Below are 286924 nucleotides of genomic sequence, written 5' to 3' on the forward strand. Positions count from 1 at the left end.
CAACTGGGCACATGCAAAAGAAGTTGTTACATTCTGTTTCTAGTGTAGTTTTGATGAAGGAAGCAACAGGCTCCTACTTCCCCTCCCTCCTGCTCATTGTGCTGTGGCACTTCATCAGCAATGGGCCTCATCTGCTGCAGGTACCCATGGTTCAGGGTGGGCTGCGTGGTTTTGCTGCCTCGGTTTCTTTAGAAGTTTGTTCAAAATGAACTTGTATCATTTTCTTCAGTAGGAGCTTCAAAGACATCAGGGTAAATATTCCACCAGAAGTAACATTAAAAGATGAGGGTTAGAACAGGGAACAGCCCGAGCACTTCTCTTCCTTTGCAGAATAATTGTCTGTGTAACGTAATCATATGGGAACAATTTTTCTAGTGCCTTGCAGTTCTCCACGAGGATGAACAAATGTGCACTCCAACGACAACCAAAGATATTTCTGGCTGGCCAGACACAGTTTTAACTCATAAGATTTATTTGAATGGTATAATTATTATATTAATTTGCATCATGTTGGCTGTATACGAATGCCAAAACCAGAAGACTGAATTGGCAGCCAGTGAAATACAGTGAGCCCATAGGAAACATCCCAGACTAAAGTAATTTACACATTCTGAGCATGAGTGGGTGTAAAGCTGCAAGAGACGAGAAAAATATCTTGACAAGGAGGGGAAATCAAATTAAATACAGGTTTCACCTCTACTGCGTTTTGCCACTTTCGGTCACTTTCTCTTCCCCAAGAAAGTATCGTTACATTAGCCCTGTCTCTCTGAATGACAGGGCATTCATATGCTTGTGGTCATTCTCTGACATCACGTCTAGAAAAACTCACCAGCTGTTGCAGACTCCTGCTGTCATAGATGTGTGGGGCTGAAGACACCTGAAGGCTCAGAACGACCTTAAGGCTGGTTAATTGGAGAAGAGAGTGCAAAGCCACACAGAGGATGAATAAAAGTATGCACAGCTGTAATAAAGCAGTGCTGATATAGATTCTAAAAGTAGGGGGATCTTCATACATTTGCAGAACACTGAAGGGCATAAAAAGAATGGAAAATTCAGCATGTGTGGGATTTAGGAAACTTTCAAAAGCCCCGATTTTAATCTTAGCTCTTAGTCTCAGATGAGGCAGTGAAATATTCATAAAATCTATTTTCATCCCCAGCCTTCCAGTTTTATCCATGGATAACAAGTCTACGTGTGGTATTTCTGGAGGCATGTAGTTGTCACACATACAAGCATACCCTAGAATACGCATAAGTATTGTTGCCGTGGCACTTTTTACATAAAGATGTGCATATTCATCGGTGTGACCTTGTGGTTTCCTTTTAACAGTTAGAAAAACCTAGCTAGCATTTGAAGATTAGACAGCAATCATGCTGAGATGCGCAGCTGGATGGCTTATGGACTTACTAAGGCAAAACATGCTGCCCGCGGAAAACTGATTATGAAATTTAAGGAAGTCACTGCAAATTGAACATGGGACTGCTGCAGAGATAATACAGAAGCCAATAAAACAGTGAGTCACGGACATTATGGTAGTTATTTTTGAAATGGATGAGCTTATGCTCGAGTTAATTCCTTTCGTATTAGAAAACTGAGATAAATGGATAGATTAGTAAACCATTTTACAGTGCTTGAGTGCTTCTGATGGTTACCTGATGACAGCTCAGACCCAGGAAGAATCTCTCTAAATTAATGGGTAGAACCAGGTGAACTTTGTTAGTGGCTGGGCTGCAGATATAAGAAGCTGAATTCCTCACTGTGCTCTTGGAAGCTAGCAGGCAGTAGAAAGCAAATCTTCATAGAATCGGACACACTTTGAAAATCGGTTTTAACTCCACAATTTCCTTTTCTTTCCCTCCATCCTGTAGTATATATTTCTGCTCCTTATGAAATTAAATAATACGCTTGGTAAGATTTGGTCTACAGGACCCTTGTGTCATTAGAGGGGTTGATGAGCAGTCAGTTCAGAAGAGCCTTGCTGAGTTTTTCTGAGCTTAATGTACTCTTCCTATAGTTTTATAATGATCTTTTAGAGCTGCTGTGAATCGTTGGAGTTATGAGTAATTAACCCCTCTGGAAATCTGACTCTCAGGTTGAATGATCATAAAATGAATCACTGAAATTGGACATTTTGAGTTAATCATCCAAAAACTTGCAGTCGCCATTAGAGCAGATAATAAGTGCATGTGCTTCTCTGGTCTGTCTCATGAAGGAAAATAAGCAGTGTCTGAATTAATCTAAATTAGCATGGTATCCGAGATAGAACAGCAAAGACTTGAATTAAAACCTAAAATGGAAATTTTCCTGAGCAGTCACCCCTATCAGTGCTTCAGACTTAACAATTAGGAAGAATCCAACGGCAGTGAATAGAGCATGCTTTATGGTAAATCACTTCTGTGCTTGATATGAAACGTGATTTGAAGATCCGCCTTGCTCTTCTTATGTGTTTGTTTCCTGTTCAGCCTCCGAGAACTAACTTCTCTTTCTGAAACTGCAAACACATAAAAGCAGCTCTCCCAGCTTTCCATCTGAGGATTTTTTTTCTGCTTATTCAACATTTATGGGTTCTGAAAGTCTGCAGGAAGAACAAAAAACGCACACTTTGCAACATGTTTGATGTTTATAATGACTGTAACTCCAAAACACAGCACATTATTTGTTCCATTGACAGGCAGTAAAGTGTGTGTGTCCCTTCCAGGTTTCAGCTGTGGGAAGTATTTTGACATTTGGGCCCACAATCCATCACTGCTCGCGGGCAGAGTTGTTTTCTTTCGGCTGCCGAAGAGACGCTTTCAAGTTTGCCGCAATGAGCACATTTTCCTTCTAAAAATCCTTACTTATGCTCTCATTTTCTTGAGACAGAAAAGATTGCTATCCTGGTCTGTACTTACTGGTGTAATCTACTGGAAATAGTTCCACTGCTATCAGAGGGACACCGCAATGTTGGGTACTGCTCATTGTAACACAACAAGGCTCAGGCCTTTCCAAGGGCAGCTTTCTCCCATTTCCAATGTTAGCTGTGAAAAATCACAATCACAGAAACTGGAAGGTCACCCCAGCAGCTGATAAATGTTGTAACAATGCCTCTTTGGTGTTAATTTTTCTTTCCTTGGGAACAGAAAGTATGTGATGATCTGTTCTGCCATCCAGAGAAAACACCAACAAAGTCATCACCAAACAGGCACTATGAGAATTATGAGTTGCTAATTACATTATACTTCCAACTTGGAAAGAGAAGTTGCATCTAAAACCAGTTCAAACCCTGAAGAAGCTGAAAGAAAGTATATGGAGAATCCAGCGTCAGCTTCAAGAAATGTACCCTCTGTGCTTCAAACCAAAAAGCAAACGCCATCTTTTTTTCTTCTTCCCAGTTTGTGGTTATGATAATTATAATAGTTTTCGTTGCAATTCAGAGCTTCCTGGTGTCCTGACATCAAAAAGCTTGGTGGCTTCATGAAGTTTGGTTAAGTGGTTTACATTTCAAAGCTTTTTCCAAGCTCTACTATGTTGGGAAACTCGTAAGTACAATGTCTGTGGTGGCTGAGCAACCAGGTTTGTCCTGCTGCAATGGAAGAGCATGAAGAAGAGGAAAAATAAAACTTCACTTAACCTTTTCAGTCAAGTTTACCTCTCTGGTGTGCTTTTCTAAGCTACTTGGGTAAGTATTAATATAGAGATCTTCCGAGTAGGCACTTCTTGTACCTTAGACTTAGTAGTTAGGGGAAAGGATCACCTTCTGTGGTTATGTAGAGCAGATTTCGGCTGGCATCACATGCAACTTCACAATGCACTTTCGGCACACGTTTTTCAAGGCTATCTAAACCTCTTGCAATTTTCAAATATGTATATAAATAATAAATATTATAATGCAGGTGAGGGCTTTGATATTTTAATAACCTTTTTTTGTGGGTGTGGGTGTGTGTGGTACTATGCTGTTTTTTTTTTTTTCAATGCCATTCAATAATGTGTTACCTGCTCAGTTTTCTTGACTGCTTTTTACACACCTACCTATATTCTCTCTATGTTGTGCCTTCTAGTTCAGCAGTCCATGTTGGTACATGGCGGTACAACCACACTTGTAATCTCGGTGTAAGGGACACATGACCAGATTGCAGGTCTTGTCATTCACTTCTGATACATGGAAACTCTTTGTTCTCTCTGAGCCCAAATAATTCTTTGAGCAACAGTGTTAAAACGTAAGTTAAAACTGCTGGAAGGTTGGAAAGTATCTTGTGTCTGCAAAAAAAAAAAAGTGTCTTTATTGATATTTATGCTCCCATCCAGCTTATGTTACCTATTAGACTCTACACCACCATCTGGTTGAATTAATGACGTGTGAAACTCGCCTTCTCGATGACTGACATCGCGGTGTGACATTTTGTAAAGCAAAGTAATCCATCCCCTGTGTTCCTCCTCAAGAGGGAAAACTGTTATTTCCTTTCAAACGTTTTGCAGAACTTGCCTTGGAACAGAGTGAAAATGTGGCCCTTGAAAGGTTTTTAAAGTCGTTTGAATAAATAACGTCATAAAAACAAACATGGGGAAGAGCCATAAATAAAGGTGTCTGTGCATCCAGAGTTTGTGCAAACTGGATAGCCCAGGAAGGATTACGTTATTAACTGACAGCTGTGAAAGGACTGCTATGACTTGAGACTGCAACGTGAAGCTGACGTGCAGCAATGGAATGTGCAAGTTGTTCTGGTCATTGTTCCCAGTATATTCCATTATATCCGTGAAGAAACAAAATAACCTTTCATTATTGTTTGCCCATTAATGAAACTTTAGATTGCTTTTTGAGTCCAGGTGAAACAATCCTGCATAGCTTTTGAGGCTTTCAGAAGAATTCTACAATGGTCTTGAAGCACTTCTCTAATATTAGCTGCCAGTGCATCCAAGAGCTTCAATTACAGCTGAAGTTGTCTCTGCAATGTGTGACCCACAGCACTGCTTTAGGCTTGAATTAGTCGGTTACAAAGCTCCCTCAGTCATTAGTCAAATCATTTGGGTTTCTCTGCTTTTGTTGGGGAATAATAGTAATGACAACTTTCTTCTGGGAAACCACAAACAAACCACAAACAAAAACTTCTGAGTTTTCTGAACTACAGATGTTTTTGTATATAAATGTTATTGTTCCTATTGACAAGTATGCTTCAATTAATATATTTGGAAGAACTCTTCTGAGGTCAGCGTGTAAATTTTGCTCTAACCAAATGGGCTGATGGGAGACTTGGCTAATGGAAACCTTACAGACAACTCCAGCTCAGCACAGGACTCAGCAGTTCTTACACTCTTTCTGAACCTGTAATTTTATCTAGCCAGGCTGTTTAGTATTCTGTCACTTCAGCCTTGCTTTTTGATCCACTTTAAGTCACGTTTCTACTCAGACTGTGTACAGCACAGGTGGTTTTACCCACCTTCATGTGTAACACGTTCTGCCTAGGGTCCAAGCACTTGCAACAGCAAGTGTCTGTGAGACTTCCTCTTAGATATCTGTCATGTCTCAGCTTTGAGGGTTGCAGCCATCTTTGCAGAAACTTCTCTTTACACACATTTCTGCATCACCCTTGTCTGCTTTAGAGGCAGACAACTGGACAAATCAGATAACCTACCCACTGCTAATTCTCACCCAGTCCCAGGAGTAGAGAGGAACTTCTAACACCTCACACAAGATCATGGTTCTCCCTAATGATAACTAAGGAGTGCTTGTTATGGGAAGAAAAGATAAGGCGATGGTATCAATAAGCTCTTCCCTCTCCTCTTCTTTTCTTTCATGCACTTCATCCTAGTCAAGAGGGATTACTTCTTGCAGACCAAATTTATTACGTCTCTCTGTATATCAGACATGACCTTCTCATGAACAGGCGTTCTTAAACAATGCTGAATTATGAATGATGACTTCCTGACAGAAACAGCTCAGATCGAAATTTCAGCAAATGTCAGACATGAGGTCAGAATCCATCTGAGTCCCCGAGGAAAAGGAACTCTACTAACAAGGAGATTTGCCTGAAGCCTGTGTGCGTGTACATGTGTGTATTCTGATCTAGGTTTGCTACAGTAGGCCAGACCTAGTGGATCCAGTTGTGCCTAAAGTTAAACCCATTAAGGATTATAGTATGTTTACCATGATTTTATAGATGCACCTACTTCAGTGGGATATAATTATGCCAATTGTGTGAGGATTGATTTCATGAGTGTGAGAGGAAGGTCTGGATGTGTATTGTGAATGGAAGTGAGCTGGTCTTGAAAGGGAGATTCTTGTAGCAGATGTGGCAGGACATCCCTCTAGAATTTCACTGCACTGCTCTGTCTTCCCATTACTGGGTCTCCTGGCCATCTGTGTCTCTCATAGGCACTGAAGCCAGTGCTGTACAATAAAAGCCTGGTCTTTATAGCTTCCTAAAGACACTGTACTGATGAACAGCAGCGATATATGTAAAAAATTGGCTGCACTAATCTGTTATACCCAAAAAACCTACCCCTAAAAACTGAAAGCCACATTACCTGTGGGTAATGGCTCGATGCATCCCATGTACTAATGCTTGTAGGTTTTTACTTCTTTTTCCACTTTGTAACTAGGTAACATTACTGATCACATACAAAGATGTTTTGAAAGCTCTTCCAGCACTGCTCAGAACAGAGGTTCTCTGTATTAGGGAACAAACTCTACCTTTGATCAGAAAGATCCTTTTTACACTTTTATGTTTCTTCCCTGTGCATTCCGATTCCTCTCTGTGGCTGGAATAGGTGATCGTAAATGTTGTCACAGTAATCAGACCATATTCAGCATGGTAGCTGAAAAACAAAGCTGTGGCAACATTTTCTAGGAGAAGTAATACATATATATATATATTTTTCCCAAGGTCAGCAGATACAGCCAGTTAAAAATGGATTACATTTAGTCACCATGCCTTTCCAGGAATATTGATTTGATATTGTACTTGGCTGTAGTTGAAATTCGGCCCTTCCTATAGGATTATGTAGAACTGTCTCTTGTATTAGGAGTTTAAAATGTTTTGTCACTGAGAATACATAAGTGTCTGTTAGTAGTTTCAACAGTGCTGCAAAGTAAATTGTGATAGAAAGAAGCAGCACGGGAATTTAACAACGGGTCTTTGTACTGGCAACCCTGAATGTTCATAAATGCACTCACAGTGTTTGTGTCATTCTTACAAAACAAACAAACAAAACCCAACCCAGATGTTAGTGTTTTTTTCCCCAAAATATATCCTATGAAGGAATGCAGAGAAACCCAAATGTTCAAAGGTAACACCAGACAGCGGCTGACCTAACATTGCATCTAGGATAGGTGATGATTTCTGAACATTTTTTCTGTTGAACACCTGGCCAAAGCACATACAAAATGAGCAGTAGGGAATAGTGGCTGTCATTATACACTAAACACCAACCCTTCTTTTTTTTTCCTTCCTTCCTTTCTTTTTTTCTTCTTTTTCTTTTTTTCTTCATCTCCCTGAGAAAACAAATCCAGCCTTCACACAGACCCTGCTAATGGAGTATGACATACTGCAGCACTGAGGGCACAGCACAGAGTAAGGTATTTTAGTCAGATGGTAACCAAGTGCATTTGAAAGATAAGAGATTTATCTTGTAGGTATGTTGCCCAATAGCATTTTCGTAAACTGAATAGCTGGTATGGCCTAAAAGCTGATCCCAAAGCAGCTGTTCTGCTGAAATCTGCAGAACAGAAGATGAGTGGGATGTTGAAATGGGTGGAAAAAATACCACATCATTCTGGAAGAAAGTGGGCTTGAGAGAGGGCAAAGACAAGGCATCCCAGGGCATATGTGGGAACACAACATTCCCCAAACAGAAAGTATGCAAAAACCGGAATTCTGAGGGGAGGCAGCTTTGTTCTCTATGTGTGTTTGTGTTGGGGATAATGCAAAGAAGAGGTGCTGCCTTGTAACTCTCAGAAAAGGTCTTTGTCCTTCCCTGTGCAAAGCGTTCTCAGGTAGAGCCGCAGCGTAAAGCAGAGTGTCAGCTCCACCCTCGGGCAGAAAGGGAAATGCAAAGCCAGCAGATGAGTACGGCGTGTGCAGAGATGCTCAAACACGATTTGAGTGAATGCCTGCATGGTTGTGCAGTTAATATCGTTGTGATAAGTAAATGGGAAAGAGAAAACTGGAGAAGAGATGTGCTGATGGATTTTGCAGTGAACCGGGGAAAACGATAACAGTTTTCTTCCTGATCAGTAGATAGTAACAATATTTCTACTTCATGTTTAAAATGCTCTTTATCCACAGTTCTCACCCACTGCTTTTTCTTTCTGCTTTTTGGCTGTACCTGACCCGCTTATGAACCACGTTCAGAATAGTTGGCCTTCCTGGTTGTGGAGCTTACCTGGGACCAAAGTCATGGAGCTGAGATTAAAGCTTACTACCCAACTACAGTAACGGAGTACAGCGGAGAAGAATTATAGCTGAATTTCTATCTTTCTACTGTGATTTATAGTCATGGATTGCTGATCACTACATCTTCACAATGGCTGCAACCTCTCATTGGAGTACTTAAGACTGTTTCTTTGAAAGCAAGATTCATGTTCAGCAGTTTATCTTACCTTTGGTTTGTTCTCCACCTGAAATCACTATCCATAACATAAAGTATCAGCACACTTCTTTTCAGGCTCACAAAAAAAGAAAAAGAAGAAGAAAAAGAAGAAGAAGAAGAAGAAGAAAAAGAAGAAGAAGAAAAAGAAAAAGAAAAAGAGAAAGAGAAAGAAAAAGAAAAAGAAAAAGAAAAAGAAAAAGAAAAAGAAAAAGAAAAAGAAAAAGAAAAAGAAAAAGAAAAAGAAAAAGAAAAAGAAAAAGAAAAAGAAAAAGAAAAAGAAAAAGAAAAAGAAAAAAAAAGATAAAGGCAAGGCAGCTTTTTTTTTATTTTATAGGCTCACGGATAAAAAATGCCCCCAAATGTTGTGTCTATTCAGGAGCAAGTCTCCTTTATTAAAGAAGCAATCTATTCCTACACTAGTTAGGCAGTGACCACATCACTGATGAAATTAACAAATGCTTGCTTTGATTATATTTCTACTTACTTCTTTGTATTTAGGTTGGGCAGACAAGGAATAGCAGTCCTTTCTATTTTCTCTTTCTTCTTTTTCCACTTTCTGGTTTCCCGAGCTGCACCAAGACTCTGGTTTGTCTCTCTTCTCAGCTGAAGGTGAGCAAAGAGGCAGGATTTAATTTGGAGTACAGTTTTCTGCTGTTTAATCATTCAGAATTGTGACGAGTCTAGCCAGCTACAATTTGAATTAGCCTCTCTAGAGACTGAATAGTTCTGTTTGGTTTTAGTAGAGTTGATGGAAGTGCTGTATTTATGTTACTGTTGGCAAATGGCTTCCTCACCAAAAATACTAATTTATTTAGGGAAAGTGAAAATGTTTATCCAGCTCAAAATATTTCTGTCAGATGTTGGCCAACAATGACCTCCTCCATTTCTTTTCCTTCCCATTTCGTCTTGAGAAAACAGCCCTAATGCTCTAGACAAATTTAGTATATAAAGTGTGAAATGAAAGCAATACTCCTTATGCAACGATAGGTCTCTGGCACTTTTTCTTTCGTTAGAAGCCACTTTGTTAATATCTTTTTTGTTAGCATGTATTTCTACACAGCAACACACCATGGAAGACAGTATTTTTCCTCCTCTCAAGCACCAAAAGCATGTTGAGATTTCCAAGCTTGTATTTTACCAAGAACTGAGCGATGTCTGTTAGTATGCAGCGGAAAATAAACAGCAAGTTCTTACTTGTGACTGTTTAACTGCTACTTTTTGGTCAGATATTCTACATTAACTGTTACCAAACTTCCTCTTTGCTTTCTTTCCTTCACCTAAAGCTTCATTCATCATTAGTTCAGGGGGAAGTTTTGGACAGGCAAAGAAGAAACTGTGGAATGTGGGGCTGTGCATTTGCAAATGCAGAAGCTGGTTGACCAAACCTTTAGTTGTCAAGGGAAACCACAGATTTTCCTGATTGCCCTTTGCAGTATGACTTTCCTTCCTGTTCTCGAACAATGTCAGCAGGTCGGCTGGCATGGACAGCACTTCTCTGCACCATGTATTGTTCTGACATACCCTCAGTTAGGCAGAGGCTACTCTCCTTTTCTTGAAAGGTTGTAAATGTCTTCTTGCTTCCTTGGATGTCCCAAGCTTAAAGCATTCAAGGCTGTCCATTAGCTGCCACCAAGCCCCAGAATGACTCAGGTAGCACCAGAAAGCCCTGAGCGCTTTGCCAGTCACCTGGACCAGGGATGTGGCCATGTGCTGCAACCCTGAGGATGCAGAACATGCATCCGTTCTCCAGAAACAGGATCCATGTTGTGATAATGGTGCTGCCAGCTGGAAAATGTTCTGTTTTCACGTTGTTTGTGTCTGTCATTTTGCTGAGTTATCCACAAAGCAACCCTTGCATGCTTTGCATTGAGGCAACTCAAATGCATGTATCCATACAGGTTAGGGGCTGCTGGGGCTGCTGAAGACGAGCTCTGCAGAGAAGGACCTAGGTGTCCCGGTGGGCAACAGGTTGACTGTGAGCTATCAGTGTGCCCTTTCAGTCAAGAAGACCCCAATCCTGGTATGCACTAAAAAGAGTGTGGCCAGCAGGTCGAGGGAAGTGGTTCTACTCCTCTGCATATCTGGAATACTATGTCCAGTTTTGGGTACCACAGCTCAGAAAAGACAAGGGTCTACTAGAAAGAGTCCAGCAGCAGGTCACAAAGGTGATGTGGGGCCTGGAGACTCTTTCGTATGAGGAAAGGCTGAGAGACCTGAAGCTGTTACTGTTTATACATCTCTAAGTTGTGGGAGTCAAGTCTGTGGAGGCAGAATTGGGTTGCATGCAGCAATAGAGCAAGGGGCAACGGGCAGAAACCAGGGCACAGGAAGTTCCATATAAAGGAAGAACGGACAGAGTACTGTCTGCAGAGGCTGTGAAGTCTCCTCTGGAGACATTCAGAACCCGTGTGGACACTTTGCTGGGTGACCTGCTGCAGGAAACTTGCTTTAGGAGGGAGATTCTGTGATTCTGTGGTAACTCGCAGCCTCCTGACCCGAACCCAGGGCTGACCCAACAGGGCCGAGGTGTGCCGGCGCTGCCCTGCGGCAGCCGGGCCGGTCGGCAGCCACCTCCCGGCGCCGGGACAGAGGCAAAGATGCGGACAGTCTCCTGCAGTTGACAAGATGGCCGCCAGGGTGCGCTGCGAAGCGGTGCGGCAGCCCCGGGCCCGAGGCGGGAGCGCCCCCGCCGGGGGGGGGGGGGGCGAAGCAGCGGCTGCCGGAGAAGGGGCCGGGGCTGCGCTGTGGCTGGGGGCCGCGGCGCCTCCTCAGCCCCGCACTCAGCCGCGGGAGGGGCGAGGCGAGACGGGGAAGCGTCCGCACTCCCCTCACGGCGCTGCCCGCGGGGGTCAGCCTGAGGCGGGACCTCCCGCACGGACCCGCGTCTGCCCGGTTCCTGGCCGAGCAGGGAAGGGGCCGGGGCCGAGCGGCGCGCACCTACGGGGCGGGATGGAAATGTACCGGTACCGCCCGCAGTGAGAGGAGAGCGGCTCGGCGGGAAGCGGAGGGCGGGGAGAGGAGCGGCGCGGAGCATCGCATCGCGTCGCATCGCATCGCATCGCATCGCCTGGCGGGGAAAGCGAGGGACCAAATGCCTATGAGGAAGGGCGGCAGCAGTCACCGCCGAGAGAGCTGCCAGCCGCGGCGCAGCCCCGGGAGGAGCCCTGCCGCCCGCGGGGTCGAGCCGCCCAGCGGCGCCCCGCTCCACCCCGGCCGACGGGGCTGCGATGGGCGCGGGCGGCGGGCGCGGGCCGGGCCGCCGGGCGTAGGGCGCGGGCGGCGGAGGGGCTGAGCGGCCCCGCGCGGTGCGGGCCTGATGCGGGAGCGCAGCCCGGCGCCGCGGCAGCGCTGCGGGAGGAGGATGGCGGGGCTGGCGTGGAAGTGGCCGCGCACCCGGCTGCCCGTGGGGGCCAGCGCCCTCGGCGTCTTCGTCCTCTGCTGGCTCTACATCTTCCCCGTGTACCGGCTGCCCGACGAGAAGGAGATCGTTCAGGGGGTGCTGCTGCAGCAGGGCAAGGCGTGGAGGAGGAACCACACTGCGGTCGCCGTCTTCAGGTAGCGGCCCAAGGGCACGCGGGGACGGGCGGCGGGGACGGGGCCGGGGGCCGGCGGTGCGCGCAGCCCTACGCTCGCGTCTCCATCCCCGTCCCTTTGTTGTTGGAGCCCGCGGGGCGAGGGCCGGGCCGGGACCCCGCTGACGGCAAAACTTTTCGGGGTGGCTCGTCCTTGCTCCGCCGGCTGCGCGGATGGGGGCTGCTGCGGGAGGCGGGCTCCGGCTCTGGGGTGAGCCCGGCTGAAGGGGTGTGCGAGGGGTGGTGTGGGGGGGATGTGCGTTTGCTCCCCGATAGGTGTGTGTGCGAGGGTGCAGACAGATCGCCCTTCCCGGGGTGGAAGCTGGATTATCTCTCTGTCCTCTAAGCAGCGCATGTGAGCGGTGATCAGGCTGCCCGCAGGAAGGCTCTTTCTTTAGTAGCTGCCGGAATGATTTTTATTATTATTATTATTATTTTATTTTTAAGATGTCTTGCTGTATGTTGTGAATGCAACTCAGCTGTTGTTTGTTGGTTGTGAACTGGAGCCGGCGTGCGGATGATCACTTAGCATCTCTTCCGCTGGTGCATCCAACTTTGCAGGTCTCCAAAAACACACGCTTGTGCCTAGGAGCAGGAAAGAAAAGCCGAGAGAGGTGATGGTGGGTTTGTGGTAATGCCATCTCGTTGGGTAGGCCTGAGAGCAGCCCTCCCTCTCACACAGCTAACAAATCCTTGTCCTAAAGCACGGGATACAAACCAGGAGGAAACTGCATTAATTCGACTAAGTCCTGTTATGCCACGGATTCATATTCTGGGGGCAGATGATTGTTGTTATATTTTATTATCCCTGGTTAGGTGATGTAGGAAAGAGCTTCATGCATTGTTTTTCATGTTTATAAACCCGGTGTTGCTTTGAAGTCTGAAACTACTGCTGCAACTTCAGTTAAAAACCATCATTTAAAGACTGTTTCAGTCACATGGTTTAGAAGCAAACTCAATGTGGTTCCTCAGCCATTCCACTCCCCTGTATGTTTTTCCATGTCTTTCTCAAACTTCAAGACAGTATCCTGTGGTAAAATCTGTTATTTCTTGTCTCTTCCTCTTGATCAGTCGTTGCAGCGCTAAACCAAAGGAGCCCTCAATCATTTTGATTCAAGAAATACGTTTTATTTTTAAAGGCAGTTTTCACCGGAGATACGAATAAACTGAAGTAGTCAAATAATAGTGACATAGAACTCAGTGTTTTTACTGCACAGATCTGCTTCTCTGAGAATTGGTAGAAATCTATGAAATCCAAGCCCATATGAGGTAAACTGGTCTATATTGTGAAGCAACAAGCAGAAGCAGTGCCATTCTCTTTGCTACCATTCTTTTTTCTAAGAGTTCCACATTTCATTTTCTGATGGAAACTGTCTCTGAGTTTGAGCTTCTGTTTTAACTGGGGAAGATAGCCTGTGTGTGGACCTCAAATCAGTACTGCCTGCCATAATAGCCTAATACTGCCTGGATTGATTGATCTTCTCCTCAGTCCTTCTGCACATGTTCCAGTTCTGAAACAGTTATGAAGAACAAATCTGCTAAAAATCTTCGAGGAATTGCAAGTTCTGAAGTTACTGTTTTGTAGAAGGCAATGTTTGCGCGTATTTCTTTGTATATTGCCATATCGTATAATAAAACAACACAGGTGTTCAGATATTTAGGTTGTTGCTACCAAGGAAAAAGCTGACAGCTCTGTATTTCTCTTACTTGGCTTCTATTGGAGTAGCTTGTGGTCCCCAAGCAGTCAACATTATATTAACATGCTTTTCAAAACTGGGCAGTGCTGTTCTGTTACTGTAAAGCAGTTGATGAGGAGACTCTCTAAGACTCAGGTTGGAGGGTTGGACTGCAAGTGTTCTTTATTATCGGTGTTGGATACGTGAGGGAAATGCTCCTCCAATCATGTATGTCTTACACAAAAAAGCCTTCAGCATATATCTATTCTGAGGTCTTCCCAAAGGTACATACATATTCAGTACAAAGCCTCGTGGAACCTCACTTATCTATTCAATACAAAGACACAGACCCTTCCCATTATCTAATCAAACTACAAGGTTATCCATTAAGGGATTTATCAAGCTGCAGCTTGTGTTGGTTCCCTTTGTATTCTGTACCTGGAGTAGGAAAGCTTCGGTAGCAACTCAGCAAGGTCAGAGAAAGCTCTCTTGGTAATCTAGGTTGAAGCCTGGCAGCTGAGTAGCATCAGCTTCTTAATCTGCACGGTGGCTCCTTCCTCCCCCTTTCCTTTAAAAGCAGAAGCCCTACACAGGTCTGACCAATGTACATTCTCATTTATGCAAATATCTATGCTGTCATTCTCATTTAAGCAAGTGTCTATGCCTGGTACTTGCAGAATAATTTAAATGGGGTTTTGCAGGTTTCATGTTTGAATATAGACTAGCAAATATAAGCACCTGTGTAAATAGCCATGGATTTCTCAGACTCAATCCTTCACTTGCACTATGTGCAGTTGTGAATAATGGCAGGTTGTGAGAGTAACAAACAGAGCAGGATTCAGCCTTTGGCTCAGGCATGAATCTGTTTCAAGCATGCTCAGCCCTGAATCTGTATGCATGATTTTGTGAGTAATCTTCGTGTGATGTTTGCGTGCCGGGTCCCACTGCCATCAGCACAGTGGGCGTCTGTAGCAGTTGCCTAGGATCTCAGATGAAGGGACAGATCCTGAAAAGCCTGAAGATACAGATGAGGTTATTTATTAAGAGCCCTTGGTCCAAATCCTTTCCTCTTCTGAACATAGCTTTCGGTGGAGCCTTCAAGTCCTGGGCATGCCAAGTTAAGCACAGCCTCATAGCAAAATACTGCTATTAACAGCATTTAAGTTTCAAGATGCTACTGGATGAGGACCATCCAATTCTGCTGTGGAAACATCTCATCTCTGACCAGTGCTGAATAACCGTCTGTCAATAAGATGGTAAACTGCTTGATCCCGAGTTGCCCACTATGCAATCATCTGAATACGAGTGAGACTGTCATTAGAGTCACAAATGCTTAACGCCTCTAATTTACCTACGGGATAATGGCTGGTCATCCTCGGAGGTGCTTAACATTATTGCTCCCTAATTGTATTACAAATCACTTCGTTTTTTTTTATTAAGGGCTTAGTGCTTTTAGACAAGAATTGTGTTAATTGTGATTTGTTATTAGCAAAGTAAGAGATGTATAAGAATACCTTTAGGATTATTTTATTTAAAATTACTGCAGTTGCTTCAAGTCAGAGCTCAATCTTTCCATCTGCTTTACGAGCTCTATACAACCATACATCCCAAGTGCTCTGTCTGTACATGATATTGCTTCTCCTATGAAGAGAGGCTGAGGGAGCTGGCTTTGTTTTAGCTTGGAGAATAGAAAGCTCCCAGGAGACATCGCTGTGGCCTTTCAGTACATAAAACGGACCTACTGGAAGAATGGGGAGGGGCTTTTATCAGGGATTGTAGTGGTAGAACAAGGGGAAGTGACTTTAAACCAGAAGAGGTTAGATTTATATTAGAAGAAAATACTCACTGTGAGGATGGTGAGGTGCTTAACAGGCTGCCCAGTTAAGCTGTGTATGCCCTATTCCTGGAGGCACTCAAGGCTGGGGGTGGTGGTGTCCTGGGCAGCCTGATTGGTTGGGTGGTAGCCCTGTCCACAGCAGGGAGTTTGGAACTAGATGGGCTTTAAGGTTCCTTCCAACCTATTCTATGACTCTAAATGGTCACCCACTGCATTAACCTAGAGGTTTGGGTGGAAATTAGTGAGTGAGGTCGAGGATGGAGGCTCCTCAGCTAGAGATGGGACAGTCTCATGATGAGGACAGTGGAAAGGCTGCGCTTGAGATTCACTTTGTCTTTGCTTTTGCTGCAGCAGCTTTGTGTGATGCTGGAAGGCTGCCCAGGCTTTATTCTGGAGGGGCTTGGCAGAGCTGGTGGCAGACATTTCCTGTGAACTCACTGTTTGTGACCTGCTTCTAGTCCAAAGCAACTGCTGCAATTTGGGTCTGTCCCCCAGTGCTGTCACCTCTGTCCTCAGATTCACATTGGCCATGCTTATCTTGGCAGATGGTTTCTCGGCTGTTTTCCTTAGGTTTGGCCTGTTGTCCATTTTGCAGGAGCAGAGAAATAAAGCTACTGGCCTGAAATCACAAAGCAGTGGCTAAATGTCCAGATAGAATTTCTGGGCTTGATGGACTCCAGAGCTTTCATAGCTCTTAGGCTGCGTAGGTGGGGACATACTGTGAGATGGCTTTTCTATGATTAGCTTTCAGCTGCCATGCAAAAAATGTGTGGTACCAGGTGGGTCTTTCTACTGTGGTCTTGTCATCTGTTAATATCTGTACCTCAGATGTAAGCACAACAAACACTGAAGAGCATTGACTAGTACAAGTAATTTTTGTTTGAGATCATTAATGCAGAGCTGGAATTCCAGGTCACCTCCCAGACTGAGATGAATGCTACTGCCAAGTCAGCAGGAGTTTCCTTAGTTTGGCTGGCTTCTCTTCTGTCTCTTTTGATGGCAGCACTGCACGTTACGTAAGAGGTGAGATCCTTGCCAGGATAATTCAAGGCAAATCTGAGATGAAACTTCACCTTGCTCCAGTTGAATAGATGAGAGTTTTGCCCTGCTTAAGCAGCTTTATAGGATACTCAATTATTCCTTTCTGTTTCACTGAGACATGGGCAGAATGGCTTTAAGATCAGAGCTGGGAACTGCTGGATTGAGGTTACTGGGCTCACAAAGCCCAGTCCTAAATCAGATACATTCTGTTGGTAGCTTTGGTAGTTGACAAATCCAGCTCATCTTGCTTTCTGGAGTAGGTGTCACTACTGCACGCCTGTATTTTTGTCTTGCTAACATTTTGAATGAGTTTTCCCCCCCTGTTATACGTGCTACATTTGGTGACAGTTGGGTATTTGTAATTTGTAGCTTCTTAGTGTCTCCATCTGAGATGGGAAATTGTTCTGGCAGGGAGCGACGATTTGAAGAGCTGTTTTAAGATGAGAGAAAAGTGGTGCTCTTATTCCATTTTCTTGTTTGGAGGCTGTGGTGAAGAAAGCAAGCTGTGGAGAGGTCTGGTTCCTTACCCTCAGGGTCTTAAATGTATTTAGATAACTAAATTACATGAAAATTATGAGAATTAGTTATCTGTGTTAGCTCAAGGAGTCTTTGCAGATTAGGGCTGTGGTAGCAAGAGAGGAATTGACTTCAGGACTCCTGAGTTGCTTCCTGGGTCTCCTTATCACGATATCCTTCTTTGCCCCTAAACAGACTTTTCTTACAGAGTTTGTTTATGCCTCCCTCAGGAAATGTGCAGTCAGACCCCTATTTCTAATACCTGCACTTGGAGAGCTTAGAATTGCTGCTTTCTTTGAAATGTGTGAAGACACCACGCTGCCAGCATTTCTGGGAGAGCGCAGCCAATTCCGAGAGTCCTTTCCTATTAGCTGGGAGCATCTGAAGGCCCAGAGCCAGACACCAGGGAACCAAAGGAACAGCAATTTGCTGGAATTTAGGTTACCTGGCTAGGGCCCTGAATGTCTGCTACGTGCATATGCAGGTAGTACTGGGTTTATATAGTTGCACATCTGTATTTTCTCTTTTTCTGCCTTGTAGTGGATGTAATGGGCACTGAATAATTGGTACAATACAGTTACTTATGATTTATTGCCGTGCTTGTAATTTTCATCTTCACAGCCGTGAAGCAAACAGCACATTTGATGTGTTTTCAATGACATAGATAAAAATACCTATTTTTGAGACTAGTTCCTACCAGGTAAATGCATGGAAAATGAATTACCCGTCTCCTTTCAGAATTTATCTTCCCATGGTGAGGATGAACCTCACTGAATTGAAGAAGCTATTTGGACTGTAATCTTCCATCGTTCCAGTTTTCTAAGCATTAAAAATACTTAATTTTAAGCCTTTCTATATATTTTCATCTTTTTCTGTACGCTAAGTAGAGTTTTCAGAATGCAAGGAAATCGCTCTTAATTGTTACACGTTATTGTAAAATCATTTAAACATAGCTACGTGCTGTTAAATTCCTACTGAAGCACATTAATCCATGTTGCATACTATTTGTAAGCCTCGGGAGAGATTAGAGTTTAATTTTGTCCCAGTTTTTGTGTATAGAAAACCAGGGACAGTTCTTCTCTGAGGTCTTACGACCCAGGTCAATTAGGGTATCAAAGGGAGGAGTGGATGTTGGCATCGATACATTTTAAGAGTAATTATTTCAGAAGCTCACAGATCCTGCTATAAGCTGTATCTTTTGCTTTAACAGTTAAAATCAACAGATTGAGCTATTTTTACTTCTCTTTCTATTTCAACAATCCTGAATTTCTTGGTTTAGAGATTATTTTACTCAGGGTTGTTTTTTGTTTTGGTGTCGAAAGTTGCCCTGCCTATTTTTGGATTGCACTGGGCGGTCGTCCTTGTAATTGAGGAGTAATTGCTTTGTGTTTCCTGTTGAAGATGAAAGACAAACAAATGAAACATGTATTTCTTTTCAAGTGAACGGATTTTAATGTTTTGCTGTGTGCTCTGCCTTGGCCAAATTTTAACTCTGGCAATGCTATTTCATCTGTATTTTGAGTTTCTGTTGTATATGATTTTCTGCTTGCACTCTCAGTGTTGTGTTATGGTATATCCCAGTGCAAGGTGATGAGGTATCTACTGCTACAGGTAGTGCTCAGAAGCACCACAAGACTTGAGAATAATCCAAAAAGCATTCAAATATGCAATTAGGGGGTGATTTTGAATCCAAGGCTCTCTGATGCCTGCCTTTCTCAGTGAAAGTCAATAAGAGTTAGGCTTAATGGGAAATGGGATGAAGACTCTCAAGTTACTCAGCTGTCTTTAAGTCTTTACTTTTCATTATCAGGGGAGACCTGATTCTGTTTCACCGTGTACTCTTTTTTGTATGGGTAAGGAAAGAGATTTACAATGGAATTTAAGGAAGCGTTGCCTCTGTTATAAGGCTGTCTCTCATAATGGAACTTCAGGTCTGAGTCACAGCTGAAATCAGTGGGGAGTTCTAGGAATAACTGCCTTTCCCTACTAAAATTCTTGCTTATACTGTGCCATAAGTTTGTGGAGAGATGTTCTGTACTATGAAGGATTTTCAGCCTGAGTATAGTGAGATCTATCCCAGTTGCACATATTACAGATTTTGGTTAATGGAGTAGATTTCCCATCCAGTAGTATATTTTTTCATGCAAAGAAATAGCTGGACTGTTTGCTAGTGGCACACCTTCCATGTGTTCTCTGGAAGAGCAATCCAAGTACCTGTGATGGAGGTCTGGTAGAGTAGGGTGTGGGAGATGGAGAGGTCAGTTTCGCTTCGTCGAATGTTGACTTACTGATATTGAGGCTCTGGAAAGAAGACAGAAGGTCTGAATAAACAAGGGTGTTTTGTACCTAGGCACAAGATAAACTCTCTGCTGATTATGAAGACTTGTTGTGGAACTTGCTTTCTAGCCAATGGATTTTTAGTGGAAATGTACTGAATGCACGTGTTAGAATATGAAAGTCTTGCTTAGAAGAATAAGCAGGAATACACAAGATGATAGGAATACACAAGATGATGCAGATATACATCATGATCACGATCATCACAGAAATAAAGAAATCTTCCTGGCATGAGAACCCAGTGTTGTGTTGCTAACTTGCAACATGGTGGTCCTTCTTACCACCCACAGCATCACCTGCAGGTACCAGCTTAGAACTGGGAAAATGCTGAATTCTTTTCTGTAAATTTCTGCCATCTTTTCAGGCCTTCAACCAAAGCATTAATCTGTTTAAAAGGGATTGGAATAGCTCTTTATTAAAAGTACAGTATTCACTTACGAAATTAAATTAATTTCCACTTTACAACTTCCTGACGGGAGGTTGTTATGAGGAGGGGCTTGGCCTCTTCTGCCAGGCAACAAACAGGACCCGAGGAAATGGCCACAAGTTGTATCAGATGAGGTTTAGACTGGACATAAGAAAGTACTTTTCCTCTCAGAGGGTGGTCAGGCACTAGAATAGCCTGCCCAGGGAGGTGGTGGAGTTGCCATCACTGGCAGTGTTCAAGAAGAATCTGGATAGGGAGCTAGGAGATATGGTTTAGTGGTTTGCTGTAGGTTAGGTAAAGGGAGGACAGTTGGACTAGATGATCTTGTAGGTCCTTTCCAGCCTTGTGATTCTATGATTCTGTGATTCTAATCCCTGTTCTCAGGTACTAACTTTTAGTTTTGTTTTCCCCAACAAGTTGCAATGTTAGAAAGCAGTAAGGTGATGCGATTCAGAAGCATGGGGGTCTTTCTGGACTATATCTTTTGATGCATACTGCTGCCTGACATGGGTTAAATCTTTCTAAAATCTTTCCAAACATTTGCTGCAAGTGGGGAGAAGCAACGTTTTAAAGGGAGGCAAAGAAACACTGAGAATCTTCAGGAAAATGTCAACTGTCTCTGGAGCGGGCAAGAGGGGAAAAATACTGCTCTAGTAGTGGAGGAAAAAGCTCCGCAGAGGGATCTGAGCTGCATAGAAAGATCCTGGTCCATGCTAGAAGAGTTGATTGTAGACCATGTGACACAATGAAGAAGAAAGAATACTTTTGAAAGAAATATGTGCTAATCTTATTTATTTATTTATCTATTTAATTTACTTTTTTACTAGGCCTCTGTAATTTTTATAATGTTAACGAAGAAATACTGTCGGCACGAGAGACTCTGCATACACTCTCTACTTATGTCTGCTCGCATATGCCTTCCCTGCCTTTCAGAAGAGTTATCTGGAAACCAGATGATAGCTCAGGTGTAAGTTTTGAGAGAGTTTATCTGTTAGTCACAGCCATTCCTCAGTTAAGCAGCGAGGAGTTTTAAGTCTTTACTTTGGGGGTTTTTGTCCAAGGGTATTACAAGACCTTTTGCCAGGACCAGAAATTTGTCTTTTCTTCTGGCTCCAGGTCTGAGCTTCTGCTATTCCAGGGTATACATCTACAAGATTTCACCTGGCTTGGTGATCATTGCTTGACTCCTAAAACAAAGCAGGAACAGATGCTGAGCGAGGTATGCTTGCAGTTGATGTGACTTTTGGAATGATGCAAAAAGTGCCGTTGCCTGTTCTTTAAACAGGTGTGCTAACTTTTGCAATCTCATGAATCTGTCCTGGGGTTGTTCAAGGAACGACTGGATGTTGTGTTGAGGGACATGGTTCAGTGGGAGCTATTGGTAATAGGTGAACGGTTGGACTGAATGATCTTTTAGGTCTTTTCTAACCTTGGTGATTCTATGATTCTGTGATTCTATGACAGACTTCATTTCATGAAATGAAAATGAATAAGGCCTTTTTTGAGCCTTAACTAAAGTGGAGAGCTTTGAAAGCATGAATGGGAGGCTTATACGCTAAAAGGCAAATCCATTGTGGGTAGTTGTTGTCCAAATGCCTAATTTCTGTGCTTTAATCATAATTCTGGGAGCCTGACTCACGGCTTCTAAAAGGTAGGGATTGTTATAGTGAGAATTACATACCAACCTATAATTAGATGCTTTTTCTTTTTTTTTATTAACTGAGGAAGCTGCAACAGTAAAGTGAAAAAGGGAGAAACAAAACCCATCTGGGCATTCCTTTATAGGGCATGCTATTCGTTGCAAACTTTGTCTTGGCACCTAGCAAACATGTAGCACAAACACACTTGCTGAGCCTTATGGACAAATGCTGAGCATCTCCAGGGTTTAATATGCCCTGTTAGATGAAGCAATAAAAATGCACACAATATATTTATTCTTTCTATCCCACTCTAATCATCGCCTTTAAATGCTTAAGCATGTCCAGAAAGGAATGTGGCGGAGTGTAGAACTTGAATTAGCTGATCCAAAAATGGTAACAGAAACAAAGAAGTAAACCTATCATTAGAGAAATCATGTGTTTTGATAGTACTGTTCAGACAACAGAACAAGTGAAAACACTTATCTTATGTAGTTCAGTAAATGCTAATTGGTCCAGCGTGTGATAACATGTTTATTTTTGTGTTGGGTCTTTGCTTTTTCTCATTTTGTTTAAAAAAAAATCTGTTTTGTGCTCCACTTGTCAAACAGACCATGGCTGGTGAAAATCTGGTACTCAGAGTCTGTTGTTCTTCCCCCACTTCATCTGTGGAAGAATGTATTGTCTGCCCTAAGTAGTTATAACTTCAGCTGGTTTTGTAAGTTTAGATGTACATCGTTGAGAAGGGCAAAGTTGCCTCTCCTGGCACTGGGGTGAGTGGTCCAGTGGAGTTTTTAGTGCGATGAAGGCTGTCTTCTATGTCACATAATCAGGAGCATGTCTGTAATGAGCTTTCATTTGAAACTGTGGGCCAGCCTAGGAGAATATTAACTGGTTCAGAACTACAGATCTTAATAAGCTCTTTCCTGAATTTGACTTAATCGTGTGGTTTTGGTTGTCTTGTCTGACTGTGCAGTGTGTTCTGTGAGACACTCCTTTTAATTTAAGATCAATAACTTAGTTAGCCTTAGAGGAATTAAAAAAAACAAAATCCTAAAAAGCACGATAAATAAGTTGATTCCACTCATGAAAAGTCCTTCACAGACATTTCTTAAACAGTTTGATAAATACGAAGAACAAATTAGCTTTCAACAAATCTAATGAGTGAATAGCTAGGCTTTGTCATTTCATTATCATCACATTTAGTTCTAATGCAAATGGGTTGAGTGTATCAGGGAGGAAAAGCTGCTGAAATATGCAGGCTCGGGACTAGGCATCAAGCACATAAAGGTGATTTATAAGTATCCTGAAACCAACCTTGAGGCAGTATTCTTATCTTAAGATGCCTAGTTGAAGGGTTGAGTAGACCGAGTGATTTGTTTAATGCATTTTTACTTTTATCCTCATACTTAGCAAGCTTTTTTACATGTTGATACTGAAAAAAAAAAGATAAATAGAACGTTATTCAAGAAGTACAAAAGCAGTTTGCTTTATACATTTTATATATGCGTGTATTTTATATACATGCATATTTTATACACAGCCTATAGTGTATGTAGTATTCAGTATATATTTGGGCATTCTTCTGGAAAAAACCTTAAAAATAGATTCACAGTGAAAAATATTTTGTGTGCTTTCCCTGTGGAAACTGTTAAACCCTTCTCCACAAGTGAGTGTTACCAAAATCCCCTTCTTTGTTTAGCCAAGTTTGCATGATGCTGTGTGTTTTGATAGCAAACCTATATCATCCACTGATCCATTTCTATTAAACTGAATCAGTTAATGAAAACTATCCAGAGCTCTTCTCCGCATCCAGCATTTCTGTAATACCCCTCTAGTTAGCAGACCTCTTCTAATCTCCTACCTGTTTCTTTTTCTTTTTTTTTTGGTCATCTCTCTGGTAGCCAGACCCATTGCTGTTCTGTGCATGGTATCCAGACCCTCTAAGTCACAGAAAACAAAGAACAGTGACAGAGCAGCAGACATACAGCTGTCCTCAGGGTTTCTTGTTTCCTTTCTCTCTCTGGGCCCTCGTGTTCCTGCCTGTCTGGATGCTGAGCTGCTGTGAAGTTGCCTGTGAGCTTACTTGCAAGTGACTTCCTAGGTGTTACCTGCTCAAGAATAACTTGTGTCCCAGTGTTTTTGAAGCTGCTTATCTTAACTCTTTGGATCAGCTCCAAAATTACCTCAGTAAACACCACCATCTTCTTCCATTTCAAAGAATGAATTCTTCTCTAAATAGCATTCCTAATTAGGGTCAGCATGTGTTCCAGTTCCCTCAGCTCCATTGTCCCCTGTGAGCTGACTGTGGTGGTGCTGGCCGTGCTGCCAGGTGCTCTCCCGCAAGGTGCATGGGGCTTGAATGTTTGGGTCTCCCTTCTACCCAAATTTTCGCAAAGCTGGTGCGATATTAATTCTCTGATACTTCCCCTCCTCATCTTTCAAGCGTTGCTTGAGGTAACCAACAGTCTGTGAAGTAGACAGGTGTGTCAGCTATGCCTTTTTGAAATACATGCTCATCTCTCAGATGGTCTCAAAATTTCTCAGTACTGCCTCTTTGGATTCTGAAATGTTAAATCTTGTGTTCCCAGCCCAGCTCAGCAGGGAACAGCCTTGTCTCTCTGGCCAAGGACAGGAAGCTCCCCACAGCTACCAGACTTCTGTCCTTGTCCCAGTAGATTTCCTTAGCACATGCTCAGCTCAGACCAAAGCATAAACCATAGTGAGCTATTGAGCAGGCAACAGACAAACTGACTTAGTCTCAAGGACAACAATGTGCTTTTTCCTGCCTAAGAGAAACCACATATGATATTCCTTCTCCTGTCCCTGTTTTAGTCTTGTCCTAGTTGCTGACTGTTCTCAGGGACATGTCATTTTTCCACATGATATTCTTATTCTTGGTGAAAACCTATTTTTCTGTTAGAAAACATGTCAGAACCCTTTTGTCAATTGAGAATAAGAGGTTGTGGAATGGGGTAGTCTGGAAAGGAAGAAAATACACATGCTTGGAGGGGAGAGTTTGTGAAGGCGATGTTAGGGTAGTTAGATGGAGAGTCCCTGGGAGATTGGTGGGCGGAATGAAGGTTGGCAGGGTTTATTGCAGTGGAGTCAAGTAGACTGTAGTAGCAGGGGAATGAAGAAGAAGAAACAATAAAACCATACCATAATAAAGTCAGGAAACACTTATGTGAAGCAGTGTAACTGAGATTAGGAAATTTGTGGACAAATGTGTGGATAAATCAGACAGGCAATCAATTAAGAATGGAACATTCAATGAATTGGGCAATTTAAAAACAGCTCGGTTGGGCAAGGTAACCTAAGGAGGTAACAATTAAATCAAGATGGGTTAAATTATAATAATTTTAGTTAAGAAGTCCGAGTATCAGTTGAAAGGAGATCGCTTCGGTAAATTGGAGATCCAATTTCAGTATACTATATGCAATATGAAAGAGGATATGAAACTGTAATAGTAGAGGGCATTTTTATGCCACAGTCATGGGAATCATTTTGCTCTGGAGATAGCTGTTAAAGCAATGAGATTTGGAAGCAGAGTGATGAAATATGTGGAGTACAGCCCACTCACTGCAGCTATCTCTGGTACCTGTCCTACTTCAGAGCTGTGGTAGGGAAAATGTCCATATGGTTAGCGATAAGACAGCAAGACAACATTTGTTGCTCTGCTTTTTTTTTTTTTTCCTCATTCTGTGATTGTATGTTGCCAACTAGACAATCCACAAACTTGGCATCTAGTGAACTTTATATATGCTGAAGTTTAGATTACCCGTTGGGGCGCCAGCAGCTCATGCTTAGGATGATGAATTATAATGGGCAATTCTTTGGCTGCTAGTGTAAAAAACTGGGACTAGTTACTATGGTTTTGTGGTGAAACTTTAAAATAGAGGCCCTCTTTGTTCTCTCTAGATGTCACAGCATTTCTGCTGAACTTATTTCTCACTTGGTGCTCTAGTAGGACTGTACACAAGGCTGGCTTTAAATGATGCATAGTTTATTTGTATTCAGTAGCGAAGACTTGAAGTTACGCTGTGCTGAGCGGATGCCGCTCTTACAGAATTCCTAGGCCATCCACATTTGGATAGCTTTGGCTTCAAACTGTGAACCAGCTCTGGGAAGCAGAGGGATTTGTTGGAGCAGACATGGAGCTTCTATGCTTCTGGTGACTAAATGGCAGCGTGTTCTCCAGACTGATCTCAGCAGGCAAGAGGCAGAGTGGAAAGCAGTGAAATTCAGTATCTCAAATCATCTCAGAGTTATTACCTTGAAATATTTTCTTCATCTAGTTTCTGCCCTGAATGCAGCTGATTTCCTGTGGCTGTGAAAAGGTGGTCTTTTGGGAACTGCAGGGCAGATTTGTGAGAAGTGTGCAGCATAGATCAGTCGATAACTAACTTTTATTACCATGTGTAAGAGCACAGGAAAGCCTTTTAGCATCCTGTCTCTGTCAAGGGCACTTACCAAATGTTGCAGAGAAAGTCATGCAGACTACAGACAGGGGTCTGTAGTGTAATCTCCCACAGAAATAAGTGTCTGAGGTTCTTACAGTTATGAGTCTTACTCCCAGTAACTTAGTTTAGTACTTCATTCAGAATTAATGTTGCCACTTGCGATATCCTTGGTGTGTACCAGTCCCTTTTTAAACATCATTATGCTTAGGAAGTTCAAGTGTTCTCAGAGTGGTTCATCCCAAAATGTATGTTTAATTCTCAGTGTGGTGCTTAATAACTTATTAAAAATACATTTCCTCTTTTGCTGATATACTCTTTTTGTACTAATTCATTTATTTGTTTATTTGTAGATGGTGATATTGTACTAAAGAAAACCAAAATGTCATTGTGCTGTTAAAAATGATATATCTTGTTTTCAGCTTCACAGTAAACAGTTTATTCACTGAATTACTGCTCTTTGAAATTGTTTAGTTACCATTTTTGACTCTTTTCTAAATAACTACTTGAATTTCTTGATATGAATAGCACGGGCCAATTAAAAGATACTCCTGTGGTTAAATATTGCTCTGTATCCTATTTTCTAGACGCGCACTCTCGAGATGCAATAATAATTTTCAGGGCTAGTTTTGGAGACTTAAAAAGCTGGGAACTGCACTGTCCCACTGCTGAATGCTCTCAACCACTTTGTAAATTTTCACCTTCTAGCTTCAGGCCTTGAGCTCTGAGTGTAATGATAACTTCAGTCAAACATGTTCCCAGAAAGAAAATGTTGCTTCAGCTTTTGTGCAGTACACATCCTGTGGGTGTGATTGTTTTCTTACACGGGTCATGGAGACTACCATTTGTCTGTGTGACAGGACAAATTTCTCATGGTCACTCGGTGGCAGGAAGAAGAAACACAGCCAGCAACTGTGTAGGAGTGTTGTTGGCTGCTCATGAAATCGATTCAAAGCTGCCTCTACAAGCTGGAAAGGATGGGTCACAGAAAGAGGAAGCATCCTGAGTGACAGTGTCTTTGGGCCAGAGGCTGCCTGTGCTCCCTGTCTCTGCTGTTGGATCCTTGTTCTTGACATGTGGTTGAGCAGAGACAACCTTGCCCAGTGACAGTGGTGCGCTTTCTGGCTGCCAGGGTGCACTGCTAACTCAGATTCAACTTTCTGCCAACCAACCCACGATTCTGTTTGCAGAGCTGCTCTCTAGCCCCCTATCCCCTGGTCTGTACATACATCCAGGGGTGCCTCATCTCAGTTGCAGAATCTTCGTGCAGATGTTGACTGGCCTAGAATTTGTCAAGATGTTGGTGCAAGGCCTCTCTACTTCAATTAAGTCAACACTCCCAATTTAGCATCATCCACATGCTTCCTTAATATAATTCTGGAGTTCTGTAGTCCAACCTCCTGCTCAAAGCCTGGTCAGCTATGAAATGAGACCAGGCTTCTCAGGACATAATCCAGCTTGGTGTCAACCTCCACCCAGGGATGGCAGCCATACAACCTCTTGAACCTGGCTGAACCCTTTGCCTGGCTGTTCTTGTTAGGAAGAACCTTTCATGTTTCAACTTAATGTTGAAAGACTCCAGAGTCATCCCTTTCCCAGGTGGAACCAGCCAAGCTCCCCTAGCCTCTCTTCACTGGGCCAATGGTCCAGGGCCCACCTATCTTAATATCTGAATAATTGTGTCAGTTTATCAACACATTTCTTATACTGGGAGCTTTAAAACAGTGTAATAATCTGGATGCAGTCTACTGACCACCTGCAGCTGGAAGTGAAGCAATAGAATATGAGAAACAGAAACTAAATGGGAAATGAGGAGGAGATTCCTTCCTTGGGCAGAAAAGGAGACAGTGTGGTACTCGAGTGTGGTTAAAGGAGGCCATTGCTGTTCCCCATGGTGATTACCTAGCATGAGATGAAGGTAGAAGGCCTGAGCAGATGCACTGGATCTCTTTTGGCCTCTGAATTATCGTTGAACAGGACACTGATGGTTGAAGCTCTGGGCTGTGCAGACATCACATTACTCTCTGGGAGCAGTGCAGCTCCTCTTCCCCATTCCTGATCAGTGAGATCACTTATACATGCGAGCCTGAGAGTGGTAGCTTGGCTGTGAGTTAAACGTCTTATGTCCTGTTTGTAACCCCCTTTCAGAATTCCACTTATCAGAACTTAGTTCCAGGCTTACTCTTCCTTTACTCTTATCTTTTAAATTTAGATCTATTTGGATTATGAGTATTCCGTGAAAGCTAGACTGAGGCAGCTCATTATATTTAGGATTTCAACAGTCCTTCAGGAAAAGATAAGTTCTTATGATATGTCCGACTATATATCAAACTCTTCAGGTTTTGCTTTTTCTTTAGAATTTTATGATGTTGCAGTATATATGATTGCAGTCATCATAAGGTAGCATGTTCTGCATCACTGTATTATGCCAGGCAGCTATTTAAACCACAACAGTTTGCCTATTTACTACCTGAACTCCAATGAATCCTATTGCAAGGTGTTTGGGAGTGACCAAGTCTAAGACAGAAAGTTAGAGCAGAAAGACAAGGCAAAGGAAAACCCCAAACTGGGATTCTGTGACAGAAAAATTTCCAGTAGCTCTAGGGAGGCTGTTTTGCAGCCCTGGAATGCTAAGGTGTTTCAGATCTGTTCCCTGTGTGTTTGTGCAGAGGAGGTGTGATTACATAGCTGGGGGCAGGGCCAGCAGATGGCAGAGGCAGGAGATAGAAAACAAACATTTTGGCAATGTTAGGAAGGAGTGATATGATACCATGTAGTAATCTTTCTGCAATTTTATGTTTGATAGGCTTGTAGGAATTCTTTGCAAGAAGTTAGGCCGTCAGGTTAAAGGAGTAAAGCTGGATACATTGCTTTATTTTTTTATTATTTTTTTTGCTGTGACTTCAGGTCTTAAAGAGCTTGGGAAGCTGTTTGGCCGCTTTGGGTAATGGAGTCCATGGATTCCTTTTTCCCAGAAGCAAGGAGCTTGGTATAGCAAACTGTTTAGGTTAGATTACACACAAACATTGTTCTTGTCCTGCCTGGTTGTGACTTCTACTGTTTCTTCTATGCATACTTAGCCAGTCACATGCCCCAAACCACTAAGTGGTGTAGTCTGTTGTGAAATTGTATTTACAGTCAACTCTGCCAAATACAAGTTGTGTAATTGTAATGGCAAAATAGCATGCAGTGACTTGGAAGCAGAAGTTGTAAATATGAGATGACCTTGATGGCTGAAGCTATTTGGATTTTGCTCAGTACTGTTTGGAAGCACAGACTAGATGTAGTGATCTGGCTGTGGAAATCTGTCTGCTTTGGAAATGGGAGTTTTGGAAACCGTGTTTTCAGTGCCCTTTAATTTTTTTGCTGAAAGACGAGTCTTTGTTCTCTAATTACATGGGCAAATTCTTTTTAGCTGGCTTGGGGAAGTGTGCAGGAGAGTCCTGCCAGCTCCTTGTGAGGTCTGGAACTCCTCAAATGATAGATGCCTGCATTTGCCATTTGGAAGCACCACTTCACTAGTACAAGTGCAGAATATGGGCTTAGAGGAAATACAGTGTGCTTAGGTCCCAGCTATCCAGTGTGATCCAGGAAATTTCTGACATTTTATAGTGTGTGGAATCAGGGGATATTGATATGGTGGTATACAAAGGATTGGAGCTGTGACTCTAGCCAAAGGGAACTGATTTAAGCTGGGTTGCTAGTGTAGGAGTGGCATGACTCAGAAATGAGATGATGTGGATGGGAACTGGGAAAACAACTACTGGGCTCTTCCATCTCTGCTTTTACAGTCCATGTTATCTTGTGCTCTTTTTTTCTAGCCCAGGTGATAAACAATAAATTTTAGGAATACATAGTCACTTATTAGTGTGACAGATTCATTGCATTTAATTTAACTGTCTAAAAGTTGAATTTGTTAATACTTTTTTACTATAGTTACCTCCTGCTGTAAGTAATGAAAAGACAGAGGTACTTGCAAATACTGGCAGCTCTCTTGTGCCCTAAGTACCTGCTTTAGGGTAGGGTAGGTATCTTCTGTTGACTATGGAAAGTCTTGATGACTGATAGTGCAGTGATTGAGCTTAGATGATATCACTTTCTTATGAAGACCTCTGAGACTTGAAGTACCTTAGTACTTCACTATATCTGTGCAAAAAAGGGGCTTCAGATGCTAAGTGTAACTGCAGTGTAAATCAATTAATACAACATAGTACTGTCCCTGGAACAGAAGAAGGAGAGTGGTAAAAAGAAATGCTGTGGTTCAGTGACAGGCTTGGCATTTGTTTCTTCTTTTGTTTTACTGCAACAGAATCCTTGTTCTGCAGCATACACTAACCATCAGTAAACTTGGCTTTTGCTGGATTCTCTACAGGAGAGAAAGCTGTGAAGATGGAGAGAGTACCTGTCCCATTTGTTCTTGGGATAGATACTTGGTGGTGTCTACTGAATAAGAATATACTCTGAGCATCTCATTCTGAATCAGTTATAAAGAAGTGGAATTGGAGCTAATACAGTAATTCCAAACTGAATATGCCTTTCTTTTATTTGAATTGACTTACTACATTTAACATAGCATTTGCATCAGTGAAACTCAGGCGAGATTTGAAACACTGGCAAAACTGTTTTGGAAAGCTTGTAATGGCAAATGGCAGGAACGCTAGTTCAAGATATAGTTCAAATATATTTCAAGTAAATGTTTCATTCTGTGGTAATTTCGCCTTTTTTGTCCTCCCTATTAGAAGCTATCATCTTTCAGCTCAAAGAAGGATCACTGAATTCAGTTCAGGAATATCTGTGTCTACTTGGCCAGACTATTTTCAGAAGTGCTGCTGTTGGTTGCAGCAACACAGGCTGTAAGTGAAGTGCAGTGTCAGTTCTTCACAGTGCCAAGTGCTTCTTGGCTTTGATCTAAAATTGGACAATAACCACTTAATTAGAAAATAATTCTAGGTATACAGGGGCAACAAGAAGCAGAATTTTGTAAGTGTTTTTCTTTCCAAGAAAGCTGAAGAAAGACATTATTTGGAGTTTATTGGATTCTTTCCCTCATCCAGTAGGAAATGGAATTTACATGATTGAAATCTCAGCCATATTCCACTTCCTTTCTGAACTATATCTCATTGGCCAATTTTATCCAAAGTAGGACAGAAAGTAGTTAGTTAGTCCTGAAAATTTTCATGAAAACCAGAAGCTTTGTTGAACAGAGAGATTGAAATCAAAGTTTCCTATTTTGTATAGCTGATCATCTTGTGCTGCTAGCTGGCAGGGCATCACGTGTGCTTCCCAGCCAGGTGAATCTTACTCTGTCTCTTGAACAACTTGATAGTTATGAGCTGTGGGAAGCAGTTTATGAAAAGTGAGAGGAGCAAGTTTCTCTTCAAAACAGGACTTCCTTGAGTTGTCTATTCCTATGTCTTTGATCGGTTAAAGCCAAACCCCAAGCACAAAACATTTTATGCCTTTGAAAGTATATCTCTCTTTCATGTCTGTTCATGTGATTCTTTTACCATTTCTTGTCTCGTATCACATGTGTAGGCAATGACTATCTAGTTACTTACAGGTTTTGCATCAAAGAGGTAGAGAATTATTTATTTCCCCTTCATGCATGTGGTCTCAGTTTTTGGACCATTCAAGATAGAGTTCAGATAGGTTTCTCTGGCCAGTCTGCCCCTTTCGGAGGGATGTAACTTAAACTGATCAAGTGAGTAGAATTCCTCATTTGGATTTTCTTGGATTAAAGCATAGGAATGCTTTTGTGAGCAGCGTTATATAATACTTGCAGGGCTTTTATCTAGTTTGCAAAAGCAGGTGGAGAAATCACTGTAGTGTGAAAATTGATCTAGGTCATATGTATCATTGCTCTAGGTATTGTAAGCCCAAATGTTAGGTTACTGCTGCTCAATTTATTTTTAGTGAATCATCTTCTGGAAGAATACAGCCATCCCACATCTTTGCTGAAGCTGAATATCTCTCTTGCTTGTAGCTGGGCAGAGCAAGCAGCGGTTTTGCTGAAGGGAACCAGATGATAAGAGCAATGCATTTTTACCCCCGTGGTATCACTCATGTAATCTATCTTGCCGATTCAACTGCCGATTCTGCTGTTTTGCAAGACAGTAATTCATTAACTTCACCTCATCTCTCTGACAGCAGCTCTTCCTGTCACAGATTTATAAGATTAATAAACAAACAAACAAATAAATAAATAAAAGGCACATGAACTAGTTGATCTGTTCTCCTTTCCCCAGTTTCTTTTTTTTCTTTGAACTGGCAAAAATGCCAGTTGACAGGGTAGTGCCATCTCATTCTTCCGGCAGCCCACTGTATGAACAGAGTTGGAAGATCATCAGGTGAGGCTTCTGGCAGATGGCATTCCTGTGTGAGGTGCTGCAGACAGAAGAAAGGCCTGCAGTCCCCCCCATAGCTGACTGCAGAAACCATAAAGGCTTTGTAGGACCTACAGCAGCAGTTCTGGCTTTATATCTCGAATTCATCTACCAAATGTAGATGTCACCATCTCAGGTAGTCACTACTCTAATGGTCATTGGAGAGAAAATATAAGTCTGTTTAGCTTGAGATGAACTGCATCCAAAAAGAAGAGCTCTCTGCTGAATATGAGTAAGGTTTTTACTTCTCAAATGCTGTAATAGAAGCAAGGTAAACACTGCTCTCAAATGTAGCTGTCGTGTTTAAGGGCTACTGGTGATAGTGTTAGCAGAACAAAGGAGTGGTCTGGTGCAGGGCAAATGAATTCCAGCATCACATGAAGTCATTTCTCTTGAGCCACCCATACTGCTGGCCAGAAACAAGCAGCGTATGATCAAATTCATCGCTTCTCTGGGGAATGTGTTTGTTAGTTGCAGCTCTGAGGCAGGGAGACAAGTGTCATGGTTTTGTAATGTTGCTGACAATAAATCACTGCTGCTGTCTCTCTCCTGTGTGGGGTTGAGGTTTCACTGGGAAGAGCATGTACAACTTGGAGGCATTCTGCATTCCACTAAACTTAACTGCATAAGTAATAAAGCTGTGCTACAGTACTGTTTTTACAAATGACAAGTCACAACTTGTGGTTTTGTGATGTTTCCTTACGTATAACTGCTATAAGAATCCTAGAAAAAAGTCATCTGACCAAATACTAGAATTCCTACATTATAATTCATATACTGTGTTTTGAAGCTCATAGGTAGGCTTTGTGTACAGCAGTTCAAAGCTGTTTTGCATGAGTCAAAATGATTTTCTGTTTAATATTCCACTCAGAATAAACTAAAAATTCAGTGTTTCAACATATTTCCAGGCCAAATCTACCCAGAATTGTCAGGGGGAAAGGTAAACTTAAAGCCAGACGTTTAGGTAGACTTCTATTCACTGCAAAATATCCCAGCTTCTTCTGGTTTGCAAACATTGTTCAATAATGAAGATACTCCCTGGCATACTTTGTCCTCATCTGTACTTCTACAATTGAAGTGTTATGTTATTCAGTCCTCCTCTTCAGTTGCAATATTAATGAAGGTATGGAATAAATTAATGTCATGCTATTAAAAGAATTGTGTCTGCTTACAGTAGCAGGAAAATATATCGCTTCAATTACTCTTCTTAAAATACAGGGTTTTGATCAAATAAAGAATGTTTCATCAACTAAAGCAGCTGCATATCTTTATCTTAGCACCTGAAATCTGAGTATAATTCAAAAGGAAAACTGAAAGTGGCACAGACTAGATAATCAAAAATCAAGTGAGGATTTAGAGCTTCAGATCTAAGCCATACTTCAGTCTGGTGAGAGCAGAATGTAGGCAAGTTTGAGGAATTACAGTTTTGTAATTGGGGAATTACAGAATACTGTAATAGTGTTGCTACTGCTGCCTTCTGAAAAAGCCTTCTGAAAAGACTGCAGATCCTTGAAGTTTTAAACACCGAATCAATCTTTCTTTGCTTTGGAAAGAAAGTAGATGCAAAATATTTTCCTTGTTACTCTGAACAGTTCTGGAAAAAATACATCATTTATTCTGTGGTATGTTACGTTAAAAGAAAAAAAGACGGTCAAAATGAGTAGCAGATTAGGGTGGTATGATGCAATGGATGACAGCACAGATTTTGCCAAGTGCAAGGCAGTAGGGTTTGTGTTGGGACAAGGTAAAAGGGATAGGGGACCAGTGCACAGCAAAAAAAGTGTTTTGCATTTCTTTTGCAATCTGGAAAGCAAAACTGCTAAATATACAGCGCAGGTGGCACCAAATGCTTTGTTCAGTGATTTTAAAATAGTGAAAACTCAAAGATACAGTATTCTCAGGCCATATAAGGTACTTCGTTTTCATTTTGGGCACCTCAAGAGGACCTGGAAGAAAGTTCTAAAGGAAAATGTATTGATGATGCAGAAAAGATGCAAGCGCTTAATTTCATAATTGCCCTCCCTCCTTCAACTTGGCAATTTGTTGTAAATTATCCAAATGTTTTGTTATTAAATTTATTACTTTAAAAAGCGACAGATCTGCTCCTTAGCTAATAGAGATGGTTTTCACAAACTGTCCTTATTCAGAGAAGCGTCTGTGGTCTCTGCAACCTCTTTCCTTTTGTGCAGGTTGCAGCCCCAGGCAGTTCAGTACCTGGTTTGCTTCTGCCTGTGGCCTTCATATTTTCCTGACACCTTTCCTCTCTTGGGGAGTACAGGGGAAATGACCCTTGTAAAAACCAGATGCCAGGGGCTGCTTCAGGGAGCATTGAAATAGGCTGATATTTTTATAACAAGAAAAATATAACAATAAATGTGAGGAGGAAAACTGCTGTGACTTCTAGTCTGTGTAAAAACTTACCATGTTGCAGAAAGTTTGGTCAGGAAGTAGATCAGATTCTCTCCCTGTTCTGCTCTGTGTTGGTTGCTCTTTCTTATATTCTTTTTTACTGCATTTAGATGTATACTCTGAGGTGGAATTTTCAGCAATATACCTGTGCGAAGTGATGTATTCTTGATTTAGATGTCCTGTTCTCCAGATGTTATTTTTGGCAAATGTCTTGATTTTAGTTAAAACTTAAACTACTGTTGCTTCCACCCCCCCAAAAAAAAAAGGCTCACCACATTTTGGTATGTTTTTCTGAATATAAAGAACATTTGCTTTGGCTGTTCTTTCAGTTTTTGGACACTTAATCCATGGTGTTCTTTGAAAGGCAACTTGAAGATCATATTCTCTAATATCTGGGCTGTGGTTAGTTTTAAATTTAATCTCAGGTGAGACGGACTCTGCTGTAGGGAGAAGATTTGCCAAAATATTTGACAAGGTTTGAGTCAGTTTCGTTTCTGTTGTGAAGGAGAAAGACCACGTCGTTTCGTGCTGTGAGACCGGGAGTTTTCTTTTTATGACCTTGGATGATGATGATAATTGAATGGATGAATTCAGAATGTGTCCAGGTGTGAACTTGCAGAGATTAATTCTTGACCCTCCACATATCTTTTCTTAAATGATCTGCAGGAGAGCATTAAAATGTAGTTGGCAGATGAGAAAAGGATCAGGGCAGTAACTGATCCAGAGAACAGTTCCATGTGGTAGAGCAGCCTCAGCTACTTGCTAACCTTCCTAATTTCTCAGTAGATTGTCGTGGTTATATGATTTCTCTATTGGTATTCTGCATTGTAACATCATGCAGTGCATTGGGAGTAAAAAAGTTAATGCTGCAGTTCTGTGGATTGTCAATAGTTTTGGGTATACCTTTCTCAGAAGGGAAGAATGAACTGCAGCTCCCAGAAGACTTCATTACTCCATTTCCATTTTCTGTTCAGAGGGAAAGATAAAACTGTCTGGGAGTCATGAGACTTTCTATTCTGCTGGTCTTTGCATTGTGTGCTCTCTAGCTGTCTTGCCTACATTTTCCCTACCTCCTTTCCGCTTTCCTGGGGCATGGGTACTTGGTTCTCCCGCTCCATTAATCATGGAACCAGACCAAACCAAGCCAGAACTTTTGACATAGATCAAAATGTGAAATCCCATATTTAGCAAAGCAGAGCACAGGATACAGTTACAGGTGGATATTCCCACACAAGGCTGCATTGGCAGTGGAAAAGAGAGCTAAAGAGTTAATCAGGTAAATATGCTTTGGCCTTGGTTGCAGGAAGTGTGGGTGACTGCAGGGAGGTGTGTGGGAAGGTTTGCTCTAAAAGTGCTGTCTCCTTGGGGCAGAAAAAGGGTTGTTGATAATGTCAGCTGTCAGGATACCAGTGGGTCTTACTAAACGCTTTGACCCTTCTACTTTCCCCTGTATGCCGTGTTATGCCGCCTTTGCCCACTGCTCCATCACAGATGAGGCTTGTGCCTTTAACCTTAGCCCTGCCAAAGGAGCTGGAGAAGCAGTGTTATGCTGTGGGTGCAGGAGCTGCTCCACCTATGGAGAAGTAAAAGCAAAAGGGCTGCAATCTCCTGGCTGACGACCTGTGCTGTGGAATTGCACATTTCTGCTTTTAGATATTGTCTTTGCCAGTTTGCTTAATATAGCTGCTGAGTCATTTTTGACTGGGACTGATATCAAACACCGTTTAGCGTTAACTGGCTGCAAATTGAAGCCAAACTGAAAAGTAAATTAGTTTAAGTCCAGAACTGATGGTTTATTTCTTTTTCTTTTTATGTAAGCCTTTTCACTGGCTATGCATGTGAGTTTTGGTTTAGACCTATCAAAGAGGTCTGGCTTCCTTTCCCTTCTAGGTGGAGAAAAGTGTGTGTGTATATATACTAGCCCTTTGGTGAGAAGCAGGCTACTGAAGCAGATCTCCTGATTGTCTCCACTTACCACATGTTGGTAATGCTCTCTGTGTGCTACAGGCTCTTTGTAGGATCAGACAAGAGCTGGTGTGCTGTAAATTTTATGCAGATGGTGTAATCTGGGTGCAGGATTCTTGGTACCGGGATTTTGCTCCTCTTCTTTCAGCATGCAGGGTCTGCTGATCTAACCTCAACAAAGTGCACTGTGAGGATGTTACTAACATCTCAAAATCACAATCTGGAGCATAGGAAGTTCCACATGAATGTGCACAAGAGCTTCTTCACAGTGAGGGTGACGGAGCACTGGAACAGGCTGCTCAGGGGAGGCTGTGGAGTTTCCTTCTCTGGAGATATTCAAGACCCACCTGGGTGCCTACTTGTGTGACATGGTGTAGGGAACCTGCTTTGGCAGGGGGGTTGGACTTGATGATCTCTGGAGGTCCCTTCCACTCCTATGGTTCTGTGATTCTGTGATCACTGTTGGGCTCCTTCCTGGAGCAGCAGCTGCTTCTTGAATTGATCTGCAGAGCCACTTCAGCACTTGCTCTGGGCTAATGGCCTTGTTGGTGCTGACCAAGACCAAGTGTTGGATGTCTGCAGTGAGAGATGTGAATTAACTTTTATCCTGCTTCTCTCACAAGTGGGATTTATCCCTCGAGTGCTCTCAGATCTGAGTGCCTGAGTGCCATTTAAATAGCAATGTTCAGGTCGTTTAATTCCTCTTCTAAATTGGAGATAACTTTGAGTCAAAGGTACATAATTTATGTCCTGCAAGCAAAGTGATGCTTGCGGTGAATTGAAAACCTTGGTTAAAAGCCGTTTCAGTTTTGCAAAATCTACTGTAACATTTTAGCTGTACGTTTTAATCAAGTTTGGCAAATCAGTTCTGACTCCATCGTCCTGCTAAGTGCCCTGCTTTAGTTCCCCTTTGAATACCGTTTTCCTTTTTAATGCATATTTTTTTGTGGATCCTCTCTCACTTTATAATTTTTGGATTTGAATCAGAAAGAGAAACTGAATAATGTAAGACCATTACAGTTATTCTTTTGTGACAGAAAGCATGTACATGTGCACAGGATTTTTTGTGCTCAGATATGCAGGTGGATAATACTTGAGCTAGTGGCCTGCTTATCTCCAGCCTTCCAGGAGACACCTACTGATTTTCATAATAGATTCATTAACTAGGGACTTGCTGGCAACAGAAAGAATGTAGTTCTGGGGAGAAGGTAGAGTGGGTTTATATATCTAGTTAGATTGTGAAGGGAAGAATTGTATGAACAGCTGTTCCTTGGCTCATCCCTTTATCCCAGCTAAGGAAAGATTCATTAATCTGAAACGTTCTCTTGATACTTTTCAATTGGGTTATCTATTATTTTTGCATTTCTTGCTCAAGAAAGATTTTCAGTGAAGAGAGTTGCAGGTTTTGATTGGAAACAATTCAGTTGTAGTCAGAGGCTCCACCTGATCTTGGGTTACTCTCAGCTTTCTCGAAAAGCTGCAGTGAGAGCTGGAGAGGAAAAGAAATTTCCAAAGGCTGCAGACTGAAGCTTGTGGAAAGCCAAATAAAACCTCCATGCTCAAATTTATTTGGAACAGTACTCTATTCTGCCTGCCTTAAGCTGCTCTGCAAAGCTTGTTTGATGAGCAATTTCAAATTGCCTTCAGCTCCATTTCCATTTCCATGGAGGAGTAGAATGAAGCTTCTCTGGGTGTAGGTTGTCATGATGGTGTTTCTGGGAATGGCGATTGCTACTCTGTCTGACACTGTGCTCGGCAGAGGACAAGACAGTTCTGCAATGGATGGTCTAAACTCCAGAAACAGTTTTGTCCATTGTTAACTGAAGGTCATTGCTAATTTAAGGTTGGCTTATCCATTAGTGGTCAATGCAGAAAGGAATTTGGGTGCATATGGGGAAAACACATAGTGACGTGGTCATGGCACTGGGAGCAGTAGGTTGCTCTGGAGTCATGAGCCCTATACCTTTGCTAGGTAAGGTCTGGGCATGTGGTGGTGCCTTGTGCTCAGAGGGAAAAATAGTAGCATTTTGAGCCACAAAACAACCTGACATAAGCTTCTGATTGAGTCATTGTAAAAAGTGTTAGATTCTTTGGCTGAGTGTGGGCTGATCAGTTTTTTACATGTAAGAGCTTCCTCGGGGCTTGCTGTAGAAGCTGGCTGCTATTTTCCAGCAAAAGATGGCCCTTTGCTGGGGATAGAGCTGCAATGGGAAACCACAAGAAAATCACTAAACTTCCCAAGAGGAGGAAGTTGATGAGTAGTAGCAGTTCCCATAGACTGCTGCTAAGCACTCAACCTTTTCAGCTGGAATATGTATGTAAAATAATATCTGCACAGTTGCGAGAAAGAATTAGCTTACCACATATATCCATTTTAGGAGCAAATACCTATTTTTACTTATCATTTTCTAGAGAAGAAAAAAAGCTGTGAAATATTTGGAAAATTCTAAAAAAAGAAAAAAAATCAAAGACATTTATGTGAATGACTTCTTGTTTTGGAATAAAATCTCTTTCACAGAGGAGAACACTATGACAAACATTTAGATAGGCATTGATAAGTGATATTTTTCTGCGTGTCACCTGCAGTTTTTATGCAGCCCTTGGGAATGACTTCAGTCTCCCTAGGACCCTCTTTAAAATAAACTATAATTTATAATAAATTATATTGATGTTTATTATTATATTAATATACTGTAATGATAAAGTTACACAATGTGAATTTTCGCATCTTATCTGATGAAAATGCAAACTTATATGAGCATCACCTTTCCTTTAGAGAGCTTCTCCCATACTGGCTTTAGTATATTCCTACTCTGCAGACATCAGGAGCTTTTCTCCAATCTGCACAACCATTCACCAATCTGCATTTTAAGATATTAATTGCTGAGCTTGCAGCAATAGCTAATTTTTGCTCAGTACAAACTTTAGCCATCTCACCATCTCTCAGATTGGTACTCAAGCTCTGTAATAGCTATTTTAGGGAACTGGAAGCATGAGAGGATATACAGTTCGGATGAGGAAAAGAGAAGTGTAATATTCACTGTATATATATGTACATATATATATATATATATAGCAAACTGAGATGACTCAAGTTGGACTTGAGGCGGGCACTCCAGGCAAGCTGTAACACTGCTCTGAAAGTAGCACAAGGACACTTAATAACTGAAAAGAGAAGGCAAATTTTTCCGTGCAAGTTATGTAACCACGGGGTTTTATATAAGGCCCACTGTTCACATAGAAGTTTGGGTTCTGAGATTTAATTTTCAAAGGTGCTTCTTTGAATTCTGTGTGTATCGGAGAATCTATTTTTTCTATTAATTAGATCATTGAAAAGAATGGACTGTCTTCTGCTACATCTTTTTTGTTTCTTTGCCATTCAAAAATGAATGGAGGGTGTCATTTTTAACTATCTACTTTCAAGACTTTCTTAAAATAAAAATAAAATCAAGATTGCTGAGTCTTCTTTAAGTAAAAACTTAAAAATAATTAGGAAGTTGCTAAGTTAGAAGTTCAGTTTCTAGGTCTGCTTGCTTTCTGAGTTGGCTGTTAGTATCTGTTATTGGATGTGCTGTGTGGTCACCTGCAGCACACGGTATTGCTAGAAAAACAAATGGCTTGCTTTCTAGCACTCAGGAGCTGTGGGATCTCAGGGGCTTGGGCCATCAGTTAAAGATGGGCTTCAGAGAGGGCTACCAGGACTGTAACTCATGCATCTCTTTCTTTTTGTTGCCTTTTCTAGGAAGCTGCTGGAAGACTGCTGCGACCCTGGGCAGCTTTTTGCAATGACAAAAGAGAACTCCCCAATGGGAAAGAACCTCTGGTTTGATGGGGAATTTTTGTATTCTTTCACCATTGACAATACAACTTACTCGCTATTCCCACAGGTTAGTAACATTTTTTCTTCTCTCTTTGAGTACTGATATATTCATACACTAAATGGTATTATGGTACAAATGAATATAAATTAGCTAAGTATTTAATCAATAAATACTCTATCTTCATTTCTCAATTCAAAACAACTTTTTTTACTTCTGCATTCTCAAAATTACAGAATAGTAGTATGCGTATTAATGTTTCCTTGGTCACTTTCCAATTGTGCAAATATACACAAGTAATGAGATAGGGTCACCTGTCTTGACTTTGAAAACGGTGATAAGTTCTGGCTATTTTTAGAGTGTGATTTCTGTGTTTCTACCATTGATCACACTCCTGAACTGGGGTTTCAAGCTGCGACAGGCAGAAACTTCCCTCAGTTCATCATGGACTGACGGTCTTGCTTAACGGTGTATCCCAAGAAGCTGGCACTATAAATGAAGCATCAAACCTGGCAAAGACTGGTGCTGATGCTGTGTGAGCTGGCAGGGCTGTGGGGCTCACAGGATGAATCCTGAGGAAAAACTGGTTCTGTAACACATAGAGATCCGTCAGTGTCATTGGCATACATATTTTGTTTTTCTTCTTAAGCTGTTTGAAAAGGCAGCTTCTGGCCTGCGTTTGGATCCAAGTTCAGATTAGATTGGTTCCACTGATGTCAGTGGATTTGCTGCCGACATAGGCTGGCTGAGTTTATCTGGCTTAAATGTAAAAGGAGAGGTATGTATAGACCTAAATTTTCATCTCGATTGCTATGATGCTGATTATTTGGAGTAACTCTGTTTACCTTTCAGTTTCTCATGTAGGCTTGCTCCCCTTTAGATCAGTCTAGCTAGGATGTGGAGACAGCTCATGTGAAGGTGTCCGAGTCACCTCCAAATTAATGAAGTTAATTGATTGCTAATAGTAAAGGCACAATAACAGAAGCTGACGTGACTTGGCTGACTCTTGTGCTTTGAATACTGAAAATTGTTGTTCAGCAAGTTGCTTGCATTTCTATGTATATGTTAACTAATGATAAATGAGTTTATGATATTGACATGGAATGTGGGAGGAGATATGTATTTTTGTGGATACAGGTTAAAGAAACGCAAACATCTTGACACTGATTGGTTTACACGTTATTCTCATTTCTTAGATTAAAGGTATAGGTATTTTTTAAGTCTTGCAGTTGATGTTGAGTCATTCATACAAAAGAATTATAACTTTGAATTAGATTATTTTAGTGGAGAAAGAGTGAGGAAGGACTAAGATACGGGGAAAAGTGATCAGAGCTGCCACTTCTCATGTTAAACAGAGAAACAGTGTGCTGCTGTTTCTTATTCAGGTTACTACCACTTTCATAGCACTGCACTGTGCCTGTTACAATGAACCAGGTAATGGACCTCTACCTCCATGCATTCAACATTCCTTAGCTCTGTTCCACAGCTGTTGGTCTCTGCAAGCTGAATAAGTAAATGTCTGATGTGTGGAGGCTGCTTTCTCTGTGGTATGGCTAGGAAGTGGCAGTACTGCTGTAGTGGGTTTCTCTCCCTGCCATTGAGACTTGTAGGATTATAGTATGTCCCGGAGTAGCAGCTGTAAATCTTCTTTTGATGACTGTTAATGATTTGTTGTTAAAGCATTGCTCTGTTTCTTAGAGAAAGCTAAAATCCTTGGTAGAGCTGTAAACTTTATACCTTACAGATGTTGTCAGCAAACACTTAAAATATGTCTGACATTTTAAGTGTTCAGAAAGCCTCTGACTGGGCTGGTATAGAGAGGTCATTGTGTTTTGTGCTGGTTTTGAGATTTCACATTTGGTTTTGTCAGGATTAAACTCAGACACATCCTTCCACAGACAATTACAGAGCACTGGATGGGCTCTTTCAGAGCGGTAAGTGCTGGTTAGAGAGGAATCATGACCTCAGGAAGTCCAGCGGTTTCCAGGCTCCCAAGCCCTGTCCCCAAAGATTTTCAGTTAGCCAGATTGAGAGTAAGGGCTCTGAGGAGGCCTGAAGAGATAAAAACTGAGGAACAGAGTGAGTTGAAACTTAAGGAGCTCTGGTTGCCTTGAACCTGCCCGATGGGCTTCACAGAGGCTGGCACAGTACTGCTGGGTTGCTTGTGGGAAAGCTGGACAGTTGTGATGCTCCAGCTCCAAAGCAGTGCTAGGAAGCAGCTATAGGACTAATTATAAAAGAGCTGTTCTTTTAAGAATCGTCAGACAGCTGATTTCTGAGAAATGCTACTTGCTGCTACTCCTTTTCTTGCAGGTGCCCCTTCGCATAACTTGGGGTATTATTCCAATGTATTCTGCCTGCAGGAATTTTGTTTATCAGATGACTTCCAACTAAGCTTAAAAGCTTACGAAAATTAATTTGCAGCAAATTCTTAAATGAAGTTTTTTTCTACTTTTTTTTCTACTTTTTTCTCTTTTTTTCTACTTTTTTTTTTTCTACTTTTTTCTCTTTGTTTCAAGGAAAATACCAGAGTTAATTTTTCAGGCCTCTACTTTGAAGAATGGTTTCTGTTTGCTTGCCTGTTGCTAGTAAGCTATTTTTGTGAAGATTAATGTTCCTTTCAAATGTATTAAGAAGCTTAAAACACTTACAAAATATGGGTAGTATTCTGAAATGCTCAGTGGATGTAAGAGGAGTGTAAAGGGCCACAGCTATGATGATTTCATCAAAAAAATATTTCCTCCAAAATAAGAGGAAAGAGACTCCACCCCCACCTTTCTGCCAAGTTTAAGCCTTTCTGTGCTTGCAGAAGGTTTCTCAGTACTTAACCAGTTATTAACTTACAGGATGAAGTAACACAAAACTAAATAGGAAATGTGTTTGATGGAATAGAATAAGCGCACTATGCATCAGTGGAGACTTGCAGAACATCAACCTCCCCAGGGAGGTGATTGAATTGCCATCCCTGGATGTGTTTAAGAGCCGTTTGGATGTGGTGCTCAGGGATATGATTTAGGTTGTTAGGGTACTATGGTTAGACTGTTGTTGGACTTGATCTTCAAGGTCATTTCCAACCTGGGTAATTCTGTGATTCTATGATTCTATGATTAAGTATCTCAGAAATCAATATGCAAAGTGTTGTTTACTTTTGAATGTGAACAGTACAAAACAGACCGTATTTCCACTGAGTGATCCATGCAGATAAAGTTCTTACATCTGGTTTAACATTTTCTGATGGGTTGCTTTTCCTCTAAGAGATGTCATTTCATTGGAATAAACTTGGTATCGCTTCAGTTTTCTTATTTTGAACATTGAAGTGAAAAGGTTAAAAGGTTTTGGTGGTGTTACAATATTTCCTTTTATCATTTTTAGAATGGAATATTTCCTAAGGAGCTGGCTGGAGGGCCAGGCTCAGAGAGTGGTGGTAAATGGAGTTAAATCCAGCTGGCGACTGGTCACAAGTGGTGTTCCCCAGGGGTCGGTGCTGGGGCCTGTCCTCTTCAATATCTTTATTGATGACCTCGATGAGGGCATTGAGTGCACCCTCAGTAAGTTCTCATATGACACTAAATTGGCTGGGAGTGTGGATCTGCCTGGGGGTAGCGAGGCCCTACAGAGGGATCTAGACAGGCTGGATAGCTGGGCTGAAGCCAATGGGATGAGGTTCAACAAGACCAAATGCCGAGTCCTGCACTTCGGCCACAACAACCCCAGGCAGCGCTACAGGCTTGGGACAGAGTGACTGGAGGACTGTGTGGAGGAAATGGACCTGGGGGTACAGATTGATGCACGGCTGAACATGAGCCAACAGTGTGCCCGGGTGGCCAAGAAGGCTGTGTCAGATAGTGCACGTCATAACTAGGATGTGAAATGCTAGATGTACAGACCTGACAAATTTTGATCTTTTAGAGCACGTGTCTTTCCTTCAGTACTAGGTATTCTCTGTAGCATTAGGGCAATTGAGATATAAAACCTGTCTTAGTGTTTAGATAAGTTAAACCTGTACTCTCACTTTGATTACTGATTAATTAAGAAGTGTGTAATTAGACCATTTTGTGAAGCCTGCCGACAAAGTGGGGATAGGGTAGCATCTGTTGTATCTGGTTGGTTAAGTAAAAGCCAAAGTCCATCTGAAAAAACTCCATACAGACAAAATGTGAACAAGCCCAGTGGGGAAAATCAAAGTTATGCTAAAAAGTCTATGAGATGGAATGTACATTGTTTGAGAAGATGTGCAATGGGCTCTGATGTTAAATCTGTCACTGTTGATCACCAGATGCGTGCTTTGGTCTCTCTCTGCTTGCCAAAATGAGTTCGGCCAAAATGCGTTCAGCCAGACTAACATATTTACCTGGAGTTTATCTGCACATGCCAAACTGGTTTTATCTCAATCAATGCAAATACATAAGCAGGAACTGACCTTTCCAAATGTAACAAACGGAGGGGAAAGGGAGAAGGAGATCTATTTGCAAAGTGTCAGATGTCCCAAAGGCAAAGAAAAGGGTGGAGCCACCTTAGCTCAATATTTCTGTTTCAGTCTGAAGTGACAGCATGTGAGTCACTTTCTCTCCTGGATAACCAAGTGACTGATCCAAGCACAGTGCCTTTTTGGTGGACTGGCCCTCAGGTGTTCAAAAAAAGCACAGTTCAATCCTGTTACGCAAAAGCACCAGTGCTTCCGCATAAGGCTTGCAAGTTGCAGAGCAGTTTCTGCAAATGAGCTTCTTGTAGCTACATGCAGAAGCTAGAGGCAGTGTACTTGTGTTCCTGGCATAACATAGCACCCTTTCTTGCCAGCCAGTCACCTGTTCAGGCCGTGATCGGTATTTTTCCATACAAATCCCATTGCTGTTTGGGAGCTGTGGGGGATGAGGGTGAGGTAGAACAAATGTGTCTTGTGCATGGCAATAAATGCTGAGCAGAACTTAAAAGAGCGTAACAAACCGTGGGTTTGCTGTGGAGCCCACTTCAGATAGAAGAGACATGGGGTACTTTTAAGAAGATACTTCAGCCATGAGAATGTTTCGGCTGAGTGACTTTTTATTTGGAAAACACTTGGAGTAGCACAGCTGGTTTATTAACTTCCATTAGTACCCAGGGCAGTATGGTTGCTGACTGGTAGAAGCAGGCCTGCTGAGTGTGAAGAGGCCATGGCAGAGCTGGTTGATATGGGCATGGCTGAGTGGGCCCTGCAGAATCCCCCTGTCAGAGGCAGGGGGCTGTTGGGGCAGTGTGTGCTAGTGCAGATTTCTACTTGTTAGCTGCATAACCGAGCTTTTCTAACTCTAGTGAACTTTATTACAGTAACTAGAAGTTATGGATAAAGCTACATTATGCTGTTGGACTGTAAAAGACCAAGCAAAGAAGACCATTTTGAACCTAAAGGTGAAGTGGGCACTGTGGGCTAGGAGGATCAGAGAGGCTGTGCTAGTGCCATGGGAATTCTGCAGACTTTTTTGGTTAACGTTGAGCTGTTTTATGGGGACGTAAATTTGCTGCTTCAAAAGCTAGGAATGTCACAAGGGGAGGGACAAATAAAGGAGGTAGTCACAGATGAGCAGCTGTAGGAACAGTGAACTTCCTGTGGCTACCAGTAATTACAGGGCATATGATCTGCCATGCTGAGGGTATGATAATACAAATCAGAGGCAGTTCTAGCCTGCCCAAAGGCAAAGCAGTTAGGTTTGTTTTGTTTGGTTCATTGTCATTTTGTATAATTAATGAGAATCATAGAATGGCTTGGGTTGGAAGGGACCTGAAGGATCATCAAGTTTCAGCCCCTTGCCACAGAAGATAAAATTCTTGCTCAATACAGGTTTTTTTTCAGAGCTCCTTTATATACCAATGTTTCTGCCCAGAGGGTAATTAAACCTTCTTTGGAAGTCAGTGTTTAAACCTTGAGTAAAATTTATCCTTTATACCCTGGCTACCTGCTAGTCTTCCTAATTATTTATAAATTTTCATATTGAATTGCCTTGTTCAGTCTATAAACTGCTTAAATTGTCTGTAATTGTATATATCAATTATTCAGAGACTACATTGTGTTATATTAACTTGTTGTATTCGGTAGTTAGCTTTTTTGGGGTTTAAATACTTCTGAAAAAGACTTAAAATCAGTACTGGGGTGAGGCTTAGGTTTGGTTCCTTTTCATGCCTATTTATTACCTACAAGAAGCCCGAGTAAGAACTGATGGAACATTACATCTTTCTGTTTTTCATGTGGTTGTTTGGTTTCTTGATATGACTTGTGTAATTTGTGCTGGAGTGCAGCAGATTATCAGATGATGTTCAGGAGGCATTTCACCTGCAGCAAAGATGTGTAGTGCCCCCGTTCCTCTATTACTAAATACGGATGGAAGAACAACTTCAAGTCTGCAGACTTGAAGAAAATCAAGGAAGGTTACACTACTCCAGAAGCTATAAAAAGGAGCAGCACATTTGCAAATCTTGTAGGAGGATTATGTAGTGACTTTCAAAGGAACCTTGGAGTCTTCTTGCTTAGGGGTGAGTATAAGCCTAGCTTTACATTTAACGAGAAATCTACTGCATTACAGTTTAGGAATTGACTTACATAGCTGGGCATGCTTGATTTAGAGTCTTTATAACCTTATATGGTGTGAAGGTGAAGGGCGGTGGTTCTTTTCTAGAACAACTTTAGTTCATCTGAACAGCTCCCAGGAGTCAGGTATTGACTTCCAGATGGTGTTCCAGACACTGTAGTAATCTTAGTATTACAGGATGCACCAGAAAAATCCCACTGTGCATATGAAGTAACATTTAGCATTATGTGAAGAATTTGGGATGCTTTTGACCTTCATGCTTAATAGACTTTTTCAGCATTAGAAGAGACGATTTTGACAGTGAAGTCAGTACTGCAAATTGTCCGATGGCCAATAAATACGAACCTGAGGTGATAAATCTGTGTGTGCTGGCTAAAGAGGTAGAATGTGGTGGCAAGATAATTAGCAGGCAGATCTTTGAGGAAGCTTTCCTCAGGGCACAAGAGCTCTCCATCCTGCAAGTCAGGAAAGGAAGGCAAGAGACTGGCATGGCTGAAGCAGGGCCTGCTGGTCAAATTGAAGAAGAAAAGAAAATGCACAGGCAGTGAAAACAGGGAGAACAACTGTGGGAAGAGTATAAGGAAGCTGCTACGCTGTGTAGGGATGGAGTCAGGAAAGCCAAGGCCCAACTTGAACTATGCTTGGCAAGAGCTGCCAAGAAGAACAAGAAAGGCTTCTACAGGTATCTCAACCAGAAAAGTCCAGTAGGATGTATCCCCTGTAGTGAGTGACACAGACAAGCTGATAACAATAGACAAGGAAAAGGCTGAGGTACTTACTAAGTTTTTTGCCTCTGTCTTCTCTGATCACACACAGCTCAAATGTTTGGTTTGGTAAAAGAGGAACGGGGAAGTTCCATTCTTCCCGCTGTAAGTGAAGGTCAGGTTTGTGATCACCTGAGGAACCTGAACATCCACAAGTTTATGGGTCCTGATGAGATGCATCCCAGAGTCCTCAGGGAATTAGCTGATATAGTTGCAAAGGCACTCTCAATGGTATTTGAAAAGTCATGGCAATAAGGTGAAGTATCTGGTGACTGGAAAAAAGGCAACATCACACTCATTTTTAAAAAGAGTAAATGGATGACCCCGGGAGCTACTGACCTGTCAGTCTCAGCTCTGTGCCAGGGAAAATCATGGAACAGATCCTGCTGAAAGTAATGCTAAGGCACACAGAAGGCAGGGAGGTGATACGGAAGAACCAGCATGGCTTCACCAAGGGAAAATCCTGCTTGACCAACCTAACGGCCTTTTATTACTGTGTCACTGCATCAGTGGACAAGGGAAGAGCCACTGATGCCAGCTATCTGTACTTCAGTAAGGTCTTTGACACAGTACCACACAGCATCCTTCTCTCCTAATTGGAAATATATGAATTTGATGGATGGACTGTTTGATGGACAAAGAACTGGCAGCAGGATTGAGTCCAGAGAGTGGTGGTCAACATCTGGATGGAGATTCGTGATGAGTGGTGTCCCCCAGGGGTTGGTAATGGGGTCGATACTCTTTAATATCTTCATCAGTGACATTGACAGTGGAGTTGAGTGCACCCTCTGCAAGTTTGCTGATGGCACCAAGCTGTGGAGTTTGGTTGATACATCAGGGATGCCATTCAGAGAGATTCAGGCAGGCTTGAGCAGGAGGCTCAGCAGATCCAAGTGCAAGGTCTTGCATCTGTGTTGAGACTTTACCGATACAAGTTGTGGGATGAAAGGATTGAACACAGCCCTACAGAAAAAACTTGGGGGTACTGCTGGATGGGAAGCTGAATGTGAGCCAGCAGTGTGCCCTCACAGCCCCAAAAGCCAGCTGTATCCCAGGCTGCATCCAAAGAAGCATGGTCAGCAGGTTGAGTTAAAAAATCTTGGGGACAGAGTTAGGCTGGAAGTTGAAGATTCCTGACTGCCAGCAGAGCTGTCTGAATATTGCCTTGTTGAAACACTGTCTCCAATGGCTTTTTTTTTTTTTTTTCCTTGTGGTTAATTGGCTCCAATTTATTATGAAGGTTCAGATGAAAGGCACTGGATTCCAGATGGTCATTTGATCAGATGGAAATTACCCAAATTAAATCCTTAATATTAGTTCTGTGAAAGCAATGATGTTTTCTAAGAGTTCCAAATCATGCAGCCTAAGTTAAATACCTTCCATACTCTGGCATAGAAATAGCATCATATGTGAAGAACAAAAATGGTCCATGGCAGAGGTCCTAGCTTTTCCTTTTGTATGGAGAATGTGTCTCTGTGAGGAAAGGCATGCAGATAAAGCATATAATTCCTCACATCCTGTGCTTGGTAAGTGTAGTCATAACGTTTTGTTCAAAACAACATCTAGATTCATGGAACAATTTAGGCGAGGGTGTATTACACTGAAATGCAAGTGTGTTGCTGTCACTTGCTGATGGGGTTATCTGTTCAGTCAGATGGGGATATATGTACTTTGTAATGCTGACAGACCAATTTCAGACATGTATAACATCTCCTTACTTATGATTTTATGGGGTGTAACCAAAGTGTCTGCAGCCTATTAAGTCCCATGGTAATGAGGCTTTCCTACAGAGACCGAAGAAAAATATCTACACAGTTAAGGTGTTAGCAGAGACACAAACGTTATTGCAACCACCTGTGGTATGTGTAGGCAGGCAGCTTGCTCAGACATCTATCCTCACTCACCTGTTTTGTAACATCTTACTGATTTTTGTTGTATCTAGTAAAATAAATATCATAGCTGGCTGCAGATTTATGCCAGGGAATGCCTAGCAACAATACATGTTGATTGGGAATATGTTTGTTATCTTCATACTGTAGCTGCAGTACTTGGACAAGAAGAGCCAGTTGTAAAAGATGAGTGCTCCAGATGCATCCACTCAATTGAGAGACACCAAACCAAAGTCAACATGAGCAAGACAGATTTTACACAGTTCCTTTTGTGCTCAGAGGACTGCACAAAGAAGTGCATTCATTTACAGCACATAATCCAGACATGACCTTTCTAACTTTACTTTTACAAATACAGACTTCTGGGGAAAAAGCCTTGCATCTTCACACAGGAGATTCACTAGGCAGTGCTACACCGTAGTATAGAGGCACTGACACTTCACATTGACGCACACAGAATTATTGTCTGGTGTGATGGGTGGTAGTATTCAGAAGTCAGTGCCCTCTTACCTCTGCTCCATGTCAGGTAGCTCTACCTGGACTGTGCCTGGTAGACATTAACTCATGATTTGTCACAGCTTCCAGTAAGGGGAATTTCATAGCCCACTAGACAGTCCATTACAGTACTTCTTTGTTCTTACAGGTAAGATGTATTTCCTGTTGTCTGACTTCAAAGAACCCCTTGGCTATAATTTAAGAGTTTATTTTCTTTTACATGCAACTGTTTTCAGATTTCATCACAGTCTTTTTCTGTATACTAAACAACCTCAACTTTTTCAATCAGACCATCTTTTAGAAAGCACTGAACATTTCTGTTTTTCTAACTGTATGTAGGGAAGATGCATGACAACTGTGTGGAGGTGGTAGAAAACATCAGGGGAATAAGGGCCATATCCTTGGAAGGGCAGGCCTTACAGGCACCTATCTGCTAGAATAGGCTTGCATTTAGTGTTGCTAATCATTCCTGTAGCCAAATATCACTGGATGTTGCTGCTAATGAGGCAAATCTAGTGTTCGGCATGCATGCTCATTTTTTCTCATTAACAATACTCACTGAAGACGGAATGGGGAATGGACCTGAGATTTCTTTTCCTTTCCTGTGTAAGATGTCTGTAATCACAACTCTACCAATCTTCTTTAGCTAGTTGAGCCTGTCTCTCCACCACAGTAAAAAGAACTGCAGACAGTTGTCAATGATCAATGCCCTTTGCAAGGGACTCAATGAAGATGACATTGAGCTGCTATTGTACTACTATTTCTCAGTGTATAGAGTCAAGATGAATTAGATCTGACTTCAGGGCATGAAGTAGTACCAAGAAACACTTTGTTGATAATTTTTAATCAGGTTGTCAGTATGATAAGAATGGAAATGTGGAGTGTATTCTGTTTTTCAGATTGGCTAACCTATTTGCAGGCTCATTCTTTTATAGACATTCTTCCATTCAGACCATCTCTGTTCTTTTCCACAGTCTAAAACCCACTGGTTCCTCACATCCTTCCCTTGCAGCACGACTTGGCATATGCTCAGCCTAACTTGTTGTTTAGGAGTAATGTTACAAATTTAAGTGATGGGACTAGACTTAATAGCAGACAGTTTAGGTGAAGGTAGACAACAAATGCAAAGGCTACACAGATCTATTCTGTGATCCAATTTTGTGCCTGAAGAAGAAATGAGAAAGCTGAAGATAAATAATCCTTGGTATGACTGTGATGCTCTTTATAGCAATTCCCTCAAGCACTTTACAGTCATTCAAATTCAATATATGGTGTTACTGCACAGTTAAATCTATGCTTAGAAACCTCTGGAGACAGTTAAAACAAGGACTTTTGCATAGGGAATATGTAGAGAAGAAATACTGCCAACCCCCCTTTTCCTGTACAATAAACATATATGCATGATGAACCACTACATCTTTTGCTCCGAAGACCAAATTAAAAAGCATTAGATCAACAGTATCCTCTTACGAAATATGGGTTTTCTAGGGAAGGAAGGATTTAGTTTTTGTGGCTGCTTTCAGGGTAATTTTTTCCCCCCAGTTCTTGGCCTTTATTAGCTTTTGAGCTGACAGATACAGTAATGGCTGTTCTCGAGTAACTTTTGGGGATTCCAGTGATATGAGGACGGGAGCTGGAATGAAGTGGATATATTGTAATGTGCTCTCTGTGAGTATAGCTTCAACCAGGTCATTTAAGTTGCATGTATTTACAGATATGTAAAGTTGTAAGAAGTGGCACCTTCTTTCTCAACACACACCTCTTTCATTTCACCAAGGTTGGTTTTCCCACTGACAAAAGCAAGTTTTCATTCTTGTAACTCCTTCAGAGCACATAAAGCTGCAAAAAAAAACCAAGCTGGATTCTGTCCTGCCATGCTCCTAAATAGCACTACCAGCTTGATAGTTTTGTTTATATCATACATTTATTGCATGCGAAGATTTTATATGACTTGATTACCCTTGCTTCACCATGGAGGTGACAGAGTATAAGACGGATCAAAATCAGATCTGATTTGTGACGAGATCTACCAGATGTCTTGATTTCAAAAATTACATTTTCTAATAATGAGCACTTTCTCTTCAAAGCTATGAGCAAAGCTCTGTCTTGTCTGTTGAGACAGGCTCCTTTTATGCCTAAATTTGAGCTGACATCTGACTGAAAAATGTAAAAGCACCATTTCATCTTTTTATCCCCAGACACTGAGCCTTTGTCTTGTCTCTCTTCAGAGGGAGCCAGGTTCATGGCTTCTTAACATCAGGGTAGCTCTGCTTCATTTTTTCCTGGGTTCCAGTCCAAGTACAGATACTGAAGTGTTGTTCACAGCTCCTTGGTCTGCTGTTTAAGTTCTTTCTCCTGCCCTTCTCACCACAGTTTTGTCTAGCTTTGAATTGTCTCCTTGGCATAATCCAGCCTTCACCGCCTGCTACCTCTATTCTTCAGTCTTCGCGAGCATCTCTTTTTAGTTGGTCTTTTAATCACACTTAGGGGATCAGTTGACTCTCCTGTTAATACTTTTTGGGCTGCTGTCACGTCTCATGGAGATCACGTAGCTTACTGAAAACCTTAGAGACAGAGAGTTATTGCAGTGATAGAGACGAGGAGCACAAATTTCATTTTGCACCTATTTTACAGCAGCCACTTTTCTGATTTCTGTGAGGTTACATCTGTTGTACGCTGCAGAGGGGATTTGAATCCTGCATGAGGCTAAGACAACCCCCTTCTGTCTAAGTGCTATTCCATTCGCCCAATACTAGGGTGATTTGTAACCTGGAGTGAAGTTCAGAGTGTTCTAGAAATGAATTACAGCTTTTCATGGTCAATTTTTCAACTGTAGAATGATGTACTCATGATTGATGTCAGATAGGGGTTGCAGTTTTGCAATTGCCTATTCCTTTATTGCCAAGGTGCGGGTTTTTTTTTTTCCTTTTTTTCTTTTTATTTTCCTGTGGTAATGCTCTGTAATGATGTTCACCTGTTACCCTGATAGTTTTGCTGTGGTTTTGAAGGTACGTGATCACAGGTAAAATAAAGTTTTAATAGGAGGTAATTTATTCTTTTATCAAAGTGAGATAAGCGTAGCTGTTGTAAGGCACACTTCCTCTGTAGATCCCACGGTACAGATTTTATGTTTGTTCTCCGTTTTCTGAATGTGGAAACATTTTCTAAAGTGATTAGCAAAATCTACAAAGTAGTACCAGTTTAATGCATATATATATTATCAGTTATCTGTTCGGTTTCCCATGCCCAAAGGGAACAGTGCACAACTCATAGATGTTTTCAGTGCTTTTTAACGTTGGTACATTCCTTATTCACCTGATCTGAGACGCACAGCTACCAGTCTTTTCCAGTATAATTCAGTGATTGAAGAGGACTCCTTATTCCTTTCCACTTTGATGGAGTTTAAACTCATCTCCTTTGCTTAGTGCACTAACTTCTGAAATTTAACTGGCCAGTTTCTGAATTTCATCAAGCAATGCAAAGATAATCAGTCAGAGTAGTTATCATAGGCAATAAAGGGCAAAATGATGATTCTGCAAAAGGAATACATGCGCAATGAGGGCTTCTGATTAGTTGGCATTTCTCTGGCTTCAGCTGAATTATAGTTTTCCTTAGTTTATTTTTCCATTATGAGAATCTTGTTGCTAATATTCATTTTGTGATTTTTCTTTTCCTTCAGTGAAAAGTTCTATGTTATGGCATTCCACTTCTTTAGTCATTATGTTTATCTTACCTGCCTGACTATTCAGTGTCCCCTCTTGTTAGCCTTTTTCCTTAATCTGTTATTTAAGAAGATAGGTACATTGCAAGTTCTTCTCTTATTTTCTCCATTTGGTTTGATAATAGCTTTTGATATTTTTTTTTAGGTCACAAAGTTAACCTGAGCAGTTATAAGTCTTTTCAGTCAATGTATTATGATGACATTTGTCTTGGTTAATTTTAAATGGCTTTGATACTATTTTAATGTTCAGGAGATTCAATTTTTGTAAACCATATGAAATTATTTTGTTAAATATCTCATTGGCAGGTGAGAAATGGACCGTTTTTGGAGTTTGTTTAAAGCATGAGTAAACACTGAAGATCTAAGATGTATAGCATTCCCATTTTGATCAGTCGCTTAACAGCGCTTTTACCTGTAAAGTTAAGAAGTTTCTTCTATCTTCTAGAAAACTGGCTAACATCCCATTTACTGCTTTATTTCCATGGTAGCTAAATACAGTATAACTTGCAAAAACGTGACAGAACTGCGTGTGGCTTTGATGAGTAGCCTTTCTGCCACAGTTCATGAAAGTTCTCTTTCTAAAAGCATTTTCTCTGAAATTATGCTTTTAGGGCCCTTTTCATTTCACTAACATATGTCTAACTACCATTTACTGGCACCACACTCCAAGTTCCTGTCAGAAGGAGTCAATTTAGAAAACGCGGTTTTGTACTTTAACTTTGTCTTTTGATTGCCATATCTGTGTGTTTTTCCTTCAACAGATGTCTAGCTATTTAGTCAAGGGAGAAAAAAGCTGTCTCTGCAAAAATGATGAGCTGAGTAAAGATGTTTTTTTTTTTTACTTTGGTTGTGTGTTAAGAGCAATTTATGCTGTGCATTGATGTTCTTCTTCCTGTACCTTTGGGACTTGTAGGGAATCATTTGGATATTTTCATTTGAATGGAGACTAGGAACTTTAATTTGAGGAAAGGAACAGAAATCAGTTTCAATAGAGGCTGTATTGCAGCCTATAGGTTCTTTGTAGTCTGGAGTTCCCATTGCCTGTGCTTAGGGAGCAGCAAAAAGAGTTCTTGCAGACTAGATCCTAAGCCGATGTGTGATAACTGTTATTCTATCGGCCACACTTGCTTAACATCTTTCTTCAGATATTTTAACACCTACAGGTGCGAAGTGCTCTGTGTTATTATTTGTAGTGCAACAACACTACAAAGGAAGCCTTTAACCCATCCTGACCTCCTGAGTAACTCCAGCTACAGGACTGAATCTAATGATTCCTCAGCCTAGCACAACAGCAGTGTTTGCATTGCAGCAGGTTAGTGCCACGAGGCTGCAGCTGCTGTGCAGCAGCACAGTCACTGCTTCTAAATTAGAAATTACTCCTTTATTTATCATACCCTCAGCAGTAAGTACCAGTAACTAGTGGTTGCACCCAAAAGTCTAGATCTTATTTCTACCATCCCTGACAGTATGAATGTGGGAATAGAACTGCTGGCTTTGCCTGCCTGACTGCATGATACCAATCTATGCTGCTATAGATTAAAACACTGGTTTTCAGAAAGTTTGCTACCTTGATCTATTGTGCAGATGATGCATATGAAATACATTACTTTATCAGATTGTTCAAATGCATGAAAAATCAAAACACAAATGAAATATAACATACATCCAGTCTGCAATCAGAATACTGAGAAATGCGAGCCAGGATCCTAAACATAAAGTTCACTGTAGAAAAATCTGTATTTTATGGAGAAAATATTTTAATTTCTGTTTTTGCCCCCATGGCTGCTTAAGCTGCTAATTGACTGAGCTTCTTTACTCTTGTGATTTAGCTTTTTTTAAAGCACTGCTGTGGCTGTGCAAATGGATATGAATTACATCAGGGTTTAGAGACAATAAAAGTCAGAATCTCTTGGGTGTATGATCAGCTGTGTGTAGGATATTACCTCATCTGCTGGGTCAACAGAGAGAACTCACTCATCTGTTGTGTTTATTGCAAAATCGTTGCAGTATTTTTTCATTAATTTATGTTTGCTGTTTTAGATTGATTCATCATAATTTCCCCCATTTACTGCTTATCCACAGACAAAATAGTCTATAATTGCATTTTTGTCATTACACTCTCTTTATAAGTGTATGTGGGATATATGTTCATATGAAATTACATCATTCATTACTTTGGAAGTAACTGACATTATTGCATCTGCTAAGGATCTCTCTGCTGAAAACTGTTCATGTTATGACTTCATATTTCTCTCTTTGTTTGCGTGCTTCTGGATAAGAATTACAGATTTCATTATCTATGGTAACTAAGGTGTGAGCTTTTGCATTAGAGATCTTTCCCTTATGTTAACCTATAAGCCTCCATCAAAACCTAAAGCTCCATTTTTTATTTATTTTTTTCCCCACTGTTAATTTTTAATACTCTGTGTGTTTATCAGACAGATGCTCTAGGGATGAAAGTTCTAAAGGAGGAGAAGATGACTAGCTTGTATATGGATGGCACCGTAGTGGGGAAACGTGGCACAGAAAAGGACAGACACACAAGTCTCATTCATGGTATCTGAGGCTTGAGAAATCTGAGGTTCCCACTCCACCCCTAGACAATGTGACAGAGTATGGCTCCTGTCCTGAAACATATGGGCATGATTCTTGTTCCCTTGTAGGATAAATCTGTGGGCATGAAGTGAGTTCTTAGCTCTGTGTTATCCTGTTACGCACCGATTGCTGCAAGTTCAGTGGAGCTGTAGCATTTCTTTGATGTATGGAATTTGGATCTCTGAATTTTAAGTTGGAGTGTGAGAAGTGATGTAAGCAAAATACTGTAGCTTGTGACCCACGTCTTTTCCAAACTAGATGTGAGAGGCCCATTTTGAATTCTAATGTAGAACCAGTGGTAGTTATCTTAAGCATCAAGCCTTAAAACAACCTTCTACTCATTTCCCTGTACCATTCAAAGTGCAGCGTCTGTCAGTCTTCTGTATCTACAGATAACGCTGTTCAGACTTGAAACTCTGGTGAAAATTTCTGCTGCTGAAATGGAAGCTGTGCGACTAAAATTCATTGTGAATGAAAATTATAGGCCATTCATTCGTAGCCATTAACTTTTTCAGCTGAATCCTGATTTAATTTATGAGACATTAGAAATTTCACAGCCATAAAAGATTATCATCCAAAAATTCAATGAAGCTCTGTAATTCTGGTGATGTTTCACTGTGGTATTTAATTATGAATGAAACAATGTAATTTTCAAAGGAAATAAAACACTGTGTCTGAACTTCAGTATAGTAAAACTGATCCCCATTATTAGATTATCTGGGCAGTTCTGTCTAGTACTTTTACTGTGCTAGACATCCAAAGGGGTAAGGGAGTTTGCTTTATGCTGAACCACTTTCTTTATTTCCAGGTCACCTTTTCTGTCAGAGTTGCCAGGTCTTTCACTCCAGCTCTGGGAAGGACCGCTATCTTTCCCCTTGTCAGTGTGAGACCATGGTCAGAAACACAGCCTTTATCTACAGCTTATGAGGTGAATTATTATGATTGCCACTGTTATTCCAATACGTGGTCATAAGTTGTTAGCACCATGGCCTCTATGCCCAAGTGGTCCTCTGCGCTGGCCTGTTAAGTTTTGGCAGCTAGCATCATTCTGCAGGTGGGTATGCAAAGTTAAATCAATCAGAGCTTTTGACTGTGTGCCTGGAAGATGCACCAGAGGGAACAGCTCTACATGGGCGTTCTGCATATACTTGGACTGCTCGTTTAGCTTGGTGGTAGGGACAGTGAAGGTAAATACCTAAAAATGTGCCATGTCTGACTAAGACAAAATAGAATCTGAATTAAAAAATGAAACACTGTAGGCTACATTTTTCAAATGTGACATTTTTTAGCTGAAAAATATTGAGAGGGAATCTGATGTACAACATTCAGAATGTCATTTTATAATATTTTTCTAAGTCTGCCCTTTATAGGCTATCCACACATGAGTGGAGAGCAACACTTCTTGAATATCTCTCTTTAATTGACACTAAGAGCTCTAAAAACAAACTTGCAGACACTGCGGGGAGATGAAACTGTGTCTTATGAACAGTCAACAGCCTTGCTTTCTCTTGCCATGAGACTTCCCATGTGAACAAAGAAACCTAAAGGAGAATTTGGAAGACCGAGTTTGAGAAGTGTCAAAATCAGATGAGTTCTCAAAGGGTTAACATTACAGTCCTTGTCTTTTGTCTTTGTGAAGGGATGCAAACAGAAGCAGTACAGTGAGTATAAAAGGAGAGTGGAGTGGATTTCTTGCCTAGAGAAAGCTGTGTGGCGAGGATGTATATTTAAAAATGCTGCATGTTCATGTTATACACTACTAGGTGTGAGAGAGGATTCAGCACAGGGCTGATTAATGACCCCTTATCCCTGTGGGGGACTTCAATGTTCTTAAGTGATAAACTCCAAACTCTTATTCTGAGTGATGAAGCTGAAAGGTTTACAGGTGGGAAACTTCTCACCCTAGACTGGTATCTGAGACAGCCTGAAGTAGGTCCCAGGAACTAAGTGGAAGGAAAATCCTTGGGAACTTTGCTGGTGTGTGCTGCTTAGCACATAAGGAGTAATCAATCCAGCGCATTCTTGTTATGTTAATAGCTTCCTGCAGAGTGAGTCATCTTGATTATCACTAGGTTACCTTTGAATTGCTTTTGGTTTGAGAATAGATGTTGGTGAAAAATGAATTGGTTTCATTCTAATAGAATGCTGAAAAATCATTCATTGGTTCTGACAGCATGTTTTTTGGGGAAAAAAAATAGCTTTTTTGCCTTATTTGCTAGTATATTTTGTCTAAATTGTTAGTCTGATTTCTGTGGCATTTTATTTAGCTGGCAGAATAGATTTCCAGCTTCTCAAAGCTTGTGACGTTGGCAATTGCAATATCTGACAGGGAACAGCACATCATTTTTTGAATTTCTTCACTTGGTGTTTACTTGTGTACCTCTAACACATTTCTACTGACCAAACTGAATGCGGAATAGGCATCAAGGTATGAAGAAGTATGAAGTGCTGTCTCAGAGAGGCCTGCAGTTCCTTATTATTTTTATTCAGCAAAAAACAGACCTCAGAGACAGCACCTTCCTTTACACAAACAGAAATAACAGCTAACTAGGGGGGAGGCTTTGTGTGCTTCTGGTGGGACCCTGCGGGCCTTGGAGGGGGCTCTGTTAGTTTATAGCAGCCATGAAAGGACTTGCAGAAGGGCCCCAATCCCACCATGACGGTTGCAGGTCCAAAGCTGAATGGGGTCATGACCTGCCAGCACCAACCAGCAGAGGCTTCTACTGGCCCCTTTGGTCAGCCTGTCCTGCTGCTCCTCAAAATGCTACAGGATAGATGCTACCAGCAAAACAATCGTACAGGTTACTGTTTTAAACCACTGAAGTGACACAGGAACACTGAAGCACATGAGAAACAGCATCTATTGAGCATTTCCTGGAGCAGGAAATTGGACTAGATTACCTGATGTCACTCCCAGCCTGAATTATCACACAATGCTAAACCCAGGGAAGCACAAAGTAGATGGAAAAAAGGTGTCTCAGTAGCTAAAATTCATTTTGTTCTGAAGTGCCTTTCCCATAGGCATGTTGTTGCCTTTGTGTGCTAATTAAATGGACTTACACTTTTAAGATCCTGAAATGTAAACCGCACTACTGAAACTTTAGTTTTAGGTTGGGTTTGGTCCCTGAAGTCAAGACCCTTGTTTTGCCGTTCTCTCCATGGAGGAGCTATTTCCAAACTTCCTTTTCAATTGGTTTGCAATGAATAATGAATTCAGTTTGTTGTTTGAGGAACCAGTACCTTCACATGGTGAAACGATACTCTCCCCCATTTTAATCTTATATTGCTAAGTATTTTATTATTGATACGCTAATAAGTTATTCAAAGAAGTTCAAACAAGAGAGACTCATGGCTGTCTGTGTGCGATACTGTTCATTTTCTAGACGTGTTTTCATTACTGAAAAATCTGTAAATCCTACTGTTTTGCTATCTGTGTTTTTCACTTCTCAGCAAGGTATATTAACCTTGGTTCCACATTTCTGCAGAGTGACTGACTGAAAAAAGGACAGTATTCTGAATGAAGATCCTTGCTTTATGCACAGTTCTTTTCTCTTCTGGATTTTATCAAGAATTTTATCCAAGAATACTGTTATTCATTTTTCAGCTCGTAGGTTACTTATTCTTGTGTTAGTTATGTTATGAGGCAACACACATGTCGTCTAGGTATATGGATGAAGGACAAGCTAAAGACATAAGATAGATATTATTGCAGGCTTCTGACTTGTCTGAATGTAATGACTCCTTGGAGCTAGATACATCTAGTTATTCCTCAAGCTGTTTCTCATTTCCTTGTGTGTTTTATGTATTTGATGTGACTGAGTGGTATGTGTGGGTTAAAATTTATAGACAGTCGAAAGTGAAACTTTATATAGACAGATGAAAGTGAAATTTTCTTAAGAGGCTTAATTTTTCTCATTAATGGAGAAGAGAAAAAAAAATATCTGGAAGAATTATTAAAGAAAGTCAACAGTGATTCCCAAAAACCAAGCTCAGTGTTTGAATTCCACTCATCCTCTAATTGCAGATTTCCTAGAGAGATCAGTCCTTGCCAGCTGACTTTGATGTCTTTTTAATTAGTGATTCTCAATAGATGTCATTGATTCTTCAGAACTATTTAGAGGTAAAGCAAAGGCAAGAATCTTTTTTTTTTTTATTAGCCGATCTTTTCCTTTTAGAAGTTAGTTTAATATACTAGCTAAATAGAAGTGTGTTGCTTTTAAGATATCCTAAGAAACAAAAGCTGAAAGTTTTTAACTTTGATACTTGATCATTTGATGACTAAATCAATGTATTGCTGCCTGTAGAAGTTGAATTGATGTATTTTGCAGCAGATTCTTATTCATATCAATGGGATCAGAGAGCTCTCAGGCATTCAGAGAGCTATTCATTTGCTTAAGTGTTACTGTCTTTCATACACAGTAGAATTGGAAGTCCTTGATATTTTTTACGAGCTGAAACCAGCCTTACTATGTACACTGTATACTACTAGTAAGATTCAAAGAACATTTTCATTTCTATAGCTGAATTTGCATTTTAGTAAATCAGCCACATACATTCAAATGGGTTTCCTGACACCATCTTCAGAGTCCTTCTGCTTGCTCTCTTTCCTATCCCCATTCACGTTCAACACAGGCTATTACTGCATTTCACAATTATTTATATTCTACTCATGCTATTGCAAAAACATTTATTCTCTACAAATTCTGTGAGGTTGGGACTGATCTTAAAATGCCTAGGAGCTTTGTGTTTGATTGTAGATTGGTTTTGGCAATAGAATCATAGATCACAGAGCTGTTTGTATTGGAAGGGACCCTTAAAGGTCATCTAGCTCAACTCCCCTGCAATGAACAGGGACTCCTACAGCTAGATCAGGTTGCTTAGAACCCTGTTCAGCCTGATCTTGAATGTCTCCAGGAGTGGGGCATCCACCACCTCTCTGGGCAACCTTTTTCAATACTTGACTATCCCTATCATAAAAAAAACCACATTTTTCTTGTATTCAATCTAAATCTCTTCTCTTTTGGTTTGAAACCATTTCCCCTAATCCTGTCACAACAGGCCCTGCTAAAGAGTCTGTCCCCTTCTTTCTTATAGCCCCCCGTTAGATACTGAGAGGCTGCTCTCAGATTTCTCTGGAATCTTTTCTTCTCTAGGCTGAACAGCCTCAACTCTCTTAGCCTGTCCTCATAGTGGCGCATATGTACAAAATAGCATTGTGAGAGCCTCTGTTGCTTTAGGATAATAAGTGAGTAGTATCCCTTAATGATCAGGAATTTGACCTTTCACAATTTCCAGATATTTTTCTGTACTTAACTGCCTGTTATCCCACACTCTCACTGGAGAATAATTCACCATGTGAATACAGTTTCTAGTCTTTTCCTGCACCAGCTATAAGAAAGCAAATATCTTGTGATTTTCCCTACTCTGGTTTCATCTTGCTACTGTTCTTCCATTGTGAAAACTATGAGGGAGGAATTAGAGTTGGAGGACACTGCAACTGGGCAATCGTATGTAAATAGGATATTGTAGTTAATTACCAAAAATTTAAGCTGAGAAAGTTAAAACATATGCCTAAATATAAAACTTCCTTGGTCAGAAAATGGCACACTGCAATGCAGGAGATTAGTTTTAAAAGTTTCTGCTGCATTTTATTTGTGCTTTGGAAGAACTCATTAAAATCACATTGCAGCTATTCTTGTTGTCTATTAGACATGCATAACATTATAAAAGTAGCTTTTGCCTCAAGTGATGATGAAATATCCCTGCTTCTATGAAATATCTAGTCAAAATTCCAAAAACACTTAAATATACCTTTGGCTTGAACATAAAGTGTTATAGCAATGTAGCTCTGGCATACAGCATTTGAAATTGTTCACTTCTTATCTGCTTAAATTTAGAGTAGATTAAGAAAGAAACAGGAGAAGCAGAGGACAGGCAAATCGTTCAAAAATAGTGTCTGAAAGTTAGGTCTCCAAATCCAAAAGACAAATGCTTGCTGATAAATATTCAGCATTGTGTAACATTAAGTAACCACTGGAATACCTGGCATGTTTGAATGTTTTTCTGCCATTGTATGCCAGTGAACCAGAAGACAAATTGTAGTCCCATATATAAATGCTGTACAGTGTGAGCTTACAATACTAAGTCTTGAATTCTCACTGCGAGGGTGTTGTGTGCATAGCTTTTAAGGTGCTGGCAAAGCAGAGCAAGCTCGAGAATCCCACATGATGGATGGTGCTTTCCTCTAAGCTCAGCATGGCATCTGATGTTATCAGATGTTCAGGTAAAAGTATCGCTGACTGTTTCTGTGGTTGCAGGCAGAGCTTATTGATTCCGCCTATGAATTTAATTTTATCCTTATTATCACATAAGATTAAACAAAAATAATAAAAAATCGAGTTATGATGTGTACTGGAAGGTGTCTAGGGAAGCCAGCATAGACAATTACCTACTGATACTGGACAAGCTGATTTTGTACTTTAATCTTTCCTTTCGTACACTATAGGAATGACTGGATGTTGTGTTGAGGGACATGGTTTAGTGGGAGCTATTGGTAATAGGTGAATGGTTGGACTGGATGATCTTTTAGGTCTTTTCCAACCTTGGTGATTCTATGACTTACTTAGGACTTGGTTTCTTCAAGGAAAATCTAAATGCAACTGTATAAAAGGTAGATTAAGTCTTTTGTGAGGTCTTCCAGTTGTAGAAATGTTGAAAACTGTAACATCTTTCAGAGTAAGAGAATCTGCTCAACTCCAGTAAGCTGAGTTCCTTTTTCAAATTAATCATGAAAACAAATTTCCTCTTTCTCATTTCTTAATTCAGAGTTTGGGGGTTCCACTGAGTTACAGATAATGAAGCTTAGATCCACAAGTCTTCCAGAACTTTCAGATTTTCCCACTCATTTATGTATTTTTGTCCTTTAAGTCACACAGAATAAAAGCTGGGACATTTTTGGAGTCGCACCGAATAAAAGCTCTGCCTTCACATTTTTGGAGCATTCACCATTTAAAATACTGTTGATGGTATAGCCTTGAAAATCTGTTTTTTTAAATTAAACTGCTACAGTTTCCAAATGTTTTGGTGTTTTTTTTTGTTTTTTTTTTTTTTTTTTTGGTTTTTTTTTTTTTTTTAATATAATCTCCACATTGTTCTATCCTGGCTGTATGAAGGCTGGTTTCATAAAATTAAATGCCATGGTAGCAATTTGAAGAGTTCTTTTAATCCACTGCAAGTGAGTACTTGCAGCGACTTCATGCTGGGTGGAAAGCTATTACAGAACATACCATTTTGAAGTTCTTGCTAAGTACAGCCTGGACTAAAAGTGACTGCCAGCTAGTTACTGGTACTCCTTGTCTTTTATGAATATGTAGGTATGTTGCAAAGTGTTCTCTCAGTTGTGATTGCTCTGCTGTTAATATTCCATGTATCCTTTCGAATGCAAGAGGTTTTCCTGCTGCAGTAGAGCAATGCTAAGTGGCGTTTTGTCATTGCATGATCCTATATAAATGCATAATAAAATATTGATCTCACAAAAAAATCATATAATCAGAAACACATATTTGTGAAGAGCACAAGTTTATGTGAAATGGAGTGTTTAATTACAGTTCATTACAGACTGCTGTGATAGTTGAGATGTGCTTGTATAGTGTTACAGAGAGATTTGCTCTGCCTGCACCATTTCTCTTTTGTATGGGCACCGAGCTTCAGATTTCAGCACAGCTCCTTGTAGTAATTTCCTTGTGGTCAGATGTTGGGATTTGTTAGTATCTGAGTCCAGGACTTTATAAAACATGCTCAGCTTTTCTACTACTGTTCATAATTAGCATACACAAAAGGTTAGTGTGTTTCATATATAGGTGAGTTAGTCTGGCAGGATTTTCATTTTGATCTGTTGCACACATTGTTAACTATGGGTCCTGTCAATGTCAACATGGGTGGACAGCGATAGGACAAGGGGGAACAGTTTTAAACTGAGACAGGGGAGATTCAGGTTAGATATTAGGAGTAAGTTTTCCACACAGAGGGTGGTGACACACTGGAACAGGTTGCCCAAGGAGGCTGTGGATGCCCCATCCCTGGAGGCATTCAAGGACAGGCTGGATGTGGCTCTGGGCAGCCTGGTCTGGTGGTTGGTGATCCTGCCTGTGTCAGGAGTGTTGAAACTCGATGATCTTTGAGGTCCTTTTCATCCTAGGCCACTCTATGATATGATTCTATGAACTATGCTTGTTCCTAACCCTGTTTTGAAACAGTATTACCTTAAAGGCAAAATTTTTAGTTTACTTCTTGCTTAACATTTCTTGTATTCAAAGAGTACAGAGAACTCTTCACAAGTTGTAGCTAATACTTGTTTGAAAAGTCTTAGTGGAGACTTTAATTGTGATTTTGACATTTTTCACATGCAAAATATAGCTTTACGTGGTTTCACAGCTTTTGTGATAGACCTTTGCATAAATGCAAAACAATTTAGGAATTACAAAGCATTCAGTAAATCTACCAGTAAGGTGTCACTGTGGTTTCTTAAAATCTATGCATCTTCTAGCCCCCAACATTGTCAAGATTTATGAGAAAAGATTTTCTGCCTTTCCAGCACGCGGAAACCCATTCTGACTCATTTTGCTTGTTTCTCCACAAAACAAACAAAAACTTCTAAATTATTGTTAGCCTACTGGATGGATTTCAAACTTCGTGCAGTTATTTCAATCTGTAACTATAAACAGAAAGGCCAAGCTGAAAATAAGGGTATGGCAGAAAATGTTGAAAGTTATGAATTACTACTACATGAGACCTATTATAGCATAATAAAATACCCTGAGTTGGAATGAACTCACAGGGACCATCGAGTCCAACTCTGGCCTCCACAGAAGACCACCCAACATTCAAACCCTATGGCTGAGAGAGCTGTCCAGATGCTCCTTGAACTCCAGCACTTGTGGCCGTGCCCACAGCCCTGTGCATCCCGTTCCATGCCCACCGCCCTGTGGTGCAGCCCCTTTCCCTGACCCCCAGCTGCCCCTCCCCTGGCACAGCTCCATGCCGTTCCCTCGGGCCCTGTCGCTGTCACACAGAGCAGAGCTCAGCGCTGCCCCTCTGCTCCCTGTGAGGAGCTGCAGCCGCCATCAGGCCTCCCCTCACACCAAATCTAGACCCTAAGTTTTTTTTTTTTGTTTGTTTGTTTGTCTTTGTGAAAACAGTTATTTTCCTGAGAAAATATAAATTACTTTTCAGGGATGAAAAGAATGCCAGCAGTGGCACGTCGTAGGAATCGGAGCCAGCTGCTGTCGAGCCGTCATGTCTCCTTGCTTGACAGCTCCACTGGAGGAACAAAAGGCCTGTCGTACCAAAGATGATTTGTAAACAATAAAGCAAGGAAGAAAGAGCGTTTTCCATCCCACCATGTCCAGCAGTGTGAGAAACAATGCCATGTTCTGCATGGTTAAGACAAATACAGGCTTCCTTTAAAGTGTAAGCTCCTTCCTTATGCAAAAGGGTGTGTAAAGAACAGTCAGGGCCGAGTTTGGCTTCTTGTTGACTCTTGTAGTTTTGTTGGCTTCTTAAAATTAGGAGAATTAGGCCATTTTCTTTAGGATGCTGCCTTCTCAAAGGGAACAGTAAAACACAGCATCTTGTTCCAAATCCAGTCATGCTTATTTGAAAACCCACTTTATTGTAATTTATGTTCCCTGTATTTTCAGTGTTTTTGACATCATTTGTATTAAATCAGAGGCTGAATACTGTAATTTTTTTCCCAGTAAGAACTTGGTTGCTGATTAACTGTCTTTGGCAGTGAGTGGGTAAAAATTAACACATTATCAACTTAACAATGAAATCAAAGTGAATTAGAATGCCATTATCTAAAATAAATTATATTTTATTAGTACTGTGTAATGTTCTTTTAACTGATGACAATGATTTATTTTTGCTTAGATGAATGATGAAACTAATCAGTGAATTGCTGGATAGATGCTCTGTTAAATTACTCCTGTATTCAATTGGGAGCCATTAATCTATTGCTTTGTGTGCTTATTTGTCACTGAATTCATGGGGGGATGTGCAGCTTCTTACCTCATTTACATAAATAGGAACTAGAGCATCTTCAGTGGTTATCAGTGGAGTTTCACTGGTTTGAACCAGAGAAAATTTGACAATAGACCCCTCTGTCTTTGGTTTTGTTTGTAGAGATACCTTTCAGAAACCACCACTCTTATTTTTTGTTTGTTTTCAAAACTTTTTAAGGGACTTGATCCTGCTTATGGCAATATACAAGTTTTTGTTTTTTGTTTTTATTCTTAATGATATTATGTAATTGTATTGTAATGATTGCTTAAAGATGGATGTCTACTGGTCACTTATTTTTATATTTTATGTATATATATATATTCTCTGTTACACTGGATAAACTGTTGTTGTGCTGTTTTCTAGTCCACCCACAGGAATCTGTTCATTAAAATTTAATCAATGAAGATAACAACAAATGTGTTGATAGTAAAAACAATGCAGATTTAGGAAGCTAATATAAATGGAAATGCTTTTATTGCAACTTTACAATCCAAAGCATTTGTCAGGCCAGTTTACAATTCAAAGGAGAAAAGAAACTGAGCTTTTTGTATTTAGCATAAATGACAGCCGGGTCCCCAGTACATAATGATTTTCCTAGCAAGGAGTTACACTGTGGGAGGTAAAAAGGAAGAACATTAGAAAATTTTTATTAGTTCTTTGAAACATATTTTTCTAGTAATAGAAACTCAGAAGCAATTTTGTTTTTAGTGTATAGAGTTCTTTCCAGATAGCACCGTCACCTTGAAAAATGTTACATTCTTGATTGAAAATTGCCTCCTACTGAAATTATAACTCATGCCCAAGACTGTTTTACAAAAAAGGTAAAAATGGTTTAGTTCTCAACCAAGTTGCAGCACTGATTTACCTCTTCAACTCCAACATAACATTCAAAACATCTGAAGACAGATTACGCACACCATGAAGATGGCATAAGATTAGTTGACATGAGTTAAAAACCAAATTGTAACTAGAGTCCATCTTCTGTCCCTTTTTTGCTCTTAAATGAAAAAAAAGCCACCAACAGACCAATGACTCTATGTTTTGATAATTACTTAATTTCAACCTTAAATCCACAGTCTGTACCCTATGAGCCAGTGATAGGAGCAAGTGGATGCAGGGAAACCTCTTGAAAGCCAAATAGTGGTGTGGTAGGGTATTGACGGGGCTAGTAATTTAACTGCATATTAGGGCTGGAGCTTCCATATAATTAATTACCTTGCAATTTTGCTTAAGATGTTTGCACTTTATATTTTGGTCAGCTCGAAGGAAGAAATGATCTGAATGCTTGTGGGAAGTCACAGAGTGAAGCCCACAACGCTTTAGCTTTGAAGATCCTTTATCTGTGCTATCTGCCCTGTGAGTATCCTTTGGAGGTGGAGGGAAGTGTGCCACCTTCTCTGTTGTCCTGCAGTGAGTTAACTATGCAGCTGCTATCTGCATCACGGGATTATGATTTGTAACAGTTCCAAAGCTCAGGAGTCTGCTGCTTTTTCTTTGCCTTTTGCAGAGAGACAGAGGAGCCACGTGTTTCATAGCAGCTCATAGGCAACACTTGATTTGTATGATTTGTGTTCGACTGGACAGTTTGTACAAATGGGCTGAGAACAGAGTTCCTGAAATGCCCCTGCAGTTTGAGCAATGTGCAGGTTTGTAACCTGAATGATTGAAGAACAGTCATGTGCAATGTTAAAAAAAAAAAAACGTTTCTCCCAGAGCATGCTAAGCAATTCCTCTTCTTTAGGGTAAAAGCAGCTGAAATGTCTCCAAGCATCAGAGACACTTAATATCTGCATTTAGTTTACAGTCTTCTGGAAGCTGCATCTGTTGAGTGTTTTAAGCTATGCAGTGGCATGCAAACTGTCTGTGTCATGTCCAGGATTGTCATTACTTTGTTGGGGGAGGCAAAAGCTTTTGTGGGCTTTTGTGAGCATGGTGGCTTTTCGCAGAGAACTGCATTCAGCTTGGTTTTCTTCCTGCATGAGTGGATTTCTTCACAGGTTAGGCCATGGTTGTGGCTTTATTTGCCACTTCTTCCTCCCTTTAGCTCCCTCAAATCATCCTCACAGCTCTGATCTTGTTCTGTCTCTCGGGCTCTCTGAAGGACAGGAGTTTCAAAGATTCATGCACTCCTGGAAATGAAAGTAAATATGCAAATAATAACTAGTGTAATCATCTTTGAACATAACAGGATATAAGCCTCCTTTGAAGGACAGAGATTCATCTCAAACAATATCAAGGACTGTTTGCAACTAAGAATTCTGAAGCATTTAATAACTCCTGAATGTTTATTTTGAGGGTCTAGAGAAACTCAGCATGTACTGAAGTCACAGAAATTATGTGACAGAGTTACCATGGCTCTTAAGTTAATGGCTGCTGCTTTTGTGATTTATTTGACACAGCCTTGTCTGTGCATAACAGGCTGTCTTGGAAGAGCTCTGACATATCTTGAATAAGAATGGTGATGTTATTTATGAAAACTTATCCCTTCTAAATTTCCTCCATCCCTGCCCCATTCCCTGTACTGAGCCTGTGAGCTTTCATTTGGTCAGGGTCACCTCGTTAATGAGATGTTCTTTGAATTTCAAGATATGCTGCTCGTTCAATAACTGGGTAAATTAAAAAATGTTCCTGGGAAGGCAGATGCGGAATCAGAATGCAGTTGCATACTTGGTAATGCTCTGCTGTGCTGTCCCTGGATTCCCAACAGTGGTTGGGTCTCAGTAAACTGGAATTGATTTTTCTAGTCTAGCATATGTTAATTCAGAATTAGGATATGCAAAATGCCTTAATTTACTTTATTGGATAGCAGGTTATGGTTTTATACTAGCTGAATGGAATCTAATTTGCTGGGAATAGGTGGTGAAACAAATACATCTAAGGGAGAAAATAAAGTAGAAATGAATACCAACAAATGCAGAGTTTGTGCTGTGGCATTGGTAGGCTATGTACACCATTGCAGTGCCTAGTGAATGCATTATGCAGTGTTAGACGTAGCTCTGTACGTTTAAGTGACAACAAGTGCTGCCACCATTGGAACTTGTCGTCCAGGAGAAAATAATTGTTTTGCCATGTTGTATCCTGTCACTGTGGCATTTGCATTCTCAGAGGCCTAGGCGGTAACTTCTGTCTCTGCTGCAAAGTCAGGTTTTGACAGGTTTGATAAATGAAAAATTCCTGCACCATTCTTTTTTTATTTGTATGAGGAGAATATTAACTCCTCTATTGTAGACAAATTCTATTCTTGTAACTTTATCATACTACTTGAAATTCCTATGCTGTTCACCCCTTGACCCTGTTTTACATATATATATGTGTGTGCTGGACTACACTGATGTACTGTATGCTATTTAAATGACTGCCCCAACACCACCAAAGGTGAATGAGCTTTGAATGAGCTTTGAGATCCTCTGGAGTGAGGAAGACTGTGCAAATCTCATTTAATACTGTATTTGATGCATAAGATAGCACGACAATTTGACCTTGCAATTTCATGCCCTGCTCAGCTGTGACAAGGGCTCCTTAGTTACAGTGGTTCCTTCCTGATATTCATATGTACTGTATTTGGAGAGCTGAGCATTTAAGAAGCAGCTGGGATGCTCTAAATATTTCTGTGCTTTAGAGTGACCCAGCGTGGTGACAGAACAATGGACAGATCCAGGGTGACTCCTGAGTCCCTTTTGTACTCACATTGTTCCTTTTTCCTTCCTTTCCTATCCAGAGCTGTCTTTTATGTGAAAAGTCACTTCCATGTTTTTTTTTTTTCCTGGTAATTTTTTTTTCTCTCTCTGCAGCTCAGCTAGAAGACACATTTGGACTACCAATTCTTGGTCATTATGTTTATCACAACTTTATAACTATGCAGTTTGTTTATGCAGAAATGTTATTCTCTTCTGTGTTGCATCCGTTTTGAATTTTGGTTAGGGGAGTAGGGATAAGAACTGTCCTTTGTCTGCTTACCAGCTAATTTCGGGACTTTTTTTTCCTAGCTCCTCATTCTCTGTTTTCTTTCCTCACTTAGAGCCCTGCCAGCTCCCTGGTTCTCCAGGAGCAGCTGCTACAAAGATGTATGTGTTCTCCTCTGTAAAAACAGTCCTTGTTTTGTGTTGCTAGGCTACACCCTTCCAGCTGCCACTGAAGAAATGCTCTGTGGTGGGAAACGGTGGGATTCTCAAAAAGAGCGGCTGCGGAAAACAAATAGATCAAGCGGATTTTGTCATGCGGTAAGATGGAAACCTCAATGACAAATTGTCTGCCCTTCCCCCTGCTCAGTCTCTTGACTTTTCAAAGCTATTCAGTTGTGATTAATCAATTATAATTTGCCTTGGTTTCTTTTCTTCTCCCTTTTGTGGGATGTTTTACAGAAGTGATTTGGGTAGAAGTGTGAGAAGGGGTAATAAAGAGAGTTTTGGCTGGCCTCTGCAGATGTGTGTGTACTGTGGGGGAAATTTGCAGATGGGGGCATTGTGGTTGTGACAGACCATATAGTGTCACAGACGGGGATTTAGGAGCTGCTTTTCTTTTCAATTATTCCTTATTAGACGGAGTCTCATCTTGTACTGTGCTTCGTCTTTCGCAACTCTAAATGCAATCATATGCAATGCATTGAAATCACAATGAGTAGATTCTGATTCATAGGACAGGGCTTAATAAGTTTGGACAAGCTAAAATATTTCCACATTTTTCCTCCCTCCAGATTAATTTCTGCCTAAGAGAAGACAAAACCTTTTTGATTCCTTGATGCCATCTTTTTTTGAATTCCCCACATTTGCTGTACCTCTGGTCTTTCTGCAGTCATAGGAGACTGTCAGAAGGGTGCTGAATTGGCTACTGCTTTCTTGACTGAATTTGGCACTTTCTAGATTCATATTCATTAAGGAAGGGAGAAATTGGCTCCTTTTTGTTAAACATGAACAAGAAAAACATTGTGGGGCAGAAACTGGAAGACTGGTTCTGAAGAGATGAGAAATGCTGTTTCTTTGGGTTTTGAGGTGGATGCATAATGAACTCTCACTTTAGCAAGTCTACTTATTGAATCCCAATAGCTTATTATAAGGCCATACAAACTTGCTCTAAAGCAGACAGTATTACTATAATTTCTGGCTTGCATCTCAAGGAACAAAAATGCTTTTGATGTTAAAGAAATACAACAAACTAAAGACAAAGGCACAGAGGGAGGGACTTAGTGTGCTGATTGCCATTACTGCCAAGCTCCTTCAGTGTTCCTGAGGCTAAATCCAAGAAACTGCAGGGTATGATATGGTAATATTATGTAGATGCAATAGGAAGTTAAAATACTGTAGGAGCAATCAGTTACAAAAACAATAGAAACCTTTTTTATAAAGCAGCTGTTACAGCCTGATCAGAGAAAATGACTTTTCTTTCTCTCTAGGGAGGGTAAACTAGCCATTGTCTGTACTGAACTCATTTTAGATTGGAAAGAAGCAAAAATCCCAGAGACTGCCTGCAGGCTGTATCGTATTAGTGGTGCAGTCATATTTATGAAAATATTTCATTTCTGTTGGGGAAGAGTTAATATGCCACTGGGAGAGAATATTTTTGTAGCAGGTGGAAAATTTAGCAGATCTCTAAATCTGATCTCTATAATCTGAGAGCTGAGGGAGGAAGAGAATAACAATAAGTTGCATAATATTTTGCATTTTTTTAATAGGAAATGTGTCTGATGGCTTTCAACTATTTCTGCAGTGCAAAACAATCACGGCAGGTTTTGCCATTGTTCATTCCTTCCATTCATGTTGCTTTTGATTTCACTTACAGCAGAGCTTATGGAAATATGATTGCAGCCATCTTCTGCAAGAAATTGCAATCACTAAAGTTAATTAATGAGTTTGAACTCGTCTTATTGCTGAGCATCTTCTACAAACACAGTTGCACCGACATAGAGATTAAAAGAGCAGCAGTTTTCAGCCTCTAGGCCACAACACACTTCACCTGCAGTAAAAAAATGTGCATGGCATATGGTCTACAGTGTTTAGTCAGAATAGTTACCACAGGCTTTTCTTTGAGTTATGTGGGTGTTTTTCAAGTTTGTAATCTTTATTTTTAGGGTGGATTTTTGTTTTTGTTTTTAATCTTCCCCTTCCCTTCATGCAAGCAAGTATTTTAAGAAAGAAGTGTTGGGTACTAAATCATAAACAACGTATTTGCCTGTATTTTGACAGAAGAGACATAATTTCATGGCGTTAGACTGTGAAGAAATATTTCTGTCTTCTGATTCTCCCTGTCCCCCAACTGTCTTTTATATCTCTGCTATAGTTTGTGCATCTGCCAGGGAGAGGATTTCTCTCCAGGGGACTGGGGGATGTTTTCCACGCTGTTTGCTGGTGAATTTGTTCCAAATCTGGACAAAACTTGTCATTATGTTCAAGCTGACTAGTGGCTATCATGATTTGGGAAGGACAAGCTGTTATCTTTTAATTATACTCTGCCATGCCATCTAGCCATAGCAGCCCAGATGGAGCTGTAGATGTTAAATACGGCGCTGCTTTTGGGGTTAGTAAACAAGTCCAGAAAAATGTTTCTTTCAGTTGCCATAGGTGATTATTGTCTTGACTCTGGTCAAGGTACTACAAAGGAGTAGAAATGAATATTTGAAATCCCATATTAAATTCATATTACTCCTTAGCGTTTAGTATATGTACAAGTAGCTAGGTAATCACATAACATCTGTCAAATGCACGTGCCATTGCTCAGCCAAGCTGCCTGGATTCTCTGCACCTGAAGGAGCTGTACTTATCTCTGGGCCACACTCAGAAGAGGTGTTTCTGCCCTGTGAAGTTCAAAGGATCCCTCTCATTTCAGTCAGCTGTTTTTACCTATTCGGGTGGCAGGCCTCACATGTGAAAAAGGCACACATGAACTGCTGTGCTTTGTTGATGGTTTTTCTTTTTAACCCCCCACAAATCTGGGCCTAAGCAGGGAGATACCAAATAAAATTGGCCCGTACGTTCTCCTCTTTCATTTATGTTCATGTCAAAAAATGCCAACTTCAGCCACTGTCCTGTTTATTCTGTCTTTCCTGCATATTCACATACTCCTTCATACCAGGAACAAGAGTAAGATAATAAAAAATACATGCATCTCAGTGTGAATCTTTTACTTCTTGGTGCATTACTCACCTTCACAGGGCTCAGCGCTCTGCTGACCCCTTCAAGAAAAGGGCAAGGGGTTTCTGAAGATGGACTGACTTTTTGCTGAGTTTTCCATTGAATATTTATGCCACTTTTTAATATTTCACACAGAACAGGTCGGGAATGTGATTTACTGCTGAAGGGAGTTAATGTGTTTGAATAATGCTTCTGCAACTGGTGTGTGAAATAAAGTAAGATGATAAAACTAAGGAGCTATCTTGGTCCATCACCAGTGCTTTTAAATAAACTTCAATCGAAAAAGGCTTCTTTAAAGCTTGCCGTATGAGTCAATGTTTATTCAAATCAGGAACCGTTAAACTGTGGCCTGCCAAAGGTCACTTAGTCCATCTCTTTGCTCTGGGGCCAGGTCACCTGTCCACACATCTTTCTTCACAAATATTTGTTTGATCTGCCACTGAAAACTGCTACTGAGAGAGTTTCTACAACCTCTAAATAGAATTGGGCTGATTAATTTGTGTCCCACTTAGTGCAGGTGGAGGAAGAAACCAAACGCTGTCTTTTTTTCTTCCCAATTTCTTTATTATGTAAACCTTTCTCAGTTTCTAAAGTTTTATCATTCTCTATCTGGAATACAAAAAGAAAACAGAATAAGCAACCAGTCATTGCTGGACTAGAGAGTTTTGTAACCCACCCCAGCTGCCTGGGAGTTGCACAGAGGCATTGTTGGAGAAGGGCTGCTGAAACAGAGTGCCAGACAATTTAATGGGAGCATGGGCAGAAAAATGAAGCCACCTCTTCCAGGAGTGCAATTCATGTTATGGAGACCTCTGTCTCCCCTGGTACCAGAGGAGAAGTGGTGGATTTGAAGTAACAGCTCCCTGCCAGGCTGAGGCACTGGGGCACTGGGCGCTGGGAGCTGCACCTCAGCCTGTCTGGACAAGATTCTGGGGGAAAAAGAACAAAACAACAACAAAACCACCTCAACAACAACCTCAAAAACAACCCAGCAGCACTAAAATCTAACAGTGTTGCTCCAGAAAACCTCCCAATTCTGCTTTTCTTTGAGAATCTTGGTTTCGTTTTTACCCTGTAAGTTCTAATGTTATTCTTCATGTCTTCAGTTTAAAAAGTTAGACAACTCTGAAATTGAAAGCATTGTTTCGATGCTCATTTTTGGTGTAATTGCTGTGTAATGAGTTCATTCCTCTTGACTAATTTCTGTAACAGAGCTGAGGCTTGGATGCAGCTTGAATTTATGTAGTTTGCTCTGAAAGTGATGCCTCTTTATTTATTTCTATGGAAACTAACAGATACAAAGAGCACAGTCACACTGTTTAATAGAGCAAATTCTCAGCTACAAAGCATTATTTTTCTATATATTTACTACCATTAGCTACCATTTTTTGCCAGTGATGAACAATAACTGCGTGCCATGCTCATAAAAATCTGCACCAGTGGAGGTGACCTGCTGTCACTACTGCTGGAACACACCACTCATTGCCTCACTGTGCTCACATCCAGTGCTTGGTTTCCATCAACATTCACCAAGCGTTGATGAATCTCAGTGCAATTTTTTTCTGCATGGAGGAATTTAATTCTGCACTCTTGCTTCATACTTACTTCCAGGTCAGATGCTGTTTTGTCTGACTGCCTCTCTGCTGCCCTCTGGTACACAGCAACAAACTGTAATGGAATATCGGGGGGAGCATTCAGCCTCTACTGCCATACCAGCAACATCCACCTCTAACATTCTGGGGCCAAGTTATTAAAGTGAGAGACATTACATTTGGAGCAGCTCTAATATCTTCAGCTTTATTTACACTCCTCCCTTCTTCTTCCAGCTCTTTACCTGGGAGTATTTGGGACTGCTCTTTGCTGCAGGTTTCTCTTCACTTCTGTTTTATTGGAGCCCTGTTTCTCTGCTTGCCAAAGTATATCTACTTGGTCACTTTATCTTTTTTACATTATTGCCCTGTCTGCCACAACAGGACTGCGAGAGAGCATAGTATACGCACTGTAAATAATGGCTGTAGATAACAGCAGCCTTCTTCTGTAGCCTTTCAACCTGTCAGAGGTGCCAGGTCACTTTGTTTTTTGCTAAATAGTTCATAGAACCATCACTGCAAAAGATTTTTTTCTGTATTTTCCCACAGTCTGGTACAAGAATGCCATATTGTGCATATGGGATGCAGTATAGTAGGAAAATACATTGCTTGGTCCAGTATTTGAACAGCACTTTCACATTTTCTGTCAGCTTGCAGTTCTTTTTCTAAAACTGCAAACTTGCAGAATGAGAAGGACTGGGGTTGAAGCCTGTCAATCCTGACTGCTGGATAAAATCTTGAATGTCTTTCTGTGAACAGGTGCAACCTTCCTCCTCTATCCAGAGAATACAGCAAGGATGTTGGACTGAAAACCCAGCTGGTGACTGCAAATCCCAGTATAATTCAGAAAAGGTAAGGAGCATGTTGCTCTGTCCCTGGACTGGAGAAACAGAAGAAAAATGTGTCATTTGTGTTCTAGATATTAGAGTGCCAGAGATATGTCCTGATCCTGGATAAGATGAAATGCACAGTGGATTCTTGTGGGATGAAATAAACCAAGATCTTTTCGCTGTAAACAGGGAAGCTAAGGAAGACTGGCTTCTTGCAAAGTTTTTTCTTCTGTTTTTTTCACCTCCATGCCTCCAGTTCCCTCTCATTACCTGTATGACTGGGTATGTGCCAGAAGTGCTTTGGCTACTCGCAAACCAGGTGACCAAATGGGTGGACCGCACCACTGCACTGGTTGGGCCAACTGGCTGCTGCATCCCACAGTTAATGAGATGCTAATTTTGATTTCTCTTTGGTTCAACTCTGATAACTTCTCTGTCCTTACTCTCTTTGTATTGTTTGTTTGATAGTGACTTACGAGTACAAAAGCGATTAGGACAGACTGCTCAGCAGCTTTTGATCATACAAACTGCGCTTCCGAGGAGACTGGGATAAAGTTTTGTTTTTTATTAGAGTTAGTTGAAATTTTCCAAATCGTAGTAGCTGATGAGAGAGGGGAATAGACAAGGAAGAAGATACCAGCACTCTGATTTTGCCTTACTGAATTTTAATCGCCATGTGTTTGGCTTTTTTTGTCACCCAGAATGAGGTGTTCTCAGACAGAATGAGATCTGGTAGTAACTTGTCACATTCACTGAAAAACACAGAAAAAAGGCATAAACCGAGGGAGTGAGCAGGAGATGATTAGTCATAAAAACAAAAGTATAATGCAGGTATGTGGATGTGAATGATTGTGAAAGGAAGTAAAGAAGTGAAATAGAATTCATAATAGAAAGCCTGGTATATGAGAATATGGTATATTCTTTTCTCTGCCAGGAATCAAAGAACTGTCTAATTTTGAGTGGAAAAGATGGTTTGTATGACAGTCTTTGATAGGGTAGGAAAGAGAAGATGATCAAGAGGGAAACGGAGAAGTCATCAACTTCAAGGGTTTTTTCCAAGCAGAGAATGTCTGAACAGGGGAAGGCACAGAAATGCCAATCAGAACTGGAAGAGGATGCACCAGGTGCCAGACAAGAAGAGCGAACTGCTCAGGGCAGTGGATCTGAGGATGAGGGATCTGAAAATCATATGGGAGGTACATGCATGGCTAATGAGGTTGTTTTAAGAAGTGGGATGAAATGTCCAGAACATCACAGAGCTTGACAGATGCATTGTGGATAAAATGAATAAGAGCAGTGAGAAGTACAATGCTTGCAAAGGTTTTTACAATAATCAAGGCAGAGAATTGTTAAACTCATGAATATTTTGCATCTCCCATGCCCTCCATCAGTGGCTAGTGAAGAAAGCTTACTGAACCTAGTATGTTTTCAGAGAAGAGGAAAAAGAAAGGAAAAAGAGATTTAGTGATGGTACAGGAGGACTATGGAACTATGCTAGGGAGACTGTGGAGTTAAGCAGTATGGAAGAAAAGGAAGAAGTGAGTACATGTGAAATGACACTCTGTGAGGAGGGATATCAAAACGGGATTGACTGGATGAGGAGAGAAATGAAGAAAGTGAAAGGGGAGAAAGAATAGGATAACAGGAAATGGGATTGTTTTCATTGTCCATTTTCAGCATGAGCGGATGACAACTGTGATGCAAGACATTTGATGAGAAAGTAATGTGGTGTGTTTATGTACGTTTATTGATCAGATAAGGAGGTATACAACCAGTTACTAAGAATAAGATAGAGAACAAATTAATAGTGCTGAAAAATAGCAGAAACCTCCTCTGAGGTTTGAAGCTCTTGAGAGATCTGGTACTTATCTTCCTCTGCCTGGTTAGAAAGATATATTTTTTTAAATGTTCATTACTAATGTTTCCTGTATGCTCTTTAAACTCGTTATTTGGACTCCTGTGTGGTAAGTTAAAATTTAATCAAATGTGCAAGTCTGGAAGTTAAAATAGAAACAAGACTACTACCCTCCTAAAACAATCGATTTCTATAGAAATAAGCTTTTTAAGGAACTGAGATACTTATCAGTGTAGACTTTCACAACATTCAAGGACTTTTTCAGAGTAGTGACTGATATGTATCTGTTTCTAGGCTATAAGTTAACTAGCTTCACATAATGGCATTATTCATTATCATTCCACCACTGTCCTCTTGTCCTTACTTTAAGTAGGTTGATATTGATGAGGCTTGACATCTCAATTATCTCTCAAGTGTGTTTTGGCAGATTTAGTGAATTAATCCTGCAGTACCATTCATTGCTTCTAAAAGATATATCTTTACTAGATAATTTATGATTAAGCATACTGGATAGGGCAAAGTTTTCATTTCAGGGATTGGAAAGCAATTTTATGTTTTGTTTTGTGTTGTTTTTGAATCAGAATGATTTACTTCAGATAACTAAATTGTTACTGGTAATTAATGCTCAGTGGTATCTCTTTCTAGCTTGAGAGCCTTAGGGTGGAAGAGTAAAAATTTCAGTCTGGGAGTACCTTGACTTTAGTGGTACCTTCTAAATGTTACCATTTACGAATCCTGAAGTAAGCAAATAATAATGAAAGAATTAGAGGTCAAGTTCCTGCTCTGTTTTAAGCAGCAATGTGATTATGCATGTGGGTAGTACAGCTTTTATGTGTAAAATGTGGTGCTCAGTTCTCAGCTGGATTTGAGGAAGTATGAAGAATTTCCTACCCTAACATGGCTTCTTATCATGAAGGAGTACTGACAGCAAAGGCATTATGATAGAAATTTCCCTGTCTGACTAGGAGACTCGTGATGACTGCTCCAATTTCATTTTTCATCTAAGATGTGTCACAGGAATCTCCCTTCTATTAGTCCCTCAAACCTGTGTAAAGCTTCCTTTTTCATTCTACAGTCAAAACTTACTTCCTTGTCAAATCCAGAATTGAGGTTGTAATTAGGATTGAAATATGGTATAAAGCAATTCCTGGGACCATCGTGACCTCCCTTGCCCTCCACATCCCTCAATACCTTAATCAAATAGAGGATTTAAAACATGTTGGTATCCTTGATGTTTCCAGTTCATTCCCCTTCTATCCTAGTCAGCTTGACCTTATCTGTAGAAAGCTGTGCTATAGACAGATTATTCTGCATCTGTCCTTTTATATTCTTTCCATAAGTAGTTGCTTTAAGACACTGCTAGGAAGGAAGCTGTACAGTAGCAAGATGTGTGAAGCATGTGTGGCTGTTCTTAGGCTCTGTGGAAAAAAATCAGCAAGGTAGCGTTGCTTACAGAGATTGTTTCTGTATTCTGAATCATTTACCTCTAATTGTGAAGCAGAGCCTGACTAGTCAGTGGATCACACTGGGACACAAAAACATTTATGTAGATACTAATGATTTTTGATCAGTGTCGGATTTTGACTAAGTGGTACAAGGAGTCACTATTTAGGATATAGGTAGTATGTGTTTCTTGAGTCACTGATTAAGAGCTGTATCAGAGAAGCAAACTCTAGCAGTTGGATGCTATCTTGCAACCTTCAGCAACTTTGATAAATGTCTGATGATACACCCACCTTTAGGCTAAACTTTCAAAGAATCTGCAAACAAATATTTTTTTGCAGTAATCTTCCTTTCTAGTTGCCATGAATTTTCACTCTGTCTAACCTGTGTGGACATATATCATTGTTAATGTGGATGTAACAGCCCAAATAGGTGGTTTCCTAGCATCCACTGAGTTTCAGATCTACTTAAATATGTTGGTAAGTGCTTCATCCATGAGCTGTTTGTGTTTCTGACCTGTGTGGAAATAATCTCATTAGCAAGTGACACAAAGAACATGTTAGCATTCTTTATTTATTGTAATTCAGCATCATTACAACTAACAGAAGCCCCTGAGGTTTGTAACACACTTCCCGACACTGCCTTTGAGACATAATCCAACAGCCAGTTGATCTGTGTGAAGCTTCTCTCCCTTTTCATTTCACTGTGCTTGAAGGCACACTCTTTGCACTTAAGAGAGAGCAGACAGCTGTGCAGCTGCTCTTTGAGCTGCTGCTCTTGTCAGCTTGAGGAGCAGATTGTAAAAGAAGACTTGGAGTCGCTGCCCTCACAGTCCCTGCTGCATGATGAGCAATTAGGTCTGCTTCATTCTCTGGAGAAATACCTTCCAGTCTCCTGCTCAGCCTGGGCCCTCTGTGCTGGAGAGTGGCACAGGGAAGGAAGATAATGTGGAGAAATCCTGCTGGTCTAGCAGGAAAGGAGAACACTTAAGTCTTTGTAGTGAAGTCTCTCAATAGTTATATAACACTGCTGATGGAAATATTCTGACTGAAAATTGAAGAACGAGGTTTAGGGTCAGACATCAGACTTGGCAGTTTGGTATTAGCTTCCTTTCACTGAATGTGAATATTTTTTTTTGCATTAAAATTAATTCACTTTTTTGATCTTGGTGATACTTCACAATTTTTGGCAACATCCATTTCCTGTACTAAAGCAAGATGAAGGAATGAGACTAAAGGCTAACAAATGCAGCGACTCTGTCTTGAAGCTTTGAAATGTCAGTTAAATATTGCTGTTGTTTATTAGGTTGCCACAAACTTTGAGTGGGATGAAAGTGCTTTACCGAGGTTCTCCCTGTACCTAAGAACCAGCTCATAATCTTTCCTAGATTCAGTCCCAAAGACAGCTTTGAGTCCTGATGTCTTAAGCCATTAGGAATAAAAAGGCTGAACTGAGGTAATTATTTGATTTGATATAAGCTTATTTAATTTTCAATTAAACAGATGCACAGTGTTAAGCCCTGTTGCTGATGCTCATGAAAATAATGCATCAGTATTCCTCTTGACTTCATGTCTTTGTTGAAAACAATATATTTCAATCATAGGGTGTCAGCTCTTACATTAATAATTGGAAACGGTCATAAAAACAATTAAAGAAATACTGTTAAGAAAAAACAGAGAAAAACAAGTTATTGAAGGAAAATGTCTTGCTCACATCTTGTTCTTTTTTTAGGAATCAAGGAGATGTGAGGATCTTTTCCTGTGAACTCATTTTATCACCAAATTTTCAATAATTCACATAGGTGTTCTTTCATTCCTGGTACCCACTGTTGAGTATATCTCAGGTTATTCCATGGAGAGACACTCCAAAATGATAAGAATCATTGTTTTCATTCACATCACAGAACTGCCCTTTTGTGTTCTACAAGATTCCGTGAATGTTTCTGCCAACAGCAAGAGGATAACATCTCTGAGACATAATTCTTATGGGCAAGATACAGAGTACAATAAACCCTTCTATATACAGAGAGCCCCATTGTCTTTCAATTTCCCCTAATGAAATTCATTTAAAATCTTTAAAGTTGCTAACAGTTGTAGCCCTGCTTTCTCTTTGTGAGGAGCACTATTTTGTCCTCATTTTACAGTAACGTGTTGGAGAGGACTTGCCAGTGCTGCCATCAGGCCAAAGGCAGAGCTGGTAAAAAAAGTCCAGGACAGCTGTTAACAGTTTCCTAGGGTACTGTTAGCTAAGGGGACTGAAGGTGAGACAATGCCTAGTTAGCAAAAGTGATTGCTTGGTATTAGAAAGAACATCTTATAGACTGCTGCTCCATTCATGTAGCTTGTGTTTAAGAACAGCTCTGATAGGTCGGGGAGAATGAGTAGAATGTTCCTGAGATGAAGGGTAGACAAGATGTTATTTTGGGAGAGCCTCTGCTCAATTGCCCTATGGAAACCTCCATAATAAAATAATGAAAGAGGCTAATTGATAGTGGGATAAAATGAGAAATTATGAATGAGATCTCAAGAAATCATAGTTTGATGCTCTGGAAAATCAATTTTTTTAATTAGTGATTATCATAAAGCACAGATAGAAGGCATCAGGATTAAAAAAATTCATATGGATTTCTGATAGAAAAGTCTTCAAATTTCAATACAGCACGTGTTCGTAGCATATTATTATCTTACATGTGTATTTTGCATCCACTACTTTATAAAGGGATTTTGGTGATGATCTCAATTATCTGTATTGCAAATGGCATTTTAATTGCAAAATTTTGTCTTACGAAAATCACCAGTACTTGCCCATATGTGCTGATACTCATTAACACGTTGTCTCACACATTTTCATTTTTTTTTTGGCAAGCCGTTGCAGGAAAACTGTAGCTTTTTCTCTTCTCCACCCTCCTTCTGTCTTAAGACCACTATCCTGAAGAGTCTGCCAGCAGTACAAAACAGAAAGACTACCAGCTGTCTGGTTTTCCATTATTAGATTTGTGAGATGGGAGATCTATATATGTCCTTGAGAAAGTAATGCTTTTAATTAAGATGATTTTTTTCATCCTTATGTTGATGCAGTCAGACTTGATGTGAGAGTTACTAAACCCATTGCCTATGTGTAGAATAGTGTACCCAAGTACGTCCTTCATGTTTAAGTATGGAAGTAATATTTTCAAAGTTAGTGAAGTAACATGTATGGGTATGATTTTTCTAGATCAATTATTGTAGTGTCTTCTGTGAGCAGTCAGATTTGTTAAAGGTCCATCCCAAAAGACTTCTTAAGTGCCCAGTCTTTATTTAGGTAACTGATTTTTCTGTGTAGTCTGTAGCTTTTAAAAATATGTAATTATCAAAATCAGGCTTTTTGAGAGGCATAATAAATATTTTAGGGCATTATTTCAATGTGAATTTCAGTGAAAAGACTAAATAAGTAGAACACATGCTGAAGAAAAGAATGATTGGAGAGAGAAAATCCAGTGTAGAGTCTTTTAAGGGGAGCATATTCTCTTCTGGTATAAATCACTTCAGTACCTACTGTACTACTTTATACCAACCAAAAACTTGACAGAGGATTTTTTTCTTGTCAGGTAAAGCTCTCTTTTGCTCTTGGAGCCTTTGACTGAACTTATCTTCTAAACTGAGGGGGATGGATGAGGCATCCTCTTCTTCCCTGTCTGCTCTGGCATCTGAGTAGCCTTCTCTGCCCATTCTTATCCAGCAAGTGTAGCCTGTCCTTTGAGGAGGAAATGTGAGAAATTTGATTTATTAGAAAGCATCTCTGCCATTGTTGTTTTTCGTACTATTACACTAGCCGTAAGCTAAATGCTCAAATAAAAGAATGTATAAGTGTGAGGTTGTGATTCATGAAAATGGTTCTTATAAGCAAAACCTGATCTGATTAAAAGGACAATTGGCTTGAGTCAGAATGTTAAAAAAACTCCTCTGTATTTCTTCAGATGCTGTTAAATTGCTCAAAATGAGTCACTGTATGCATCAGAGAACATTGTTCATCAGCAGCCTTTTATGCATGATCACAAAAATAGGATAATTTTCAGTAAAAATACACCTCCGAATGGTGTTGAGCTTTCTTATTTTATAGTGAAACTCCTGTTTTTCTGAACAGAATGGTTGAAAAAATTGGCATTTGCTTTTTGTTGTCTCTAGTTTACTTCTATGGAAATTGTAGGTAGTTGACATCTGTCAAATTAGCGTTTTCCTTATATTTGTTTAGATAAATATTTAGCTATAAAGATCTTTGGAGTGCAAGTGATACACTTGATTCAGGTGTGGCTGAATACCAGATCATTTTGTGCTCAGGAAAGTTGGTTAATACAGCACGAGAAGGTGTAGGCTTAACGGTGAGAGTCAGCTGCTCTGGTTAGATAGGCGAACATGGGGCTTGCAGTTGGGTTGCCTTTCAGTGCCTCTTTCAGGTGCTGGCTCTTGCGAATAGTTATTTCATGGGTCATGGCACCCGTAAATAACCTCGTGGGTGGAGGTATTCAAGGCCAGGTTGGATGAGGCCCTGGGCAATCTCATCTAGCTGTTGGCAACCATGTGGTGGGGTTTTGGAGCTTGATGATCCTCGAAGTCCCTTCCAATCCAAGCCATGCTATGAATCTATAAAGAAAGGTGTACACTTTATCTCACTGATCTATCTTTGCAGTTTCCTGTACGGCACATCTTTTAGTATTTTATTTTATTTTATTTTATTTTATTTTATTTTATTTTATTTTATTTTATTTTATTTTATTGAGAGTTAAGGCTAGTTAAAAGAGTCTCATCCCCTTTCTTTTTTTAATGCTACATATTAAAAGCTATATGTTGACACCCACTGTATTTTATTTGCTTACTGTTTGCCATTTCTGTTCCTCGAGTTTGTTACTCTAAGCAAGAGAAGCAACCTCGTTTGGGAGATATGTATTTGAAATGTTAAAAAATTACTTGGAATGGTAAACAGCACTAACAGCAGAGGGGAAGAAGCAACCTTCCAAAAGCACCAGCATGCTAAATTGAATCTTAAATGGTTTGCTATTTCCACCAGTTTCTCTGTGGAAAGACTGAATGGTAACAGAACCGGCAGTTGTTGCATGGAAAGTTACAAACTGTGATTCATAAAATTCCAAATTATAGTTTAGCAGTCAAATTCTGAGAAGTTAATAGAAATCTATTAGAAGTAGAGTAATAGTATGCTTCCAAGACAGTACATTGAGGAAACTGGAACCTTAGAGAATATGAATGTACTGAAAGAAGAAGAAGAAGATCAGCTACAACAGATCTAGTGTCTGATAGTGAAAGAGTTAATGCAGACAAAATAGTCTTAACAAAGGATTTAGAACAGAAGTGAAAACAGACATGTATGCTAAGGGATCCATAAGTTAATTAGAAGTTAGAGGGATCTGGGGAATTTTTTTCAGGAGCTTCTAACTAAATCGACATAATGCTATGAGAACTGTCAAGGAAGGATCTTTGAGCCTGTTTTTCATGTGTTCTCAGGGAGTGGGGAAAAAAAAAAAGAATAGTACCTGTATTAAAAGTGTGGGGAAAAACGAAGATCAGAAGGAATTAGTGACTCTGACTTAGTTTAGTGCATGTGAAAAGAGTGGAAGTGATTAAATGCTGGTGGAGGTATTTAGATTTTGAGAAAGCCTTCCAAAGAAGACAAGAAAAGGTAAAAGGCAACAAAATTGAGAAAAAAGTATTGTCAGGAATTAAAACCTGTTTCCGAAGCTAAGGAGTATAACGCATGGAAGTCAATTATTTGCTGGTCTCAGAAAGTTCTGAACTTATTATGATACTGATTAATTTATGTTTCAAGTCTTGAAAATGCTAAATAGCTTAATTCTGACAGCTTGAAAATGTGTTTTTAAACTCTATTGAGGAAAAAATGTCAGGCAGCCCTACTCAAGCTAATTACAATTCATTAAAAGATCTTTAGGAGAAATACTCTTTTATCGTAGAGATGTCCATTCCATTTGTATGTAGACTGGCAGAATGAGCATTTAGGTATGCATGTGTATTTGAAATGGGTAGAGTACTTGTAGAAGCCACAGTTTCAAAAAGATAAATAACTTTGTTACTGGGGTGGTCTTATCTTGGTATTTCTTTTATGTGTAAGTTAAATCTGTGAAACCATAAAGTCATAACAGAAGGATTCAGTAACACATGACCATGTCATGGCCAATTCATGGAATACTCATCAGAGGCCTTTCAAGAGGAGCAACATGGACAACATTTTCTGAACAAGAGGATACAGCAAGAAGTTTCCTCTGTATTCATCATGCCCAGGAAGTTTGGTTTCCTTTTTCAGTCCAGCATGTCTAGTGTCTGTCAAAAAGTAATAGTATTCTTGCAGCTGAGTAGTAGGACTCTTGTATTATTCTTTTAGTAGTTTAAGTAAGGTCTGTAGGGAGAGAAAATGTTAGGTCAAAATACAGACAAACATTCAATCACGGGATTCATTTCACAAAACATAAACAAGAAAAAGTGTGAAATTTAAAAGCAACTGTCCTGAGAAGTATTTCTCGTTTGTTGTGTTTTGTTTGTTTGTTTTTATAAGATGAATCAGCTGACACTACCTATCCCTACAGGCCTTATCTTCTTTATCTGCTGGAGGGGTGAAGTCATAGGTTTTGTTTTCTTTCTCTTCTGCTTCATCTGTACCCTGGACGTGTATCACTGTTAATTCTCTCAGGGGTTGACCTCAGACCTACTGAAGTCAATGAAGCCATGTCTGCATTGTGGCAAAAGAGCTGCTTCCAGACTAGACAGGAAAAAGGTGTATGGCCTCTGTCATACACAGTCTGTCATACACAAACTCCCTGGGCCACGTATTCTAGTGTTTGAATGCCCTTACAGGAAAGAACACCTTTCCTGTGTTTAAGGTGTCTAATTTGAAAGATCTGCTTTGATGTGCTGAGAGTACTATCAGTAGATGGTCAAAACTGAGCTGAAGCTCCAGGATATAACTATGCCTTCTTTGTAATGAGATTTTAATCTTCTCTTTTCCCCATCCCCCACTCAGCTTAATTCTATCTACTAGATTTTTCATAGAATCATAGAATGATGGAATGTCTTAGGTTGGAGGGGACCTTAAAGATCTGGAGGTGGAGCATCCACAACCTCTCTGGGCAGCCTGTTCCTGCGCCTTACCACTCACTGAGTAAAAAAATGTCTTAGAATCATAGAATCACCAAGGTTGAAAAAAAACAAGATCATCCAGTCCAGCTGCCCACCCATCACCAATAGCTCTCTCTAAACCATGTCCCTCAACACAACGTCCAAATGTTCCTTGAACACCTCCAGTGTCAGTGACTCCACCACCTCCCTGGGCAGCCCATTCCACTGCCTGACCACTCTTTTGGAGAAGTATTGTTTCCTAATGTCCAGCCTGAACCTCCCCTGGCACAACTTGAGGCCATTCTCTCTAGTCCTATCACCAGTTACACGAGAGAAGTGGCTGACCCCCAGATCACAACAGCCTCCCAAAACATCTTCCTAAACACTTTACCAAAATCTACCTTCTTTTAGTTTAAAGCCATTCCCCTTTGTCCTAATGCTGTCAGACTGTGTGAAAAATCAGTCCTCCTCCTTCTGATAAGCTTCCTTCAAGTACTTGAAGGCTACAATTAGGTCTCCCCGGAGCCTTTTCTTATTCAAGCTAAACAATTTCAACTCTCTCAGCCTGTCTTCTTAGGAGAGGTGCTCCAGCTCTTTGGTCATCTTCACTGCCCTTCTCTGGACAGTCTCCCAACAGCTCTGTGTGCTTCCTTTACTGGGTGCCCCAGTCTTGAACACAGTACTCCTGAAGGGGCAGAGCAGGGAGAGACAATCACCTTCCTCACACTGCTGGCCACTGCTTATTTGATGTAGCCAAGGATATCATTGGCCTTCAAGGGTGCAAGCTCACATTGCTGGCTTATGTTCAGCTTTTCACCTTCCAGAACCCTTAAATCATTTTCCTCAGGGCTGCTATCAGTGAGTTCTCCCAGTCTGGACTTGTATCTGTGTTAGCTGCTCTTTGCACGCGATCTTCCATTTTGCATTCCAACTCGTGTATTAAGGTGTTATAAGTAGTTCTTGTCACTGATATTTTAGGTCATATACTGTTTCAGAGGGCTTTTGTTTGTTTTTAAGTGGAGTCTAGTCTAATACATATAAAAACACTCGTACTTCAGTCACTCACTTGCAATGACAATATTAAAGACAGAGCTGAGGAAGCTGGCTGGTAGAATGATGAGCTAGGTAGCACTTCTGGACTGTGTCCTAACTGGAGGTAAATGCAAGCTGCATAGGAAAAGTATAATTGCCCAAGTTACAAGTGCAAGACAAAATGTAGCAAGAAGGAGAAAAGGTCAGAGTGTTCTTTTTTACATTTGCAAAAGGTAAAAGGTGTTTCTTAGATTCATTAACCTAACTTTGGTTATCGTGTGGATGTTTGGCTTGCTGTTGATATGCTGAAGGGTTCCTGTACATTCCTGTACAATTTATATATTACTTTCCACTGTATTTATTCCAGACTAAGCTCTGGGGGAAACAACATTCCAAGAAGCAGCTAGATTTTGTATCCTGACAGTAGTTTGTTGCTGACAGCGTTTGACAGCAATCAGAGCAAGAAAACAGCAGACTTTTTGAAGTAAAGGAAGTGAATTTTAAAGCAAAAGCAATTGCTTGCGGCTCCAACTAACAGCAAATTCACCATTCAATTTTGTGAGATCTGGGCCTTGAAAGAGAAGATACGAATTTAGTCAGGTGTACATCTCTTTGCCAGCTACAGTGAAGACCCAGGATCACTGCTGAGTTTGTTCTTAGACTCTCATTACTTGTAAAATAAATAAAGGATGAATGGCCAGGAGGATAGCTTTGGAAATCTGAATCAGATTAGAGGATGAAGTAGAGTAATGCTGAGCTAGATTATTGATAAGAAAATGAACGTTGTACAGTCCTTTTTTGTGGACGCAGAGCACAGCTGTGTAGGTCAGTAAAGCTCATTACTCTTGAACTGATTCATTATTGGTGAAGGATAGCTTATCATCTACTCATGTTCTTCCCATCAGCTGACCTAGCAGGGGCTTTAGCAGGGACATGCTAAGTGAATGCCTGTCCCAGGAGTCCTAACACTCTGTCCTCAGGTCATGTTCTGCACTCTGTCCAGCTGTATGTCTCCCAGTTATGCTGATTTTCCTTGTGCTCTGGTCTAGGCCAGTAAAAGTTAATGTAAATGCATGACAGATTTAAAACACCAAGTGCAAATTGCTCTGAGGTAGAACAAAATCAAGCCTTTGTACTGACATGAAGGTGTCTTGATACTGCTAGCAAGTGAAATCCAGGGCAATTCAGAAATGCAGTTTCTTTACTGGTTGTCTTCTGGTTCGAGTCCGCCTTGTCTCAGAGGGTCCTCCACTGAACACTGTTCTTCATCCTTCTGTGCCAAGCAGAAAGGAGCCTTTGGAAAAGCTGCAAAAAGTGGGGCTGGTTCTAAAGCATAATTGGCAGTCAACTGCAAGGTTTATTGCTGGCCTTAAGGAAGGATTTCTGAGTGTTGATCTTGAACTGCAATGGAGAAAAGGAACCAAAAGATATTTTTTTTTCTGGGGCATGATATCAAAGAGTTGATCTCTGTCCCACTTTAGAAGGTTTTTATTTCTAAATGGAGTAAGTTTAAGTCAAGCTGCTGTTTACTAACCATTGTGGAGCAGGAGCATTTAGCAAGACAAATGAAGTGTCATTGTCCTTCATTTTTGAATAGAGCAACAAGAGAATGAGGGAGCAGTCAGAGCCAGTGAAAATCCAGAGCACCATCTTTCTGGCTCTTTGCCCAGTGTTCAATCATAGGTGCTTGTTGTGGTGCCTGATATTATAAACAGGCTTAAATCCATGGCTTCTCATGCAGTCTCTTTTATGAGCATTAAATCTGCATTAAAAGATTAATGGGACCTGCCAGAGAAGCTGCTTTTGTCTACAGAGTTGCTAATTGCTGTTCACACATTGTCAGAATATTGCAAATTTTGGTTCTCATCTCTGATGTATTTTTCCTCATATAAGGGGCATGTATTAAGTGACAATCTTAATGTCCAAGGAATTTTCCATTAGCAAGGACTGTCTGGACCCTGAGCATCCCACTTTCCCACAGAGTGGATGGTATCCACCAGTTTCTTTAAGGATGTGTCTCTTCCTGTTGGTTTTCCACTAAGCAGAAGCACAGGAAACAGCCACAGCATGTGAGGACCTTCACCATCCTCCTTTTCTTTTTTGTAGTGTTAGTGTTCCTGTTCCTGAACATTGCTGGGTCAGCTCAGTTCTGGCATAATATTTACCCTCCCTCTCATTTTGCTCTTTGCAGCTTTGCCTGTAAATGTATCTCTGTGAACTGAAGCCTTAAATAACCACCACTAGCAGCAGTTTTTGGAACTCAAGTAAAAAAAATTGTAGATTCATCAGTGCCACTGGATGTTATTTACCTGCTTGAAGTAAAATATGTGTAAGATATTAAAATCTATTAATGTTTTTTCCCCCTTTGTGTGTACTAAATACAAATAATAAGTCTGTCCCACAGAGTAAACTTTCTTGTAAGGGAAAGATTCTCTCTTCACATGGGAAAAGCATGCACCCATGACGACCTTCAAAATGTGGTTCATTGTCTTCAGGTGACTCTTGTAAGGATCTGCTGGCTCTTTTAAGGCAATGGAAGTATGGCAGCTGAAGCCCTGACCTGGAATTTTCAGTCTAATTTTGTTTATTCTGCACTACTCAGAAAGACTTCCAGTTCCCTGAAGGGAGTTGTTGAGTGTGGAAGGGACATTGCAGTGGACGTTGCAGGAGTTAGGAAGCAAGATTTCTGTTGTGTGCTAGCTTTCTGATGTCAGAAAAGGTCATTTTGCTTCAGATTACTTGTTTGGAATATTGGTTGTAAGGATATGGGTTGGTTGATTTTAGAATAAATATTTTTAGAGTTCCTGGTGACCTTGTGTAGAATGTAAGTTAACGCTGTTTGGTTAAAGCTGTTTTTGCTATTGTAGCATAGTATAGTTTGTAGTGACTTGAGCTGGGATACTACATCATCTTATTCCCATTTTCTATCTCATGCTTCATTCTGCTCTTTAGTATGAACTTGTGTGTAAAGTGGCCTTGTCTAACTGTAGGGCTGTGCATGAGCTGAATCTAGTCTTTTAAAAGCTTCTTTCTGTTCTTTCTCCTTTTCTGTAGAGGAGATGGGGAAGAACTGGTCAGCAATAAATACTGTCTGACTAGACAAATGACTCCTGAACTTCCTCACAGCCTGACATACCCATCTGTAAGCAATTGCTGTTGCTACTGAAACCAAATAGGTATGGAAAGGCTGGAAGCTACTGCATGGTACAGAGTTGGAAGAGAAGGTTGCATGAGAGTGGTGCAGAGATCTAAACCCTAGATCCACTTCTCATCTTGCGCTATTTTTCCCTCCCTTTTTGTCACTAAACACTTAACACGCTGAACAGGTAGCACTCACTCTGTGAGGTTGGAAGCAAAACTATGTCAGTACCGCACAACTATAATGCATGTGACTGATGTGGGGCAGCATGTTCCTCTGGTGAGGCATATGTTCCTTCTCTGCGTTGCTTATCAGCTAGTTGTGAACATCCTTTGGCAGCAGCCAGAAAAAGACTCCCTGTGAATTGCTCAGAAGGTTCTTTGCAACTTTCTTTCATGCTGTTAGCAGAAGCTTGAGTCGTGCAAAGTGAACGAGTGGTTGCGTGCTTAGACTGTAACTGTGAAGTGCAAGCTGTTCAGACAGCTCTGACAGAAGCAGCGGCCTGAAGAAAGAGGACGTCCTAGGACGTGATGAACTGACTGCTTTTAGACTGGTGGCACACTAATAGAGCAGAAAGTAAGTTGTCATGTATCCTCTAACTTGCTAAGCAAATTTGCTCAGACCTAAGATTTTTTCTTCCCTTTCTACATTTGCTCACAACAGACAGGTACTTTTCTTCTTAAAGTGTTTGCTGAATCTGTACGTTTGCCCTTAATTCTATGGGGCTGAAACAAAACAAAAAAACTTAAAGAGAAAATTGTTTATAAGAAATAAACAGTTTGACTGTTTAACACCTTGCAGCTGCTTCGGACTTCATGCCAAGTGAGAACAACTTGATCGTGGAGGGCTGAATGCTTAAAAGAAACTGAAACTGAATTGCACTATACAAGTAATTTCAGCAAAAAAATAGACTGCCATCACGTTTTTGTGTGTGTCTGGACCCCTTGGTGGGTTGTTTAGTAGTCCTATGAAAAACTGCACTGTTGGTTTACTTGCTGTGCCATGTTCACTTAATTCTGAGTCACTGTGAGTTCAGGTAGGAATTATCTACAAGTTTCTTCTTTTATTTAAATTACATAAAGCAATCTGCTTCATGCCATGTATGTCTCAACTCAAAGATCTGGCTGGATTAGCAGTGCAGGCACAGCTGGAGTTACAGATAATGGATAACATCCTCAGCTGGTGTATTATATTCACTATAATTCAAGGAAGCCAGCAGACCTATACTAATTCCTGTCATCTGAACTGCAATACTTTCTGCATTTGCTCTCTGTCTCTCAGCTGCCAAAGCTTATGTTTGGGCTTTTGTGCAGAACTTAATGATATCCCTTGTGCTTGAATAGGGTAGAGTGCCCTATAAACAATAGGTTATTTTGCAAGCAATTGAGTGTTAATGCTGGGAGATCCTTTTGTTTTTTGTTGAAACTGAGATATGCTGAAGAACCAGATTGAAGTTAACTTGTGAGGCACTTGTGATTTGTAGCATCAAACTCAGGGCTGTTATTTAAATGATGTCATCGTGTAACTTGTAGTTAATCAGAGACAGATTTCCTACTTCCTTTACCATTTCAGTTATTTAAGCTTACATACCAGCTCTCCAGGTGTCCAAAAACACAAACACAAATTACTGCACCAATCTGTGAGAGATAAACTGATAGTTTTCAAAGACACCGGGCAGCAGTTTCTGAGCATTTGTCAAATCATGGAAAATTTCCAGTGCAGAAAGCAGCACTCTTATTTGTGTGTTTGAGCCCATGTATTAGAATGAGTAGGATGGGAGGAATATGGACAAACAAAGCATCAGTTTGGATGTAATTTAATAGCCTTGCATTTCCATGTGATAACATAATTTCCTATTGTCACTACAGTTGTTCATCCAGGACAGCTGTAGAGTGTAGAGCTGAGGATTCAACCACACTGCAAGTCATCTCACCTAATTGTGGGCATCACAAAGTCCAGACTTATGCAGTTAATGGGGAGAGGAGTAATCTCTGAAGATCAACTGTTCTCTGAAGGTGTTGATGATAATAGTGGTTAAAATGACTTCCTTAGATTGAAACAGGTATTCTCTCTCCTCCAAAACCATTTCTCTCCAGTCTCTTGAAGAGTAAAGGCAAGAACGTGTGTTTTGATTGAGGAAAAGTCAAAAGGAATTGGTTTGAAAAGCAGTGTCTTTCATGCAGACTAGAAGAACAGTGCTATAGAAGAACAGCAGAATAGGAGATTTCCACTGTCCCAAATGCTGGCAGAGACCTGACCCAAAAGGACGTGAACTGAAATTTGACAGTAGTTCCTAAGCCTCCCTGCTGCATATTATCCTTCTTTCTATTGCAGCACCATCCAAGAAGACAAGGATGCATGCACTCTGCTAGACACCGTGTGAGTAAAGAAAAAAAAAGGTGTTTTCCTCCCAGGTTGCTGGCACTCTGCATCATCTCTGGTGATCAGAAATTTAGGTTGGCCTCAAACAGATTAAAGGAAGAAGCTGCCTTAAGTGCTGAACTATGGTTGCAGCTGTTGGGTTATGTTTTAATACGTGCATTTGGTAACCAGCAGCAGTTTTCAATTTAAAAAGTTGTTCCATGTTACAAATGTTTATTTGTTATCTGTGCAATAATCTTTGCATGGCTCTTGTTATCTGCTTGCTACCACCGTGTAACCCCAAAATTGTTTGTTAACGATTGTTACTGCTAAGAGACCAAAGCAGTTTGTGCAAACCATTCAAGGAAAGGGTAAAATAAACCCAACTTTCTATCTCCCTCTTACATACCTGCATGTATCTTATATATATATATGTAATAACAATATTTACTTCTGATACCGTAACCTTAGAGCTTCAGAAACCGCTAGCTATTTAATTACCTGGTAGGTACCCCTTTACTACCCCCAAGCAGATAATTTCTTTGAGTTGTAAGAAACATTGAGGAGTGATTGGATTGGAAGTTTTATTTTGCTTTGACGCACCAGAAGTATTTTTATTTGAGAAAAATGAGAAGTGGAATACATTGGCTGTAAGGATATCAGAGAAACCTGACTCTCTGCTGTTTAGAATATATTGGAACGCCTTAATATTCTTCCCCTTCAGCTCTTAATGCAGTTTTTTTCCTCCTGAATCATATTGTGTACATCTACTTGGGTTAGAGGATTCTGCCAAAAATGGTGCCTTATTCCGATCGGCCAAGAGAAGAAACAAAACTGAATGAAATTCTTAGTAGCCCTTTGTACTTGTAGTAGCAGTTAATCTCCCAGGTCAATTGCTTGGGATTTGTGGTTACTTTATTAAAGAGCTGAGTTTTGGTTTGGTTTGTAGAAAACCTAATGCTAGTAAAACCGGAAGCCACAGATTATTAGTTGAAGTTGTAGTTTCACATTGTTTTTATTCAGTGAGATATATGAAGAGATCCCTTTTAGCCATGATTAATATTAATCGAGATCCTTGTGTTTCCAAATGGTGGTCACCGTCAGTTCTTATATCTTTTGTGGTGCCTGTGCCTTTAAATTCATGTGATTTCCTCAGAAAGTGTAATTGGATATTTTTCTTGTATGTAGCAGGGAATGCTGTTCTAATATTTTGAAGCATGACATTTTGATGACTACCCATAAAACATCAGTCTGTTATAAAACGGCCAACAGAATGCTAACGTTCGCTTCTCAAGGAGAGAGTGAGAGCAGCAGCGTATTATTTACTAAAAATAAATAAATAAAAAGATACTATCCTGTTTTTTAATTCATTCCTGTGCATTTACAGACTCCCTTAAAAGCTTTTGGCCATAATGCATTTTCTTCTGAAAGGTCAATGCTGTGACTAAGGAGGGGATGTGTTCTAGTGATCTTTGTTTACAGGTACAGCTTTGCAGCTGTACAGAATGAACAGTGCTTCTTGTTTTGTTCTAATATTTTTAAGTATTGTGTGTCCAGCAGTTGCAATATTGGAACAATAAAACTGACAAGCATCCTTGTCACACTGCTGACCTTATGATCAGTGTTGTCCATTATGGTTTATGAATTTCATCTGCTGCTGGAGGTAATTGCTGATGTATTGGTCCCCTTCAATGCCAGTCAGGCACAGATACAGGCACTATCTATTCTGAACTTCATTGCGGCTCAGCACCATGACCAGTTTTTCTGCTTTTTTTTTTTTTTAATTTTATTTTTTTGGTAATATGCTGCGACTTGATTTTGCTTTTGACTGGACTTTTAAGTCAGTTTCAGCATGAGGGAAAGCTTCTTTCCTCCCTTGTATTTAAGCGGACAAAGGAGGTGCAAAATCTGCAGTTCCACAGCTTCACTAGTAGCTGAGAGGCAAGAGAAGACTGATTAGTGAGAACTGAAAGTGGCACCTGGCAAACGTCACGAACATCAAACCTAGTAATTCTGCAAAGCTCAGTAGCCAGCGGTTCAGCTGAATGGATGGGTTACATGGGGCAGCAGTACCTACTGCTTCACCGTGTTGTAGCAGAATTGAAATGTAAACCTAGGAGATTACAAAGTACTAATCTCCATTAGCTGGTTACCGAATTATGTTAAAAACCAAGAAAATCAGCTTTTCCCTGCATACTGTGCATACAGTTCTAACGAGTTAAAAATAAGCAAGTAAGTGTAAAGTGTTAAGTCTTTAATTTTTGATGTTTCATAGAAAATACCGATTAACAGATACTCAGCTTCTTTGTGGATGAGGAATCACTGACTCAGGTTAAAGCATCTTTATACGAGTTGGTGAAATCCCTCACAACAACTGTTCTTGAGTAAGTTTTATGTTTCCAGTCTCTTTCCATAGGCTCACAAGCTTAGGATGCATGGGCCTTATGCCTTAGCTGTGTGTTTAATTAAAAAAGCACTTCAGGTGTATCTAAGTGCTACCAGCCCCTCTTTCCTATCTGTTTGCTACTGTTCTAAAGTAGAATTTGTGGAATTTAGTGTGTGTTCTATGGTTTTAGCTCAGTGCACCCAAGTGCTGTGCTAGCAAGTGGCAGGGCCTTGCATTGAAGTGTCTGGAGAGCATTCGCAAGTTTTGTTGTTCTGTCTTTTCTTGGAGGCAGCAATCTCTAGCAAACTGTTAGGGAAAGAGGTCATTATATTTTAAATTATCACAATGAATGTAAGTCAAAGCCTGCAGCAGTTCTTCAAATCCACCCGTTTCCACTTAGCTTTCGGTTGTGTAACATAATTCCTTTAAATAGACATCCTTTTTTTGTGTGCTCGCTGTAAGACATCAGACATAGAAGTGGCAGAAGATTATTTACCTCTGTTAGTCTCTTACTGTGGCAACTTAATCAGCATCATTTAAAAATAAAAGGGAGACATAGGATGTGATTTGTGACAGATATACACTGTTTGAAGGGGTGGGGGGCTGGGAAGAGATACTGAATCTTATATATGTTCAGTCTGTGATAGGAGAACAGTTGGCATAAGCCATTCTGTGTTATCCAGAGGGTGCATTATAGTCCATAATTTTTAACACTCCACAGAAAACTTCTTTATTTTTCAGTAAGTACCTTCAGTCTGTTTGCTTCAGCACTGCAAAAGGTTACATGCTCTTACTAAGAGTTCCTGTTGTAGGATGTGAGGCAGAGATTACAGTAAAGCTTTTTCGAATCAGCAGAACTGGGAAATTGATCCCCGAATTACATAACAACCATGCTAGCTGGAGATGAGCATGTAACAGCTGTTTTCAGTATCAAGGATTTTCTCCCCAGATAACCCTTCAGAAAAATCAAAGTGTCAGTTTTTTTTTGCTATACTGATAATCTGAGACAAATGCTTGATTAAGAGTGCTTAAGGACTGAAAGGGGAGTAGAGATCCTTGATTATTTCCCTCTCTGTTACAACAAGCCTTTCCTTCTCTCAGCCCTAGGCTAGTGTAATATGTCTGGTTCTGAGCATCCAGACATATTTTGCCGAGTCACAAAGGAAAGGACTGTGTGTCTGCCTTACTCCTGGCAGTAGTTCTAACTCCCAGGAAAGAAATACTTTGAAGAATGATTCAACAATAAAAGTGAAAGTGGTAAAAATACTTGGCCTTTACATTTTGTTCTGCAGTCACTTTTCCTTTACCTCAGTTCAAATTAAATGAAAGAAGATCTTTATTTCATTTCGAAGAGATTTGAGAGTGAAAGCTGTTGTTTGAAATCCCAAGTATGATTAAAGCTTATTTTCTCTCTGATCTTTGACTCAGTTATAACTTCCTAGGAAGCAGAGGCAAATACACAGGAGTCCACAGCTAATAGGGCAGTTCCTTATTACTTTTGGAAGTCTGGATTCAAGGCAGACAACAAAATCAGTTAATGCAAATACTGTGTATGTTGCTATGCATTATTTTTGTTGTAATAGCAACCTGTGTGTTGTTGTACTGCAGAGGATGTCATAACATCAGTGAGTATTTGGTCTTGGTAGCTTATGAGAGGTAACATCATGAGAAGCTGGTGGAAAACAAAGGGGAAAGACCAGCAGAGGAGAGAACAGGAGGGAAAATGTGAGAAATATTGTGGTGTAGGTACAAGCCTCAAATAATTTATCAGAAATCATTATCAAATTGTACTTTGTGATAAAAGACAATTACCAAGGGTTCTCCAGAAATGTATGCATTTGTCAGGTGGGAGCACACACACTGAACTGTCTAATTACTACTTAGTCAATGTTCCCGTAAGCAAAACAAATACTTCTGCTGTAAATAAATATTTACATATTTCTATATCCAAGTCCAGCAGAAAGAGGCATTTACAGTAATGGTGAGATTTGCTTTTTCTTCTGCATACCTCTCCTCTGCAGTAGCTGAAAACCATTAGTCCAGAATCTTAGGTCTTTGTGAGCATGTTGCCTTGTTAGATGGTGGGTGCATGTGTTTTTGTAATGGGAATTAAGCTAAAGGAAGTTGTTTGTAGGTTTGAAATGGGAAATGGAGGAGCCCTTTCAATTTTTACCCTTTAAAGCATTGTTTAAAACAAGTCTGTGAACCAATCAGCTCTGCTGTCTGTACCCTGGCACAAAAATGCTCCTCCCTTGACCCACCATTCTACTCACCTTGTCCACATCTCTGGTCATGGCCTGTCAATTACTCAGCTGTTTATTTTCAAATAGCTTCCCTGAGGAACCTGGCTGATGATCCTTTTCCTTTTCCACATATTGTTCAGTGTTTAAAATACACTTCCATTCCATGAGGGCCTTTGTTGTCTAAGTGCATTTCTTTTTGCTTATTTTCTTGTGGCTTTTTGGGCCTTTCTTCTGAGGAGCTGGACATGTGCTAGACAGTGCTATACATTTCCTTCTTTCATTATCTGTCTTCTGTCTTCCTCTACCTCCGCCCAACTTTCTCAGAGAGATTAATGGGAATAGAGGATAGAGGATGTGTAACTACATGAGCTGTCTCAGGTCTCCATTTGTAACCACAAAGCCCCAATATCACAGATGGGCACAAAGCCGGAAATGTGAACACCTACCCACAATCATTTGAGAAACTGCTGGGGTTAAACTGTTAGACTGCAGACTGGACTGCAAGCCGTTGCAGCACAAACTGGAGAAGCTCTGCTATAGAAACTTTAGTTATAGAAGTATGGGCTAAGCTTGTTCAGTGTTGTTCGGTGGTTTGAACAGTGTAAGTGTGCTTTATTTTACTTCTTCAACTGTAAACCTTTCATTGTGCAGGGATGCTGGAGATGCACTATTTCAGACACCACTTACTGAGCATGACAATAGTGACAACACCAGGAGAAAAAAGAAAAACAAAAAAGAGGGCTAAATGTCTTAATCATGATTTATGTTTGTAGAATTATAGGTACAACGATGTCCTGTTCTTAATTGAAGTATCAGCTGACTGGCCCTATGATTCTGCTTAATGAAATGGGAAGCAGCTGGATAATGTAGCTAACTGTTCGGTGTTGGGTCAGCACATAGTTTGTAGGAATAGTGGTGGCCTCCAGGGTCTAGGTTAATGTTCTTTGATGCTAGGAAACAGATGAAAGGCTTTGTTCAACAGAAGTTTGCAAATCATGAAAAGGTTCAGGAATACCCTGCAGCATCTGCAACCTTGCGGCACATTCCATATCCTGGAGAAGACAACACAGTGATTTTGAGAAGCGTTTGTACTTGTATATAAGCCTGTGTCAGTTTAGGTCATCTTTGTCTTTCTCACTGTCTCACAAAGTAAACTCAACCAGCGATTCCCTTGTGCTTCACATATAGCTAGTTTTATATAACGATTTCCACATTGCTGTTATTTTGATGTTTCTGACTATGTTTTTACACCACACCTCACAAAACATCTTTTCTCTGTTTCTGAACTCAGTCTGTTTCCAGGTGGTTGGTGCAACCTTCACATCTTTTTTTTTTTTCCTCTGCCTTCTGATTATCTCATTATATGACAACCCCACCTTTGCAGCAAAGGTGTGATTAGCAGTTAAAATAACCTGCATCCTCTAGGTTATGTTAGTCTTTGCAACTGCCTCATTTCACAATGTTCAAAGTGCTCTAAGGTAGAGATAATTTTGTAAAAAACAACAAAACAAAAGGATGGGCCGTCTGCTGTGCAAGACCTTGCCCAGGGGAGTTAAAAGCAGCGTGATGCAATTAAACCTTGTTTGTGACCACCTGCGCTGGTGCTGCGCAAGCAGGCTTTCAGACTGTGCTGATGGGGCTTTGTTTTTATTCATGATTGCCGCAGCAGTGTCTTCACTGCACTCATGGTGGAACTGTTTATTTTCATTATTCCTGTCACTTCGGGCATGTTAGTTATCTTCACACACATTCTTTTCTGTGTTTGCTTCTTCACCCAGGAGGTTAGAGGTAAAGGAGATTTTTAAGAGGCTATTCTTCAGGGTTAGTGACTGATTCTTTGCATGTCTGACAGTATCTCATCAGCTCCAAAAGGTTTGGATAAGGTTCCAGAGACTCCCTTTCCTCCTTCCCCTGACAATTGTCCAGGGTTTAAAAACCCTGCTGATGGACTAACTGTGCTCTAGTTAAAGGAAATTCGCTACTGATTCCACTGAAATCAGACATGACATCAGCAGCGTTATTCAGGCAGAGCGAGCTGGATCTGTTGTTTTTCTGACACAGCAAACTTCTCTAATCCCATGTTCATATAAGGTAGCTGTGCATCTTTAATTTCAGCTGGGACGGAATTGTTTTCTTCAAAGTGTCTGGTACGATGCTGTGTTTTGGTTCTAGGAGAAAAGCAATGTTGATAATACAACGATGTTTATAGTTGTCTGCTAAGCAGTGTTGCACAGAGCCAAGGCATTCACAGTGAAGGGGCTAAGGAGCTGGGAGGGAACAGAATTAGGATAGCTGACATAAATTAACTGAAGGGATATTCCATATTGTGTGACATAATGTGGAAGGAGTTTTGAATGGGTAGGAGTTCATCTTGCTCTCTTCTGCTGCTCTGGGGCTAGCTGGCCATCGGTCAGAAGGTGGTGAGCAATTGCTTGTGCATCGCTTATTATATATACATATATGTATATGTGTGTGTGTGTATATGTATATGCATTTGTCTTAATTATTATCCTTTCCCTTTTCTCTATATTAGTAAATAGTTTTATCTCAACCCACAAGTTCTGCTTTCTTCTTCATTCTCTTCCCCATCTGACGTGGAAGTGGGGGAGTGAGGAAATGACTGTGTGGCGCTCAGCCACCTGCTGGGTTAAACCACAACACTGTCAGATGCATGATGTCTTTCAGTATTAGGTGCAGTCTCAGCAATTCAGGCACAGTGCAGGCATTTGTATGTGGTCAGTGTTTGCACTGACAGACTTTTTGTCCTTTTCAGTAATTCTGTTGTCTATCCAGCTCATTTGGTGTAAGATTCTGGCACTAGATAAGGCATTATTCTTTGCTGGCAAGAAGATTACTTGTCATAACATGCTCAGACTGCACTGTTAATGCATAATATACCTATCCATCATCCCTTAAATTTATGAGGATAAATGCCATCTCTCAACATAAACTGATATAGATCTTCTCAAAAGTACATTCACCTGGGATATATATCAGGCTAATATTGAATTAATCTTTTTCAGGTTTAGATAACTTAATCTCAGTGAATTTCTTGGTGTGATAGTGATGCAGCTGGATAGTAGGTCTACTTTCAACCTCACTTCCCAGAGAATCGTTATCACAATTTGATTTATGCTGTGTGTTCCCCTCTGATGAAGGCAACAGGAATTTCTCTTTAGCATCTCTGGGCGTGAGATCAGATCCTTCCATTTGAGAAACATTGTTTCTTTTCTTCTGTGGCAAATTTTAAAAGTGTAGTAAATCATATTTGTAAATATTTTAAGTGATGTTTCCATTTATCTCTGTTTCCAAGCTGTTCTTTCATTCTTTCATCAGTGTGTGTGGCTGTACCGACTTCAATCCTGCTAGTCGTGTGTCTAGGGTTTCAAAGCTCAGGCTGATCTTCCTGAAAGTAGAACCTACAGTTTCCTGATAGCCCATCAATGTGTTTGAGGTTTACCTACTGTCGTTATCTCCATTTTATTTTCTCAGGTCTGTGTTTGGATTTTTTGTCTTTCTTTTTTCTTATCATCCCAATTTAGGAGTTTCTCCTTCAGGCAGCCCTGCTGGAATAAACACTTGCCTGCATGCTTCTTCAGCAGTCAGTGTGACTAACCAAGTTTGGTTCTCCTCACTGCCTCCCTACTCATTTGTTGGTCAAATCTGTGCCCCTATGTGGTCTTACTTATGGCTTTATCCTTTCCTTACTACTGTTTTACTTTTTCCTCCATTGAAACTGTCCTTGACCAGACTGCTTTAAAGGAGCATACATTCTACTTCAACTTTTCCTACTTCTCCCCTTGTTTGTCCAGGAATTAGTATATAATTCTTAAAAGAAATGAAACTGTGTAGTATTTTTTCTCAATATAAAGTCTAAATCAGAAAAGGATTTTATAAAATTGGATACAGAGGCATTTATTATTTGGATATATATGAACCATGTGGATGTATATAAAAGAAAAGGGAAGCACAGGCAGGGTACACAGATCTATGCAATTGTTCCAACACCAGAAAAGAAGTAGCAGCAGCTGAAAATAGTAGACTGGAGTAGAAAGTGGGAACAGTATTTTGTGCTGACTAAGATAAGTGAGAATCTGGACAGAAACATCTTGAAAAATAACATGAGGTGAAAGAGTGTTATTGGTGTTACAGGAAGTATTTGCCAGGGGTATTTTCTACCAAGAATGAACATCTCTTTTTGTACCTCTGAACACAACATTCACAAAGAAATCTTTCCTTTGTGTTTGTCACTTAAGCGAGCCTCCAAGATCCTCAGTTTTTCTGCGCCGTGATGTTACTCGTCCAGATTTAGTACCAAGTGCAGATGGCATTCACATGGGCTTAATCCTGTCTTTCAAATCATGAATCCTGTCGTATCCCATTAGTTTCTTTCAGTGCTTCAGCACAGTAGGAAATAGAAAAATTATTTGAGGAAAGTATCATGCAATTTCCAGCACATGGAGAGTAATTTAAAAATGTTGGCAATGTTTTTATCCTCTTCTGAAAGAAGTGTAGTACATTTCAGTTAAGCTCTGATCCATTGCCCAGAAACATCACAATGGGAGGGAAACAGAATTCCAAATAAGAAACTGAACTTATAATGTGCAGGACATAAGTAAACCCAGCTTCCTTCCAGTCTTCCATGGCTTCTCAAAACAAATAGGAATAAGAAGCACTAAAAACAGGATAGCTGCAGCAGAAACAAGGAACTGTGATTTCTGTGCATCCTTTTTGGGTAGAACTTTTAGTTTTTAGGCAGTAAATCCATTGTGGGTTTCTTGCTATCTCAGCCCATCTGATTTTGTCTTTACATTTTATACCAGCAAATTCCCTTGTCTACAAAAGTAAATGAAAAGTATCTTTCCCACGTGAATCACCCCTTCTAAATTAGACAAGTTCAGTCTTAAAAACCGAGTTTCTATAACAGCTGTAGCTTTTGGGGTAAAGCTGAATGATTGAAATTAGTTCTGTTTTATTTGGATAGCAAAGCAATTTGCACAAACAGCTTTTGTATTACGTTCAATCACTCTTTCTGAGAAAGTTTGTTTTAATCTGCTTTTCATGACGGTTTGCTGCCGTCTTGTCTGGAATGTACTAAAACCATAACTTCTCCATAATTAGTTAAACGATGAGTGTACTATACTAATACCTTCTTTCTATTCCCTGTCTCCTTTTTTCCCCCCCCTTATTTGTTGTTCTTTTTAAAATTCCTGATCTGAAAAAGTAAATAGTGAAAGCACAGTGATTTTCAGGATGTGTGGAGCCAGCATTGGTAGGTTGATGCTGATTTGCAGGATTTTTTCATCTTGGTTTCATCTTTTTTTTTTTTCTGCTATGGCTGATTTGGTGGAATGGGAAATGGAAGTCTTCCAAAAGTTCTTTCAAATGAGATAAACAAAATGGTACTTCGGATGATAAAGTAGCGTGTTTGTTAGGTATTGCCTGGTCCTGTGTTGGCTACTTCTGGTAGGTTGCCAGCTGCTGTGCACAGGAAGAAGTCAATGGGATAAGAAGATGCTCAGCATTTGTTGGAGTACGGCTTCCTTACTGGCAATTCGAGTATCTTTCACATAGCTGTTTTTCAGAACCAGTTCTGATGCTCTCATGCTGAATAACATTCTGAAATTCTGCTATTTAATCAGACTTTACATGGAGAGAATAGTGTTAAGTATGAGCAATCACATCAGAATCTGACCAACAATCACTTGTTTTTGGTGTATTTCCATTTAAAGACTGATTGCCTCACATTTGTTCATCTTCTTCTCCTTTTTTCTTTTTCCTAGAGACTTCTGCAGACTAGAGTACATCTGTTTAAGAGACACAATTCCAGAACTGACACCTACTCTGAGTGTTCTGACTTAAATCTGTGATTCTTTTTTAGTATTTTTTGAAGGTTTACTGTCATTGATATAAAGCTGTCGCATTACACTTCAGAGTGATCACAGGGTGAATGGGTATCCACGTGTTTCTTGTGTATGCTTTGAACACCTTAAAACCCAGTGTCTAATCCAAATATGCCCATTTAAATTACATTAGGTGCATTTAAGAGTACTTCTAAAGAGTACTTCTAAAATCTGCTTCTTTTCCTTGTTTCTACTCAGCACCTCTCCTCAGTGAATTCATACCATTTAAGTGGTCTTTGATCCTAAAGGACAAAATAACTTCTATAGATATGATTTGGTGGTGGAAGAGGAATAATTGCATACATTAGTACAAGTTAGAGGCTGACCCGCTGGAAAGAAGCTCTGTGGTGAAGGACCTGAGCGTCCCGTTGGACAAATGGCTGGCTATAAGCCAGCAGTGTGCCCTTGTAGCCGCTTCTGGGCTCCTCTGTCCTAGACAGGCATAGAACCTCTGGAAAGAGTCCAGCAGAAGGCCACAAAAATGATTAAGAGTTTGAAGCATCTTGATTTTGAGGAAAGGCAGAGAGACCTGAGGCTGTTCAGCCTGGAGAAGAAAAGACTGGGAGGAAGTCTATCAATGCCTGTAAGTATCTAGTGAGTGAAAATTAACTAGATGGGGCCAGGCTTTTTTAAGCACTGCCCAATGACAAAACAAGGGGCAATGGACACAAACTTGAACAGAAGAAATTTCATCGGAACATGAGGAAAAAGCTCAATACTTGCTGGTGGTTATAGAACAGTGGAGCAAGCTGCCCAGAGAGGCAAAAGAGTTTCCTTCACAGGAAATATTCAGAACCCATTTGAACACATTCCTGTGTAAGTTTCTATAACTTGATTTAGGAGGGAGTTGGACATGATGATCTCCAGGGGTCCCTTCCAACACATAAAATTCTGTAATTCTATGTACTTGTCTATTCCACTTTATTTTTTAATATAAGAGAAGTGCCATCCCTGCTAGTGCTTCCGAGGGGGCGGCTTCTTGCAGGGCTGCTGTGGGTCCAGGTCACTGCCAGCCCTCTTCTTACGGGGCCGCCGGGCCCTCCCAGCTGAGCGGCCAGGAGCGGAGGGGCTGCTGCCCTGAGCAGAGGGATCTGCTGCTGCCAGCTGCTCCGTCTCCGCCTGGGGCTCCTCCCGTTGACTTGGGATGTGCACAGCAGGGATGTGACTGGGATCCCCATGGAGGACAGCCTGTGATGTGCTGGGCTGCTCCTCTCCGCTGGGACTTCCGGTGCTGCCGCTGGGTCCGGGAATTGATGCAACAGTCCCGCGTTGGGAGGCTGCGGGGCCAGGGGCGGCCACAGAGCTGTCCTCCTGCCCGCTGGCTGTAGGGCCCTCCTCCTGCCCTCCGGACACGTGGACGCCCTGGAGACCCAGCTGCCCGTGGGCCTCCGCGCCCCACCGGCTCACAACGGCGTCCACAAGGCCCTGGATGAGCGTCTCCGCTCTGTCCCCCAGGGCAGGTCGCAGCATCTGGATCAGGGCCTCGCCGTCCAGCCCGATGTTACACAGGGCGGTGAGGATGAGGTTCTCCACCGCCATTGCCTGCCACCACTGCGTCCCAAGGATGGCTCGCAGCTCCTGGCGCAGCCATGGCAGCACAGGGTCGAGGATCTCCCGGTGCTGCCTGAACAGGGCTGCCCAGACCTCCAGCAGCAGGCCGCCCACCATACGCCCCTCCTGCGCCTCCACAGCCTCCTGCTCCTCCGGCAGCATCAGAAGGGCTGGAGGGGATGGCGCATCGTCCTGGGGGCTGTAGATGCGGGCGATGCCTGCCTGGAAGCAGGCAGGAACTGGTGGTGCTGGGGGACAGATGATGAAATCCAGGTCATTGTCGTCGTCCCACGCAGCAACCTTGACGACTTCCATGGCTCTCCTGCAGAGCGGGCAGGTCTCTTTCTGCTTGGCCCAGCGCAGGATGCAGCCGAGGCAGAACTCGTGACGGCACGGCACTGCGTAGGCAATGTCCATTTGCACGTCACGGCAGATGGGACATGTCCACGCCTCCTCTGCTGCCATGGTCTTCACGCTGTGGCCCGATGGTGAGTGAAGATGAATTGTCCTCCCTCGACAGCGCCTCAGCGGTGAAAGTTGTGCACTGCAAGAGGGAGAGAGGCCGTGGTCATTGTCTGTCTCTGGGACAGGCAGAAGAAACGTCCTGCTCCCTCAGCAGGAAACCCTCCTAACCCCACACCTGTGCCGCCAATGCCCCACGCCCTCACAGGGTCAAACTGCTGCCCCGGTCCTGGCAGCTCCTCCATCCCAGAGCTCACCCCCTTACCACCCTGGTGGGGACGCGTGCCCACCCAGCTCACCTGTGCTGCTGCACGTGCACCCCGTGGGACCCCGGCTGCCTGAACCAGGCAGGCCAGGGGATTACAGGTGATGGCTGTAGGGATGGGCACTGAGAGCAGCTGCCAGCAGTCCCCAAAGCACAGCCCACCACACAAGAAAAATTCTCGCTCCACCTCCAAGCCGCACACACTCGCTCGGCAGGAGTCCAGGCTCGAGACTGACTGGGCCAGGCCCTGCCAGCGCCCAAAGCTGGGTGGCACCACACCCTGTTGCTCAGTGATGTCATCGCAGTCCTTGTGCCATCACAGCACTCACCCCAGCAGCACTGCATTCATGTGTCTGCACATGGAGCATTGCTCTTATGAGTAAAGGATAAGGGACTTGGGACTCTTTAGCACTGAGAAGATCGAGGGGGGATCTTATTAATGCTTATAAATACCGAATGAAAGAGAGTCAAGTGGGTGTGGCCAGATTTTTTTTCAGCAGTTCCCAATGCCAGAACAAGGGGCAGTGGGGAGAAACTGGAGCATGAGAAGTTCCACTGGAACATGAGGAAAAATTTCCCTCATTTGAGGAAAACAGAACAATAGAACAGGCTGCAGAGAGGTTGTGGGATTGTATTTTTCTCCTTCTCCGGTGATATTCAGAGCCCACCCGATCAGCGTCCTGTGAAACCTACTGTGGAGAACCTGTTTTTGTCAGTGGGGGTTAAATGTGGTGGTCTCTGTAGAGGTCCCTTCCAGCCCATATTGAAAATGACAGTGGATTTGTCTCTTTAGTCTTATCTAATTTATACTTTACTAACGACTGTGACACATTTTTTTCTTCAAAGATATAAATAAATAACAGGTTGAATGCTTAAACTGTTATGGCACTGAAATATCAGGCTTTTCCTGAAAGTAAATGCAAGCGTGACTCGTTCCAGTAATGTATGTGATAACCTACTCTTAGCTACTGGGTTTCTTTTTCCATTTTGGGTTAACTGTAAGTTCTCAAGGTTGATGTTAGAGAAATGTAATTAGAGTCATAGAATCACCAAGGTTGGAAAAGACCTAAAAGATCATCCAGTCCAACCGTCCACCCATCACCAATAAGCTTCCACTAAACCATTTCCCTCAACACAACATCCAGTCGTTCCTTGAACACCCCCATGGTCGGTGACTCCACCACCTCCCTGGGGACCTTTTTAATGCAAATTAAGATATTAAATAAATCCCCTGGATATTTTTAATGAAATATCACTATGTATTTTGAAGATAAAAACTGGCAATATATATATATATTTTTCTCCCATGAGTTTGAATCTTGCGATCCTAGAATTCTGTTGCCATTACTAGTTTTCAAACACAACAGAGAATATTTACAGGGAGCTTTCCATGTGAAGGCTTGGGGGCTCCTGATATATCATATACATATAACAGAAAATAAAGCATTCAGTGAAATTTCAGCATGTTTTTGTGGAAGAAAACTGAAGGTTTTTTTATGATTCAGGACAGCAGACCTCAGGACAGCAGTTCTGGGCTCCCCAGTACAAAAAAGACAGGGATCTCTTGGAAAGAGTCCAGCGGAGGGCCACAAAGATGGTGAAGGGCCTGGACCATCTCCCCTATGAGGAGAGACTTAGGGAACTGGGTCTGTTTAGCCTTGAGAAAAGAAGGCTGAGAGGGGACTTGATCCAGGTTTATAAATACCTGAAGTGTGGGAGCCATAGTGGCGAGGCTGGTCTGTTTTCAGTAGTGCGTGGGGACAGGACTGTTGTAGATGCTAACGAGGCTGAACCTTGTAGTATTCGGAGGGGGTAAACATATAGGCGGTAGCGGGGCTTCTTCGGGATGTGACGGTGATAATAGCCCCCCCGTTTCCGTCTCATGCCCTATGAAGTACCTTGGGCGCGCATTTCAAACGTGTGCCCTAGGGGGCGTAGACGAAGTAGTAAGGTATATAAGGTGTTGATTACTCCTAATAAACGCCATTTTGCCACCTTTCTTGATGAGTCACGGTGGTCTTTTTGGCCCTAGCGGAGGTTCCGCTAGTACCTGGGCAAGCAGGGGGTTTGGATTATAATTGCGCACGGCAACACAGGACTAGGGGAAATGGGCTGAAACTTCTGCATAGGAAGTTCCTCACGAATGTGCGCAAGAACTTCTTTACAGTGAGGGTGACGGAGCACTGGAACAGGCTGCCCAGGGAGGTGGTGGAGTCTCCTTTTCTGGAGATATTCAAGACCCACCTGGACGCCTACCTGTGCGACGTGGTGTAGGGAGCCTGCTTTGGCAGGGGGGTTGGACTCAATGATCTCTAGAGGTCCCTTCCAACCCCTATAATTCTGTGATTCTGTGACCAGGAGGTGATTACTTGAATCTTGCAGGAAGTTTCCCGAAGGAAATGAAATGCAGCAAGAGGACAAACCGGGTATTTTAGATCAGAGAATGTACGCGTATGGAAATTTGTAAGCATGTGAAAGCATGCAGGGCTATCCTTAGCTTAAATGTAAAACATAAAACTCTTGCAAGTGCACAGACTGTGTTATAAATGATATGTTATACAATATTCTGTCCCCTTCTGTTGCAGTTGGGAATTTTTTTCCTGTGGTATCTTCTGTCCTGCCTGTGGTCCTTCCAGCTTTAGTCGGACTGAGCTCTGCTCCTTCGTGTGTAACCGACAGTGGGAAACCTCCTTTAGGATAGGGGAGGGTTTGAACTTGATGATCTCTGTAGAGGACCCTTGCAACCCATAAAATCCGGAGGCACTGTGTAATATTTTTTCCAACTTTATTTTTTTAATATAAGAGAAGTGCCATCCCTGCTAGTGCTTCCGAGGGGGCGGCTTCTTGCAGGGCTGCTGTGGGTCCAGGTCACTGCCAGCCCTCCTCTTACGGGGCCGCCGGGCCCTCCCAGCTGAGCGGCCAGGAGCGGAGGGGCTGCTGCCCTGAGCAGAGGGATCTGCTGCTGCCAGCTGCTCCGTCTCCGCCTGGGGCTCCTCCCGTTGACTTGGGATGTGCACAGCAGGGATGTGACTGGGATCCTCATGGAGGACAGCCTGTGATGTGCTGGGCTGCTCCTCTCCGCTGGGACTTCCGGTGCTGCCGCTGGGTCCGGGAATTGATGCAACAGTCCCGCGTTGGGAGGCTGCGGGGCCAGGGGCGGCCACAGAGCTGTCCTCCTGCCCGCTGGCTGCAAGGCCCTCCTCCTGCCCTCCGGACACGTGGACGCCCTGGAGACCCAGCTGCCCGTGGGCCTCCGCGCCCCACCGGCTCACAACGGCGTCCACAAGGCCCTGGATGAGCGTCTCCGCTCTGTCCCCCAGGGCAGGTCGCAGCATCTGGATCAGGGCCTCGCCGTCCAGCCCGATGTTACACAGGGCGGTGAGGATGAGGTTCTCCACCGCCATTGCCTGCCACCACTGCGTCCCAAGGATGGCTCGCAGCTCCTGGCGCAGCCATGGCAGCACAGGGTCGAGGATCTCCCGGTGCTGCCTGAACAGGGCTGCCCAGACCTCCAGCAGCAGGCCGCCCACCATACGCCCCTCCTGCGCCTCCACAGCCTCCTGCTCCTCCGGCAGCATCAGAAGGGCTGGAGGGGATGGCGCATAGTCCTGGGGGCTGTAGATGCGGGCGATGGCTGCCTGGAAGCAGGCAGGAACTGGTGGTGCTGGGGGACAGATGATGAAATCCAGGTCATTGTCGTCGTCCCACGCAGCAACCTTAACTACTTCCATGGCTCTCCTGCAGAGCGGGCAGGTCTCTTTCTGCTTGGCCCAGCGCAGGATGCAGCCGAGGCAGAACTCGTGACGGCACGGCACTGCGTAGGCAATGTCCATTTGCACGTCACGGCAGATGGGACATGTCCACGCCTCCTCTGCTGCCATGGTCTTCACGCTGTGGCCCGATGGGGAGTGAAGATGAATTGTCCTCCCTCGACAGCGCCTCAGCGGTGAAAGTTGTGCACTGCAAGAGGGAGAGAGGCCGTGGTCATTGTCTGTCTCTGGGACAGGCAGAAGAAACGTCCTGCTCCCTCAGCAGGAAACCCTCCTAACCCCACACCTGTGCCACCAATGCCCCACGCCCTCACAGGGTCAAACTGCTGCCCCGGTCCTGGCAGCTCCCCCATCCCAGAGCTCACCCCCTTACCACCCTGGTGGGGACGCGTGCCCACCCAGCTCACCTGTGCTGCTGCACGTGCACCCCGTGGGACCCCGGCTGCCTGAACCAGGCAGGCCAGGGGATTACAGGTGATGGCTGTAGGGATGGGCACTGAGAGCAGCTGCCAGCAGTCCCCAAAGCACAGCCCACCACACAAGTAAAATTCTCGCTCCACCTCCAAGCCGCACACACTCGCTCGGCAGGAGTCCAGGCTCGAGACTGACTGGGCCAGGCCCTGCCAGCGCCCAAAGCTGGGTGGCACCACACCCTGTTGCTCAGTGATGTCACCGCAGTCCTTGTGCCATCACAGCACTCACCCCAGTAGCACTGCATTCATGTGCCTGCACATGGGGCATTGCTCTTATGAGTAAAGGATAAGGGACTTGGGACTCTTTAGCACTGAGAAGATCGAGGGGGGATCTTATTAATGCTTATAAATACCGAATGAAAGAGAGTCAAGTGGGTGTGGCCAGATTTTTTTTCAGCAGTTCCCAATGCCAGAACAAGGGGCAGTGGGGAGAAACTGGAGCATGAGAAGTTCCACTGGAACATGAGGAAAAATTTCCCTCATTTGAGGAAAACAGAACAATAGAACAGGCTGCAGAGAGGTTGTGGGATTGTATTTTTCTCCTTCTCCGGTGATATTCAGAGCCCACCCGATCAGCGTCCTGTGAAACCTACTGTGGAGAACCTGTTTTTGTCAGTGGGGGTTAAATGTGGTGGTCTCTGTAGAGGTCCCTTCCAGCCCATATTGAAAATGACAGTGGATTTGTCTCTTTAGTCTTATCTAATTTATACTTTACTAACGACTGTGACACATTTTTTTCTTCAAAGATATAAATAAATAACAGGTTGAATGCTTAAATTGTTATGGCACTGAAATATCAGGGTTTTCCTGAAAGTAAATGCAAGCGTGACTCGTTCCAGTAATGTATGTGATAGCCTACTCTTAGCTACTGGGTTTCTTTTTCCGTTTTGGGTTAACTGTAAGTTCTCAAGGCTGATGTTAGAGAAACGTAATTAGAGTCATAGAATCACCAAGGTTGGAAAAGACCTAAAAGATCATCCAGTCCAACCATCCACCCATCACCAATAAGCTTCCACTAAACCATTTCCCTCAACACAACATCCAGTCGTTCCTTGAACACCCCCATGGTCGGTGACTCCACCACCTCCCTGGGGACCTTTTTAGTGCAAATTAAGATATTAAATAAATCCCCTGGATATTTTTAATGAAATACCACTATGTATTTTGAAGATAAAAACTGGCAATATATATATAATTTTTTCTCCCATGAGTTTGAATCTTGCGATCCTAGAATTCTGTTGCCATTACTAGTTTTCAAACACAACAGAGAATATTTACAGGGAGCTTTCCATGTGAAGGCTTGGGGGCTCCTGATATATCATATACATATAACAGAAAATAAAGTGAAATTTCAGCATGTTTTTGTGGAAGAAAACTGAAGGTTTTTTTATGATTCAGGACAGCAGACCTCAGGACAGCAGTTCTGGGCTCCCCAGTACAAAAAAGACAGGGATCTCTTGGAAAGAGTCCAGCGGAGGGCCACAAAGATGGTGAAGGGCCTGGACCATCTCCCCTATGAGGAGAGACTTAGGGAACTGGGTCTGTTTAGCCTTGAGAAAAGAAGGCTGAGAGGGGACTTGATCCAGGTTTATAAATACCTGAAGTGTGGGAGCCATAGTGGCGAGGCTGGTCTGTTTTCAGTAGTGCGTGGGGACAGGACTGTTGTAGATGCTAACGAGGCTGAACCTTGTAGTATTCGGAGGGGGTAAACATATAGGCGGTAGCGGGGCTTCTTCGGGATGTGACGGTGATAATAGCCCCCCCGTTTCCGTCTCATGCCCTATGAAGTACCTTGGGCGCGCATTTCAAACGTGTGCCCTAGGGGGCGTAGACGAAGTAGTAAGGTATATAAGGTGTTGATTACTCCTAATAAACGCCATTTTGCCACCTTTCTTGATGAGTCACGGTGGTCTTTTTGGCCCTAGCGGAGGTTCCGCTAGTACCTGGGCAAGCAGGGGGTTTGGATTATAATTGCGCACGGCAACACGGACTAGGGGAAATGGGCTGAAACTTCTGCATAGGAAGTTCCTCACGAATGTGCGCAAGACCTTCTTCACAGTGAGGGTGACGGAGCACTGGAACAGGCTGCCCAGGGAGGTGGTGGAGTCTCCTTCTCTGGAGATATTCAAGACCCGCCTGGACGCCTACCTGTGTGACGTGGTGTAGGGAGCCTGCTTTGGCAGGGGGGTTGGACTCAATGATCTCTAGAGGTCCCTTCCAACCCCTATAATTCTGTGATTCTGTGATTCTGTGACCAGGAGGTGATGACTTGAATCTTGCAGGAAGTTTCCCAAAGGAAATGAAATGCAGCAAGAGGACAAACCGGGTATTTTAGATCAGAGAATGTACGCGTATGGAAATTTGTAAGCATGTGAAAGCATGCAGGGCTATCCTTAGCTTAAATGTAAAACATAAAACTCTTGCAAGTGCACAGACTGTGTTATAAATGATATGTTATACAATATTCTGTCCCCTTCTGTTGCAGTTGGGAATTTTTTTCCTGTGGTATCTTCTGTCCTGCCTGTGGTCCTTCCAGCTTTAGTCGGACTGAGCTCTGCTCCTTCGTGTGTAACCGACAGTGGGAAACCTCCTTTAGGATAGGGGAGGGTTTGAACTTGATGATCTCTGTAGAGGACCCTTGCAACCCATAAAATCCAGAGGCACTGTGTAATATTTTTTCCAACTTTATTTTTTTAATATAAGAGAAGTGCCATCCCTGCTAGTGCTTCCGAGGGGGCGGCTTCTTGCAGGGCTGCTGTGGGTCCAGGTCACTGCCAGCCCTCCTCTTACGGGGCCGCCGGGCCCTCCCAGCTGAGCGGCCAGGAGCGGAGGGGCTGCTGCCCTGAGCAGAGGGATCTGCTGCTGCCAGCTGCTCCGTCTCCGCCTGGGGCTCCTCCCGTTGACTTGGGATGTGCACAGCAGGGATGTGACTGGGATCCCCATGGAGGACAGCCTGTGATGTGCTGGGCTGCTCCTCTCCGCTGGGACTTCCGGTGCTGCCGCTGGGTCCGGGAATTGATGCAACAGTCCCGCGTTGGGAGGCTGCGGGGCCAGGGGCGGCCACAGAGCTGTCCTCCTGCCCGCTGGCTGCAGGGCCCTCCTCCTGCCCTCCGGACACGTGGACGCCCTGGAGGCCCAGCTGCCCGTGGGCCTCCTCGCCCCACCGGCTCACAACGGCGTCCACAAGGCCCTGGATGAGCGTCTCCGCTCTGTCCCCCAGGGCAGGTCGCAGCATCTGGATCAGGGCCTCGCCGTCCAGCCCGATGTTACACAGGGCGGTGAGGATGAGGTTCTCCACCGCCATTGCCTGCCACCACTGCATCCCAAGGATGGCTCGCAGCTCCTGGCGCAGCCATGGCAGCACAGGGTCGAGGATCTCCCGGTGCTGCCTGAACAGGGCTGCCCAGACCTCCAGCAGCAGGCCGCCCACCATACGCCCCTCCTGCGCCTCCACAGCCTCCTGCTCCTCCGGCAGCATCAGAAGGGCTGGAGGGGATGGCGCATAGTCCTGGGGGCTGTAGGTGCGGGCGATGGCTGCCTGGAAGCAGGCAGGAACTGGTGGTGCTGGGGGACAGATGATGAAATCCAGGTCATTGTCGTCGTCCCACGCAGCAACCTTAACTACTTCCATGGCTCTCCTGCAGAGCGGGCAGGTCTCTTTCTGCTTGGCCCAGCGCAGGATGCAGCCGAGGCAGAACTCGTGACGGCACGGCACTGCGTAGGCAATGTCCTTTTGCACGTCACGGCAGATGGGACATGTCCACGCCTCCTCTGCTGCCATGGTCTTCACGCTGTGGCCCAATGGGGAGTGAAGATGAATTGTCCTCCCTCGACAGCGCCTCAGCGGTGAAAGTTGTGCACTGCAAGAGGGAGAGAGGCCGTGGTCATTGTCTGTCTCTGGGACAGGCAGAAGAAACGTCCTGCTCCCTCAGCAGGAAACCCTCCTAACCCCACACCTGTGCCGCCAATGCCCCACGCCCTCACAGGGTCAAACTGCTGCCCCGGTCCTGGCAGCTCCTCCATCCCAGAGCTCACCCCCTTACCACCCTGGTGGGGACGCGTGCCCACCCAGCTCACCTGTGCTGCTGCACGTGCACCCCGTGGGACCCCGGCTGCCTGAACCAGGCAGGCCAGGGGATTACAGGTGATGGCTGTAGGGATGGGCACTGAGAGCAGCTGCCAGCAGTCCCCAAAGCACAGCCCACCACACAAGAAAAATTCTCGCTCCACCTCCAAGCCGCACACACTCGCTCGGCAGGAGTCCAGGCTCGAGACTGACTGGGCCAGGCCCTGCCAGCGCCCAAAGCTGGGTGGCACCACACCCTGTTGCTCAGTGATGTCATCGCAGTCCTTGTGCCATCACAGCACTCACCCCAGCAGCACTGCATTCATGTGTCTGCACATGGAGCATTGCTCTTATGAGTAAAGGATAAGGGACTTGGGACTCTTTAGCACTGAGAAGATCGAGGGGGGATCTTATTAATGCTTATAAATACCGAATGAAAGAGAGTCAAGTGGGTGTGGCCAGATTTTTTTTCAGCAGTTCCCAATGCCAGAACAAGGGGCAGTGGGGAGAAACTGGAGCATGAGAAGTTCCACTGGAACATGAGGAAAAATTTCCCTCATTTGAGGAAAACAGAACAATAGAACAGGCTGCAGAGAGGTTGTGGGATTGTATTTTTCTCCTTCTCCGGTGATATTCAGAGCCCACCCGATCAGCGTCCTGTGAAACCTACTGTGGAGAACCTGTTTTTGTCAGTGGGGGTTAAATGTGGTGGTCTCTGTAGAGGTCCCTTCCAGCCCATATTGAAAATGACAGTGGATTTGTCTCTTTAGTCTTATCTAATTTATACTTTACTAACGACTGTGACACATTTTTTTCTTCAAAGATATAAATAAATAACAGGTTGAATGCTTAAACTGTTATGGCACTGAAATATCAGGGTTTTCCTGAAAGTAAATGCAAGCGTGACTCGTTCCAGTAATGTATGTGATAGCCTACTCTTAGCTACTGGGTTTCTTTTTCCGTTTTGGGTTAACTGTAAGTTCTCAAGGCTGATGTTAGAGAAACGTAATTAGAGTCATAGAATCACCAAGGTTGGAAAAGACCTAAAAGATCATCCAGTCCAACCATCCACCCATCACCAATAAGCTTCCACTAAACCATTTCCCTCAACACAACATCCAGTCGTTCCTTGAACACCCCCATGGTCGGTGACTCCACCACCTCCCTGGGGACCTTTTTAGTGCAAATTAAGATATTAAATAAATCCCCTGGATATTTTTAATGAAATACCACTATGTATTTTGAAGATAAAAACTGGCAATATATATATAATTTTTTCTCCCATGAGTTTGAATCTTGCGATCCTAGAATTCTGTTGCCATTACTAGTTTTCAAACACAACAGAGAATATTTACAGGGAGCTTTCCATGTGAAGGCTTGGGGGCTCCTGATATATCATATACATATAACAGAAAATAAAGTGAAATTTCAGCATGTTTTTGTGGAAGAAAACTGAAGGTTTTTTTATGATTCAGGACAGCAGACCTCAGGACAGCAGTTCTGGGCTCCCCAGTACAAAAAAGACAGGGATCTCTTGGAAAGAGTCCAGCGGAGGGCCACAAAGATGGTGAAGGGCCTGGACCATCTCCCCTATGAGGAGAGACTTAGGGAACTGGGTCTGTTTAGCCTTGAGAAAAGAAGGCTGAGAGGGGACTTGATCCAGGTTTATAAATACCTGAAGTGTGGGAGCCATAGTGGCGAGGCTGGTCTGTTTTCAGTAGTGCGTGGGGACAGGACTGTTGTAGATGCTAACGAGGCTGAACCTTGTAGTATTCGGAGGGGGTAAACATATAGGCGGTAGCGGGGCTTCTTCGGGATGTGACGGTGATAATAGCCCCCCCGTTTCCGTCTCATGCCCTATGAAGTACCTTGGGCGCGCATTTCAAACGTGTGCCCTAGGGGGCGTAGACGAAGTAGTAAGGTATATAAGGTGTTGATTACTCCTAATAAACGCCATTTTGCCACCTTTCTTGATGAGTCACGGTGGTCTTTTTGGCCCTAGCGGAGGTTCCGCTAGTACCTGGGCAAGCAGGGGGTTTGGATTATAATTGCGCACGGCAACACGGACTAGGGGAAATGGGCTGAAACTTCTGCATAGGAAGTTCCTCACGAATGTGCGCAAGACCTTCTTCACAGTGAGGGTGACGGAGCACTGGAACAGGCTGCCCAGGGAGGTGGTGGAGTCTCCTTCTCTGGAGATATTCAAGACCCGCCTGGACGCCTACCTGTGTGACGTGGTGTAGGGAGCCTGCTTTGGCAGGGGGGTTGGACTCAATGATCTCTAGAGGTCCCTTCCAACCCCTATAATTCTGTGATTCTGTGATTCTGTGACCAGGAGGTGATGACTTGAATCTTGCAGGAAGTTTCCCAAAGGAAATGAAATGCAGCAAGAGGACAAACCGGGTATTTTAGATCAGAGAATGTACGCGTATGGAAATTTGTAAGCATGTGAAAGCATGCAGGGCTATCCTTAGCTTAAATGTAAAACATAAAACTCTTGCAAGTGCACAGACTGTGTTATAAATGATATGTTATACAATATTCTGTCCCCTTCTGTTGCAGTTGGGAATTTTTTTCCTGTGGTATCTTCTGTCCTGCCTGTGGTCCTTCCAGCTTTAGTCGGACTGAGCTCTGCTCCTTCGTGTGTAACCGACAGTGGGAAACCTCCTTTAGGATAGGGGAGGGTTTGAACTTGATGATCTCTGTAGAGGACCCTTGCAACCCATAAAATCCAGAGGCACTGTGTAATATTTTTTCCAACTTTATTTTTTTAATATAAGAGAAGTGCCATCCCTGCTAGTGCTTCCGAGGGGGCGGCTTCTTGCAGGGCTGCTGTGGGTCCAGGTCACTGCCAGCCCTCCTCTTACGGGGCCGCCGGGCCCTCCCAGCTGAGCGGCCAGGAGCGGAGGGGCTGCTGCCCTGAGCAGAGGGATCTGCTGCTGCCAGCTGCTCCGTCTCCGCCTGGGGCTCCTCCCGTTGACTTGGGATGTGCACAGCAGGGATGTGACTGGGATCCCCATGGAGGACAGCCTGTGATGTGCTGGGCTGCTCCTCTCCGCTGGGACTTCCGGTGCTGCCGCTGGGTCCGGGAATTGATGCAACAGTCCCGCGTTGGGAGGCTGCGGGGCCAGGGGCGGCCACAGAGCTGTCCTCCTGCCCGCTGGCTGCAGGGCCCTCCTCCTGCCCTCCGGACACGTGGACGCCCTGGAGGCCCAGCTGCCCGTGGGCCTCCTCGCCCCACCGGCTCACAACGGCGTCCACAAGGCCCTGGATGAGCGTCTCCGCTCTGTCCCCCAGGGCAGGTCGCAGCATCTGGATCAGGGCCTCGCCGTCCAGCCCGATGTTACACAGGGCGGTGAGGATGAGGTTCTCCACCGCCATTGCCTGCCACCACTGCATCCCAAGGATGGCTCGCAGCTCCTGGCGCAGCCATGGCAGCACAGGGTCGAGGATCTCCCGGTGCTGCCTGAACAGGGCTGCCCAGACCTCCAGCAGCAGGCCGCCCACCATACGCCCCTCCTGCGCCTCCACAGCCTCCTGCTCCTCCGGCAGCATCAGAAGGGCTGGAGGGGATGGCGCATAGTCCTGGGGGCTGTAGGTGCGGGCGATGGCTGCCTGGAAGCAGGCAGGAACTGGTGGTGCTGGGGGACAGATGATGAAATCCAGGTCATTGTCGTCGTCCCACGCAGCAACCTTAACTACTTCCATGGCTCTCCTGCAGAGCGGGCAGGTCTCTTTCTGCTTGGCCCAGCGCAGGATGCAGCCGAGGCAGAACTCGTGACGGCACGGCACTGCGTAGGCAATGTCCTTTTGCACGTCACGGCAGATGGGACATGTCCACGCCTCCTCTGCTGCCATGGTCTTCACGCTGTGGCCCAATGGGGAGTGAAGATGAATTGTCCTCCCTCGACAGCGCCTCAGCGGTGAAAGTTGTGCACTGCAAGAGGGAGAGAGGCCGTGGTCATTGTCTGTCTCTGGGACAGGCAGAAGAAACGTCCTGCTCCCTCAGCAGGAAACCCTCCTAACCCCACACCTGTGCCGCCAATGCCCCACGCCCTCACAGGGTCAAACTGCTGCCCCGGTCCTGGCAGCTCCTCCATCCCAGAGCTCACCCCCTTACCACCCTGGTGGGGACGCGTGCCCACCCAGCTCACCTGTGCTGCTGCACGTGCACCCCGTGGGACCCCGGCTGCCTGAACCAGGCAGGCCAGGGGATTACAGGTGATGGCTGTAGGGATGGGCACTGAGAGCAGCTGCCAGCAGTCCCCAAAGCACAGCCCACCACACAAGAAAAATTCTCGCTCCACCTCCAAGCCGCACACACTCGCTCGGCAGGAGTCCAGGCTCGAGACTGACTGGGCCAGGCCCTGCCAGCGCCCAAAGCTGGGTGGCACCACACCCTGTTGCTCAGTGATGTCACCGCAGTCCTTGTGCCATCACAGCACTCACCCCAGCAGCACTGCATTCATGTGTCTGCACATGGAGCATTGCTCTTATGAGTAAAGGATAAGGGACTTGGGACTCTTTAGCACTGAGAAGATCGAGGGGGGATCTTATTAATGCTTATAAATACCGAATGAAAGAGAGTCAAGTGGGTGTGGCCAGATTTTTTTTCAGCAGTTCCCAATGCCAGAACAAGGGGCAGTGGGGAGAAACTGGAGCATGAGAAGTTCCACTGGAACATGAGGAAAAATTTCCCTCATTTGAGGAAAACAGAACAATAGAACAGGCTGCAGAGAGGTTGTGGGATTGTATTTTTCTCCTTCTCCGGTGATATTCAGAGCCCACCCGATCAGCGTCCTGTGAAACCTACTGTGGAGAACCTGTTTTTGTCAGTGGGGGTTAAATGTGGTGGTCTCTGTAGAGGTCCCTTCCAGCCCATATTGAAAATGACAGTGGATTTGTCTCTTTAGTCTTATCTAATTTATACTTTACTAACGACTGTGACACATTTTTTTCTTCAAAGATATAAATAAATAACAGGTTGAATGCTTAAACTGTTATGGCACTGAAATATCAGGGTTTTCCTGAAAGTAAATGCAAGCGTGACTCGTTCCAGTAATGTATGTGATAGCCTACTCTTAGCTACTGGGTTTCTTTTTCCGTTTTGGGTTAACTGTAAGTTCTCAAGGCTGATGTTAGAGAAACGTAATTAGAGTCATAGAATCACCAAGGTTGGAAAAGACCTAAAAGATCATCCAGTCCAACCATCCACCCATCACCAATAAGCTTCCACTAAACCATTTCCCTCAACACAACATCCAGTCGTTCCTTGAACACCCCCATGGTCGGTGACTCCACCACCTCCCTGGGGACCTTTTTAGTGCAAATTAAGATATTAAATAAATCCCCTGGATATTTTTAATGAAATACCACTATGTATTTTGAAGATAAAAACTGGCAATATATATATAATTTTTTCTCCCATGAGTTTGAATCTTGCGATCCTAGAATTCTGTTGCCATTACTAGTTTTCAAACACAACAGAGAATATTTACAGGGAGCTTTCCATGTGAAGGCTTGGGGGCTCCTGATATATCATATACATATAACAGAAAATAAAGTGAAATTTCAGCATGTTTTTGTGGAAGAAAACTGAAGGTTTTTTTATGATTCAGGACAGCAGACCTCAGGACAGCAGTTCTGGGCTCCCCAGTACAAAAAAGACAGGGATCTCTTGGAAAGAGTCCAGCGGAGGGCCACAAAGATGGTGAAGGGCCTGGACCATCTCCCCTATGAGGAGAGACTTAGGGAACTGGGTCTGTTTAGCCTTGAGAAAAGAAGGCTGAGAGGGGACTTGATCCAGGTTTATAAATACCTGAAGTGTGGGAGCCATAGTGGCGAGGCTGGTCTGTTTTCAGTAGTGCGTGGGGACAGGACTGTTGTAGATGCTAACGAGGCTGAACCTTGTAGTATTCGGAGGGGGTAAACATATAGGCGGTAGCGGGGCTTCTTCGGGATGTGACGGTGATAATAGCCCCCCCGTTTCCGTCTCATGCCCTATGAAGTACCTTGGGCGCGCATTTCAAACGTGTGCCCTAGGGGGCGTAGACGAAGTAGTAAGGTATATAAGGTGTTGATTACTCCTAATAAACGCCATTTTGCCACCTTTCTTGATGAGTCACGGTGGTCTTTTTGGCCCTAGCGGAGGTTCCGCTAGTACCTGGGCAAGCAGGGGGTTTGGATTATAATTGCGCACGGCAACACGGACTAGGGGAAATGGGCTGAAACTTCTGCATAGGAAGTTCCTCACGAATGTGCGCAAGACCTTCTTCACAGTGAGGGTGACGGAGCACTGGAACAGGCTGCCCAGGGAGGTGGTGGAGTCTCCTTCTCTGGAGATATTCAAGACCCGCCTGGACGCCTACCTGTGTGACGTGGTGTAGGGAGCCTGCTTTGGCAGGGGGGTTGGACTCAATGATCTCTAGAGGTCCCTTCCAACCCCTATAATTCTGTGATTCTGTGATTCTGTGACCAGGAGGTGATGACTTGAATCTTGCAGGAAGTTTCCCAAAGGAAATGAAATGCAGCAAGAGGACAAACCGGGTATTTTAGATCAGAGAATGTACGCGTATGGAAATTTGTAAGCATGTGAAAGCATGCAGGGCTATCCTTAGCTTAAATGTAAAACATAAAACTCTTGCAAGTGCACAGACTGTGTTATAAATGATATGTTATACAATATTCTGTCCCCTTCTGTTGCAGTTGGGAATTTTTTTCCTGTGGTATCTTCTGTCCTGCCTGTGGTCCTTCCAGCTTTAGTCGGACTGAGCTCTGCTCCTTCGTGTGTAACCGACAGTGGGAAACCTCCTTTAGGATAGGGGAGGGTTTGAACTTGATGATCTCTGTAGAGGACCCTTGCAACCCATAAAATCCAGAGGCACTGTGTAATATTTTTTCCAACTTTATTTTTTTAATATAAGAGAAGTGCCATCCCTGCTAGTGCTTCCGAGGGGGCGGCTTCTTGCAGGGCTGCTGTGGGTCCAGGTCACTGCCAGCCCTCCTCTTACGGGGCCGCCGGGCCCTCCCAGCTGAGCGGCCAGGAGCGGAGGGGCTGCTGCCCTGAGCAGAGGGATCTGCTGCTGCCAGCTGCTCCGTCTCCGCCTGGGGCTCCTCCCGTTGACTTGGGATGTGCACAGCAGGGATGTGACTGGGATCCCCATGGAGGACAGCCTGTGATGTGCTGGGCTGCTCCTCTCCGCTGGGACTTCCGGTGCTGCCGCTGGGTCCGGGAATTGATGCAACAGTCCCGCGTTGGGAGGCTGCGGGGCCAGGGGCGGCCACAGAGCTGTCCTCCTGCCCGCTGGCTGCAGGGCCCTCCTCCTGCCCTCCGGACACGTGGACGCCCTGGAGGCCCAGCTGCCCGTGGGCCTCCTCGCCCCACCGGCTCACAACGGCGTCCACAAGGCCCTGGATGAGCGTCTCCGCTCTGTCCCCCAGGGCAGGTCGCAGCATCTGGATCAGGGCCTCGCCGTCCAGCCCGATGTTACACAGGGCGGTGAGGATGAGGTTCTCCACCGCCATTGCCTGCCACCACTGCATCCCAAGGATGGCTCGCAGCTCCTGGCGCAGCCATGGCAGCACAGGGTCGAGGATCTCCCGGTGCTGCCTGAACAGGGCTGCCCAGACCTCCAGCAGCAGGCCGCCCACCATACGCCCCTCCTGCGCCTCCACAGCCTCCTGCTCCTCCGGCAGCATCAGAAGGGCTGGAGGGGATGGCGCATAGTCCTGGGGGCTGTAGGTGCGGGCGATGGCTGCCTGGAAGCAGGCAGGAACTGGTGGTGCTGGGGGACAGATGATGAAATCCAGGTCATTGTCGTCGTCCCACGCAGCAACCTTAACTACTTCCATGGCTCTCCTGCAGAGCGGGCAGGTCTCTTTCTGCTTGGCCCAGCGCAGGATGCAGCCGAGGCAGAACTCGTGACGGCACGGCACTGCGTAGGCAATGTCCTTTTGCACGTCACGGCAGATGGGACATGTCCACGCCTCCTCTGCTGCCATGGTCTTCACGCTGTGGCCCAATGGGGAGTGAAGATGAATTGTCCTCCCTCGACAGCGCCTCAGCGGTGAAAGTTGTGCACTGCAAGAGGGAGAGAGGCCGTGGTCATTGTCTGTCTCTGGGACAGGCAGAAGAAACGTCCTGCTCCCTCAGCAGGAAACCCTCCTAACCCCACACCTGTGCCGCCAATGCCCCACGCCCTCACAGGGTCAAACTGCTGCCCCGGTCCTGGCAGCTCCTCCATCCCAGAGCTCACCCCCTTACCACCCTGGTGGGGACGCGTGCCCACCCAGCTCACCTGTGCTGCTGCACGTGCACCCCGTGGGACCCCGGCTGCCTGAACCAGGCAGGCCAGGGGATTACAGGTGATGGCTGTAGGGATGGGCACTGAGAGCAGCTGCCAGCAGTCCCCAAAGCACAGCCCACCACACAAGAAAAATTCTCGCTCCACCTCCAAGCCGCACACACTCGCTCGGCAGGAGTCCAGGCTCGAGACTGACTGGGCCAGGCCCTGCCAGCGCCCAAAGCTGGGTGGCACCACACCCTGTTGCTCAGTGATGTCATCGCAGTCCTTGTGCCATCACAGCACTCACCCCAGCAGCACTGCATTCATGTGTCTGCACATGGAGCATTGCTCTTATGAGTAAAGGATAAGGGACTTGGGACTCTTTAGCACTGAGAAGATCGAGGGGGGATCTTATTAATGCTTATAAATACCGAATGAAAGAGAGTCAAGTGGGTGTGGCCAGATTTTTTTTCAGCAGTTCCCAATGCCAGAACAAGGGGCAGTGGGGAGAAACTGGAGCATGAGAAGTTCCACTGGAACATGAGGAAAAATTTCCCTCATTTGAGGAAAACAGAACAATAGAACAGGCTGCAGAGAGGTTGTGGGATTGTATTTTTCTCCTTCTCCGGTGATATTCAGAGCCCACCCGATCAGCGTCCTGTGAAACCTACTGTGGAGAACCTGTTTTTGTCAGTGGGGGTTAAATGTGGTGGTCTCTGTAGAGGTCCCTTCCAGCCCATATTGAAAATGACAGTGGATTTGTCTCTTTAGTCTTATCTAATTTATACTTTACTAACGACTGTGACACATTTTTTTCTTCAAAGATATAAATAAATAACAGGTTGAATGCTTAAACTGTTATGGCACTGAAATATCAGGGTTTTCCTGAAAGTAAATGCAAGCGTGACTCGTTCCAGTAATGTATGTGATAGCCTACTCTTAGCTACTGGGTTTCTTTTTCCGTTTTGGGTTAACTGTAAGTTCTCAAGGCTGATGTTAGAGAAATGTAATTAGAGTCATAGAATCACCAAGGTTGGAAAAGACCTAAAAGATCATCCAGTCCAACCATCCACCCATCACCAATAAGCTTCCACTAAACCATTTCCCTCAACACAACATCCAGTTGTTCCTTGAACACCCCCATGGTCGGTGACTCCACCACCTCCCTGGGGACCTTTTTAGTGCAAATTAAGATATTAAATAAATCCCCTGGATATTTTTAATGAAATATCACTATGTATTTTGAAGATAAAAACTGGCAATATATATATAATTTTTTCTCCCATGAGTTTGAATCTTGCGATCCTAGAATTCTTTTGCCATTACTAGTTTTCAAACACAACAGAGAATATTTACAGGGAGCTTTCCATGTGAAGGCTTGGGGGCTCCTGATATATCATATACATATAACAGAAAATAAAGCATTCAGTGAAATTTCAGCATGTTTTTGTGGAAGAAAACTGAAGGTTTTTTTATGATTCAGGACAGCAGACCTCAGGACAGCAGTTCTGGGCTCCCCAGTACAAAAAAGACAGGGATCTCTTGGAAAGAGTCCAGCGGAGGGCCACAAAGATGGTGAAGGGCCTGGACCATCTCCCCTATGAGGAGAGACTTAGGGAACTGGGTCTGTTTAGCCTTGAGAAAAGAAGGCTGAGAGGGGACTTGATCCAGGTTTATAAATACCTGAAGTGTGGGAGCCATAGTGGCGAGGCTGGTCTGTTTTCAGTAGTGCGTGGGGACAGGACTGTTGTAGATGCTAACGAGGCTGAACCTTGTAGTATTCGGAGGGGGTAAACATATAGGCGGTAGCGGGGCTTCTTCGGGATGTGACGGTGATAATAGCCCCCCCGTTTCCGTCTCATGCCCTATGAAGTACCTTGGGCGCGCATTTCAAACGTGTGCCCTAGGGGGCGTAGACGAAGTAGTAAGGTATATAAGGTGTTGATTACTCCTAATAAACGCCATTTTGCCACCTTTCTTGATGAGTCACGGTGGTCTTTTTGGCCCTAGCGGAGGTTCCGCTAGTACCTGGGCAAGCAGGGGGTTTGGATTATAATTGCGCACGGCAACACAGGACTAGGGGAAATGGGCTGAAACTTCTGCATAGGAAGTTCCTCACGAATGTGCGCAAGAACTTCTTTACAGTGAGGGTGACGGAGCACTGGAACAGGCTGCCCAGGGAGGTGGTGGAGTCTCCTTCTCTGGAGATATTCAAGACCCACCTGGACGCCTACCTGTGCGACGTGGTGTAGGGAGCCTGCTTTGGCAGGGGGGTTGGACTCAATGATCTCTAGAGGTCCCTTCCAACCCCTATAATTCTGTGATTCTGTGACCAGGAGGTGATTACTTGAATCTTGCAGGAAGTTTCCCGAAGGAAATGAAATGCAGCAAGAGGACAAACCGGGTATTTTAGATCAGAGAATGTACGCGTATGGAAATTTGTAAGCATGTGAAAGCATGCAGGGCTATCCTTAGCTTAAATGTAAAACATAAAACTCTTGCAAGTGCACAGACTGTGTTATAAATGATATGTTATACAATATTCTGTCCCCTTCTGTTGCAGTTGGGAATTTTTTTCCTGTGGTATCTTCTGTCCTGCCTGTGGTCCTTCCAGCTTTAGTCGGACTGAGCTCTGCTCCTTCGTGTGTAACCGACAGTGGGAAACCTCCTTTAGGATAGGGGAGGGTTTGAACTTGATGATCTCTGTAGAGGACCCTTGCAACCCATAAAATCCGGAGGCACTGTGTAATATTTTTTCCAACTTTATTTTTTTAATATAAGAGAAGTGCCATCCCTGCTAGTGCTTCCGAGGGGGCGGCTTCTTGCAGGGCTGCTGTGGGTCCAGGTCACTGCCAGCCCTCCTCTTACGGGGCCGCCGGGCCCTCCCAGCTGAGCGGCCAGGAGCGGAGGGGCTGCTGCCCTGAGCAGAGGGATCTGCTGCTGCCAGCTGCTCCGTCTCCGCCTGGGGCTCCTCCCGTTGACTTGGGATGTGCACAGCAGGGATGTGACTGGGATCCCCATGGAGGACAGCCTGTGATGTGCTGGGCTGCTCCTCTCCGCTGGGACTTCCGGTGCTGCCGCTGGGTCCGGGAATTGATGCAACAGTCCCGCGTTGGGAGGCTGCGGGGCCAGGGGCGGCCACAGAGCTGTCCTCCTGCCCGCTGGCTGCAGGGCCCTCCTCCTGCCCTCCGGACACGTGGACGCCCTGGAGGCCCAGCTGCCCGTGGGCCTCCTCGCCCCACCGGCTCACAACGGCGTCCACAAGGCCCTGGATGAGCGTCTCCGCTCTGTCCCCCAGGGCAGGTCGCAGCATCTGGATCAGGGCCTCGCCGTCCAGCCCGATGTTACACAGGGCGGTGAGGATGAGGTTCTCCACCGCCATTGCCTGCCACCACTGCGTCCCAAGGATGGCTCGCAGCTCCTGGCGCAGCCATGGCAGCACAGGGTCGAGGATCTCCCGGTGCTGCCTGAACAGGGCTGCCCAGACCTCCAGCAGCAGGCCGCCCACCATACGCCCCTCCTGCGCCTCCACAGCCTCCTGCTCCTCCGGCAGCATCAGAAGGGCTGGAGGGGATGGCGCATCGTCCTGGGGGCTGTAGGTGCGGGCGATGGCTGCCTGGAAGCAGGCAGGAACTGGTGGTGCTGGGGGACAGATGATGAAATCCAGGTCATTGTCGTCGTCCCACGCAGCAACCTTAACTACTTCCATGGCTCTCCTGCAGAGCGGGCAGGTCTCTTTCTGCTTGGCCCAGCGCAGGATGCAGCCGAGGCAGAACTCGTGACGGCACGGCACTGCGTAGGCAATGTCCTTTTGCACGTCACGGCAGATGGGACATGTCCACGCCTCCTCTGCTGCCATGGTCTTCACGCTGTGGCCCGATGGGGAGTGAAGATGAATTGTCCTCCCTCGACAGCGCCTCAGCGGTGAAAGTTGTGCACTGCAAGAGGGAGAGAGGCCGTGGTCATTGTCTGTCTCTGGGACAGGCAGAAGAAACGTCCTGCTCCCTCAGCAGGAAACCCTCCTAACCCCACACCTGTGCCGCCAATGCCCCACGCCCTCACAGGGTCAAACTGCTGCCCCGGTCCTGGCAGCTCCTCCATCCCAGAGCTCACCCCCTTACCACCCTGGTGGGGACGCGTGCCCACCCAGCTCACCTGTGCTGCTGCACGTGCACCCCGTGGGACCCCGGCTGCCTGAACCAGGCAGGCCAGGGGATTACAGGTGATGGCTGTAGGGATGGGCACTGAGAGCAGCTGCCAGCAGTCCCCAAAGCACAGCCCACCACACAAGTAAAATTCTCGCTCCACCTCCAAGCCGCACACACTCGCTCGGCAGGAGTCCAGGCTCGAGACTGACTGGGCCAGGCCCTGCCAGCGCCCAAAGCTGGGTGGCACCACACCCTGTTGCTCAGTGATGTCACCGCAGTCCTTGTGCCATCACAGCACTCACCCCAGCAGCACTGCATTCATGTGTCTGCACATGGAGCATTGCTCTTATGAGTAAAGGATAAGGGACTTGGGACTCTTTAGCACTGAGAAGATCGAGGGGGGATCTTATTAATGCTTATAAATACCGAATGAAAGAGAGTCAAGTGGGTGTGGCCAGATTTTTTTTCAGCAGTTCCCAATGCCAGAACAAGGGGCAGTGGGGAGAAACTGGAGCATGAGAAGTTCCACTGGAACATGAGGAAAAATTTCCCTCATTTGAGGAAAACAGAACAATAGAACAGGCTGCAGAGAGGTTGTGGGATTGTGTTTTCTCCTTCTCCGGTGATATTCAGAGCCCACCCGATCAGCGTCCTGTGAAACCTACTGTGGAGAACCTGTTTTAGTCAGTGGGGGTTAAATGTGGTGGTCTCTGTAGAGGTCCCTTCCAGCCCATATTGAAAATGACAGTGGATTTGTCTCTTTAGTCTTATCTAATTTATACTTTACTAATGACTGTGACACATTTTTTTCTTCAAAGATATAAATAAGTAACAGGTTGAATGCTTAAACTGTTATGGCACTGAAATATCAGGGTTTTCCTGAAAGTAAATGCAAGCGTGACTCGTTCCAGTAATGTATGTGATAGCCTACTCTTAGCTACTGGGTTTCTTTTTCCATTTTGGGTTAACTGTAAGTTCTCAAGGCTGATGTTAGAGAAATGTAATTAGAGTCATAGAATCACCAAGGTTGGAAAAGACCTAAAAGATCATCCAGTCCAACCATCCACCCATCACCAATAAGCTTCCACTAAACCATTTCCCTCAACACAACATCCAGTCGTTCCTTGAACACCCCCATGGTCGGTGACTCCACCACCTCCCTGGGGACCTTTTTAGTGCAAATTAAGATATTAAATAAATCCCCTGGATATTTTTAATGAAATACCACTATGTATTTTGAAGATAAAAACTGGCAATATATATATAATTTTTTCTCCCATGAGTTTGAATCTTGCGATCCTAGAATTCTGTTGCCATTACTAGTTTTCAAACACAACAGAGAATATTTACAGGGAGCTTTCCATGTGAAGGCTTGGGGGCTCCTGATATATCATATACATATAACAGAAAATAAAGCATTCAGTGAAATTTCAGCATGTTTTTGTGGAAGAAAACTGAAGGTTTTTTTATGATTCAGGACAGCAGACCTCAGGACAGCAGTTCTGGGCTCCCCAGTACAAAAAAGACAGGGATCTCTTGGAAAGAGTCCAGCGGAGGGCCACAAAGATGGTGAAGGGCCTGGACCATCTCCCCTATGAGGAGAGACTTAGGGAACTGGGTCTGTTTAGCCTTGAGAAAAGAAGGCTGAGAGGGGACTTGATCCAGGTTTATAAATACCTGAAGTGTGGGAGCCATAGTGGCGAGGCTGGTCTGTTTTCAGTAGTGCGTGGGGACAGGACTGTTGTAGATGCTAACGAGGCTGAACCTTGTAGTATTCGGAGGGGGTAAACATATAGGCGGTAGCGGGGCTTCTTCGGGATGTGACGGTGATAATAGCCCCCCCGTTTCCGTCTCATGCCCTATGAAGTACCTTGGGCGCGCATTTCAAACGTGTGCCCTAGGGGGCGTAGACGAAGTAGTAAGGTATATAAGGTGTTGATTACTCCTAATAAACGCCATTTTGCCACCTTTCTTGATGAGTCACGGTGGTCTTTTTGGCCCTAGCGGAGGTTCCGCTAGTACCTGGGCAAGCAGGGGGTTTGGATTATAATTGCGCACGGCAACACAGGACTAGGGGAAATGGGCTGAAACTTCTGCATAGGAAGTTCCTCACGAATGTGCGCAAGAACTTCTTTACAGTGAGGGTGACGGAGCACTGGAACAGGCTGCCCAGGGAGGTGGTGGAGTCTCCTTTTCTGGAGATATTCAAGACCCACCTGGACGCCTACCTGTGCGACGTGGTGTAGGGAGCCTGCTTTGGCAGGGGGGTTGGACTCAATGATCTCTAGAGGTCCCTTCCAACCCCTATAATTCTGTGATTCTGTGACCAGGAGGTGATTACTTGAATCTTGCAGGAAGTTTCCCGAAGGAAATGAAATGCAGCAAGAGGACAAACCGGGTATTTTAGATCAGAGAATGTACGCGTATGGAAATTTGTAAGCATGTGAAAGCATGCAGGGCTATCCTTAGCTTAAATGTAAAACATAAAACTCTTGCAAGTGCACAGACTGTGTTATAAATGATATGTTATACAATATTCTGTCCCCTTCTGTTGCAGTTGGGAATTTTTTTCCTGTGGTATCTTCTGTCCTGCCTGTGGTCCTTCCAGCTTTAGTCGGACTGAGCTCTGCTCCTTCGTGTGTAACCGACAGTGGGAAACCTCCTTTAGGATAGGGGAGGGTTTGAACTTGATGATCTCTGTAGAGGACCCTTGCAACCCATAAAATCCGGAGGCACTGTGTAATATTTTTTCCAACTTTATTTTTTTAATATAAGAGAAGTGCCATCCCTGCTAGTGCTTCCGAGGGGGCGGCTTCTTGCAGGGCTGCTGTGGGTCCAGGTCACTGCCAGCCCTCCTCTTACGGGGCCGCCGGGCCCTCCCAGCTGAGCGGCCAGGAGCGGAGGGGCTGCTGCCCTGAGCAGAGGGATCTGCTGCTGCCAGCTGCTCCGTCTCCGCCTGGGGCTCCTCCCGTTGACTTGGGATGTGCACAGCAGGGATGTGACTGGGATCCCCATGGAGGACAGCCTGTGATGTGCTGGGCTGCTCCTCTCCGCTGGGACTTCCGGTGCTGCCGCTGGGTCCGGGAATTGATGCAACAGTCCCGCGTTGGGAGGCTGCGGGGCCAGGGGCGGCCACAGAGCTGTCCTCCTGCCCGCTGGCTGCAGGGCCCTCCTCCTGCCCTCCGGACACGTGGACGCCCTGGAGGCCCAGCTGCCCGTGGGCCTCCTCGCCCCACCGGCTCACAACGGCGTCCACAAGGCCCTGGATGAGCGTCTCCGCTCTGTCCCCCAGGGCAGGTCGCAGCATCTGGATCAGGGCCTCGCCGTCCAGCCCGATGTTACACAGGGCGGTGAGGATGAGGTTCTCCACCGCCATTGCCTGCCACCACTGCGTCCCAAGGATGGCTCGCAGCTCCTGGCGCAGCCATGGCAGCACAGGGTCGAGGATCTCCCGGTGCTGCCTGAACAGGGCTGCCCAGACCTCCAGCAGCAGGCCGCCCACCATACGCCCCTCCTGCGCCTCCACAGCCTCCTGCTCCTCCGGCAGCATCAGAAGGGCTGGAGGGGATGGCGCATCGTCCTGGGGGCTGTAGGTGCGGGCGATGGCTGCCTGGAAGCAGGCAGGAACTGGTGGTGCTGGGGGACAGATGATGAAATCCAGGTCATTGTCGTCGTCCCACGCAGCAACCTTAACTACTTCCATGGCTCTCCTGCAGAGCGGGCAGGTCTCTTTCTGCTTGGCCCAGCGCAGGATGCAGCCGAGGCAGAACTCGTGACGGCACGGCACTGCGTAGGCAATGTCCTTTTGCACGTCACGGCAGATGGGACATGTCCACGCCTCCTCTGCTGCCATGGTCTTCACGCTGTGGCCCGATGGGGAGTGAAGATGAATTGTCCTCCCTCGACAGCGCCTCAGCGGTGAAAGTTGTGCACTGCAAGAGGGAGAGAGGCCGTGGTCATTGTCTGTCTCTGGGACAGGCAGAAGAAACGTCCTGCTCCCTCAGCAGGAAACCCTCCTAACCCCACACCTGTGCCGCCAATGCCCCACGCCCTCACAGGGTCAAACTGCTGCCCCGGTCCTGGCAGCTCCTCCATCCCAGAGCTCACCCCCTTACCACCCTGGTGGGGACGCGTGCCCACCCAGCTCACCTGTGCTGCTGCACGTGCACCCCGTGGGACCCCGGCTGCCTGAACCAGGCAGGCCAGGGGATTACAGGTGATGGCTGTAGGGATGGGCACTGAGAGCAGCTGCCAGCAGTCCCCAAAGCACAGCCCACCACACAAGTAAAATTCTCGCTCCACCTCCAAGCCGCACACACTCGCTCGGCAGGAGTCCAGGCTCGAGACTGACTGGGCCAGGCCCTGCCAGCGCCCAAAGCTGGGTGGCACCACACCCTGTTGCTCAGTGATGTCACCGCAGTCCTTGTGCCATCACAGCACTCACCCCAGCAGCACTGCATTCATGTGCCTGCACATGGGGCATTGCTCTTACGAGTAAAGGATAAGGGACTTGGGACTCTTTAGCACTGAGAAGATCGAGGGGGGATCTTATTAATGCTTATAAATACCGAATGAAAGAGAGTCAAGTGGGTGTGGCCAGATTTTTTTTCAGCAGTTCCCAATGCCAGAACAAGGGGCAGTGGGGAGAAACTGGAGCATGAGAAGTTCCACTGGAACATGAGGAAAAATTTCCCTCATTTGAGGAAAACAGAACAATAGAACAGGCTGCAGAGAGGTTGTGGGATTGTGTTTTCTCCTTCTCCGGTGATATTCAGAGCCCACCCGATCAGCGTCCTGTGAAACCTACTGTGGAGAACCTGTTTTAGTCAGTGGGGGTTAAATGTGGTGGTCTCTGTAGAGGTCCCTTCCAGCCCATATTGAAAATGACAGTGGATTTGTCTCTTTAGTCTTATCTAATTTATACTTTACTAATGACTGTGACACATTTTTTTCTTCAAAGATATAAATAAGTAACAGGTTGAATGCTTAAACTGTTATGGCACTGAAATATCAGGGTTTTCCTGAAAGTAAATGCAAGCGTGACTCGTTCCAGTAATGTATGTGATAGCCTACTCTTAGCTACTGGGTTTCTTTTTCCATTTTGGGTTAACTGTAAGTTCTCAAGGCTGATGTTAGAGAAATGTAATTAGAGTCATAGAATCACCAAGGTTGGAAAAGACCTAAAAGATCATCCAGTCCAACCATCCACCCATCACCAATAAGCTTCCACTAAACCATTTCCCTCAACACAACATCCAGTCGTTCCTTGAACACCCCCATGGTCGGTGACTCCACCACCTCCCTGGGGACCTTTTTAGTGCAAATTAAGATATTAAATAAATCCCCTGGATATTTTTAATGAAATACCACTATGTATTTTGAAGATAAAAACTGGCAATATATATATAATTTTTTCTCCCATGAGTTTGAATCTTGCGATCCTAGAATTCTGTTGCCATTACTAGTTTTCAAACACAACAGAGAATATTTACAGGGAGCTTTCCATGTGAAGGCTTGGGGGCTCCTGATATATCATATACATATAACAGAAAATAAAGCATTCAGTGAAATTTCAGCATGTTTTTGTGGAAGAAAACTGAAGGTTTTTTTATGATTCAGGACAGCAGACCTCAGGACAGCAGTTCTGGGCTCCCCAGTACAAAAAAGACAGGGATCTCTTGGAAAGAGTCCAGCGGAGGGCCACAAAGATGGTGAAGGGCCTGGACCATCTCCCCTATGAGGAGAGACTTAGGGAACTGGGTCTGTTTAGCCTTGAGAAAAGAAGGCTGAGAGGGGACTTGATCCAGGTTTATAAATACCTGAAGTGTGGGAGCCATAGTGGCGAGGCTGGTCTGTTTTCAGTAGTGCGTGGGGACAGGACTGTTGTAGATGCTAACGAGGCTGAACCTTGTAGTATTCGGAGGGGGTAAACATATAGGCGGTAGCGGGGCTTCTTCGGGATGTGACGGTGATAATAGCCCCCCCGTTTCCGTCTCATGCCCTATGAAGTACCTTGGGCGCGCATTTCAAACGTGTGCCCTAGGGGGCGTAGACGAAGTAGTAAGGTATATAAGGTGTTGATTACTCCTAATAAACGCCATTTTGCCACCTTTCTTGATGAGTCACGGTGGTCTTTTTGGCCCTAGCGGAGGTTCCGCTAGTACCTGGGCAAGCAGGGGGTTTGGATTATAATTGCGCACGGCAACACAGGACTAGGGGAAATGGGCTGAAACTTCTGCATAGGAAGTTCCTCACGAATGTGCGCAAGAACTTCTTTACAGTGAGGGTGACGGAGCACTGGAACAGGCTGCCCAGGGAGGTGGTGGAGTCTCCTTTTCTGGAGATATTCAAGACCCACCTGGACGCCTACCTGTGCGACGTGGTGTAGGGAGCCTGCTTTGGCAGGGGGGTTGGACTCAATGATCTCTAGAGGTCCCTTCCAACCCCTATAATTCTGTGATTCTGTGACCAGGAGGTGATTACTTGAATCTTGCAGGAAGTTTCCCGAAGGAAATGAAATGCAGCAAGAGGACAAACCGGGTATTTTAGATCAGAGAATGTACGCGTATGGAAATTTGTAAGCATGTGAAAGCATGCAGGGCTATCCTTAGCTTAAATGTAAAACATAAAACTCTTGCAAGTGCACAGACTGTGTTATAAATGATATGTTATACAATATTCTGTCCCCTTCTGTTGCAGTTGGGAATTTTTTTCCTGTGGTATCTTCTGTCCTGCCTGTGGTCCTTCCAGCTTTAGTCGGACTGAGCTCTGCTCCTTCGTGTGTAACCGACAGTGGGAAACCTCCTTTAGGATAGGGGAGGGTTTGAACTTGATGATCTCTGTAGAGGACCCTTGCAACCCATAAAATCCGGAGGCACTGTGTAATATTTTTTCCAACTTTATTTTTTTAATATAAGAGAAGTGCCATCCCTGCTAGTGCTTCCGAGGGGGCGGCTTCTTGCAGGGCTGCTGTGGGTCCAGGTCACTGCCAGCCCTCCTCTTACGGGGCCGCCGGGCCCTCCCAGCTGAGCGGCCAGGAGCGGAGGGGCTGCTGCCCTGAGCAGAGGGATCTGCTGCTGCCAGCTGCTCCGTCTCCGCCTGGGGCTCCTCCCGTTGACTTGGGATGTGCACAGCAGGGATGTGACTGGGATCCCCATGGAGGACAGCCTGTGATGTGCTGGGCTGCTCCTCTCCGCTGGGACTTCCGGTGCTGCCGCTGGGTCCGGGAATTGATGCAACAGTCCCGCGTTGGGAGGCTGCGGGGCCAGGGGCGGCCACAGAGCTGTCCTCCTGCCCGCTGGCTGCAGGGCCCTCCTCCTGCCCTCCGGACACGTGGACGCCCTGGAGGCCCAGCTGCCCGTGGGCCTCCTCGCCCCACCGGCTCACAACGGCGTCCACAAGGCCCTGGATGAGCGTCTCCGCTCTGTCCCCCAGGGCAGGTCGCAGCATCTGGATCAGGGCCTCGCCGTCCAGCCCGATGTTACACAGGGCGGTGAGGATGAGGTTCTCCACCGCCATTGCCTGCCACCACTGCGTCCCAAGGATGGCTCGCAGCTCCTGGCGCAGCCATGGCAGCACAGGGTCGAGGATCTCCCGGTGCTGCCTGAACAGGGCTGCCCAGACCTCCAGCAGCAGGCCGCCCACCATACGCCCCTCCTGCGCCTCCACAGCCTCCTGCTCCTCCGGCAGCATCAGAAGGGCTGGAGGGGATGGCGCATCGTCCTGGGGGCTGTAGGTGCGGGCGATGGCTGCCTGGAAGCAGGCAGGAACTGGTGGTGCTGGGGGACAGATGATGAAATCCAGGTCATTGTCGTCGTCCCACGCAGCAACCTTAACTACTTCCATGGCTCTCCTGCAGAGCGGGCAGGTCTCTTTCTGCTTGGCCCAGCGCAGGATGCAGCCGAGGCAGAACTCGTGACGGCACGGCACTGCGTAGGCAATGTCCTTTTGCACGTCACGGCAGATGGGACATGTCCACGCCTCCTCTGCTGCCATGGTCTTCACGCTGTGGCCCGATGGGGAGTGAAGATGAATTGTCCTCCCTCGACAGCGCCTCAGCGGTGAAAGTTGTGCACTGCAAGAGGGAGAGAGGCCGTGGTCATTGTCTGTCTCTGGGACAGGCAGAAGAAACGTCCTGCTCCCTCAGCAGGAAACCCTCCTAACCCCACACCTGTGCCGCCAATGCCCCACGCCCTCACAGGGTCAAACTGCTGCCCCGGTCCTGGCAGCTCCTCCATCCCAGAGCTCACCCCCTTACCACCCTGGTGGGGACGCGTGCCCACCCAGCTCACCTGTGCTGCTGCACGTGCACCCCGTGGGACCCCGGCTGCCTGAACCAGGCAGGCCAGGGGATTACAGGTGATGGCTGTAGGGATGGGCACTGAGAGCAGCTGCCAGCAGTCCCCAAAGCACAGCCCACCACACAAGTAAAATTCTCGCTCCACCTCCAAGCCGCACACACTCGCTCGGCAGGAGTCCAGGCTCGAGACTGACTGGGCCAGGCCCTGCCAGCGCCCAAAGCTGGGTGGCACCACACCCTGTTGCTCAGTGATGTCACCGCAGTCCTTGTGCCATCACAGCACTCACCCCAGCAGCACTGCATTCATGTGCCTGCACATGGGGCATTGCTCTTACGAGTAAAGGATAAGGGACTTGGGACTCTTTAGCACTGAGAAGATCGAGGGGGGATCTTATTAATGCTTATAAATACCGAATGAAAGAGAGTCAAGTGGGTGTGGCCAGATTTTTTTTCAGCAGTTCCCAATGCCAGAACAAGGGGCAGTGGGGAGAAACTGGAGCATGAGAAGTTCCACTGGAACATGAGGAAAAATTTCCCTCATTTGAGGAAAACAGAACAATAGAACAGGCTGCAGAGAGGTTGTGGGATTGTGTTTTCTCCTTCTCCGGTGATATTCAGAGCCCACCCGATCAGCGTCCTGTGAAACCTACTGTGGAGAACCTGTTTTAGTCAGTGGGGGTTAAATGTGGTGGTCTCTGTAGAGGTCCCTTCCAGCCCATATTGAAAATGACAGTGGATTTGTCTCTTTAGTCTTATCTAATTTATACTTTACTAATGACTGTGACACATTTTTTTCTTCAAAGATATAAATAAGTAACAGGTTGAATGCTTAAACTGTTATGGCACTGAAATATCAGGGTTTTCCTGAAAGTAAATGCAAGCGTGACTCGTTCCAGTAATGTATGTGATAGCCTACTCTTAGCTACTGGGTTTCTTTTTCCATTTTGGGTTAACTGTAAGTTCTCAAGGCTGATGTTAGAGAAATGTAATTAGAGTCATAGAATCACCAAGGTTGGAAAAGACCTAAAAGATCATCCAGTCCAACCATCCACCCATCACCAATAAGCTTCCACTAAACCATTTCCCTCAACACAACATCCAGTCGTTCCTTGAACACCCCCATGGTCGGTGACTCCACCACCTCCCTGGGGACCTTTTTAGTGCAAATTAAGATATTAAATAAATCCCCTGGATATTTTTAATGAAATACCACTATGTATTTTGAAGATAAAAACTGGCAATATATATATAATTTTTTCTCCCATGAGTTTGAATCTTGCGATCCTAGAATTCTGTTGCCATTACTAGTTTTCAAACACAACAGAGAATATTTACAGGGAGCTTTCCATGTGAAGGCTTGGGGGCTCCTGATATATCATATACATATAACAGAAAATAAAGCATTCAGTGAAATTTCAGCATGTTTTTGTGGAAGAAAACTGAAGGTTTTTTTATGATTCAGGACAGCAGACCTCAGGACAGCAGTTCTGGGCTCCCCAGTACAAAAAAGACAGGGATCTCTTGGAAAGAGTCCAGCGGAGGGCCACAAAGATGGTGAAGGGCCTGGACCATCTCCCCTATGAGGAGAGACTTAGGGAACTGGGTCTGTTTAGCCTTGAGAAAAGAAGGCTGAGAGGGGACTTGATCCAGGTTTATAAATACCTGAAGTGTGGGAGCCATAGTGGCGAGGCTGGTCTGTTTTCAGTAGTGCGTGGGGACAGGACTGTTGTAGATGCTAACGAGGCTGAACCTTGTAGTATTCGGAGGGGGTAAACATATAGGCGGTAGCGGGGCTTCTTCGGGATGTGACGGTGATAATAGCCCCCCCGTTTCCGTCTCATGCCCTATGAAGTACCTTGGGCGCGCATTTCAAACGTGTGCCCTAGGGGGCGTAGACGAAGTAGTAAGGTATATAAGGTGTTGATTACTCCTAATAAACGCCATTTTGCCACCTTTCTTGATGAGTCACGGTGGTCTTTTTGGCCCTAGCGGAGGTTCCGCTAGTACCTGGGCAAGCAGGGGGTTTGGATTATAATTGCGCACGGCAACACAGGACTAGGGGAAATGGGCTGAAACTTCTGCATAGGAAGTTCCTCACGAATGTGCGCAAGAACTTCTTTACAGTGAGGGTGACGGAGCACTGGAACAGGCTGCCCAGGGAGGTGGTGGAGTCTCCTTCTCTGGAGATATTCAAGACCCACCTGGACGCCTACCTGTGCGACGTGGTGTAGGGAGCCTGCTTTGGCAGGGGGGTTGGACTCAATGATCTCTAGAGGTCCCTTCCAACCCCTATAATTCTGTGATTCTGTGACCAGGAGGTGATTACTTGAATCTTGCAGGAAGTTTCCCGAAGGAAATGAAATGCAGCAAGAGGACAAACCGGGTATTTTAGATCAGAGAATGTACGCGTATGGAAATTTGTAAGCATGTGAAAGCATGCAGGGCTATCCTTAGCTTAAATGTAAAACATAAAACTCTTGCAAGTGCACAGACTGTGTTATAAATGATATGTTATACAATATTCTGTCCCCTTCTGTTGCAGTTGGGAATTTTTTTCCTGTGGTATCTTCTGTCCTGCCTGTGGTCCTTCCAGCTTTAGTCGGACTGAGCTCTGCTCCTTCGTGTGTAACCGACAGTGGGAAACCTCCTTTAGGATAGGGGAGGGTTTGAACTTGATGATCTCTGTAGAGGACCCTTGCAACCCATAAAATCCGGAGGCACTGTGTAATATTTTTTCCAACTTTATTTTTTTAATATAAGAGAAGTGCCATCCCTGCTAGTGCTTCCGAGGGGGCGGCTTCTTGCAGGGCTGCTGTGGGTCCAGGTCACTGCCAGCCCTCCTCTTACGGGGCCGCCGGGCCCTCCCAGCTGAGCGGCCAGGAGCGGAGGGGCTGCTGCCCTGAGCAGAGGGATCTGCTGCTGCCAGCTGCTCCGTCTCCGCCTGGGGCTCCTCCCGTTGACTTGGGATGTGCACAGCAGGGATGTGACTGGGATCCCCATGGAGGACAGCCTGTGATGTGCTGGGCTGCTCCTCTCCGCTGGGACTTCCGGTGCTGCCGCTGGGTCCGGGAATTGATGCAACAGTCCCGCGTTGGGAGGCTGCGGGGCCAGGGGCGGCCACAGAGCTGTCCTCCTGCCCGCTGGCTGCAGGGCCCTCCTCCTGCCCTCCGGACACGTGGACGCCCTGGAGGCCCAGCTGCCCGTGGGCCTCCTCGCCCCACCGGCTCACAACGGCGTCCACAAGGCCCTGGATGAGCGTCTCCGCTCTGTCCCCCAGGGCAGGTCGCAGCATCTGGATCAGGGCCTCGCCGTCCAGCCCGATGTTACACAGGGCGGTGAGGATGAGGTTCTCCACCGCCATTGCCTGCCACCACTGCGTCCCAAGGATGGCTCGCAGCTCCTGGCGCAGCCATGGCAGCACAGGGTCGAGGATCTCCCGGTGCTGCCTGAACAGGGCTGCCCAGACCTCCAGCAGCAGGCCGCCCACCATACGCCCCTCCTGCGCCTCCACAGCCTCCTGCTCCTCCGGCAGCATCAGAAGGGCTGGAGGGGATGGCGCATCGTCCTGGGGGCTGTAGGTGCGGGCGATGGCTGCCTGGAAGCAGGCAGGAACTGGTGGTGCTGGGGGACAGATGATGAAATCCAGGTCATTGTCGTCGTCCCACGCAGCAACTTTAACTACTTCCATGGCTCTCCTGCAGAGCGGGCAGGTCTCTTTCTGCTTGGCCCAGCGCAGGATGCAGCCGAGGCAGAACTCGTGACGGCACGGCACTGCGTAGGCAATGTCCTTTTGCACGTCACGGCAGATGGGACATGTCCACGCCTCCTCTGCTGCCATGGTCTTCACGCTGTGGCCCGATGGGGAGTGAAGATGAATTGTCCTCCCTCGACAGCGCCTCAGCGGTGAAAGTTGTGCACTGCAAGAGGGAGAGAGGCCGTGGTCATTGTCTGTCTCTGGGACAGGCAGAAGAAACGTCCTGCTCCCTCAGCAGGAAACCCTCCTAACCCCACACCTGTGCCGCCAATGCCCCACGCCCTCACAGGGTCAAACTGCTGCCCCGGTCCTGGCAGCTCCTCCATCCCAGAGCTCACCCCCTTACCACCCTGGTGGGGACGCGTGCCCACCCAGCTCACCTGTGCTGCTGCACGTGCACCCCGTGGGACCCCGGCTGCCTGAACCAGGCAGGCCAGGGGATTACAGGTGATGGCTGTAGGGATGGGCACTGAGAGCAGCTGCCAGCAGTCCCCAAAGCACAGCCACCACACAAGTAAAATTCTCGCTCCACCTCCAAGCCGCACACACTCGCTCGGCAGGAGTCCAGGCTCGAGACTGACTGGGCCAGGCCCTGCCAGCGCCCAAAGCTGGGTGGCACCACACCCTGTTGCTCAGTGATGTCACCGCAGTCCTTGTGCCATCACAGCACTCACCCCAGCAGCACTGCATTCATGTGTCTGCACATGGAGCATTGCTCTTATGAGTAAAGGATAAGGGACTTGGGACTCTTTAGCACTGAGAAGATCGAGGGGGGATCTTATTAATGCTTATAAATACCGAATGAAAGAGAGTCAAGTGGGTGTGGCCAGATTTTTTTTCAGCAGTTCCCAATGCCAGAACAAGGGGCAGTGGGGAGAAACTGGAGCATGAGAAGTTCCACTGGAACATGAGGAAAAATTTCCCTCATTTGAGGAAAACAGAACAATAGAACAGGCTGCAGAGAGGTTGTGGGATTGTGTTTTCTCCTTCTCCGGTGATATTCAGAGCCCACCCGATCAGCGTCCTGTGAAACCTACTGTGGAGAACCTGTTTTAGTCAGTGGGGGTTAAATGTGGTGGTCTCTGTAGAGGTCCCTTCCAGCCCATATTGAAAATGACAGTGGATTTGTCTCTTTAGTCTTATCTAATTTATACTTTACTAACGACTGTGACACATTTTTTTCTTCAAAGATATAAATAAGTAACAGGTTGAATGCTTAAACTGTTATGGCACTGAAATATCAGGGTTTTCCTGAAAGTAAATGCAAGCGTGACTCGTTCCAGTAATGCATGTGATAGCCTACTCTTAGCTACTGGGTTTCTTTTTCCATTTTGGGTTAACTGTAAGTTCTCAAGGCTGATGTTAGAGAAATGTAATTAGAGTCATAGAATCACCAAGGTTGGAAAAGACCTAAAAGATCATCCAGTCCAACCATCCACCCATCACCAATAAGCTTCCACTAAACCATTTCCCTCAACACAACATCCAGTCGTTCCTTGAACACCCCCATGGTCGGTGACTCCACCACCTCCCTGGGGACCTTTTTAGTGCAAATTAAGATATTAAATAAATCCCCTGGATATTTTTAATGAAATACCACTATGTATTTTGAAGATAAAAACTGGCAATATATATATAATTTTTTCTCCCATGAGTTTGAATCTTGCGATCCTAGAATTCTGTTGCCATTACTAGTTTTCAAACACAACAGAGAATATTTACAGGGAGCTTTCCATGTGAAGGCTTGGGGGCTCCTGATATATCATATACATATAACAGAAAATAAAGCATTCAGTGAAATTTCAGCATGTTTTTGTGGAAGAAAACTGAAGGTTTTTTTATGATTCAGGACAGCAGACCTCAGGACAGCAGTTCTGGGCTCCCCAGTACAAAATAGACAGGGATCTCTTGGAAAGAGTCCAGCGGAGGGCCACAAAGATGGTGAAGGGCCTGGACCATCTCCCCTATGAGGAGAGACTTAGGGAACTGGGTCTGTTTAGCCTTGAGAAAAGAAGGCTGAGAGGGGACTTGATCCAGGTTTATAAATACCTGAAGTGTGGGAGCCATAGTGGCGAGGCTGGTCTGTTTTCAGTAGTGCGTGGGGACAGGACTGTTGTAGATGCTAACGAGGCTGAACCTTGCAGTATTCGGAGGGGGTAAACATATAGGCGGTAGCGGGGCTTCTTCGGGATGTGACGGTGATAATAGCCCCCCCGTTTCCGTCTCATGCCCTATGAAGTACCTTGGGCGCGCATTTCAAACGTGTGCCCTAGGGGGCGTAGACGAAGTAGTAAGGTATATAAGGTGTTGATTACTCCTAATAAACGCCATTTTGCCACCTTTCTTGATGAGTCACGGTGGTCTTTTTGGCCCTAGCGGAGGTTCCGCTAGTACCTGGGCAAGCAGGGGGTTTGGATTATAATTGCGCACGGCAACACAGGACTAGGGGAAATGGGCTGAAACTTCTGCATAGGAAGTTCCTCACGAATGTGCGCAAGAACTTCTTTACAGTGAGGGTGACGGAGCACTGGAACAGGCTGCCCAGGGAGGTGGTGGAGTCTCCTTCTCTGGAGATATTCAAGACCCACCTGGACGCCTACCTGTGCGACGTGGTGTAGGGAGCCTGCTTTGGCAGGGGGGTTGGACTCAATGATCTCTAGAGGTCCCTTCCAACCCCTATAATTCTGTGATTCTGTGACCAGGAGGTGATTACTTGAATCTTGCAGGAAGTTTCCCGAAGGAAATGAAATGCAGCAAGAGGACAAACCGGGTATTTTAGATCAGAGAATGTACGCGTATGGAAATTTGTAAGCATGTGAAAGCATGCAGGGCTATCCTTAGCTTAAATGTAAAACATAAAACTCTTGCAAGTGCACAGACTGTGTTATAAATGATATGTTATACAATATTCTGTCCCCTTCTGTTGCAGTTGGGAATTTTTTTCCTGTGGTATCTTCTGTCCTGCCTGTGGTCCTTCCAGCTTTAGTCGGACTGAGCTCTGCTCCTTCGTGTGTAACCGACAGTGGGAAACCTCCTTTAGGATAGGGGAGGGTTTGAACTTGATGATCTCTGTAGAGGACCCTTGCAACCCATAAAATCCGGAGGCACTGTGTAATATTTTTTCCAACTTTATTTTTTTAATATAAGAGAAGTGCCATCCCTGCTAGTGCTTCCGAGGGGGCGGCTTCTTGCAGGGCTGCTGTGGGTCCAGGTCACTGCCAGCCCTCCTCTTACGGGGCCGCCGGGCCCTCCCAGCTGAGCGGCCAGGAGCGGAGGGGCTGCTGCCCTGAGCAGAGGGATCTGCTGCTGCCAGCTGCTCCGTCTCCGCCTGGGGCTCCTCCCGTTGACTTGGGATGTGCACAGCAGGGATGTGACTGGGATCCCCATGGAGGACAGCCTGTGATGTGCTGGGCTGCTCCTCTCCGCTGGGACTTCCGGTGCTGCCGCTGGGTCCGGGAATTGATGCAACAGTCCCGCGTTGGGAGGCTGCGGGGCCAGGGGCGGCCACAGAGCTGTCCTCCTGCCCGCTGGCTGCAGGGCCCTCCTCCTGCCCTCCGGACACGTGGACGCCCTGGAGGCCCAGCTGCCCGTGGGCCTCCTCGCCCCACCGGCTCACAACGGCGTCCACAAGGCCCTGGATGAGCGTCTCCGCTCTGTCCCCCAGGGCAGGTCGCAGCATCTGGATCAGGGCCTCGCCGTCCAGCCCGATGTTACACAGGGCGGTGAGGATGAGGTTCTCCACCGCCATTGCCTGCCACCACTGCGTCCCAAGGATGGCTCGCAGCTCCTGGCGCAGCCATGGCAGCACAGGGTCGAGGATCTCCCGGTGCTGCCTGAACAGGGCTGCCCAGACCTCCAGCAGCAGGCCGCCCACCATACGCCCCTCCTGCGCCTCCACAGCCTCCTGCTCCTCTGGCAGCATCAGAAGGGCTGGAGGGGATGGCGCATCGTCCTGGGGGCTGTAGGTGCGGGCGATGGCTGCCTGGAAGCAGGCAGGAACTGGTGGTGCTGGGGGACAGATGATGAAATCCAGGTCATTGTCGTCGTCCCACGCAGCAACCTTCCATGGCTCTCCTGCAGAGCGGGCAGGTCTCTTTCTGCTTGGCCCAGCGCAGGATGCAGCCGAGGCAGAACTCGTGACGGCACGGCACTGCGTAGGCAATGTCCTTTTGCACGTCACGGCAGATGGGACATGTCCACACCTCCTCTGCTGCCATGGTCTTCACGCTGTGGCCCAATGGGGAGTGAAGATGAATTGTCCTCCCTCGACAGCGCCTCAGCGGTGAAAGTTGTGCACTGCAAGAGGGAGAGAGGCCGTGGTCATTGTCTGTCTCTGGGACAGGCAGAAGAAACGTCCTGCTCCCTCAGCAGGAAACCCTCCTAACCCCACACCTGTGCCGCCAATGCCCCACGCCCTCACAGGGTCAAACTGCTGCCCCGGTCCTGGCAGCTCCTCCATCCCAGAGCTCACCCCCTTACCACCCTGGTGGGGACGCGTGCCCACCCAGCTCACCTGTGCTGCTGCACGTGCACCCCGTGGGACCCCGGCTGCCTGAACCAGGCAGGCCAGGGGATTACAGGTGATGGCTGTAGGGATGGGCACTGAGAGCAGCTGCCAGCAGTCCCCAAAGCACAGCCCACCACACAAGTAAAATTCTCGCTCCACCTCCAAGCCGCACACACTCGCTCGGCAGGAGTCCAGGCTCGAGACTGACTGGGCCAGGCCCTGCCAGCGCCCAAAGCTGGGTGGCACCACACCCTGTTGCTCAGTGATGTCACCGCAGTCCTTGTGCCATCACAGCACTCACCCCAGCAGCACTGCATTCATGTGCCTGCACATGGGGCATTGCTCTTATGAGTAAAGGATAAGGGACTTGGGACTCTTTAGCACTGAGAAGATCGAGGGGGGATCTTATTAATGCTTATAAATACCGAATGAAAGAGAGTCAAGTGGGTGTGGCCAGATTTTTTTCAGCAATTCCCAATGCCAGAACAAGGGGCAGTGGGGAGAAACTGGAGCATGAGAAGTTCCACTGGAACATGAGGAAAAATTTCCCTCATTTGAGGAAAACAGAACAATAGAACAGGCTGCAGAGAGGTTGTGGGATTGTAGTTTTCTCCTTCTCCGGTGATATTCAGAGCCCACCCGATCAGCGTCCTGTGAAACCTACTGTGGAGAACCTGTTTTTGTCAGTGGGGGTTAAATGTGGTGTTCTCTGTAGAGGTCCCTTCCAGCCCATATTGAAAATGACAGTGGATTTGTCTCTTTAGTCTTATCTAATTTATACTTTACTAACGACTGTGACACATTTTTTTCTTCAAAGATATAAATAAATAACAGGTTGAATGCTTAAACTGTTATGGCACTGAAATATCAGGGTTTTCCTGAAAGTAAATGCAAGCGTGACTCGTTCCAGTAATGTATGTGATAGCCTACTCTTAGCTACTGGGTTTCTTTTTCCGTTTTGGGTTAACTGTAAGTTCTCAAGGCTGATGTTAGAGAAATGTAATTAGAGTCATAGAATCACCAAGGTTGGAAAAGACCTAAAAGATCATCCAGTCCAACCATCCACCCATCACCAATAAGCTTCCACTAAACCATTTCCCTCAACACAACATCCAGTCGTTCCTTGAACACCCCCATGGTCGGTGACTCCACCACCTCCCTGGGGACCTTTTTAGTGCAAATTAAGATATTAAATAAATCCCCTGGATATTTTTAATGAAATACCACTATGTATTTTGAAGATAAAAACTGGCAATATATATATAATTTTTTCTCCCATGAGTTTGAATCTTGCGATCCTAGAATTCTGTTGCCATTACTAGTTTTCAAACACAACAGAGAATATTTACAGGGAGCTTTCCATGTGAAGGCTTGGGGGCTCCTGATATATCATATACATATAACAGAAAATAAAGCATTCAGTGAAATTTCAGCATGTTTTTGTGGAAGAAAACTGAAGGTTTTTTTATGATTCAGGACAGCAGACCTCAGGACAGCAGTTCTGGGCTCCCCAGTACAAAAAAGACAGGGATCTCTTGGAAAGAGTCCAGCGGAGGGCCACAAAGATGGTGAAGGGCCTGGACCATCTCCCCTATGAGGAGAGACTTAGGGAACTGGGTCTGTTTAGCCTTGAGAAAAGAAGGCTGAGAGGGGACTTGATCCAGGTTTATAAATACCTGAAGTGTGGGAGCCATAGTGGCGAGGCTGGTCTGTTTTCAGTAGTGCGTGGGGACAGGACTGTTGTAGATGCTAACGAGGCTGAACCTTGTAGTATTCGGAGGGGGTAAACATATAGGCGGTAGCGGGGCTTCTTCGGGATGTGACGGTGATAATAGCCCCCCCGTTTCCGTCTCATGCCCTATGAAGTACCTTGGGCGCGCATTTCAAACGTGTGCCCTAGGGGGCGTAGACGAAGTAGTAAGGTATATAAGGTGTTGATTACTCCTAATAAACGCCATTTTGCCACCTTTCTTGATGAGTCACGGTGGTCTTTTTGGCCCTAGCGGAGGTTCCGCTAGTACCTGGGCAAGCAGGGGGTTTGGATTATAATTGCGCACGGCAACACAGGACTAGGGGAAATGGGCTGAAACTTCTGCATAGGAAGTTCCTCACGAATGTGCGCAAGAACTTCTTTACAGTGAGGGTGACGGAGCACTGGAACAGGCTGCCCAGGGAGGTGGTGGAGTCTCCTTCTCTGGAGATATTCAAGACCCACCTGGACGCCTACCTGTGCGACGTGGTGTAGGGAGCCTGCTTTGGCAGGGGGGTTGGACTCAATGATCTCTAGAGGTCCCTTCCAACCCCTATAATTCTGTGATTCTGTGACCAGGAGGTGATTACTTGAATCTTGCAGGAAGTTTCCCGAAGGAAATGAAATGCAGCAAGAGGACAAACCGGGTATTTTAGATCAGAGAATGTACGCGTATGGAAATTTGTAAGCATGTGAAAGCATGCAGGGCTATCCTTAGCTTAAATGTAAAACATAAAACTCTTGCAAGTGCACAGACTGTGTTATAAATGATATGTTATACAATATTCTGTCCCCTTCTGTTGCAGTTGGGAATTTTTTTCCTGTGGTATCTTCTGTCCTGCCTGTGGTCCTTCCAGCTTTAGTCGGACTGAGCTCTGCTCCTTCGTGTGTAACCGACAGTGGGAAACCTCCTTTAGGATAGGGGAGGGTTTGAACTTGATGATCTCTGTAGAGGACCCTTGCAACCCATAAAATCCGGAGGCACTGTGTAATATTTTTTCCAACTTTATTTTTTTAATATAAGAGAAGTGCCATCCCTGCTAGTGCTTCCGAGGGGGCGGCTTCTTGCAGGGCTGCTGTGGGTCCAGGTCACTGCCAGCCCTCCTCTTACGGGGCCGCCGGGCCCTCCCAGCTGAGCGGCCAGGAGCGGAGGGGCTGCTGCCCTGAGCAGAGGGATCTGCTGCTGCCAGCTGCTCCGTCTCCGCCTGGGGCTCCTCCCGTTGACTTGGGATGTGCACAGCAGGGATGTGACTGGGATCCCCATGGAGGACAGCCTGTGATGTGCTGGGCTGCTCCTCTCCGCTGGGACTTCCGGTGCTGCCGCTGGGTCCGGGAATTGATGCAACAGTCCCGCGTTGGGAGGCTGCGGGGCCAGGGGCGGCCACAGAGCTGTCCTCCTGCCCGCTGGCTGCAGGGCCCTCCTCCTGCCCTCCGGACACGTGGACGCCCTGGAGGCCCAGCTGCCCGTGGGCCTCCTCGCCCCACCGGCTCACAACGGCGTCCACAAGGCCCTGGATGAGCGTCTCCGCTCTGTCCCCCAGGGCAGGTCGCAGCATCTGGATCAGGGCCTCGCCGTCCAGCCCGATGTTACACAGGGCGGTGAGGATGAGGTTCTCCACCGCCATTGCCTGCCACCACTGCGTCCCAAGGATGGCTCGCAGCTCCTGGCGCAGCCATGGCAGCACAGGGTCGAGGATCTCCCGGTGCTGCCTGAACAGGGCTGCCCAGACCTCCAGCAGCAGGCCGCCCACCATACGCCCCTCCTGCGCCTCCACAGCCTCCTGCTCCTCCGGCAGCATCAGAAGGGCTGGAGGGGATGGCGCATCGTCCTGGGGGCTGTAGGTGCGGGCGATGGCTGCCTGGAAGCAGGCAGGAACTGGTGGTGCTGGGGGACAGATGATGAAATCCAGGTCATTGTCGTCGTCCCACGCAGCAACCTTAACTACTTCCATGGCTCTCCTGCAGAGCGGGCAGGTCTCTTTCTGCTTGGCCCAGCGCAGGATGCAGCCGAGGCAGAACTCGTGACGGCACGGCACTGCGTAGGCAATGTCCTTTTGCACGTCACGGCAGATGGGACATGTCCACGCCTCCTCTGCTGCCATGGTCTTCACGCTGTGGCCCGATGGGGAGTGAAGATGAATTGTCCTCCCTCGACAGCGCCTCAGCGGTGAAAGTTGTGCACTGCAAGAGGGAGAGAGGCCGTGGTCATTGTCTGTCTCTGGGACAGGCAGAAGAAACGTCCTGCTCCCTCAGCAGGAAACCCTCCTAACCCCACACCTGTGCCGCCAATGCCCCACGCCCTCACAGGGTCAAACTGCTGCCCCGGTCCTGGCAGCTCCTCCATCCCAGAGCTCACCCCCTTACCACCCTGGTGGGGACGCGTGCCCACCCAGCTCACCTGTGCTGCTGCACGTGCACCCCGTGGGACCCCGGCTGCCTGAACCAGGCAGGCCAGGGGATTACAGGTGATGGCTGTAGGGATGGGCACTGAGAGCAGCTGCCAGCAGTCCCCAAAGCACAGCCACCACACAAGTAAAATTCTCGCTCCACCTCCAAGCCGCACACACTCGCTCGGCAGGAGTCCAGGCTCGAGACTGACTGGGCCAGGCCCTGCCAGCGCCCAAAGCTGGGTGGCACCACACCCTGTTGCTCAGTGATGTCACCGCAGTCCTTGTGCCATCACAGCACTCACCCCAGCAGCACTGCATTCATGTGCCTGCACATGGGGCATTGCTCTTATGAGTAAAGGATAAGGGACTTGGGACTCTTTAGCACTGAGAAGATCGAGGGGGGATCTTATTAATGCTTATAAATACCGAATGAAAGAGAGTCAAGTGGGTGTGGCCAGATTTTTTTTCAGCTGTTCCCAATGCCAGAACAAGGGGCAGTGGGGAGAAACTGGAGCATGAGAAGTTCCACTGGAACATGAGGAAAAATTTCCCTCATTTGAGGAAAACAGAACAATAGAACAGGCTGCAGAGAGGCTGTGGGATTGTAGTTTTCTCCTTCTCCGGTGATATTCAGAGCCCACCCGATCAGCGTCCTGTGAAACCTACTGTGGAGAACCTGTTTTTGTCAGTGGGGGTTAAATGTGGTGTTCTCTGTAGAGGTCCCTTCCAGCCCATATTGAAAATGACAGTGGATTTGTCTCTTTAGTCTTATCTAATTTATACTTTACTAACGACTGTGACACATTTTTTTCTTCAAAGATATAAATAAATAACAGGTTGAATGCTTAAACTGTTATGGCACTGAAATATCAGGGTTTTCCTGAAAGTAAATGCAAGCGTGACTCGTTCCAGTAATGTATGTGATAGCCTACTCTTAGCTACTGGGTTTCTTTTTCCGTTTTGGGTTAACTGTAAGTTCTCAAGGCTGATGTTAGAGAAATGTAATTAGAGTCATAGAATCACCAAGGTTGGAAAAGACCTAAAAGATCATCCAGTCCAACCGTCCACCCATCACCAATAAGCTTCCACTAAACCATTTCCCTCAACACAACATCCAGTCGTTCCTTGAACACCCCCATGGTCGGTGACTCCACCACCTCCCTGGGGACCTTTTTAATGCAAATTAAGATATTAAATAAATCCCCTGGATATTTTTAATGAAATATCACTATGTATTTTGAAGATAAAAACTGGCAATATGTATATATTTTTTTCTCCCATGAGTTTGAATCTTGCGATCCTAGAATTCTGTTGCCATTACTAGTTTTCAAACACAACAGAGAATATTTACAGGGAGCTTTCCATGTGAAGGCTTGGGGGCTCCTGATATATCATATACATATAACAGAAAATAAAGCATTCAGTGAAATTTCAGCATGTTTTTGTGGAAGAAAACTGAAGGTTTTTTTTATGATTCAGGACAGCAGACCAGGAGGTGATTACTTGAATCTTGCAGGAAGTTTCCCAAAGGAAATTAAATGCAGCAAGAGGACAAACCGGGTATTTTAGATCAGAGAATGTACGCGTATGGAAATTTGTAAGCATGTGAAAGCATGCTTAGCTTAAATGTAAAACATAAATCTCTTGCAAGTGCACAGACTGTGTTATAAATGATATATTATACAATATTCTGTCCCCTTCTGTTGCAGTTGGGAATTTTTTTCCTGTGGTATCTTCTGTCCTGCCTGTGGTCCTTCCAGCTTTAGTCACACAAAATCACAAACCTTTTACCAGGATGAGAATTTACAGCAGCAAAATATTTTTTATTCCTCCTTCACACTCTGTTCTGGTTTTTTGGGGCACCACTAAGACCCTCACTGTTTATTCCTGGCTACTGAAGTTACATCAGCTAAAGACAGATCCTCTAGCTTCCCACTTGTGCTGCAGGAAACTCCCATTTGTAATCTCAGAGCCTGTGGCAGTGGCAAATTATGGCATTTTTTCCTCATTCCTATTGCTCTGCACTGTGTGTTCCTCTTATTTGAAGTGCCTTAGAGATGGGACTACACTGGTAAATAAATGAGGACTAGGGACTAATCCATGACTCCAGTGCCAGGCAGCACAGAGCACAGGCTGGCTGACAGGGTCCTCAGCTGAGCAGTGTGTTTGTCTTGGAGTATCTGGAATAGGGCTAACATCACTAAGCTGTGTGAACAATTAGGAATCCAGTACTTTTTCTTGCTTTGGGGGTCATTTATAATTTAACAGCCAACACTCTTAGAGCACTCTTAGAGCAGTACATCCCCAGAAATTTTTAGGTATGACTGTACAAAACTATCATCGTACAAACAAGATTTGCATGAGTTTCTGGTGCTCTTTTGGGTATGTGAATGTCTAGAACAAGAATGAGACAGTTAAGGTGGTATTGCTGCACTCAGTTTCATCTACATTTATCTTTCAGTGTTTTGAAGGGGTACAGTGGTAAGGAGCTGCACCAAACCAAAGGTGTGCATCAATTCTTGTAAACTGAGATAGCTGGGCCATTTCTGTGATATTTGAGAAGTGGAGTTTGAATGTCCTGAAGTTTAAAGGAAAAAATCTAAGGAAAGTATTGAGAGAAAACTGATTGCTCCGTCTATACTGAGCAATATTTTCTATGTCTCTATTGTGAAAAGTGGGTTTGCCCATAGATTTTGATGTGCAAGCTACAAGTGTCTTTTTAAGATCATCTGTAAGCATTTTTTTTTTATAGAAAATATCATCTTAGGTTAGAGGCAAGAAGACACTGGCGATGGCCTTGATTTCTTATGCTTCTTATGCAGCATCTGACAGTTGTAGCATTTGGTTATTTATTACTGTTTTTAAGGTTGTTGCGAGACATCAGAAAACAACTCAGCTGTTGGAAGTTTCTATAGAGCTTTCTGAAGCTAGCATCAGTGCTGACAAGTGGAAATTCACTCCAACAAACTCCTGCTCCCCACTGGCATCTCAGCTCTGCAGAATGTCCTCAGCAGATCCCTGTCCCAGAAACAGAAGAAACTGTATACCCAAGTGATCCCTCCACTCCTTTGTTCCTCAGCCTTAGTTCCCTCGGCGCTGGGGAAATTTGTGCATGTTGCTACATCCAAAGGAGTTGTACATGAACAGTTTTAACTAGATAGTGCAGAAAGAGATACATCTGCTGGGCTATCCTGAGAGACATGGTGGTTAGTATACTGTAGCTGAACTAGGTCAGACATACGCCTTACACATACATCTAGTATTTCTTGATTCTGAGAATAATAACCAGAAGACTAGCTGACATGTATTGTCTGAACTATTTTTTTCCAGCTGCTTTCTAGGCAGCAATTCATTAGGCAAATTATTATGCCCTAGAGCAAAGTGTTTATGCTTTTGGCTCTATACTCCTAGATCTGTTGAGCAGAAAATGGAACCGGGAATAGCTGCTGGAACTGAGTACGAGACCTTTCTGTCAGAGCATTCATGGAGTGTGCTGTCATGTCTCTTGTCACTTCATGCTTGAACGTGGTTGATGCCATCCCTCTTTTCTCCTGGTACATTAAACAACCAAGGCTCAGGAATGCAAGTGATTATGCTAAATGAATTGTCTCCGTACCCTTGTGTATGCAGATAATATCTTTGTTTTTAGTTGAATGTTCACAGTGTGCTTCTTGAATAATGGAATGTACTGGTAGATTTTGAAACATTAAATATCTGGCATATGATACCATAAAGCAATCTATAATAAAAATCAGTGTAAATCCATTGAAATATAAGAAATCGTGCCAATTTAAAGCCTCAAAAAGCATCCTAATATTCCCACCATTCTGAGATATTTTTCAAAGTAGAGAAATCTTTCCAAATGTGATATTCCTCAGGTTGTCCTTTGAAAAAACAACAACCAAAAAAAAAAAAGAATGGGAGAGGTGGAAGAAATGTTCTGCCTTTTCTAATAAGGAAAACCAGTTTGAGGAGGAGTTGTTGATATTACAAGCAAAGTGCTAGATTGCTGTAACACATTATTTTTCTGACCAGTTTAACAAGGCAAAGCAGCACTGTGTACTGTGACTTGTTAGCGTCGTAGCAATCAGAGAAAGGGAATTTGACCTTGAGGCAAATTCAGAAAAAAATATGTTGTTTGTTGCAAAGCGTGTTAGTTCTTCAAGTCATTATCTGGGTAAAGTGAGCTTCAGCAATAGCTCCCAAGTGCTTCTCATCAGTATACAAGATATTCTGGCGGACATCTGTAAAACAAAAGGCTAAATTCCATCAGTTCTGTTTCTCTGTCTCTTTTGGGAATATCTTACTGAGCTTATAGGAATATAAACATCTAGTAACTGGTGGTTGGTTTTACCTTTGGGGTACGTAACCACGTTTTCACTATTCCTTAAAGTGGAATTTATGGCCTTAGCTGTTCTTTGTCCCATATGATTCATGGCTAACTCCGTATACTTCTGAGCCACTGTCACATCTGACATGTTACTTTTAGACCTACAGTCTAGCCTTATCTGAAAAATGCTGTGGCCTTATCAAATGGATGCCATTATGGTATCCTGTCTTCATGTCTCTGCATAGTGTGTGGACCCCAGACCATACCTTCTGTGATTCTGTGATTCACTCCAAAATATCCTTTAGCCTGGTTGTCAGGTCCAAACCTAAAGGTTTTTCATGTATTGCGTTACTGCTGCTTCACAGAGGCAAGCCACTAATGAATAGCTTTTGTTCTTGCTTGATTATTGAGTACTGCTTTAAAATAAGGGCTTAATCATTGTTCACATCTTTGTTTATTGTGTTTATTGTAATCATATAAAGCATGTGAAAGTCATTTAGTATTAATGTGATCGTCAAAAGTCCTTGGGTAGAATTTCTATTGTAATTCAGTATTAATTACTCTGAGCATTAAAGGAAAGGAGTTTAGTCTTTGTGTTGCCTGAATCTGAAAAGAATTACCTTAACTGTGTATAAAGTCGAACTTTTCTCCTTAATTATTTGAATGTGAACATCTATAACAGCCAATGTTCCCTGGGTTTCAGAGAGAAAAGCTAGCTCAAAGAAGGACATAAAAAAGGAGTGTACAGTTTCAGTGGTTACATATACAGCACTTGTTGGGAAGGTGCTTACTATGTCCTCTGTAACCCATAGGGTGCCAGTGGGTCACTTCAGTCTAATTCCCATCATGACACTGTTTTGATAACTTCATGGAGGGAATCATAGGATCATAGAATGGCCCAGGTTGAAAAGGACCACGATGGTCATCCAGTTTCAGCACCCCTGCTATGTGCAGGGTCACCAACCACCAGACCAGGCTGCCCAGAGCCACATCCAGCCTGGCCTTGAATGCCTCTAGGGATGGGGCATCCACCGCCTCCTTGGGCAACCTGTTTCAGTGTGTCACCATCTGCTGAGTGAGAAACTTCCTCCCAATATCTAACCTAAATCTCTGCTGTCTCTTAGTTTAAAACCATTCACCCTTATCCTATCACTGTCCACCCTTGTAAACAGCCATTCCCCCTCCTTTTTATATGCTCCCTTCAAGTATTGGATGGCTACAATGAGGTCTTCCCAGAGCCTTCTCCTTTCCGATCTAAACAAGCCCAGTTCCCTCAACCTTTCTTCATAGGAGAGGTGCTCCTATGATTTGGTGGATTTTTGGAATTGGTGAGAAGGCCTAAGTCAAATTAAAAGAAACAAAACTGGGGCTGTCTGCTTTTTGTTGTTGTTTTTTTCTGCTTCTTCTTCTTCTTTTTTTTTTTTTTTTCTGACTAGAACTTTCAGATAATATAGTTTTAAGTTCTCCACAGTCAATCTACTAAATCAGGCTGAGTAGTTTCAGCTGAATGACATATATCTCGGTTCAGAAAACTGCCCAAGGAAGATTGTCCAATTTTATGTGAGAGACAAATAGTCACCTCATTCACTGAAGTTAGTCGCTGAAGTATTAAATCCAAGTTGTTCCTTTTTCTTTTGGAAAGGGGACTTAGATATCTATCTATCTGTCATCTAGTAGTAGTAGTCCTAACCACCAAGAAAGGGGCATGCAAAGTTTTTCTTGACCTTTATTTAAGGATATGAGAAGGCAGGACATATTAGTTATGTAAAACAAGAGACATCACACTTACGTATGTGAGACAAAAGAACACAGACTGTATTTGCAAAGCTGCTCCCATGTTAAATAGCATCAATGCTATTGATATGTCTCAGGCATTTGAAAACTATGAACAATAGTGAGTTGAGTGTCTTGCTCTTTCTCCACAAGTAAATACAGTACTCATGGACAAGCAAAGCCTTATAGAAGTATTGCCATCGTCCAAGCAAGTGGAATTTATTTCCTGCTACCTTAAAAGATGCTGTATCTCATTTGAATGAAATTAATGAGGAGAACAGGTTGAAGGAATTCTAGCACTTTCAAAAATACCAAAACAGTTGAAGAGATTAGCAAAAGCTCCAGCATGTTTCAGCTATGTGTACTTCACTTTTCTTGTTGCTGCAAGTGTTCTAGTCATAGCAATTTAAATTGAGTACAGGCTGTACTACCACTTGAGAAGAAACCTTAGCAGTTTGATCATGTTGAAAGGGAATTTAAGCAGCATTCTCAGCAGTAAATACCATGCATCTTGGAAATATGTCTGGATGATACACTCAAAATTGCAGACTTTCGTGTGGGTATCATAGTGGAAGCACACTGTTAGGATCTGTCAAGCCTTAAGAAAAGGTGAAACAGAGAAAGGGGAAATTACTGGAAACAGATAAACATCCTACCAAAAGCACTGAAGTTGTTTCCAAACAAAAGAAAATTAAATTATTATAATTTCTGGCTGATTTAATATTAAATGTGTGTGTGTGTGGCAGAAAAATTTTCCAATATGATATATGTGTATGCTCAATTGGTTATAGTATTATAGAATGTCCTGAGCTGGGGGGACCCATAAGGATCATCAAGTCCAACTTCTGGCTCCACACGGAACCACCCCAAAACCAGACCATATGTCTGAGAGTACTGTCCAGATGCTTCTTGAAGTCTGGCAGCTCAGGAGTGTGACCACTGCCCTATGGAGCCTGTTCCAGTTCCTGACCACTCTCTCAGTGAAGAACACTTTCCTGATATCTGTCCTTCCCTCACACAGCTTCGTGCTGTTGCTTTGGATTCTACTGTTGTTCACCAGAGAGAGGAAATCAACTCCTGCCCAACCTCTTCTCCTTGTGAAGAAACAGTAGGCCACAATGAGGTCTCCCCTCAGTCTCCTCTTCTCTAGGCTGACCAAAACAGGGCATTTATCTGCTCCTCGTGTCTCATCTCTCCACCCTGGACAGAGTCAACAGCTCTTCCCAATTTAGTATCATCAGCAAACTTGCTCAGTACTCCTTCTAGTTCTACATCCAAGTCATTTATGAAAACATGAAAAAGAACTGTCTCTAAAATTGAGCCCTGGGAAACCCCACTAGCAACTGGCTGTCATCCTGATGTAACCCTATTTAATGTAATCCTTGGGGCTTGACTCATCATCCAACTGTTTACCCATCTCATTATGTCTAGCCAGCTACAGGATGTTTTGTTCAGAAGAATACTGTGAGAAACAGTATCTATAGCTTTACAGAAATCCAAAAGATAACATCATCTGACTTCCTTGCTGAACTAGATAGGTGACCTTGTCATAAAAGGAGATTAAATTAGTTAAACAGGACCTTCCGTCATGAACCCATGTTGGCCGTGACCAATAACTGCATTGTCTTTCAGGTGCTATTAAGTAACTTCCAGAATAGTTTTTCTCCATATTTTTTACCAGACACTGAAGTGAGAATGACAGATCAGTAATTACCAAGGTATTCTTTCTTGCCCTTCTTGAAAATGGAAACAATATTTGCTAGCTTTCAGTCAGCTGGGACTTCTCCTGATTTCCCAGAACACTGAAAAATAATTGAGAGAGGTCTTGTGTTAACATCAGTGAGCTCTCTGACTACCCTGGGATAAATCCAATCAGCCCCCAAGGACTTATATGCATCCGGGTAGAGCAGCAAATCCAATTAAACCATCAGGTACAAAAGAAGTGCTCAGAGAAAACAGGGCCATTGCAGACAAGCTGTATGAATTATTTGCACCTATACTTCCTGTGGAAGAAACTGAGGTCATTCCCTGTGCCACTGGGGAGATTCAGTAGGCTGAAACTGAGGTATTTATGTGAACATAATTGACAGGGATGGACTCATCTGTGAATATGGAAGGAACAGGAGTGTGTGTTTCTTCACTTAAAACTGCATTGTTACTTGAAGATGGGGAGGTGTCAAATAGAGGACTGATGTTTAAAAACAGTTCAAGCTAAAATTGTTCAAGTACATCTGTAAGCCTAATATCAAATTGGTAGAGACTATTTTAAGATACTACTAACAAACACCCTGATAAGTGTATGTGCTCTTGTGGAGAATCAGCATGGTTGACTCCAAGGAATGTTGCAAAACTTCTAGAGTTCTTTGAAATATGTGGATAAGAGTGCTATATAGCCACAAGGTAAAGACTGTTTGAATTTTCAAGAGGATTTTGACAAAGGAATTGGGACAATTATGTCATAAGAGAGAAGGTACTGGTAAAATGTTTGGTTGAAAGGATTGAGGGAATGAGACATTAAGCAAGTACTTGAAAGTAACTCCCTGGGGTTACTACACAGACAGACTACTCACGTATCATAAAATCTTTTGAACTGGAAATACGTGGATGTGGACAGAGTTCAAATATACTTGTCATGTTCCTGCTCTTCCTGCGGTGTCCATGTACGAGTTGCAGAGTGAAGGGTAGGCACTTTCAAAGATCTACTGAGCAGCGAATCAACACATCTCAAACACGATCTGTTAGAAATCTTGAGAAACACCTGTCCGTCCTTCCAGGCATAACTGAACACCACCTGAATTATTTAGAAATGTTGCAGTGAATTGACATTATATGAAAGTGAAGCCTTCAGAAAGTGCATTCTGAAAAGCCAGCCACATCTGCGATCCTTGTTCTGGCTTGAGTTCTCCTCGTTCATTTCCAGGGGTTTTAGTGATGGAATGGACTCTTGTGCCAAGGTCTTGAAGGCACTTCTTTGTCTGTCGAACTGTCAGTGTTTTTTTCTCTCCTTTTCTGTCTTTTTAGCTTCTTGTCTGGCATCCACTAATTTAAATGCTCCAGAGCAACTTTTCACCTTAATATAAGAAGTGATGACAGCTGAGGCTGTGTACAGGGAGAAGCTAATAAAGGAAATACAGAAATCATTTTTAAAAGTTTTTAGAATGTTGTAAATCGATTTTGCTCCATTTCAGGTTTTGCAGATTCACCCCGTATTTCTCTGAACTATGAACTTTTTTATTATTATCAAACTTTTAGAAAACAGCATTCTCTAATATCGATTTCTACTCCATCTGTGGCCATGGGACATGATTTCTGGGACCTCCATATGCTATAATTTAAAAACCTTTTTTAGGTTTTCATATACTTTTAGCGGCAATTATTGTTGTAATGCCTATCAAAGCATCTATTCTGTTAAACAATTTCTCTTCAGTCTACAGTTTATGTTACACAGGGCATCATTAAGAAGCCCTTAATTCAAACGTTTTTGTTTTCCTCCTTGAAAAGATCTCTTAAGAGGTTTAAGAGAGGATATAGTTGCATGTCAACTTCACAGATCTATGCAAATTATTAATATGCTAAGGAGGTGATGCTAAATGCTTAGTAAAAAGTCAAGTGTCCTAGACAGAAAGTGTCCTCACCTATAAATTAGTCTTTCATGGCTGTAAAGTTTTCAGTATGTTTTATATTTGGGTTACAGAACATTTAAGGCCAGAATTAATAGATGGAAAAGCTTTAACATTGGTAACATTTGTTGCAGTGCTATAGCAGTTGGTGATGTCTTATGACTCATATCTGGACAATATTTAAAACCTAGTTCAAAAACCTAGAATTGGACGAGATACAGTACTGGTCTTTTTCTGTTTGGATGCTGTCCAAAAAACAGAGTGATCTGTTTTAGAAAACACAGGTTAATCAAGAGGAAATCTTCTGAAGACTCTATTTTCAACATTTTTATTGCGTAGTCCTAAGATTTCTTTGGATCTACATAAAGAAGAAACAAAATACGATCAGGATAGAAGAAATGGCTTTACTGGAGGATGTGGGTTTTCTTGGAGTTCCGATTTCCATAAAAACCTGAGGAAATGGGTGATCTGATGACTTTTCTTCTTACAGATGCAGTCTGCATGCAGTCCAGTAAAACTGAATACTAAAGATATCACAGTTGGCTCTGTAATTATTTCCTTTTTTCTCGTTGGTCTCTTTGGATCCCATTTTGTTGTCTTCCTTATCCTCCAGACTTTCATCTGTAAATGCTGTGAAATATTCAGAAGATTTATAAATACTAGGCAGCAATTTCTTTTTGACAATGCATGTGGTTTGCAGTCATGTCGTTCTGCCTATCCTTTCATATTATTTCCACTTCTCTGTGACTTTAGTCGCCGCAATCTTCAAAGAGTCGAACTAAGACAAGCAGCTCATCTTTTGAAAGCTAAGATTCATACTGTCAGATAACAGAATGGATTGATGTTTAGCTCTACTGGTTTTGGAATGAGGTATTTATAAGCACATTCTAATTTGAGCTGGCAGAATAAGGATCACACACAGTCCCAAAATACCAGTGAGCACTGATTTTAATGTTTCATTGCTTTAGCGTATAGAGCACCTCAATGTTCCATTGAAAAACAGAGTCAGCTTTCTTTTGATGCTATATATAGTATTCCCAGCATGACAGTGTAAGAGTGGAAATGGGTGGAAGTTTTAAAAAAAAAACCCTTACTAATACAGAATCCAGTCATAAGATGATCTTGCATCTTCAAAGGGATTAGAATCTACCTCTGCAGTGGACTATGAGTACATCAGAGTATTCTGAAGGTCACTGGGTAAGTATAGCATGGAATTCAGAAACAGCCTGGCTGGAAAAGATGTAATCACATGCACTGCACACTATGTTTCCTTGATTTTGGGGCTTTGGAGATGACAGTGGGAGTGAATATAATCCCTAACCTGCCAAAAGCTATTAAAAATGTGTATGGGAGAATCAGGCTAATTTGTTCATGTTTAATCTTTGGAAACAGAGATGAGAGTAAAGCATAGGGTTTTTGAAGTTGGAAACCTCTGTCCATAAATAAAGAGGAGGCAGTATGAAGTCTCAGTGAGCTGCAAGCTGTGTGCAAATGTTGAGGAGAGAGGAGCATCTCCCTTGAGAGGCTGAATGGAAGATATGCTGCCTTTGTGTCCATAGCAGACAGTCAGGCTGGGGAAGGAGGAAAGCAGATGGAAAAGAGAAGATGGGGATAGTGCTTGTAAAGGGACCCACAGTGAGAACAGGGGTGAGTTCTTCATGCTGAAGCTGTTTGATACAAGACTAGATGAAGCACTGTGGATCCACCACAAAAATAAAAGCCTTCTGCATTGATGGACAGTGTTTGGCATCTCTGATTTTAGTGATTTAATTGATCAGCCTTTGTGATTAATTGTGTTATTTTATACCTTTTCTAATTGCCCTGAACTGCATTGCATGCCTGATTTTTGCTTTTGTGCTTGAGGCTTTGAGCATACATACAGAGAGATCAGAAAGACATGGAGGTACTGGAGCAGGTCCAGAGAAGGGCAACGAGGCTTGTGAAGGACTTGGAGAATCAGCCCTATGAGGAGAGGCTGAGGGATCTGGGGCTGTTTAGTCTGGGGAAAGGGAGGTTGAGGGGAGACCTTATCGCCTTCTTTCAGTACCTGAAAGGTTCTTACAGTAAGAGTGAGGCAAGTCCCTTCTCACTGGTGACAAATGACAGGACAAGGGGAAATGGCCTCAGATTGCACCAGGGCAAGTTTAGGTTGGATATTAGGAAGCACTTCTTTACAGAAAGGGTAGTTAAGTACTGGAATAGGCTTCCCAGGGAGGTGGTTGAATCGCCATCCCTGGATGTGTTTAAGAGCTGTTTGGATGTGGTGCTCAGAGATATGATTTAGCCGAGGGTTTTTAGAGTTAGGGTACTATCGTTAGGCTGTGGTTGGACTTGATGATCTTCAAGGTCTTTTCCAACCTGTGTAATTCTATGATTCTATGATTCTATGAATAGGCTTTGCCATTCACTTCAATGGCATTGTAATTCAGTCTTGGTAAGGTAGCTTTCCCTAGGCTAAGTAAACAAAGGTTTGTGTAGTTGGAAAACGTGGGATAAAACAAGAAAAGGAATGAATTTCTAACACATTTTGTGCTTGTTTTTGGGTCCCTGTGTGGACAAGTAGAATAGCCAGCCTTGCACCTAATGCATTCTGAAAGTGCCAACATGGAGAGCAAGCACGTGGTAAGCATGGTGCTCTTATCTCAGACACAGTCCGTGTTTTAGTGACATTGGCTACACAAGCCCCAGATTGGGTGCATAGTCAAGAAGTGTGTTATGTGAATGAGTGCGTTGGGCATTAAGATGAGCACCCGTTTGAAAGTACAAAAGCAATCAGAACTGAGTGCAGTGAAACTCCTGGGTAACAGCAGTGAAGGATCAGATGTGTGATTGCAAGCTGACTTGTGACCCCAGCTGTAAGTGTATGCAAACAACTTCAGCAAATCGCTAAATCATTCTTGGCTAATGCTGACTTTAAACTATCTAAATCATTTTTGTAAGGCTGTCTCTCTGCTGTAAGAACAAGTACACAAGTGTTTATTTATATGCCTTCTGCTCTTTTTCCCTGATATCTATTTGTCTTAATTCCAAAATAATATTCTCAACCTTTTTTTTTTTTTTTTTTTTTTTTTTTTTTTTTTTTTTTGAGGTCAGCTTTCAATTAATCAGAATGCTGAACTTGTGACTTTGCAGATGGCAGTGCAGTAGAATGACTGATATATCTTCATAGGCATGAGATAGTGGCTCTCAGGGGAGATCAAAAGGAAACAGATGCAAGAAAATGCTGCCGTTATTAGTTGTCAGTGGATTAGCTCACTATCACTGCAGCAAGTTCCTTGTGGTTGCAGGAAGTCATCTCTTAGTATGAGAGAGCAGTTCTGTCCCAAGTATCTGTTAGAGAGTATCAGTAGGAACATTAAAAACAGATTAGAGATAAAAATAAACAAACAAAAAACCCAAACCACCTAATGCTCTTCTATTGTGCTGTCAACAATGAACTGTCTCTGGAAATTTTCTCTCGGATGAATCGTTCTGCCTGAAAAAGTTGTCCACATCTGAGGGAATCCTACAGCTGGTAAAAAACAATTTGTTTCTCCGGTATCTGTGCAGCTATGCCTACATGTGCTCGTTGAAAGTCATGCTTTTTAAGCTGATGTGTCATACGAACCTGACAGCAAAACTGTGTTGCTGAAGATTTCATGTACTTGCTGGCCACTAATGAATGCAGTGCCCAGGCTGAGCAGGCTGCGATCTGCTTTCTACCAGCACACAGCATCGCCTCTCCAAGCTGCTGTCAAGCTGCCAGGACACATAACTGCCAATTACTGAGCAGCTCCCGTCTCCTTCAGGTGCTATTCAGGGCTTGGGAGATTCCAGCTCCAGTTTTATCTGAATGCTGGCAGACTGCCATGCATTTGTATGAGCTTGACTGCAGAGGTCAGAGCAATTTCATGCTTCTCACTGAGAGCCGAGTTGTTGTCAAAGATGTGCTCTTGCACAAGAGATTGGATGATTCGGAAGGTTTATTTTGAAGCTCCATGATTGTGGAGGAGCTACAGTGCAGCCATTGAGAATAGTGAATGTTCAAAACATGTAAGGCAGAGGCAAGCAGACACAGATGCGCCAGAAAAAGTCCAGTGGAGGGCCACCAAAATGATGAGGAGTCTGGAGCAGCTCTGATGTGAGAAGAGGCTGAAAGGCCTGTTCAGAAAGGGAGGCTCATGGGGATCTTAACAATGTGTACACACTCCTGAAGGGAGGATGCAATGAAGATGGAGACGGAACTTTTCAGGTACCAGAGGCAATGGACTCAAACTGGATGTGAGCCTGGGCACCCTGCTCTGGGAGTTGGAGCAGATGGACACAGAGGTCTCTGGAAACCTCAGTCCTTCTGGAATTCTGTAAAGCACTAACTAGGAACCAGTGACTCCTTATTCCTTATGTCTGTGTGTTCATCTGAATGCAAGGACTGTACCATGATGGCAGTATTCTTGCCAGTACAGAAGGAAGAAGCCATATCAGCACGCTCATGCATGTGCTGCTGAGCTAATCAGTTACAGAGGAAAAGCCCTCCTGGTCTCTGTGTTCTCTTTGGTGAGGAGGATGTGGCATAGTACACCGAAAGCCACTGCAGGGGTGAGATTGCCTGCAGGGCTCCCTGTCTGCATTGGTTGTTAAAGGAAAGTACACTTGAGCTTTAGGTAAAGTGTATTGACACTTGTTGATGTGTATAGTTTGTACCCAGATTTTTCAATCTCTAACTGGCGTATGAAAAGTCAGAAATCTGGACAGGCCACCTATTTGTACAAATGGGGAACAAAAAATACCATTTGCTTCTAATAATTCCCTTCATGAGGAGCACAAGATGGGCAGCAGCTTTTTGGCTGTTTCAGGTCATCAGATAAGCCAGGATCTGCATGTTTTGTGCTTCTGCAGGAGCTCCTGGCCACTTGTGTCATGTCCACCTGTTAAACTGGGCATAAAGTCATCTGACATGGCTATACAGATAACTTTTCTTTCAGGAAGTGATGTTAATGAGCAAATCTTTGCAATTTGCAGTTACATGGCGAATGCCATCCATTCTACGTGGTCTCTCTATTGACCATCATCATAGCAGTGTCATTTACTTCTTAGTATTTCTAAGGCATTTGGGGAGATTCATGTAGAATAAATGTAGATGTGTCTTTGCAGTGATGCTGTATGTATATTCAGAGGCAGTTCTTGTCCCTCTGTGGTTGTATCTGAGCATTTTAAGCGTAATCAGCTTAAAGCTGCACAGTGCTTTTGTGTGAATAGTAAATTTGCTGAAGAATGAAGCTTTAGAATAACCACATTGATTTTCCTTGTGAAGTGATAGTTGTTAGCCAGCTATAAGTGGGAAAGGATGTGGTAAAACTGGCTTCCAGGACTGGCAGGGCTGTCTGTGTATTCCTCTCCACTAAGGTGCAAGGGCCCATTGCAAAGGCAACAGAAGCTGTGTGCTCATGTTCCTTGTGCTGTGAAAGGAAGCTTGAGCCCCTGCCAGGAGGATACCCCATATCATGAAGAGAACAATATGCTCAAAGCCTGCTGCAGATCCTGTTCTACCTTTCATTAACTATTAGAGAATTCTTAGAATAGGGTGTGAAAGCTCCAACAGATAAGTAAATATTGAATATTTAGATTATTTTCCCCAGGGCAGCCTGGTCTGGTGGTTGGTAACCCTGCACATAGCAGAGGGGTTGAAACTAGTGATCATTGTGGTCTTTTTCAACCCAGGCCATTCTATGATTCCATGATTTTATTATCTCAGGAGTTTTGCTTTGGAACAGCTTTATTTAATCCCACCAGGACATGTTGAAAGAAACTTGTGGCAAATCAGGACACCAAATACTGATTTTGAAAGTGTCAGCAAAACCATTTTAATTATTATTAATACTTCCTACTGCCAGGAGAACCTGACATGTTCATGAGATACTTCTATGTTGCTGAAGTTTTATTTTTTTGTTGGCACTTGTATCAGATGAAGTTTTAACTGGTGCTTCTTGAGGTCTTCTGACATCCTATTCAAGCCCATGTATCTTGCAGTGTGTGTGATTTTTACCGAAGAGGTTTTTGTATAAAATAAACTCAGACCATATGAAAAATGTATTCTTACACTTATCTCTCTACCTGTGACAGAGAAAGGAAAATATCCAGTGCCAGTGTCTCAGTTTTCTTGTTCTGACACCTCTGCTGTGTGATTATGAAATCAGTTGTGACACATACACGTGTCTCAGCCACAAGAAACCAAGAAAAAGGAGGCAGCAACCAAGATGAGACAGTCATTAAAGAGCTGAGAAAAAAATTAGGGATCATGTTTGGGAGAGCAGCCCAGCTGCTAAGTAGGAGGCTCCTGTGAGGCTTGCGCAGAAGTATCATGGATTTTCCTTGCCTTCTTGCTGAATTTTATAGACACTGGCATGTTGAAAAGGCAGGGAGGGTCTACTGGTGCTCTGAAGGCTGCAGTAACTCCCAAAAGGGAGCAGGTAATCAAGGGTGAATCACAGTGATTTTCTCATGCAGAAGTATCACCTGGTACAGCCCACAATCAAGAAGAATAAGTGCTCCTCTTTCTTAACAAGCATGTGTTTTACGTATTGGATTTTACCAGTCACTCTGGCTGACATCTCTGTCAGTTACACCCAATGGAGCATATTCAGAAAACTTATTATTTTTCTGATATGTATGTGCTTTCTGCAGTGTTAAACATCACTGAGGGTGCTGCTGTGTGTGAACTGCCTACAGCTTCCTGCCAGATGTCTCATTCATCTTGGCATGCCAAGAGTATATGGGAAGGAAAAGTTATATTCTTGCTTAAGTACTGTTTTTAGAGTAGTATTTAAGTCTAAAATCAGGAATCAGGTAGATATCAGTGAACAGCTATTGGCTAATTAAAGAAGCTGTAACCTGATGTAGCAAGAGTTAAATAAAACTGTAAAAGCAGAGAAATATCTATATCTATCTATGTATACATTGCCTTCCTCGACTGGTCTCTCTTCTAACTTGCACATTACAAACATCAATTGCTGTTAAACGTACTTGCTGTGTAACTCATGCCTTCTTAAACATCGTCCCTGAGTGTCCTTTGATGCCTGCTGCTATATTTTTGTGGTGCCATTTTTCCCAAAGAATTCTCTGAGATTTCTCTCAGGTTGAGAATAAACAGCTATGGAAATATTAATCTCTATGCAGGCATAATAAAAGCAAATCTTACAAGTCCTTAAATTTTTATAAGGCCAGAATTTCTATTTGATTATTGCTTAGTATTGCTTGTTCATCATGTAACTTGGATTCTTTTTTTATACACCTTAAGAAAATAAGAACAACAACATGGATTTCAAATTTCATTTAAAGATTTCTATGCCTGAAAATATAAGTTGGGCTTTGGACAGAAAGAAAAATGTCACTAAAAAAGACCAGTTTGGGGGAAAATTGTCTGTGAACATTCAGGGTTTGTGAGGAGATGAAATTAGAAGCATTTTGTGCTTTGGAGCTATCAGAACACCGGCTGGCTTTTAACTGTCTGTTCAGGTTCATCGTTTTAGAAGAGACACTCAGAAGTCTGTCAGAATTTTCTCTAGGCTCTGGAAAGGTGTGCAAATCAATTGCAAATCTGTGTGTGAACAACAGCTTGTAGGTGGATTTTGAAATGAGTAGAAGAACGTTTGTATGACCAACAGGCTTTTCTCTCTCGTTTTACAGATTCCAGAATCTGCTTTGGTCTCGAAAAGCATTTGTGGACAGCGTGAAAGTGTATAATCACAGCTACATCTATATGCCAGCCTTCTCAATGAAGACGGGGACGGGACCCTCCTTACGTGTCTATTACACCCTGAAGGACTTTGGTGCCAAGCAGGCGGTGCTTTTTGCCAACCCCAATTTCCTGCGTGAGATTGGCAAGTTCTGGAAGAGCAAAGGTATCCATGCCAAACGACTTTCCACGGGACTCTTCCTAGTCAGTGCCGCCCTTGGTCTCTGTGAAGAAGTAACAATTTATGGCTTCTGGCCATTCTCAGTGGACCTGCATGGGAAGTTTATTAGCCATCATTACTATGACAATGTCTTGCCCGATTCTGGATTCCATGCCATGCCGGAGGAATTTCTACAGCTCTGGTTCCTTCATAAAAGCGGTGTACTGAGAATGCAGCTAGAACAATGTGAGGACCCTTTGACCCAGTCTTCTGCCTAAGGATCATAGCAGTCGGTTTGGGAGATCTACTAGTTTTTAATTTCCATGCTCTCTGGCAGAGAGTTCTGATTTTCTGTTGATTCTTTTTAAAGGGAAAATAATTACGGATCTGCATGGACCGTAAAAATGCTACTTGAAAGCCAAATGGAATATGTCCTTAATGTATGTCTTATGGAACTGGGGTGAGGGGAAACAAACCTCTCCATCAAGTCCATTCAGCAGTAATGTGAAAATAATGTCAGAAGCAACTCAAATGAACTTTCTGGGTGACATTTCTAAATGACCGATGTAAAAAGGGCATTAAGGCTCAGAGAGAAATGGGGCCACCCACAAGCTTTTGCTGACAGTGCCAAATATGACTGTCTGTTCAAAAATCCATTTCATTCCAGATTGGCGCCTCATAACTTCCTTTTGTTTTTTTCCCTTCCCGTGTGTGTGTTTGAGTGTAGAGGTAAAAGGGGTATAGAGGAGAGTGTGTGTGTTGTTGACTTTTTTTGTTTCTTTTTTTCTTTTCTTTTTTCTTTTTGTTTTCCAAAGGAAGAAAGGGGGAAGGTGTGAAAGCTTGAGGAGCTGAGTACCATCAACTCCTAAGACTTGTGAATGTGAAGGGTGCTAAGAATCTGATAGAAGAATGTATTGGGAATGCCCTGCTACTGAGTGCTACCTGTTGAAGATTTTGTCAGGATAGTTTGGTCATTGCACTTGCATCTATATTAATGCTACCTTATGGGCAACATCTGGCTAAGGTAAATTGGCTTGAAGATAAAAATTATGGTGCAAAAACAAAAGCGAAGTACAACCAGGTCTCAACTGACCTGCTGTAAGATTTCCATAGTGACTTCGGTAGCAGGGATTGCTCCTTACTCGTGCTGTTTTGCCTTTGCGATTAGTTCCATATTCATTTGGACTCCAGATGGTCAGTGGCTATCAGGGGGATTTGAGGTGTTCAGTGAAATGCAGAATGAGATTCTTCATGTGCTTATAATAGAAAAACTGCAGAAATGAATGTAAGCGTCGTTTAAAATGAGCTGAAACTTTGAAAATCCTTTCTCTTTGTTCTACTGGCTCTTCTTTTTGGATGTAACATTAGCCTTAAAGACTTGTACTTCTGTTGCAAGATTGTCTCTGGTTAAAGAGAGTCTGAAAAGTAAAACAGCCTTTGGGGGCACTGAAAAACAATGTAGCCAGAAGGAAAACAAACAAACAACAAAAACAAAAAACAAACAAAAAAATCACAACAGAAAAGGGAGGCACTTACGTAATGCAGCCTTTCTCCTAGCAATCAGAGAATTATGTAAGCGTGCATATTGCACTCCGTCTGCTCTGGTCAGCGCAGTGCCTAAAGGACTGTTTTATTTTGGGGTATTACTTGGACAGCGGATGATCCAATTGCCATGTAAATGAGAAATCTTGTTGTTTGCTTTGTTTTAATACTGTAGGACAGGAAGAGAATACCTACTTAGTCCGCAGTGCAATTTCAGCTGCAAGATGTTATCACTGTTAACTTTATATCCAAAATAATGTTCTCTTTCTTCTACTTCTGTCATTCGTAGATGAAATTCTAGTCAAAATGTTGAAGCAACAAAGCTGTCGTCAGGTTCCCACAACAATTTCCTGTGCTACCTGTTTTAGCTCCAAAGTGCTAGTATTCTGGGGGACGTGTCCTATCATATGTTGACAAACTCTCTCTTTGTAGACTACAAACTGCAAGTTATATAGAAACAATTAAAAGGAAAAAAAAAAAAAAAAAAAAAGCAACACCCCTGGCTTTTCATTAAATATGAATAATTCAACTATCTATAGGACATTGAAAAAAAAGCCTTGTTTTGCTTTTTAAACGTGTTTTGGAATAAAAGCTGCTTCCTAAGTATGAGTATTCCAAACATACAGTGGGCTTCGTTCCTTCGGAGTATAGTGTAGCTCTAAATTACAAAGAGGAGATTTGGATTAAATGCTGTTTTAGAGATTGTACTGATAAAATCTGAATGTGCTTCTATAACTCATTTTATCTCTGTCCGTGTGTTTTACTTTTAAGTACAATCAACACACTGATGGAACATCACTGATAAGTCATTCGCTTGGATTATATTTTATCTATGATGTGGGTACTCAGTAAGGAAGGATTTTCTTTACTGCTCATTAGGACAAATTTTTACTGAGCTGCCTTTTGTAGAAAACAGGTGCCTGTATGGATCTTGTGAGATGTGTGAAATTTTGCACATTTTAGTTCTTAAAAGAAGATGCTATCTGTGAGTACAGCAGTCAGAATATTATATGTTAAGATGACACTTCGGAAGGATGCCAGCATTTCCCAGTGGTGTGGGGGAATTAGGAGAGTAGGGGAGAACTGCCTCTCTGTGCTGGTCATTTTCATCCTTTGCACCAGCAGTTCAGAATTCAGTTCTGAACTTCTCTGATGATTCTCCAGCACCCTGGAAATCCCTTCTCTCACATTCTGGGAAAATGATCTCAGTAGAAGAAAAGAAAAATGAGTATTTTCACAGGAAACCTCAGTGCAGTATTTCATAACAGCTGGCTTGCTTGTGTTCAGTTAGTGCCCCGTGTACCTGGGAGTATTGTAATCCCCATCTCTGTAAGGCTGAAGCTGACTGAATCTGTAGCTTGTGGTCTTTGTGTGTCCCTTTTGATGTATGCAATCCTGAGTTTTGAAAGGAGATGGTTTTCAAAAAGTGATGGGGATTGAAGAGACTCAAGCTGTTCATGTTAAGTGTGGCTAATATTGGAAAAATTGATAGTTAGGGTTCTGTTCACATCTACTTATAGCGAATATAACTGCATCTTAAAATAGCTTTCTATAACTTCCAGAAAACTGGTAGTGTAGGAAAGAAGAGAAAGAAAAATGAATTCCCCATTTGAGAGAGCAAGTCTACAATGGGAACTCAACAGAGACCTGTTTTAGTTGGCTGACTTGGCATTCCACACAGGCACGCTGGCCAAGAAGCAGCTTTTTGCCCTACAATTGAAAAAGGGTGCAGGAGGGGTCTGTAAGTATTTTATGGCAAGAGCAGTCACTGAGAAAATGAAAATCAGTTGGGAATCTGAGAATGGCAACTGCCTGACTCTTGGCGTTAACACGCTCTATTCTTCCTGCTACTTAGTGTGAAACTTCCCTGGTACAAGTCTAGGGGAAGTGGGACCCACCTATTGGATTCTTGGTATGAAATGTGGAGTTACATGTAAGAGTTCGAAGTTGTATCACTTTTGAAGAGTAAGGCTGCACCAGGTGTGGTCAGATCCAGAAGAAAAACTTAAGCATTAACAGAGAAATCAGCTTCTCAGAGTTAGCAAGCTTTGGGCAGAATGACTATGTCCATCCCGCATGTATCTGGGTGGTTAATTTCTGTCCATCGATAGCAGCGTCCTTAGATTTCATTGCTTGTGTTGCTATATTTTCCTTGAAGTGAATAGAAATCTTTAGGTCTGTTAGTGAAATTCTTTCCTCCAGCTTTTCTATTTCCACTGCCAGACCCTGAGTTTCTCCAGTAGTGAGGTGAAAGCTAAACAAGCCTGCGCCAGGTTGAAAGCTACCACAATTCATCTTCACTAAAAACTAATTCAGGCTTGCCAAATGATTTGTTAACATTCTTAGTTACTAATTTTTTCATAGAGCTGACAAGATACAAAAATGCTGGAATCACTGCTCTGTGGAGGATGCCACCTGATTATAAACAGGATGAATCAAATCCCTTTGCAGGATCTGTGCATGGAGGATATTTGGCACTGAAATCAGTCTAGATATAATCTTTTCAGGTGCTTAAATGTTTTGGGGGAGACTAAGGCCAGTGTATGAACTTGTGCTAAAACTGTGTGAAATTCCTCCTGTTGGATTTGAGTCTTCTGAAGCTTGTTCTAAAGCAAGCAATTGAAAGAGAAGCTGGCAAATTAAAATCACAAGAGTATATGTGCTCATGAGAATAAAAGTGTTTTTAAATTAGACACAAGCCTTGCCGTAGTTCTAAGGCCTCTCCTTCATGAATGCTGTACTTTTATGTTTCTGCTGATACGAAGATTATAGTTTGGAATGAACTAGCCACAGAAGTCAAAGGTCCAAGCCTCTGTTACAGCTTAGTTTTTATAGAATGTAAAAGTATTGGCTTCTTTATCGACCTCAATAATCTCACCTTTTTGTTAGCTTCATCAGAATGATGTCTCAGCATACACTGCTGAGCCTGCATCTCTTTAGAAGCTGAAGCTGAGCAAGGCATCTGCTGCTTTGAACTGAATCTCTGAATTGTGGTAGTTGAGCAAAACACTTCCTTCATGCATATTTATGAAAACTGGTTTAATATCTGGTTCACTCTATCCTGAAATTGACAGTGAGAACAGGAGTGAGGAGCTTTGTAATCTAGAAGTGGGGATGATGAAGAAGAAAGTGCTAACTCACCTTTTTCTACTTGCTTTGGTTCTCCATCTCAATATACAATATATAATAAACACTGGAACAAGTCCACGTTATACCAAGGACAGGCAGTTCCCAAAAAGCTGGATGATGATGGAAAAAATGAAGATCAAATCAGCGGTGTAATAAAATGGACTATAGAAATTCTGGTATAAAGATTGCCCGTTCTAAGCAACTGTAGGACATTTTCTTCTGACAGTGACTGAAAAATGGGCTATCATCTGTGACATAAGGTTTTCTGCTGGGTGGCAGCAAAGCAGAATGTGATGGCAGCTATTGCCACAAGGCAGTGAACTGATTAAACAGAAATGGAAGCACAACAGAACAAAGATGATGAAAAATCCGTCTTTCCCTTCTCTACTTCCATTCACTCAGAAACAAAAGTATAACAGACTTACTATCTATTGTCCTGAGTCATTACCTCCTTATTGAAAGGATACAATGGGATTTAGTCCCTCCATAGTCTCTCCATTTTGGATCATCTGGGCTTTGAAGACCAACCCGCTTCTTACTCCAAAGCACTTTTAATTGCTGGCAAGTCTCAGAAGCACCTATTAAAACTGCATCTTAAAATGATCTCTATCTACTCTATGCTGTGGTTGCATTGGTCAGCTTACTTTTGAGATGAATATTTATCCCATCTTGATCCCTCTAAGGCAAACAGCACTCAAATCACCTTGAATTTGCTGTGTTATTTAGTGTTTTTACCTTTCATGTTAAAACTTTTTTTTTCTTTTAGCCTAGACATAACTGTTGTGAGTGAACCCGAAGGCAGCATAAGAAAACATCATCACAAGTAGTTGTTCTCTGCGTTTAGGTTTAAGCCATTGCTCAATAAAACATGGAATCACCTTTTGAATAATTCCTGGTGATTTCTAATTGTACATTCAATGAATTGTTTTCCTCAGCTGGGGCCCATGGCAAAGGTGTGTTGCATCATTTTCTGTTTATTGGAAATGGTCAATTACAGAAGACGTAACATATTTTAAACTACATTCTTAAGAAGAAGCTAGCAAATCTCCATATTCCATGAGAAGCTTAGTTTTTCTTTGATTACCATGGTAGTAGAGGAAACATTTTCACTGAAAAGAAATGCAAAGAGGAACAAAGATTCTGATTGGAAAAAAAGGCCCTCTTGGAGGTCTGAGGATTTCACCTTGCTGCCAGAGGCCCAAAATGAACTTTGAACTGAAGCAAAATAAGCCCATACGTGGTCGCACTGTTGCAAAACAGGCTTGCCAATGTGTTGAAGACATTTTCTTTGAGTGTGAGACTTCTGCGTGTGAGGAGCAGCCTGAAAGGTGAACATCTGATGATGTGTGAGGCAAGGACTTCCAAAAAACCTGTTTTTTTAATATTTGTGTTGCAAACAAAATGCTTACTGAGCCAATGTTGAATTAGATCAGCGTTCAGTGCTGCTGAAATTTCTATGCCTTGAGCACTTCCAGAAGAATATCCACACACAGGCAGAAGTAGTGGCTTTTCCCTTTGTTTGTGCTTTTCGCCTTGCATTGAAAATGGAATGAAGCCTCGATCAGAACTCTTGTTTACCCTTTTCAGAGGTCTCTGTAAACTGCCCAGATAGGCACACAGTCAAGTAGATACAAAACAAAGCAGATCATAGGCTAAACTTTATAACTCAAATACTGATATCTTCAATAATTGCTTTTAAATAACTTACTTACTGAAAATAATCACGTACTTTGTGAAAAAGGATCCAATTTTTTGCTAAAATAGATACACCAGTATCTGAAGAAGCAGTTTTCAAGTTATTCAGCACTTCTAGCTTTGTCACTAGTGTCCACGCTTCTGCAAAGCTTCCAATTTTAGGCTACTTTCATTTTTGTGAAAATGAAATAAATAAAAAACCCCACCGAACTGAGAACAGTGATTTAGATCATGGAATCTTAGAATCATAGAATCACCAAGGTTGGAAAAGACCTAAAAGAACATCCAGTCCAATTGTTCACCTGTTACCAATAGCTCCCAGTACCATACCAATAGCAGTATCGTTATCTTCTGGAGTCTGTCTGTTACTGTTTCTGTACTGGCTTTTAGTGGTGGCACCTACAGAACTAGATGAAGATCAGAAAGGAGATAAGAAAAGCAACACAGTTTTTTTTTGGTTTTTTTTTTTTTGGGTTTTTTTTTTTAATAGAGAAAAAGGAGATACTCGCTTATATTTCAATGCTTTGCTGAACTGGGACCTGAAGTTACTAACAGATAGAAGTTCTCTGTTCTCTCGCTTCTCATCTCCCCATTTCTTATGGTACTGGGGAGAAACCTGCCAAGTCCACAGGTTGTTTCAATTCTCCTCTGCACTATGTGAGTATAGTGAACTTTCTTCTTGCTACTCAATGTGGAAATACAGAAATACAACACGAGAACATAGAGCACTTCTGATTTACTAATGCTGATGTGACCAAGCTTGCATGCAGTATTTCATGTCTTTGCGGTACTCATTACTGCATTAACTCTGAAGTACAGCAGAGACTTTCTTATTTCTGTTGCCACTTATAGGGTGTTTGATGTCTTTCTTCCTGCTGTGATTTCTCTCTCGGGTGAATAGAGACTATACTTAGCTTGCTTACTGAGAGAGAGGAGCTGTGAGAGTTAGTTGCTTCACATTTGGAAAGTAAGGATAGAGATTTAATAAACTGCAAAGCTTTACCTCTTTTGAACAGTGAAGGCAAACAAGTGAACATACGTATTTATTTCACTGAGTTTATGCTTCCAGGTTAAAACCCACGCCCATGGTTAGCGAGTACACAAAGGACATTTCCCTTCAGATAATACACAGCTTGTAGAAAGTTCACACTCATAAAATTTTAATGAGCATAATAGGTTTTCTTCTGTCTGCCCAACTCTCCCATTTATAAACCAAATTCTCTGTTCTCTTCTACCATTCTGACTCCAGACAAATCAATAGAACTGCACAGATTTTAATCAGCTGCCTGTTCTCAAACCCGAGGGAATTTATCCTATGAAAATTGTAAAGCAGGCTGTTTCCAAGCGAATCCAGGCGATGCTGCCTGCTTCCAGGGGCCTATTCCGTAAGCTACAGGATTTTTTCCCACAAGTGAAGATCACGGATGTTTTCTGCTGTTCCTCGTTTGCTGTTGTGAGATCAATATCCTTCTGCGTCTTAAACATCTGTCGCACTGAGGTATCATGATCTGAAGTCAAGTCATGATTTAAGTCATGTCCTATATGAGGAATGGCAGCAGCAAGTAGCAGAGAAGTGATTCATGTACTGCACTGTCTGCCAAGTATATTTTGTGAGGCAGATGAAAATGAAAAAAAGGATTTTGCTGCAGTGTGAAGGCTCTCCATTGACCGCCTGTATCTGAGAATTGGATGTTCTCAAATGATTTATGCTCCATGATGGATCTGAAGACTGCTAACGCTTCCACTCGTTGTCAAATCATTTATTTTAAACTTTAATAATGCAATGAGATGATCTTTTCCCCCCTGCTATTCAAATGCAATTTTTCTTTTCTGATAATTCTTGAAAGGAAAAATTTTTCTGCAGGCAATTTATATTAAAGGCTCGGCTGTAGTCTCAGTTATCAGTCATCTAAAAACGCTGAGATGTTGGTTCTTCTGTTTTCTCCCTGTGTAGTGCGCAGTGCCTTCTTTTCTTAACACTGCATATGATGACTGACAACGAAGTCTCAACAAATTATTTTCCCTTTCAAACATTAAAACTCTGAAAATTCTCCTGGCTTTTGTGGAACACCGTCAGACTGCAGGTGTCTGGGTGTTGGACTACATTACCTACAGCCAAATCTTGAATCTTTGCATTCCTCTTTGTGCGCTCAAATCAGCCATCAGTAAAATACAAATTCATTTCCAGAATAGCTTTCAGCCTCCATGTAAAATGAGGAATCTTTAACAAACGCTCATAATAATGACCTGCTACCACTGAGGTGAAATAATAAGGTAAAAGTTACTATCTCGGGTAACAGCTGAAGTTGGTATGTCTGGTTGTCTTCACGGTTTCCTTGCATTCATTCTGTTCCATTGACCTTCCTTATTTTTCATTTGTTTGTCTGCATCTCTGTGACTATTTTGTAGATTCTCATGGGAATCATAGAATCATAGAATGGCTTGGGTTGGAAAGGACCTCAAGTGTCACCAAGTTCCATCCCACCTGCCATAGGCAGGGCTGCCAGCCACTAGGTCAAGTAGTAGATGAGATTGCACAGGGCCCCATTGATGAGATTGCACTGGGCCCCATCCAACTTGGCTTTTAACACCACCAGGGTTGAGGCACCCACAGCCTCTCTGGACAACTTGTGGATATCATGTACATAATATAATGCATTCTATCTCTGAATAAGTAGAACACCCACCTAAGGCATATCCTTTCAGAGAGAACTTCGGTATTTTTTCACCTGGGAATTAGCATATGCCTTCAGTGCATCCAATATCAAAATTACTACTAGGTGTAGTGTACAGCAATTGCACTTCATAAGGTTTCTGTTCCTCTGGAGTATTACCAGCAGTTTGCATTTTAAATGAAGGGGATTTTGCACTCTTCTTGAGTGTTCTGGTCAGAAAGCAAAGCACTAATCCTGGTGCTAGTGTCTGGGCCCTCTTAGAAGCAGAAGCAATTTCAGCTGCTGTAGTAACCTGATAGCAGTGCTGTCCTTCTTCCAACATTGTGAAAAGTGATGCAAAGCATTTCTCATGCCATCTTTTAGCCCTTTGCAGGTTACCTACTTTTAAAATTATTATTATTATAATTATAATTAATGCACTCGAGGACAAAAATAGATATCTAAGAAATAGATGAAATCTTACAGAGATGACAGAGAAAATCTGTCCTTACATGCAAATTTCAAGACTTCTAAGCCGCTGTATTTCCTATGCACACAACTCACCCTGCTTTAACATGTGCTGCTCCTGGTTCCATCTGGCTGTCTCTGAAAGCTCAAGAGAAAAGCAAACACAGATAAGAAGGAAATTAATGGTGCCTCACTCTGATATTTTTATAGAGTTGTATGTTGCTTTGATAATGAACTGTAAAACATAGCATGCAGATGCTGATGAATGTAAATGACTGCATGTGTTCTTCTTTTAAGTCCATGAGGTGGATTTTTAGTATAAGGTCTGTATTGTAAAAACACTGAAAAGAGAAGTGGAAAGAAGATACTTCTAGAGATTTGTAGCGAACCGCATCTTCTACCTGTCTTTTCATGACCAGCCTCTGATTCTGGTAATGTAAGCTTTGGTTTGATGGTAATAAACAAACTTACAAGAGAAGTAGCTCTCTTCCTGAAGTCCAGCATGCCTCCTTCCAGCACCATAAGGGGAGATCTGCATTTCCATCAGATGAGATCTATTTCCAGGCTTCGGTTGGCAAGGCTGTGCTGGTGGGGAGATCAGTGTGACTCACCCTTAGTGTGTGTTTCCTGCCCACTTTGTTCAGTTATCTGTTGGTTGCCACTTTGATAAATGACTGTGGCGCAAGGCTCCTGCCCTCACCTTCCTGTCACTCCATCCATGCGCTTCAGACCTTCCGCTTTGTATCTGACCCCACTTGTGAGTCTGGCTCAGGGGGCAGCCTGCTTACCAGGGCAAGCCCCTCCTCTGGGTGGAGTGCTCAGGCAAAGGAATGTTTGTGTCAATGGAGAAATAGAGCTGAATTTGAAATACCACACGTGTATTTTTTGGTAGGAGCTCAGTGGTTGAAGCAAGCTGTCCTGGGATCAGTCTGTGGTTTGTAGTAATGCTGGCATACAGGAGCACAGGCAGGACAGGACTGACCTGAGGTGTTTTCTGGCTTTCAGGGAGTGGGCAGATTTTGTTCTCTCATACAAGGCTGATGTCAGCTGGTGATGGCATCATTTCACAAAGAGTAATGGGATGTGGGACTTTAGTGTTAGCTGGCGAATTTTGCCCTTGTGTTATGTTAGTGATTTGATTTGCATCTTTCCTATCTTGACAAGTTTATAGAAAAAAAAAAAAAAAAGTGATGATAATGTGGTAGTTCAGTGTCTTGAAATGGTTTTAAAGTGGATAAGCAGATCGTTATGCCTCTGAGGTTGTGTAATTCTGTGGATTTGTCTTACCTCCAGTGACTGACGTGTAATATTAATCATTTGAGATCTATGTAAGCTTTACAGGCTGGAAGTTGTGCCAAAATGACATGAGCACTTGGGTAAACATCCTGAATCACCATCATTCTGGCATGCTCAGGGGCAGAGGTACTTGTGTGGAGTGTTTTAAACACCGCGAAATGTGCTGTTGTTTAGAGTATTGTGATGAGGGCTTCAGTCCAATTGTCCCTAACGTAGCAAATGTTTGCTGATTTGGCTAATACTGTCACAAGGACTGAAGGGTTGACTTTCTTTGCCTGGCAATAATGTATTTTCTATTATGTCAACAGTCTGTTGATTTTCAAGTAGTGCTCTGTGCTCCTTTGAAGAATGGTGTTTGTTTGTTTTTTTCCAAGTCGTTTCATCATGAATGTACCCCAAAATGTCTCGATGTCTTTCAGTAGCAAAGATTGCTTTGTTATTGAGTGTATTATTTGTTAATAGTACCTTGTTGTCATTTTCTAGTCACGTTTTACAGAATATACCATTAGCAACTCATGTGATTTTTTTTATAAGGAAAGTCTTATTTATAGCGTTCATGCAAGCAGACAGAAACAAATCTCAGTTTTGTAGTAGCCCATGCCTTTTTTTCATAGCTGAAGCGTTTTAATGAACACGACTGGAAGGGACAGGCTCACTGCTTTAATTTTGATGGAACTTTACATAGGTAACTGTTATGTTATTTATAATTTGATTTTACTGATCTCAACCAATAAATATCTCCATTTTATGAAATAAAAATATTACTTGTGGGCCTTCTTTTTCTTCATCATTTCCACATTATGTAACTCAGTGTGTTCAAATAATGACAGTCAATTTGTCTTCCGCTTCATTTTGTCCTGCGTGGTCTTTTCTCATATCAAGGATTGCATACATTGTCCTCATCTGATATTATTACTGTGTCCGTCTTTCTCTTTACTCAGATCCTTCTCTTTGTAGCTTATTCAATGAGACAACTTTATTTGTAGAGTGTCTGAGAATTTAGCAGAGGGTAAACTTGGATGTTTGTACCTTCCCAGAACAGTGACAGAAATGACCTTGGGTGCATCTGGAAGTCCCAAGGAGATACAGCCATTTTGTTGAAGAGGTTCCCACTCTGCATTCAAATCAATTGAACCCCAATTGCTTGGAATGGGTATATCTATACTCCTTTCCAGGAAAATCTGAAACCCCGGGGCTGTTCAGCCTGGAGAAGAGACAACTGAGGAGGGATTTTATCAATGCTTATAATTATCAACTAGGTGGAAGTTAAATGGATGGGACCAGGAGCTTTTCAGTGTCAGAACAAGGGGCAATGGACACAAACTTGAGCACAGGAAATTTCAACTGAACATGAGGAAAAACTTCTTTATTGTGAGGGTGACAGAGCACTGGAGAAGCATCTTCCTTCAATACACATTCAGTGTGGTAGATAACTTCCCACCTTGTATTTCAGCCTGTTTGTCCCCATCTATTGCACCAGAAGCCCTGAGTCCTTTTTACTTCACATTAAGAGATAAAGACTCCTTGACCTATTTAGTTGTTTTTCTTAGTGCAGTAATCTTATCTCTATTGCCTTTCCCCGTGTGGCTATTTTTTTTTCTGCATTTTTTTTTCTGTTTCTACTTTCTATTTTTTTTTTTTTTACATAGAAGAATTAGAATCCAATAAATATGAAATTAGAGGTATCTTTGCAGTGTTTTGAGTGGTTGTCAGATTAGACCTTGCTCATGGCCAGCTTTTAGCCTCTTCCCTGGCGGCCTTAAAGTCTGCAAGTCTGAAGAAGGTATCAGTTGAAATTAAATTCCAGAATTGAGAACTTTTTAATCTTTATTTATTATTATTATTATCAATATTAATGTTCTATTTCCTTTCTATGTACTTCCTGTTTTGTTATGTGAAAAGACACCTACAGTAGATTTCTGACTAAGGAGGGAGCAAAAGTAAATCACCTTTTAAATATCCGTTTGGGTATTTTTAAGAAAAAGCATTTGTACACAATTACTTTCAATACATCTGCATGGGAAAATTTTGAAAAGACTTAATTTCTTTATCACGAAAGGTAAAGAGAGACTGAATCTTTGTCTCTGGTCCACTCTGCTAAGAAGTCCATTTTCTTTGCAGACATTTAACAGTAAAGGGACTGTAATGTTTTTCATTCTCTTACAGACCCAAACTGAACCAGCTCTCGAAAAACTCCCAGTATTACTTTCAATATTTTGATCAGTCAGTTCCTTCACTTTATACTTTGCCATCATTCTGTACCTACCAATAAGTGTAAAAAGTGGGATTTTCTTAATCAGGACCAGCAATGTGGGTAGCTTGAAAAACGTTAAAAAACAGTCAAATACATGCATATACTGCCAAAGAAAAATTCAGTGTCACAAAAAAGATGCTGAAAAGACTTTTCAGCCAGCGTACAGAAACCGGTGAGGTTTTTTTCTTAAGTAAATTTGTATTTACTATTTAGAATTCAAACCGGTGATACTTACAGGCGTACCTGTTAAAATCAATCTGTACCCACCATTATTCAAAAGGAATTAATAATCCAACAGGTCGTTTTCACAAGGTATGCATTCTTTTCCTGCGTAAAAGGGGTTGCTACAAGAAATACATCACAGATCATGAGGGATGGCTGTTCAAATGTGTTAGAAAAGATCTGTCATAATGCTAAAAATAAAATACAAATATATACGCCGAATCATCATCAGACTGTGTGTGTGCTGTTTAAATTTAAAAAGAAGAACTTCAAAATAAAGCAGTGTACTTGAAAATCATGTGAGTGTAACACTTTCCAGGAAGGAGATGAGACTGTGAAAATATGCATGGGAGAGACAACAGCAAGTTTAAAATAGTTCTGTCACAATCTTGTTTACAGTTCCAAGCCAAAACTGAGCATTTTTATTTCACCGTATGTTCCAGAGTTCCTTTTAGAACACAGAGCACTCCAAAAAATTCATTCAAATGATTAAAAAAGCCTTTAGTTTCAAGACCTGAACAGGTTGAACAAGAATTTTTAGAAAAAGCAATTAAAAGCATCTAACAGTCTGTCTATTGTAGATCAGATGCTCAGCCTGTCAGTGTTAACCACTTGCTTTCTTCAAGCTTCCCATCACCAAATCTACTACCCACTGCCATTCGGATGCTCCCTGTCTACAGACAAGAGCTCTGTGGGAGAAGCCAACTTTGGTGATGTACCAGACGTGTCTGGGGACAGGAGAATGACGAAAACATGACAACAGAAGGAAATCATGAGTGACAGTGGTATGGCCTTAGGTTCATTGACTGACATGCCACTTTTGGCTTAGATTACATGTGGCCTGTCAAACATGATTTAACTCTTGGAATTATTAACTGTCTGGATGAATAATTGTTGGAGATATCAGCCATCGGCAAAGTTCATAGCTGATAAAAAACAAAAAAAGACAAATGCAAAGTTTTCCACGTGGGACAGATTCCAGCAGGCTACAGCACAGACCTTGTAGCAAAAGGGTCCGAGCAAGTGCACAGCAATTTGAGTGTTAATTCACCAGCACGTGCCTCTGACGATGAGCACTCATTACATGGCATAGCCAAGAGGATGAGGGAGGGGAATTTTCCCATATGAGGCAATTGCGAGTCTGCATTTGGAATACTGTGCTCAGCTTTGAACCCCTGGTACAACAGATATCAGAAAATAGGAGTGAGTCCATGGCTGTGGGGTGGGAGAGCAGGACACCCAAAGGGAACACGGGCAGCTGTTCATCTCTGCTTTGTTACCAGAACGGACTCCCTGGAGAGATTTTAGAGTTTCCTTTCCTAGAGATATTCAAGGCCAAACTGGATTCTTTCCTGTGTAACCTACTGTAGGGAACCTGCTTTAGCAGGGGGGTAACACTAGATGATCCTTAGGGCCCCTTCTGATTCTGTGATTCAGTGATTCTGTTATCTCAAACAAGGAAAGTCTTTGGGACAACTAATGATGCTCTTCAACTTTCTGCTGGGAAGGAGAAGAGCTAGACACCTCTCAGAGGTACACACTGAAAGCATGAAAGGCAACAGCTACAGGCAGCATCCTATTAGGTGTAAAGAATACAATTCACTATGAGGGTTGTCTAACACTAGGCCAGGCACCCAGGAAGGCTGTGGTGTTTACACCCTTGGAAGTTTCCACACAGAATGTGAATGGACAAGACCTAAGCGACCTGCCTGAACTCTGAAATTAGGACTGAGCTCCGGAGGTCTCACCCAACCTGAACTGTGCTGTGAGCTGCAGGGATGTCAATAATGTTGCTCTGTGACAAAGCAAGACCCAGAGAATCAAATCTTAAACTTCTATTTGCCTTCTTTTTCTCTGTTTCCTTTGGAGTACTTGTTCCTCTCCATTTATTTCTGGTCTCCATCTTTCTTCCTCCTCCCTGAGCCCAGCTGTTTGTGGTGCTCTCTGCCCACCTCCTGCTCTCCTCCCACTCCCCACCTGCAGGCTTCACATCTTCCCTCTTGTTTCCACTCAGATCTCCACCAGCAACGCTAGAGCTGTTTGTCTGTATTAAAGACATCTGACACACTCGGGCAGATGCTATAGGGAGAATGCTGCAGAAGTAGCCTGGAGGGAGCAAATATGTTTTTACCAGTGCTTATCTTGATGCTATGAACTTTAGGTAGCTTGGGGCAACTGCACTGAATAAATAGATAAAAACAGAAATAAACATAATGATTTAGTCAGCGTACAAAGCAGATGTTTGGAAGAAAAAAAAAAAAAAGAAGTAAAAATTGCTCAGTACAAGCACAAGGGAAGTGAAATGAGCTGGGAAGTGAAGTTACATGGATAAACGTAATTCTCATATCTTCTAATTCTGAAGTGCTCGTCTTCATGACTTAGAGTTCTGATTGCACTTCTTTTGGATAGACTTTTAAGAACATTTACTCAGCCATTTTGACTACTAATACTAAATACTTTTCAGGGAGGGAGGAAGAATAATTGGAAAGTATGGGTAAATTTATAACTTTAGTTTGAAGTGACACACTGACTGTTCCTGCATGAAATTTCATGGGTACTTCCACAAGCACATTATTTGTAAGGAGGCTCTTGATCAAATCGAATGTGAATGCCAAGGTTTAGCAGTGTTTTATCTGGGCTCAAACAGTCTGTACTTGGGTCTTCAGAGAGAAGGAAGAGAGCCAGCTAGAGCAGGAAGCAGCAGATGAGGCTATGAAGAAAGTGAAGCAGATTAGTCTATTTCTGATCCTTGTGTTTCACTGTGAGTTTGCCCAGCTACTGCCTCACAAGTTCCCCTCCCTTAGATGTATCATTACAGTGTTACATCTTCATCCAGCTTCTTTAGATGAATCACAGAATCACAGAATTGTAGGGGTTGGAAGGGACCTCCAGGGGTCAAGTCCAACCCCCTGCCAAAGCAGGTACCCTAGACCGGGTTGCACAGGTAGGTGTCCAGATCAAAACCAAAATGCAAATAGTATTGTGCAATATGACTAACATAACACAGTAATAGTATAACATAAATAATAGTATAACATAGTAGTATAAGATAAAGAGGCTCTTGCCCTTTTACTTTTCTTCCTCTGACACTTCATTCCAGCCCTCTGTAACTCTTGAGTGTTGGCAGCTCTGAGTAAGTCAGGCCTACAACTTGGGCATACCAGCATGTTCTGTGCAGTGAAGTAGTGGGGAGGGAAAGAGGAGTACAGAAAACCAATCCTGTTAAAATTGAGCTTTTGCGGGTGATGACAACATCATGTTTCTGACAAATACTGGTATCTATTCATAATCTATGTGGATATTAATGCTGTAAAACTATTTATTATGTATTATATCTTATATCATATTATGTTAAATATTACAGTATTAACTGCTATATGATTGCTGTTATAAAACTTCATATTTTTAAAGCATATACAGTTCTGAGTCAATAAATCTCCCAGTCTTAATCTTGCAAACCCTGCTGGCATCAAGCAGAGCTCAAAGCTGATATATTTAGAAAGTGGAAACAAGTATTATGCAACTTCTTCCACAAATGCCTGCCACAGGCTGTCCATCTCCAGTATTTACAGACAGCAGCACAGAACCACTGAACAGAGTAAGCTACCTGATCTAAAATACTCTGTGAACAGTGGCAGAAGGAAGCCTTCTAAATAAAACCTGTTATTATTTGGTATCAAGAGTGATGTGCCTGTGAACCAGCACGTGTCCTCTACTAAGACACCCCCAAAGCAGTGTGTCTGACAGAGACGTCACAGGTCACCTCACAGGCACAGCTGTTCCAGGAACCATGTCAAAATACAGGGGATGAGCCACAGGTCCCGCTGGTGATCCCCCTGGAGCACTACAAGGAACAGCAACAACCTATTGTGGATATAATACTGAAATTTCCCCTTACATGTAGGGATTTCTTCTTCTTTGTTCTTAGTGGGGATGAGGGAGAAGAGGTGTGACCTGAACTTGAGTGAGGGTATGTCCCAGAGGTAAAAGGGATTTCCTTGGGAAATGGTATTTCCTGGCTGTGGAATTACCCCATGTGTGCATGCAGAGATTGTCAGTCTATCATACATATATTACATAATAAGCAGGAATACAGGCACCTGAAAAGAGGTAGATTCTTCCTTTTCTCTCGCCTACCTCTATAAGAGCCTTAAAATTTTGATCCCCACTCAGATAAGCAAACTGTAAAGCCCTCAGGTAGAAAAACATCACTTGATCATCCTGCAGAAATAATGTATAGTCTCCAGATCCAGCAGGGTAATATTTGGAGGCTAATGAAAACAAAGGTTATGGAAGATGTTAAATAAACAAACCCCAGCATAATTTTGGGAGCAGAATTGATTCACTTACATATGCAAGATTTGCAAAGTTATCTTTACAGCCAATGTGTCTGTTAATAAAGCATTCAGCCGTGTCAGTAAATGAAGCGAGTTGACATTTGTATCCATGTTTTTTTGTCTCATGTAATGGATTCTCTGGCCTGAAATAATCTTGGCTTGATTCACGTTCAGGTTCAAACAAGATAATAATTTATCCTCTAGTATCGAGTAACCAACAAGTGCTGGCACTTGCTGAGCAGTTTGGCCTCGCCGGCCCACTCCATACATCAAGAACCTCATGTTCAACTCAGTGCATTACCACCAGCAATTTGGGCAAGATCTTTAGATCTTTCTATGTTTTCCTCTTCCCTTCTCCCTCTTTTATTTATTTATTTATTTTTTCATTAACAAATTTCCCTGTTATCATTCACTTATGCTTTAGCATTACTAGTGGACAGCTATAGGATCAACTATGACCTGTCTTAGTCTCACTTCTGTGTTGAAAGTACTGTGTTTCCAGGGCTCTTGCTTTGCTCATGTTCCCTGTGTATGTTCTCTGTTGTATCACTGTTTTGAAAATGCTGGGCTTGAATGAAATTAAAACTAAGAGTTTCACCAAACTAAGCTCCAGGAAGAAAAGTAGGAAATGTTCCTTGTTATGGAGGAAAAGGATCGACCTTTTTGCACCTTTCTTAGAGAGCTGGGCATTTGATATTTAATGACTTGCCAGAGTAATGTTTTCTTCTGCTTCCTATCATGATATTTGATTGTTGAAGTCTTTCTCAAGATAAAGTGCGATTAGAAGGAATGTGTTCATATTTTGGTTTATTTCCAATACTATACAAACCTTTTGACGTGTACGTAGTGAAACAGAATATGAACAAGACTTTTGATTTCAGATAATGACCTGTACAAATCCAAGACGCAAAGGGAAAAGTTCACCTCTGTGCAAAAGCAACTTGCAGACAGATGGTTTGGATTTAAAGAGTAGCAGGATTGCTGGAAAAATTACACAGGATTAATAAAACCGTAAGTTGAGTTCAAGCTCAGTTCACCAGAAATTGAAAGGCAAGAGAATTAGGAACTCTGCTTCAGTTTGATTTGGAAAGAACAGAAATGAGTCTGCCAAGAAACACATACTGGAAAATCTTGCCAGTCATTTACCTTTCTGTTAAAGTGAAAATTTTCAGGGAGTTATCCACATCGCTGTAAGCACTTCATAGTGCTGTTACATTCCGTTTATTGTTTTTAATTGGTTTGTTGGTATGCACTGAGCCTTTAAAGACAGGCTTCCAGAGTAAGATTTAACTGTACCTGGGTATTACCTGAGCAGAGATGGAGAAGATTATGTGAAATAGAAATCAGCAGCAGAATTTTACAACAACAAAAGATGAAGGTTTGGGTTTTCAAAATGTCCCGTGGTGGTTTAGCTACATTCTGGGAAGCTTCCAAATTCATCCTAAGGCATTGCTGGGACCTGGTTTTCAGCAGATTTCTGCTTTACTCTTTCTAAGAACATTTTTGGACAGGTTCTTCTACTAAAGCTTTCAAAACAATAATGCTTCCAAAATCACTAAAAATAACACAGCTTGTTTTGAGGACGATGCTTTGTTTTTATGAAGAAAAAAAAAGGAACCATCCTCTACAGAGCCCATGCATCATTCCAAAAGAGCTAGATATATTAGCAAATGCAGGGGTCTGGAAGGGCAAATCCCACGCAACTGGTTAATGTAACCTTTATCCACAGCTATTGACACTGGCTGCCATCTCAGTGCCAGTGGGAAGTTTGTACAATACTTACCGGGCCATGCAGAAAGCTTTCTGTCTAAGCACATCTGAGCTATTTGGCAGCCATGTAATGGATTGATGCTGGATAGCAATGGATGCTACAGTAAGAGCATTCATTTCAGTGGTGTAAGATGTGTTTCAGTGTAGCATGACAGAGTGGCTCCTAGTGGTTTGGGTTGTCCTTGGTGGATTCCCATGCTGGAGAAATGGGGATGAGTTATGATCTGCTGTTTTTCATCACTACATACTTTATGGCTCCCTCTGTGCTAGTAAGCTCCGTGGTGCCTGGACTGGCTCCCAGACACAGGAACACCATCACTCTTACTAGTAAGCTGTCAGTACGATCCTGTGCCTTTGCCAGCTGGGGCCCTCCCAACTGGTTGCCAGGCACATTTTAGGAAGAAGCACAATTCATGGATCATTCCCAAAAGCATTTTGTATGTCAAAGACCGTGTCTCTTGTTTTGGGCAGGATTTTATTAATGTACATGTGGGCGAGACCAGTGGGAAATCACTGGGCATAGTTTATTGGTATAGATGTAGCCTCTGGGCCCATCTGTTGAAAGAAGGTTTTGGAAATGGATAATGCTTTTAGTTTCTGCTTTTCAAATGTGAAGAAAATTGTTGCCAGTTGTTATGGTAGGCATGAGTGAACCCAAAAAGCACCTGCAAATCTCTCATACTCTTTTATATTGGAGTATGGGAACTAGGCCATTTGTAGAATGCAGTGAAGTAGTCTGAGGTCTGTGTGGGAGGAAAGAGAGATAAATGGCTTGAATTTTTATTATTTTTGCTTCCAAGCCTGACTTTTGACAGTTGCATGATATGATGTAATGTGCCATGATATTGGCATGGAGGGCCATGCCTGCACAGGCTTCTCTTTGTGGTACTGAGGCACAGTAAGGTGTTGCTTGGAGTCTGTGAGTAGATTAAGCTGTGCAATCAAACATACTGTCTCTGATTAGATGATTATACTTTCGACCTCAAAAGAAAAAATAAAACAAAAAAGACTGCTTGTATTGTCTGTAGCATATAGTATGTATTGGCAGAACATTCAGATATTTGCAGAATAAACATTAAGAGTGACTCCAAAGTGTAAACAATAATAAAAAAATGAACTATCACAAAACAGAAGCTCTTCCCACAGCACTTGAAATGACCTCCACAGAGCAATTAGGTATGCAAGGACTGCACCAGTATTCATCTAGTATATCCTAATAGATTAAGGTAAAATCTTGCAGTGTGAGGTTGTAACTGCAGCTGGTAGTTGATTTTGATGTGAGGATACTGCGTGTTTCCCTGAGCAGTCATGCTTTTCACACTCACAGTAGTGGCCAGGAAGCAGGTCCTAGAATCCATGTGTTTGCAAATACAGAAGTTACTGGAGATACTCTGACAAAGGGCATAGGTAAAATTGCAAGGGGAAAAACTGTGCTAAAAAAATATCATTCTGCATGGGGCAGATGTGTACAAAGACTAATGGGAAGAACAGCATCAGTGTATGAAGCAAGAGCTGTATGAAGCAAGAGCAATGGGTGATCATGCTACCTTGATTTGGAGAAAAGCATGTTTCTGGCTAACTAGCAGTATGTTTTTTCTCATGCAAAACAGACTGGAAGTATCGGGAAGCTAGGCCTTTTGTCAGACTAAGTCTGTCCTAGCAGAAACAAAGCAGTAAAAACCCACACTTAGTGTTCTCCCTCATCCTTCTCTACATCAAGCTGGCCTCTCAGCTTTGTCTCCAGCTTTGGTCAGCAGCTGAGGCTGACTTTAAGTGGGCTCGGGGAGAGCTCCCAAGGGGGTGGTTTCCTGGTGACAGGCTCAGAAATGTCAAACAGTTGAAAACAACACATGCATTTCAGTGCTGCTGAAATACTTTTTGAAAAGCTAGAAAAGATGAGTCCCAAGGGAAGATGAATGAATTCGCACAAAGAGCTTAAGGGAAAGTTAGTGGAAGTAACTATCTTTTTGCTTGATTTTGACTATGAAGTGAGGAAAGACGTGTGCTCATCTTCTCTCTTACAGCCACCACGAAGCTGAGGTGATCTATCTTGATCTACCTTTAATTTAGTCCGAAAGTCTACTGCTCGGTTCTTATGCAGAGATAGTTTCTTTCATTTTTGGTTTCCTATTTTCTTTCTTTTCTTCTTTAATTGCTGTTGTTTGTATCCACATTTAGTACGGCTTACATTTTAAAGCCATGTTTTCCTGCTCTGTATTAAGACCAGATGCCAGATGTGGCATGCTGGTGTGATGGCCACAGGAGAGGCCTGTGCAATGCAGACAACCTGATGGCATGGATGGCATGGCTGGGTCATGGCCAGACCTTGTCCCTGCTGCTGAGACCACAGCTTGTGCTGCTGACCCCACATGGAATGGGTGGCTGTTGATGGGGCCTCCAGCTCAGCTCGTAGCAGCTCTTCAGAAGCAGTATCTGATAGCAATACCTTTGTGAAGCCACATATGCTGCTGCAGCCATCAGCCTGCTCTGCACAGAGGCACAGGAGGCCCCAGATCATAGAATCATAGCATCATTAAGGTTGGAAAAGACCACTAAGATCATGCAGTCCAACCATCAACTCATCACTACCATGACCACATGTGGCAATGTGACCTAGATTTTGAAGTAGCAACAGCAGATCCCATATTTTCTGATACTAAGAGGTTTTGCCTTCTGCAACTGTTCCATCATGCTTGGTTTTCTGCTTCAGACCTACATCTGACAGCACATATCTCCCAATGTGTCTGGTGTGATTGTTGCTCTATGTTTTAAAATTGTTTTCTGTTTTCTACTCTGGATTTTAATTAATTTTTCCAGTATCTGTTGCTTTTCATCATTAATAACTTTTCAGATTCTGCTTACCTCTAGATTTTTTGGGGGGGTCTCCATGTTCATAGTTTAGTTATCTCAATCTCCATTAGGCATGTTCTCTTGTCCATAACATCCATTTGTTTGTAGCATACCACAAATAGTCTGCTGTGGATAGTTCTGGAATGATTTATTTTGTGACCAGAATTGCAATTTGCCTCCTTCCAGTTCCTAAATTAGCTGCCATCTTTAGTAAAATCAAATGTTTCACAGCACAAAAATAAAACACTTTCAAGCCTGTTCACCCCTGGGTTATGCATAGTTTCATTTATGTGCAGCCACTCTCCTTGCTGTGGTGCTCCCAAGGAAACACTGCACTCTGATGCTGCAGACGCAATGTGTTCTGCTGGTCCAAATCCAAACTCAGTAGTTGTCCTCAGCCAGTTCTCTTTTTTTTGCTGTTTATAACACAGATGTTGACTTGGTGATAACTGCCTGGACATTTGTCAAACCTGGCAAGCCCTCTTGTGGCTCCTTGTTTCTGACAGCCAGCAATACCCTCACCAGATACTAGGCAGAGCAGTGCAGATCTCTGTAGAGAAAACTGGTTTTTGTGGAACACTCATTCACGTCAGCACCTTCTGCCAGTGAGAAGCACCTTATGTGGGGCTGGAGCAGGAGCAGAAAGAGGTTAACTAGAGCAGCCCTCCATTACTCACAAAGTGGCCTTAAATGCAGACGTGACTGCAAGGGGTTCCATCCTTTCAAAAGGCATTTATGCCTTCGTGTTTTCTTCCCTGTTTATATAGGGCTGGTAGAAGTGGAGGAAACAGTAGTGAAAGTTATTGTGGTGTATTCTTGGAACATCCTCATGAAATCAGTGCTGCCCACAGGTACAAATTACCTATAGGTTATGGACTGACACTATACACAGCTCTCTGATGTGCAGCAGCACACACACAAGTGACTTTTTTGCAGCATTTTTTCCACATTCCCCCATAAAATTGAGATCTGAACATGTGTGACTGGTTGTAGAGCAGTTTTTTCTGAAAAAAAAAAGCAGCCATTAGGGATCCCAGGGCTGCTTTGTGGGGTTCCTGTGAATGTGAGGATGTTTAATATCATCCTTACATTGCATGTGTACAGTAAGCATACCATCCCAGGAAAGAGGACTTGCCTTTACTTAGTTAGAACCTCCTGCACACTCAAACCATTACTTCATAATGTCTCAAGACCCACCTAAAAGGGTTTTGTTGTTGTTGTTGTTGGTTTCTTTTCTAGAATGAGCTGATGCACACGTTTAATCCAGTATACCAACACAGTCTCCTGAACAGGTGCTCTCATTCTTTGAGCTGACACTGAGTTTTCCATCAGCACACCTAGCCCACTCCTACTAGCAATGTTTTGCTGGGCTCTGGACCCCCTTTTCCTGTGCACAGTGCAGCAATGCACAGTGAAATTGTTCTTGTAGCCATTCCAGGTGATATTTTCAAGCCTCAGGATTTGCTCTTTCCCCTCTGCATTCAGCCTTGCACATTCCTGCAGGTCTAAAGTAGTAGATCCCTTTTTAGGCAAGCAGGGCCAGCCAGCCACAGCTTTCCTGCCTGTTTACACATTCCTTGGACAGAAATCATTTTTTATTTAGCAAATAACTATTTTTTTCTGACTCAGATATATGCAAAGAAATTGAACTGTTGGCAGGTAATTTTATGGCTCTTGGATTTCCTTGCTGTAGCTGTAAATAGCAGACAAGTCAGACTAAGATTTTTGTCCCCTCTGAGGATTTCTGAATGCTCAAGTGATAAAAGTCAAGGCTGTAAATCCTGCCCCTTTGTATTATCAGGTAATAGTGAAAAATAGATTAAATGACTATATTGCAATGACTAATATATTAAAATATAAACAGAAATCCGATAAACATGGGACCATTGAAAAGATATGTGATTGAAGGTTGGCTAGAAGACTTGTAGAAATTTTTCCTTTTTATAACTTTAGAGACAGGATGAATTGGGAGTGATATTTACTAAAAGAATGATCTTCTACATGCTCTGTCTCCAGAATTACAAATAAAACAGTGCATCAATCTAAAATCTACCACATATCTTTCAACTGACCAGCTGAGAACTTGGGCACCTTACTTTCCTTGCAACAATGAAACGAATATTTGAAGAGGCTTTGAAAAATCTTGATTGATTTTAACGCATTGAGTCAACTGCTTTTCAATGTCACCTCCTTCACACGTGAAAGCAATTGGACTTTGGCTCTGTGTTCATTTGACATATCATCTGCATCGATTTCCTGTTGTGCCTGCTAACAGAGAAGCATCACAAGCACTGGCTTGAGAGCTGACCGTACTGATGTGATCAAAGAGTGAGAACACAGCAGGTCCCTGTGGCCCTCCCAGGGAGGAGAGGTAGTTGGAGGAGAAAAGCCAAGTCAAGAGGATCTCAGGAAGCCCTTGCACACACTGGGAAAGTGGTGGCCAGATAAATCTTAGGAATGATTCCTGTTGACTTCTCACCTATATTAGGAAGGACCTAAAGAGCTGTGTCCATTCCTGCTCCCTCTCATGCACCCTAACCCACAGCACCAGCTGGATGTTGATGGTACTGGCAGGTAGCCTGCAAGGAAAGGGCTGTGCTCAGTCCCTGCTCACCTTCCTCCTCATCACAGGAGATCTAGTGGCATCTTGCAGGGGTTGAAAGAGGGCTTCACATGGCTGCTTGTATCCGTGACTGTATTCAGAGAAAGCATTCTCTTTTGTCTTGGGGAGCTCTAAACATAGCACAGGGATCTGCAACAACCAGCCAACCATGCTCAAGAAGAAAAATCTTCTGCAACGGTTGGACTGGATGATCTTTTAGGTCTTTTCCAACCTTGATGATTCTATGATTCTATGATAAATCCCACAAACATTATTAGGATGACTGTTACTAATGTGTCACTGAAGAGAAAATGAACCAGAGGAGGAAGATTATGCACTGGATCCACCTGAGCCCCTGGTAAGAATCAGGATCACAGATGATATAAAACACAAGCTCAGCTTACATGCCACCTTCATCAGTGTGAAGCACAGCAGCCTATGTGACTAAAAGCAAGACCTGGCAATGGAGTGTGCTTTCTGCTTCACTATGCTCAATTGCCACCCCATGGAGAAGATGCAGGAAATCCTCACAAAGTGGTTACTCTGAGGCCTCAGTAACAGTGTTCACACCCTGGAAAGGTGTGTGCTTATACAAGAGCAGAGGTTTTTAGAGGTGTCACCTGAGGATGAGGCTGTGTGCAAGTACTGTGAGCGGAGATTCCAGGCTGAGATAAGCAATTTTTTAACACTTTCAGGGCTGTTTCGGGTTGGTTCCCTGTCTTTCCAGGACTTCTGCATAGTATGCTAGGAAGATCTGAGCCCTCTCCTAGGGAAACTTGCAATGAACACTGAAAGATCCTGATGTGATATTGTGAAGCTTTGTATGAACTTAGTCTGTAAAGGCTTTCAGCATGTGAAGCTCAGTCTCAGTCTCCCTGCAAACTACATAAGAACATGACGGTGCCCAGGTCAATCTCTGTTTGTTTGATGGAGGAAGCACGCACAGACGAGAGGCACAACTCAGGCATTGTCCCAAATGTCAGTTTCAGTCTTTCCTGGTGTTTAACAAACAGAAGAAAACAAACAAAATAGTTACAAAAAGAACAGGAAGTCTGTGAGTTTACTATTTCTAATCCTGTAATGAGTCATTTCTGCTTTCAGAAAGAAATCCTTGGGAAAGAATAGCTTAAGGCATGGTGATTAAGGAATGGTATCAATTTTAATCACAAAACTTTTGGAAGGCATCACCTTACTGTCACACTGTGTTTTCAGTCCTAGCTGGGAAGAGGAAGGAACCTGTCATGGATTTGTGATTGTAGCTATTGGTATTACACATCATAACATCATGTAAAGCTCGGGGAGCTGAAGAGTTAATACTACATTTCTGTGGACTGACAACTTTCTGGATACCTGGTTCTCAGAACAGAAGAACTAGAAAGATCATTTAAAAAAATATCAGAAAACAAACAAAGAAAAAAAACAACATTCAGAACCAGAGGTAGCCTGATGGTCAAACCTTCCCAAGAAATCCCTCAGATCACTGGTACTTGGCCAGAAAAGACTTGACATGTGCCCTATGTTTACCACAGTGACACTAACTTCTTTCCATTTACAGTGTGAATCACCCAAGAAGTGGTTGCTCTATGCTTGCAGAAATTGTGTGTATTCTGCTTGAAAAATTTATTTACACAGATATGAACAGAAGTGAGGGAGGGCTGCAGGGAGAAATTCTCCTAAGTAGGAATGAAGCTAAAGCATGGAGCTGGTGTTTCTGTTGGGAAAAAAATAAGAAAGTGTAATAATTTCACTGGTAATGTGTACTCCTCATTTCTATTCTGAAGGCATCCGACTTCATGGTAAGGTCACTTATCTTCCACTGCCTGTTGCATTGAAGAAATCAGGATCACTGTCTGCCTGCTAGGGCAAAGAAATCTGTGTTTACACATATTTGCCTCTACAGAAATATTTGCAGATCTATGATCATCAGTCCCTCATGCCTCACAAAACTTACATTTGAGTTCTTCAGGACTCTCTGCAGAATGTATTGTAAGCCTTTGACAACTTCCAGATTGCTTTTCTCAGCCTTATACTTTTTCAAAAGCTTTCTTGAAGTGTGGGCAGCAAAGAAGCTTGTACTATTTCTAAAGCAGTTGTGCTAGTACTAAATGCAGATTTAGTAGAGTATGAACCATCACTGTCTGGATTTTATCCTAACAGAAGGTTATATTTCAATTATATCAATTCATGAAGAAGTTCTCATTTCCTTCTTCTTCACAAGGCTTATTAAATCATTTCATACGTTGATAGTCTAATATTCTTACAGATCTCTAGTGTCACATCAGCTATTATGGGTGTGTTTAGATTGCAGCATTGTTCTGCAGGCTAAGCCTGGAGCTTGAAATCTGATCACACTCTGATTCAATGAAGATGTACTCAGTATTGTCAGCAATTTTCTTTTTGCTACTGCCTATCCCACAATCATTTTAAAGATAGCTCTGGTTTGTGCAGTGCAATCAGAGTAACCACAGTATCACAGGGAGGGAAACAGTCTTCAGCACAAGCAATATTGTGCCCTTTCATTATAGATGGGACATTCTGTCCAGTAACATATAAAGTATAGAAACACTGCGATTCAGTTCTTTGGATTGTCTTCATAGTGGGTGTTTGCCTATTGCTTTTGGCTAGTCAGGCTCTTTTTCATGCTCTCCCTTTCCTAAAAAGGTGATCCTCCTTGTAGAACATGCAATTTTTGGAGCAATAGTCAGCTGTGCAAGACTGACTGTTGAGATAACCCAAACCAGGATATTTTCATCTGCCAAACAGCTGTCAGCAATTGTCTAAATGGGTAAATTACAATTCTTTTGGTTATTGTTATTAGTTTGGCCTAGACTGATGCAAATGTTTTGCTCTCATGAAAGATAGGCACTTGGAGATGGAACAATGGGCACAAATTAATTGTCATTACAAGTGAAAAGCATACTTGGGAAAAATCAAATATTTAACTGATGCCACTGAAAAAATCATTAAATCCTTTATTCCTGTGTTAGTGCTAACATGTATGTCCTAGGGCTAATATAATGATGTTGCTTTTGTTGCCCTTCTACGTTCTCCCAAGCAATAGCTTTTCACTGTTTTGAGTTCTGACTATATGGTCATTTAACAGACCCGGAGGACAGAGCAAGGTAATTAGATGGCAAAAACTCCAGATCCTCCCCAAGCAATTATGCCATACTTTGATCCTTCACAGATGTCGACAGGCAGCAGGACAGCAACACTTCTAATTTCCTTTTCTCACTGATTGTGACTGCAGGTGTGGGATCAAGGCAAAGTGGAAGGAATTCTAATCGAAGCTGGAAATTTTCCAAGTTAGAAAGTTCCTTTTGGAATTTCTCTCTTAGGGAGAATACAGCATCAAACCAGAGAAGCTGTGGATGCCCCATCCTGTACAAGGCTAGGTTGCATGGGACCCTGGGCAGCCTGGTCTAGTATTAGATATGGTGGCCTGCAGCAGGGAGGTTGGAGCTTCATGATCCCTGAGGTCCCTTCCAACCCAAGCCATTCTATATTTCTATCATCAACACTTCAAGAATTTGCACCTCACAGGAGCACAAGGGCTGAAAAAATCTGAAGTTTGTTTAGATGATAATAGCTACGTAGCAATTCTTATGATTCAGGAGAAAACTTCCAGTCAATAGGTCTTTGTTTTACACAAATGAGCTCGCGTAAGTTCATAAAGAATTAACTGCTAATGACTTCACATTAAAAATAAAAAAGTCTGGAGAATTACACTTACAGATATCTGGGAAGCTCCTAATGGGAATTGAAGGACCTGTACCAGGGGATGGAAATACTGTGTGACAGCACTCATTTCAGATTTAAAAAAAAAAAACAAACAATAAAAAACTTAAAAGACTGAGTAAACCTATTCATTTTCTTGTAGGTCTTGAACAGAAATACAAAAAATGTGCTGCTCTCCACCATATAGACACTTCTTGAAGGTCACTTCCAAGCCTGACTCTAAAATGATTTGTACTGGGCGCTGCTTGTTTACCTGGCTCGTTTTTCTTCATGATTTTTCTCATGTATTCCTTGCAGAGGGCTGCAATAGTAAGGAGAACAATAGAAAAATATATCCCCATCTTAGTTCAAAGGGAGGGTTTGAGAGGATGAGGTGGTGTCAAACTTCCGTGTCAAAATAAAACTGTGAGGGTTTTGCAAAAATGTTGTGCTACCGCTTTCTCAGTTTTTGCTCTTTTCTCTGCTTGGTGAGATCCTGCACCACATCCTTACAATTTTCCTGTTGAAATCCATAGTGAGAGTTCCCCAGCTCTGCAGGAGCAATCAGTGCTTTTTGGTATCATTGTTTCTGATGCATCTTTTTTCTCCTAAAAGGCCGTTAAAGAGCTATAGCGCTTTTCACTATTAGCATTCTTCGACAGGTGCTGATGTTTTTGTTCCAAACTGGAGTGACATTACAGTGATAGAAATATGAGAACACCAGCTTTTTCTTCAACCCATCCTCCACTCCTGTCTGTGTGGGCCTCATTTAGGGTCTTCTGGTGGAACAACTCCATGTTAGCACTGCATCACCATTGCATTTTTTTGGCCACATCAGTCCATTATTTGGTGACAGCAGAAACTCAGCTGATGGAGTAAATGCAGAAGAACCTGTGTGTATATTTACTTTTAACAAGGGAGTTTGTGCATTTCAGTATTTCTTCTACATTCGCTTGGTCCTGGTGCCCAAGGTGCAGAAGACAAATAACAGGCAAGGTGAAGCATGGTGGGATAAAATTGAAATAACTGTAGGTGGGATCCATGCTTTGCTAATGCCTTCTTGGTATAGAGCCAGAGATGCACTGTGATATAGAATTAACGAGTAAAAATAAAACCTAGATGCCACAACATCTCCATGATCTGTGTGCTCCTTTGCAAGAATCAGCTTTTCTGCAATAGAATCTGCAATAGAATGATACTCTTTAACACCAAACCGCTACTTGTGCACCAGAAAAATTAAGCCAAAGAAAGAGAGAGAAATCTAATTATTGCACATATACATCTTGCTTTCTGTAGCCCAGATTTGGAAGATCAATTTAAAGTGCAAATGGCTGTGGCTGTAGATCTAATTTAGTGATAATACATACTACTTGACAAAAAAGAAAAAAGAAAGAAAGAAAGAAAGAGCAGATGAGTCATTCTCCTCAGTATATGAAGGTACATTTAATGCTCTTTTGTAATTATTGCATTATAATGACTTCAAATTATTTTGCTTTAACTGAAGAAAAAATCTTCTGTGTTATTTCATGCATGTTATTAAGCAACAGTGATTGGAAACCATGGAAGTGTGAGCAATAAATTGTCAGTTTCTGAAGCTTTCCTAGTACTTATATTAGAGGTGATATAATGACTAATTCAGTTTGTTTTAAAACTGGATCATGTTGTGAGTGATTTCATAGCTCAGGAGTTACAGGGAAGGTTTCTGTAGGTCTCCAGCATCTAAGTCACCAGACACATATGGTACATATGGAACTCCTTATGGGAATGAATTTAGTATGGGTGTAAGAGTGCATGAAATCTTTCTTATCCCCTGGGAACAAAAACTCATTTTGTAATCATTTATTTTGTAATCAAAAGTATTTGATGCATGATTCAAAAACTTTGAGTTGTATGAGTGCAGAATCCTTCAACTGTGATACAAAGAGGAGTCTTTGATGAAGGAAGAGAATCTCCAGTGGGCGCAAAGCAGCAACTTGACAGTTTTAGAGATACGATAATGGAATGATTGAACTGATACATCCAAAGCATTAACCCTCAAATTATGTTTCTGGGAGGAGAGCAGAGAAACCAACATATGTTTCACTGTGGGTTGCTGCTATTGAGGCAGATGGGTCCATTTTGTGCTTAAACAGGCCCATGGTATTCACTGGTTAACTCACATCCCTTGGCTGTTTTGATCTATCCATACTGATATTTATTACACATGGCTACTTACAAAACTCAGTTTTAAAACTGAAGACAAGGAGAATTAAAACAAGACCATTCAGAAGGTGTCATGCCAGATTTTCCTTGCATGAACTGATGATTTTAACAAAAACTTCCACTTTTCCCAGAGGAAAAAAACCCACAGTTTAGAGCAGTGTCCAGGGAGGGAAAACATTCTCCATCACGTTGTCTCCATCAGCTTAGCTGCTTGGAGGATTATGGCTATGAGTTTTTTGTCCCACTTAAATGAAATCAATACTAAAATTGCATCCACTTAGTGAGATTAATGCAAAACTGGTGGAGTGCAGCAAAAAAAAGGTGTTCCTTTTCATGTCAAAATGTAGAAAGCCGAGAACTGTAATGCCCAGAGACAAGTAGTAAGTGCAGTCCTTTCTAAATGCATGGGAGAAGATAATCTTCTCCATTATGAAGTGATCTATAATTCTCATTGGTTCAATTACAGGAAGCTTTGTGCTAATCCTCTTACTTTGTGTCCAGAAACTATTCATCCAAAATCTGTGAAGGAGCATATTAAGAAAGTTCAGTTCCTATGAGCACTGGCATTTCCGGGGCTGCTCATACACAGCATTTGAAAACCCCAGGAAAGAGAACAGCGCTGAGTATCTGCCAGCATGCTTCTACCACACTGCTACTGCTGCAGCAGCTGTCTCAAGAGATGATGGTCATAACAAACTGAAGATGCATGACAGAAAGTGTCAGAACTAGAGCAAACCAGAGCTGGAGAAAGAACAGTCGTGGGGACAAGCAGGAACAGCGAATGCATGCATAGGTATTTAAGAAGCAAGCTTCTTTTCAAACAAAGGGAGGCATATTATAAACAGAATTGACACACACAGCACCTTGCTCACTCTAATCTAGCCCCAAGATCTAGCTTCTAGTTGCCAAATTCTCTTTCTTAAATGAAAATGCTGTTATCTGCAAATAGTAATAATAAAACTTTCTGGCCTTACGATGTTTTTCACTTACTTTAATGTTAACATGGGACAAAACTTTGCCTAGCAAGGGCCCATGTTGAGCTAAGTAATGTTATGTTTAGCTCTCACCCTCCAGAAAAGCATTCAGAACTATTTGGGAAGGCATTTTTTTGTTTCTCCACAATTTTCTACTTTCTGCAGTAAATCCGATCTAATTGCTTGTCTCTTTCCTCTAAAATATTGGAGAGGTTCTTTTTGCCTTCTTTCTAACTGAAGTTTTCTAACATTTATTTCTAACTCTTCACTCTTGTTTGGCCACTTCTAAGCTGTGTTAATGAGACCACAATGACATACTTGGAGATGAATGCAACATCTAGAAGATCCTTTTCTTCTCCAGTATTCAGTTCTAAGTGTGTTCAATGATTGCTCCAAGGTTTAACTCCATTATGTATGGATCTAATAGCGAACATGAAAGTGTGGTTGCCTTCATATTGCTGAATAGCCTCCAACATATTGGGAATATGATATATAATATCCTATTGCCAGGTCTAAATCTGCACGTCATATTTTTTATTTAAGCAAATACTGTCAAAAATGTTGAAAATTGTGAATTTTATCAATTATATGACTCATGAAGGAACAATAGTTTGGAGAAGAGAAAAGAGCCAGAAAAATTTGATCTCTATTTCCCACTAGGTAAGATAGAATTTATATGCATAACACTGATGAAAAATCATAAGTTAGAAGAAAATGAATGGCATGTTCAGAAAAAAAAAAAAGTAGCTCCCATCTGTATCAACTCACTATATCATCCCCATCTTTGTCATCTTTCTAACAAAAACTTTTAACAGCTGAATGGCAAATGAATGCTTAGAGATGGAGGAAATTGATGTGTTCAGTTCATATTTTGGACTAGATCCAAAAGAGAAATTTAATTACTGCACTAAACCTGCACTGACCCCACTTACTCTCAGTTAACATAGACGGAGATATCTACATGTGAATATGAAGAAGCCCTGAAGCACAAATACTTGGGTATCACAGATCACATTGTGAAGTAGTAGGAGCGTCTCTCAGTTTGCATTGCCCTTACACACACTTGTCGTGCAGTGCTCTGCCTCTTCCCAAGTCCCCTGCCTGCACTTCCCCAGGAGCAGCAGCAGGCCCAGGGAAAGCTCTGCCACTCACACATAGCAGAACCAAAATCTCTTCTATAAGTACAGGGGAGAATAAATATCCCAGGGGTCATACCTGTAACAAACCTTAGCTTGGTGTTTCTTTCAACGCTTACTCACACTCGTTTCCCTCATTTTCTTTTTTCCACAAGACAGTAGGAACCACAGCTGTGGTGTCACAAAAACAGGGAAAATTCCAAACCATAGCCTAAGTACATTCATTCCACAGACTATATTTATTGTCTCATCTCTCTGGCTTCCCATAATCTACCTAGTAAAGCTTGCATCTTATGTTATAACAATTAGCCCTGAATCTTAACAATGTACATTTATCCTTACGGCTTTTTGGTGATGCTGAGTGAGAATATGGAGCATATGAAAGGAGCTGGGGAACATGAGCTGTAACACCTGGGTGTGGGAATGTGGCAACACCAGAAACAGCAGGGAGGCAGAGAGACATGAGGTAATGGCTAAGCATGGACAAAGCCAGCAAGTGCTTCCTCCCTCCCCCCTTGGAAAGCTGAAATTTTGTTGGTATTTCCTTGAAGATGGTCTTCCAAACTTGCTAGAGTAGCAGTCCTCAGGGAAGATGGACTCAGTTAACAGGTTGATGTTTTGGCTGGAACAGCAAAGATGACTGCCATCTCTTTGCAGCATGCATCAAAATAATCCATTTTAATGACCCACCATCAGGCACTTCCTAATGAAGATGACCAAGGAAGGAGTGCAAGATGGGAAACAAATTAGCCCAGATACACTAATGAGGCTGTGAAGGACAGTGGCACAAGTTCACTTATTTTTGCTAATTGCATTGCATATAATGGGCATGTTTGAACCCTGCACAAAAAGAACAGCTTATACAAGCATGCCTTCACCCACAAGAAAGCTCAGAGAGTGTAAATCTTATTATCAGTGTAAATTTTGGAAGAAAAAACATGGCTAGCATTAGGAAAAGAGCCTGAAGTGACTGTTTAGTCCTTTCTCTCTTTCCAAGGTCAGATCAAGTCTAATCTGAACTATATAAAAAACCATTTAGCTAATTTCCCTTTATGAAGACTAACCATCAAGCTGATCTCTGCCGTCACCTCTGTCAAATCTATTCCTGTGGTTTACTGTTTTCATGATTAGAAAGCTGGTTGTTTTTATTTTTTATTTTTTGTAATGGCTACTATAAATCTCCCATGCTGTAAAGTAAGTTCATTACTTCTCAAACCTAATGAGTTCTGGATTTGGAGAAGCAATTATCCTCATTTGCTGCAGTTGTCTTAGGTGTTTTTGAACACTACCATTGCAGCTCCATTCAGATGGCTCTTTGACTGAGCAGTCCCTCTCCCTTCATGGAACAATGCTGCCTTTTAGGATACATTTGACAGAAGGGGTCAAACCCCAAGAGACTATTATAACCGAGAAGCACCTCCCCCTCTACTGCCCTCAGTGAGTTTCAATTTTCTCATCTGTTTGGATGATAGGTCCTATTATTCCTTGTTTTTAAGCATTATTCTCTTTTCCAATCTCATGTCTATCATAGAATCATAGAATCACAGAATCATTAAGGTTGGAAAAGACCTCTAAGATCATCCAATCCAACCTCAGCCCATCCTCACCATGCCCATTGACCACATCCTTCAGTGCAACATCTACGACGCTTCTTGAACATCTGTGGGGACCATGATTCCACATCTCCTTGAGCAGTCTGTTCCAGTGCTATGTTATGTACAAAAGTACCATGTACAAATGTTACATTATGTTCTATTATGATATTTGTTTTTGCACTCTTTTAACTCTTTTGATCAATTCCTGTCCAGTTCTGCATGGCATTTTGGACGATTCACACACAGGACTGCAAAATCCTGCCTGCTATAGTAACACAAACATTATAGAAATGTCTTAAGGCAAACTGGATTTTTGGATTCTAAAACTTCTGCCAGTGTCCCAGGCATGACCTTCTTTCTGCAGTGTGCTATTTCTGTTAGAGTAATTTTCACTACAAGTAGACTCCATGGACAGAAATGTTTATTTACACATAAAAGGTCTCAATTCACCTACAAATGAGTTTCAATCCTATTTCACCAGCACATTTCAGAGCAGTAAAATCTGAGCAGAGTGGCAGTAAATTCTCCCTAATACATGCATATTTATTTAGCCGTAAGTAGCTTCATGGTTCCTGGTTTCATAGCCTTACTTAGCTGCTTATTTTAATGTTAATAAAATTTTTTTTCTTGTTTAATCTATATTTTTCCAGCTGCAGTTTAAGCTCATTACTACTAGATCTATCTTCAATGCTAATGAGAAAATGTTTTGTCCTGGTCCCTTTAAAGCAGGTTTTTCTCCATTAGGAAAACAATAATGTCTCCTCTTGGTCTTTCATCTGCTGAAAATTCTCATTCCTCAGCACTGACTGGGCATCTTCTAGGTCCTTTCATTTCAGTCCCTGAGGCCTTTAAGCCATCTTTCTTTAAGCAGAGCACCCAGACTATAAATGCAGTGCTCTGGCTGGGAGCCAGCAACCACAATGGAGATGTATTTCCTCTTGTGCCCTGCCAGCCAATGCAGCAGAGTGCTCACGTCTTGTGTGACAGTGTCACTTGCCTGTAGGTAACCACCATGATAATGAGATTCTACCATGTTACTGGTCACTGTCTTCTGGCTGGAAACTGCGTAATATACAGCTGACTTTCATCATGAGTATCAAATTCTGAGTTTGAAAGAGCTGAGATTTTGTCTGTCTCTGAGGCAGGTAAATCCAGCTGTCTCTAATCCCTTGGATGAGGATGATGTGGGAGCTGTGAAATGCTCAAGGTGAGAATCCCATCTCTACATTCCTACATGAGACACAGAGGACACCATGGTGACTCTCTGGATGAATGGAGGAATTTTCCAATGACTGATGTAGGACTTTTTGTGGAGGAGGCAGGAGGATGGAGGGGGTGAGCATCTGGTAGCAAAGCCCAGAGGTGGCTGAGGAAGCAGACCTGTGACCTACTCAACATGGCTGAACAGAAACATCTACAGTGTCTTTCAAGACAATCTGAATGATGTAAGCGGCCATGAGCCAAGAGAACCTTTCTTTAACACAGCAGCCTTACAAAGTCACACTGTGGGCCACATTTCTATCTGTCATCATTCACGTGGAGCACAGGCTGAAGATTTGGCAAATGTATGTACCCATTAGTGCATATACTTGCATTAGATTAGCATTAAATGTCTTAATTATGGTGCTTAAGGCCCTCCTTTCACAACACATTTCAAAAGAATCTGTCATCTTGTTGGATTGCTGTTTTTACAGTAATGGGTACTAAAAAGTGACACTGTGCTAAACTGCTAAGAGCTTCTGTGCTGCTCTTGATAACCAGCACTAGGACTGGACTCCTGGCATGTTATTTCTGCATATAATGTACAGCTCATCATGCTTTGTCCTTTGGGAATGAACTGCTGTTAGAAGCAGTAAAGTAGCAGTGCAAGGTATTTATTTTCCATTCTTGGTAAGGAGTCACTTTTAGTTAATGAATTGGAAAAAAGTACATGAAATTAATGGAGCAAGGTGTTGTCTAACTGTGAAGTGGGGAATGCTGTTCTGCTGGCTCTGTGGTTCCTTTCTAGTTAAAGGTCAGGGACTTGCTGACTCTGGGCACAATTTCCTTTGTAACTGGTTGACAGCCAAAAACTAGCATCATAAATCCTATTGCTTGTGGGACTGGAAGAGATTTTCAAAGGCAAAGGGAGCAATCAGGTACTTAGCATCTCCTGGATGCTAACAGGTGCCTAATTCACATTTGTCCTTTTTAACAATCTCTCTTAATTACTATCTTAGTGCTTGGTAATCCATGCGTAAATATTCTGTTTATTAAAGGATAAATCAGCATTAGGAATCCTAACTACAAGCTGCTGGGCAACCATGTGTGTACAGTTCTAGGTGGGGACACCAGTTATGCTCCTATCTGCAGCTCTGCTAACAGCATACTGTAGGGTACCTAGCAATCCACATTCCCTTCCTACATCCTGCTGGGATGGGAATAGGCAACTGTTAAAGTAACATCTGATGCCCATATTATGATATTGACCCTTCTGCGCTCTGTGGATAACAAGTACCCTTTAACCTCTTGCAGGCATCGAGATTACTCATTTTTCTCAAAACAGTGGAGTTTTACAGCATTTTTTTATTATTATTTTATCAGCTGTTGGCTTTGCTAAAGCTTATGGTGTCCAGTCAGGTGTTCTAAATATAAGACTCCTGCGTATTACTCATTTTGGCAACAGCTAAAGAGAAGCAGAAAAAATGGAAATGTTTTCTCTTCCACAAATACTGGCCCTTTTAATAGAATACCTTTTTTTCTACCTAGAGTACGTAATTAGCTTGAGAATGTGATTGCAGCTGTGATACAAACAAGCAGGTGAGTTAAGGCTTACAGGGAAGGTGGCTGCCTCTTGCCATGGACTGTCCACCCCCTGAGAATCTGAGGAGCATGGCTGCCAGCAGAAGCTGCCTGAGCAAGAAGTAGCATGCTGTGAAGTCCATGTTTCCACCACTTGACAGCTCACTGATGGACTGCTTCCCCAGCTTTATGGCTCTTCTCAAGAATAGACCTAAGCTGGCAAGGGCCAGTTCCATGAAAAAAAAAAAAAAAAAGTGAAAAAGAAAAGAAACATTTCTGAGAGACTTAGTCGAGAGATGAGACTCTTCTGAAAGGGGAAGGGATAGGGGAATGGAAAGAGAAAAGGAAAGGGAAAGGGGGAGGAAAGCAAGACAGGAAAGGGGAACAGAAAGAAGGGGAAGAGGAAAGGAAAGGAAAGGAAAGGAAAGGAAAGGAAAGGAAAGGAAAGGAAAGGAAAGGAAAGGAAAGGAAAGGAAAGGAAAGGAAAGGAAAGGAAAGGAAAGGAAAGGAAAGGGAAAGGGGAGAGGGGAAAGGGGAAAGGAAGAGGAAAGAAGCAGTTACCTGATTCCAAATTTACACATGTGCATTCATCTTGCGAACATTCTACTTTGCTCCTTTGAGTGACTTTTCTTCTAAGACCTTCCAAAGTATTGGGGAAAAAAGAGTGCATTTGATGCTGGTCATTCTGTACAAGGGTTGCTTGAAAAGTAATGCCTCCCATTTTATTAAGTTAGCCCACAACCTCTGAGGAGGATACTGGTGGTATGGCAGTAGAAGTTGAACCTTTCCTTCAATATTCAGTCACTTTTCATTGCCATTTGACAGATGGCAGCACAGGGGCAGTCTGACATGGAAGTGTGTATGAAGCAAAAGTGTGTAACTGAATTCCTCCATGAGGAAAAAATTGCACACATTGATATTCATCAATGCTTGCTGAATGCTTGTGGTGACCAAATACTGGATGGGAGCACAGTGAGGGTGTGGGTGATGTGTTTCAGAAATGACACCTTCATAGCAGCTATGAAACAGTGGGTCACCTCTGCTGGTGCAGATTATATAAACACAGCATACAGGCTCTTGTTCACTACGGAATGAAAATGCATAGCTAATTGCAGTGAATATTTAAAATATAGTGATTTGTAACTGAGAAACTGGTCTATCAAATAAGTGTTATTGTGCTCTTTATAGCTATTGTATTGTCCATGGAAATACATACGAGGCACTACTTTTGAAACAACCTATGTAAATAACGAAGGCATTGCCTAATGAGAGAAAACACTGCTAAAACCCTATTTGTTTACATTTAGCAAAGTCTAATAAACAGTAGTTGAACAGAAGGCGGTGAGAAACACCACTCCCATTCAGTAGGATAATTACAAGTGGGAGTCTGGTCTTGCTTCCCTGAAGTCGATGAGAAATCTATGATTAACTTTGACTCAATACTATTTTTATTTACTGAATTGCCTTCTTTTAGATAGCTTTTCCTGAAGCTCTTCTGGGAGGTGTGTTTAGAAAGCTCTCCAACTCTGCAGAAATTACTTTTCTGTTCCCTGGTGGTGCTGGTATTGACAGAAGCCAGGAACAGACATGTAAGCTAGCACTGACAAACTGTGGGAAGAGCTGAATAACATCTGTCCAAGGGAGATAGATTTTGATACATTTTGCTTAAGGTGCAAAGGGAATCAGAATTTGAGTTCTGGTCTACCTCCAAGGGCCTGAAGGAGAAGTCTCCATGAGGAAAATGGTGTTCCTTTGTCTGCATGGGGAAAAGCTTTGCCTGTGTGTATCAGCAAAGTGTTTGTTAAGTTTATTGCACTGCATGGAGAAAAGTCAATCATGTAAAACCCACAGCCCCACCTGTCCTGTCTGAGCTATATTATGGGAGTGTCTGGGTAGCTAAGAATATCTCAGCTTAATTGTGTTTTCAGAGGTCAGAATGTGTCTGTAACAAATTAGCAAGTTATTTTATCACTGACTCATTAATTATTTGCCATTGATACTTCATTATGGCAATACTTTCTTTTAGAACTCACACTTGAAAGAGAAAGCATCCAAAAGAATGTCATAGCTGGAAATAAGAAGGAACTGCCTGAAAAAGGGAAACCCAGAAATGGAAATGAATATTACCCGTGGCACTGATTGGATGATTGGTAAAGTATACACCATGTTAGCAATGAATGCATAGAAAAGTGTGGCTTAGAGCAGCAGTTACATAAAGTGTTCTGAAATCTGTTCATCTGACATGCAGTTAGGCCAGGTTTATGTCAGCACCTAGGCAGACAGAGCAGACCTGATGAGTACAGCAGAGTTGTGACTTTCAATTATGCCTTTGTCATCACCTTTGTCATCACCTTCTAAGTAACTAAGTTCTAAGTTCTAAGCTGTGGAGGAACTGAAGTTTGTTTCAGGCAATATTAAGATGGTATAGAAGCTTGCAACAAAACTGAATGCAAGGTGAACATCAACAGGTGCCTGTACTGTGTATATGTGTATAGACACTGGAAGTTCATGCAGCCATCACCACAATTTCCAGAAGAATCTCAATATGCTTTGAAGAAGTGCTCAGTGGGCTTCCCTCCCATGTATTTTAACATGCCTCCTTTCCACATATCAATGTTTTCTTCTATTTATTTTTCTTTTTCCCCAGAATTTTTAAATACATAAAACTGCTTCAGTTTTTCTCTGAGTTCTGTGAATTTGACAACTACGGCGACAAAACTTTCCAGGAAGGAATAGGCCCTTTTGTTTTAAATAGATTCATATTGCTGTAACTCGAGGAGGAAAAAAAAACCACAGCATAAAAATTATCAATATTCACATGGTAGCAAAAGCAGGTCTGGAAAAATGGTTTGAGAGCCTCCGGGTGCTTCTGTACATGATTATAGCAGAAGAAAATCTTAATAAATTTGTAAGATATATAAGCTGTCAGAGCTGCCCGAAGCCATTGGTGGGGAATTGTATTTTCTTTTCATTTAGATTTACACTGAGAATCATGGGTGGGAATATTTGGTCAGGAGAAAAAAGGTCGGATTTCTTCTGATCAGCTGCAGTGAGTTCCTCATTTGGAGAGGTGTGGTAAAGTATACTAACTATTGTCTGTGTAGGAGAATAGTGTGTTACATCAGGGGAAGGACTGTGTGTTATTCCCAGGTTTTGTGTATTCATTTACTTTTTGAAAATACTCAGATCTTTGGTGTTCCAGACTGGAAATGAGAAACTGTTTGCTGCTGATCTTTCCTAATTATCTGCAATATGAAACACTCACTATCTAGCTTCCAGCGTGTCTTATTCCATCGCATTGCACCACCTCAGTGGTTGCATAATATTAATGGATGCTTTACATAACATTTCTGAAATACTAAAGAATGTGTATGTTTTAGAGCTGCCGTTGGAAACTTCTGGAGCTCTGATAAATAATGATTACAGTGACCTGAAAAAATAAACCCTTCAGAAAAGTTTGCAATTTCCTGGCTGGTCTAACAAATTACAGTAGTTTAGATTTTATGTTTGATGTACACTTCTAGTAAATCATCACAAGAGGAAAGTTGTGATGATAGCATTGGAGATAGCATTGGCTTTTGAGAAGAGCCATTGACGTACTGATTTTGTATTCACAGAAAGCTAATTGGAGTGTATTACGAAGCCCAAGAATGTATCTTTAACTAACAAATATACTGATATTTTTAACAGATGATATGTGAATTAATGTGCTCTTGAGAAATTAAGCAGTTAATCTTTCTCTTGTCGTCATTTATTCAGACCAAGTGAAAAACTTATTGCAAACATCACCAGAAGGAAACTAAGAAGAAAAATATCTGGGTATTGAATATGCAGTTAAAGGTCAGATTTTTGATTCTTGTTTGTCTTCAGCCACCCAAGAGAGATCCTCAAACCACCTATTATTTTAGATTTCCTTCAAGATCACAGCGACCAGTCAGATACCTCAGCTTCAGATAAACTTAGCTACTTATTTGTTTGCGGTAATCTGTGGCTTGCAATTTTTTCCTGGCTAGCTATTCATCTGAAATAAGTCAACATTTTTTACTAATTTTGTTTGGATTCTTGTTGCAGTTGCTGCTGTTTAGAATAGTTAATTTTCCTGCATGAGTAATATAAAACTTAGGATCATAGAATTGTTTGAGTAGGAGTGGACATAATGGCTTCATAACAGCATGGTGGCTTCCAACTCATCCTGTTTGTTTTCCAAGATGCATGCATTGGTGTAGAGGCACTTCAGCTGGGCATCCTGCCTTCGTGACTTCTTGGAGGATAACTTCTTAATTCCTTTCAAATACTTCCCTTGAGTTTCCCTGTTGTCAGCTTTTATTGCCTCAGTGTCTCCTGACTCATTTTTGTAAGATTTCAAGTGTGCTGTGGCATTTACAGCACATGTCAGGGTAGCAGATTGAAGGCACCCACTAGCACTCTGTCACCCTAACCTAGCTATGCGATTCCCATCATGGGAAGGCTCACTATTATACTGTTCCCCCTTCAAACGTAGTTCAAAGCCCTGTCGATGAGCCTTGCTGTTTTTTCCCCAAGGACTTTCTTCTTATTGAGCACATCAGTATGGATCAATAGTTGCCAGATCTCTTTGTCTGATGATGTATTTATTAGTATGAAATTCTGTTAGCTACAGAGTGCTAATTGCATGAATTGCCAGTTTTAGGAATTGTAAATAAACCAGTTTTAATGAAAGCCAGAGGGCCCCTATTAGATCAGTTTTGAAGTAATTTTTCATGTTTAGGTCACATACATATTTCTGAATGGCTAGACTCTCCAGTGTGCTCTGGGCTCCTTATCAATGCAAAGATCTGGATGAGTACGGTACTTATGTTTCTGCTGCTGGTGAACAACTTGGCATTATAGAGTAGGTGTTGGTAGAATATTCTCCCATATTTTCTTGCCACCTTTTGGGAAATGAACAATTTTCAGGTTCCCTCAGCCAAGAACTTTCTGTCTTATGATTATCTCAAAATACAGCCAATATCATGTAGTCTGTGAGATCAAATCTAGATTTTCTCTATCCAGGTAGTTTGGAAATAATCCAAGTATCATTTCTGTAAGCCAAAACTTGATGTAAAACACTCATACAATTAGGATGTGTATTTGCACAATATACATTTAAGCAACGGTAAAGTTTTAATACCCTTAGCTACACTGAAATTCTAATGAAATGTGATAATGTACTTAAAAATATTTTCAATATGCTTTGCCAAGAAAGGATTTTCTCAAGATTTCAGTGTTTTCTGATTTTGCATTATAATGAAATGAATAGTTATTGGAAACTTTCCATGAAAAAAAAAAATAAAGAAAGGCATCCTCTTGCTACAGCCTGGAGGATCTGAAATGGTTTAATCTGTATTTCAGAGTACTCAAGGGCTTGAACTTCAAACTCCCATACTGCAGTAGAGATGTGCAGGGAAGAGATGATCAGATAGTGCCAGGATTCTTCATACATGGGAGAGCAAAACTGCTCTCTTGGTACTCAGGGCACTGTTTTGGTGCCCAGCTGTGAATAACCTGGGCAGGGTAGCCCAGCTCTGCACTTCCTATCCATTTCCACCTCTACCTGTCTTCTCCATGACCTGCTTGTGAGCTTGGGTCAATGCTTTCTCCACAAACTGCAAAGAGAGGGCACACAAGAGATTGGGAATCAGTTTTACTTCCCCTTCTCTCCCTTTCCATGGATGGTCTTATCCTGAGGACAGCCAACACTGTGCTGGTGGAGGGCTTCCCAGGCCCATGTGACTGTAGGGCAGGGGCTGTGATGATGTGTCCCTTCCAGGGAGGTCCAGGGAGGTCCAAGATCTGGTAGGAGGGGAGAAGTTTTCACTATGAGAGTGGTGAGGTGCTGGCACAGGCTGCCCAGGTTGGTTGTGGATGCCCCATCCCTGGAGGTGTTCAAGGCCAAGCTGGATGGGGCCCTGGGCAGCCTGGTCTAGTATTAAATGTGGAGGTTGGCAGCCCTGCATGAGGCAGAGAGGATGGAGCTTGATGTTCCTTGAGGTCCCTTCCAACCCAATCCATTCTATGATTCTATTAACAGAATGGTGTTACCCATTGCCACTGAAGTACTTCTGAAATACTATTGAGCTGTTGTCCAGAGGTTTAATGGTATTATATGTAGCAATGAGACACTCACTGATGTTAATCTTTTGTAAAAATACATGTCATATTCCCCAGAAAATGGCCTAGTAATGATGCCACTTGTGATGCCAAAGCTGCTGAGAACATATATATTATCCTTTACACTTTACAATTAGCCTCACTTTACAATGAAAAATTTTATGTGGATCTTACTTAGCAGGCAAGATTTTGACCAGCATCTTTTCAGCATGTTATCAATATTCAGTCAATAGATCCACATGGAGAACCTTAGCACCGTGCTTTCCTTCTCCCACTTTGGAAATGTTTGATTTTATTTAATGGTTTTGGACTTCTATTTGCTTTAATAAATTTCCTGTTCTGGAAAGCCATCCATCCCTTTGTCTTCAGGTCAGCCTTCAATGTGCTTTTTTGCCAGCCTCAGTTTGCTGAATTAGGATTTTCTTTTCCAAGCTGATGCTTGTTGGATATTGCTGTTACCTTACTTTGGCAGTTGCTGGATGGTGCCAATATACATAGGTTGTTCCAAAAGAAATGCCTCCTACTTATTTCCATGAAAACTGTGACAGAATCAAAGATAACAATGACACTACTAGATAGAGAAAATTCTCAGCTACCACACACTCTTTTTCAAAATAAACATCACCAGTAGCTATGCAGTTTTGCCAGCAATGAACAAGAACCTGCCTGCCATGCTGATAAGACTCTGCTTAAGAGAAGGTGACCCACTGTTGCCCCTGCTGAAATGAACCATCCACCTCACTGTGCTCACATTCATTGATTGCAGTAAACATTCAGCAAGCATCCATGGATACCATCTTTTCTGCACAGAGGAATTCAAATGTAAACCTTTAATTCATCAGTACTTCCATGGCAGACGCCATTTTGTCAGACTGCCCCTCTGCTGCCATCTGTCACATAGCAACACATGTAATAGAATATTGGTGGGTAGGTTCAGTGTCTGCTTCTGTACCACCACCATCTGACTCTCATGTCATGAACCAACACCATTAAATAGGAGGCATTCATTTTGGAGCAATTCTCATAGTTTGAGCAAGGAGTGGCTGTGGGGAATAACAGTACACCTTTTCGCCTGGGAATAAGAAGCATTTATTTATCTTCTGTAAAGCTACTTGATTTAGTGATATTAATTTTCTTGGGATTCAGATGCTGTGCTGCTTTGATGTTTCATTTAGCCAAAGGGACTGGAGCTCTCAGGGCAATAGTGCTAGAACATCAGATCCCAGTAAGAATGATAAAAAACAGTATGAGAGGATGGTAGTTGCAAGTCAGCCAACAGAGCACTGGAAAGTTAAATAGTGAAGGTAGGGAGAGACACAAGATAATGGGATTTGTGTGTTTTGTATCTCTACTCACTTCTGGCATATCAGTTGCTCCCTGTGAATTATCTTGTATCTGGGAAAATTGTTTGTCCATTTATTTTTCCTGAATTTTGTATTTTCTTAAACAGTCTGATGCTAAATTGTATATGCATTTCATCAGTGCGTGTTGAGACTATACTTATTTAACATCTTCTATTTTCGTATGTATCTGAATGGGCTAGATAATTTACGAGTGAGGTATTTTTAATGTACTTATGAGCACTTCTTTGTCAGGTATTTTCTGAACCAGCTGCTATTTTCTCATGCTATATCTTTGTTGACTTAATCTTTTCTTTGGGGAAGAAATTACTGTACATAATGGCAGACAATTATTGTGCATGAATATTGTGCATCATTGCATGAATATCTCAAATCCTTTCTATTTCATTGTGTCTTCTTCTAGGTTGTCTATTCTGAATTTTCTCACCTTGTGTCTGTTTCCTGCTTTGCATTACTTTGCTGTCCAGGTCTTATTTGTCTGTTTCATCTTTCCTACCTAAGGATGAATGTGTTCCCTTTATTCATGCATTCTCTCATATCTTCTTTGTGAGGGTTTGTCTGCTGGCTTTGTTGCTCTCATTCTCATCTTCTAATTTTTATTTCCATAACTCATAATTTACCTTATTTGGGGAAATGCTTGAGAAAAGCAAGATTGAAACTAATTTTCATCTGAATGCAGTTACAGTTCTGACATAAGTTAATTACCCTCGGCTACTCTATTCACACTTCAACACTTTCAAAAGGCTTTGGCTATTTATACAGTGGCACCTATTGCTTCCTCTGAAACAGAGTTTTTCAGCTTTTAAGACTAATATCTAATTTTAAACTAATGCACATTGAACGCCATGACTTTAGTAACATCTAATTTTCTTTGCATGGAAGCTTTCTGACCTGGGTGATTCATCAGTCTGACTCTGTTCATGTTTATCGTTTTTGGACAAAAAGTTCAAGTCAAGTTAGGAGACTGGTTCCTGTAAATTTGGGGGGCTGAAGAGGAGCTTTGGAGGCTTTTCTGAGATTCCTACCTGGCTTTAGTGCCCCGAATTCCTATCTGTATTGCTCAAAGTCATTTTTCAACATCTTTTGGGTTTTGTGAATGAAAGGATTTGAAGAACAAAGTTGTTTTTGCCATAAAAGTTGGTGTGTTGGAATCTGGGGGAAGCTGGAGCTGAGAGCTCATCTGGTTTCTTCTGCTCTTCCTTCTTTTGTGTACATGTTTTTATTTCTCAGCGTGGTTACCTCACATTTGGAATAATTTTTGACCTGTTTTCTGGACTACAAAAGTACAACCCTTTGAAACTGATTTTCAGAGTCACACGGATGGGGCAAGTCTGATTTCTGAAACTTTTCTGCTTTAATGCCAATGTTCAAGGAAAACCATCAGGAAAAAAACACAACATGGAATTTCTTGGGAGTTTCTTACTAACTCCAGTTCATTGTGGGGGTTCTTTGTTTGGGTTTTTTTGTTTGTTTTTTAAGGGAGGTGGCACATGGACCGTGAAACAAAACAATGAGCTGATGTTGAGGACCGTTGCTCTCCTCTCTCACTGGCCTCCTGCAGCTTTGTCCTCTTCATCTTTGTTTCCCCTGTCACCCTTCATCAGGTTTGTCTGTTTAGACAACAAACGTTTATTCTGTGTGTTTAAGGGTCTTTCTGTTTTATAGTGCCAGCATCAATTGCAATCACAGGTGGAGCTGAAATACAGATCTTTAAGAAGAATAAATGACTTGATTGCATATTTATTGCTTCTGCAGAAGAGGATAATCTCAAGAATCAATAGGAAAGTACTGCATATAGTGACTCTAATTTTGGATTTTCAAAATTCTGTTTCCTTTTTCTTTTCCTTTTCCCTAAGAATAAGTGAATCTCTTTGGGCCCCTTTGAGGTAGCATTTTCTGTTCAACCCTTCTATTTTCCAGTCCATGTAACTCTATATTCCAGCCTTCTAAAGACTAAAGAACTGCATTTTCTTCAAAGTCTGCTCAGGTGTTTTGTTGTCTATGAACAGGCGATCCCATACCTGGGAGCATGATTCCAGGAACAAGTTAAAACTGAGAAATGTGTTCCCACTCTTTCCTCTGCTGATCTAAGACTCACCAAACATTTCTTTCCACCTGCGTTTCCTTGCTGCCCACATGTGATCCACACAGATTACATCAACCACATTGCATGGAAACAGGAACTGCAATTATAAATTGTGGTATCCTGGTACTGCTTGGTAGGGGCCCTGGTCCTTGCTTGCAATGCCCTTAGTGCTCCATTAACAGGTTTTGACCTGCCTTGTTTAATTCTGCTCACCTAAGTCCTTTGGAGAGACTGAGATGGTGCTCTAAAGAGAATAGAAAAGCTCCTGATTCCTTCACCAGGCTTGTGCTCTCCTTAAGCAAGACTGAGACTGAGTGATTTCATAAACCAGTAATTCATCTTGCATCGTTGCTGACTGAGCAATACGCTAGTCAACCCTGTACAGCTCTGTGTTAGCTGCCTGGCTTCCCTGTTCACCCCTTCTTTCAGGAAGTTTGTGTCACCTGCTGCACAAGGAGGCAGCAGCAGTGACTTTCAATGTGTCCACTCCAGCTCAGCGCTAGGCTCAGTTTCCTTTTTCTTCTTATCACCTGGGTGTACTCAGTGCTTGAGAAACCTTTGTTGTGAATGAATCAGCAGAGCAGCCCTATGGGAGGGCAGATGTACAAGCACATCTTGCTCAAATCTGTCTTGGGAGACCAAAGTGAGTTGGAGGCAGTGTCCTGGATTAGTTTGTCAGAGACTTTGGCTACAGGACCAAACTGTACTGGCTGATTTTCTACCAGTGTTCCACAGCGGGTAATTTTAATTATTTCTTGTCCTTCATGCAATAATGCATACACTCTTATTTAGTGAGTCTGAGCTGAATATGACTGTCATTTCTAGGAGCAGAAGAAAAAATATTCTCTCTTTCTGTCCTCTTCATGGGTTTCCATTTGAATTTATGGCATGGGAATAGAGCCTTGCCTATGAGTTTCAGGATCATGTCTGATGTTGATATTTGTCTCTGTTTTGCAAGAGCAGATCTCAGGTCTCTGTTAATTTGCTCTACAAGCAAGAAGAACAGGACATGTGTGCCCCGGTGGCGCAGCAGTAGAATTCCCGTCTGCAACACCAGGGGGCCCGGGTTCGAATCCCCCCTGTGGAGTAGGGGGTAGAAGTGCCGCTCTGCTACATAGAGGGCTCGAATCCCGGGAGTTGGACTCGATGATCTCTAAGGTCCCTTCCAACTCGCACGATACTATGATACTATGATGATGATGATGATGACATCAGAATTTTGTACTCTAAATATGCCAAAACATCAAGAGTACAAATGCACGAAGAACTGAGTTTTTGCGTTCTCAAGGGAATCATAGCAATAATAATGGAAAATCTAATCTTCTTGGAGGAAGAACAACAATCACAAAATATTATTGTTTATAGTTGGCCAAAATATTTTTGTTCCGTCTCCTAGTGTCTTGTTTATTTATAATTAGTAAGATCCTTCAAAATTTAAGCTATGGCATATCTTGGTAGAAAATCTTTTGAAGGAGACTGAAAAAGGACACACTGAATTTCTCTCTTTGGCTGGAGGGGGAGATGGGCCAGCAGCATCACAAAGTTCAGTGCTGTCTTCTGAGAGGGTATCTTGTTATGGCAGTAGCTAATATAACCTCTTTCACTGCCTAGTACAAAGACAGGCTGCTAAAATGTGTTCTTACCACCTTAAGGTGGAATGATAAACATCTTGTGATGAAGTTGGGTTCATAACCCCTTCTGTGTTGCAGGAACAAAGAGAAGATGAGCATCACTGGCCTCCCCAACAAAAAAAGGAACCTCCTGAGGTCACGAGCCACTGGCTTTCTTGTCTTCTCACAGTAGTATATGTAAATCATTATTTGGAGTTATGATTGAGAGTGTCATAGCTGAAACAGAAGATCTGGGTTACTGAAAACTTGTAAGGGCAAAGGTTTGAATTTTAGATATCATAGTACTTTGCTTTGGAAAATGCACAAACTACTTTGACTGCACTATTGCCAAACTACCACATGAACGTCCTTTTAATTTTGATTAAAAGCTCTTTTAATTTTGCAGTACTGTTGATATAAACAGTAAGTATTAATTTGCAGTGCTTTAATGGAAGTATTTTTCTCTGAATGTTGTTTTCCTTCTTTTGTTTTTTTCTAATGTTTTCTCATAGATTTTTGAAGCTATTTTTGTCTGGTAGTTATTTTGCAAAGATTTCCATGGCCTAGACAGGACAGATTCTGCAAGACCAAACACTGAAGTTACCATAATGCTCCACAGTCAGTGGCAGGCCATAGCTTTGGTGGTATTTGTGCTCCATGGAAAGTGTGATGATACAGAACTTAATAGCTGAAGATGCAAAGTAGTTTATTTCAGAGCAGGACTTTCTTGTTCTATGTGATTTCAGATGATGGTAGCAGAAAACCATCCTAAATTTCAGCAAAAATTCTCTTGAAAGCCTTAAAAGCCATCGTAAGGAATAATATACATCATCTCTAACCGCATCCTGGCTGACAGCTGTCATAAATGTGGGTTTAGAATAGGAGAGAAGGAGAAGCGAGTTCTTGAATACAGACAGTGATCGCATTTGGGATTTAAGTCTGGGGCTAGATTTTTCAATAACAGACAAAACCAGCACCTTTAATGCATGTACATAATAAAGACACTGAGAAGAGCTGGAGTCTTGGATAAGATGATGGTCAAGTATAGGGTATTGTCCTAAAATAGTTTATTTTTCTCTACTCTATGGGCCATTTCATGTGTTTCCTGCCAGCATAGGGAGAGTGTGCCAAATTCATGTCTTGGTATTGTTAGCCTGATGGGGAGCTGGACTGCTTCAAATTCACATTTCTACTATTGAGGTGAGAATCTTAGACTCCATTTTGAATTGAAGAATTTTGGAAATTATGAACAAGATTTTTTGAAAGGATGTGCTCTATGGTTTAGCTGCCATTATTAACAGCAATTTGCTTTTCCTAAGCAAAGATCCATGTAAAAATGTCTGTTTAGTCAATCTCTTCATTCACAGACAAAAGTTAGACCACAAAAGATAGGAGTGTTATGGCCCAACAAGCAAAGAAGTGCTCACAAGATGCTTAAATTCATATTTTACTTAGAAGAGCATATATTTAAATCCAGGTGACTGTACCTGTTCTGGAGGAAATGCTTCAGCCTCTTTCCAGGCTCCAAGCTGCTTGGTAACCCACTGTACCCTGCCTCTGAACTGCAGCTCTCCCTCAAACACGTTCTCAGGAAGCAGCAAGATGCTGGAAGAAGTGGCACCCAACAGGCAAGTGGAGAGAATGCCAAGCGTAGAAGTTCTACCCTTTTACCCCCTTGTGGACAGATAAAACATAGGGACTCATTACTCATTATGGCTGCCCTCAAACACAGTCTGGGTTAGTTAGCTGAGTGAATTGTGGTTGCCCTCAACTTTCTACATTGTCAATATGAGACCAAATATAATAAAATGGCCTGAAAGAGCCTACAGGATCTGGACCACATCTCCAGGAGAATCTCAAAATGGATATCTGTACTTACTGGAGTTAGATGACAAACCCCCTCTATGTCACACAGGCAATAAAATCTCTACTTTTCCCTTTTGTCTTATGCTGAAGCTCTAAAGGAGGCTCTAGAACACATTCTTGCACCCCACAGGATGCTAGTAAGGGGCTGTAACAAAGGAGAGTGACTTTGGTTTTGAGTGTAATTGCTGTTTAGGGATACATCACTGCATGCTACCAAGGCATCGTATTTACCATCTTTGATTATAGTGGATTTCAATTAACTGAAAGGAAAAATATCCATGAGCATTGATTACTGGAACAAATAAAGACTGTTTTCCTGACATCAGTAAATTCACTGATATTCACCAGCTGATTGTCTAGTTTAGCTGTTCTGTGTTATTGCATTTGTACTGATAGGGACTGACATATTGACAAAGGTAACTCACACAACAGTTTTCTCTAAAGAGCTTTAATAATTTTGTTTCAATAAGCTTGCTTAGCATGTTAATCCATGCTATACAATACATGTCACAATCCTTTAGTGCGAGAGATGTAAATAGGAAGAAATGTCTTTTAAATGCAAAATAAAATCAGAGGTCAGAGAGGAGAAAGAGGTGTTAAGAGAGTCAGTTTGATTTTCTCTGCCAGTGCAAATCATTCAGTGAAACTAAATTGTATATAAATGCGAGTGTGTGTATTTACATTTGAATATGAAATAAATGCATTTCCTCTTTCTATGGAGAATATTTTGTCCTACCCTTTTAAACACGAACGTTGACAGGAGGTTGGTCCATAAAAGAGAATCTACTGTTATTTATGTTGCTAATGGCTGTCACTCTAAGCAGTAAAATAGAAGGAATACATTAAAAATTAATTATTCAGCAGCACCTGCTGGTGTCCCTAGAAATACTGCAGTACATTTCTGGTAAATATTTTTTCATTGCTCTAAATTTGCTACCTAACCTGTCAGTGGGAAGATTACAATACAAGGAAAGGGGAAAAGCATATTTTATTTTATTTTATTTTATTTTATTTTATTTTATTTTATTTTATTTTATTTTATTTTATTTTATTTTAATAGCTTTTTTTTTTTTTTTTTTTTTTTTTTTTTCTTTTCTTTTAAATTAGGATAACATTCCTCTAACAGAGCTCTACCTCTCCAGGGAGCAGCAAACCAACCACAGAGGATCTAGGTCCCATCTGTGCACCAGCAATTAGGCGCATTTTAACTCTGTGTGCAGGGGGATGAAATTGCATTATTCATGAAACCGTCTGGCCTTACCTCGGCTCATCTCCTGGATTTGCTGCTCACTCATTTGCACGCAGCTCCATGGCCTTCCCCTGTTCCTTAGCTTGTGCTCTAAAGTTGAGGAAGCACCACCAGTTTAAGCAGAAACTTGGAGTTTACATCTCACTTGTGACCATAAATGGGCAAGTTACCTATTATAATTCCCCTGTGGGCAAAGTTTCCGTTGATTCCACTGAGGAAAAGTAAGGCTGCTATCCCATTAGGTGCTTTCTTGCATTATTACAGGGCTTCTACTATAGCTAATTCACTACACTGATTTAAATTCTGCTTTGGATATTGATGGAGATAGTGTTGATGCCTCAGTTTTTTAGCTCATCTCCATCCACACAGCAGCAACATTACACATGTAATATGTTTAAGACTTGGGAGAATCTGTTTTTTAAGACAAAGACATTTAACTTGTTCTTCATTTCCCCTGCTGTCTGGAAGAAGCAGGCCCCTCTGAGCTTGCTTGTTGTGATTTCTGACCAACATCAGGCTCACTTCTTTCCCGTGGTACATCAGAAATTACAAAACTCTCTGTGCCATTCCTGGCAACAGCTGTCTACTCCTTCACCTAAGATAACCTCAGTGGGGACAGGAGACAAAATGATCACAGAGGAAGGAAGGCTGAACAGAGGCATTTACATTGAAGGTGTCACCATTTAGCTATTAAGTGACATTGGCTATCAATGTGTCTTCTTTTGTTTACATTCACTGGTTATAAGAGTTCATTACTGCTGCAGGAGCTACCAATATCTGCTTTTTTATGTCCACTGACGAGCCTGAAAAGCAGGGAGATGTGCCTGCTCACAGGATGTTCTGCACTCTTGAGCATAGCTGTGAAAGGAAAATATCTCAGAATCTCATCAAAAAATAAGAAAGGGCTAGAGGATGCCATTTGGCTCACAAAGCAATGCAAACACATTTATGAAAAGAGGCATATTTTCTCTCACAGCTTTCTCTGGGTGCCAAAATATGGGGTTGGGCTGATGAAATATGTGGGGCTTTTGCTCATTATACCCACTAAGTGAATCAAAGCGCCAAGCAGCCAAGAGCCATTTAATATCACTCCTTTTCTGTGTTGTAGGGGAAGTAGAGCAACTGAGGGTCTCTATTTCCAGTTCACATTTGTGATCCAAGTTTCTCTTTATTCTAGCTAGGGTGCTGGCTATCAGATATGGAAAGAGAGTTGTTATTTCTCAGATAAATTATGGTTTGTAAACTGCTCACTCAGCAATCCCCCGATCTCTAGATTATTTAATCTCTGAAAAGGGCTGCCCTATCAGCATAGAGTTCACATTGATTTGCATGGGATCAAGTAGGATTATCCTCAACAGGAGGACATCTGTATGATGCTATTTATAATCTGATCTTCTAGTTTTATTGATTAAAAAAAAAAAAAAAGCGTGGCTGCTTCTGCCACTCTTGCAGCTGATTGGAGAAACAATTAAAAAAAAACTAAGAATAAATGTGTGATGTGTTGTAACCTTTGAAAAAAGTAGCAGAATGGGTGCTCTCTCTTAACTTTTAGCCACATTTGCACTAATTCTGTGCTGGCAAACGGTTTGCCTATCTGCGACCTTGGAGCAGCTGGAGGTTATAAAACAAGAAAAATCATTCTATTAGAGATAATAGGAAAAAAAAAATATCTCTAGTTCAGAGTCCATTTTCTGACCTTGGTGACTTTTTTCATAACAGAATATGTCTACTTATCTGAGTTCCTTTCTTAAAGAATTCCAGTTATCTAGCACAGAATGGTGGGACTTGATGAAGGCCTTTTCCAACCAAGAGGTCTCTATTGTTCCATGAAACATTTAAGATACACTGTAAGGTCCGTTCTGAAATCACTGCTTTGTTTTTCTCACTGAATCCCAGCCAGACAATGAGACTAGATTGATTTCTTCTCATGCAAGCATCTAAGCTCTTACAGAGCACAGTTTCCTGATAAATGACTGAAAGCAGGAGCCACTAACTACTAGGCTTTCATCCTGCTGAAAAACTAAGCCATCTTTCTGCACCCTCTTGTTTCAGGCTGTCATTAAGAATGAATTGCGCTGACAAGGGCATCCTCATTATGATGAGGCAGTTTCTTCACAATGAAATACAGTTCATTTAGCAGAGACAGAAAGCAAATCATGTCCCGCAACTGCATAACTGGAACAGAAAAGCTAAGCAGAAAGGAAATCATTGTATAGGTAACAGAGCTTTAAATGAAATATGGTGAGAAAGAAATCTTTATTAGTAATGCATACCAAAATGTATTAGATTAGAAGTCAGGGGGAATTTTTTTTACTGAGTGAGTAGTGAGGTGCTGGAACAGGTTCCTCAGAGAGGTTGTGGATGCTCCATCCCTTGGAGGTATTTAAGGCCAGATTGGATGGGGCTCTGGGCAGCCTGGCTTAATACTTGGTCCAGCAGTTGTCAACACTTCCTGCAGCAGGGTGTTTGGAACCTGATGATGCTTGAGGTCCCTTCCAACCCAAGCCATTCTATGATTCTGCAATTCTATGAATTAGAAGAAGAAATACTAATGGGGGTGAGTGAAAATACTGCTGTGAAATACTTCTGAGTGTTTTTCCCATCTCATCTTTTCTTCATTGTGGATGAGATCTAAGCACTTGCTGAGCTTAAACTAATTTTGGGAGGATGTTTGGAGCACTTGCTGCTTTCTCTGAGTTGAACAAGAAAATAAACATGTGAAAGAAAGATGCATTGAGCTTGGGGGAAAAAGAATCTTACTGATCCAATTCTGCCAGTCACAAACACACAGCTTAGACCACATGCGCCATTTTGGGGGGAAATTTTATTACAGTGGAAGAACTCTTATCTTTTTCCAGCTTGGCAATGCAACTTCCCCCTTGGCTCTATGTGCAGTTTGTGAGGCACCAGGAAAGGGGTCAGGACTGAAGCATTCAGGGCAGTCTGAGCAGAGGAAAGTGACACAAGGACTAACAGCACTGACCAACGTCCCCCCCCAGTCAGTGCCCCATCTCTGCCGTCTGCTGTTTTGTCACACAGAGAGCAAACGTTCCCCTGAGATTTATCATTCTGCTAATTAAGCAGCAGCTGTTGCCCTCCGCGTAATTTCATCTGCTAGTGGCACGCACAGTTTGGAGAGCTGTGAATTTCCCAGTCATCAGGTTTCCCTGGGCATGAATTTGCTCCCTCAGATGCTGGAGCCGTAAATAAGAAACCATCACAGCTCAGTCTCATTTTACCTTAACATTCTTGAGAACCGTGATTGGCGTATTTGATTCATTTCGCTTAAGGCAAATAAGTAATTATAATCCAGGGGCTGAAATATCAGCTGCTGCATGAACACTGATTTTGTAGTTACAAACAATTTTATTGACAGTGATACGCCTCCAGATTTAGTTATTTGGAAGGTGCACTGCACAAAATTTAACTGTTCCAGTTGCACATACATGACTGTAGGTAATATTTACATCGTAGCTAGCAAGTTGGTTTTGCTTGCTGGGTATTTAAAGAGCACTACAAATGGAATACCTTATCAGGTTTAGCATATGTCTGGTATTTTGTTTTCCCTTTTGATATTCCTTTCATCTCTTTAAGCAATTAGTTTATTAATCTAAATTCATTGCTGTACTTTTTTCAGAAATCTTGGATAGATGTCTAAATCAGGACAGTTTTTTTCTAAACCCATCTGCTGTGCTGGGTGCAGAGAGAAACCAGTTAGTTGTGAACAAACACAGTCACATCCGTACAATGATTTTTGTGAGCTAAGTGGCTGAGCTGCTGTGTGGGTGGCTCAGGTTCAGCAGCACTGAGGTGAACATGCATGACTCCAGGGCCAGTGTTAGTGCTCTAGTGCCTAAAAAATGCAGCACTGTTGGGATCAGTCTTGAAAAGCACCATCAAGCATAGCTGTGCATCATCCCCAAAGATGCTGGTAAACTGGAGAGGGCTTCGTAAACCAATGCCAGAATGACCTCAGGGCCTGAAAATCTGAAGTGCACTGGGAGATAAGGAAATTCAATCAATTTAGCTCATCAGAAAGAGAATGAGGGCATTAGTTGATTATAGTCTGAAGAAAACAGATTTTTTTTGTTAGAGTTAATAGTGGAAAAATTAGGGTCCAGGTGAAAGCTAATTTGTATATACACCAAGCCAAAACTAGTCAGCTTTACCTTAGACATGCAGGCATAAGTCAGTACGTAAATAAGTAAACTGATTTTGAGGATTTTCTGCTTTTAAAAGATAAATGATGCTAATAAAACAGGGAGAGAGATCATAAGTTTAAATCTTGTTTTATCTTCACTAAGCACAATGTATTTCCTGAATGCAGTTAATCAACTAATGTGAAAATAAATTCTGAGTGAGTAGAGACGTGCCAGTAAAAATGTTTCAGCTGATAAATCCTAATTTTCGGTCTAGCCAGAAATTTTCAGAACAGCTTATATTTTCTATTAATCTTCTTTCTACTGCTTGTAGTCCATATATATGTCTGTGTGTGACCTCCCAGAATACGGAAGTAAAAATGTACTGCCAGAGTGTTCATTTCACTTTGATAAGACAATAATGTTTCCTGATCAATAACAATTCACTGTTTCAATTGACTGTGAATGTCATACCTGAAATAGGCCAGTATACCCTGTGAGGAGCTTAGATCCATATGTTGCTACCTCATCTGAATGCACTTTTCCTCAGAGACATGGGAAACAAAATAATTTTCCTGTTCAACCACCAGCTAAATAGTGTAGGAGTTGAGTTAACTGGCAACACATTGAAATGCTTACTGTGCTGTAAATGTGTTTTTCAAGTAAACACCATTTGTCAAATGAAAGGACCTTCTTAGTCATGCTTGTAGTCTACTCATTGTGCTCAGCACGTGTTGGCAGTAGCTGTTAGGGTCAGTGGGAGAAATGATCATGTCTGGCAAGTGGAATATTTCAGTAAAGGTAGGAAGAGCCTCAGGTTCATTTGATGGAAAAGCATGTGCTGTGCTTGCCTTTTTCATAATATTTAAAATAAATAAATAAAAAATAAAAAATAGCAATTGTTTTTGCTTAAATGTTTGTGCTATGCAACAGACTGTGCCATGCAATTAGCACAGCTTCTCAGGAGCACTTGGAGTTTTCAGACTCATTTTATAACCCAGGTGTCTGCGGGATACAACTACTCCATTAAAATACTGGATTCAGTCCTTTAATGAAAATGTGCCAAACAACCCCCTCAATCCACAGTGCAAGTTTATGGTCATCAGTCTGGGCTCCAAAATGCCTTAGCACCAGCGACAAATAACATGTACCCTTCACTGTACAGTGTTAGCTGTTCAGAGGATCTGTGGTGAGCTGCCAGAAATGTCACAGGCTCCCTGCCTCACCATGAACCGTGCCTATAACGCCAGGTATGCTTAGCTCCTGGAATGCTTTCTGATAGAAGATGGCAAGTTTTGTCCTTCATGGCCTACTGAGGCCTTGCTGTTTGGAGCCTCTGAAGTTACAGAGATAGGGATATCAGACTTCCCCCTTTATTTGTCCCACTCAGTGAGTTGCAAGGGAGATGAGTTTTTTGTCTGCTCTGACTGAGGGATGTCCCTGGTCTGCAGGGCTGTGCAGTGCTAGGGTCACTGTCATTCAGTCACTGTAATGACCCAGGGAATGTAACAAGACTAAGCAGTCAAACAATTGATTCAATATATTATCTTTAGTATTCTACTGCAGTGAGAGCTCATTGTGAAACAATGAGTTGGGCAAATGTTGTAACAGTAAAAACCATGCAAAACAGCAATGAAAGCATGCAAAATAGCAAACTCAGGGAAATTTGGTAACAGTGAAAGTGGAACATAATGACATGGCTTGGTGTATTCTGGTTGGAAGCATCATGAGGTAGAGAGGTAGATAAATAGGAAAACAAAGGAAAAGAGGTAGATATACATATTCATCACATGAAGATCCAGTCATAGAGTCTTTGGTTCTTTGGTTCATGGGTGAGGAGTTGACCTGTAGCCTTTTTGAATGTGTATTTCTATACAGCCTCAGCTCCGTGTTCTTAAGGAGCAGTGTCATTGTTCACACATACACTGCTTAGGTCCAAGGACTTTCCCATAATGGACAGAGGTCACTTTTGGGGGTCTCAGGAGGTTGACCAGGCAAAGCACACCCATAGGCTTCTTGAACTTCATATGACCTTGTTCCTGTGTATGCTCAGATGGAAACTTGGGGTTATGTAAGCTGGCTACAACCTTCAGTAAGGTCCACTAGCCACAGCCCCTTCTCCACCACAGAGACTGGGTTTTGCAAATGTTTTGAGACAAGTTCCTACAAGTTCTGCATGCATATCCTTTGATAACTCCTTGACACCACTTTTGGGACAGGCCTGGAAGGCTGTATGAGACATTTTCCCCTGCACTATATCTGTGGTGGAGAATGGTTCCAGACATAGATTTGTGAGGACTCAAGCCATAAGATGTCCAAACAAAGGAATCAGAACACAGAGGTGCTCAAGGTGGCCAAATGCAGCCTGCCAGTTCATGTTATTCTGACTTTGCTTTATATATATAATTACTTACATCATTAAACGGGATAAGGTAGTTGCTGTTTCATAGCATACATGAGTAACTGCAATAACATCTTCAACAAATGACTCTCCAGTCTCTCAGCCAGAGGCAACTTGAAGTAAAAATCCAGTCCCCAAATATGAATGAATGTACTCAGATAGTTGAATACATACTTAGCACGGCTGGGTGTTAGTCTCCTAGATGGGCTTAGGGCTTTCACTTCACTAAGAAAAAGGGTTGCTTATTCTGACTTGCACATTGGTTCTCATCTAAGAGAGTTTCCCAGGATGTGTGATCAAAGATTCGGGTTTCACTCAGCCAAACTTGGAGAAACCTCCTTGGAGTGATATATGTTAAAACTAGATACTGGTGCCTGTGAATGGAAGGTGGAAGTAGAACAAAAGAGAGCCTATTAAAACAAACAAACAAACAAACAAACAAACAAACAGAAAACTTCACTTCCTTTGGATCATCCAGACTGTGTTAATTATACACATAATTAACAGGAATTCATGAGGGTCCACTAATCCTTCATTTCCCTCTCAAAAATCACATTTCTTGCCAACATCAGAGTTGCATGTTTGGGAGAAGGAGGTTCAAAAAGCCTAAAAGAATATAGTATTGGGGTAAAGCACAAGGCGTTAGACTTTTAACACCAGCATCTCTGCTAGTGTGGCCTGCCCCAAAACATGGAAAGGTGTAGCCTTTGGTTGGCTTTCAGGCATGTTGCCTTATGCTATTGCCACCAAGAGGCTGCAGCAGAGAAGAACACTCATGGGTTACATCAAACCTGGGACTTAAAAGGGAGCAGCCTCAACTCAGATTTTTCAGGTGGTAAATGGCAAGGGAAAGAAACACTGTAGTCTGGTGCAAAGGAAATTCTTAGTACCACAGTTACGTACCCAGCATAGCTATTATTTTATTAAATGAGAAAACAAACCTGAAATTTCAACATGTATGAGTCTAGGTTTTACCTGGCACAAGTTACCACTCCGGTCTTTCCAAACAACTCAAGAGGAAGGTAGAACTAGTAAACGAGCTTAGCAGATCCCTCTAGATGCTCCCTGTAATTGTAAGACACATGATGTGGTGTCACAGTATATTTATTGGAGGTTAGGGAGCCACTGTCCCAGACTGCCAACTATTATGTTTGAGTTATTAAAAGGTCATGCAGGGCAAAGTTATTTTACCTTTTGGCCATCAATCCTCCAGTATTCCTCAGAGCCTTGTTTATACTGCATAAAACAAATGCTCTCTGCTTAAACCTTTTGGTTAAAATGACAAGCAAAGGTATTAATTATAATGATAAAATCCACAGTTTCTGTATGAAAGCCCTAGTAATAGTTGTTAGAGCAAGAATCTTTTACTTAAATCTTTCTCTCAATTGCTTGTCTTCCATCAGTGTGCTATACCATGCTATAGTTATCATCTGGTAGTCTTAATTTCACTCATTATGACTAAGCACATAGGTTTTCTTTGTGGCATTGTATGTGGATGGAGTATAGGGAGATTTAGGAGCTAATAGGTTCCATATGTCTAAACTGCTGCCTGACTGTTAATGGAAATGTGCTCCCTTCAGCTTTGTGTCTGGGCTACTCATACCATGTGGCAGACTGTGACAGAGAATCACAACCCAATGTAACAGAGACCCCTTCTCTCAGGGCCTAAGAAAATGTGCAAATGCAAACTGGGGTGCTAAATAGGCCCATGTGCTTCAAGTGCCATGTCTCCATTTATAATGTTCTGGATGTGGCACCCTGACTATACACTGTGGTACAAGAAAGAAGACAAGAACAAGAAATGCTGGAGCATCTTGGAAAAGTTTGGAGATTTCCTTCTCATTTAGCTAATCTACACAAAATGTCATTGGACGTTTTTAATGGGTGTTAGTCACAATTATCAACTAATAGGAACACTTTGACCTTAGCACTCAAGCTCAGGCCAAGCATTCAGGCAATGTGGGTTCTCCCTGCAGATCAATCTGAAAGTTTAAGAAGTTGTCTAATTTATTAGAGAGAAAGGAATTTTGTAATGTTTTTTCAGGCTGTAATTCTACTGGTGTGAATGCTTTGTTTCAGTCACTTTTGAATGAGTCTCAAACTGTAAAGCCTCTCTTCTTCCTATTGGAAATTGTTTTGAATCTGTGGCTGCTCTTTTGAGTTTGTGAGAAGAAGAAAAAGACAGATTTTTTTCCAAATCTCAGGTGTACAGATCAATATTATACATTTGGTGCTCTTTTGTAGGATTATTTTTTATAGTTCATGGACTGCTTCATTAGTGTGATGAATGCAGTGTGGCACTCATGGCTGAGTTGCCAACTCTTTCTTTTGAAGCATTCATGAAACTTGGAAGCTAATGCAATGATTGATGCACTTGTCATGCAGTGGAACATCATATTCCTTGTTACTGACTAGCAAGGTTACTGGCATTTGTTGTTTTTTAGAGTTGTCACTGTTTAATGCCTGTATTTACCATGTATTATATGTTTATCATAAAGTGACCATGTACTGCATCTGACAAAAGCTTTATCTAAAGGATATTTTATGCAGTATGATGTGGGAGTCAAAATCCAGTATGTTCCTTTAAGAGTCCAACTCCAGTAACCCAGAAAGAAGTAATGGACTTCTGTCTACATTATTAGCAAGTCTTGGTGGTGGCTGTATCACCAGGAAGTCCTGATTTTGCAACATCAACAAGCACATGCCTAGCGCCATGCAAGTAGCCATTTTCACTTCACTAATTAACCACGTGTACAAGAGCTTTCCCAACAGGAATGCTTTATTGAGTTGGAGTTTGCTTTAGGACTTCTTGGCAAGTCTGCAAAATATAAACATTGTTTAATTTATGGGCGCACTGTAAGGCTTATTTAATGAAAAACAACTCCCTGCTGTGTTAAGAGAAGCAGCACGAGTATTCTCATTGTAGAGCCTGTTTTCAATATGATCAAAGCGTACTGTACAAATTGCAGGCTTTCTGGATGTGCTATTATTATTTTTTTTAACTTTGCTTTTTTGATCGTATCTTTAGAAATAGTTTAATCCAGAGTGTCCCTAAGGGATGCATTTTTAAATCTTTTTTTCTGAAATCATTAGGATCAGAGTAGTTGGAATGTTTCAGTTACAAGATGCAAAATAACAGCAACAATAAAAAAGCAGCAGAATAGATGGAGAGAGAATAAGTACCCACTTCTTGTTATATAAGAAACAGAGTTCACCGAAGGAACCCACAGCACTATTCCTGTGGGACTTCTGCTTGAAGTTGAGGTTCAGATGTTCTAAAATAGTCAGTATTTAGCAAGCTATGGGTGCCTGAAGACCTTCAGTGTTGTGGATATCCTGTGTACTTGTACTCTGCTTCTCTATCTGCAAAGTGAGCATTTTCTTACTTTACTGGGTTATGAAGATAAATATATCTTTAGCACTTCAAAAGCACTGAGATATTACTGTAGTGTGAATAAAGAAATACTTTACAAGCAGTAGCTGTGTAATAGATCGATCTATTAAAGATCTGTGGAGTGAGTCATCAGATAACGTTAGCTGCCAACCTCCACTGAAGTTGAACTGATGGCCTGAGTCCCTCATCTCCATAAGTTCAGCCTGGATCCTTAATCTCCATGTTGTCAACCACTATCTAAGCATGAAGTTGCAGCACCTCATTGGATTCTGGGCATTACACCACTATCCCCATTTGCATTTGCACATCAAGAAAAATGGAAAAAAAATAAAATAAAATATGGTTCTCTATGTAGTTCTTAGATTACATTCAGATATCATGAACAGATCACTGTAGACTACCAGGAGTCAGGATAACTGGATGGAGTAAGAATTAAATTCAACAAGTTAGAGAACAGGAAAGTGAACATGCAATATCCTGTACTGGACAGATCATGCAGGGGGAGCCAGAATTTGACCCACTCCTCTTACTTAAAGTGAAATATGTGGGTTGTACATTAGTCGGTGTTATATCCCAGTGTAACAGTATCAAACCAGACTGGTATGGATTTAAACCAAAGATCTGATTCTTTATTTGTCTAGCGCAGAAAGGAGTATTCAAACTGCTGCAAATTTTAAATTGACACATTTACATACTTAATTGCCTTGCTCATGATAAAAGTGAGAAGTAACACAAGCCTAATTCTCATTTTCTTTGGAGTAGGAGCTTCTTCCAATATTTTGTAGGCTGAATTATTCATATCAGAGTGGTTTGAGCACTGTCATACTTTGTATTAGAAAATTTCCTTAGTGGACACCATACTGCACATAGAAAATTGCTTCACTTCATAGCAGCTGAATAGTTGGTCTGAAGCCTCCTGGGTATTCTGAGACTTCTCCATTCTATGGCAAGAATAAAAATTAATTCTTTCAGTTTGAAATTCAAAATTGCATCCATGTGGGTTATAATCTCTCTTTAGATATTAAGGTATCTGTATAATTTTTTAGGAGCTATTTGCTCTTTAGTATTTGAGATCCAGTATTTAATTAATGGAGATTCCAAACCTTTAGGTATTCTGTTTTATAATCTAGGATTCTTAACTATTAAATGAAAAGCTTTTCTCAGAGAAATCCAAGGTACCATGCAACCATGTGATGTGTAAAATAAAGATGCACTTTCATAGATCCAAGCACTGAAAATGTAACCTGTACCAATCCATTTATAGATTTTGTTTTGAATTGCATAACTCATAGTCTGAATGTTCCATGACATACAGTTATTGTGTGCTTTATTTATGCAGATTATCAAATCGTTATTCAGCATTTACACAGCACCATAAATACGCCATTACTGAGCAACACGCCGTCACTATGTGAATATTCTTCTATGTTTCTAAATGCAGTACTCTGAGTCAGCTAAGTATGAATATCTATCTATCATCATCTAAGTGCACAGTCACTCCAGAGCCCAAGGAGTGGACAGACACTCAAACTGCTGAAATGCAGCAGTGATCTGCGTGATCAGGTGACAAAATCCACCTCTGAACTTCAGTGTCACAGGAACTCTGGTGTTCACATTCTGCCATTTCTGAAACGAGTGCTTAAGGAAGCACACATTTGTCACTGTGACAGCTTTAGATGAGGTAGTATTTACCAGTTTGACAAATTACTGCTTGAATTTTCATAATGATTGTCAATGTGAGACTGTTCTGTTGGCATGGATGCTGAAAGTAAAGTGGTGTCTGAATGTGAACATTCATGGTGGAAATATGGCCCGCTCTCTAGAATAATTGTGGCACTTTGGCCTGAAATTAGTACGTCCCTGTCCAAATGCTGCAGCAGCTTGAGATCATACTAGTTAAGGGTCCTGCAGTGGGCATAATGTTATATTATTCTCATATGTACAATTGCCACACATTTAAAGTATGTTGTAGAAGGGATTATTTGTAGGATTGGATGAAAGTACTTAAATGCTATACCACTTGCTGCTGGGGAGTCGATAAAAGTCAGTAATGATAGTTTAGTGAACAAGAGCTATCTTCTTCAGCAGCGCAGGAAAGTTTCCACTTCATATTTGTTGTGCTACTAGAGACTGCAGTGTTGCAAAACTGAGTTTGCTTGGATGTGTTTCCTTCTTTCCCCCTTTCTGTTGCCTGTTTTTCTGTTTTCTGTCTCTCTCTCAGCAGCATGGCTGAATAATTTCAAAGTGTAAATTGTGTTCTGGAGACACGAGGGGCTGACTTTTCATATCCCAGATTCTGATAAGCTTGAGAGGATCAAACAAACCCTGGCAGCAAAAGATAAGGGGCCAGACCGGGAGCAACGAGGCAGTGCTAGCCCTTGTACTTACCTGTGCTATGGGGCAGTGCAGCACTACTGTGGCTAACACTACCACTTCACCATCCTTCAGCTCAGTTCACTCTGATTTAAGTTGCTGTGGTGGGTTTCACTTAATATATCTTTTTCTTTGAGAGCAGCATTAGTTCCTACTTGACAGTCCCTTGCAAAGGCACTGGTTGGTAATGTGCATGTATTAGGCACGCAGCTTCTGCACACTTACTGGTAGGAACAGTGCTTTATAATTTATGAATGTGTTTTCTCAAGTAATAACTCAAAATTACATTCTTTTTTATTTAATCTTCTTAATTGGCATCTCAGAGGCTTTGGAGGGAACTGGCTTCCACTTTCTATTGGATTATATTTTTTTTTTATTAAAAAAAAAACCAAACTATTAACTGCTGCATGCAGAGAAAAGCACATTCTTTGACAACAGTCCCTGCATGAGGATTCTTAATTAAATTGTACACAGCATGTTGCAGAAATAGCAAGGTTTGGGAGGCAGGAGGTGCACGTATAATTTGGCATTTTGCACGACAGTTCTGAATTTCAGCATGATTCAAAGGTACTTTCTTTGCCTCCAACATGAAATATTGTTAGAGAAAATGATCTAAACATTGCATATAATTTGTCTTCTGCTAAGCTTTAATTGCTTATCTTTCTTAAAGGTTGTTAATTAAGCTCCTTACTATTGATGTTATATATCAAATTTATTCATGCAAACAAAATAGGTTTAAGATATGGATAAATTTCAAAGCCACAGACACATGTCCATTGATGCACAACTCCAGCTGTTTTATTTATCAGTTTAATTAAAAAATAACTAACAAAACAAAACCCTTTCAAATGGAAAAGGGAGGAAAAGAAAATGAATAATTATCCCTGATCATCAGACCAGTTCTGTCCGTGATGCTTTTTACCCTTAATATCTTCATTCCTCCTATGTGCATGTGCATACACAAACACATGCCACAGAGAAGCACACAAAGCACTGACCTGACAAAGGAGAAGAGATATATGAGGAGTTATCCAGAATATAATGCCTCTGGGCTCCTGCTTCAGCTGTAGGACAGCAGCAGACTTCATCGCTTGCAATTTTTGTGTGAAGGTAATAAATTAACTCCTGAGCTCTGTCTTTACCTGTGTTCAGCTAGCCTTTGGGGGTGAATTTTTCTACCTAGCTGAAAGAGGCTCTGAGATCTTTGAGCTCTCTTTGACACACTGTCTACAACCATGTAATCAACGAAATATCTGTAGGTCTAGTGGGGGAAGACCACCAGCTCTCATGATCTGCTTTGCTTCCTGATATCTCATCCACCTCTTTTCCAACAGCAGCTTCAAACCCACAAAGAGCAGTCCACATAGGGAACCCCTGGCTGAGGTCCTTGCAAAGTACAGATGCTTGCAGTGTTAATTATCTGTAGGCCACCTGCTGTACTTGTAGCAATTATGCCTGCAAATGCTTCTCCTGTGGGAAGTGACCTTTGGAGCAATCTGCCAGGTGATGTCCATGCAAGGCCATGACCTGCTGCTGCCTTGGAAAGGATTTTCATCCTCTACCAACAAATGGCAGATGTGGTCATTTCCATAGCCAGGCCATGCTGTCTCTCTGTGTAAAGTAAGCAGAATGGGTGATTCCCAAACACAGCTGGAAAGTGGAAGCCCAGCTTTGAGTTAAGATGTCTCACATCTGTCCTGCCAGTCATTCTTCCCTGCATTTCTGGTGGGTACCCACCAGGCAGTGAGTGCAGAAAGTGCCATATATATATTCGTACAGATAAGATCTGTGACCATAAAACATGGTATTTTGGACGTGAGGAAATGGTTTTAAACAGAAAGAGGGAAGATTTAGATTAGACGTTAGGAGGAAAGTTTTCACTGAGAGAGTGGTGAAGCAGTGGCAGAGGCTGCCCAGAGAAGCTGTGGATGTTCCATCCCTGAAGGTGTTCAAGGCCAGGTTAGATGGCCAATTCACCTAGGAAAATGCTCAATTCATGCTGCACACTATGTGTAGCAGATGCACCCATTGTTTGTCTACACAGAAAAAAATTTAATGCCAGTCTAGCACATCTTCATGCAATCTGAAGTGCTCACAAAGCCTCCAGAGAATCTGAAACAAAACTGATCAGCAATCAGCAAACTCCTATTTACAGTCAGCTCAGTATAAGACAGAAACAAATGTTCTGTTTTATGTTCCTCAGAAAGGGATAAATTCCCCAGCCTTCAATATTCAGGTCCCTGACCAACCACTAAAGCAGTCTGGCATAGATATTTGATGGAGAAAATCAAATCTACAACACTTGGAGATGAGTTCTCTAGACTGTACACCACTTTTCCGCTTGAGATAGCCTCGTCCCACACATAAAAATCACTCCCCACAACACTGTAATTGTTTACTTTCAAATGAAAACTCTCTATTAACAAACTCAGAGATCCAGATATGCATTTTACTGCTTCTCTGCAGGGAGGTCTTATTAGGACCTCTATAAATTCAAGTAATCTACAAGGACAGCTCTCTTCATTGTTTCTTCAACATCATTTTCTGTACAATGTGTAAGGGTTTGTGGGAGATCATTCTCACAGGGAGGTATGGGAAACTTAAGTAATCTCAGGAATGTAGTAGCAAAATCCAATAAATCCTTTCAGCACAAGATTTATTTGGCCATTTTCAATTATAGCAAAGAATAGGACAGAAATAAAACCATTGTAACCAAGAGGAGCGAAATAGCAAATCTACTATTTACCTAGCTTCATATGAACTTCTTGCTCCTTAAGCCACTGTCTTCATTTGTGGTGGTCTTGTATTGGTGTAACTCTATTCATCTTGGAAAGATTCCAAGCACAGTTATTCTCGAACCCCAGGGAGCTGGCCTGGATCTTTACTTGTCTAAATCCATGTTACTCAATGTAGATAACAATGGAGCAAAGCCCAGATCTGATCCTGATACAATGGTGTTTTTGTTGTTGTTGTTTCTTTGTTTTGTTTTGTTTCATTTTGTTTTGTTTTCTTATGTAGTCAGTGTGTGATAGGAGCAAAAAGTTCTTCAGTTTTGAGGCCAGCATTACCTTGGTAAACATCTATACAACATTCTGATTTGGGATATGGGACTGGAGGCTCTGAGTTGCCTTCTGACTCATTGTTTTCCACATGTGCTAGCAAGTTGTTTTTTTCTGATTTGAGAACGGTCACTCTGGATGATGTGCATGAAGAGACTGCTTGAACCCATGTGAGGACCTCACCCAAGGAACTGGTGTTGTACAAAGGGAAGAGGACTTCCTACCACTCAAAGAAGGGCAAGTTGCTTCTGGTAAAAAACAACAAAAAGCATCTAAACTTACTTAAGACTTAACCTCACAATTGTTCACTCAATTCACTACCCTGCCCAAGACTCGTCAACTTAGGTTTCAGAATGAGCTACTTGGACATTAATATAGTAGTTAATTAATTTTGCTGCTAGCTATATTCATTTCACAGCACAATAATAAGATATGTCTTTCCTACTAAATCAAACCTGTCTGCAGTATATCAGAATGAATAAGACCATCTATTTAATTTCCTTAGCATTAAATAATTAAAGCTTCCTTGAAGGGGAGGACAGTGTGTTACTGCCGCTGGTGAGCAGATACGACAGAGATATACTTTCTTTAGGGAAACATGCAGAGGCTGAAGTATCTCCTATCTGTATTTGCTCTAGTTTATCTCTATGCTTGTCATTTATTACTAATGAGTGCTACTAATTAACTTCATTAAAATATCTCTCAAGGGTGTGCCACAAATCTGAAGTATGATACTGCCAAGTGCATTATTTCAGGACACGTGGAACTGTCTGTCAGTCCTTCAGCATGTGCAATGTGCATGAAGAACACAGTAGGAGGAAACGTCCCAACCAGAAGCAACACTCTTGTCACAATACTACACTATATGCCCTATGCTAGTCTTGCCATGAGGAGTGAAGAAGTCTCCACTGAAAATCAAAGTAATCAAAGGACAAAAGCCTGAAATGAAGGAAAGCTACAGCTTGGGAACTTTCCAGAACCAACTCCTCCATTTGTGACGTGGAATCATAGAGTCATTAAGGTTAAAAAAGACCTCTGAGATCACTCAGTCCAAACATCAGCCAATCACCACCATTCCCACTAACCATGTTCCTTGATGCCACGTCTCCATGTTTCTTGAACAGCTCCAGGGAGTCAACCACCACCCTGGGAAACCCATTCTTCCTGAGAATAAATTTTTCCTAATAACCAACCTGAACTTCCACTGTCACAACTTAAGGCTACTACCTCTCATCCTATTGCTGTTACCTGGGAGAAGAGGCTGACACCCACATTACCACAACCCCCTTTCAGGGTGTTGTAGTGAGCGATGTGGTCTTCCCTGAGACTCCTTTTCTCCAGACTAAACAATCCCAGTCCCCTCAGCCGCTCCACGTAAGACTTGCACTCCAGAACCTTCTCCAGCTTCTTTGCCCTTCCTTGGACACTCTTCAGGGCATCTCACAGTCATGGCCCACCAATGAGTGGGAGAGGTTTGTGTAGACCTGTAGTTGTGGAAAAAGGAAAGAAGAAAGAGGGAGAGAGAAAAAAAAAAACAACTTCTAGGAAACACTGGAAGTGACATGAGAGCTCTACTGTGCGGTGCAGAGATGTTTGTGTAGATACATGAAAGAAACCGAAGTGTCCTGGTGTCTGCCCTCAGGATATAAGAGAGATTCAGCAAAATGTGTTCAGGATAGAGATGTTACAATAGGGGAAGTCATGACATACCATCTATTGAGATAGAGATAAAAGATGGAAGGCAGAATGTGTTTTGCAGACTGCAGTCATCATGACAAAAAGCAACTGAAGCTGACCTGCAGGCTTTTACCCGCTGAGGCTGTTTTCATTCCTGGAGAGCTGTTATATAGCTCCCTGTCAGTAGCTTTCTGCTTCTGGCTGCCAAGACTTGCAGAAAGGGCTTCTCCAAGGCCAACTACAGAAAATAGTCCACCCAGCTGTGCTCATGCCAGGTTTTGTAGGGCAGAGGGAGAACATCTGAGACAGCACTTCTCCCCACAAAAGCCCCAAGGATCAGGATAAGGCTGAGGTACTTAATGCTTTCTTTGCCTCCTGTCTTTAATAGTAAAACTTGTTGCTCCCTGGGAACACAGCCTCCTGCACTGGTAGATGAGAAGGGGGAACAGAATAAGCCCTGCATGATCCATGATGAGATAGACAGTTTTGGACCTGCTCCGAAAGCTGGATGCTTACAAGTCCATGGGACCTTATGAATTGCACCCTAGAGTGCTGAGGGAGTTGGCAGATGTGGTTGCCAAACCACTCTCCATCATTTTTCAGAATTCATAGCTAACCAGGGATGTCCTGGTGGATTGGAGGCTGGCGAATGTGACACCCATATTCAAAAAGGGCCGGAAAGATGATCCTGGTAGCTACAGGCCTATCAGTCTCACCTTGGTGTCTGGGAAGGTTATGGAATGAATAATCTTGGGAACCATCATGGACCAATTAAAGGTCAGCCAGGGGATCAAGCCTAGTCAGCATGGATTTATGAAGGGTAGATCCTGTCTGACAAACCTGACTTCATTCTATGACAAGATGACCCGTTTAGGGGATGATGGTAAGGCTGTCGATGTGGTCTACCTGGACTTCAGTAATACCTTTGACACTGTCCCCCATAACGTTCTCATGGAGGTGCTGGTTGCTCATGGTCTGGATGGGCGTACGCTCCACTGGGTGAAGCACTGGCTGGATGGCCGGGCCCAGAGAGTTGTGATCAATGGAGCTGAATCCAGTTGGCAGTTGGTCACGAGCGGCATCCCCCAGGGCTCAGTGCTGGGGCCGCTTCTGTTTCACATCTTCATTGATGATCTGGATGAGGGGATTGAGTGCACCCTCAGTAAGTTTGCAGACAACACCAAGTTGGGAGGGAGTGTTGATCTGACAGAGGGAAGAAGAGCTCTACAGAGGGACCTGGATAGACTGGATTGATGGGCCAAGGCTAGCAGCATGAGTTTCAGTAGGGCCAAGTGTCAGGTCCTGCATTTTGGTCACAACAACCCCAGACAACCCTACAGGCTTGGGGAGGTGTGGCTGCAAAGTTGCCTGATGGAAAGGGACCTTGGTGTGCTGACAGTCAGCTGAATATGAGCCAGCAGTGTGCCCAGGTGGCCAAGAGGGTCAATGACAACCTAGCTTGTATCAGGAATGGTGTGGTGAGCAGGACTAGGGAAGTCATCCTGCCCCTGTACTCGGCATTGGTGAGGCCTCACCTCGAGTACTGTGTTCAGTTTGAGGGACCACAGTACAAAAAGGACATGGAGGTACTGGAGCAGGTCCAGAGAAGGGCAGCGAGGCTTGTGAAGGGCAAAATCAGGCCTATGAGGAGAGGCTGGGGGATCTGGGGCTGTTTAGTCTGGGGAAAAGGAGGCTGAGGGGAGACCTTATTGCTCTCTTCCAGTATCTGGAAGGTGCTTACAGTGAGAGCGGGCCAAGTCTCTTTTCACTGGTGACAGGGGACAGGACGAGGGGAAATGGCCTCAAGTTGAGCCAAGGTAAGTTTAGGTTGGACCTTAGGAAACACTTCTTTACAGAAAGGGTAGTTAAGCACTGGAACAGGCTCCCCAGAGAGGTGGTTGAGTCACTGTCCCTGAATGTGTTTAAGAGCCAATTGGATGTGATGCTCAGAGATATGATTCAGCAGAGGGTTGTTAGAGTTAGGGTACTATCATTAAGCTGTGCTTGGACTTGATGATCTTTGAGGTCTTTTCCAACCTGAGTAATTCTATGATTCTATGATTCTATGATAAGCTGCTCAGATGAAATGTGCCCTCAGGCTCATCCTTGTGCAAGCATCATCCAGCCAGCACTCTGCTGTAAGGGAAACCTTTATAGGCTGGGAGGAAGAGAGAAAAATATCTCTCTATATTTACTGAGTGCTGTGATCTGCACTTCAGACTTTCCTGGGTTTCATTCTTGTGGAAGACAGCCAAGCAGCACCACATTACAGACCTCACAGTATTCAGTGTACTTGTTTTCGTGGTGCTTGCTTTATAAACAGGTCCAAGCACTGACTGAAAATAATGAAGGAAGTCATTTGCAAATAGAACTGGATACCAAAAGCACATCTCAAGCCAAGTGGGTGAGTGGAAGGTCCCATTATTTACTGGTGCTGAGACACTGGGGTCTTATGTTGTTTTCTCTTCAGATCTTCCAAAATTTTCCTCTTACTCATAATCTGAGTGGAGCAACAGGATGGGATGCATATGTGTATGCATTTTTTTCTGCAGAGTTTGGTTGTGGTACAGGAATAATGGCGTTTCACCTTATGACAACCTGTGAATACAACATCCTGTCCTACTGCTGTAACTGCAATCACATAGCTCCTAGGAATCATCTATATTGAGATTTTCGTAGTCTTTGCCTTGCAAAGTAAGGTATGCTTCCCCTTTAGACTATGCAGTATAGAAGTATTAAAAGTAGTATATAATATCCCTGGAAGTCTTAGGTAAAAATGTGAAATGGATGTGGTCCTGTTTATACCTCTTCAGTAAACCTGACACATCAGGAGCTGGGCATTATTAGAATTTGCTACTATGGTCCAAATTTGCTATTATGGTCCAAAGGAGATAAAAGCATGAGGAAAAGTAGCTTTTCTGGCAGTGATAATGCTCAGGAATTTTATTGGACTCTTTCAATGTAAAGAGAGAGATCTAGATGCAGAAGCATTATGAAGTTATGTCAAAGCTTTTCACTTGAGTTGTTGCAGCAACAGAAATTCAGTAGGCTGGTAATTCACATCTGATTAATTGGGTTCTAAATCACTTTAATCAGTACTCAGTGGACCTGTCCAGTATGGCTAGCATACTTTGATTTGTGCTAGCGGCAAGAAGCAGACACTGTTCCCAGCCACCCTGTATGCATGACCAGAGAGCGGCTGTGCACAGAGGAGGCCAGAGGACTTGGGCTTCATTGAAAGAGCAGCCTCAAAACACACTTTGGGCATGTCTCTATGCTTTCAGACTGCCATGCCATGATAGTCCTGGTCATGAATTGGTGAAGGATGATCATTAGATTTGTACTAATGCATTATCCTCATTGTCATTATGGCTATTAATCTTATATGAAATTCCCTGATATCCTTACAAACGTTTTCTTTTAACCGAGGTGAACAGTCTGTAATTATACCATTTCAATTTGTTGCATATATTTTAATCCATTAGCTGATGACTTCTGATAGCACTGTGTAAGAAAATTGGATTGGATCACCACAAAAATGTCTCATGAAAATCATATGCATTATTCAGCTTACTTCACAATCCACAGTTAGAATCATTTTCTTATATGACGAAGTCAGTGCATTAGAGACTGTGAAAAAGATGAGTTATATCTCAAATGTGAAGTTTTATTAATGTCATTGCTTTCCATCAACATTCTTTAAAATCCATCTTGACTTCATAGTACTTCATCTTCCTCCATTCTTTCCTCAGGAGAGTTACTTCAGTAGTAGACCTTAATACACTATAATATAGATTTGCCAAAAAACGAGTGAGTATTCACTTTCCGGGTCAAAATTCAGGTTCCATAGCATGTATATTTTTCATTGTTTCTGAAGATAGACAGACTTATGTACCATCGCACTGCAGGAGATGAGTTGTTTTTTCAATGGCACATAGTCTTTCCAGTATCAGAATGAACCAAAACTGCATTTATATCACTATGATAGTGATAACACTGCAATGCAGTTTCTGCAGTAATACGATTTGACAGTGTTTTTATCTGCTTGTAGGGCATGCCTGTGACAAAATCTCTTGCTGAGTCATTTTCTTTTGATGTACAAAAGATTAATCTGGGGAATCCTGTACATATCTGGCACTAGGCTAAACTGCAGCACTATGGTATTCAGTACTCAGCTACAGGATCTGGATAAGGATTAATTAATTATATTTCATACAAGTGGGAGAAGAAATTAAAATTTTCTACATAGTTGAACATTTATTTTTAAGGATGATGCAGTTTAGCAAAGCTCCATCAACTACTTGAGCTCCTGTAATTAGCAGCATGTACTTCCACTCTAATTAAAAAATTAAAAGCATTAGTTCAAGCTATTCCCTTACTCTTGTTAACCATGTAATGACTTTGATTAACCACTGTGATCTAAAATGCCAACCATATCCTGGGCTGCACCAAAAAAGGGGTGACCTGAAGGGTGAGGGAGGTGCTGGTCTCCCTTTGCTCTGCCATCATGAGACTCCACCTGCAGTACTGCATCCAGGCCTGGGGACTCCAGCATAAGATCGATGCAGAGCTGTCGGAGTGGGTCCAGAACAGGACATAAGAATGTTCAGGGGGTTGTACGCATCCTATGAAAAAAGACTAGGGATCTGGGGCTGGTCAAACTGGAGAAGAGAAGGCATCAGGTAGACCTATTGTGGCCTTCCAGTACTTAAAGGGAGTTTATCAAGCACTGGAATAGGCTCCCCAGGGAGGTGGTTGAGTCACCATCCTTGGATGTGTTTAAAAACTGTTTGGTTGTGGTGCTCAGGGACATGATTTAGCAGAAGGTTGTTATTAGGGTAGTATGGTTAGGGTGTGGTTGGACTCAATGATCTTTGAGGTCTTTTCCAGCCTGAGCAATTCTATGATTCTGTGATCAGCTGAACTTTTTACATGGACAGATAGGAATAGGACAAGGGAGAACAGTTTTAAATTGAAAGAGGGTAGATTTATATTAGATGTCAGGAGGAACATTTTCACTGAGAGGGTGATGTGGCTGCACAGGCTACTGCAGAGAAGCTGTGGATGCCCCAGCCTTGGAGGTGCTTAGGTCCAGACTGGTTGGGGCCCTAGGCATCCTGAGCTAGTGGGTGGCAGCCCCGCCCATGGCAGGGAGTTGGAACTTGATCTTTAATGTAGCTCTTCTAACCCAAGCCATTCTATGACCGTATGATTTACCACAGAAATGCTGCTTCTTTCCAGTAAAGAGGCTAGGTTTCTTTCTCTAGTACATCAAACTCTAACATTCTTATTTTTACAAGGGGAAACACAAAGAGACTTAATTCATTTCTGCCAATCTGGGAGAAGCTCCAGTTGTTTTTAGGAAGTTTTGTATGTTCCTTCACAATCAGGGGACTTTCAGTCACCATGCATGTAGCATTGCAACAAACCCACAGGAACAGAACAAGAACCAGTCAGTACTGTCCTCACATTTGAACATGCAACAAAAAAGATGATGATACATTTACTCAGGCATTCATAGATGTATACATGTAAGTATTTAAAGCATCAGCATGTTCACAAGTCAGATTTTTTTTTTTTTTTAGTTTAATTAAGATCTTCTTGTTTTGAGATATCATTATTTCTGTAATTATTTTGCTGTTGTCTGCTTCTGGTTTTATCATTCCTCCTCCTCTGCTGTCCATTTATTATCAGAAAGACTATGACAAACTCAGGCCAAGGGTGGGATGAGTCAGTGAAGACCGCAGCTCCTTCAGAAGTTTAGGCATCCTCAGCCGTATCACTCATATCACTCCTTTCACAAGGAGTGCCCAGTAGACACTTCACGATACATTTTGGCTTAATTTATATTGGTTGAACACATTTTCCTAAAGCTCTTACTCTGTGTTTTCTCACAGAAAATTGCTCTTTCTGCAGTACAGCTAGCAGCTAAAATGGTTTACAACAGCCGACATCAGTGGCAGCTATTAACACATTATTTGTTACTTTTCCCCTTCATACAGTAAATGGCACAACTATTGACTTCACGCAGTCAGCAATTTTAGAGAAATAGAGATACTTCGAGTCAGTTTCAGTGCAAGTTGTGTGGCCAGTTTTTCTCCTAACCAGAGGAGGTTAGATTTAGGTTGCTAAAATGTAGCATCATGATAGAAATGCTCCATACTTCAGCCATAAAAATAAGCACCCTCAGCACAAATAAATGACTAGACGATGTAGAAACATGGAATCATAGAAGGAAGGGATCCTTAAAGGTCATCTAGTCCACCTCCCCTGCAATGAACATCTGATATGGAAGTGTGTATGATGAAGAGGTGTCATTGAAGTCCTCCATGTGGAAAAATAAAGGCAGACAGTGATATTCATCTATGTTTGTGCTACTGCACACATGCAACATGTGCTTGCAAATCAGAAAGTTAATCTTACCCTGAGCAACATGCAAAGAAAGTGGCCAGCAGGGTGAGGGAGATCACTGACAATACCAAGCTGAGTGGTGCATTTGACACTCAAGAGAGAAGGGATGCCATCCAGAGAGACCTGGAAGCCAACCCCATGAAGTTCAGTAGGGCCAAGTGCAAGGTTCTGCACCCAGGCTGGGGCAATCCCCACCACAGTTACAGGCTGGGTGGAGAATGTCTTGACAGCAGCCCTGAGGAGAAGGAGTTGGGAGTGTCAGTTGATGAAGGATTCGGCATGAGCTGACAATGTGCTCTTGCAGCCCAGAAGCTCAACTATATCCTGGGATGCATTAGAAGTGTGAGCAGCAAGTCGAGGGAGGTGATTCTGCCCCTATACTCTGGTCTCAGGAGACCCTCACCTGGAACACTGCATCCAGTTCTGAAACTCCCAGCACAAGTACATGAAGATGCTGGAGTGGGTCCAGAGGAGGGCCATGATTTAGACTAGTTATTAGGAAGAAATTCTTTACTTTGTGAAAGTGATGAGACACTGGAACAGACTGCCCAGTGAGGTTGTGAATGCCCCCATCCTGGGAGCATTCAAGGTCAGGCTGGATGAGGATTTGAGCAACCTGGTCTAGAGGGATGTGTCTCTGCCTATGGAAGGGTTTTGGAACCTGATGATCTTAAAGGTCCCTGACAACCCAAACTATTCTATGATTCTGCAGATCTAATCCACTCTTCTGAAACCCCATCTGGAATAATACTTTCAGAAATGTGGTACCTGGTAAAAGACATGGAGCTCTTGGATCAAGTTCAGAATAGGTCCATAAGGAGGATCAAAGGGCTGGAACACCTCTCACCTGTCCTTTGAAGATGGGCAGAAAGAGTTGGAGTTATTTACCCTAAAGAAGAGAAGGCTCCAATGAGACCTCATTGCAGCCTTCCAGTGCCTAAGAGGGGTCCTACAGGAAAGACGGGGGGTGACTCTTTATCAGGGAGTGTAATGATAGGATAAAATGTAGTTTTAAACTAAACTAGGTTTAGATGGATGTAAGGAATAAATTTTTCATGATTAGGCTAGTTAGGTACTGAAAAAGATTGCCTAGGGAGGCTGTGGCTGCCCCATTCATGGAACTGTTGAAGGCCAGGCTGGATGGCGCTTTCAGCAATCCAGTCTAGTGGAAAGAGTGTCTTTGCAGAAGGAACTGGAACTAGCTGATTTTCAAAGTCCTTTCCAACTCAAACCTTTCAGTGATTCTGTGATTTTTTGTGGGTATTACTAACTATTCAGAAACTTGTGGACTGCTGCAGTTTTGTAACACCTGAAAGAAGCAATGTCAATTGTAACTTGTATTAACGTTTTAGTCAATTGTTGTGGCCAGTTGAGATTTACCATCAAGGTAAATTTCAACACAATCATCCTCATAGATGCATTGGTGGAGTATGGGCTGAATGAGGGGACAGTAGGGTGGACTGAAAAGTGACTGGAGTAGTGGGCTCAGAGAGTGGTGATCAGAAGAGCTCAATCCAAGTTGATGCAAGTCAGTAGTGGTCAACACTCATTCAGGTACTGCTTAACTCTTTATTAAAAACCTGGATGCTGAAGCAGAATGTGTTCTCAACAAGTCTGCAGATGTTTCAGAACTGGCTGACACACCAGGTGGTTTTGCTGAGGAACATCAACAGGCTGAAAAATTGGTCAGAGAGAAACATAAAGAAGTTCAAGACGGGGAAGTGCAAATTCCAGCACCTGAGAGGAAACAACTCCATGCACTTGTACATTCTTAGGGCCAACTGACTGGAAAGCAGCTCTACAGAGAATGACAGTTCTGGTGAGCAAAAAGCTGAACATGAGCCAGTGATGCACCATCATAGCTATTAAGGCTAACTCAGTGCTACATTAGGAGAAGTGCTGCCAGCTGGCACAAAGAAGGGATTCTCCCTTTCCTCAGCACTGATGAGGCCACATCTAAAGGGCTGTGTGCAGTTCTGAGCTCTCCAGTACAAGAGAGATGTAGGCATAGCAGAGTGAGGTTTCTAAAGGGCCAATAAGATAGTTAAGTGAATGGAACACTTTTCATGCAAAAATGAGCTGTGATAGCAGAGACTGTCTGGCAAGGGTAGGATTGGGGCTATCTGATTGGAGTGTGTGAAGGAGAGGGAGCCAGAATCTTCTCAGCAGAGTATGGTGACAAGAAGTTGGCAAAAAGTGAAAAATGTGAAATTCTGTCTGAAAGGCACAAGAAAACACTTCTTTCTTTGAGGGTTGTTGAACACCGGAACAGATTTTCCAGAAAAGCTGTGAAGTTTCTTTCTGTGGAAACTTAAAAGAGTCCTAGGTAATCTGCTTTAGCTTGTCCTGCTTGGTGCAGTACTGCTAGTAGACCAGCTCCAGAGATTCTTACAGTGATTCTGTGAGTTAGAGACCTAAGTTGACTCTCTTTAACAACTGGGGGAGGGGGAGGTCAAGAAGAGAAGAAATTAGTACAGTTTGGTGATTTGGGATTGTCATCCCAGCTGCGAGTCAGATTTGATCAGTGACCATTTTCTGAAAGTAACAAAACATGCCATCTCCTTTAAATGTCCACATCACTTGCTTCTTCATTTTGAAGTGTGTGCAAAATGCATTACTTGTCTAGCTGCTTAAAATTTCAGTTGGTTTGGAAACATACGTGGTGAGATATTTCATAATCTTGCCACTGTACAGAATTAGCTGGCCGGACTGAAGGTAATGTGCCCATTGTGACAAGGTTGCAAGGGGAGAAGTGGAGGAACCAGACCTGATCAACCAGTAGAGAAGGGTCTGCTTGCATGGAAAAGTTTGACTGGAGCTAGCCAGTCACATGGTAGTGAAAAGTATGTGCATCCTTTGGGCAACAGAAACACATAAGAATGCACTCCTCTCAACATGACACTGGTGCACAGATCCCTTTCTAACCAGATCTCTGGATTCCTTCTGGGAAGACAGCAGCTGAGAATAGACACAGACAGAGAAATTGTCCTTGCAAGCTGCTTACAGTCCATCTATCTTTAGGGGAACAGCCAACTTCTGGCCTGCCTTCCTGTTTGTGGTTGCATGGCTTTTGTGTTTGAGTCAGCATTCGTGTGTTCGTGTGTAGCACAGAACAGATAACGTGCTTCAAAGCAGAACTCCCCATAGTTACAGTTCATTTTCCATTTAAAATCAAAGCACTAAGGCCAATTCTTGTACACCTGTGCTTTGTCATTTCTGCTAGCAGTTTCTTGACTTCCAGGTTAAGTGTATTGGGGGGGAACTCTACTGTTACTCGTTTTAAATGCCTTAGCTTTTCTTATAGGCTAGCAACGTTTTGTAGCGTCAGCATTTCTGTTGACCAATGATAACATTTCTAACATGATAATATTTCATTAGTCAACTTCCGTTGACCAAAACAAAACTGCTGTACTGAAAGGTAAGAAAACAGATTAAAAATCTCTTTGATACAAACAAATCTCTTTGAGTACAATATCCTGTATTTTGTGAACTTAGGTTGGGGACAGAAGTTGATCTGGATTGTTAAGAATCCAGTATAATAAAACACTGGATTAGCTAGATGAATGTGCTGATCAGATAAATGATGAAGTGGCTACAAAACAACAGATCAGACACCTAATGGTATCATGCTAGATTGTGTATTTATGAAGTGAATGAAGAACTTTTCACTGTTATGTTAGTAGGCAAGACAACTGATTTGGCATTGAGATGTTGTGTCTTCTTATGGAAAGTTTAAAGTATATGTCTGTGATTATCACTCTTTAGCTTCCTGTTCTTCTTTGACTTAGGACAGTATCTCATTTTGACAGTGCTGAAACAGCTTCTTATAGTTTTATTGCTTTCTTATTTACCTTCCAATTGCCACTAAACCTTCAAATAAGAGACAATGTAAGCCTCCCCTCAGGGTGGAAAGGTTACTTTGCATACACATGCAAATCAGGGAAAAAAAGCAGTTCCTAAAATGTAATGAGCTTCTTTTTTTGCAGTCACTCTGGACACTGGACCAATGGTTCTTGCACCCTGATGCACTGTAGTCCTTCCTTCACTGGGGTAGGTGTAATAAGCTACAGAGTCCTGCTTTATTCTTTAGCGTGCAGTTTCTTATTCATTCTTGAGAACCTTCCCCCCCCCCGCTCTTCAGTTCTCATTTCTATCTTCTGTCTTTCTAACTGCTACTTTCCAATGACTTATTTCATAGCTTTCCTTACAAGTCACACTCACCTAAAAGACTGTGAACAGCTGTGACCAAAAAATGTTAATTGCAGTGTCTGTTGCAACCATTTATATCAATTTCTTTGTGATGAAACAGTTCAAACGCTGGAGTGATGCACTCCACATTTAGACCACATGTTATACTAGAAAGAAATTGAATATTTGGATGTGGTTGTTTTTATTTTGTTTTATTTTTAATAACAGCATAGATTTAGACCTGCACTTAGAAGTCTCTGACTAGCATCTAATTACTGTCATAATGGAGGTTTAAATAGAATCAGTCTTAGTTTTCTTATTCATGTAATCTCATTTACTTGCGCAGGTTGTATTCAACTCTTGCCTATTCATTTTCTTCACCTTCTGGAAATTCTTTTAGTGATCATTCAGCAACGTAACTGTCTTCATTGGTTTGGCAAGAGGTTAGTTAACAGGGATTTTAAAAACAATTTTGTTTATGCTTATAGAATGAGTATCAAGCTCTTTTTCTCTAACCTGTTTTGGCTTTTCTAGATTTCTTAGCTTTCTCTTCTAAATTTACTAGCATCTAATGCTGAGAATGACTGAACAAATTGAGTTTTTCCACTGACACCTCTCATAGTTTTAAAACCACACTGAGATGTTCTGTGAATCAGCTTCAGTTTCATGCAATAAAACAGTTTTTCTTAAACCTAAGTGGTTCAGTAACAGTATTACCATTGCTCTTTAGTTTTTCTTACCTCAACTGTATCTCTGTCTGTCATTCTTAAACCATTAATTACTTGCGTTTCTCCTCATCAAGACTAGCTTTTCAATGATCTAGCAAAGAGCTCAGGACATCCATACAGGGTAGAAAAGAAAGGGGAAGGAAGTGCTTACTGTGACTTCCTTAATTCTCTTTAACAGAGTTGCAGTCTTGTCTGTTCTATTTATAATGTCCAGAAAGTGGAGCAGGGTTATTCCAATAAGACAAGCATTGCTTTCTCAACCTAAATCTATTTCAGTGGTTATACCAGGAAGAGATTGCTCATTTTAAAGGGAAAAGAAACTAAAATGCTGGCATCGTTCTGAAAAAAGAATATTACATACTAAGCAGGAAGTTGATCAGGAAAGAAAAGTGGTGATTTTGAGGGCATACAAACAAAGTGGGAGCTTCAGTAGAGAATAAAAAGAACAAGGCTGAAATAAAATAAGGATGACAGAAATAGAAGAATATAAGTGCATACAAATCTGCTGTTTGAACAGTGGACTTTACTTAAAGAATATATATGTATATATATAATATAATATAATAATATAATATAATATAATAATATATATATATTATATACTATAAGAATGATGACGCTGTATAACTGCCAGATTAGTAGAAATAAGCATTTAGTGCAAACTAGTATAGACTGATGCCTTTATATCCACTCAGCTCAGTACTGTTTCCTGGCTCAGAGATTCTTCAGTACAGACAAAGAATCCGGGGAGGTGGGTATGTATAGCCTACTAATTTGTTCTCTTTTTCATAACTACAGAATGCCTCCACTCCTGGTTAACAGCAGTTCACATGAACAGGATGCTGTATATTATGCACCAGAATCCATCAGCTCCCTGGTTATCTTCATCCTTGTTTTCGTCATAGGTATCCCAGGCAATGGGTTGGTTATCTGGGTAGCTGGTTTGAAAATGAAGAGGTCTGTGAACATCATCTGGTTCCTAAACCTTGCTGTGGCTGACTTCATGTGCTGCTTGTCGTTGCCATTCTTCATTGTTCACTTGTTCCTCAATGAACACTGGCCATATGGTTGGTTTCTCTGCAAAGTCATCCCATCAGTCATAATCTTCACCATGTTTGCTAGTGTTTTCCTACTTATGGTGATCAGCATAGACCGATGCCTCCTCGTGATGAAACCAGTCTGGTGTCAAAACCATCGAACAGTGAAGTTTATTTCACTAGTCTGCAGTGGCATTTGGATCCTGGCCTTCATTTTCTGTTGTCCTGTCTTTCACTACCGCAACACTGTCACTGGTGATGGAAAAACTGAGTGTGGGTACAATTTTGGAGATTATGAACTACTAGAATATGTGGATTACAGTGATCCTGTAACTGGGATATTGGAAGAATACTCAGCTTCAGTACCAGCTGTCACACATGTTAACACTGTCTTTGCTCATCAGCCTACTGATAGCTATCCAGATTTCCAGGCAAACAGCATATCCACCCACAAAGGGGTAATCACAGCAGCTCACCTTTCTCATGTCACTGTAGATGTGAACTCCTTGTTAAATTCGACTCCCTATCCAGACATCAGGCTATTGGAATCTAAGGATGATCCACCTAGTACTAACTTGACGGTACTATCCAACAATGACTTCCATTTAAAGCTACTTGATACTCTTGATTTTTATGACATCTTTAGTGGTAATGATTATGCCATACCCCTTCCCTTAATTGTAATAACTATCACTAGGGCTGTCCTTGGCTTCATACTTCCCTTCGGCATAATGGCAGTTTGCTACGCCCTTATTGCTTTCAGGATGCGAACAAGTAACTACCGTAAGCCACAAAGCAAGATGCTGAGAACGATCATTCTTGTGATAGCTGCATTTTTTGTCTGCTGGACTCCCTACCACATAGTTGGGATTCTGTCCCTTGTGGCTACTCCCGGTACAAAACTGAAGGAGTCGCTGATCCTTTGGGATCACCTCTCTGTAGCACTTGCATATGCCAACAGCTGCATCAACCCTCTGCTGTATGTTTTTGTGGGGCGGGACTTCAGGGCAAAGGCAAGGCAATCACTGCAAGGAGTCTTGGAAGGAGTCTTTACAGAGGAACCAACATGTTCAACCCCTTACTCTCTTGACAGAAGCAAGACTTCAAAAGATAAGGATGTTAGTACCACAGTCTAATGCTGGACTTCCCATCATTACTGCAGAAAGAACTCTGTACATCAACCACACTCCACTTCTTTTGCTTTAACACATCTGATTACCAAACAGAATTGCACACAGGGCACTGTGATGGTTCAGATTAGATCTGCTAATCCACTTTATATCCTCCTATAGCAAGATGGGAAGTTGGAAATACTAAGAGTAATAATTTTTAGGGAAAGACAGAGTACTTTAAAGAGTAAAGAAGGCTGTCAGAATGATTTGTAGTGCAATCATGTTCTTCAACTTCTGAATTGCTGAATAAGAAAATAATCAGTTATTTGCATATGTCTATTAAAGATAAAATGCAACACTGATGTCTCTCCTTTGACTATACTTGGGTCTGAGAGGGTTTTTTTCTGAAGATAGGTAGAGTGAAGCACTGCAATTTACTACAGCATTGCATAGGAGCAGCACATGCTCCAGTCAGATGCACTGAACTGATTTTCATGTACTGGTAGACATCCAAGGTATCATGTTTATCCCCACAAATATATCACTGTACAGTGGTAACTGCCCTAATTCTCATGCAGTAACTATGTTCATTAGCATGTATTCACTGGCTCCTCAGCACTCCTTCCAACATTAGAGTCCCAGACTTTCCTTTAATGAGGTGTTTGAGGCTGCCCAAATATCCCTACTGTATTTTAGGTTATCACATGCAGAATTTGAGGAGCTACTTAGCCACGGTGTAGTTTTCACAGATTTTCTATCCAAGATGAGAGTTGAAAGATGCACTGGTCTCAGTGCTGGGAAAACAGACATCCTAACCCTAACCTAAAATGTCTCAGTTGCAATGTACACACAAGTGGGGCCTGTTAATTTAGTAAAGTCTACACCCAATTTTTTTTCAAGGTAACTGGCAAGTAGTAACCAAGCCCACATGCTAGACGCAGCCAGAAGAAATGTAATACTGGCATGACAAAGTTAAACCTTAAACACTTTAAAAAATATTTTTATCTCGGAAAGCATACACAAAAATAAATTCATGAGACTTCTCAGCCTAACCCTTGACACAAAGCACCATGGATTGCTACCATGGAAGGGCCTGTAAGAACTCTCCACAGCAGGTTTGATTCCCCTCACTCCCTGCAGCTGATATCAGTGCAGAGATACACATAAACAACCCAATGCCTTCCCATGCACTGGCAACGTACATGTAATTCAGGGGCAGAAGAATGAGTCATAAGATCTGACATGTTTTTTCATATGCAAGTGATGGGTAGATTAATATGCAGATAATGTAAATATGCACATTGTGGGCACATGCATGTGCAGAAGGATCCATCTTTCTTTTTTCTTCCAGTGGTTTCATATTTTCATGGGGCCAGCTCTGCGATATGCTCTGCAAAGTGCTAACTGGCACCGACTACAGGTTGTCTCTGGTGCCACATTCTACAGAAACCCAATTACACATGCTTCCAAGTTGCCTCATTACCATCCCGAGGCATAAGGCAGCAAAGACAACAGCAAGCTCCATGTTGAAGTTGGCTCTGGGATTTCTCTTGGAGGTACTCAGTGATGATCTCCCCACCCAATACACACACGTGAAAAAGAAAAAGGAAAAAATGAAATATTCCACTGTTACCTCCTTCCTTCAGTCAGAGTGAGGTTTTTACTTCCTTTGCCCCAGGTTTGTCAAAGCCACCATGATGGTTTATTTCTGTCTTGTTCCCTTTAATGATAAACAAGGATATACTATATATATATAAGTTGAAAGAGTCGATCTGATGCATCTGCCACCAGAGAAGGGGAGGGATGTGCTCAATTATTCGTAACAACAATAATAATAACAATAATAATAATAAGCAAAGGAAAAAAAATGAAATGGGACATAATGAGGGACTACCTTTGGCAGCATCCTGCAATGGCTTCTCTGGTACAGACAGAGAATGTATATCTACACACAGACAAGGTCAGAAAGTTGGGGAAGGTGGTGTTGCACCATTCACCCCATGTCCCCTTCCCCTTCTATGTCCTTCACAAAGGATGGACTCTTAAGCCTGTAAGTTACCTACTGTAACTCAGTAGGTAATCAAGTCCTAGTTGAAATCGTTGGGGATTTCCTCACTGGCACCCTGGGGAGGCCCTGGAGGCTGAAGGACCAGGTGATGTGCTAAGCTAAAAACGATTAAAAAAAAAAAGAGAGAGAGAGAGAGAAAGGGAAAGAACAATTAAAAGAAAAAAGTCCTTTTCCAAAGTGGGAACTTGGCCAAAAGAAATCATAATCCCTTCCAACAGTATGTCAAACAGTAACGCTACTGGTATGAATTTCTCTCTGTCAGACAGCATCTACCAGTGTCTGTAGGTAGTGTGCTGTGAAATTCTCCAGAGCATATTCCACTGAGTTTAAAGCTTTGGCTTCCCTAACTTTTCTCACAACTGGATTGCTGATAGAGCACAAAGGACTTCAGCAACAGAAGTTTCTTATGTAATTTTGTCTTTGATCAGCCAACTGATGGTGAGAGGGACTAGAAGACCATTTGTGAAAGAAATCAGGCCATTGAAATTCTGAACCCTTTCAGAGTTATGACAGAGCCCTAACAGAGAGTAAGATTTCATCAAAAAAACCCTGAGAACTCTCTATGAATTGCAACCACGGCCACTGAACCAGACTGATGTGTTAGTTTCACAAAACAAGGTCACATATCCCCCTGGTTTTACCCTTTTGTTGCTCTCTTTTTTGAACTGCGTTAACAAAAGTATTAAAAATTAAAATAAGTTTTGTTACTAATTTATTAACTATATTATATATTTTATGGTGGCTGCTCCAAAAGCAAGCCTCTTGTTTTATTATGTCAGTCCACGACATCAGATGCAGATATTGGTGGTATAGCAATAGAGACTGACCCCTTCTACCAATATTCCATTACATTTTGTTTTCATGAAACACATACAGTAGATGGGCAGTTTGACAGATTGGCATCTGATGTGTACCACTGAATTCCTCCATGAAGAAAAAAATTGCACCCACTGACATTCATCAGTGTTTGCTGAGCGTGTATGGAGACCAAACAACAGATGTGAGCACAGTGAGGTGGTGGGTGGTGCGTTTCAGCAGTGGGGACTGTGACAGAGAATCACCTCTGCTGCTGCAGGTTTCAACAGGAATGGTTTCCAGTGTCTTGTTCATCACTAGTGAAAATATGTAGCTGATAGTGGCAAGTATGTTCTGAAGTACTGTTTTGTAGCTGAGAATTTTCTCTATCAAGCAGAGTTATTGTACTCATTGTATTTGTTATAGTTTCCAGGGAAACACATAAGAGGCATTACTTACAGAGCAACCTATGAATATTCAGCCCAAAACAATTCCCCTTCACCCAGTGAGGCCCAGACAAGCCAAAAGGTTGGAAACCCATGACCTAAGCTGTCCAGATCCAGGATGTAATCCTGAAGAAATCAAGAAAATATCTACCTTGATGCTTTTGCAATGTAAGCAAGTTCAAGTTTTCTTGGCAAAAGGTGCTTGGCTTGCTTATGCACTTCATTTCCAGTTTTCATAGCACATGCAGCTGCTGAGGATTATTGTAGACGCTGCAACAAATTGAGAATCACTGCAGGTGTAGCCCTCAATGAAAAAGGTCAGGTTGCTTGGCAGGTTTGCTTGACTATATATCTGTTTCCCACAGCAGCTGCATTCTCATAGAAGAAATGCATTCAGGTTTTAATTGGACAGAGACAGCTGAATTTTTATTCAGGTGGGGAGAAATATAAATGCAAAAATATGAAAGATCATGTGGATATGCAGATAATGCTTTCAGTTTCTTAGGGCCGTGGACCTTTTTCAGTAGAAGAAATTGGAGATAGTAATTCAAAATCCATTTCAAAACACAAGAGTTTTGCTTCTGAGCATTCACTGACTATAATGCAGTAAGAAAAAACAGTTAAGGTTTTGATTATGCAGTAGGTTCTGTTTTTGGAAAAGAAAAAGTCTTCTTGTCCTTGTTTTGACTTTTTGAATAAGAGTAGCCATGCACAGAAATTCACACTTGAATCTACAGATGATACAATTCTCTTTTCTTGACATTTTTCTTTTACATAAATTGCAGCTTCCAAATGGTTAGGCCAAACCACATTTCAGAATATAAATAGGTCTTCATCACATGAAAAGTCAGTCCCTCTCTGTCTAGCTTCTTAATTTCCTGTGGTAGCAAAAACCTTCCTATATAGGATTCTTCCAGGCTGGTTTTCAATTAGTCATCTCTGGCTACTCAACTGTTTGTGCAATGGAGAGGAAGAATCCTTCAGTCATTAATGAGGAAAAACACTCCATAAAATAAAACGGCCAAAGTTTAGTCTTCAAAAAGAAGGCAAAGAAGACAGTCATCGATCAAAGTTAAATTTGAAAAGTACTTTTTATGTGGAAAAATGTCAAAGCTCTCTAATCCACTCATTCATCAAGAAGGTGGAGTAAAACATCTGATTAAACTGAACAGCACAGTTACATGAAAATTTACTTCAGGAAGGCAAAAGAAGGGGAAACCGAAACCATGGGGGGAAAGCTGATATCCTGTGTGATATTAGCTAGGAATTAAGCCTTTATCCCATCCCATTCCCTGGTTTGTTTTGTCCAGTGAGAAGACAGACTATGGTGCACTACACTGACACAGATTTGGTCCAATCTATTATATGTATTCTGAGCAAGCTGCTGAATATGTGATCTATAATCATATATATTTTAAGCAAACAATGTATTAGCCTATTAACTAATCATTATTCTGGGGGGGCTTGCAAGCTGAGGAGTCTCAGGCCAGCTGAGGAGAGCTCTGAAAGCTCTCCTCCAGTGTCGTCACTTTATAAGCATTTTACATGTGATTTGTCATGAGAAGTGGAGAGGTTTGAACTACTACAAGGTATGCAAACTGAGATATAGATGGGGGTACGAAAAACATGACTGCAGAAAAGCAGAGAAACTTTCATTCCCTTGAGATCTCGTTTTCAGTTGCCAAAGACATGAGGGGTTGTTTCTAGGTCAATTACCACACATTTTTATGGTTATCATGTTTTTGCCAAAGGTGGTATTTTCTCTTCCTGTAATAGCTCAGAACCTTGACATGAGTACTAGGCTGTGTGTTGTTAGGCATAGATAAGGCAAGTGGAAGCTGGAGGTGAGTAAAATGACAGAGGAATAGCTACAGCCTTATCCAACCTGTACAGCTATAGATTGTTCTTGTTATTGACCACAGGAACTACTGGGCCTACATTTTGTGGCATTTCCTGGTCTTTCACGATCTCTGCCTTCTTGGGTCATATACCACAGCCTTGCTTGCAGCTTGAAGAAAATAATGATTTCAGAATTCTAGTCTGTCTGCTATCTATTGCTGGGCTTCTATTCTGCAACAAAATTACTTCATGGGATAATATTCTGCTTTTCAAAAGGAAAGAAGGCAATAATTGAATTTCTTGTACTCTCTCATGTTAGAAGTATTTCTGTTCCTCCTTCCAGAGGAAGGCACTTCAGTGCCTTTCTCTGCAAATGATAGCAACATAGGCCTGGCTTGGCCATGATATAAGGAAAAAGCCCTACATGTATGTAAGTCTTCAGTGGTGTCTCTCATGTATTCTCTATTGCAATTTAGACATACTCATACATGAAGGGGTGCCACAGACTTGGGAGAAACAAAGAAATAAAGGCAGATAGAAACAGCTATGAGAGTCCGACAAGGATGCATTATGTAAACTTTTTTCATTTCCCATTAGTCTGGAAAATGATGCTAAGGTTGCTTTTCTTGGGAGCACAGATAGAAATTCCAACTTGAAAAAGCAATTCAATGGAGACATCAGCTAGTGCTTTTATGACTGATTTATATACCTCAAATGGCAGCAGGAAAAAGAGTTCTCTGTTGATGCAAGATAACAGAGATTTGCAAGCATGTTACTTTTTCTGTATGTACATATCACCCACAGCTCAGCAGAGCTTTCTGTAATTTATGATCACTTGCTTCCTTCCCTCATTAAACTGCATGCCTCTGTATTCTACCCTTAGGATATAATCTCTTGACTCCAGTCTTTTTATACACCATATACAACAAGATATGTAAGCGGCTTTCTGAAGCAGAGGGACTTATAGGAAAAGCTGTGATCTTTCCTATCTCAGTTGTGATGTGGCTGGTTCATGCAGAAAGGTCGAGGTCCCTCCCAGTGGCTGATATCAGTAAGTTGACCCTGCTTCTTCAGGGAAACTGCTCGCAGAGATTGCCAAACACAGAGGAAAATCAATAGCTTTCAGGTGACAGTTACTGTCTGAAAACATTGCAGCATCTAAAACCAGACACTAGAGTTTCCCAGAATTTCATATGGATGTAGATTTCTTGACTGTCTGTCCCCTAAATCACAGCTAGAGGAACTACGTCCTCCCACTTCTGCAGAAGAATAAGAGAAAAGGAGACATCCTATGTGGATTGTATAATCACGCACCACATGTTTGTCTCGTTACACGCCCTGATACAGGGACTTTCCATAAGTGTTTTCAGCTATATATATGTAATCTCTCATGCTGTGCACTTCAACAGACTTCATTTAAATTGAAATGTGCTTTTAAAAAGTCATCATATCACAATTTAAGGATTGAGGGGGGATGAACATTTCCTTTTAGCTGGCATCTGTAGTTACCTGCCTTACTGAATAGTCTTGACTTATCATTTGAATTTTAACTTCTGGCCATTGGATGTTTTTACAGCCTGTGTTCTCTCAAAAAGCTTTACAAATTAGCTGCTCTCTGCAAGGCTGGTGCAGAACACGATGGAGGACACCTGCTCTGAAAAACTAGACCTCCTGTGTCTATTAGTTGGTGAAATGGTAGGTGAGTATGAGGACAGAAGATGTAAAGCTGGAAATAAGACAGAAGTCCCTACCTTTCTCCAGTCAGGCCTGGCTGCTTCCCACTGATTGTCCTTGTAATTAAGATGTCAGAAATATTGCGTGTGCCTACGGGTTTCCAACTGCTCTTTTTCAGCTTTTCAGTGCAAGGTATTTTTGTATTTAAAGTACAGGCTGTTGTGGGCCATGTATATTCTGTGAATGTAAAGTAAGTGGAAGGAATCAGAAGGAGGATAGACCCGCCATATGCCCCCAGACTTAAACTTGGCCATGGCTTTGTTCTGGGAAATTTCCATAAGTAAAGTATCAAAAATATTCCTGAATCACAGAAAACTTGGATCTAAACTTGGAACTAAAAAAAAAAAAGTGTTCATTAAAATCAGCTTTGATTTGACTGGGACCTCTCTGTTTTGACACTGATCTGTCTTACCTGTCTTCTTTGTGTAAAAAACATCAGCACAGATTCCCTGACATCAGCTTTCAACCTAATAGTTCTTGAACTATTGACTAATATACTCAATAAATTTCATACTGTTTTTGAAAGACTTATCTCTGAATGTTGTTTTTTACCTTCCTTATAGCTCTGCCAGATAAGTGCTAGAGGAGTTCCAACAAATTTATTGGAAGTAAAAGCAATTACTGTTAGCAAACAGCCTTCAAAGAAACATATGTTCATCCAATTTAGTCCTGCCTGTGTTGTGTATCTGAAGTTAGAATATATTTTCACTGGAGAAGAGCCTACACTGTATATCAGTCAGTGGACTGTAGCAGGATACTGACAGCCAAGGAAATGTATTTTTTTGTAAGTGGATACCTCTTGGCTGTTTGAGACAAGTGATGCAGCTCCTCTAGGAAGAAATACATATTAAAATGAAAGGTGAGTCTGAACGCTTCAATTATGATCCCTCCTTCCATGGAAGCACTGCTTTTCATCTTATAGGAAGAGTCTTAAAACCTTCCTTAATAAAGCGAGTACCTCAAAAAATCATTGTGTTGTTTCCCTCTGAACGAATGAAATGTAATGCATTCACAGAGGGAAACTTGCTGTCTCCACCTCCACGCAACCAGGTCAATGTTTCCATCCTCCCAAGTAAGACAGATGGTTTCCAGAGCAGAGGATTATTTTTGGATGGTGGTGATGAATAGAATTGTAAACTTATAAAGCTTTCAACAACGTTGAAAAGATCCTCCACCCAGGAGCAACAGTTTAGAAAAAGAAAAATGGTCTTTTTTGTTACCATCAGTTTAACATTTCCCACATGTCCCAGTACTTCATATACTCCTGTTCTGGAACAAAATGAGTAGTGTGATTTCCAAGGCAATCCTTCTTGCTTTCTTCTATAAATCCACATTACAGAGTGTGGAAGTGTGAGTTTCTCTGCCTTTTCCATGTCTTTTCTGATTTATCCTTTCAGAAATTGGTGCTGTTTTCTCCTCTACCAAGCCACAATTAATTATCAACTTATTGAGCGGTATCACAGATAGTGCCATTCCACCCAGGAACATGTACAGAATGTGCAACAAATCTGTTGCCCCAGTATATTACAAAAACGAATACATGTATATATGCAGAGATCATAGTGTCAGATGACAGTGCATAGCATTTGCCTGAATTTAGAGTGGGATATATAACCTACTCCACTAAACATGTAAAACAGATGGTTAAGGGCAGAGATGTGCAAGCTGCAGCCTGTAGGCCGCATAAGGCCAAGCACAACCCGTCCTATGGCTGCCCCCTGCCCTGTGCAATCATGGAGGTGGCTCTGACCTGCCAAGCAGCGTGGCCTAGCCTCAGTCATGTACGTATTGCTCAGCAGCATCCAGACATTGGCATGCAATGGGCACTGTCTGGGTTGAAACAAGGACATGTGGAGTGCAGTGCTGACTCAAGGTACTGCACACAGTTTTATGCATTTTGATACATTTGTTAAACACGGTCCTGTGAAAAATAACGAATACATAGCCTTGCTTTCTGATTTAATAAAGAGATATGAAAGTATCATCTCATCACTTTTTGTCAATACGTACATTTTGAACAACTGTTTTCAAGGATGGAGAGTAGGAAGAGTAAAATTCCATCAAAAATCTGACAAACACCTTGAGAAGTGATGAAGAACTGCAACCAATTCCATAAAAACAGACATCAATGCATTAGTTCCACAAAAACAAGGTCAAATATCCCACTAATATTGTTTCTGTTTCTCTATTTTTTTTTTCTCACATTTTCATTAAAAACAAATAAATAAATAAAAAGTAAAATCAGTTTTGTTACATATAGGATATGGGCAGTGTTTGCTTACATCTCAAGGAAGTAATCTCAGAGTTTTAGAACCTGGATTTATGAAAGCAAGTTGATTGCTTTCCTAGACAGGATCCTTCAGTCTCTACTAATGACTACAGCTTTCATTAGTGCACAGTGGGCAAACAGACCTGTTTACTGCAGGACACTGTTAATTCTAGGATCATAGCCCTGCAGTGCACACTGACTCTTTCTTAAATAAGTCATAGAAATAAGATCTACTTTCATATACACCCAGATACAGAATTCCCATATTAAATTTGATATTGTACAAAAACACAGATCTAACTGATGTAGCTATTCCTTGCTGTTTCACACTCTTTTTCTATTTTTTAATTTTTTTTTATTTTTTAATACTTTGTAAACTCTGAAGCAAATTAGCATCTGAAGCCTAAGTTCTTTTTACCATTATGTCTTAAGCACCACTATGTCTTTTTACTTCTTTATTTTCATTTATGGTAAAGTTAATGCTGCTAACCACTACTTGCTCACGTCCAAAGAAGACTAAGGATAAATTTTCTAAGATTTTTAGCTTGTTAAGTAGAAGACAGAAGCATCAAACCCTGAGATCTAAGGGCTTATTTTATAACAATGTGGCTTACTGATGTCTGCGGGGAATTCATTTCCAGTAAAGGGAAATTAGAGCAGATGCAGGTTCACTGCCAGGGCTCCTTCTAATGAATTTAACTTTTCTTTTTACACTAGCAATGTCACTTTTTCACCCTTGTGATCTGCAAATTAAAACAAGCTTGCAACAAGGGAGCATGCCTGATGATGCCAGATTTCCTACAGATTAGTTCGCTGCATTCCCTCCTCTGCCACTGTTGCAACCACCTCAACTAATCACTCTTGTTCCCTTTGAGTCCTTGCTCTACTTAAAACTTGTGCTTAAATGATGCCAATTATTCTTCCTGATCCATGGGAGGAACTCTTCTGTTATCAAAATATATCATTCAACATTATCCAAGAGTAGCATAAGACCAGAATCCTTTCAATGACTTCACAGACAGGAGGAAGTATATTAAACATGTTGAACAAATTGATCAAAGATGATTGGGTGTGCTTTATTTGTTCCATTTCTCTGTCAAATTAGACAATTAAGAAACAACACAAAAGCATTTGGTACACACCCAGGTTAGTTCAAAGCACTTATTAGCAGTCGGCTGGAAAGACGTATGTTTAATGATCTGCCATCACGAGATGCCTCCATGGCCAGGACCTTGCACCTATGTCTGTTTAGAAAACAAGCTTCTGTTTGCAGGATTTACAACTAGAAGCACTCTTGTGGTATGAGACATCGCCCAGACTGCATCTCACAAAAAAATCTCTGTCACAATATTTGCCAAAGATGTGGCTGAGGACTTCGTATTGCCCTCAGTGACCGTCTACTTGTGTCTTTTCATGGTAATGCACCATTTGTATGAAATCCTATGCCTATGTGAGGTACAGCTCTATGTTCTTCTTGGGAATAATTAAATTACAAAGTCTAAGAAGGCTTCACTGCATTATTCAGATGTTTCCTCACTCAGTGGTAAGGCCTTGCTATAATTACTTGACCTGACAGTTTTCTGTGGCAGTAGTTGTCCGTGTCTGGACTGTTCCCCAAGTTCCTATTATGTTCAGCAAGCAGAAATCAGCATTTCTAGGGCACAGTCCATCTCAGACTTTTGTTCTCTTCTAAATTTTGTGAGCTGCATAGTGAATTGCCTGTGTCTCTCCTTGACAAAGTCAGTTGAGTGAGCGCATCAGCCTCCCTCTGTGCATGCTCTTTAGACCAGCTCCCCATTATCTCACAGGGAGCTTAGCAAGTAGGCTCATAGGTCCTCCAGGGAGGACACTAAAGTTGGGTAAGATAAATGCCAATGCAAATGGTTATTTGTTCCTGGTTTTCAGAAGCATTTGCAACCTGTGCTGTCTGCTTTTCTTGTATACTTTGGTTTCTTCTTACTTTGGCCTGGCTTTAACTAGAAAATTATATTTAGGTAACTGATTTATGCTAAATAAATCCATCCTTACCAGGACATCAAGAAAACAGGGTCACTGAGATCCTAATAAACATTTTCCTTCTGCATAAGGTTTTCCAGGGTAAGTAAGAGCATGCTGGCAGTGACTTGGCCTGTGCTAACCAGAGTGACATTTGGAGACAGGTATCTGATGCAGCTGCTTAAATTGGCTTGAAGGTGCTGCTCTCACTGAAGCAGGCAGCCCCTTACACTAGCAACTCGTGTTTACTCTGCTGCCACCCCTTCTGTTCTGCTTACACAAATCTAGATGTGATTCCAGAGTATTAGGAATTTTTCAGTTCACAGAAACACACGTGATCTATGGCTCACAGATCAGATGAAAACATATACTCCAGTGGTGGACTGTAACCACTGCTTCAGGTACAAGGTTTCAGGTGAGCAACCCAATATCAGTGTTCAGTGTGCAGTGCAGAACACAAATGGACAAGAGGACAAATGGCAGGACTATCTTTTTGGGTTACTGAAGACTGAGATATGCAAGGCAACACAAACATGACAAGTAGTTAAAAGAAGTTTCAGGCTCCTTTTTTTTCCTACTTTCTCTTCTCTCCACTTGATTATTTTGTTAGAATTTTAATCTGTCTTACTGAATCAGTACTCCATCTAGTTCAAATACACACAGCCTTCTGTCTGCAGGAGTTGGAAACAGGGAAGGGAGTGAGGATTGCATAGTTCTCTCACATTGATGCCATCAAACTAGATTCTATCTCTCAAATAAAACGTCCAATTTCAACTTCATTGGTATGTGAAATAATGTAATTTGCTATTAACTCACTAGTCTGGGGAGAATAATATTTGATCCTCCAGTAATGTCTTTTGACTCTAGATCACAAAGGAGGTCATTACTAATATTGCTGTTTCATCTCTGCTGCACAAACAGGAGCAAGGAGATCACAAACTCACAACTGCCGAATTGAGAACTGAATGCAAGAGTCCTGAAAATTTATCCAGTAAACAACCTGCTGCCTGCAATGTGCTGTCTAAATAAAATCTAATATTATTTTGCTTAGGCATCACACAGAAGAGAAACTGAATAAATTCTTAAAACGCTCAGTGGATTTTCTGCTAAAATCTTAAGTGTCTCTGAGTACCATTTCTTTCTTTGAAGAAGACAGACAGATGTGAAATAGAAATATTTTCAACATCTCCTGCACTTGCTGGATGCCCCACAGTACGAACAGTGAGGCTCACTGTCACTTCACTTATCTGCCATGAGGGCAGCTATGGAGTATTCCTAAGGGGAGAACACTCAGAAAACCATTAAGCTTTGTTGTCAGGAGCAGCCATGGTATGACAGTATGTTTGCAACAGCCAAACCTTGCTGTTTTTGCTGGTGGGCTTTAGTGAGAGGAAGTTGTTTTTCACTCTCTTGTGTTAAGTTGTGCTTTCTGAGAGATGTTTCCCAGAGTCATATAGCTATGGGAAGAATAATGCTGTGCAGAAGCATATAGCTTAGGGAAGAATAATGCCGTGCAGAGTGCTGAGCAAACAGCAGCATATTATATATATGTTTATGATTCTGGATGCCAGATGGAATAATTCAAGTGACCTGATCCTTATTTACTCTTCATCTGTCAATAGTGTCAATCAGTGGCATTAGTTCAGTGCACATTTGTTGAGAAGGAAGCTTTGCACAAGGACAGGAATAAAACTGGGCATTCAGAAAGAAGTAATATGAGACTGTGGGAATACAAGAAAAGCTGTTCAGAGCAGCAGCTGTGGAGCAAGATAAACAGCACAAGATAAAAGATTCAGTCTCACCTGATGAATTCATGATACATCAACAACCCATTAGGCAGCTGTTCCTCAAAGTCGCCCTACTGCAAGGCTCTTCTCTTGACCTCTGTGTTGCAACAGTGTGATCCAGGTGATAAACCCAAAAGCCTGCATATATCAGGAGGGGAAGGTCTGCTGTAAATTGGGTGCAGTATTGAGATGTGTAGAGAAACAAGCAGCACCCTTGCATGTGTGGAGCCAGCACGCCTTTCTTTCCACTGAGACTGATGCTGGGGGGTGAGCACATTATGAACAGATGTGATAAGAAGGTTCCTGGGGGAAGGCTGCCAGTGAAAAGGTGATTTATCCTCTTTCTGGGAGGAAGAAGCAGACCCTGGGTGGAGGGAGACCACAGTTAAGAAATAAAAGCTTTGGGAAATACATTGTATGGGTCAGAGCAAACCTGCTATACATGTTAGTAGTGCCAAGGATAGAAAGAAGCACCAACAAAAACAAAGAGGTGTCTGCTAGAGTAGGAATTATGTTTATCCAAAGAGGAGAAGCAAAGATTGTATAGGGAGAAATCTAATAATCAGCACTCAAAGATCTGAGGCAGTCTGTAGCTTACTTCAGCTTGCCAGAATGCCTCATTCAAATAGCAGATGGAACAAAAATTGTGATAAGTAAGTTTGTCCTGCCCTTCAAATAGGTGAATCAAAAAATGGTAAACAAAATGTTTATAGCCCTTTGTCTGAAACAGGCTGTAGGGGTTGTCATACAGAGCTGAAATACATTTCTCTCCCTCTACAATTTGCTTTGAAAATTGTAATACTCTCTCAAATTAAAATATTGAGTTTCTGCTCAGCTTTGGGAAGAATGTAGTGTTTATGCCTCCGGGGGTCCTGAAGAAAAATTGCTTGGGTAGGCTTTACATTATTTTGCAGTAGCTGAGGTTGATGTAATTATATTGACACAACAGAAGTCTAAGAAATAAGACTCACCACAAGTATATTGATTTTGGAGTAACTTCTTTCAACTTATTTTATATATTTTTTTTTGTGTTGGCTTTTTCTTCTAGACCCTATGTTTTGTTGTAAACATCTCTAGGTCTTTGAGAGCAGCTTCAGAGTCCACCCTGAAAGTTAGCTCAGAGTACATAGCTCAGAGTATTTTACAGAATCACAGAACCATAGGGGTTGGAAGGGACCTCCAGAGATCATCAAGTCCAACCCCCCTGCCAAAGCAGGTTCCCTACACTGGGTTGCACAGGTAGACATCCAGGCGGGTCTTGAATATCTCCAGAGAAGGAGACTCCACAATCCCCTGGGCAGCCTGTTCCAGTGCTCCGTCACCCTCACTGTAAAGAAGTTCTTGTGCACATTTGTGCGGAACTCCCTATGCTCCAGTTTCTGGCCATTTCCCCTAGTCCTGTCTCCACACACTGCTGAAAAGAGTCTCGCATCGCCACTTGGCCCCCCCCCTCCACACTTCCGATATTTATAGACCTGGATCAGATCCCCCCTCAGTCTTCTTTTCTCAATGCTAAACAGACCCAGTTAACTTAGCATTTTTTTCATAGGGGAGATGCTCCACACTCTCCACCATCTTTGTGGCGCTCTGTTGGACTCTTTCCAAGAGATCCCTGTCTTTTTTGTACTGGGGAGCCCAGAACTGGACACAGTATTCCAGATGAGCCTTACCAGGGCAGAGTAGAGGAGGAGAACCACCTCCCTCAGCCTGCTGGCCACACTCTTTTTAATGCACCCCAGAATGCCATTGGCCTTTTTGGCCATGAAGGCAAACTGCCAGCTCATGGCCAACCTGTCGTCCACCAGTACACCCAGGTCCCTCTCTGCAGAGCTCTCCAGCCAGTCCAGGTATTGTTGAATGGCAGCACAGCCTTCAGGTGTGTCAGCCAATCCTCCCAACTTCGTAGCAAACTTGCTGAGGGTGGCCACTATCCCCTTGTGAAGGTCATTGATGAAGATGTTGAACAAGACTGGACCCAGCACCAACCCCTGGGGAACACCGCTAGTTACAGGTCTCCAACCGGTCTCTGCACTGCCAGTGATGACCCTCTGCACCCTGCCAGTAAGCCAGTTCTCAACCCACCTCACTGTCCACTCATCTATCCCACACTTCCTCAACTTTGTTACAAGGATGTCGTGGGAGACAGTATCAAGTGCCTTGCTGATATCAAGGTAGACTACATCCACCACTCTCCCCCCATCCACCCAGCCAGTGATATCATCATAGAAGACTACCAGGCTGGTCAAACCATGCTGACTATTCCTGATCACCTCCTTTTCTTCCAATTGTCTGGAGATGGCATCCAGCACAAGCTGTTCCATCAGCTTTCCAGGGACAGAGGTGAGGCTGACTGGTCTGTAATTACCTGGATCTTCCTTCTTGCCCTTTCGAAGACCGGAGTGACACTGTCTATCCTCCTGTCTTCAGGCACATCCCCCACTCTACATGACCTCTCAAATATGATAGAGAGTGGTTCAGAAATCACCTCTGCCAGCTCCCTCAGCACCAATGTATGCACCCCATTGAGTCCCATGGATTTATGAACATTAGTGTTGCCTAGGTTCTCATGGACCACCTCTTCCCTGACAAAAGGGAAGTTTTCCATTTCTGAGATCCTCTCACTAACCTCCATTGTCTGGGATTCCTGAGGGAGAGCTTTTTCACTGAAGACAGAAGCAAAGAAGGCGTTCAGTACCTCTGCTTTCTCAACATCTCCATTACCAGAACACCCTGCTCACTTAGTAGGGGACCCACATGCTCCCTGCTCTTTTTTTTTTACTGTTAACATACTTAAAAACACCTTTTTTTTATTACCCTTTATCACTTTTGCCAGATTCAGTTCCAGGTGGGCTTTAGCTTTCTTCGTTGCATCCCTGAAGGCCCTGACAGCATTTCTATATTCTTCCCAAGTGCTCAGGCCCTTTTTCCACGTTTCATGGACCTTCTTCTTCCCTTTGAGTTTCTGCATGAACTCCTTGCTCATCCACACAGGTCTCCTGCCACCCTTTCCCAATTTCTTGCTCACAGGGATGCACTGATCCTGAGCTTGGAAGAAGAGCTGTTTAAATGCTGACCAGTTCTCACAGGCCCCCTTATCTTCTAACACTCTAGCCCATGGGATAGCTCCAAGTAGGTTCCGGAAGAGATCAAAGTTGACTCTCCTTAAGTCCAGGGTAGCAATCCTACTTTTTTCTTTGCTTCTTCCACTCAGGATCTTGAACTCCACCATCTCGTGGTCACTACACCCAAGCTGCCCCTGACCTTTACTTCCTTAACAAGTCTTTCCTTGTTAGTGAGTATAAGGTCCAGTAACACACCTCCCCTCATCAGTTTCACCACCACCTGCATCAGAAAGTTGTCTTCAAAACATTGCAAGAACTGTCTGGATTGTGCATGCCTGGCCACGCTGCTCTAGATAACTGAAGTCCCCCATAAGCACTAGCGCCCGGGATTGTGACTCTACTTCCAGTTGCTTATGGAAGGCCTCATCAACCTCCTCCTCCTCCTGATCAGGGGGCCTGTAGTACACACCCACAACACTGTCACCCTTACCAGCCTGCCCCTTGATTCTCACCCACAGGCTCTCCACAGCTACATCACTCTCCCCCAGGTGGAGTTCTGTATATTCTAGCTGTTCTATCGCATAAAGAGCAACCCCACCACCCCGCCTTGCCAGCTGATCTTTCCTAAAAAGCACACAGCCCTCCACGACAACATTCCAGTCCTGCTAGCTGTCCTACCACGTCACCGTGATTGCAAAGAGATCATGGCCTTGTGACCGCATGCAGATCTCCAACTCTTCTTGTTTGTTTTCCATGCTGTGCACATTAGTGTACAGACACTTTAGGGAAGCAGCATCCCCCTACCCCACTCTATCCCTTTGAACTCCACCCTCTTCACCAATCAAACTGTTCTGAGCCTTGAACTACTCACGCAACCCCAGAGGCCCTCCTTTTGTCCCCTTCCCCCTTTATACCTAGTTTGAAGACCTTTCAATAAGTAAGTCCCACCAGTGAAAAACCAGACCAAGTTACATTTTGCCAGAAAAATAAATCCTCCAATCTTCAGAAAGTATGTATTGGTATTGTTTAATTTGCTGCATTAGTTTTGACAGCTTTGGAGATGGACCACTATTTACAATTTGGACTTTAATATATTTTAAAATGGGTAAAAATCCTAGCATGCTTTAGTTCATCTGACTATAGAAAAAGCTAAATATCCTATATTATTCTTTTATTTATTTCTTCTCTATGTCAACACCACAGTCAGCATAAAATTTTACATAATGTGCAGCTACCTGAGATTTTAACTGCTACAGGGATAACTGCCTCCTGTTATAATTCCTTGGCTTGCAGTGACTTATCTCCAGTGGAAAGTATGACTTCTGTGCACACGTGCTCCATCTACTTACAAAGCTGGTGTTTCAATTAGAAATTTCTAGCAGGTCAATCAAACAGAAGTACATGAAAACAGACAGAGTAAATTATCTACATGGTTAAATCCAGCTGCTGGAGCTCCCCTTAAGGGGCTTAGCTGCATGTATGTCATCAAAGTTAATGGGAACCATATATTTATCTTCCCTCATATTACTGACATTGTACCCCCCCTATGGCTAAAGCTGGGCAGTTCTCAGAATTTTTGCTTTCATGGCATCTTGCAAGCCTTCTGAGCATGTTGCTTGCCACAGGCAATCTTCCTGCCTACCTCTGCCTGCTCTCCTTTTTCCATCTACATCTCCTCACCCCTCTGTCAGTTTTACATTCATGTATCATAACTGCTCACAGCAGCTCCAACTGCAGTTGGAATCCTACAGTGTTACCCACTGCACATATTATGAAGATACTAACTTCAGAAAGTACGGTGTCAGTATACAAAGCACTGAGGTGAGAGGCAGAGACTGATGGTAAAATAATAATAATAATAATAATAATAATAAAGACTTACCGCTCTGTCTGTCTGATTAGGCTCTTTCTTCTTCCTAATTGTAGTTAACCCCAGGTCATTCTCCTTTCCCAGATGTTTCTGTTATGTAACTGTTTTCATGCTTTTTTATTTTCTCTTCACACAGTCTGGCAGTATCACTCTCATCCAGCCACTTTTTTAACCTCTACCCTCTACGTTATGGACAACATACATTAAACTTCACCTCACATGTGAAGGTGACCTTGGCAAAATATCTGTTTTACAAATAAATTCCTTAAAACATAGCTGTTGGTGCATTCTGATTGCTGTAATTATTCCATGTTTGTCCCATTGGCCCTGTTTTGGCTGAAGAAGGGAATGGGAGCATCGTTATGTGTAGAGGGTGAAGGTCGACGTAGATGGAGCTAAGCTGCTAAACAGACAGTTACAGAATGTCATTCCCCGATCATCTGACTAAATTTTATTTATGCCTTGGACTGAATTCTTTTATAGAGTGCACATGTTTAATCAAACCTTCATTAATGCCCTCCTGGCATCTTTAATAGGTAACACTCTGGGGAATGGAGACTTGTACCTGAATTTTTATTGTTGTTAATTTATGGAATACAGACCCTACAGGAATACCCACCTGTTTATGCATTGAATCCCTCTCTCCTTCCTCAGTGGAAATTCTTCTATCAAAGTCTGTTAACAGGCCTCTAAAGGTTGAGGAGATTTAATCTAGGAGCACTGGAAAAGCCAAAGTACAGATACTAATTCTTGAGCAAAAAATCCAACTAGTAAAAACAACAACAACAATAACAACACCCACAGGGACTGAATAGCTTAACGCATTTGTAATGGTTCTGCACATCCCTATCAGTGATTCACATCCTGACCAATGGCTCAAACACAGTGCAGGTTACAATCAAGAGAAGCTCCACCCTTCACTTGAATTTAGTCAGTGCCTAAATAAATGCCTTGATTTATCTGATTTAAGGAAGCTTGAGCACCCTGTAAGAGTACCTTGTGCTCTCAAAATGTGTGCAATAGCACCCACAGGATTATCAGTCTGTAGAAACACATTCATGAGTCTCTGTGGGCGCAGAGTCAAGCTCTACAAGGACAAATGAACAACAGCTTTGGTATAGACAGGACTCTTACAGCTGGACATTTTCTTTCTAGCTTGAGTATGACACCACTTGATTAAGTTCACCCTGTTGAATTACCAGTAGATAAAAAACTTCATATATCTACCTTCAGGTTTTCACAGAGATTGATTAGATAATGGACCAGATTCCTGACACCTTAATTTCTCCCTGAGCTACAAAGTGCTCTGAATACCATTTGTCCTAAGTAGTGTGAGTACATCCATATCACAGCTGGGGACACTGTTATACAAAGTGATCAGACAGAACTTCTGGAGAAGGCAAGTAGTCTACAGTAGCAGAAACTTCCCAGTATAAATGTTCAACTCATAGAATCATAGAATGGTTTGGGTTGGAAGGGACCTCTAAGATCACCTAGTTCCAACACCCCTGCTGTAGGCAGACACCTCCCACTACAGCAGGTTGATCAAAGCCCCATCCAGCCTGGCCTTGAATGCTTCCAGGGAGGGGGCATCCACAACCTCCCTGGGCAGCCCATTCCAGTATCTCACCATCCTCACAGGAAAGCATTTCTTCCTAATATGTTCTCAGAATGTCTACTTGAAGTGGAGAACTGGACCACTTTGTGTGTCGCTGAACAAAGTTCATGTTGCTCTCCATGTGAATAGACAATAGCCTTTGGAAGAGGTTTTTGCATAGGAAATCTGTCTACTACAGTGGATCAGTAAGCTTTCAAAACATTTTATTATATTTCAGAGAAGCAGGAAAACAATGTTCCCCCCAAAGAAACCAGCAAAATAAATCTAAATTAATAGCAGAATAACTTCCCAGAGCAAGGAATCTGTAATTCTGAGTATGAACATGCTGTGGTGCCTTTTACTGTGTTATACCAGAACACAGTAACATAGATACTTGTATTTCTACTTTCCAAGATTTTGCAATGTTTTCTCTCTTACTTTTATTTTCCAAATACAGACACTTACCCAAACATGAAAATTTTATCTCTTAACCTTCTATACATCCTGAGTAGGACAATTACCCTAAGCTTACACTTTTGTGTGATTTCACTTTAAAGGAGACTAATCCGAGCCTACCAGATTCTGCATCTAGAAGCATTTATAGCTGTCAAATCTAATGAAACTCAAGTGATTGATCTTCTAGGTAGCAGCTGCAGCATCCTCCAGAAACTAATTTAATATGAGATCTGTGGCAAATCCATAGAAACTGGGTTGTTCAGATGCTCATTTGACTTCCCTTTTTTCCTTTGGTTGTTTAGATACAGTGGGCCATAAGAGCGTAATAAGGTTGTAGAAGCAGATGTGAGCGGAGAGTTTGTCCCATTAGATATAACACATTCAGAAGGAGCTGGAATGGACATGCAGAGAATATAACGTACTTTGGTGATTTTGTGCACACACCACCTACGTTCTGCAAGTACATTCCTGACAGCATTTTGGTTCTTTCTCACATGCATTACCGATGCTGCAAATAATTGTATTGTTAGTAGATTATGGATTTGGTGCTCCTGTAACTGCTGAAGGGATCACTAGTAAGAATATTATTTTTCTTGTCACATGGCTGCTCTCTGTTTTGATTTATTAATATGTCCAATAAAGCAAATCACTTGTAATATTTCAAATTAATTTGAGAATCTCCCATGGTTTGGTTTGATTGTCTCCTGGTTATGTCAGACTTAAGGTGATCCATTTCAAATAACCCAAATTGCAGGATTAGTTTCTGCATGAGAAACAGATCCTAAAAGTAACTCATTTCTTTCAAGTACAAAATCATCCTGCCTGTGATGCTGTAACACCCAAACTTCATTTGGACAATATTAACTTGAATACGATAGGTAGAAATAGAAGAAAAAAAAAACAAACCAATGTCACCAGCAGTCTCTATCAGCACTGTGAAAGAGAAATGCTGTCAGGTACAGATGCTTTCAACTATGGGAAATTTAAAGGACTTTTTAAAGAATAAAAATGGCACCTTCTATCAGCAAAGGGTTAAAGAGAAGAGTAGCAGAGAATTGTGAGGACTGCAGGTAACCAGAGACAGAAAGTAGAAGTGAAGGGATACAAGTGAGGTTAATGCAGAGATGAGGATGAAGGAAAGATGCTGGTGGATCTGGAAGGGGGATATGGCATGAGCTGAGGGTCTCGGGTGGAAGAAAGAGACTGGAAACTTCTCTCCAAGTGGAGTCATGGCTGATCTGCTCTCCTCTCCTGCTCCTCAGAAATCTAGCTAGAAAGGAGAGAGACCAATTCTCTTGCATTGCTGACAGCGTGTACGCTGATGCAGAGAAGAACACACAGCCTGAGTGTGGGAAATTGGCCTTGAATCTGGGGAAATCCATCACCTCCCCTGAACCCACTCATATGTAAGTTAGATCATGGACTTAAACCTCGGTCCTGAGCACCTCGCCAAGATCTCCATTTAAGCTATCATTTTCTTGTATGTCTGAGTCTTGCACCTCTCATTTCCTCTCTCACAAGAGAGTGTACAGACTCTTTCAGAGGTGTTGAGTGAAGGCTCAGAGAAGAAGTCAGCAGGAGAGATGAGACTGCAGGTAAGGGCCTGCTTTGATGTCCTCTAATAAACTGCTGGCTGTGATGTGCCAACAGAGAAGCAAAAAGTGTCAGTACAAATCAGATTTCTCACTGTTTTTATGGCACAGTTAGTTTGATAGCACACATTCACAAGGGAGTGGTGGGAAGGGGCTGGAAAGGAAAGCGGAGCAGTACATGTTGAGAGGAAATCAGAGTAGAAGAGAGAAATTCCAGCTTCTCCATTAGCTACCAGCATGCCTGCTGAAATGCCTGACAGGATCTGAGAGCACTGACCAAAGCTGTACCTACAGAAAATAACAGCTTTAATTCTATGAATTTTACAACCAACAAGTTCAATATGTATATTATTATCTAAAATCAAGATCTTTGCACTGTAGAAGTTAAAACTGAAAGTGATTAGGAAGAGCATTCAAGCACTGTTGTTCACCACACTTCAATTTATGGATTTGTAAAATAAGGGATTTTAATTTATGTATTTATAAAAGAAGGGATCTTTGCTAGACTAAGTTCTGTTTGTTGCTAGTAAGTAGCCTTAATGGTAGAACTGGCTGCTCTTCAGAAAGTGAATAAATAAATACCATAAATCTAATCTGCAGTTATTTAGAAATTAATTCATATCAATCAAAATGTTATCTATTCATTTAAAAATAACCAGTGGCTTACCGCTTAGCACAAAAAATACATCTCTAGACTTGTGCTCCAAGAATTAATAAGCATTAATTCTGCATTAAAATGCTTGCTCTTGGCTGACTGCATTGTTTTTCTGTTATGCCTCTTTTTCATATTTCACCAAAAGAGCAACAGAAGTAATGGAAAAAATGTTTGAAGATTTTCATATATCTACATCAAATGAAAGTGATGCAGTCATTGCTTATTGCGGTGTCTGACAACAATGACAGAACACTGATGGCAAATCTTTCACTGTAAGCAGGATAAATAACTTTACAAGCCTGAAGGAAATGAATGGGCCTAACAAGTTTGCAAGATGTTAGCAGAAATCATAATCATGCATTTGAAGATCTATCTGCTATTAAGAATTAAAAGAAGTCCAGATTACATTTACATGTATTCATTTCACATATTCATATGCTCATTCTCACGTTCTAGAATCGTTTCTTCCATATGCGTGACTTCTGCACACACATTTAAAGAGGCCATGCACATAAATATTTCGTTTTTGTATTCAGTAGTCAAGAACTGCTGCAAAGAATATTCTTGCAGCTTGTTGTATGAAGTGTTTCTATTTCCATGCTGCACAGTATTTTCTTTCTCATCAATCAGACCTCAGAATTAAAAAGCTAGATTCATTAATTCATGCATAAATGTACTGTTCCCACTCAAATCAGTGTTATATCACATGTTCTAAATCTTCCATTTTCTGCACTAGACTTACAGTCATGTAATACAGGAAGAAGCATTCTTAAAATAAATATATAGGTTTGAGCCAAAGACTAGCTATGCTCGAACCTTCTAGAAACGCAAGTCTGGATATTGATATTTGTATTTACTCTCCGTATTTTATTTTGCATAAAGGATCATGTTGGATAAGTGACAGCAATTGATCATGTAGAACTGTGCATTCTTTCTCTTCTAATAAATTTTCTTTTAAACCCTCATCCTGCTCCCTTTTCTTCTTTTTGTACAATAATCACAGGAAGGTGCAAGTATGAGAAATAATGATCTGTAAATGCAGGAAATTGAGGGCAATTTTGTGAAAAGCAGCTGGAATTCTAGATCTGTAACACTGGCACTAACTTGCTCAAATTTATGTTAACCTGTTGGTCTTCAGAAACATTTGCTTTTCTTTGGAGAAAAATAAAATTGCTCATGATGTTGTTACTAAGCTGACAGGATGGGAGAATTTTGGAAAAGGAGGATGACTTGAAGGCTCACTTGAAGAAATTACACAGTCAGTTAATAAGGTTGCTGTTGTTGTGAGTGGAAGTTACTGAAGCTGGCTATGCCTTGATAAGATGTGAAACTTTTTCAATCAAATTGAATTTAAGAAATGAACTAATAAATCTCCTCACAGTATGCCTTAATCACATTAACTGGTATCTTTTGGCAAGGTGACTCAGAAAACAGAGTCAGTGTGAAATATTAAGCCTGGAGACCTGGGTGATATGTAGGAGGTCTTAATGTGTATTCACAATAAAAAATTTGATGTGAATGTTGGCTCAACAGCCTCTAGGAGTTGTCAGTTTAATTTGTTTGGACCAGATTCTGATTTTCTAGCCAGGTGAAAAGGGGTAACTACTTTAGTTCAGTTAGATCACAGCTTTTCTGATGTAGTTAATAATAACATTTTTCAACTTTATTCTGGAAGTTAAAAGACTTTGGAGATCTTGCACTTTTCAGGACAGAAAATGTTCATTCATTAATGATGATATAGAAGGCATCTATCAAATAGGTATCTAAGGTATCTATCTAATAGATACCCTGGTCCTTTGAGTCAGACCCAAGAGAGAGCTGGCACAGAGTGCAGCAGGTTGCTCATGGAGCACTGTCTGGTGTATGGACACAAGGACTCCTCCTAAGGACTCCTTCCACCTGTTTGAGCCCACAAGTCATCAGGGGGTTACTTACTCAACAGCTCAACAGCTGGTTCCATTAGCTGCTGGATTTAATGGCAAGGTGAGAGTTGACAGGGTAGTAATTTGCCTTCAGGTTTCCTCGCTCTGTTTTTGTGTGTGCAGTGATGCTCCACAATGAGTAGATCTCTGTAGGACACACCTCTCAGAAGGCTTTTTGCTAAGATTTATTTGGCCTCATAGAATACACTGACCTAGTATTGAATACATACTTCAAAATATCAGGTAGTTTCAATGTAGCTATGCTGACAAAGCAAAATATAAACCAGTTGGCATCACCAAGCATAAATGTGTACACTAGCAACGACACAGTGACTCATCAGTTACTGTTATGAAATTCTGTATCAGAAAGCCTGCCCATTAGATACAATAATATAGATAAGCAGAAGAAGGTCTCCTCTTTTACCAAGAGGACCTGGGAACTGGCACCCTAACAGATAAGTACTTGCCATGGAGACTCGCTTCATATATTCAGTCTTATCTCTTTCAGCTTCGTTTGCTTTTTTGTGCCTTTCATTATCTTTTTTTGCATGTTTTCTTCTGAAAGTACCAGCCATTACATGCCTTTGCAGGGCAGGAGCTGGTACAGTACAGATTTGAAGTGTAGACTACTTGGTGGATAAGGAATTAGTTGGATGGTCTCAGTCAGAGGGTTGTGGTTAGCAGCTATATGTCCACGTAGAAGCTAATGATGAGTGGTGTCCCTCAGGAGTCTGTCATGGGACTGGTACTCTTTAACAACACTGTAAGTGACATAGATGATGGGATTGACAGCAGCCTCAGCAAGTCACAGAATCACAGAATGACCTGGGTTGGAAGGGACCTCAAGGATCATGAAGTTCCAACCCCCCTGCCTGGCAGGGCCACCAAACTTCCACAATTACTAGATCAGGTTGCCCAGGGCCCAATCCAACCTGGCCTTGAACACCTCCAAGGATGGGGCATCCACAGTCTCCCTGGGCAGCCTGTTCCAGGATCTCACCACTCTCCTAGTGAAGAACTTCCTCCTGACATCCAACCTAAATCTACCCTCTTTCAACTTAATTCCATTTCCCCTTGACCTGCTATTATCAGCCCTTTCGAAGAGTTTACTCCCCTCCTGGATATAGGTTCCCTTCAGGTACTGAAAGGCTGCAATGTCACCCCACAGCCTTCTTTTCTCCAGGCTAAACAAACCCAGCTCCCTCATCCTGTCTTCATAGGGGAGGTGCTCCAGCCCTCTGATCATCTTTGTCGACCTCCTCTGGACCCTTTCCAACAGCTCCACATCTTTTTTGTACTGAGGGCTCCATACCTGGACACAGTACTCCAGATGGGGCCTTACAAGAGCAGAGTAAAGAGGGAGAATCACCTCTCCTGATGGAGCCCAGGATACCATTTGTCTTCCAAGCTGCAAGAGCACACTGCTGGCTCATGTTAAGTTTCTCGTCCATCAGGACCCCCAGGTCCTTCTCTGCCAAGCTGCTCTCAAGGATTACTCCTCCCAGTTGCCTGCGGTTTTTCTGGCCCAAGTGCAAAACCTTGCACTTTGCCATGTTGAAACTCATTAGGTTCACCCGGGCCCACCTTTCAGATACCTTCTAACTCAAGCCATTCAGTGATAGCCACCTCTCAGCCATGACATTTGCCAGCAAGATCTGCCCCTCTCCAAAGAGCACAGCTCTGCAATATTGTGATTAGCTGTATCAGCTGGCACAAAATATACTTGGGCAATGACGTGTTGTGGAAAGGATCAAATGAGGTCAGGGAACTTTATAATCTGACCTGCTGTAAAAAAAAAAAAATAAAATGAGTCTGCACATTGACCTTCATAGTATACCTAAATGTGAGTGTAATCACTACAGATAGCAAACTTTTGAAATCAGAGCTGTGAAATCATAGTATATGTTTAGCATTGACCTACAGAGAAGTGAAGAGGGTTTTTTCCATCCACATGCAAGAGCCCAGGAACTGCAAGGAAGCATACTGAGCAGAGGTCTACATTTGGAAATCCAAAGTAATGAAATGCCCTGTGGATGAAGTGGTTTTGACTGTCACATCACCTGACAGCTGGGAACAATTCAAGGTGCACCAATTGCCAATGTCTCTTCTAACTCTCCATTCATTCATCAAAATGACAACAATGTATTGTATGGCTTTAGGTCAGGTAACCAACACAGTTGATTTCCCCTGCATATTTTTTACATCACCCTTAGTACTACCATCTGAGATGTATTTGAAGGGGATCAATGTTGTGTCTGGGCTCAGTAGAGACATCTCCAATTAAAGGAGATGCACATGCTGCTGCTTTCTAGCAAACTGGAAGGAGAACAGTGAGCTTGATGTGGAGGTGACAAGGTAGAAGCAGCTCAATTTTTGTGCTGTTCAAGAAAATGGAATGAAGTCACTCATCAGAACAAGGATATAGATGGCGTAAGGTAAGTATGATACAGAGGCAGAAGCGGCCCAGTGTTCACCTACCAACCCATATTTTCCTCACATTCCAGATTCAAGACTGCTCTCCTGAAAGCTGGTCTCCGTGAAACCTGCTGATAAAATGTGTGCTCCCTCTTCATCAATGGCAGTGCCAAGAACAGGACAAGAACAATGCTCTGTTGAGAGAAGATATTCAGAATCTGTGGAGGAGGTTACGCAACACAGACACAGGAATTTTTTAGTACTAGCTTGCCATGCCTGTGTTCATCTGGCTCCAATCATGACAGTTGTAGTTTTTATTTTGTGTTGCAATACGGACAAAAGAGATGATGAAAGCTGGAGGGAGGACTTGGTTTCATGTTTTCTAAACCCATTCTCTCTTTCTGTTACACTAACACAGAAAACAGAAGTTTGTATGCAGTCCTGCAAGGTGCTGAATACTCTTTATTTAAATCACTGCATTCAAGATAGTGCACACTTTCCAGAATAGGCCTTATTTTTAAGCATAGACAAGATTTGTTAAGGAGCACTGATTTCCCCATGGATTTACATGGATTCTAAAAACAGAAGCTAGTATAAGAAGCAATTTAGATGAAGTAAAAGAATTGGAATTTGCCATGCTACTGTATTGCTTCTGTTTTACACCTTGGTCATTTCCTTTGTGAATGATTAATTAGGCTCCAAGTGATTAGATTAGGCAAGAGTGCTGACTCAGAGCTTAATAAGTACATTTGAAGAAATAAAAGGGAAAAGACATAGTAAATAATATATTTTACAGTGAGCTTATTTTCGCTAGGTCAAGGTAATAGCTCTTTTAACCCATACTAAATGCATGTGAACGATGACTGCAAAATAACCTTAGAAACCACTCAGAAGTTCAGACTAATGCACAGAAACAGAATTCATTATGCCTCCAGAATTATTTCATTGAAGTATCCAAAGTGAAATTTCTTGACAGAAGATATATTTTCAAGGGTTTAGACCATGAAGTGCAAAGTGGTAGTAACTTAGGTCTTCAGATCAAGGAACAAGGAAAAAGCACTGAGCTTGTCACCACTGATAGATCCTTCCAATTCTAAAAAAAGAATCAATGTCCACGTATTTCCTGTGCCTTTCATTTTTCCAGTAGAAAGGGCTGGGATATTACGCAGTGACCCATCTTCCTCAGAAATATGAGTACATGTTCAAAGCACCTAGCTAGAGATGTCATAGAATCATAGATTCACTCAGGTTGGAAAAGACCTCAAAGATCATCGAGTCCAACCATGACCAAACCATACTACCCTAACTAACAACCCTCTGCTAAATCATGTCCCTGAGCACCACATCCAAATGGTTTTTAAACACATCTAGGGATGGTGACTTCACCACCTCCCTGGGGAGCCTGTTCCAGTGCTTAACAACCCTTTCTGTAAAGAAACATTTCCTAATATCCAGCCTAAACTTACCCTGGTGCAACCTGAGGCCATTTCCCCTCATCCTGTCACCTGCCACTAGTGAGAAGAGACCAACCATGCTCTCACTGCAATCACCTTTCAGGTATTGGAAGAGAACAATAAGGTCTCTCAGCCTCCCTTTCTCCAGACTAACAGCCCCCATTCCCTCAGTCTCCTCACAGGGCATACTCTCCAAGCCCTTCACAAGCATTGTTGCCCTTCTCTGGACCTGCTCCAGCACCTCAATGTCCTTTCTGTACTGCAGTGCCCAAAACTGAATACAGTACTTGAGGTAAATGTCCCAGTGACCAACTCATTAATTACCTCCTGAAAGATTTCCCTGTCTCTCTTCTCATCCCTACTGGTAGGGCACACATCTCCAGAGCATAACTGACATAATTCTGATCCATGCCTGGCCTTGCAGGACTGAGTTTACTGATGATAGAGAGCATGTTTTATAGGCTGTACCTGTTTAAGAACAGTTTATTGGCAAAACTGGTGAGAATATATAGGCTTCTTGACTTGCTGACTTCTCTTTGACTGGTAGGGTGGCAATACTGCCAAGAAAGAAAAACAAATCATTCCTATTGTTTTATTTTATTTTATTTTATTTTATTTTATTTTATTTTATTTTATTTTATTTTATTTTATTTTATTTTATTTTATTTTATTTTATTTTCCTGGAAATTTAATTAGAAACAAGCATGTGCACAATTTGGTAACATTCCTTACACCTTGTCTGTAATTTCAATGGGTCAAGTGTCCCTTGGAAGGACATCTCCAACATCTCATCCTTGGTACATATGGCAGTCAGAAGCAATGATTAAACCTAGGCAGTTATTTACCACAAAACGAGGATCAGGAAATTTCTAAAGGTTTGGTTAACCCCCACAAGATTTACATGCAGGTTTACAAGTTCAATTGGATACACTGAAGGACCTCAGCAGGATATCTTACAGATTTTCAGTGGGAATATTGAAATCACGGAGTGGTTGGCAAAAATAACATAAATATGACTGAAGGCCAGTTTACAACTGTTCTTATTCCAAGAAACTTTCGAGGCTTTGGAAAAAACAAGCAACAAAAGCACAGAAAGAAATCCAGAAAAAAATTGAAGACCGTAGGTCCTGGAATCACACTAGAAACGATTAATGTATGGCAATGAAAATGGAATTTGAAGTATTAAACACCCTAAGATACTTTTATTCAAATTTGAGCTGTTTATTTTCGTGTGATTCATTCATATTTCTTAAGGTAATTCTGATCAAACATGGAACTGCCCCCCTGTTGCCATGTGTCACACAGCAACAACAACATGTAATGAGATTCTGGTGGGAAGGTTGAGCCTCTACTGCTATTGCACCAACATCCAACCTTGATTTTGTGGGACATTATAAAACAGGAGGCATTACTTTCTGAGCAGCCCTCATATAACTTGTTGAATCACACTGATCCTATTTTATGACAACATGTAATGATCAGTCTGACATTCTCCAAAGTTAATATAATTTGATTATCACTCCTTTTCCTTTTCTGGAAAGCTAATAAATGGCGACACACATTTTTGATGACACTGCATTTCTGTTATTTATCAAATGACCTCCAATATTTCAGTTGCCTTTATCAACTAACTTGAAAAATCGATATCCAAGATGCACAGCAAACTATATAAGCTTGAGGTTTGTATTGCTGGTCTCAATTTGTTACTTCAAACCATCTGACCTACAGGTTACTCTTAAACCCTCTCGTCATTTCACTGCTATCTGATTTGCAGGAATTGAAGGCTTAAGCAAACATGTCCAACCTCAGTGAGGCAGAACTCATTCACAAGTTTAAGGGGATTTCCTTTACCACCAGGTCTTCTCCAGAGCTTCTAAATTCCTTGGATGCATTTGATGCTAGAGAAGATGATGTCCTTTTGGTTTCCTACCCCAAATCTGGTAAGTCCAACTTTTATACATTAACTGCAAGATGTGTCAATAGTTTGTTTCATCTTCTCTGCCTAAATTACTTGTGAAATGTCTGTATAAAAGAAACAGGGAAGAATGTTTAAATATGTGGGTATGTTATTCTCTCAGTCAGTGTTAAAGTAACAAAACAAATAAAAAGAACCAAAGCAAAGCAAATGCAACAACAACAACAAAACCCACTATTTGTTTAAATAAATTTTGGTTCTGTAATACAAAATATTGTCAGGTGTTTTACATATTCAGAAGCGAATAGATTTTTGTTTCTTGTACAAAAAACCTATACTTGAATTTTCCTGAGGACTTTCTGCATTTAATTATGAGCAAGTGAAGAGGTGTATTAAGTCATTTGTATGACTCTTGTCTGGAGATATTTCTTCTTCCTTCTCTCCCCAACTCTCACACACAGAAACTCACATCAGGATGGAATCTCAATCAGTTATTTTCCCAATAGCCACAGTTACTATAAGGATTCCTTCCCTCCTTCCCTGAAAAACAGATTATTTTAAAAAAAGCAATAGGAATAATATAATCACCTAGGCTAACAAGGAAACAGAATTTTATTCCATGTATCTAATGAGTTTGTTTTGATACAAATATCAGTGCTTTTCACAGAGTTTGTAATTTATCCACAACAAGAATTATTCTGGTATTTATAGATCTAGAGCCAAGAGGAATACTCAATTGCAGAGTTTCTTGAATCTTGGGGTTTAGCAAGCTGTTCTCACATGCAGACTGCATGTTCCATATATTTTCTCACTAACAAATCTTCCTTCCTTTCTCTCTTCTTTCTTTTTTTCCTTAAAACAAATTTTCTGAAGGCACTCACTGGCTTGCAGGAGTCATAACAAAGCTTTACAATACTCCAGTTACATTAACAACTCCCATTGAACTTGGAGACATGTCCAAATTGGAGGAACTGAATCAGCTGTCATCAAAAAGAATCATACCAACACACTTAGACTACAACATGTTGCCTCAACATTTTAAGAGTAAAAAATGTAAGGTAAGTCAAAGAGTTCTAAGTTTTGGGATTATCCAAAGCCAGACTTTTGGAACAAGTCTTATTTCAGTGAAAGGCAAAAACGGACATTTTGCAGCTGTTCTGTGAATGTAAAGAAGGGAATGGTTTTATATGTTAGGTGTGAGAGTTTGTTTAACTCAGGAGTTAAAAGAAAACAATCTCTTTGATAAAGCATAATCATTACCCTTCTGTAGGAAACATACATTTGTCTACAAGATATTAATAACCATAACATCTTCATTTACAGATGATCTATATCAGCAGAAATCCAAAAGATACGGCAGTTTCCATGTATCATTACTACCAAGAGAATCCAAATCTTCCCACTGTAGATACCTGGACTGCTTTCCTTGACTTGTTCTTAGAAGGAGACGGTAAGGATAAGAGTTACAATTTCTTCTTTCAGCTTATATTACTATAATTAATATTATATTATTATTCTGAACAGAAACAGTTAAGAAATGTAAATTATGTGAAAACTCCTTGCTGAACTCCTAATTCACACATCCTTAGATTTATCATTTTTCCAAGATAAATTCCAGTGCTAAGCTAAGAACAAGTAATAGGATGCTGTCTTCAGCCTGTCAAGGATGTATTTTGACAGGTGGCTGCAGGCTGGTGGAGTAGGCATTGTTTGAAGATGCCCAGAGGGCAATATATGGATATAGCGTCCTTCAGAAGGGCAGGTGGAACACACAGAGTTTGTCTCCAGGCTGCTCATAGAGCCATGTTTACAGGCTTAGTGCCTTCTCTAATCTTGAAGGTGGTCTTAGGTGACCCTTCAAAGGGAGTCTAGACACTTTTATAAGCACCTCTGAACACACTCTTCCTGATATGTTGTCTTAGTCTTGGGTCCAAAGACCAAGGACATGACTGAGATTTGTGTGAGTGGAAGCAGAGGCAAGGAAGCTGACAACAGGACCGTGTTCTGTTATCCACTCCCATTTTTAGTGTTTTATTACTCCTCTGAGGACACGTGTTCCTACTATACACCCACAGTGATGATAACAGCAACAATGATAGATGAGCTTGAAAATATCAAAGCAAAGTGCCAGGGCAGCCCTTGTCAGCTTGTATTAAGGCTCCAGAAGTCAGTCTGTATTTTCTACTGATTTGTGTATCCTTCGTTCCTTGTTCAGAGCAGCCCTAAGACACATGCTTTGGTGACGTGCAGGATCTTTGCTTGTTTACTAACACCTCTGAACATCAATTAGTCAAAACAAATAAAAGAGGATAGTACCAAATTTTAAAAGCATTTCCCATTTGTCTGTAAATTAGTAGTCTTCTGCTGTTTTCAGTATGCTTATGCATGGTACAAAAAGATAACTATGTTGGTTACAACATAAATTTATGTAAGAGGTAGAACTGGGAGAGAGGTCGTCATTTTTGCTCTTTATAGAAGCATACGAAGATCGTGTTGCTTGGCTCAGATCCTGCAACATACTTACTTTCAGAGTTAATCTCAGCTGAGAACAATGGTGAGGACACCTAGAGAACAAGTAATGCTGTCTCCAAAACTGTTTGCTGTACCCCCAAAGCCAAAAGGGCCTCTGACTTTCAGGTATTGGAGGCAGGATGGTTCAACCCTACAGCATGAACCCATAGAGTAACAGCTCAAGGGCAGCAGAGACAATAGAGACAATAGCGGTCTTATAGTCTAAGAGCTTACAGAACCTAAAAGTCATTATCATTCTTTTTTTTTTTTTTTTTTTTTTTTTAATATGCAAATTTGGTTTGTTTGGACACTTGTACTGATAAGCAGGTTATCACCCTGATAGAAAGAGGAAAGAAAAGCAGCAGATACTCCAAATCTATGTGCAGACTCCGTGATTTTGGAAACCTGCCTATTTCTTAGGACTGGGCATTTGCACAGATGTGGGTTAAGGGGAAGCAGGTGCATTTGTTGGGCACATTCCCAGTGGGGTTTAGCAGGCTTTAATTGCACACTGTGGTGCACAGGTGCTCTGCAATTAGACAGGGTTTTCCTGCAGCAGGTGGATACAGGCTAAAGCATTCAGCAAAATACCTAAATATGTCTCAAGGTTTGCAAACAAAATGGCGTCCTTTATGATATTTAAATATTTTATTTTTATGGTAAAAGTATAATGCAAGGTTGCAGTTCACAATTCCATTGCCCATGAAGTTCTCATTACCCTGGAGGAGGTTTTCAGCTCATTTGTCAATGCGGCCAGTCTTGTCTCTGAACCAGAAGAGTCAGAACAGCTTTTTTAAAAATAAAGCTGAAATTTAGCTGTCTTCCTATTATTCAGTAAAGGGAGCATTCAGACAAAGCAAGTACTGAGTCAATTATAAAGCCATGAGTTACCTGTGTGGTTGGCTGACTGATGTATTTGTATAATAAGTAATTTTTCTATCAATTCTTCCTTGACTTTTGAAAATATTCATATTTCTTTGCTAGAGCAATAGTGTGCTCCATTTAACAGACTCCTAATTTTGTTTCCTAGTGTGATATTTATACTTATACTTCATTTATTTCCTAGTTTATTTTCCTATTTTTTTTTACTTTGACCACAGATCTACAGATATTTGCTTAGATGCTCAGATCCTGTTCTGCCCATACATTTGCCTTCACTAAAGGCCTGCTGCTAGATTTGGATTTATTTCTACTATGGTGCCATATTCCATAATAATCTGTCATTTTGATATTAAACATATCTATATATTCTAACAGGAATGGTAATTTCTTTGGGCTGTAAATCTGAATCACTTCACAAAAAGAATTTAATCAGATTTAGAGGAACATACATAGGGTACATACCAAGAAGAAACCATTCGCCTAAAAATTTGTGAGATGTGGAGTTATTTATTAACCAAGTACACATTAATCTGTATGGGTTTTCTTTTCAGTTGTCTGTGGATCCTGGTTTGATCATTTCCTAAGTTGGGAAGAACATGAAAATGACAAAAATATATTGTTTTTGTTCTATGAAGACATGAAAAAGGTAAATATGCTCTCTGGTACTGTTTCAGAATTCATTACTGATAAATAGAAATAATTAAACGATCAAGAAGCAAATTCTAATGAAAACAATAATTTCCATACCAAAGAAAAGTCTGATTATCACCTCAGAAATATAAAGCTTTATTCTTCCTCATCTCAGAATCTCCCCAAGATTGTGAAGGAAATCAGCCTATTCCTGGGCATAAACATCAGTGATGAAGATATCCAAGATATCTGCAAGAAATCATCCTTCTCAGAGATGAAAAAGGACACAGAAAAAGAAAACAATGACCCCAGTCACACAGTCTGTGCCCTCACATCCAACAGGAAGCTAATTTTCCGAAAAGGTAAGTTTATTGTCCTGACTGCTTAATATAGAATCATCAACTGGAACCTATCTAACAGAAGCCTAGATAGTTTTGAAGACATCTTGAGTCACTCCCAGGACTTAGCAATTGGGTTCTCTGATTTGAAGCCTTTTTACAAAACATTCTCTAAGTTCTTCAATTGCAAATGCATGCTTACGCTAGAGAAACATGGAGGGGGTTCTGAAGTGTTTGCTCTATATGAGCTTTGGAGTTTAAAGAAAAGTTCACAGTGCATTACTCTTTATCTGCATTTTTGTATCTAAAGTTTACTCTCAGTCTCTCACAAGCCTCTATGAGTCTCCTCTTGAATTATCGATGAAGGTCACTTGGTTTGCTAGAATGGAAAAGGTGCATTTCTTAGGAGGGAGTCTGCTGGTAGCCTTTATCCTCTGTACTCCCTGTTATCTTACTGAAATGTTCCCAAAAAAGAAATATGCTGACAATGACAACAAAAGAATGAATGACTCAGATCATCCTGTGACCTAACAGATCACCTTAAGGTCTTGGCCAAACTGGGATCTGCTGTAAAATCTTCAGTGGTTCGTAGCTCATATGTGACTTAAAAACATGCAGAGGAGCTGTTTCCTTGCTACTGGGTTTTATATGCTGACAAGGGTGAGATGAATTTCAGCCAGCAACCATTTGCCTCTACTGGAAAAGCCCAGATAGAGACCTTTAACGGCAAACATCTAAGATGAGGCAAGATGACTCTCTGCTGAGATGAGCAAGAGTTCTATTTCCATCTTGAAAATCTGTTATTCTTCATCGTGCCACTTAGTATTGTTGGCACTGCCAGGTGACACATTATGAGAAACAAGCCTCAGGGCTTAATATGGATAATGATTCAGCTTCTCCCATCAAAGTCTCACCAAATCAATAAAAGAATTACTCATAATCATGACCTATCATGACCTATCACGGAGACTATGGTTGATAACACAATAACAATTTGTGCCAACTGCAGCATTAATAAAACTGGTCTGCCTTTGATTTGTTTCATTGCTGCATATTGCCAGACTCACTGTTCTTTTTCTGTCCCTGCTGTTCCAGGTACTGTTGGTGACTGGAAGAACCATTTCACTCCAAAACAGAACTTACGGTTTGATGAAGTATTCAGTGAGAAAATGAAACTCAGCAAAATGGCAAAACATTTCACCTATGAATTCTAAATTCATGGAAAGAACAAGACTTACCAAAAATGCAGACAGAGCAATTGTTGGGAAAATCTGGATGGGAGCTAAGAGAAGTTTAAAGAAAAACAGCTGCTCTTGGAACTGATGCCACAAAGACAGAAGAAGCACTGACCACATTTATTTACCTTGTTTACATAGATTTATCTTATCTATCAGCCTTACTTTTCACGTAGTCAAACAATAGGAATGTGGAGAAGGCTTATAAAATGGATATCTGGGGACAGGAAAATTCTGGCACAGTGCTGGAACTGAATTCAATCAGAGGGCAGATTTTTATGGTTTTATAGCCAGGTCTCAGGCCCATTTTTTTACAGGTAAATCTACTTCAACATTTATTTATTTTTTTGCTCTAGGTGTATGCAAAGGGACCTCTTGGATCTGGTTTAAAAATTTAACCTAAATATTAAGAAAAAAAACAATCCTGTAATAATCTGTATGTCTAAAAACATATCATACAAAATGACCATTTAACCCCTAGACTCAACCTCTTCCTCATCTACTGTGATTTGGAAAGTGTCTATTTTATCAGACGTTGTTATTGATGCTAGAATTGGAAAACGCAGCATTACATTTGAAGATTGGCAGTTAAGTTTGTGTATAAAATTTTGTTTTGTTGTGTTTGATTTGCTTGTTGTTTTTTGTAACAGTATGTGCTTCTCTGTTGTAACTTATTTCTGTGTTAGATATTGTATAATAACTGTATTTTCAATGAAAGTGATATAAATCCATGCAGATTTCAGCACTATATGTTTTTTTCATTCTTTCTTCCTGTAAAATGCCTATTTCCAGTGTTTTGATGAAAGCATTTTATTTCACAGCTCTTGTTCAGTAGAATACAATAGTTTCACTGTGGCAAACAGAGCAGTACACGGAGTCACATTAAAGCAAACAAGACGTGCTTACCCTGCCCCGATAAGACAGGTATTCTAAGAACTATCTGTCTGTGTTCACATCTAGGGACTATTCTAGGAACAGAGTGAAGACATTTCTTCTGATACACTGAGCGATGTGGTTTGTTGTCTGCACCTTCAATTTGCTTTGCAGGCTAGCATTAAGTACTCTGCTCCCTAACCATTCTTCCCCAGCCACATAATTCCCAGCAAAAACTGTCTGAGAAGAAACTCATGCAGACAAGAAAGGTTAGTTTGCTCTGATTCGTCTGTGCTTTGCTCATCCTTCGGGTGAGCTGTTTCTGAAAAGTTGTGGTAAGACCTTATTGATAGTGAACAGTTCATGTTTTTTCTAGACACACAACTCTTTCAATTCAGACCTTGCTTGCAGAAGGTAACATCAATACGGACTGGTGTGCATCTGCATGAATGATACAGGTAGCTACATGCTGAGGGCATAAGTAAGAGGTAAGCTTATTTAGCAACACTCCATTTCCACATGTGAGTTCAACCCAATTCAAGGCAGATTTTGCTCTGAGCACTGTTTAATGCTGACCACCCATTTGGAAACCAGAAGCTTGTTTAGTCAAAGCAACTCCTCAGGTACTAAAATCTCTCTTTTCAAAATGTCACGAACAATTATTACCCTTGGATGCTTTCAGGTATCCTTCTTCCACTATTAATAAATGGAAAGAGATCAGCTAATGTAGATGTGTTTATTAACTGAGTACGGCAATGATTCTAAAGGTCACACAGCATTTGAGGAAAGGGAATAACAATGTTATTAGGACTTCTGAGACACAGACACAGACTTTTCATTTCCAGGTGCTTTAAACATGGCTTTAGTCAGAGACTGCAGCCAGTATGGACATAGAGTGCAGCAGCTGGCTGGCTATGAGTGATAGCCTCAGAAAGCAAGCTGCTTGTGCAAGTAAAGCTCCTGCTAACAGGTCAGTCCTAGGCATAACAGGCTGCACCATGCAGTGCAGCGAAGTTGGCCTATGTCAGAACCAGGAAGCTGGGCTGGGCACTTACTGAAGGATGGGGGTATGTGATGGCAGCTACTGGCAGCCAGGGAATCCCAGCAGTTGCTATGCCTACCATTTCTTTCATCTTCTTTCCTTTGCTCTTCCTACTGTTATTCCCACTCCTCTTCCAATGGCTGTAGCATTCCACCACCAATTCAAGCTAAACTTTTCATAGAATCATCAATCTGCTTCCACACAACATTTTGGTGAGCTCTGGAGATGTTCTAAAATCTTCAAAACTTCCGTAGTAAGACACCGTAAATGTTTTCTTCCTTTTCTGTTTTTCCTTATTCTTTCCTATGTCATCTAGAACTTTTCGGAGAGAGGGTGAGAGAAATAGAAAAATACTGCTCCAAAATGTACCTAGACCATAGTAACTCTAGATTTGGGAAGAACAAAGACCTGTGAAATCTCTGTTATCGATGGTTACAATACAGTTTTCATATTTGGATAACCTATTACAGCAGAGAAAGGGCTCCTCTCAAGACTGATCCAATTAGTGAGGACAGCATTAAAAAAATTATGCCATCAGAGCCAAGAAATGAGGACTATACCTGCTTTCGTCAAAGTTAGCTTGCTTTGTTTGCTGCCCAGGCTTACCTGGCCATTTTTTACAAGAACAAGACCACTTGAATGGCTAATGAGAGGGAGAGCAACACACATTTCAGGCCTTGCTCTGAGGACTTTTTTCCTCCAAACATCATTCAATTACCTTTCAAAGTAGCTCCCAAAAGAGAGTAAGTAAACATCCTAACTGCCTGACTTTAAGACACGTTAGCTCTGCTACAAAGAGTTTGATGCCTAAAACAGTTTCTGGGAAGAAGACAACAGCAGGTGAAAAATCTCCTGGAATAGCTTCAAGAACATGTTGTACAAGAATCAAATCTGAAGAAGGCAAAGAGAGAGGTGAGAGGAGAGCAGGAGAGGGTAAGAATCGGAACCAGTTCTGGTAATCTTTGAATACAGAAGCCACAGTGAAGTAGCAAAGGGCTGGAGATCATAGAATCATATAATGGTTTGGGTTGGAAAGGACATTGAAGACCATCTGGTTCCAACCCCCTACTATAGACAGGGACATTTCCCTCTAGACCAGGTTGCTCAAAGCCCCATCCAGCCTGGCCCTGAATACCTCCATGGAGGGGGCATTCCCAACCTGAGTAACCTGTTTCAGTGTCTCGCCACCCTCACAGTAAAGAATTTCTCCTTAATATCTAGTCTAAATCTACCTTCTTCCAGTTTTAAACCATTTCCCCTTGTCCTGTCTCTACATACCTCTATAAAAAGTCCTTCCCCAGCTTTCCTGTTGGCTCCCTTCAGGAATTGGAAGGCTGCTATAAGGTCTCCTTGGAGCCTTCTCTTCTCCAGGCTGAAGAGCTCCAGCTCTCTCAGCCTGTACTTGTAGAGGAAGTGCTCCAGCCCTCTGATCATCTTTGTGGCCCTCCTCTGGACCCACTCCAACAGCTTCGTGTCCTTCTTGTACTGGGGGCTCCAGAACTGGACACAGTACTCCAAGTGGGGTCTCACGAGAGCAGAGTAGAGGGGCAGAATCCCCTCTCTCAATCTGCTGGTCACACTTCTCTTGGTGCAACCCAGGATACGGTTGGTCTTCTGGGCTGCAAGTGCACATTGCTGGTTCGTGTTGAGTCTTTCATCAACTGACATGCCTAAATCCTTCTCTTCAGGACTCCGCTCAAGTCATTCTCTGCCCAACACATATCTGTGCTTGGGAGACTGCCCTGATCCAGATGAAGGACCTCACACTCAGTTGGTGGGTGCATGCACTGGGTTTAGACAAAGCAGAGATGCTCAGGGGATCAAAACAAGTGTGTACATGTACCCATTTGTCATCTAGAAAAGAAAACATGGTGAACAACGAGGGATTTCCATGGGATTTTCCTCACAATCAGCAGACAGATGAGAGAGAAGATTCAGACACAAATCACAAAGAGCCAAGGACAAGAAGGGAGAAATCAAGCCTTACAGAAAGGGCCAAGCATGGAGGTGAAGGTGGCTGGGGTGGGGGGGATGGAGGGGGAGATGCCTCTGTGAACAGGCGGAGCATGGGGGAGCGGCGGCACCTTGTGGCCCGGAGAGCACCGACAGCTCTTCAAGGGAAAGCCACGGCGACGGGAAAGCACGAAGTCACAACTTACATTGCCGTGCCTCTTTTGAGGGCTTACTGAATCCTACAAACCAGCGCTGAGCGGAGAAATAGCCTTCTTGGAAACCTCCTGCAACCCCTGAGTGCCGGACGGGTGTCTGCTCCAGCACGGGCGCTACAGCCGTCCATCCAGCAAGCTCTGCCGGCAGGAAGGATCGTAGCGTTTGTTCTTCACTGACATCTATCGGCTGCAGTGACTTAGCTGCACACCCCTGCATCAGGATGGGAGTGCATTTGCCACAGTGCCCTACGAAGCTTAAAAGCA

General features: G+C 42.4%; 3 protein-coding genes across 3 annotated transcripts; all 3 read left to right on the forward strand.

The window, feature by feature from the left end:
• The first annotated feature begins 11823 nt into the window (after positions 1 to 11823).
• ST8SIA1 (ST8 alpha-N-acetyl-neuraminide alpha-2,8-sialyltransferase 1) lies at positions 11824 to 167098 on the forward strand. The gene is made up of 5 exons (XM_072328113.1): positions 11824 to 12120; positions 40568 to 40712; positions 70840 to 70949; positions 76202 to 76294; positions 164858 to 167098. The coding sequence occupies exons 1-5, from the start codon at positions 11882 to 11884 to the stop codon at positions 165342 to 165344; spliced, it is 1074 nt and encodes a 357-aa protein (XP_072184214.1). The 5' UTR covers positions 11824 to 11881; the 3' UTR covers positions 165345 to 167098.
• Positions 167099 to 243421: 76323 nt separating this feature from the next.
• Positions 243422 to 247464, forward strand: LOC140261384 (C3a anaphylatoxin chemotactic receptor-like). Its single transcript, XM_072354760.1, has 3 exons — positions 243422 to 243463; positions 244032 to 244095; positions 245760 to 247464. The coding sequence occupies exon 3, from the start codon at positions 245761 to 245763 to the stop codon at positions 247132 to 247134; it is 1374 nt and encodes a 457-aa protein (XP_072210861.1). The 5' UTR covers positions 243422 to 243463; positions 244032 to 244095; position 245760; the 3' UTR covers positions 247135 to 247464.
• Positions 247465 to 276861: 29397 nt separating this feature from the next.
• On the forward strand, positions 276862 to 282556 carry LOC140247112 (sulfotransferase 6B1-like). The gene is made up of 6 exons (XM_072326433.1): positions 276862 to 277006; positions 277855 to 278039; positions 278305 to 278431; positions 280926 to 281020; positions 281180 to 281366; positions 282438 to 282556. The coding sequence occupies exons 1-6, from the start codon at positions 276862 to 276864 to the stop codon at positions 282554 to 282556; spliced, it is 858 nt and encodes a 285-aa protein (XP_072182534.1).
• Positions 282557 to 286924: the final 4368 nt, after the last annotated feature.

This window comes from Excalfactoria chinensis, chromosome 1 (assembly GCF_039878825.1).
Source record: "Excalfactoria chinensis isolate bCotChi1 chromosome 1, bCotChi1.hap2, whole genome shotgun sequence".
Lineage (NCBI taxonomy): Eukaryota > Metazoa > Chordata > Aves > Galliformes > Phasianidae > Excalfactoria > Excalfactoria chinensis.

Bases quoted from the DNA above. Each gene is read 5' to 3' on its own strand.
- LOC140247112 (XM_072326433.1), top strand. From the start codon at position 276,862: ATGTCCAACCTCAGTGAGGCAGAACTCATTCACAAGTTTAAGGGGATT. The intron at 278,040-278,304 runs GTAAGTCAAAGA...CTTCATTTACAG, and splicing joins TTAAGAGTAAAAAATGTAAG to ATGATCTATATCAGCAGAAA. The intron at 281,021-281,179 runs GTAAATATGCTC...TCCTCATCTCAG, and splicing joins TCTATGAAGACATGAAAAAG to AATCTCCCCAAGATTGTGAA.
- ST8SIA1 (XM_072328113.1), top strand. From the start codon at position 11,882: ATGCGGGAGCGCAGCCCGGCGCCGCGGCAGCGCTGCGGGAGGAGGATG. The intron at 12,121-40,567 runs GTAGCGGCCCAA...TGCCTTTTCTAG, and splicing joins ACTGCGGTCGCCGTCTTCAG to GAAGCTGCTGGAAGACTGCT. The intron at 70,950-76,201 runs GTAAGATGGAAA...TTCTGTGAACAG, and splicing joins CAAGCGGATTTTGTCATGCG to GTGCAACCTTCCTCCTCTAT.
- LOC140261384 (XM_072354760.1), top strand. From the start codon at position 245,761: ATGCCTCCACTCCTGGTTAACAGCAGTTCACATGAACAGGATGCTGTA.